At 46.4% G+C, this 288,358-nt stretch overlaps 1 protein-coding gene across 1 annotated transcript; it reads right to left on the reverse strand.

Annotated features, from left to right (window-relative positions):
* Window positions 1-3,873: 3,873 nt before the first annotated feature.
* Tln2 (talin 2) lies at window positions 3,874-240,929 on the reverse strand. Its single transcript, XM_032911227.1, has 57 exons — window positions 240,835-240,929; window positions 177,457-177,628; window positions 175,436-175,533; window positions 173,423-173,552; window positions 172,326-172,478; window positions 168,403-168,545; window positions 166,389-166,516; window positions 156,535-156,598; window positions 155,445-155,549; window positions 152,304-152,459; window positions 149,103-149,204; window positions 147,925-148,001; window positions 144,654-144,834; window positions 143,364-143,477; window positions 139,045-139,153; window positions 137,330-137,538; window positions 136,753-136,851; window positions 130,485-130,652; window positions 128,682-128,976; window positions 126,275-126,441; window positions 124,214-124,342; window positions 122,526-122,639; window positions 120,557-120,670; window positions 116,525-116,659; window positions 113,795-113,923; window positions 112,718-112,820; window positions 105,228-105,436; window positions 103,989-104,108; window positions 102,145-102,342; window positions 101,017-101,156; window positions 93,116-93,209; window positions 90,283-90,372; window positions 87,544-87,666; window positions 86,079-86,222; window positions 83,792-83,953; window positions 77,200-77,340; window positions 76,520-76,701; window positions 74,806-74,938; window positions 71,250-71,351; window positions 68,005-68,175; window positions 61,240-61,386; window positions 58,610-58,711; window positions 56,056-56,175; window positions 50,225-50,371; window positions 46,060-46,226; window positions 44,500-44,683; window positions 41,389-41,514; window positions 41,091-41,207; window positions 38,143-38,328; window positions 34,089-34,196; window positions 28,558-28,663; window positions 27,161-27,285; window positions 15,565-15,690; window positions 13,669-13,731; window positions 13,350-13,577; window positions 10,414-10,539; window positions 3,874-8,148 (listed from the first exon to the last, which is right to left on the reverse strand). Exons 2-57 carry the CDS (start codon window positions 177,596-177,598, stop codon window positions 8,020-8,022), a joined length of 7,680 nt encoding a protein of 2,559 aa, XP_032767118.1. The 5' UTR covers window positions 177,599-177,628; window positions 240,835-240,929; the 3' UTR covers window positions 3,874-8,019.
* Between the last annotated feature and the right edge of the window lie 47,429 nt (window positions 240,930-288,358).

Below are 288,358 nucleotides of genomic sequence, written 5' to 3' on the forward strand. Positions count from 1 at the left end.
TGAATGTACACAGATGTTGTCAAACTCTCGAGAAAGTTCCAGAGACACACAAAGATATCCACCTACACTCTTAAATTTCTCCTAGAAACTTTTCGGTTTTCCCTCCAGAGAAACGGAGACACTCTACTAATGTCCCATGGAACCACACTGCCCCCTGTGGCCCAAACCGTCTGGGATGAGGACAGTACTTTCCCCGTGTGCTTGGGAAACAGCTTGGTGCTGGCCAGCTGTGCTGCCAGCCTGTACATCAGCAAACATGGCTCCCCAGGGCCCCCGGGGCAGGGCCGTCCAGACACATCAAGCCATGGCTCCCCAGGTCCCCCGGGCCAGGGCCACAGACACATCAAGCCATGGCTCCCCAGGGCCCCCGGGGCAGGGCCACAGACACATCAAGCCTGCCGTCTGGAGATCTCGAAGCAAAGCTGCCCTGGTGCCAGCCCCACGGATCTCTCTCTCCTTCCCTTGGGGATGAAGTTCCAAACTCCACGTTTTAGCACCGTCGGTCTCTGTTTCCAAATTTTACAGTTTTGGCCTTTTATGATCTTCTCTCCTCCCCATTCCCCGCAGCCCCAAACATCATCCACTGCTGCTGGAAGCTAGACCTTGGCTAACTGCTTCCCTGGCTGCCTTTGATGGGCAGCTCCAGCCCATCTCCTGGGCAGCTCAAGCTCCTGCCCCTCCCTGAAGCTCTGGATCCTTCTAACACAGGGGAAGACGGACTGACTTCGCCAGAGGCTGTCTAAGGTCTTTGAGGAGAGTAATGTTTTCCACAGTCCTGGGAGCTGAAAAGACACTGGACCCTACGTCTTCCTTCCTGCGTCTCTGAAGATCCCTATGATAGTAGAGTGCTGTGAGCACAGACCCACCAGCCTTGTCCTGGATCTCTTTACACCTGAGGTCATGCAAGCCCTAAGTGCCTATGGAGCAGGGTCAGAGCTTCTGAGGAAACCTGAAGCATTTCTGCAGCACAGTTCTGAGCAGAAGAGAAATCCAACTTCTTTCTCCAAGCTGTAGAGTTCCTGAAGCCAGAACTGACAGAGAATTCTAAATATGGTCCCAAGGGGTTGGGCCTTGTACTGAGCTTCTTAGGCCCTGCCCCAGGACAGGCATACAGTCCTCGCCCCAGTCTATCCCTGAGCACAAGGCTAAAGGTTTTCTTACTCCGGGGGAACCGGGGCAAGCAATTGTGTTGTGTTCAGGTTGAAGATGTTCAATGACAATACCCAGGGGACTGTCTCTCAGTCATATAGTTACCATGGCACACTGGTGTTCAGAGGACCCTGATTTGTTTCCTGTAAGCACCAAATCCAATCCAATGTCCTCTGGCTTCTGTGGTGCTTTTAAACATTCTCATTCTCTCTCTCTCTCTCTCTCTCCTCTCTCTCTCTCTCTCTCTCTCTCTCTCTCTCACACACACACACACACACACACCCCAATATATGTAAAACTTTTCAAAGATGTCATAGTCTAAAAAAAAATGACCCCAAAGTAGGATTGTGGGCGCATCATTTGGAATACGTCACTGACTGAGCAGCAAGGAAAGTTCTTAGTCAGTGACCTCAGGATGCCCCCTTCCTGCCACAAACATATATGGAATGGAATGGTCCTCTGTTCCTGTGAGCTACCCTCTCTCCCAACCCCCACATCCCTCACTGCTCAGGAGCCTGTAGTAGGAGCCAGGCTCTGCCGCATGTATGCATGGGTCCCCCACGTCCTCTCCCACCTCAGCCTGTGAGATTTCTATCCTGCAGGTCAGACTTTCACTGAGAATCTCAAGAGACTGACCGTGAAGACCTGAGCTTTGCAGGGACCAGCAAGCCTTGTGTATGCAGCAGAGAACAAGACCTGGCCTCAAACAAGCTGAGTTTGTCCTCTGACCTCCACACACTCGTGTCTTTCCCCTTCCTCATATATATGTACTGTATGAAATCCTCAAAGAGTTGAGTGTTTTAAAAGTCTATGAAGAAGCAAACCATGAGCTTTAGAAGAAACAACCTGAAACTCTGTCCTTTATTCACGGATCTTAATGGAGTAGCTTGGGAAATCCCAGCTCTATTGGGTAAGTGAACTTGGGGTAGTTCTAGAACCTCTTTGGGCTTTGGCCTTGTGTTTTAGTTAGGGTTTTACTGCTGTGAACAGACACCATGACCAAGGCAACTCTTAAAAAGGAAACATATAACTGGGGCTGGCTCACAGGTTTAGAGGTTCACTCCAGTATCATAAGGGGGGAGCATGGCAGCGTCCAGACAGATGGGGGCTGGAGGAGCTGGAGCTCCACCTCTCGTTCTGAAGGCGAACAGGAGAAGACTGGCTCCCACATGGTTAGGAGGAGGGTCTCACTGCTCACCCCACAGTGACACACTTCCTCCAACTAGGCCACGCCTCCTAATAGTGCCACTCTCAGGGCCAAGCATATTCAAATCACCACGCCTTGTATCTGCCTGTGCGTCTTGCTATGAGGAATAAACAGGAGTAAAAGTAACAGGGCATGAGCCACTTAACATCTGCTTCCCTGTGCCAGCCTCTCTGATGGCAGTTCCCTCCTGCTACTGCACCCCCATCCTGGAGAGCTCTGGGACCCCAACATGATGTGTATTCTTGACTTCTTCCTCTCCTACCACTCCAAGCCCTGGACTCACCGAATCGTTCCTTGTAGGTATTATGTCATTCAACCCAGGTTGTTGCCTTTACAACACTAGAGCCTGAAGCATCTCTCCTTCACCCTGTGAGACTCCAGTGCCGAGGAATCAGGCAAACGGCATCCTCTGGGAGGCCTTCCCCGCCTTCAGAGCAGTACCCTATTAGTCCTACTTCTCTCGGTCAAGTGTTTGTATTCCCTGAATTGTGACCATCTCTGGGAATGTGAGTTGGGCTCTAGTGTCCAGGGCACAGGAGGTGCCAGGGCTTGCAGTAGGGTCATTGTTGGCCTTTTGACCTGGTATCATTTTTGTGTACAGAGGATGTGAGTTTCCATAGGCAGCAGCCAACCTCACACAGCTACATCCTGCTTGAGTCTTGGGCTGCCCCTTTGAAGAATGGTCGTATGCCTTTTCTAGGGCTGCTGAGTACTGAGGGATGTGTCTGGCAGCACAGGACTGGCACTAAGGAGACTCGGCAAATGGTAGCCTCCCTCTCCATTCCCTCAGGCATCTCACTTCTGTTTTGGTGGTCGCCTGCCCAAACCCCATTTTTGTCATTAAGTCAGAGATATGCAAATTTTATTATCAGTTGGCTTAGAGGATGAGAGTTCAGGAGCATCCCCTTACTCATTGGTGCCCATCCCGAGGCCACTTTTGGTTGCTGTGGTGATTCATAGTCTTGCAGATTAGGAACACTTCATATTTTTCTAAACCTGGCTGCCCTGAAAACAAGGACTTCTGGCCAAGGATCCATCCCCTCCAACAGGTAGGAAGGCTGGAGGTGAAATTTTGGCCTCAGCTGTCACAAATGAACCTAATCTTCCTGGGGCGGGTCTGCAGGTCAGGTGTTCAGCTGTTCAGTCTTCTAGGGACATGCAAGGTCAAGGGCTGACCTGTTCAGGAAGCCTGCTTGTTTCAAAGGGAAAAGGAGATTATGTCTTCCTACTCAGTCTATGTTCCTGTGTCAGTGAAGTAGAGTGGAATTGAGTGGTACCCTGAGGCTGGCCTTACCCTCCCTCCCCCCCACACACACACACACACACACACACACACACACGGACACACACATGTACATGGACACACACACACACGGACACACACACACACACACCCTTGGTTACTGTGACGATAGATGTTTGGTTCCGGCTGAATTTCTCCCCCACAAGCAAGACACTCTCTTCCGTCTTTTTCGTCTTCCTCACCCCATTGCCATGAAAACCTTCACACAAGTTCATTCCTTTAAAAGTTTATTTCTGATGAATAAAAAAAATAATTTATGTGATTAGATAAATTAATTTATGTGATTAAACATTATGACAAGGGCAGAGCTTCCCTTTCTTGTCTCTGTCAGACATGGCTGCAGAAGGGCTCGCATGCTATTGCTTCCTGGTGGGCAGCGAGCTGGGTTCCAGGGAGACCAGATAAAATCTAGCCCATTTCACAGAAAAGTGTCATCCCTTCTTCATAGTATTGTGAGGCTACTGGAAGGTCTCTCCTCATGCTCAGTCCCAGTGACCATAACCTTAACACACCAAGTGCAAGCTCATGACAGTGGAGCAGTGGTGTCGGGGTTTGTGGAGGATGCCTTCCTAGGAGCACCTTCCTTAGCGGAGGGTGCTGACCCTATGGGAGGGACTCTGTGGAGAGGTAAGACCTGAGCCACCAGCATGGCCCCTAAGACCTTTGGCTTTTAGGATTCTGGGCACTGCTGCCTCTCAGCCTGTAAGCGACCATTTCCTTCCAATTCCTTGCAACTTGCTCAGTCTTTTAGATGTGTCTGAGCGCTCACTCACAGAATTCATTCCTCTAGGCATCTGAGCAGAGCATACAATCAGTGTTGGGATCTTAAGCCTTACATCCCAGAGGCCCAACCTTAGCCCAGAACTGCAAAGCTCAGGGAGATTAGGGGGACTACCTACCAGAGGGGAAAGAGGAGGTGCAGCGAGCATCTCTTACCTCCCCCACCCTGCTTCCTTCATGAGATTCTGGTTCTGGGGCCACTTAGGAGGTGGGAATAAATACGTGCTTTTAGGTGGCTGAACACTTTGGCTAAAGTCTGTGTGCGTCGCTGGGAACAAGCCCAGGGCCATCCTTGCACTTATGAGGCAAGCATTTTTAACACTAAGTTATACCTACTAGCCTTTGGTTTTCTGAGACAGGATCTTGCTACCCAGCCCAGGTTGGCCTTAAACTTGCAATTCTCCTGCCTCCACCTCCCCAGTGCTGGGATTCTAGTTGTACACTGTCACACCTCTTTAATACGGTTTTTAACACTTGGTTTCAGCTGTCCATACTCTCACCAGCTGGTAGAGAACTCAGACAGCAAGCAGACGAGTTGTGCCGAGAGGCTTAGAGGGGTTTTCTGGACGAAGAGTGTATGCCAGAAGGTCTGTGGTGGCTTAGCCCTGAAAGCCCGTGCGTCAGACTGCAGCCAGGGAAGCTGCTTCTGGAAATCACCAGTGACAACCGGAGGACTGCCTAGGTCCTAAGTATCTGTCTGTGATGACCTCCAAGACCAGTCCCAACTGGCCAGTGGAAGTGCTACCCAGGGCTGTCTGACCAAACATGGCTTTTGCATCCTTGTCTAAAGACCGCTGAGAGACAGAAGCAAGCCAAATGCAATTTCCCAGCCACCAGGTACATCCCTCTTTTGATCATCAAAAATGGACATTTTGGACAAAAAGATCAGTGTAAGGATTCAACACCAAATGTCGGCCTCTCTCACGGGACCAGAGCACTCAACTGCAAGTCCCCCTCTCACAGAGGGATGGACTTCATGTTCCAGGCCTTGGGCCACTTGGCCTTGAAACTACTCCAAGATGCAATTCACTACATCTACGTTCTTTCTCCCTTAGGAGCCAGGAGTCTGCTCTGTGCCTCTGGGGACATCGGCAGCAGCACTGATTAAGGAATGCCCACCGTCCAGCATTTCATCCTTTTTGTGAAATGAGGAGAGGTCCAGCCAGCCATGAGGACATTCACAGACATGGACACAGCATGGACAAGTGAGGGACAGGCAAGAAATGGGCCTATGACCATGGCAGGTGATACCTGGGAACGATCTTCCCCCAAAGTTCACAACAATGCAGACAGGAGGGCACACTCCCATTGTCCTGAGACGCCCCTCACAGCTGTAGAGAACGGCCCTTTACCCGTCATTTGTTAGAGGTTTTCTCCTGTGTTCACTTCTGCGAAGGTTTTAAACTACCCTGGGGCAGGGATGGGCACTCAGTATCTGTCCTTGCGCTGCCCCTGGAATGTCCAATGTGACAGGGGACAGGTGGAAGGGGTGGTGAGGGGCAGATGCCTATAGGAAAGTGGGTGAGCCAGCTGCAGGAGGGCCTCTGGTCCTACTGTGTGAGGCCACTGTCACATCTTGATCATGAGCTTTGGGGCCTTGCTTAATCGTTTTGGGAGGTACCCAGCAAAGGCATGAAGAGTTACACTCAAAGGGTGTGAGCCAGGCGATTTGCTTTCCCATGAGCATCAAGGGCTCCCAGCATTAGGCTCTCCCAGCGCTAGAGCAGCCCTGCTCTGTTGGATCTGATGCTAGCATGGCCTCACTCCTTCCATGTGTACCCTACATTTGCTTTTCATTCTCACCACACTTAGATCCTTCTACCTGTCTCAAAGGAATTCCTTTGTGCAGCATTTATAAGTCTCTACACATCTGGGAAGGTGTCAGAATTTAATTATATTTTGGAGTTGCGGAACAGGAGAGAGTCTGCTGGAGGAGACTCATCTGGCAACGTTGAAGGTGGATTCTTTTCTTTCTGAGGACCAGTGTACCAGTATTTCCTCTTTGGTAGAAATCTGGATCTAAGTGGTGAGTCCAGTATACAGTGCGCTAGTGGATCCTTAAGGGGAGAAAGCCTGCCTCCAGCAGCCATTAGCCTTGAGGACCATAGGCCTCCATTATTAGCTGCTTTTTCTCCTTTGGAGGCAGGGTCTCATGTAGCCAAGGCTGGTCTCTGACTTAATATTTAGCCAAAGGTAATCTTGAACTTCTGATCCACCTACCTCTGTCTCCCTAGTGTGCCACCACATTGAGTTTCTGTGATGGGACCCAGCGCATGCTAACCAGGCCAACAGTTGAGCTACAGTCACAGCACGCCCCCGCTACCTCTCCATGAATTCATGAAAACACGCTTGGTATTGGTATTAGGCTCTCCCTCCTCCCATCACCTTAGGTAGAGGCTCAGCTCAAATGTAAACTCAGGGATCTATAATGTCCTTGCCAGAAGAGGGCTCTAAGAGAAAAGGCACAAGGGGGAGACGTCTGGAGGGCTGAGAGTGCAGCACCCAAATGATGCACTGTGAAAACACTTCTGTGACAATAAGCAGGACACTGTCACCCAGGTCCGCCTTGACCACAGGGCACACTCAGATTGGGGAATATTGAGATACATGGTGGGAAATGCCTTCTTGGGATCAAAGGTCAAAGTTCTAAACAAATAATTTTCCTTCTTGAACTTGGACCCTCCCTAAGAGCACAGGAACTGATGATGGGGCTCAAACATGGGAACCTCTTTCCTAAACACTACCTGACTCTTCCTCCAGGGGGCGCTGCACTGGGATCCATCAGGGACATAGTCTCCGTGTGTGCGTCTGCATAAACTGAAACCGCCTTGCCGAGTAAAGGAGCCCAGTGTTTTATTCTGGCCCCTGCCCACCTGACCCTGACCACTTTCCACAACTCTGCCCTTTGGAATATGGAGGGAAAAAAAATAAAAATAACTTCCATTTTTTTTCTGGGCCACAGAATACAAGATGGGTGTAGTTGTACAAGGAGCTTACGCACTGAGGCAAGAAAAGCGTGCAAACGGGGTGGGGGATCTTCTCCCCCCGTGGGTGATTGGTGCTCCACACTTACAAGGACCTCTGTGACTCCAGACCCCAGATCCACTTGGGAGTGTTTCTGGCTTTATTAACAGTGTCCAACTCCAGCTCGGTCTTCTCTCTAGAGAGAGAATATCCGTGTCCATGATATCAATGATTCCTGTGAGCCATTACTGTCATTGTTCTTCTCCTAGTGGGATTTCACAAAGAGGCCCTGGAGCAGTCTTGGAGGACAAAGAGTAAAGGTGTCTGAGAACAACATAATACTGACTTTTCTTTTTGGTAACAGTCCACGAAACGTGCGCCCCCTCTGTCCTGAGATATAGCGAGGCGTGAGGGGAGCTGGAGGAGCTGTGGGTGGGACACTGTACCGTGTGAGATCATGATCATGCAGCTGATGGTGACAGGACTGAGACGAGAGAGACTCCAGGTGGAGGGCCAGCAGTTTCCAGGAGTTCCTGGCTCTGGGGAACGCCGGTATGTCCAGTTCTTGTTGGGGGAGTAGGAACCACCTCCTGGGGCTCGCCACCATGGGCGGGTTCTAGCCCTCATCTTCCCTCAGCTCTGTGGGTAGGAATTTGTACTGCTGCTGGCGGATCTGGGCCAGCTTCTTCCTGGCTTCCTCTAGCTCTCGTTCTTTCTTCAGCATTTCCTCCTGGGCTGCAATGATCTGGAGGAAACAAGAGTAGAACGGGTCTGAAGCTTTTTGTGAGGCATGTCTGCCACAGACCCTCCGAGGACCGACGCAGAACATTCTTTTTTAAAAACGAAACAAAACATATTTATGTATGTTGAGGGTATGTGCACGTGCCTTAGCACACGTGTGGAGGCCAGAGGACAATGTGTTAGAAGTCAGTTCTCTCTTTTCAATTGACCCAGGTCTCCAGGCCTGGTGCCACATGCCTCTACCATGCAAGCATGGAACAGCATTCTTCGCTCTGGAAAGTAGCCTACACCACGGCTTGGTTTTGACGCCAATGACCCAGCTGATTAGGAAAAAAAAAAGCTGACCTCTGGGTAGGGACTTAGCAACAAACATCTCTTGCATCCATACTAGGCTTGACCCCAATTGTCCCAGTGCTTTTGTGGCAAGCCTGTGAAAGTCCTGTATTTACCATGAGGGGTCTAAGGCTGAGAGAGATGGGCCATGAAAGTGACTCAGTTGGTAGGAAAGGGTGGAGCTAAGGTGTGCAGGAAGGCAAAGCTAGGACCTCAACTACTAAGAGGCCTTCATATAAAGTTGGCCCTTCGTATCTGTTGGGGATGGATTCCTGGACTCACAGAGTCCTAGTCAGCCAAATCCCCAAAATCTATGAAGGATCAAGCCCTTGATACGAAATGGCACAGTATTTTCATATTAGCTATGAATCTCCTCCCGTATTTATTATTTGTTTAGTGAGTATATGCATGTATACATATATGTACATGTTAGGTACATGTGGTGTGTGTGTGTGCCTGCACATAGATGTAGAAGCCAGAGGTCAACTTTGACTGTTATTCCTCAGGGAGCCATCCACCTTGTTTCTGGGGACAGTGTCTGTTACCTGGGACTAGCCTGGCTGGCTAGCAGGCCCCAGGGGCTGCTGTCTCTCCTCAGCATGGTATTACATATACACACCACACCTATTCTTTTTTTTAAACATAGGATCAGGAATCAAACTCGGATCTTCATGCTAGCATGGCAAACACTTAACCCTCCGAGCGTCTCTCCAGCTCCCTTTTGCATATTTTGAGGAATCTCCAGATGGCGTAGACGATGGAAGGTAATGTGAGCAGCGTGCGTGTGGCTGCTAAACCGAATCGTCTAAAGGCTGGAAAACATCCTTTCTAGAACATTCAATAGAGTTGCAGTTTTTCTGGAATGTTTTCAAGCCACTGTTGGTTGAGTCCAAGTGTGGAGAGATACAGAAAACAAATGCATGCACTTCATGTTTCTAAGGAATACTAGTTAACTGGTACAGTGGGGCTAGGAATACTAGTTAACTGGTACAGTGGGACTAGGTAAGTTTGTGTTCAAGAAAGCCAAACAAGTTCGTTTCAGTGGACCCTTCCAGAATGTCCACTATGCCCACAAATTAACTGACCAAGGTGTGGGGAACTAGATGCAACAGTATTTCCCAAATTCAACTGATTAGAGACTCTTTTATGTGAGACTTCTAAAGGAACAAGTAAATAGAAAACACTTTCTGGTTAAAAAAAACAAAAAAACAAAAAACCTGATCTATAGCTAAAACCTGGTGTAGTTTGTGAGAGTCCAGGCAGGCTCCCGGAACACCTGGTGCTGGTAAGAACACAGCCCCATGTTACATACACATACACATACACATATATGAACCATCCAAAACCTACAGACATGGCTCCCTGGCATTTCCTCTTTACTTCCACACATGGGAACACGATCTGCCTAAGGCACCCAAGTCTTCCCATAACAGTTCTGGGACAGAGCGGGTCCATTCTGCCTGTAGAGGGGTGGACAGGGTGGCTCTCCCAAAGACATCACTGCTGTACTCTAGGCCTGTTCCTCTCTTTATAACAGAACACATGAACTTTAGCTAGAAACATGACTATCCAGAAAAGAACTTCACGTTTCCCATCCTGCATGGCGACTGCACGTTGACCAATGGTATGAGAGCGTTAGAGAGGTTTGTAAATTCCAGCCCTTGCTCCTTTCCCTCTCCCTGACAGATGGACACTGAAGTTGGTAATTAAGCCATCTTGGACCCAGTTGTCAGGGACAACATCTAGGGAGGGAGAATAAGGTGTGATCCAGGTCTCAAACATAGCAGAAACATCATCCCCTCCTACGTGGCTTACAGCCGGCTACATTCAGGAGAGATGGGCTTGCGTCCTGTGTAAGGCCCTGCTTTGTGGAGTATCTGCTGTGACAGAAGCCTCATCTTGGCTGGTGCACACGACCGTGTGTTTGGCCACTCACCTGAGCAATGCCTCCCACAAACTTGGTTTTCACCACAACATCGTCATCATCCGCTTTGCCAAATGCTGCCTTCTGGGCTGCACGGACAAGATTGTCTGAGGCTCTTTTCACAGCATTTCCTGCCGCCTGGAGGGGGAACAAGACATGTGTGGCATTATTAGCAAAAGCGTGAGAGTCTGGGAAAAACAGACATGAAGTTCATGAGACCACGTTATAACACAGAAGATATCTGGAGCCAGCGCGATACGTCAACTCCCCCAACACTGACACCTGAGTACAGTTCTTTCAGTGATGAATCGAGATAGAGTTCCCAAAACCACATTTTTATAAACTGTTTTTATGTGTGTGGATATGGAGGCCAGAGAACGGCCTCAGACATGTCACCTATTTCCCTTGAGACAGGGTCTCTCAGTGATCTGAAGCTCATCAATCAGGCTAAACTGGCCAGGTGGTGAGCCCCAGGGTTTCTCTCATCCTGGCCTTCCCAGCACTTGGATTGAAAACATTGGACACCACGCTCAGCTTTCTCGTGTGGGCTCTGGGAATCTAGCTCAGGCCCTCAGACTTAAGAGTGAGTGCTTTAGTGACTCTTTACTCTGGCTCAGACACATGCTTCTGAGGGGGAACTGACGGGCAGGCAATAAGCAGCCCACGCTTGTAACAGAAGTACACTTGGCTGCCTTAGTCTGGAGAGCCACTGCCCCTCGGCCCTAACCAAATGTGTTTGAAATTATGGCTCAGGTTTCACTCTTCGCATCATGGCCCTGGCTCACTTTCTCTCAGTCAGCGTCGGTGCTGACTTTTTTGACAGCCCTTGCCACGCCTGGGTCTCTCTGACAGGGACCGCTCTTGTCTGGGTATTAGCAACCTGAGGGCATGTGCACAATGAAACTCTTTGTACCTACAGCGCCTGGCACAGAGGCTGCTCAGAGTTGGGATTCACTGAAGGTTTCCTGGGGGAGTGGAGGGCTCTGAGACATGCCAGGGAGCACCCACTCTTGTGCCGGGGGTAGAAGAGCCTTGTAAGGAACGAGACGTGATGGGTATAATGTCAGGCTTACGCTTTCTGAACAAGGGTGAAGAGATTGCTGGAGCCCATCTTATAAATTCTGTCAATGGAAGTCTCCATCTTTTCATTACAGATTCTTGTCCTTTCTAGTTTACTCGTGTGTGTGTGTGTGTGTGTGTGTGTGTGTGTGTGTGTGTGTGCGTGTGTGTGTGTGCATGCGCATGTAGCGCAGAAGCTGGCTGCCCAGTGAGATCTTTCTATTTCTGCCTTCTTCACACTGGGATATAGGCGCATGGCCCTGGCTCTGGCTGTTCTGAGAGTGCCGGGATCAAACTCAGAGTTTTATGCTCGCACATGCATGCACTTTACACACTGCGCCATCTACTCAGCCCTTGGCTTACTCTTAATCTTCAGGGAGTGGCAGGGCCCTGGGGAATTGTCTTCTGCAAGCTGAGGTTTGGAATTATCTTTCAGTGGCGATCAAAGCGTCATAAAATTTCCAATGTCCCTTGCCCATTTCTCTCAGAGTCAAGAGTTTATTTCCAAGGGGTAGCCATGACTTCCAGCTTTTACCTCCCAAGTCCTGGTCTCACGGGCTTATACCACCAAACCTGTTTTATGTGGTACTAGGTAGGGATTGTGTGCAGGCAGCACCCTGCCAGACAGTCACAGCCCAAGACCTGGAACCCAGATCTCTCTTAACTGAAGTGTTTTCCTCAGAGCACCTCCCATATGTAGGAGTCCCATATCCAAGAGCTAATAAAGGATTTAAAGAATCACATGAGACTTCTGAGTCTCTAGGAATCGTCTGGACTTCCTGCCCTTTTTGATTTTACTCATAATGCATATATCAGACACTTTTAAGCAATGCGAATGATCTGTATAATAACACTTATCATAGTAAAATTCTAGGAAACTGGAAACAAATACAATGTCTGAAGCATGAGGGGAACTGGCATAGTCAGCTGACGTGAAACCATGCAATCACTGAAAACGAGACTCATGAGGGATGGCGCCTCCGCCTCCAGGAAAAACTGCATGGTACGGAGCGTGACAGGAAGACGGATGCATCTCGCTATGACTACAACCAGACACAAGCATCTCACGTAGATGATGAGGGAAACAGAAAACAAACATCCGATGTGGGGGGCACTGAGGCAGTGCAGTGTGCTTTTCCCATTTCAAATGTCTCCTTTATTGTGTTTAAAACAGTGTGTGTGTGTGTGTGTGTGTGTGTGTGTGTGTGTGTGTAAGCTTACATGCCATGTGGAGGTCAGAAGACACCTTGTAGGAGTCGGTTTTCTCCTCCTACCATGTAGATTCTACGGCTCTAACTCAGGTTGTCAGGCTTGGTGGCCCCTTTACCCACTGAGCCATCGTTACAGCTCCCCAAAGAGTTTTATAATTAAAGCAATCAGACCGATGTATATGTATGGGGAAGGACTTGACTGTTCTATACATACTCTCTGGGTTCCGGGTAGGAAACCCCTCAGTGCTCTCTCCCCCTGCTGGAGCAAATCCTACCTAAGGGCCTCCTATGATCAGGTGCCATGAGGAAGATGGAGTACCTGAGAGGCTCACAGCCAAGACGCTGTCAAACAGAGCCCACGTGGTGGGGATCATAGGAGTGGCCAGGCCAGGGGCTCTGGCAGGACAGAGGAGGGAGTCAGGAAGCGTTTCAGTCACAGAGGACAAACAGGAGCTTGCTGGATTGGGCTGGTGGAAGCCAGACCATTCCAGGTGAGTGATGGCCCACAGGCACCGGCCCAGAAGGCCCGGGTGCTATGTGGGTGTGGTGGGCGGTGGTCGTGGGATGCACGGATGCAGACGGCAGAGGATGAGGCTGGAGAGCGAGACAGAGCTGGCTGATGGAAAGCCTGGTGGGTCATGCCAAGGAAGTAAGACGGTCCCCTCGGGCGACACTTACCCGCTCCAACAGGAGTATTTTCCCACCAGCATCAGTGACCATTACCTGTAGCCGCTTCATGGCCTCTGAATCCTGGTCGGCCTTCACCTTGCAGGCCACCAGCAGCTGAGCGGTCGAGGCTGCGACCTGCTTGGCGGATGAGATGAGCTTTTCCTCACTGGCATGTCCCTGAACAGAGGCATTGGCTGCCTCACAGAGACTGCTGGTTGCTGCCGCCACCATCCGGGCCTGAGGACAGTCAACAGAGAAGTGACCCAAGGCCCAAACCTCCCTCGAGGCTATCCACAAAGCAAAGGAAGAGGAAATGAAGGGAACTCACGGCAGAGATCAGCCCCTGTGACCACTGTCCATCATCGGCGGCGTTGGCAGGGATGGAGCCCACCTGGTGAGCAGAGGAGGGAAGGTGGCAATGAGCATGGGGAGCTGCAGCCGCCCCAGATCCTCCTGTGCCCCACGGCTAGCCATACAGCACTGTCTGGTCACCTTTACCCATAACACTGACCTTGGAATGGGCCAATCACTGCTTTCACAGGATTCCCCAGTCACAGATCCACCGGGTCAGTACCTTCTGAGTGGTATTAACTGGTCCCATACACTCAGAGGACAACATTCTAAGTGGCTCCCACTTAGCTGTTGGGTACCACATTTCTAGGAAATGATGGCCTGGCCTATCTCTGATGCTGACTTCCTCTGTTACCTTTCCTTTGTTATAAACACCAAGGTTTCCTCCTTCAAGGGTCAAGGGTATTTAAATCTCTCCTGCTCCCACCTTGAAAGCCAAGGGGTGGGATTCTGGCAGAAGATATGTAAAATGTCTCCTCCTCTGCAAATGAGGGTGGCCTGTGCCTTAAGGAAATACACTTTCTCTGAGGGAACAAAGGGCCTTGGAGGAAGATCATCTCAGCCTCTGCTTAGAAATCAAAGCAAATGACTTGTTTTTTTGTCCAGATCTAGAAGGGATTGCTGCAAGAATGAGATGAGCACATCAATCTGAAGATTGGGGATCCATCATCGATTACAGATACTTCTTGAGTGTCAGGCAAACCCCAAGTCTCTCATATAATCCTGTAGCTTCCCCAAGGTCATCCAAACTTCCTTTCTCAACTTTGAAATGCCTGTATAAACCAAGTCCCATGGAGGACAGGAAACCTACCACATTCAAGGTAGCTTCTCTGGTGTATAGCAATCTGTTTAGCATACAGATCTTTTACTATGGTTGAAGGAAGCTAAATGCTTCAGTGAGCTATCTTTGTCTCTCTAGGCTGTCCAGCCAACAAGAACTTAATGGAAACATGCGGTAAGCTGGACATGAGGCAGGACCTACAGAGATTCAGTGAGAAGCCCAGTGGTCAGCCCTCATGCTTGGGTGGGAAGATGTATATCCAATAATCGTGAGTGCCACACCACATGATGGTTTAGAAAGAAGAGCATGTAATTTAGACTAAGGGGCACACAACTTCCTGGTAGAAGTTGAGCTGCCCCGGGTCAAGCTCTTGTCTGTTCTCTCAAACTCAGCCCAACTCTTCGCATACAAACAGAAAAGGCCTCATAACACATACAGGGGTAACTGAATCCTCCTCAGATGCATGATTCGACAGGTTTCTGGAGTGCCTTGGTGTTTGGGAAGCTCTCAGCAAGATCCAGTCTGGATAGAGTGGCCCCATGTATGGGGACAACAGGACACATGGCATCTCTTAAATGTGGAAAAGCTTTTACGCAGGTGGACTGGGTTAATAATGATGAAGTTGACTGAGGGGATCTCAGCTTTAAGTCTACGTGGCTTTGTGAGCCACAGGCTCAGCAGGGCACTAACTGGCAAGCTGACCAGCATTTACCCAATGGTCCTAAAACCAAGGGAAGGCATTTGGAGCAGGGAAGTGGGATTACAGAGCCCCTGAACTATGGCACTTACCAGGAAATGCTGACAGTTTAGACAGCCTAATGCACAGTGGGACTATAAGTGTCTCTTTCAGGCCCTGCTCTCTGCCTGGAGTGGGATGCTTTCCTTAATGAGAAGCAGATGAGAGACCTAGAAGCTGAAGCTTTCGCTCAGCTGATGGAATTTAAGCAGTTTTCAGTGGTGGGGGAAAAGAACTGTAACCCAGCAACAGGATCCCAACTGCGTTTCTTATCTCAAGCCAAACGTTTCTCCTCTATCCCTCAGTGGCTCTCCCTCCGTGGTTGCTCTGTGGCTTAGCTAGCCACGGTGACCCACCTTGCCTTGGGCCACCAGCTCCCTCTGGGCTGCTGAGGCCGATTTGACCAGGGCACTTGTGGCAGCAGCAATGGATTTAGCAGCTTCTAAGATCTGTTCTTCAAAATCCAGGGTCTCGTCTGCTTGCTATAAGGAAGAGAAAGCCAAGTCAGATGGGATGTACAGCCACAAGGGGCTCTCTCTGCCAGGCTACTTACTGCTGCAGCACCTGGCCCTTCAGGCACCTATTTGCTTTTGGTTGGCAAGCCACACCCGGGGTTGGGAGGCCTCTCCGTCTGCGGCCTCCCCTCCCCCTCCACTAGAAAGTAAAAGCTATTAGTGGTGACATTCTACACACGTTTCAAATCAGAAAAGTCTGAGACAAAGTACTTTTCCAAACCACAGTCTTTCAAATTCACTGTGAAGTGAGGCTGTCCGAAGGCTCCAGAAATATCAATAGCTCAACTCAGAGTAGTCAACTATCAAAGTCAAAAAGAACGGGCGGTGACATATTTGGCCAGAATGTCAAGCTCAAAAAACGGTCTTGAACATAAAGAAAGATGGTTATTAGTTCTAAGAAGCCTGGTTTTGCTTGGGCAAAACCAAAAGTAACACAGGCTAGATCTGTTGTTGAGTTATATGTCAGTCACATGGTGGCTTCAATGTGGTGCTTGTTCAGTTACCCCAGTGCCCAAGCAGGCCCCTGCCTCAGGAAGAGGCAAACCCACCAGGAAGTCGGGAAGGTACTATGGGGGAAACCAGGCAGGTATAAAGATGGTGGTCGGACGGAGCACACAGTGGCAGAACAGAGGAGCCTCTGAGGTCTATTGGGTTTAACATTCTGGGTCTCCAGGTCCATTTGGCTTGATTATCCACAGCCAGTTGAAGATGTTAGGTATTAGGAGATAGTGGTTGGGCACAGCTTCTCTTTGTATGTACACTAAAATCAGAGTCAAATTCACTCTGTAAATAATCTTAGGTATGCAGTTCAGAGGCATCAAGTATGTTCACACACTGACTGACAGCAGGGCATTTCTGAGGACCTACTGTCTGGCCAACCGTTTTGCTGCATGCTCTGTGTTAATGCCCTCTTACGCACAAACGATCTACTGAGATTATCCTTACGGATCTTTTAGGATGAGGAGACCTAGGTTCAGTGAGGCCTGAGCATAGGCAGCTGTACCCCCACCACGGGATACCCAATGGCGTGGGAGAAATCAAGGCAGCGCGGTCTCAAGGTCGGACACGGTGGGCCTAAGGTCACGTGGCAGCATGAAGAATCTGAGCCACAATCTAAGCCCGAAGCTTTCTGAATTTAAAATTATGCAGATCAGGTTATCCCCAAGGGAACCACGGGAAGACGACGTTGACCACCAGATATTCAGTCAGCCTGCAAACGGGCTGTTTGAAAGTTTAGTCAGGATGGATACAGCTCTTCCTTAGATCCCCACCTCTGTGTGTGTGTGTGTGTGTGTGTGTGTGTGGCAGCAAACAACTGTGGGTGTCACACTTTGGTAGGGGCCCCACCTCATCTTGTTGAGCCAGGCTCGCTCTCTCTGTGACCTGGGGCTTATCGGTTTGGCTGAGCTGGCCAGCAAGTACCAAGACTCTTCTTGTCCCTACCTCCCCAGTGCTAGGACTACAACTGTGTACCACTATACCAGCTTTTTTGTTCTTTTAAATGCGGGATCTGGGGGTCAAACTCTGGCCCTCGTGCGTGCACAGTTAGTATTGTACTGACTGAGCCTTCTCTTCACCCCTATATCCCTATTCTTAATAACTGTATCTTGAGCCTTGAAAAATATTGATTACGATTATTCTTGCAACTCATACTATCAAAGTAAGAGCCGAGTGCACTAGAAGCGGGTGAGGAGGAGGAGAGCAGCATGCTCTAAGCCCCCACAGGGAACTGGAGGGCACGCTTCTTATTTCTGACAACAGTCTTGCTCAAAGGGTATTCAGGATAGAAAGGGGCTCAGCTTCGCGGGCTCACTCTGGGTTAGAAGAGTCCGGGGCTTGTTTACTGAAATATAAAAAGACACCGGCATAAAATGTACTCGTATGCAAAGGCCCCAAATGCGTCACATCAGGTTTATAGAGAGACATAGGAATACACGTGAATATATGTGCTGTATATATTCATTTAATGACCTGGAGATTAAGAGCTTTTCTGGAAATTCCTTCTGCAAAAGAAAGTAAAGCATTTAACAGATTAAGCCACCAGGGCACTCACCAAAGGGGGAATTTCCCCATTCTGCTGGTGAGGCAATGAAAGCCCGAAAGCTCCCCACGTCTCCCAGACTCCTGCTTCAAGTGGCCTCGGAGCCCGAGCCCATGTCACAGCAGAATGCCCAGCATCAGATTCTGAAGCCTCAGGGGAAGGGAGTTTCTTTACGAGCCACTGCCTACAGGAATCTTTGTCCCTACTGATCAGAAGGCCCTCTTCTCCACTTGCTGCAGGCTTTGATTTTAATCTTTACATTTTCTGAAAACACACACGTAAGCATCTAACCTGGAAGTACTTTTGGCACCCATAGATTTTTCTACGATGGCGACCATTTTGATGATTCATTTTCCTTACTTTTCTTTCCATCACAGGCCTGGACTTGAAATCAGGCACAGTGCACAGTCTTATCTTCAGGCACTCCCACTCGGAAACCTCCAAAGGCAGCCGCTCATATGCCCTGGCCTGGACCGCGACTTCCCTCTGAGCCAAGGTTATCGTTGGGAGGAAACACCTACTGTAACCCCATGGACCAGCCATCCTCTGCACGGACAATGGGATCTCCTGCAGTGGGCAGACCCACTGAAGGCACAGCACTGGCCTCTGCTTTGTCTACCAGCTCTGGTGCCTACGAGCTGGCAGGATGGAGACTTGAAGTAGGTACGTTAGGATAGTAAAAAGGAGCCGTGTGGTAAAGAGAAGAGAGGGTTATTCTCTAAAGGGCTATCCTGTATAAAAAAAAAAAATCACAGCCTAGATGCAAGGTGTCCCAGATGACCCCTCAGTGCTGGGGTGGGGGCAATGGCCAAGGACCACCAGTCCGGAATCTGCAGAGCAGGTACCATGATTCCTCACACAAAGCTCTAGTTCCTATCTTCTCTTCAGGAAGGCTAAGCTGTCACTTTCCTCTTTTTTTTTCTTTTAAAGATTTTATTTATTCATTTTTATATATGACGAGTACACTGTCACTGTCTTCAGACACACCAGAAGAGGGCATCGGATCTCGTTACAGATGGTTGTGAGCCACCATGTGGTTGCTGGGATTTGAACTCATGACCTCTGGAAGAGCAGTCAGTGCTCTTAACCACTGAGCCATCTCTCCAGCCCTGTCACTTTCCTCTTAATTGAGACCTTTTGCTGGCCTGAGTCAGGACAGTCAAACCTGCCTCCAGGTTCAGAAAACTGAGGTCTGTGAGTTATTTCCCCCAACAGCTGGATCTCAAACATGCCCTTAAAGGGCATGATTGGGGTTGGCAAGATCGGTGACAGCTTGCTGCCAAGCCTGGTGACCTGAGCTTGATCCCTGGAAGCCATATGATGGAAGGAACCAACTCCTTAATGTTGCAGTACGCCCCTAACCCCAGAACTGACTAAATAAGTTTAATTTAGGAAAAAGGAACGTGAGTAGGCTCATGCACATGGCTGCTTATCCTTTTTTATTACTGGCATGAAGGGAAGGATGGCTGAGAAGCCCCGGGCTCGCCAGATAGCCCTTCTGCAGAGTGACGCATAGACCTGGATAAAGAATGCACACTGTGCCTCAGTAGGTCTGGGCGAGGCTCAGGAATTTTTGTTTCTAAGAGAGGTGGTTAGGAACCGCTCTGCAGAAAACATAGGTCCGTTAACTTCATGCCACCCTCCTGTGATCTGCTCGAGGCTTTGCTCAGCTTGTGTTTCCTTGGCACGAAACCAGGCAGAAGAGCACGCGTGATAAATGTCAGTTAAATGACCCAATACCCTGTTTTAAAAGAAGGCCTGCAAGTTCTAGAGTTCAGCCAGGAGACAGTAATAGAAGTGAGGGCTAGGGGTCTGGCTCAGTTAGCAGAGTGCTTGCCTGGCACAAAGCCCTGACTCTGATCCTCAGCAGTGCATAGTCTGGGCGTGGCAGTATGGTATACACTTGTAATCCTAGCATTCAGGAGGGTCGGACGTTCGAGGCCATTCTCAGCTATATGGAGAATTAGAGGCCAGTCTAGGTTACATGAGACCTTTTTCTGACATTTAGCTATATACACACAGACATCTTTAAATATGGGCATTTTATCAAAAGCGCTTACTTAAATTGGTTCTATGAAGATGGTTAGCAGATATAGAAAGTACCACCTAATGAAGCTGCTCACTGATCCTCTCATTCTTGGGTGCCAGGTCTCTTTCTCTTGTCTCCTCTAGTGGAAAGGCCAATTTTTTTTTTTTAAATATTTTTATCTTACGTGTCGGTCTTTTGGGAATTTTACGAACTTATTTTTGCAGTGTCTCATTCACTCCAGTAGGAAGGATGATGGAAATAATTCTATGTAAAACAGCTCACAGGAGACACTCAAGAACAAGTAACAACTACGTTCCCCATCATCTCTACTCACCCCTACCCCTTGTACCGGGGACTGAACCCAAAGTCTTGTACATGTGAGGCAAACTTTACCACTGAGCTACATTTCCAGGTTCCTCATATTTTAAAAAATTGCCTTTTAGGTTCTTTACACAAAGCAAGTCTGTTTGGATCCCATGTTACAAAGCAAGCTTCAGGGACACATGATTAGACAGGCTCTGTTTTTGCCTTGTCCCTCAGCGCTGACCCAGGCAGTAGATAACTCAGACACTGGTCACTGTTCCATACTGTGTAATACGCTGCTCCTAGGTCCGCACCGCCCTCCCCTGGGGAGCAGTTCATCAATTTTACTTGGTCTCTAGCTTAGACATGTCTCCATTTCTTTTTAGAATTCTCTAAGATGTTTGCAGAAATAAGCAGGGAGGTATTCTCTTTTCTGCCCTCAGGAGTCCCGTCTCCTTCCTGCTGTCTTTAGTGACCTACCCACATTCCTTGATGTCCCCTGGGCAAGTGTGGGTAGGGTTGATAGTCCTTCTCATTCATTTTGTGAATTATGCTGAGATCCTTTGCCCAGGAAGAGGCCTGACTTCTGCCTCAGTCTTAGAAAGTGTCTGTAAAAGACACCTCCTCCCCATCCCCTAGGTTTTTTTTTTTTTTTTTTGGAGACAGAATCTAAGGTTTCTCAGGCTGGCCTCTAATTACGTACATAGAAGATGGCCTCGAGCTTCTGCTCCCTCTGTCTTTTGGATTTAGGTACTGCCATGCTGGGTTTATGGGTGCTGGAGACTGAACCCAGGACCTCGTGTATGTTAGGCAAGTACTCTATCTCTAGTCCATACAGACCAGGCTTTTAAACATTATTATTTATTATTATTACTGTGTATGTGGACATATGTGTGGATATACACCCATCATGGTACACATGTGGAGGTTACAGGCCAGCTTTCTCTCCCTTCCACTGTGGGATCTGGGGGTTGAATTCGACATGCTAGGCTTGCATGACAAACACTTTTACCCACTGAGCCACCTCACCAGCCCACACAAGACTTTTTTAGAACTAAAAAGCACCAAGACCCTTCTCTGCACAAGCGGCTACCTGTGCCAAAGAGCTCTTCGAGCTATTATTAACCCTTCCACCATTTTGTATCTTGCCTTCTTCTGCGTTAGGGTCTTACAGAATGGCCACTACTAAAACACGGTCACATAAAATCAGAAGTTCAGTGGACTTTTTTAAAGAAGTGTAAATGTGTTATATATAATTTAAATGTCCTGAAGGGAAAAAAAAAGGAGGCCAATACCCAGGACGCGCACAACACGCGGGAGGCCTTTTGCTGACAGGTGGATGCCTGAGTGGAAACGGGCACCATGTTTTTCCTCTTGTGGTGAACCTGGCTGCTACTGGCTTGCTTCTGGTTCTGACTGGAGAGATGCTTTGAGGGGAAAGCCTTGGCCAAGCAAACCATGGCTACATCAACTTGTATTCTGAAGGATCTGTGGGTTGGCTGGCTAGAAGACCTCCTTCATCCTTTATAAACCTAACAAAAGGTAAATCTCCCAGAACAACTGGTCCCCTTCACAGAGGCCTGGTCTCAGGGGAAGCTCAGGGTGACGTAGAGAAACCACTGCTGTGCAGTCATGTTAGTGGGTGGTTAGGCCTCCACATCCGGAGAGACAATAGAGGAGTGGGTTCATGTAGCACCCACTGGAAAAGACCCAAGCCGGCATAGTTAGTATCTTGGGAAGCTTTTCCCACAGAATACATTGCTTTATTACAGTCTTTTGCTATTTATTTTCAAAATGAAAAGTAATACCACTGAGTTGATCTTATAATTAAGTCTCTGAGTGACAGAAAAAAAAAATCTTTAGAATTCTGTCATGCTCTTAAAAAGGGGAAGGAGGGGGATCTTGGACCTTGATATAGGAAGGACGGACAACAGAAGCCTTTCAAATATTCAGTGAGATACACTTTGGTTCATCTTAGGAATCTCTGGTATGAGTCTTCCATGCATCTAAGATCCTGGTAGAGAGCCACCCGGCAACACACTCTCTATGCTCATCTCCTCATCTGGGACCAAGGACTGGCAGGTAAGCTGCAAGCCTGTAGCTTAGCCATGCAGAGAACACCATGTTTGCTTTCCCACCTCACAGAACGCCTGTCTGCCTTCTCCCACTCAGCATATCAATCAGCCACATGGGAATGCCAGATAACGGCCAGGCTACCCCTTCCCCCAATTCTCATCACTTCAGCAAGCATCTTCACCTCAAAGACCTTTCAGAGCTATGCTTTAAAAAGAAGTGTAATTGCTTCCTACCTCTTTCATACGGTCATCTGCCATTTCAGTCAAACAAATGTGAGTGGACCCAAGACCAAGACCCCTGAGCTGTGCAAACATGCTAATAACGTTTGCTCTTAAAACTTCCTCAGCCCAGCCCCACGGACATACATAGCACACTCGCCATCGGGAGAGGACTGGAGGACTCCACGGCTGAATGTCCTCCTCCTGTACTTCTGTCTGCCTTCCATCACTACTCGGTCGCCCATGGTGGCTTCTACATACTTCCAAGGTCCCTTTCCGACAACCCCAGTTAAGCTATCTTCTGCCCCTGTGGGGTTAAGAGGTCCCGATCATCCACAGTTTAGGAGTGCCATTATGAGTACTTTCCTCCCGAGGCAAAACCAACAATGGCTGGGAGCACAGCCATGCTATTTCCAGAAAAAGTATTTATAAAGTCTCTGGGCTAGAGAGCTCAGAATGAACTCGCATATAGTTCACACACTCATTTATGGGAAGAAGCAGCCGGAGACGGCTGATATATACCCGAAGGAATGCTTTCTGGGCCATTGCCCCTTCCTGCTGCAGCCAATTAGAGTACATGTTTACTTTCTGACTGCTGGGTTCTTCTAAATATTATCAACCTCTGTGCAGAAGTTCACCTCTAACAGAAAACTCAACAGACGCAGCACGGTCCAGATCATTCTCTTCATCAGACATAATTGGTCCAAATTAAGGTTTACATTAAGCCCAGTGACTCATCATCCATAAGGGAGCACAGTCATCATGGTTTAGATTTATTACTACAAGTGGAAATTATTGATAGTGTCTATTCTTTTTGCATTGAAAACTTGATTATAAATTCTAATCTGTGAGATTACTTTGAGAGTTGCCACGAAGAAACATCTAGATCAATGTGCTTGCCAGTTACAATTCTAACCTTTGTCCAATATCAAAGACATGGGTTGGAATCTTCCATTTTCCTCCCTGAATACTTTTCTTAAGGATTCCTAACAACTAAGCTGTAGAGAATATCTTAAGCCCTCAGGAACTACAATTCCTTCGGATAACAAACAGATAATGTAGTAGTGTCGATACGGTTTGGTGTGGTTTGAAGCGAGACATCCCCCATCCCCAGTAAGTTCACGTGTTTGAACCTTTGGTCTTCAGCTGGCAGTGGCATTTGGCTTGGAAGCTTTAGGAGGTGAGGCCTTGCTGGAGGAAATACTGGCCTTTGAGGTTTTATAGCCTGGGTCCATTTGCTGTCCTCTCTCTCTGCTTCCTGACTGCCAGGCCTTCCCTGCCATCATGGACTGCCCCCCTGCTAAACTAAGCCAAAAATTCACCCTTCTGCCTTAAGCTGCTTACATTGCGGCATTCCGTCACAGCAGCATCAAGTTAACTAGCACACAGGTCTTAGAGGCTCCATGAAGAAATGGATTAAGACATAGCAACCTACATACTGCCATCTAAACCTGTTTGTGATTTTCACATATTCTTTCCTGTTGCCTACTAAACTTTGTTAGGACCCCCGGAGACAGGGCAAGACACTGTAGGAATATGCTTGATATATAGTTGGATTAAATAACAACCTAATATATCAAACATATCACACAGAGGCCTGCAGAAAAGGCATCCAGGTTTGAGTGAGCTTGAGAATAGTTACAGTACCGAAGGCTACGGCTGCAGGAGTCAGTCACCTCTGTGGTATCTCCCAGCCTGTCTCAGAGCACAGGCGTGCCTGTAGGAGTGGGAAGGGTGCCGTTAGCAACAATGCTGGCACATGCTCTGAGCCTGGGGTGCATCTGTCTATCACTCATGTCTGAGAGATTACAGGAAAAGAGAGATGCTTCCATGGTCAGGGTCCAAGGGTGGAACCAGAACCATCTTCAGATGCCACAAACTAGTCTCCTTTTAAAACAGGTAACCTGAGAACCAGGTAATCAAACAGCTGGAAGTCGTTAGTCTCCCTCCCCAAACTAGTCATCAAAGCAGGTGCTCTGCCTGGATGGAGGACGCCCTCATTCACGGGCGTGAGGGGTGGGATGCCACAGCTACAATGGCAGGAAAGCAGGAGCCACTGCCATTTATGGCACCGTGGGGACGTTTGTCTTTAAGGCTACATACAGGAGAGGATGGAGAAAAGTAACCTCAAAATATCTCTTGGTTTTGTTGTTTCAGTAATTCTTTTTTTTAAGCTGAGAAAAGTTCTTTCTTAACAGTAAGGAGGATATGGTACACTATGAAGAAGTTTCCCACAGTGGATGGCCCTCCTTGCAAACCCAAAATCGCATGCTTTGGGATGGTAAGATTCTCTGAAACACTGTCATGGGTAATGTCTACTCGTGCAATCATAAGGGGTCCTCACAGGCCTCCTCAGGCAACCATCCCTCATTTTCAATGTGTGTGGTTTGCAAACAGAATTTTGCAGAACTGTAACACACAGAAGCTGTCATTCCTCATCCCATTTCAAGGCTTAGACTCTCTCTGCCGACCTCCTGTAGTTCTAAGCTTTGTTACATGGTAACCACGGATGCCTATACAGTATCATTTCTCCCCCTTTAACTTATTCCATGAGCATCTTCACGCTTATGGTCTGGCAACCATCACTCCTCATCACCGAAGCAGCTCAATCATTTCCCTTCAAGAAGACCCAATTTCTTACTGCCATCAACTAAGCTAATGAGAACAGCCCTCTCACATAGGTCTCAGATTTTTCTCTCCTCAGGAAAGGAACGGGAAAGTCTAACAGCATAAAACACCATAGAGTGCAACACTCCTGAAGCCTGGAGCCATCGTCTCTGCCAATGGGGGCGGAGAGGAAGTGCAGCGTGTGCAGAAGCTGCCACCCCAGCTCTGTGTTTCCGCCCCACTTGATCACATGGTCTGACTGTGCTGAGGTCAAGGACCAGATGAAGTAGTTAGGAGACTGTGTCTGGGCTGTGTCTTGTGTTTACTGTGGCCCCGTCACCCACCCTCCTACCCCACTACCCCACTACGGATCCATGAAAGACATTATCTTTCCCATGTTCCAAAGATGAAAGCTGAAGGTGTCAGAAAGCGTATGTCTGGTCACAGTGACAGTGACAAAGGGGATGGCGTTACCATTTACTAGTCAGGCCCCATGTTCTTAAGTTACTGACTTTGGCTTTAGCAACAGTTCTGCAGGATGAAGGAGACTCATCCTATTAACTTGACCTGCAAAGTAGAAAAAACCATAACCCGAAAATGAAGTTGTCTCTGACTGACTCTCAGATCTTAAACTCTGAGAATATCAGATGATCCGAGAGCCTCGGGGCGCCAGGAGTGAGACCCAGCAAACACAAAAGTCAGAGGTCAAAAATCTCAAATTACACCTTGATGAGGAGAATCTGAAATGTGTCTGCCATCAAGGCCAATGATTTGGAGCTAGGTCTGAACCCTTGAAGGCTTTAAGAAATCCCCAGTCTTAATGGATTCACTATCCTCCTGCCTACTGCATACACCTCCTCCTGAACACTTGGTGTATTTCAGCCCTCAGACGCCATCTTTTAGTAGGACAAAAAAAAAAAAAAAAAAAAAAAAAAAAAAAAATTTTAGGCAGTCCTAAACTGGGGGTCCAACTTTTTTTGGTGGGGAGGGGAAATAGCCAGATTTCATTTCCAAACACATGTGGTCCCTGGGAAGTGAACTACAGATAGCCGTAAAGACTTGCATAGTTAGGAAGGAAATGACTCCTCCTCTTCCTATCATCCTCAAGAGGGCTGAAGTGTGGGGTGGGAACTGCAGCTGCTTACTAAGGCTGAGCCTGACCCTGGAGACTGCCCAGCTCCTACAGCCGCAGAGAAAAGGATTTCTTATTTTGATCACTTCTCGTATGAAAAATACACTAGCCAGCCACGGGATCCTGTACACTCTGCAACAGTCTAGGGCTGGGTTTCTCTTTGAGACGTGAATTGTTCTCTATTTGTGTATGTGCGTGCACATGTGGAAGCCAGAGGCCCACGCCAAGTTCTTCCCTCAACGGCTTCTCTACTATAGTTCAATATATATATTTACATTTATTTCTAACTGTGTGTGAGTGTGTGTATACAGGTGTGCATGCATGTGCACGCATTAGCATATCCATGAAGTCAGAGAGGAAGTGGAATTTCTTGAAGATGGTGCTATAGATGGTTGGGAACCAGCTGTTGTGGGTGCTAGGAATTAAACTTGGGTCCTCTGGAATGGCAAAAGCAAGTGCTCTTAACTGAGCCATCTTTCTACCACCATCTTGATTTTTTGTGATTTCCTCAGAGTTGGAATTACAGGCACATGCCACCATGTGTGTGTTTTATGTGGGTGCTGGTAAATCCATGCCCAGGTCTTCATGTTTTCCCTGGTTAGCAATCTACTGACTGAGGCATTTGTCCAGGCCTGTCGTTTCTAAGAAAACAAGATACTCAGTATTGTATTTCTGTATCAAAAGTGCAACAGAAACTGGTGAACTGAAGGCTATATTGATCTCCTATCTCCTAACAAGAACGTTTGACAGGAAACATCCACACCCTGCTTCACATGGTGGAATTACACGCGGATGTTCTGTTTCTCCTCGGAATAACCAGATGTACTTTTCTTGGCAGTTAACTTGATCCACTCATGGTTTTCTTCCCCCCACACTCTGTAAAGTGGTGCTGGGCAGGCAGAACGTGTTTGCTGCTTCCTGACGTGACGACAGGGAGGGAGAAAAGCTCTGGACCACACTTAGCTCCAATGTACAGTCACCCACAGGGAGCCGGAGCGCAGGGAGACAGGTAACCGCCGGTGGACACTCACCTTTGGCTTTGCTCTCGGCTTCAGTTGCTCTAACTTCTTGGCAGCGGCTTCAATGGATGCTGCAGCTCCCAGTAACTCAGTTTCTGCAATGACGGTTGGGTCTTCTGGATCTACCCACTCTGTTCCTAAAATCAGTCCGTGGAGAGTCATACTTGGTGGGTGCAGACATGAGGGTGCTGGCGTAATCACAGACACAAGCTAAATATGCATTTTGGATGGCTCTGTGAGCCTATTCTCTCAGACCTGTCTAGATCTCCAACATCTGGATGTAGGGATAAGGAGCGCTCGTCTGTTTTTCTAAACCAGCTACATGTGCACAGCTCTATCCATAGGAATGGCAGGCAATAAGTAGCTTCAAAATTCCAGGGGTCGAAGCTTGAGTATCACTCCACCTTCTGATGTACACTTGTGAGTACATGGTATCCCTAGGAGACTCTAGGGCATAGAACTTTGACATTCTCTTCAGGGAACATGTGGCAGAGGGTGGGGGGGAGGGAGAGGAGAAGAGGGGGGAAGGAGGGAGAGAGAGAGAGAGAGAGAGAGAGAGAGAGAGAGAGAGAGAGAGAGACAGAGAGAGACAGAGATAGAGACACAGAGAGAGACAGAGATATTCCCTTGGTGAATAAACTCTGTGCGAGTAAGGATGGGCAAATGGTATTCCCTATATATAAGAATATTATTATTAGTATTATCAATTACTTATAAAGTACTTATGTGTATGCGTGGTTTGCTTGCATGTTTGTGTACCATATGCCTGCCTGATGCCTGTAGCAGCTAGAAGATGACATTGGATCCCCTGGAACTAGAGTTTCAGATGGTAGTGAGCTGTCACAGGGACGCTGAGAATCGAACCTGGGTCCTCTGCAAGAGCAACGAGTGCTCTTAACCTCTGAGCCATCACTCCAGTCCCCGATTAATTTTTGGGGGTATGATTAGAGGTTGAAACTAGGGCCTAGCATGTGCTAGGCGAGCACTCTCCTACCTTCATCCCTCCTTCCTTGCCTCCCTTTGTTTTGAGATAGGGTCTTAGAAAGTTGCCCAATGAGGCCTTCAATTTGCTCTGTAGCCCACTCAGGCCTCAGACTGGCAATCGTCTTGCCTGAGGCTCTGAGCATCTGGGAACACGGGAGCTTATTGTCCAAATGATAATAAATAATTCGATGAATACCAATACAGCTAAACGTAAACGGTGAGACTCCCGAGAGAAGTGGAGTTTAGATGAATTATTCCACTTAGGTAGAAGCAGTCCATACGAAGACCAGGGCAAAACCGTGCTACTTTAAACATTAACAAAACAAACTCTAGTTCTGTGCCTTTTATTCCTGCACACTGCATGCTCCTGCCTTGCTCCTCTGAGCTAACACAGTGGTACAGGAGGACATGAGGCCCTGACCCACCTTTCATGGCTTCCGCTGCCTGGATGAGCTCAGTCACAGCACCGGCAACTCTCTTGGAGAGAGCAGCCAGCGGATGCTTGAGTTCTGGGGTTGGCTTCTGAAGGATCTGTGGGTGGAAGACACATCAGGTGCATGAGAAGAGGGGGCTGCTTGATGGGGGTACACGTCTCTTGGTAGGAAGGGACATCTCTGTGAGGGACTTCAAGCTCTTGAGAGACAACAGACTCACACAGAGTTGGGATCAGGGGTCCCTCTGATACAGTTAGCAATGATAACAGGGGAGGGGAAGAGGAAAGGGAGAGAGAAGGGGAAGGATCTGGGGGGAACTTAACAAAGGATGGGATACGGCTAAAACTCATGCAGAGTTCTAAAAGAATTATGAATTTTTTTTCTTTTTTCTTTTTTTCGGAGCTGGGGACTGAACTCAGGACCTTGCGCATGCTAGGCAAGTGCTCTACCACTGAGCTAAATCCCCAACCCCGAATTATGAATTTTTATAAAGAAGCCAGGCAGTGGACTCACAGTGGCTGTGATAGCATGCACAGGACCTATGAAAGATCAAGCCAGACAAACTCTTATCATGGTGAGGAGGGGGTCATACAGAATCCCAGTCCATGCTGAGGAGCTATGGCTGTAAGGAAGCCAGTTTTCAGGGATGATGTCCATGCTCCAATAGCTGGCCCTATAGCCACACACCTTTTCCATTAACAACAACAACAAAAAGCTCAGGAAACTGGAGGCAAATGCTAGTAGAAAAAGTAAATGAGGAACTAGATGGGAGGAAATGGGGGTGGATTTGACCAAAAGACATTATGTGCAGGTATGAAATTCTCAAACAGTTAAAAAAAAAAAAAAGATACTGTAAATTAAAATCCCGAGGAGAAGCCATGGTGACACATGCCTGTAACCCCAGCACTTGGAAGGCTGATGCAGGAGGATAGCAAGTGCCAGCCTGGGCTAATAAGACTCAAATAACATAAATCTATATGCCAATATACACAGAATTGAAAACACTGCAATTCTATCTAGAAAATGTGGGTCTGCTGCCCTGTCGTGTTTAAGAATCTTTTTAATAGAAGGTTGTATTGGTTCTTAGAGAACTTTATACAATGAGTTTTGGGCAAAGTGTAGAAAATTCAAACAAATCTGTAGTAATGAAAAGCAGGTCACAGCTGCCTGGGATGTCTACAGGTGAGAAGTACATCCATTATTCACTTATGGCAGCGCTTTCCCGAGACCCAGGGATCGGTGCTGCGTTTTACTCTATTAAACCTCATTAAAGTGGAGGGGAGTTACAGGTGTGGGAACTGGAAGCACTTGACTCATCAAACCGCAACTACTGAAGATGTCTGCGGCTGGGAGAAGAGCCCTTGAGGTAGTCAGAGTGCCACTTCTGGGAACAGATGGCCCTTTAAGGTAGAGAGCAGCACTGAGGTAAAGTGTCTTAGCTCTGGATAGCCAGGAGGAGAGTTGTTCTATTTTTAATTCTGCGATTAAGTCAATGAGATTTCTGATCAGGGCATGGACCCAGATTAACGTTCTGCCAGGGATGCGAATGTTGTTAACCCTGCCTCCCAGATCTCCAGCTACAATAACAACTGGGGGCTGGGAAGCTGGTGTCAGCATCTTGCCTTGTGGAGCATAATCATCTAAGGTGAAGCAGTACGGAGCATGTGCAGGACGCCAATGGGTACTCAGGAGCTTCTTAGAGCAGCCTTGGTGGCGCTGCCTATCGAGACCCGTGTATGCTGAAGGTTAAATAGATTCTTATGGAAAGGCAGAAGTGGGGTTCTCTAGTCAGGTGTTCTAAATTAGCTATCTCCTTTTGAACAGTTTGAGAGATGGTCTATGTTCTGTGTTCCTTTGTGTGTGTACATGTGCACTTATATCTTTCAGGTACACAAAAAGGTTCTTACGTATTTACATGGATGTGTGTTTGGTCTCTGAATGTATATGGCGTGCACGTGAGTACCTGCCAGAGGCCAGGAGAGGCCATCAGATCCTGAGTCATGGGCAGCTGTGGGCTCAACCATGGTTTCTGGGAATCAAACTGCTGTCCTCTGCAAGAGCAGTCAGTGCTCTTAATCACTGAGCCATCTCTAGGCTTATGTGCAAACATTCTTATTGCAAAGAGGGCATGAGTTCTTCTCATTTTATAACACTGGCTTTATGCCATTGAGCTGGTTCTTCTGTTAATGGTCTCACTTTGGGCCCAGCCCGTTCTCTGAAGACTGTCAGAGAAACAGCATGTTTCCTACATCTACCGTAAGTATGGATGGCAAGGAGAACAGCTGTATAGAGTAACGGGAAGAATCATGGCACACCGTCAACAGATTCACCAGCCATCTAGGTAGGTCAGCAACACGGAAGGCTGAGTCTCAACTCTACGGGAGATTCAAGAAGAATCTTGTGTTTGAACACCAACCATGTACCATGTGAGCAGCCATAGGGAAAGCACACATAGCCCATTCTTCCTAGGGTCCTAGAACAGAAAGCAGTGGCACCCCCTCCTCATCCTGGCTTCCAGTTCACACCAGCATTTGCTGTGATGGCTGGAACTGGACACAGCACCTAGACAGCCCTTAAGTAGGGTGCCTGGATGTGTAGCCTGGGGATGCTTCCTGGACCTTCTCTAATGTTTCAGAGACTCTGGACCCCTTCCTTCCCCTCAGACAGGTGTCTGTGTGTATGTATGCGCACGCACATATATGCATGTGGCTGTGTGTGCGTGCATGAATGTAATGTGTAGGCCGGAGGACAATGCTGGGTATCTGTCTATCGCTCTCCACATTCTATTTTGAGACAGGGTCTTTCACTGAGTGTAGACTTTGCCAATCAGAGATGCTCCTGTCTCATCTCCTCAGTGTTAGGCTTGTAAGAATGTGGTATCATGCCAGCTTTGATTTTTTTTTTTTTAAACTTGGGTGTTAGGGACTCAAACTGACGTTCTCATGCTTGGCTGGAAAGCATTTTATTCACCACACCATCACTGGTCCCCACCCCGTCTTTTAAAACAGGATCTTTTATTTTGTTCTGACTAGTCTTAAACTTACGACACTCCTGCTTAAAGTCGCTGGCTCTATTCATCCTCTTCTCTTCTTTTTCTTTCTTTGTGAGACTGTGAGGTGGGGTCTTATTATGTAGCCCTGGCTGGCCTGGAATTCCCTATTAGAGTGTGCTAGCCTCAGACTCAGAGATCCATGTGCACCTGTTTGATGACTGGGCATGCCACCATAAATATTTTTAGTGTGTAAACGTGTGTGTGTGTGTGTGTGTGTGTGTGTGTGTGTGTATGTGTGTGTGTGTTGGGGTGCATGCCCGTGGAGGTCAGCTGTATCATACCTCTGTGGAGTCAGTTCTCACCCCCCACCTTTACACGGGACACGGGTTACATCAAACCAGGTCTCAGGAGTGTGTAGCACCCACCCACTGAGCCATCTCGTTGGTTCCGCACGTATCTTTTATTACAGTATATTGCTGTAATTGCTCGTTTTTCTATTAGTGATTGCTAGTAGTCTCTGACTATTTCTGATTTAAACTATCATTTCTAATATGCATAGGAAAAAGCATATAACAATAGTTTGGTGTACTCTGCGAGGTATATAACATATACCTTAAGGATCATGAGGGATGGTATACTGTCCTATAGAGAAGAAGATGTTGCTGGAAGCCTTTCTGCTCTATTCCTTTGACCCTGTATGTCCCAGAGGCATACTCATGGGACCAAGTCTTCTCAGGTTTGTCTACAGAGGCTTAAGGAGTTCTTTCTTTGGTTCATGTAGTTTACAGAGCCTTTCATTCACTGGAGTTCAGACTTTGAAAGCCTGAGGTTTAAAATCCCAGACTACCTTTTTTTTTTTTTTTCCTTTTCCCCTGAGCCAGTTTCTCTGTGTGTAGTCCTGGTTGTCTTGGGATTCTCTCTGTTGACCAAGTTGGCCTCAAACTCACAGAGATCCACCTGCCTCTGTCTCCTGAGTGCTGGGATTAAAGGCAAGTGCCACCAAAGCCCGACTATTTTTTTCCGAACAAAACTAATAGCAACAAACAATACTTTAGCAATGACTGCAGTTCTCTGGATGAACATGAGTCCTTAAAAACCTGAAATAGTTAACACAGGAAGATAATTTAAGAAGAAAGCAGTGGCTGCTGGAACCAGAACAGAGCCAGGGATAACAGGAGTGAGGACCTGCTCCTCGTCTGTCACTGAACTGTGGGATGACCTTAACAAGGGAAAGATTTTCGTGGGTTTCAGGTTATTCATTTGGTGTGCCAGTTCATGTGGCAACAGAAAGAAAAACAAAGAAACCCAATGCTTGGCAGGTGTCTTCTAGAGACAACAATTGTGCACCTGAGGTGGCCTGGGACTTATTTTCATTTCTAGGTTTGGGAAGGGTGGAGTAGAGATGGGAGGTGACAAGTCATACACACACACACACACACACACACACACACACACACACACACACAGAGACATATATGTTAATGGCGTTTTCCCTGGCTCTTGCACAAACTCTCCTGGGTTCTGCTCCAGCGCATACAAGGTTCTAAATATGACTAGAAAACAGGGTCTACAGAAACCTAAGGGTTATGTACCGACCATAACTGTGACATATCTGCTGCCTAGAATTTTCTGTCTTTGCCCTCTAATCCTAGCTCCACAGTGGATACAGCAGGCTGGGGCTCCCTTGACGTGACCTACAACATTCACTCAAGGGTGGTGGGAAGCCACTGGAGGCTAGGAGGCTACTCGCAATGATTCTCTTTAGTAGTCATGGGGGCTGGTGTTCTCTATATTTCTAGAATGCACTTGGGTCTCTGTAATAAGACTTCCCAATATGGTGTGTGTGTGTGTGTGTGTGTGTGTGTGTGTGTGTGTGTGTGTGTGTGTGTGTGTGTGTATGGGTACACATACAGCACATACATGTGTTTGTAAGGCTAGAGGTCAGCATCAGGCATCTTCCTCAGCTGCTTTCCACCATGTTTGTTGAGACAGAGTCTCTCACTCAACCTGGAACTTGCCGGTTTGGCTAGACTCTGGGATCCCTCTGTCTTTACTAGACCCAGAACTGAGATTTCAGGTGTGTGTTGCCTCATCCAGTTTTTTTACATGGGTGCTGGGGATCAAATTCAGGTCCCTTGTGTTTGCATGGTAAGCAAACTGAAATATCTCCCCAGCTTGAGAGACCTTTCAATGCCTTAAAAGGTTGGCTTTGACTTTCAACTTACCTGACCCCCACCACTGCCGCCTCCTTTTATCCCCTCATCCTACCCCAGGCATGTTCTTTCTGCCTCTTTGGTGCCAGAGTGAAATCAGATCCTTTGAACTCTCACTGAGACTTCCTGAAGGCTGCACTTTCTGCCCAGTGTTCTGGATCAAACCTGTCTGCCCAGTATAGACCTAGACTCATGAGAGATGCTGGCAGAATGCTCTAAGAGGGGTTTTCCCTGGGGAAAGGAGGTCTTCCCCTATATCAACCAGGAAGGGACAAAGATACACAGCTCTGCCCCACCCTGCCCATACCCTTCCTTACCACCAAGACGTGTTCTAGTAGGTCCAGGTAGCCCAGGGTGCACTCCGTGCCATACCGCAAGGCTCTGGTTCGCACCTCTTCACTGACGTCAGGGTAGAAGGATGCTTGCTGGAGACAGATTGAGTGGGGAGGGGGAGGAAAAAGAAGACAATATTGACATATTAAATCAAGAAGAGCCACTTTTAAGTTCCCAGCTCAGCAGTGCTGGGTACCCTGGTCTCTGAGGTAGAAGTCTACCTCTGTGACCTCTGTGAAGGCCTTCACCTCCATTCTCTGGGTGGGAGTTGAGTCCCTCCCTCCTGTCCTCATGCTTCTGCAGCAGGTCCTTCTGCAGGCTGGCACCCTGGGGACAATGACAGAAACATCTGGAATCTGGTACTTTCTACCCCTTCTCACCTTCCTTCTCCATGCACTAAAACATCCAGGAAGATTCACAGTTAAGGCTTCCCACAGGAGGGTACAGAGTGGCTCTGTCTGGCTTCCTGTCAGCAGCAGCAGAGTTGTTACAGCATCTCTATGACCCAGGCTAATGAAGCCCATGTTCCCATTCAACCTCCCAAGTTGCAGTCACAGCACAGTCTCTGTGACCAGAGCCCTTAGGTTCCTGGGAAGCTTCAGCTTCAGCTAGCAGCTCCCCACTACCCTCAGGCCCTGTAATAACTCATGGCACATTATACACATGCAGAGATAAGCAAGCCAGAGAGCTCTGGGTAAGTGTCTCAGGCCTTTTCCCTGTACCATGACCTGCCACCTCTAGTCATCCATGACAAATTGTTTGAGATGTTGTTCTGACTCTCAGGACTGCTGGAGGAAAAGTGTAAGTGTGAGACGCCATCTTTTATTTGCTACAAAAGGAGACCATATCTCTTTAGAGATTCTTCCACAGTTTCACTCTGGAAAGAACTTGGGAAGCTTACAGGAATGCCTCAAGCAATACTCCCAGTAAACCATCAGTCACGGCAAAGGCATAAAACATGGCAGAGCCCGTCTCAATGTAGCAGGCCTATAATTTCAGTCACTTGGGGAAGCTGAGTATCCCAAGTTTATGACCTGCCTGGGCAACTGAGTTTCTGTTTCAAAATATTTGTCCTGGCTCCCCATTCAGCCCCAGAAGTCATGCTCAGATATGGCAAATTGGTTCTTCTGTGTGATTTCAAAAGCTTTATTTTTTTAAAAAAGAAGTCCTGTGTTGGAGACAGGAGTGATGGCTTAGCAGTTAAGCACACAGAGGACTGGGGTTCAATTCCTAGTACTCACAAGGCAGTCACCACTGTCTAACTCCCAGGGGATTTGGCACCCTCTTCTGGCTTCAGCGGGCAATAGGCACACACAATCCCAAGCCATATAATAAGAGAAAATGGCACAGGGAACTGACCAGCCTGGTTTTACAGTCCCGCCCCTCTCTTAGGGATGGGCAGTGTGGGTTGCAACACCCTCCCTTGCCTTGGCAGACATGGCCAGCAGCTGTCATTGAGGAGTCAGGTTAGACTATCCTGAGAACTAACAAACCTCAGAGACAGAAGTTAGGGGGCAGGGGATATTGGTGAGGGGGTGTCCAGAACTGGGCTCTTAAAATCCCCCTGTTTCCTCCACGTCTCTAAGCCTGCAAATGTGAGACACAGTGTCAGGCACGACAGTGGGTGAAACAGGCCATGGTGCTATCCAGTGGCCTCACCAGAGCAGGTTACCAAGAAGAGTTGGGGGAAGGGCACTCTTGCCAACTGTGGTGACTCTGTAACTTGGCAGAACCTTGGGGGAGGACAATCTGGCAATAATGAAAGGGTTGTACAGTCTGACTCCCCAATTTCACTTCTGGGATTCTTCCTAAGCAAACACTCCAAAGCACAGATAAATCAAACAAAGATATTTCTTACAGTAAAGTTGTAGGGGAGTTGGCGGAGTGCCAGCCAAGCATCCAAGAGGCAAAGGGGCTTTATAGCTAGCACCCTATAAACCGGGCATGGTGGTATTTCCCTGTAAGACTAGAGCTCAGGATATAGAAGCAGGAACAGCATAAGTTCAAGGTCATCTTTATCTGCATAGTGATCAGCGTGGGATATATGAGACCCTATCTCAAAAACAAAATGGTAAGGCTCGCTACAATAAACACTGTAGACAATCTACCTATCAATCAGACAGTAGAGGAAGGGAAGCACTGGCTAACAGAATATCTGTGGTCATGAACAAACTAGTCAGAATGCCAGACAACACAGGACTAGCCACCTTACATGCACTATAACAAGAAGTAGAGAATTAAATCTAAGGAAAACACAGACACATGAAAGCAGAGTACGGAAACACACACAGGTGAAGTCACCCGGGACTGGTGAATCCGGCCATTCTTTTAAGATCAGGCAGCATGGGATATGTTCACCTCCACATTTGCCCTGGCTCCCCGCTCAGCCCCAGGGTCATGCTCCAAGAGGGCAACTAGGATCTTCGATGTGACTTCAAAAATCCTTTGTGTTGGGGCTGGAGAGATGGCTCAGTGGTTAAGCACACTGGCTCCTCTTCCAAAGGACTGGGGTTCAATTCCCAGTACTCACACGGCAGCTCATAACGGTGTAACGCCCAGGGGATTCAACGCCCTCTTGCTGGCCTCAGTGGGTACCAGGCACAATGTGGTCCACAGGCATACATTCAAGCGAACACACTCATACATATAATCAAAAGACAACCTTGGATGCCATTCTTCAAATGCTTTTCACTATCTGCCTGCCTCTGTCTCCTGAGTGGTTAAGATTAAAGATGTGAGCCACCATGCCTAGGCCCACTTTAGACAAGGAGCCCCAAGGATTCCGAACTCTCTGTAGAGCCAAGACCCAGGATGAGCCAAGGCTAAGCACACCACGGCCTTACTTTTCTACCCGATCTCCTGTCTGTAAACAGGGGAACCCCCCTAAGAGAGACTACGAAATCTGAGCTGCTTTCCATTTCTGCTCTAACCATGTTCCTGATGATATGAGGACAGTTACAGTTTGAATTGGCAGTGCCACCAACAGGCTTCAACACTTGTTCCCCAACTGCTGGTGTGCTCTTTGGGGGAGATTTTGGATCCCCTGGGACACAGGGCTAGGTGGTAGATTTATGTCACTAGGGTATGGACGGTCCTTGAATCTACTTCCCTTCTGGTCCTTCAAGATATAACAAGTCATGTCACAACTCCCTTTGTCATGGAGCTGTCCCAGCCAGGGTCACCTGGTATTCCTAAAACTGGAGACCGAAAGAAACATCTCTTCTCTTTCGTTGCTTGGGTGTGTGGGGAGAAAAGGGTGCTATAGCAATGAGAAAACGTAGTTAATACATGGACACAAGTGTCTGTCAATCTATCACTAACCACAGCAACCTTGACCACCAGGCCTGGGAGGCCACGGGCAAGCATATGTTGGCCATAGAGTCAGAGAGCTGGTTGAGCTCTAGTTCTGTAAGTTCTGGTTTTAGTTCTGACCTTGGTCTGAGTGTGCCTGGGTCCCTGATCACCTGACAGACTGGAGTCACCACTCTTGATCTTCTCATTTAGAACCAAACTAGAAAACCTGCATCACAGTCCTTTCACACCTCAGAGGCGCTCTGGGCAGGCACTGAAACACCAGTGATGGGTAATCTTGATTACCAACTTGAGATTAAGAATCACCTAGGAGACTCTCCAGGCACATCTGTGAGGGAGATTCTAGGGGCACAGCCGAGGTGGAAGACTCACTCTAAATGAGCGTGGCATCATTCGGTGGGCTGGGGCGCTGGACTGAGTAAAAGAGAACCTGAGTCAAGCACAGAATCCTCTCTCTGCCTCCTGACTGTGGCTATGGTGTGGCCAGCTGCCTTACGATCCTGCTACCATAACTGTAAGTCAAAGCAAACCACCTTGTTTCGAGGGAGACCTTTCCCCAGGCTGCTGTAAACTGTGCCTTCTCCATGTTTGTCTACAGAAAAGTTTAAGGTGTGAGGCTGCTCCCTGCTCATGTTCCAGTTTACCTCCTCCTCCAGGACACTGACTGGGTCATTTTCAACAGAAAGCTATCTATCCATCTACCCACAGCAATGTTCCGGTCTTTACCTTGCAAGCTATCAACATATCTGAGACAGCCTTCCTGCTCAGATTGGCGGTGGCAATCACATCCTCTTGTCTACATGAGTTCCCGGCTGCCACTGCTTTGGCTGTTGCCATGGTGATACCTTTCGTCATTCTTATTGATTCCTCGGGTGATGATGTCTTCTCAGGTATGTCTTTTGACTGGAACACCTCGAAGTCAGAGACAGAAGAGGTGAAAAGTCAAAAAGGAAAGGACAAAAATAACCTACTCTTTTCAAGCCAGGCTGCCATTAGTGTCTAGGAACCGAGCTAGCAAGCTGGAGATGTCACATGGCAGGAAATTAGCCATCTCATTTGAGGGCAGTAAAGAGTCTTGCTTTTAGATGCCAGTGTGGCAAGCCTCTTACACCGACATTTGACTTTCATGGAAACAACATGGCAAGGAGGAGGTTGTTTTGTTTTGTTAAGACAGAGTTTCTCTGTGTAGCCCTGCCTATCCTGGTATTTGATCTCTAGACCAGGCTGGACTTGAACTCAGAGATCTGCTGCTGGGATTAAAGGTGTGCACCACCACTGTCTGGCAAGGAAGAGGTTTCTAAGGTGCTAACTTATCTATGTGCAAATACCACCACCCAGTATTTATATGCTGCCTTCTTCAGTCCTGAAGTGGACTCTAGGGCAGGATTAACTGAAGACCTCACTTTGGATGACTTCCTGTTCACTTTCCATAGGTGTGAGAGTGGGGAAGCATTTGGTCCTGTAATTCTTAGCTCGTCTTAAAAATATAGCCACGTGGTTCACACACACACACACATTCACTCATTTTCTCTCTCTCTCTCTCTCCCTCTCTCTCTCACACACACACACACACACACACACACACACACACAAGCCTCAATGACTTTATGTTAGTTAAGGCAAGCTGCTTCTGCTTCACCCCTACCTGGTCTTTCTCTTTATTACGAAGGACTAGCCCTGCGACTGTATGCTGCATGTCTATCCATCCCTACACAGGAGCGGCTGGCCTGTTTTCAGACCTAAATAACCAGTTATTGGCATAGGGGACTCCCCTGAATAAGCAGGGGACCCATGCAGCATTCTTGCCATGTGACAATCAGTCAAACATCACTGCTCCTTAAAAATGGCAGTGACAATTAAGTACCTCAGGACCGTAAGTCCCTCGTGCAGACCTGAGGACACAGTGGGATGATGCGTGTGACACAGAGCCCTCCAGACTACTGTGTTCTCCAGGCATGGGCTCTGTGGAAACACTCTGGGTGAATTCACTGACTTTTATCTACTTACTTTATGTTCCATTTTTCACATATGTGTGTAGGCAGTATGCATGTTTGTGTATGGCATGTTTTTTGGCCTGTGTGTGTGCACACATGTGCATGTGTATGTGCATGCCTGAGGTTGGTATCAGGAATCAACTTTATTCACTGAGGCAGGGTGTCTCAATCAAGCCCAGAGCTCACCGATACGGCTAGTTTTGCTAGTTTGCTTGCTTTGGGAATGCCCTGTATCTACCTTTCAAGACCGGAATTGCAGGTGAGCTCCTGTGCTGGTATTTATGTGGGTTTCTGGGGATCTGAACTCCTGTCCTCATGCTGGTATCCAGTGTAATAACTGCTGAGCTCTCTTCCCCATCCTTCCAACTTAACAATGTGGATGATTCCTAAGCCACTGTGATACACTCACAATCACCAAGTATCTATAATCTCCCAGGATATTCTAAGTTCCAAACCTTCCATTCGATTGACACCATGGGGATCTACAGCTGTCTGAGCCTGCATCTGGACCCCAGATAGGACACACTTCATCCCATGGCATCCACACAGTATGCCTTAAGGCCTCATCTGCTTTTGAGTTGATTATGTGTTCTTTAGTTTCTTCTTTAAAACTGTGAACTAACTGTATGCCCTAAGCAGGCCCCATTCAAGGCAGGGAGAAAGAAGCCAAGGCTCACCCTAATAATACCAGTGGAGTTACTCATTTCTAGTGCTGCCCCTCACGTCACCTTTGCAGATGACCCCGCAGAGGCTTGCGTATCCTCTAAAACGCATACCTGTGGGCATACCTACTACAAAGAAATACTGGGGCAAAGCTGCTCACCTCCTGGGCATTTTCACTTGTGGGGATTAGGAGGAGTTGATGTACAACTAACTGTGCAGGGCACAGAGGAAACAGAACATCTCCACCATAGCAGTCCCAGGTGCCCGTAGCTCTACAGGGCTAGAACGAGGCAAGAATGAACTGAGCTAGTGCCTCTAAGGAGAGACACCTCAAACAGAAAGGAGCCAGACGCTGAAGAGGGTCTCGCTTAAGGCATCTAGGCCTTTCCCCAACAGTGAGCCTTAAACTCCACATGTGGGCAAACAACATGACAAGAAGGAATGCGTATGATCTCCCTTACCCACACACAAGGCTTGTGCAAACTGACTTTCTTCCTCTTGGCCAAAAATCTGTAATCCTTCAGTGTCCTACTGTCATTTTGATGGACTGAAGCCTGGAGTGTCCTGAGAAATGCATATCAATATTAGGGATGTGGGCTAATCATGGCTAGGGATACAGATCGGTAGAGCGTTTGCCTGGCACACATCGAGCCCTGGATTCAGTCCTCAGCACCTTCATAAAAGCAGGCATGGTGGTGAACGCCTGTTATCCCAGCATGTAGAGGTAAAAGCAGGGGGATCAGAAGTTCAAGGTTATCCTCAGCTAAATAAGAGTCTGAGGCCATCCTGACCTACACACAACCTTCATTCACAAACAAACGGTCCCAATAGATCCTAGCCACACTCAGTGGCATACAGGTAACCAACTGCAAATGCCACCAGAAGGCAGATGAGTAAGGCTTCCCAGGCCAGGAGGTCTAGGTAGAAGCTCTGTAGGTTACATACTGCGGAGAAGCCTGTGTGGCAGTCATATGTGGGGCAGTGTCAGGTAGATGAGGGTGGCGGCTGGGTACTCACTGTGAGCTCCTGTTTTATGTACTCGATGGTGGCCTCAAGTGCCCTTGTGCCCCGGGTGGCCTCGTCTTCCACTGCCTTCACAGTCTTAAGAAGGGAGGTGACATTGGTCACCATCACCTGCACGGGGAGAGATAAACAGAGGATACACTGTCTCAGATGCAGTTTCTGACCCTTCCATTTCCAGACCAAATGGCACAGAAGAGATCTCCTTCCTTCACACGGGGAAGACGCTCAGATCTTTCCGACAGCTTGGTTTACAAGTTCCTCATCCTCAGCCCCAGTTGGAGACCCACTCTACCTTGGCGGCTCCCTTGAGCTGGTACATGGAGGGGTCATCAGCTGGCTTGCTGGCAGCTCCCTTGGTAGCACCAATGAGATCGGAAAGGGCCTTGGCCACGTCTTTGATGGCATTTATCAGTACCACCTGAAACAGCAGAAGTCGTCTGGTGAGTGGGGGGTGACCTTCACTGCCGACTGCTGCCAGGGTGCAAGGATGCAAGGAGGAGGAGTCTGCATCAGCGGCTTCATATCCTTCACCATGACAACGCCACCCAGGAAGCCACCCTTGGAGATTGTGCGGCTCAGCGAGGCTGATCTTGCTGCTGCTGCTGCTGTTGCTAATGATGATGATGAATCTAATTGAGGGGCTGGTCCCATTCCTGCTGCTTCTGAGACTCGTGCTAAGGCTGAGCTTGAAAACTCAATGTATTCCCTGACACTGAAGTGGAGACAGATGCTGCTGCTGGGGTCTGAATACACAGGCTCCTTGGTGACAATTCTGCCGACAGGCTGACTAGATGAAGGCTGCTGGAGCAGATACGATAGGTGCCATCACTCACCCTGAAGCACAGAATGTCAGTGTCCTGCTGCTGAGCAGTTAGGTCTCCACAGCGCTCAGCCTGCCTCTGCCCTGTGCTCCTCTGCCCCACCATGGGCAGACGCATGGGTCTTTCTCCCTACTAGGAGGTCTAACCTCAGGTCCTCACTGCTGTTCTCCTCTACCCGGAACCTGGCTCTTTTTACTCTCTGGGTTCAGCTTCAATGTGTGTCCCAAAAGATCTATCCTGACGACTCAAGCATAGGGCCTAACCCCTGAACACCAAACCAAATGGCCCCATTTTATCCTACAGCGGTTCGTGGTGCCATTTAATTTATTCATTTATCCACAATTTATGCCCTCCGGTGACCTGATGAGGCTAGAACAGGGCCTATTCCATTTCAACCTCAGAGCACGGTCTGGCATTAGGCGAATCTTCAGGAATAAATGGAGACACCGGCAGCTGTTCCATCCCAGATAGGACACTATCTCTAGCGCTGGAGTTGGAATCTGAATTGCCAGCCAAAGGGAGAACTGATATGAACTGGGTCGCTGCAGTAGAGCCAGGAGTGGGGTTTGGAATGGGCTCTGGTCAGCGTGACGTGACCCCAGGCTTCACCTCCACACTCCTGGGCTGGCTCCTCTACAAGCAGAATTAGCAGTGCCAGTCTCTCCCAGCCCATCCAATCGCTGTGAGGACTGACCGGGATAACAGACATACAGCCTTTGGAGACTCCAGAGCTCTAGTCAGCAGTGACAGAGAAAAACTGTGGCTTTGCAGCCCTCCACCATCCTCCACATCATCAGTCGTGTCACCTCACACACAGGGCGGAGGGACCCCAGGGCACCTCCTGCACCCACAGGCTGGGGTCTGTGAAGGGCTGCCTCTCTCCTGAGCCTTCAGCAGTGAAGAGGTGCAGCAGGAGAGAGAGGCACTGCAGATCAGGGCTGCTGTTCACATCAGCATCCCGGAAAGTCCTGTCCCATCCTGGTTGCTTGAGAGGTAACTGACATGCAGAGGGCCCGCTGTTTTCTGAGCAGATTTTAAAACATACTTGTTTATAAAACATTTTAGTTTTTATTAGTACTGTGTGTGCCACCACTCAGGTGTGGCAGTCACCCTAACCCTAACCACACTGTGAAGCTAGTTTCTTCTCTCACCCCTCTGTGGGTTCTGGGAGTGGAGCTCAGGTTGTCAGGCTTATACAGTGGGCATTTTACCAGCTGAGGTATCTCACTCGCCCCGTTTTTTTTTTTTTTTTTTTAAAGTGAGTTCTCTATAAGTCGCAGTTACAGGTATGTGGAGGCAAAGAGCATGCTAAGGGCTTTCACCCCAACAAATACAAGTAAGAGTTGGAGGACAAGGTAGCTCAGAAGGGGAAGGCAGAAGGAAACGCTAGGAGTTACTGAAGATCCGAGATGGTTCGAAGAACTCACTTTGGGAGTCTTTCTACTTTTCCTGCCTAATACATCTTTCAAAATAAAAAGTTCTCAGAAGAAAAAAAAAATCCCACAGCAATTCAAAACATTTCTGTGTGGAAAGATCCACCCTCTTTCTCCTCATAATCAGCTGAGTGAGAAGAGCTTGGAGTTTGTGCTTCCAACCTCAGCAACAGGGACTCCAGTCCGTCCGTCTGTCCGTCCTTCCTTCCTTCCTTCCCAGCAGGGTGGGACAGCCACCTCAGGATCCTGCAGAAGCACTGTGCAAACAGAGCCTCTGAAGTCCAGCGCTGTCAGAGGAAACCAAGCCGGGATAAAAAACCCAAGAAAGGTTCCTCACGGGGCTCCACTGTCTCCAGGACAGTGGTAAATAAAGGGAGGAGGAGGATTCACAGGAACAAGGCTGGTAGCCCTGCGTTAATTAGTAAAGTCACTGTGTCCTCCTGGTCCTGAAGGACGAGACTGCAGACCCCGAGCAGGCAAGGAGGGTGGGAATAAAAGCACAGGGGGGTGCGAGATGTTCCACTGTGGACTCCACGAGACTGGGCTCGAGACCACTGGAGCATCAACTTGCTGCCTATCTGGCATGTGCCAGGCGCTGCTATAGACGGTGTGACGGTTTCAGACACCAAAGACTGCAGTGACTGTCATCTGGAGGGCACCGAGGCTCAGGTGAGTCATTTCAGCAAAACTACCACCTCCCAAACAGAAGTCACAGAGCAGAGTCCGCCCACCCTTCTCATTCCTCTCCCCTTAGGAGCCCTCCTCCCCCTTCTTTATCCCCCTAACATTTCGCTCTCTTGCTTCATGAAACTACACACTGTTCCCGCCTGGACAGGGGACACTTGTCACTCCTCCCTCTCCTTTACCCCACCAACATCTCCTGCAGCCAATTATTTGCCAGGCCTGGCTGACTAGGTTCCTTGCAAATCCATGGGCCTGTCCCCTAACTGTCACCACAGTCCATGTCTGTGTCAACTGCTTCCTGTCACACACACACACACACACACACACACACACACACACACACACACACACACACACACACACACACACTGTTTACTTCTAAGGATATTTGCTTTTACCCTGTTCTGAAGCCTGAAGCAGTGTCTATGAGAAAAGGAGAAAGGCAGCCCCAGGCCCCATTCATACCTGGGTCTCAGGGTCATTGGAGCCCAGGCTGGCGGCCCCCAGCTTGACCACCTCCGCAAGCTGGGTGATGGTTGCTGCTGAGGACTGAGCTGCCTGGGCCAGCTTGTCTGGAGTGGACGCGGCCCCCGACACGAGCAGCTTTGTGTCTTCCACCAAGGCCTTGGCTGTCTTCAGAATGTTCTCCCTTAGAAAGCAGGGAGGCCAGAGAGACAGGGGAAACAGAACAAAACTTAGTCACTTGCAGTCGGGAAGGAAGGAAATTCCTTCAAGGGGGCTTTGGGAAGAGTGGCCCGAGTGGTCCACCCCCCTCTCGAGGGGAGGAGGTTGGTCCATGCATGTGAGGTTGGAAACTCAAACAGCAGGTAGAGACAGGGGACTGGGAACAGAGCTCCAGAGGGGAGCTCAACCTAGAAGGTGAGGGCTCAGCATCTTCCTATGGCCCGCGTAGATATTTCCCAGCCGAACTGGGTTGCAAGGGTGCACAGCTTGTTCATCTCCTGTGGGAATCAGAGCTTGTGGGGACAGGCTCCAGGAGAGACAGCAGAGCAGAGAATCTTCACTCCAGCACAGCCCTCGGGTTGGAGAACGTGAAAGGGTCTGGACACGTGATGAAGGTTTAGGGATCATCAGCAGAGCCATCAGCACCAGCCCCGTAGGTATTTGTTTCATGATGATGTTTAATATTTATGTTTAATATAATGAAGGCTCCAAGGAGGTACCCGGCTTTGGGAAGTGACTGTTAAAGATGCCCACCCCTGCCTCTCCTGGTCCTGCTGGGTCTGCGGGCAGTCAGAGGGGCAACTCCCTGGTACAAAGCCAGCCTTTGATGGAGAAGCAGCTCATTCTGATGCTGTAGTTCACATTCCCCGCACAGAATCTTGTAGATTCCCCATTTCTGAGTCCTGGGGAGGGTGACCAACTGTGATCACCAGCTTTAGACAGATAGCTTTTTGATGCCATTATTCAGGAGAAGGCAGGTACAGGATAGAATGAGGCCTGTGATTGGACAAGAAGGAAGGATGGGCGGGAGAAAAGTTTTGGAGAGGCAGAGGAGGCCAGAGTGAGGAGGAGGGAGGCAGCTGAGAGAACGTGGTGGCAGATGTTAAGATTCCTCTCTGCACATATTGCAGGTTGTCATGACTGTTCTGAAGGGATGGTGTGTACGGGATTTTGTGTTGTCCAGATGGGCAAATTTATCTTATCAACTGGATCAGAGAATACTGTGTGGTGTGTTCTTTCATGTGGCGACTTGAGTTCAAGAGTGAGTGTATGGTGGCTGGATGTACCCAGCCTGCCATGGAATTGGGATGTGTATGCCTGGTGTGGTAGCAACCTGTCCTGGGGGCTAGATGGGTAGAGAGATTGATGCCAGGCTCAGAGAGTAACTGTCCGCAGTGTGAGATGGGATGGAGCTTAGTGGGTGAGACGCTTTGTTGACCGAGATAAAAATATCCCGCAGATGCCATGTGGCCCTATGGTGCCGGCTAGCGCGGGATAAAAGAAACCCTTATATATTTTATACCGAAACATAGCTTTAGCAGGCTAGAGTCTCCCCCGTACCTGTGATCGGCAAAGGTCTCGCCATTTTCAGCATTCAGCGTCCCAGCTGTTGCAAACATAATGGTGGTGTCCAGATCGGCAATGATCCCAGAAACTGCAGTTGCAGCCGTGATGCATGCCTGGGTCCCCTTGTTCCCAGCCTGGAGAGCAGACAGCACCAAGGACACCTGTAAGATAGAAAAGGTGATGTAAAGGGGAGCCAGGGAATGGACAAAGTAAGACGGAAAAGTATGCCACTGAAAATATGGAATTCTCTCTCTAAGAGCTGATGCAGCCCAGAGGTTAATGGTAGAAGGTTAGAGCAAAGAACCTGCCCTTTGGCATTCACAAGCCACCTGACTGTAGGCAGCCCATTTCCCTGCACCAAGCCTCGGCTTCCTTAAATGTAAAATTAAAACGTAACACGTGTAAAGTGCCCAGTAAGGTGTTTGACGGTTGTGACTAGTCCCTGCACGGCAGTGTGCACCAAGTCACTACGATGCTTCTGACACCGTGCTGAGGGATCACGTTTAGGCTCCTGAGATGTGGGTGGCAGTTCCCACTCTTTTAGTTAGGTCTGGAAGGAACAACCTCCGCTAATGCTCATCATTCGCCTGGCTATCAGGACAGGTCGCTTTTCAGAGAGGATCCCACTGGGGCCTCGGCATGTCACCACCCACCTCTAAGTAGCATAGTCCTGTGGGTCCAGCAAGCTGGCTTCACCCCAGTACATTCCATATCACAAGCCCAGGGTGCCAGTTTCTACCGTCAGCCCTTCCTGTTCCCAGAGACAATTTCTATAACCAGAGAGTGATTGCCCACCACTCTCTTCACAATCAAATCACGTGTCTGTCAGTCTGCTATTAGCCATGTCTGACAGCTACTTAGGTCCCCACACATCTGCCTTCCTACTGTAGGTCAGTGCTTTGCTCTGCTCTCTTCCTCCAGCACTGATGTGGTGAGAGACAGCTCTAGGTCCCCTCTAGGATGGCTCTTTACTCTCTTTGCAGAGAGGTATCTCTGTCCAAGGATTCTAAGCACACTATTCCCGTCCCTCAAGACAGCCCATGGTCCTATAGATTAAAAACAGTGAGTCACGTAGTAGTTGAAGGCTCTTTAATCTCTGCCTGTATATACCCACTCTTCTTGATCATGACTGATCCCTGTATATACTTTGTATCCATGTGCGCTCTCTCTCTCTCTCTCTCTCTCTCTCTCTCTCTCTCTCTCTCTCTCTCTCTCTGTGTGTGTGTGTGTGTGTGTGTGTGTGTGTGTGTAGCAGGAACAGATGTCAATCCCTGGGTTATTTTTCATTTGTTCACCAAACTTCTCTCCTGTGTGCCCAAGTGCACGTGCACGTACACACACACACACACACACACACACACACACACACACACACACACACACACACACACACACGAACACACAGGTTGTAGGGTGAGACACACAGAACGGGTTAAGATCTCTCACTGAAAGCTCACAGATTCTTCTAGACCACATGGATCTGCTTGTCCCTGCTTCCTCAGTGCTGGGATTATAAGGTAAATATACTTTTGAAGCACGATGGGCAAGCAGGAACGTCATAGCACGAATAACAGGCAGAGTTCGGGATGCTCTTCCTTGGGCTCCTCGGGTCTCAGGAGACTTGTGGGTGTAGTTTGGCAGGATGGACACAGGAATCATTTTCTCTAAGAGAAGCCCACAAAGAACTGTGTCTTCTCCTGGGATGGCTGATTTTAATTGCCGACTTGCGTGACCCAGAGTTACCTGGGAAGAGAGTCTCAGTGTGGGAGTGTCTAGATCGGGTTGGCTTGAGGACTTACTGTGAGGGATTTCTTCCTTTTTAATTTCATTTGTATTCAAAGAGACCAGAAGAAGATGCTGGACCCCCTCCCCCACCCCCGGGGACTGGAGTTACAGATAGTTGTGAGCCATCATGTGAGAGCTGGGACTCAAACCCAGGTCTTCTGCAAGAGTAACTGATGCCTTTGCCTCAAAGCCAACTCTCCAGCTCTGGAGTCTTCCTTAACTGGGTAAACTGAGGCGAGCCCACCGTGGGTGGTACTGGGCCCTGGTTTTGGGCCCTGGATTGTGTTAGAGTAGAGAAAGCTAGCTGAGCACAAAGCAAGCAGGCATTCACTCCTCCTCATCTCTCTGGATGTGACACAACCAGTTGTTCTAAGTTCCTGGGATCCCCCACGAATGGACGGTAACCCGAATTCTGAGCTCCTTCTCCCCTAAGTAGCTTTTGGTCAGGGCATTTTATCACAGCAAGAAATTAAGCTAGGATATCCCTCATCTGTCATACCCTTCCTTAAATGCCACTAAGTCTCACCAGGAAAAGACGAGTAAGACAGGTACAGAGCTGGGCTGGGAAATGAATGAAGCCAACAGTTTCAGGAAAGAACTCTTAGGCTGGGTGGCCTGGAAGTTATGAGGTAGGGTTGTGTGTGTGTGTGTGTGTGTGTGTGTGTGTGTGTATGTAATGTATGGGGGGGGAGAGAGAGAGAGAGAGAGAGAGAGAGAGAGAGAGAGAGAGAGAGAGAGAGATAGATATTGGTTTTCAGGGTGTAAGAAGAGCCCGGAAGCAGTCCCCCGACCCTCTGTGATGGGCGTATAAATTTACTGTCTGGGCATCTACTAGTCACTGGGTCTAAGACAAAGGTAGATAAGGGGCTCATGGATGGAGGATACTCTACTTACACCCCAATATATGTAGGGATGACAAAATACACAGGTAGGGTGACCTGCAGCAAGAGACAGTGAAAAGGTGGTTGCTAGAAACTGGCCACATCCCCACCTCTGCCCTCCTCCATGTGTCCCAGTCAGGCTGCTCTGCAGGGAGAAGCAATGAGACCAAGGCTGACTCAAAATGATCCTGAGTGCAGTTCCCCCACCTCCACCCCCGGGAACCGGGTAAGGCCTTTGAAGGGAGGAACGGTGCCTTCCTCCAGCTGAGGGATTTAATTCTCACTGTAAAGCCTAGTTGCCCTGTCCTGTGGGCTGTGGGAGGTAGCCAGATGGTGGCTCAGCCTTGTCCAGGGCTGGCTGACAGAGCAGCCTCTGTACACAGCTTCCCATTGAGTGCTTCCTCTGCCCGGCCCTCCAGCCTAGTGGCCAAGTTTCTGAACAATGCAGAGCTCTATGTGCACGGTGGTGAAGAGGAACTGCAGAGCGTGGATGTTCCAGTCTGTGCTACTCGCAGCCGCAACAGCTGCCGCGGAAGGACTCCGACACAGAAACAAAGCCGGGGGCTTGCAGACAGGGGCAGCATGAAAGAGTTACCACGAAGAGTGGGTCCAATGGGGCCCTTGTTAGCTCGGGAAACCAACATCCTGGGAGGAAGGGATGTGGGAGGCAAGCGCACAGTGGGTAGTGGCTGGTGTCTGTTAAACGTTTAGTTACATACCAGGCAGAGTGCCAGGCGCTCTACACACCTCGATCCCGCGGGTCACAGATTATAAATCCGTGTGCTCATTTCATGGGTGACGGTATCAAGGCTTGGAAAGGTGACATAATGGATAAGCGCTTCAAATCGTGCTGGCCACACCCCTGACAACCTTCCCCAACAGCAGCAGCCCTGAGGCCCAGAAGCTCAGGGCAGGTTTCTCCTCCACTATGGTACACTAGGCTACTGTCTAAGGCATGGAGCCCACTCTGCTTCGTGGTATAGGGATGAAGAGGTTACATACCAAGCAGATGTCAACTTTTTTTATTTTTGTATGCTTTTGCCTTTGGAGTCAGGGTCTCACTATATAGCCCAGCTTGGCTCTCACTTCAGCCTTCCCTATGCTGGGATTTCAGCCTGTATTGCTTCCTCTAGCTCTTTCAAATTTTTGGTTCTAGCTTGCAGCACTTAGGAACTCTCCAGGAAAGGAGACCAACTGTGACAGGGTGGGCGGTGGCATCGGCCTTCCCCTGGTTGGCTCCTGATGTTGTAGGGCTACCTGCAAGGGGGCCCTTGACTTCTGCGAGGCTGCCTCTGTTTTGCCCTGGATTTCTCAAGTCCTGTGGATCACAGAAGGCTCTGTGATACCATCCTCACTTAGAAGGATCTAGGTGGTGAGGGAGACAGCAGCTGTCTTAGGTGGATTAATTTTGGCTTTGTCCCTACCAGAGCTGGTCCATCAAATGTGTTCAGTGTAATAGCTGTATCCATTTTACCCAGAGGGGACCCCCTTACCTTCTCGGTGACAGAACGGGCACACTCGATCAGCTCCCTCTTGGTGTAGCTGTCTGTGGGGCAAACCTGGAGGGCCCCTGCCTTCTGCACCAGGAAGATACAGCCATGGCCAAGGTCCTGCACGCGTGTGCGAATCTGGAATCCAATCTACAGAGGCAAATCCAGGAGAGGAAAGGTCTGTGAGGGACCCTGCATGAAGGCCTGCCCTAGGTGGAAAATTTCTCTTGCGCCCTTTGGAAGCCCAGCTAGGAAAATTCCACTTCTATCTGGAACCCCTGTCTGATGAGGTACCTTCCTGTAAAATGACTGTAAACATGCCCACAGCATCATTAGGCGAGCCTGTGGCTCACTGGGGTAGCATAATGCCTTCCTGGTAGGTTTATCTCTTCTGAGGGTCTAGCTCATCTGGGTCCCAAGCTACCTGATAGGAATAGATTGTCCTCAGACTGAACTCTGTGGGACAGATGTGTTATTCACTCAGCAAACGTTTACCGATCCTACAGTGTGCCCAGGCCTCTTTGATATGTACTTCTTCATGAGTGCAAAGTACACCACTAGTCCTGAGCGTATTTTAGAGTGATCAGGTTTTTATAACACCAGCATATTTACCAAACAGAATACCCCATCCCTGGGCTGTGCTGCAGGGTGACAGCAATCGCACCGAGCCCAGGCTTCCTTTCTCCCGAGCCAGGTTTGACGTCCCCATTTCTAAAGGCTCAGCAGACATGGATTCTGTTTTTACTTAATTAAAAAAACTAAGAAAGGATCTCAGAGTTTAGGATGGCCTCAAACTGACTGTGGCTGAGAATGAGTTTGAACTTCTGATCCACTTGCCTCCACCTCTCAAGTGCTGGGACTGCAGAAATGTGCTTTACTGCATCCAGTTTTTGTGGGGCTAGGGATGGAACCCAGGGTCTTACACATGCTAGGTAGGCACTGTAACCAGCAGAGCTGCATCTCCAGCCCAGGCATGCATTCTACTGAGGCTGCTGTACTGAGGGACCAGAAGGGGTAGTTTGTCTAAGAGAAGCAAGGAAGAGGAGAAACTTCACTATCGCTAGGCTGTCTCCTTTAAGCTGTACTGAATTCCCCCTCCACCTTCCCAAAGCATGCATTCCTCTGGCTCTGTTCTGCTCTGTGTCAGGTTTCATGGTGAGTTTGATAAACACAGCCAGGTAAGCAGCTAGAAGAAAAGCAAGAACTTGAAGCACGAGCCTGTGTTACTGTCAAGAATCAACAGCTAGAAGCCAGGGCTGCTGCGTCTATCCTACATCAGGAATATTTACCAAAAGGTCTCAGACACTGTACATAATCCTGGGGAGGTCTTGGCCCGGGGGATGCTGTTTTCTGCTTTATCTCATTAGTCAAGCTTAGGGAAGAGTGGGTTGAGAGTGGGAAGGACTACGCCATGTTCTCTTTCCTACTATAGAAGTACGGACTGTTTCTAGGAGGGAGAGACATCTAGCAGAGGCTTCACAAGAAAGGTGAGCTTCTACTCTCTGGATGTCTTCTAGTGTGTGCACTGGAGAGAGTCCTGCAGAGGCTCTCCATCGCTCAGGCTGTCCTACTGACTCTGTGATGCGCAACGGGAGGGGTAGCCTTGGGCAACATGCTACCTCCATACACACGTCTGGACTGGTGCAGCGACAGCGTACCACCATGCGGGGAAGGTATTCACCCATGAGGCAGCGATGCCATTCAAATAGTCATCATTCGAGACAGAGCCATGCCGTGTGTGGCCTAGGCTGGTCAGGAACTCTTGATTCCCCCTACTTCAGCCTTCCAAGTATTGAGACTATCATACTCATCTATTTTACAAGATACGTTAATGGCTTATATACTACATTAAGGGAATGCCGGGGGATGTGACTGACATTAGTTTCAAACTCAACCTGATCCTTAAACGCTTCCATGGAGTTTAATGCCAAGTATTCAGGGTCAGCATGCTATGAGAGGTGGGAGCTTATACGTAAAGCATGACTACAGGTCCTGCGGTGACGGGACCGCTGGTGACATCAGGGCAGAAGGAAGCAGCATGAGCAGTACACGATAAAACCCTCTGATTCAAGTTTTTAAAAGTGGTCTCAATAAAAACAGAAGTCTGTTCAGTTTTCAGAGCTTTCAGTTTGAATATCTCTGAAATGAACCAATGATCCATCCCTGTCTCACATACTCTGTTAAGGACAAAGGGACAGTGCCTACCACAGCATTTGGGCGTGGCACCTCTCATGCCCATTACTTTCCAGGTTATGGGGAGCTGACAGAACAAGAGGACCGCGGCAGAATCAACACGGTCTACTGGAAATTTCACTGGAAATTTTTACGGCTGGAGGGGCTTCCTAGAAAGGGAATACACTTTTAAGATCGTGTTTCAACTGATAAGCACTAAGAAATGCCCCATTCCCAAAGCAACATTAAACTTCTCAGCAAGTCTGGCTGACTTTGCAAGACCCACAGGGTGGATTGAATGTACGACCAGTGTTTATTATAAAGGAGTGCTGCTCAAAGATGCACAACTTGGGGTTTTAAGTTGGCAACGTTAAGGGAAGCATTGCTTGAGCCTCAAGAAAAACCCTCTGTTCGTTTCTCGATCAAAGAAAAATATTGTGGAGAAAACCATCTGCTTTTGTGTCTTAAAGGAAATTAAAAAAAAAAAAAAACCAAAAAAAAGCCCTGGTTTAGATCCGATTACAATGGGGAGGAGGGAGCACCCCCATCATTTTCCCTTTACTGGTCAAGTCAAAACAAAAATGAAATGGCTTTTTGAAGACTTTAAAAGCAACCAGGTTCAGAGTTGCTTGCCTAGGGGACCTTAAGAGAGCCAGACCAGGGTGACATCAGAACTTGTCGGATCCACTTGGAAAACCTATCAGGGGAAATAAATAGGGTGAATAGGAAAAAGGCATCGCTTTCTCCCTACCCGACAGCTAGTTTTGGGGTGGGATTTTAAAAGTAAAATGCCAGCGTGTACATCCATCCCACCTGAGCGTGCAGCCTGTAGTTCCTGACCCGGCACTTAACCACTGTACTCCCTGGCTCACAAAGTGGTGACGTGATTTTCCCCAGAGACAGCGCTACAGTCGCTAAATCGTTTCTCCAGGACTTACATTTTGGAATTGTAGCTCCTAGGATCTCAGCCCCTCCCTCTTACCCTCCGTCCTTTCCTCTCTTCTTCCTTCTCTTCTCCCCACTTCAGCACCTCCCCTCTCTGTATGTATGTGTGCTGATCCATGACCCATATATGCACACAAAGATGCCACTGGTCAACGTCAGGTGTCTTCCTCAATTCTCTTTACCTTATTCTTGGAGACGGTGTCTCTCACTGAACCAGGAGATCAATGGTTTAGATAGACTTGCTGACCAGCAAGCCTAAGATACCCTCCTGCCTCTTCCTCCCCAGGACTAAGATAAAAGGTCTGTGTAGCCATGGGTGCTGGGGGTCTGAACTCAGGTCCTCCTGGTGGTATAGGATTGAGCCATCTCCCTGGCCTCTCTGTGTTCAGAAAGAAACCCCTCTTAATTTGCAAAGCTGCCAGGAGGGTTTTCACTTTTCTGAAGACTTTCCACAGTGCTACTAACAAAGCCTTGAGTTTTCCGTGGAAAAATAAACAGAGAAGGATCCTGTTTGATGTTCGAGGACAGAGGTCCAGCTTTTCCTGTAATTGTCACATTGTGGAAAAGACCAGAATGCGGACGCAGTGGGGCACACCACAGGACTCTGAAGGAAAGGTTTCCCACTTGCCCTGCATGTAAATATTTTCACATTCTGGGATGTGGGGCCCTCTTGGAGATACAAATAACTCCCACAATTTTGGTATGTTAAGACAAAACAAAACAAAACAAAACAAAACAAAAAAACCACCCTCTGTTGCTTCAGGGACCTCCTAACCTCCTCAGTTTTCCCCCAAGCATCTGTCTGGCAAATGCACACAGAGAACTTTCCTGCACAGGCCACTGGTAATCTTAAGAGTCTCCCTGCCATTTTTGCCTTTGGGTCGTGCTGCTCTTGTGTCTAGACTGTAAAATACATCTCAAGATGAACCGCTGAAAACAGCAAGCCTTACTGACCATGTCAGAGGGTAAAACCCAGCACCAGCATGCCAGGTGATGCGCTGTGTGGCTAGTGACGTATTCTTTCCTTTGTCGGCTTGGTGCTATCAGTGACTCTGTGTCACAGCAAGGTTTCGCTTGCCCTGGCACGGCTTTGGGGTGGGCAGCTCATGAGAGCTTTGCCCATATGGAAAAGGCAGGCTAGTGTTCCAAATCCAGACAGATGGGGCTAGATCCCATTGCAAAGCTTCCCGTGGAGAGGAGTCCAAACCTCCCCGACGATCACGGTCTCTGTTTCTAATTCCCACTCAAAGCCAACTACTTCTTCCCTTGGTTCAAATGCTCCTGACCACAGCACACGTTTGTTCTACTTGTTTATGAAATTCAAAATTACATGTTGATAAAATGAATTATACGTCTAGATAAATTACAGACTAGAATTATAGTCTAGTCTCACTAAAACAGAAAGACTATTAAAAAAAAGAAAGGAGGAGGAGGAGAAGGAAGATGGAGACGAGAAAGAGGAAGCGGGGGACGCTGTGTAAAAGCAATGTAGATTCAGTATTTTTCTTGATGACTTAAGATAATTATCACAAACACAATTTATTCATGCTGAGGTCTGACTGACTACTCTGGAATCTAAAGACAGGAGCGTGGTTAGAAACCGAAGGAACTCCATGCTAGAAATATATATGCACCTCAGTACATATATATGATAAGCCTGCTCACATGCGTTGTTATGACACATGTTACGTTAGAGAGTGGTGTGCTTTGGATCTGTGTTTCTACCGTTGCTTCTAAAAGCCTTTGTTAGACCCACCAGGTCCCGACCGGCAGCACTGGGGAAGTGAGCGCATGTCTGTCATTCCAGGGAAATAAGCAGACCAGTCACAAACCTGTGGCTTCTACATCCCCAAGTGTTTAAGAAAATACTGAACAAAGTTTCCACTCAATAAACAGCTTGCTTCTCACGGAATGTGGTTACCTGTATCTTCCTGTGATCCTGTAGTCCCTCCATCACTCTGTATCTCAGAGTGGACTTTCTTTCTCTAAGGAGCCAAATGATTTCTTGGGCCCTAGACAGCCTTCCTAGGTGCTCACACTGACAAAGCTTCCTCCAGGCCCTCTGCGTTCCCAGCTGTGCTGCGCGGTCCTGCTCACAGCCTCCAGAGATGGCTGCTCTCTGACAGTGTGCAAACTTGCCACTGTAAGGCTCTTACGGGTACAGACTTGCTGAGGTCGTGCCTACACTAGCCTCCGTGGAAAGGGATAAGGAAAGCAGGCGGGTCCTGAACCTTTGTGTCATGCAAGCAGACCTTTTTCAAGAGAGGAGATATGAAATCCCGCATGTGGACCTTCTAATGTTTTGGGGAGCCTTTGGAAAGCATGAGCATGACTGAGAGGATGTGCTAAGGGGAGCAGGAAGCAGGAAGGTGGCAGCTCCAAGTCTGGGCATTTGAAGAGGGTGATAGGCAGCTGTAAGGGCCTGGCAGAACACTGTCAACGAACCCTTCCATCTGAGAGCCACTCTCCAGGGCACCCTAGTTCTTGGCCAGCTGGCCTCAGCAAGGGTCCAAGTTCTGGGCACAATCTGGGGCTATCTGAGTGAAGCTGGGGCATCAGTTGCACAGTAATGGGGCATGAAACGTGCTCCTGGCTGTTGTGCTGGAGTTTTGTAGAAGTAGGCTATGGGGTCCTCCCCTCTCCCACCCCCCTACCCCCCGCCCAGGAATGGGCACCATGTGTTTGCTTCTTAAGATAGGGGCTTTAAGGTGGCAGACCTCCTCTGGTTCGGCGGTGGCTGCTGCCATCTGGCCCTGGAGAGCCAGGTGCCCATAGTCAGTGGTCATTTGTGAAGCCAGGCCTCCCAACTCCTCCGGGTTAGTAACCGACTTAGTCATCTGGAAAAAGAAAACAAGCAAGACACAAATACATACACACACATACACAAAGAGAAGCATCAGAACCATGTGTTAATACCCTGGGACGCCAAAGGATTTCATTCACTTTTAGCCCCTAGGGAAGGTGAAGACCAGACCTTGCGTAATGTCTGGACAACGGGGAGGGCAATTCAAGCAAAGCCCATGCTGCACTGCACACAACAGGCCAGGGCTGTGACTGCCCTGTAGCAAAGACCAGATGGGCACATGCTCAGCGTGCAAGGCGGTGCAGCGTGGAGCCAGGTCCTCAGGGCCCAATCTCAGGGAGAATGGCTATGGGGTCACTAGAGGAATTCCCACGAGGGACCACTCTAGGGAATGAACCTTGTGAGAGGCATAACCTGATCCAGGCTTCTGTGAGGATCTACACAAGAGAAGGATCTGAGGACAGGGCTGTTAAAAGTCCTGAGACCCAGTGGAGAAGCCAACATCAGGGAATGAAAGTCTTGGGTAACAAAGCATGGCAAGGTGCTTCCGGAAACATGGTGGTCCACCACGGCCCACACAGTCCATGCATCCAGTCTGCCCGCAACTCAGTTTGTATTATCCAGCCTTTACTTCTGCTTTCTGCCATGAATAAAAAAGTCACCTAAAAGACAGTCATTGTCTCTTTTCCAGGAATCTCACTCCTGCCCCCTCTCTTTTCTTACTCTTTAAAAAAAATAATTTATTTTTATTTGTAGGTGTGTGTGTGTGTGTGTGTGTGTGTGTGTGTGTGTGTGTGTGTGTGTGTCCACACCGCAATGCATGTGTGGAGACCAGAGGACAACTTACAATTGGTTGGCTTCTTCCATTGTTTGGGTTCCAGGGACTAAACCCAGGTCATTATGCTTGGTTACAAGTATCTTACCTGTTAAGTCACCTTACTGGCCCCCTCTGTGGTCTTCTAACACCTCGATTTAAAAGGAAAAGGTCTCGTAGCTGAAACTGTCCTTGAACTCAGTGTGTAGCTAAGGATGACCTTGAACTCCTTCCCCTTCTACTTCCCAAGGGCTGGAAGCACCAAGCATGTGCCGCCATGCCCAGCTTAAAGGGCTCTTGAAAAGCCCCTTTAAAGGACTCCTTATCTCCTGAGGTGGGTTCCAAGGAGTACAACTGGCATCCCAAAAGAATGAAGTTATACTATGAGCTGTTCCATTTGTGCCTTGACAGTAGAAACACAAAGACACTTCACCTAACAGCTCTGACCAAAAGTGCCAGGCTGACCACTTCAGGATGTCATATACTGGAGGGTGGGCTTGTTGGGAATCACAGGTGCCAAGGGATGAGACAGCCTGGCTCAAAGCCTGGCCCAGAAGACTCTTCAGAACTTTAGAAGGACGCCCAGAGATGCCTCTCAAGGATCCCGTTGCCAGACTGCATGGAGAGGGATTTGTCCCCTGTACTCCCCTGAAAGGATGGGCCTGGGTGACCTCCAGCTTGCCAGAACACTCAGAAGTGACCGTGACTACTGCCCTTCTTCCTCAGGCCACATTCATTTAAGCAGCAGGCCAGGTTCAGAGTTCCTATGTGTGAGCAGAGCAGGCAGGGAAGCCTTCGTGGTCCAAGCTCAACCTCTAGTGGACACACAATTATATGACAGAGCCAGTGAGAGGGGTGACTTGGCCACTCCAGCTAGGCCACTGCAATTGCCACCTCAGGCTTATGTGGCAGTTCTCTCGAATTTGGGACTTCAAGTGGAGAGGAATGTTTTCTGTGTATGCACTCTCTGAAGACCACATCTGTCATCCTTCATGTAACTCTATAATACCGAGAGAGCACAGACAGCTTCCCAGAGCCATTTGTGAAGACTCGTCTGGGACAGTGTTGTTTGCATCATGTTTCAGTGAAAAAAAAAAATCCATTATTCTCAGCTTCTGCTGTCAGGAATTAGGAGAAAAATAAACCACAGGAATTTGGCCTAAAGGACTGATGGTTGAGTGTTACAATTTGATTTTGTCAGATAGATTCATGTTTTTACTATTTTATTCCAAATATCTTCTCTTACACTAGAATTTAAACCTATTAAAACGCCTTTCAGAGATGAACAGGATTCTCTCCTTTTTACTGTCACCTTCTTTCTCTTTTCCTACCTTCTCAAAAGCTCTCTCCTCCCTTTGTTCTCTGTGTTCATGCCCAAGTCTTAGTCAACTTTAATTCCTTCCTCCTGGGGCTTCTTCTATACCTCAGGCAACCAGAGGGACCAGAGAGGAGAGGTAGGAGCTGGTATCCCGGGAAACCAGCATCACAGGGAACTGGGACATGGGCTGGTTAATTCTCTGACACAGATCCTAGACTTGAGGACTCCCATGGTAGCGGGCAGAAGGGGAACTCACACGGGTGGGGTGTGAAGATTCAGATGGCAGTGGGTAGAGGGAGAACCCACAGTGGATAGGGCCGATCCTTTTCTTCTTACCATTTCCTGAGCTGTGACGGCAATGGCTTTGGAATATTTAACCACAGTCGTCTGGTAGTCAACAAAAGTTCCCTTTGGTTCTGGAGGTGTGCCTTCATCCAGCTGTGGAGAAGAGGAGAGCTCAGGAGTCACAGGAAGCCTGGCCAAGTATAGGCTGTACTTCTAAGAATTAAAAACTTAGGGAAAAATAGCCCTTAAGAGGTTTCTTTGGTTCAAACTCAACTCTAACTTCTCCAATTGGAATCGCAATGGAGGTACACATAAGGCATCCAGGGGGCACAGGCAAGATGGAGTGCCAGTTTTATCTTGCAGGAGTGGAAAGTATTTTAGAGGAATAACGATTTAGCTAGTCTCACCAGGTAAGGAGGAGGTTGCCTACAAAAACAGTAGGGAAGGAATCCCAGGAAGGGGGAACTGTATTTAAGCACATGATGCTAAGTCTGGTACTTCCAGGGAAATCCAGAGAGCGGTGGAAGCTGAGGTAGGAGAGGAGGCAGAATCTCCATCACCAAGGACTTCCACAACAACACTACAGTCCACCAATATCTGTGCCCAGGGATGCCCGGTGATGATCCAAGTCCACATCAGGAGGAACTGGAGGGGAAGAGCAATCTTTTGACTGCCTTGCCTCCTTAAGAAAAGGGCAAGGTCACTGTGAGAGAATGGGATTGAACAGTCCCCTGGATGTTAGATCAGGGTAGGTAATGTGATGGTTGATACTGATAGCCAACTGGACAGTAGAATCACCTAGGAGAAAGACCCTGAGCATGTCTCTGTAGGAGTTCTAGAGTCAGCTAACTGAGGTGGGAAGAATCCAGGAGTCGTCAGAACTGAATGTGGGCCATCCCATGGGCTGGGTGGTTCTAGAATAAATAAAAAGGAGGGTGAGCTGAGGGCCAGCATTCACACCTTTTTCCCGACTGCAGATGCAATGTGACCAGCTGTCTCACAGCCACTGAGCCTTTCCTACCAGGCTGGACTGTATCTCGCAAACTGTAAGCTAAAATAAACCATTCCTCCCTTAAGTTGTTGCTTCTTGTCAAGTATTTTTCAATGATCAAAGTAGGTGACACAGAAGGAGCTTGTGGAAAGCAGCGGAATCCCCAGCTTGTATTTTACAGGAAGGAGAGGGAAACTCTTCGTGTGAATCCCCTGCTGCCAGCAGCTCCTGTCATTATCTGAGAAAACAGGCTTACTTCTCAAGAGGGCAGCTGGGCCAGTGATAGCAGCTATGTGGATGCTGCTATGGCAGCATAAGGCACCACAGTGAGCGAGGCTGGTGGGCTAGCAAAGAAAGACTTCAGGGCCTGACTTCTACTCTCTGGGGACTTGTAGAACATGTCCTATCTTTACATTAATACTGAGAAAAAGAAAAAGAGGACCATTTGGCTTTTAACTGTTACCAAGAAACTCAACTATTTAACATCCCCCGTGGACATGTGGTTTGTTTCTAAAGTTCTGGTGTTCTGCTATTTTGAAAGTCAAACAAACCCTCCTGAGCCTCATCCAATGGCCTCGAGGAGGAGGGGAAATTTACTCATTGTCTGCTAAACCATCATATTTGAAGCATGAGCAGCCCATAGTGGACACTGATTGAGAAGTAGAGCTTCAGGTCTCTGAAGGGAGACACAGTCTAACCCAGGCTTGCTGCTTCATTAGAGTGACAATGACAATGATGATGATGATGATGACAACAATGATGACAATGACAGGTTGTGGAGCCATTATTCTAATGACCTCCGGGGAAATATTCTTTAATGGAGACAGAGACAACTAATGCTTAACTCAGCTATTTATGACTGTGTGTTATGCTAAAATACTATACTGATACATACATAATCCAACCATAGGCATCCCTCAACAGACACTATCTAACACTATTGTCTGTGACTGTCTAACACTAAGCTGACAATTAGATGTTGATGAACAACTGTTTAACCCAACAATATCAAAAGAACATTGTTAAAGACAAAACCCTTGGAGGGAAGTAGAAACCATGGAGTTGAGACTCTCTTCAGTCTGAAGCATTGTCAACTGATTGGCTGATGAGTCAGAAAATGGCTTACGTTGTCTCCCATGCCTGTTGCCTATGAGAGCTCACCAAGACCTTTCATACACACTGTTGAATGGTTTATGTGTTTAAACAGATACCAAAATGTAAGATTTTTGAAGGTCCTATTAGAGATTCCTAGGGCCTACTCAATTGAGACTGTGACAGAGCAAGACAGGAGTAGAGTCAAGATCTTGCATTCTAGAAAGTTCTTCAATTCCAAAGTAGCCATTCCAAAGGCCAACACCTGGAAATCATTTTCTGACTCCTTCTGGAGTCTGCTCCCTAACACAGCTTCTAAAGAGGACATGGAGGGTAAATATTTATTTCCATTTTATAAACAAGGAAGCCAATGATACGATGACTATTTTTAACCACAACTGGGAAGAATTGTGCAGTAGCTTACAGAGCTGATGAATCTATAGTAAAGAAAAAAAAATATGCTGGATATATGAGTGGCCACCTGCAGCTTGTTGGTCTCAGCCTTGACTGACAGCTTCCCAGAGAAGACCATGTAGGGATGGTATGTGAGAGAGATGGAGATGGGATTGGAAGGTTCTAGGAGCTCGTGTAAGCCTACCTTGCTCATGGCCTCTGCGATGGCGTCTACCATGCCTCCCACCAGCCCCACCTCACTGGCAGCTTCATTCAGCGTCACCATAATGTCATCCACAGCTTCCTTCATCAGCTGTGCAGCCTCTGTGATGGCATCGTGGGTGTGCTGTGCCTGAGAAGGAAATTAAAAATGTCTTCAGTAGCATGAGACATTGCTCACCCTTGAGAATCACTTGATGTGCTAAGAATAACCCTAAAAAAGTCATTAGACAAGGCTGGGCACAGTGTCGTATGTTGAGGATTCAGCACTCAGGAGGCCCTCGTGTTTGAGGCTAGCTTAAGCAGTATGGTGAGATTTGAAAACAAACAAGCAGGCCCCTGGAGAAACCACACCCTGGCAATCAGCCACACAATGTATTCGAAATGTTTTCTTTCCCCAACTTCATAGGTTTACTTGCAGAATCAAAATTAACCCCCCCCTTTTTTTTACAATAATAAGAGAAAAGAAAAATGTAACATCAAACTGTCAAGACTAGCTTTAGATGCTGCTATGTTCAGGATGGTAGAGAATGCTACATGTTCCCAAACACAAATTGACACATTTATTTAAAAAACCTGGTGATACAAAGAAAAAATGTTTTTCATAACAAACATACTTCTCTTCAACAATGCCCAGCACTCCATCATCCTCTTTTGATAAATAAGTCGGATTATGGAAGTGTCGGTGCATGCAAGAGAGATACACTGGCAGAGAGTCTAACAGGCTTTCGAACCAGGCTCTAAGCTATATTGCTGGAACACTGGCAGAATAGACGAGGACAGTCCACCAAGGGCTGAAGCCCTGCAGGAAATGCCCAAGTATCCACATGTTCCTCACTTAGCATCCTGGACATTTGCTGGTGTTAAGGGGCTCGAAATGAAAGAGTGAATGGATATGAAACAGTGCCAGTGCAGAGACCTCACAGGGCAGGAAGAGACCTCACAGGGCAGGAAGATGTTTGGGGAAGAGTTACGCTATAGGTGCAGAAAACCTAGGTTCTAGTTTTGCCTCTACCACTGACTAGCTACACGACAGAGCCTGGCCTCCTAGTTAGCGGGATGGGGAAGACTGTAAGAAGTCCACTTCTAAATGCCTGGTAAACCAGGAAGGTGCAGGTGCCTTACCCCTAAGAAGGGCAGGCTATGGGGAACTCTGCCCTTACTCTGTGCAATGTAACAATGCCAGTGACTTAAACATCAGAACGGCACTGTCCTCATGCACCATACCAGCTTACCCTGGCCCAGCTCAGGGGTGTAAGCCTCCTGAAAGGTCTAAGGTACCGCGTTTTTACCTTGGTGGATATGAAGGAAGGAAAGCCAGTAGCACTTAGAAGACGGGCCCTATGTGAACTAAAAGGCCCTGGGAAGCAAGAAGAGTTCCTCAAACATGGTATGTGACAAGATGTCAAACACCGTGCTTGGGCTGTCCTTGACGCCTGTTGAGGAACCAGCTTGACTCCACCTGAGGCTCAAAGGCATCTTATAGTAAAGACAAACCAGGCTCACGGTTTTTAAAGATTAAATCTGTTTCTCAAGGATTGGGCTATGCCCCACCTGTAATCTTAACTATAAATGGTTCTGCAGTGTCTGTTCCAGGAAGGGCAATAATGTCTTTGTTTCATAAACTTGCTTATAGCCGTCTTGCAACTCTACTCTTGTTTCAAAAAGTTATATGACTGCCCATGACCAGCTGGTTATGAACACTTGTTATTGTAACTGGCTACCTTGTTATGACCACCTTGCCACATGTCTTTGTTTCAGGAAGGACTACCTTGTTACGATGTTCTGCTCCTGTAGCTGCCTATTTTGCCTGCCTTGTCTTCCTCATATCCAATGCTGACCTCCTGAGCCCCAACTTAGGGAGAGGTAGCCCATGTATATGAGCAAAAGAGGTTGCTTTAATTAACTGATTGCATTAATTATTTTTGCCCTGATAATCTGATCAGTGGTCTTTCGTCTCCCATCTTTGGGATTAATGATGTCTAGACACACAGAATTCTGACTTTGGGACAGAAGTGAGTAAATTCATGATCTAGGCTCATTGCTGGCTTTACAGCACGGAGTAAAACAGAACGTGCAACTGCTTTATTGAGCTACGAGCCTTAAAGGTGGCATTGCTGTACAGCACTCTCTAGAGAAAGCTTCCAAAACCACACACTCCCATTACCCAGGCTCAAACAGAAGGGGTGCTTTTTGTTTTTTTCTGTGTTGTAGCTACGGCGAGAACACTACTGACACAATTTTACAGGACCACGTTAAAGTTAAACACACGTTTTAGGAGAGAGGTGAACCAGAGCCAGTCAGAGAATTGCTTTCACCTTCAAGGGTCTTAGGAGTGCAAACTCTTAACAGGAGTGGGGCAATTCTGAAGAGAGACGCTTGTGCTCCCGGCTGACAGACCATTGAAATAATGCTCCCCACATCAATGGGAGGAGAGGCCCTTGGTCCTGTGAAGGCTCGCAGGGGAGTGCCAGGGTGGGGAGGCAGGAGGGAGTGGGTGGGTGGGGGAGCATCCTCATGGAGGCAGGAGGTGGGGGGATGGGATAGGGGGTTTCCAGAGTGGAAACCTGGAAGGGGGATAATATTTGAAACGTAGATAAAGAAAATGTCCAGTAAAAAATGAAAAAGAAAGAATATAGATAAAAATTAATGCTCCCCAAGAAACTGGAATCTCCCCAGGGATTTCATGCTGGGAGAAGGAGAAGGCTGAGTCTTGGTGCCAGTCAGAGACGGAAGCTGTCTCCTAGAAAGAGGTTTCACACAGGTCTGACAACTCACCAGTCAGACTACCATGCAGGAGAGACCAAACACAGACAACGATGACAGTTGGGACCATACCATGGCCCAGATGGCTTGGTTATACGTACTTCTTGCTCTCTACATAAACCTAAACTTTAAAGATGGACTTGGGAGTTACAGGACCCCTTTACTCTCTCTTCTTCCCAATGTGGCTTCAATGAATGAATTATCCTCTGTCCCTCACTATTCCTTGTCTTTTTAACTGGCCCACTGAGGGCGAGTGGACAAACCGAGCTTGTCAGCATACAGCAAAGCAACTTGGGTAGGCACCAAGGGTGCCATAGAAGAGAATAGATCCAGGGTCTGATACTAACCACTTTGAGAATGAGAACATAATTCAGGGAGGGTATCAGTAAATTACAGAATGATCTTTGAACCCCTCAGTAAACACCTTTGCTCTTGGATAGCCCAGAGATAAACTACCTGTCTAACTGGGGATAAGCCGATAAATCCTCTAGGCTTGCTCTCTTTCCTTTATCCCTCCCTCCCTCCCTCTCTCCCTCCCTCCCTCCCTCCCTCCCTCCCTGTGTGTACATGCACATGCTCACATGTGTGTGAATGCATGTGTAGGTCCATGTGCACATGTGTGTGGAGATAAGAGGTTTACCTTAGGTCCTCCTCTTAATCACTTTCCACCTCATATGTTGAGGAAGGGTTTCTCACTGAACCTAGAGCTTACTAACTGGCTAGCCTGGATGGCCGGTGACCCTAAGGCCTCCAGTGCTGCATTTACCTGTGTGCACCGTGGGACATGCTTTGGGGGGCGGCTGGGAATCTGACCTGAGGTCTTTGTTCTTGGGTGGCAAGCACTTTACTGACTGAGCCATCTCCTCAGCCTATGTTCTTCATAGTTGAGCTTTACAGATTTCAGAGGGTCAGCTCAGAGGTCACCTCCTCTGTGTCATCCCTAGGCATGCCCTTCTCACCATGCCTTCTCTTCTCTGAGCTCAGGGGCAGGCTTCATCCTTATTGAACAGCCTGGCCCTAGTCCACACACTGTGGGCTGGCTAAGCACAACAGCTTCAGCCATCCAAAGACATAGCAGGATCTCAATGAAAACACACTTTAACAACCAGCAGCCCTCTGGGAAGCAAAGTGAGCAGGGCAATAATGAGGTCATTATTTTAGGGTCTGGAGTGACTCTTTTATTACCGCTCCTCACACACGAAAAACCACATCTGTTCTTTTTTGGACACATGTCTAAAGACAGCTTCCAAGGAGTCTTTTCCTTCCAGATGGGACTTCCACTACGAAGCCCAGGCCAGCAGGCAAAGACATCAGAGCAGTTCGGAAAGCGGGAGAAGACGGGAGTGGGTCTCAAACTTTAGGGGTCGGGGCAGGCAATGATAATGCTCTCTGGGGGGGGGGATGAGCATGTGGCTTGGCTTGGGTATTGCATAAAGCAAACGTGAAGGGGATTCTATAGAAGAGAAGCGGGGAGAGATGATGCATCTGGAGCTCAGGGGCCACAAGCATGTGCCTCTGTCCTGTCTTGATTTATTACCTACCTGATAGGCACAAGGGTATCAGCGCATGCTAGCCTCAAACTTCCTCATGTAGCTGGAGACCTTGGACTTCTGAGCCTCTTGCCTCCTCCTCCCAAGAGCTGGGATTATAGGTGTATGTCACCACTCCCAGCTGGAATAGAATCCAAGGCTTGGTGGATGCTGGGCAAATGCTCTACCAGCTGAGCTGCGTCCCACAGCCCTGTTTTTACACGCTATTCTCATTCAGATTTAACATTGCTGCTTAGTAGAGGAGATGAAGAAATGGATCAGGTTGCTAGCAAGAGGTGGCCTGGGGATTTGATTACTTATATGTTTGACCCAGACCCCAAGTGTTTGCTTAACCAAATCAAAACTACTGATAACTACTTAAGATGGGGCAGAGGTCTTTGTTATTGGTCACCACCTGTCATATCACACCATCTGATGTAAGAACTAGTCTTACATTTCTAGTCACTACTTTCCTATGGGAACTGTTACTATGGAGCGCTGGTACTGACTATGAATGTGGCCAGCCATGAGGGTCCTTAGGGAGCTTTGAACTCACAGTCCAAGCAGATATACCAGCATCTTCAAAGCCCGGAGAACTCCTACTTGATAGTCTATTGGCACTGAAAGCTTCATGTGAAGTTGGAAACACGTGGCAGGAAAAAAGCACCAGGGACAAGCCTGCTCCAATCTGAGGGGTACTACAGAGGGCTCGGCCCAATCTCTGGACTCCCACTGCTGACCATCATAGTCAAAGCTGTGTCCACTGTGTTTTCAGTCCTACCCCACTGTTTTGGTAACTAGACTTATTATTTCCAAAAGACTTTGAACGTTTGGAGGGTTGAGACTGGCTCTTAATTAGTTTAGTATCCAAATTATACCCTTAAAGGTTGCTAGGTACATGAAAGGTGGGATGCGGAAAAGGCCAGGTCTCTCTGCCCTGATCCTGCCAGTAAGTCAAAGCCACTTTTACAGTTGGATGCTCTAACAATGTGGATTAAAAGGGGGCTCACAACTACATGTAACTCCAGCTCCATGGGATCGAATGCTCAGTTCAAACACTTAAGAATACCTCCGTTAGGCATGGGCACGCACACGCAGGCACACATGCACAAACATAAGTAATAAAATATGGATCTGTCAATATTAGTTGTCAACCTGACAGCCTAGCCCCACTTCGAGATCTCAGTCGAGGGACCGATTGTCTTTATCAGGTTGGTCTGTGGACATGTCTGTGACAGACTTTCTTAATTGAGGGCCCAGTCCATTTTGGCTCACACCATCTGTAGGCGGGTGGTTCTGTGTGTATAAGAAAGCTGGCCGAGGATTGGAGCGGGACTATCTGGGCAGGTAAGCTGCATTCCTCCATGGTTCCTGCCTCTTCCAGGCTCCTGCCTTGAGTTTCTTCTTGATTTCCCTCGGTGAAGGACTGACTTGGCAGTGTAAGTTATTTACTCCTCTAAGTTGCTTTGGGTCAGAGCAACAGAAACAGGTGGTGCTGTTCTAGTGGCAGGTAACAGTGTTTAAGGCCACCGCTAGCTGCCATGCCTCACGTGGAGGTCATACTCCTTAGCAGAGAAGATGAGACGTGTGAGTGTACCTTTGCCCAACTTCTTGTCCAGCTGTGCTCATCTGCATATTCCAGACCCTAGGCTGCTTACAGAAGGCCCCACATTCTTTTTGTAATTCCATGTTACGTCCACGCTGCTGCTGAGTTGTTTACTTGTATATGTGTGTGTCTGAGTTTGTGCATGTGCACCATGTATGTGGAGACCAGTAGAGGCCACTGAGTTCTAGGCACTGTGAGCTACTTGATATGTATTTGGAACGGAAGCCAAGCCCTTGAGAAGCACAATAAGCACTCTTACCTCTTAAGCCACCTCTTCAGGTCCTGTTACCTCTTAAGTTCTAAGCAAAATGCAGTACAAGGTCAGTCATCCACGACAGACTGCTGCCGTGTCTGGCTCTTAAAAGCGACTCACTGAAGACATGTCCTCCTTACAAGCTGACAGGGTGTGTGTGTGTGTGAAGGCTGTTACATGAAATTAGCATCTGTTGGGCTGGTAGCTCAGTGGTGAGAATGTTTGCCTAGCATGTGTGAGGCCCCCCAACACTGAAAAATGTAAACCTCACCATCATGCCTTAAGGGAAATCACATTCACCGAAAGCAAATGGCGTTCCTTCAAGCGAGTTAGATGTGAACACCTAGCAGGCACCCAGTGAGTATACCAGCTTATTCCTACAATGAGCATACCACATATTCTTCTGCCCCACAAGTGCTTGCCCACATACCCTTCCAGGGAAGGAGAACTTGTGAGTAACCCTTAACTATATCTGTTTGGAAAGCCACCAGATTATTTCTCTTTTAGACTGGGAAACCAACTTAGAGGTGCTTTTTGAGGAAGGAGACAGCATAGGAGGGACTTGGACTCCCAAGCCCCCGATGCCTTAAAGCATACCTTGGGGTTTCCTCCACCTTCTTTGGCTGCATACAGCATCTGCAGGGCAGACTCTGCGAGAGTTTTGGTCTGGTCTAGCACTGTCATCTGTTGTTGATGGTCCAGCATCTTGGAGGCGACACCGACTGCAGCTAAGATCAATGGCTCAAAGTAGCTTGCCAGCTGTGTCACCTTTCAAGAAAGAAAAATCCCAGATGTATCATGTAAGTTCGGGTCTCCTTTTGGGGGAGCCCCCTTGGTTAGATTTGGAGCAAGGATGAGATGACTCATAGGAAGAGGCGTGCTTGGCTACAACTTGCTTTTTTAAATACTCGCTAGTTAATTATCTATTGCTTGGCTTTTCTTCCTGGGGGAATGCTCCATCTCCTTTCCATATACGGTAAGAAACCCACTCTGGAATTTAGAGGTAGACACTAGACTTATACCCAGCTTTATAAATTGTCAGTTTTATAAGTTAAAACTGTTAAGAATAAGAGACATCCCACAGATTCCGAAGGGAAGGAGGAGAGAAGAGAGTACAGTAACGAGATGGGGGCAGATGAAGAGAATCTGCAAAGCTTTTCAGTAGACAGCCTGACTGGCGTCCTCGCCAAGCACTGGGCCAAGCCTTGGGACTGGAATAAGAGCAAAATGATTTCACCACTGTTGAACTTCTTTGTTTGGCTCAACCTGGGAAAATAAAAAGCTTGTCCAGGGGCTCAGAATGTAGCTCAGTGGTAAATTACTTTCCTAGTGTGTGAGGGGTCCTGGGTATGATCTCCAGTGTTCAAACCAAACCAAACTCCACAACCAACCAACCAAAAGAACAAAACCAAACTAATTAAGACAGCTACCTACTGCCCCAGGATAGGCTTCCAGCAGACAGCAGATCATGCCACATACATACATAGTATGTGTACGCGCATGTGCCGGTACACATACATGCCATACGTAGTATGTGTGCATGTACGTGCCTGAGCGCACGTGCACACACACACACACACACACACACACACACACACACAGAGACAAAGACACACACACACACATTTGGGTGCTCCAGGGTCAAATGTCTTCAGGCCCATCCCCTGTGTTTTTAGCTCTTTGCTAAATGTTTCTCATCCAATTCCTCTGTAAATCTCAGTTCCCATTTTAAGAAGCTGATCCAGATGAAGAGAAACTGAGGCACAGTTGTGGGCTGTACGCTGATGTTATGCTGCTACGAGGTGGAGATGAGACAGGAGGCGGGGCTCACTTCACGGTCTGGCTCTTGGCTCCTCTCTTCTCAAAGACATCCTTTTGCTTTAGTTTTGATTCTAGTTCTGCTGCAGTCACACTTGAGAAGTCCATTACTCAGTGTCTGTTTCTTGCTTTGTAACATATTTGAAGGTGGGGTGGGGGTGATGGAGTGACACCCCCTATTTAACAGCCAGAGGACCATATTTTCACAGCTGGATTCATCTATTTCCATGCTGATCCAACCTACCAGCACCAGTGGCTATTCTAATTCCTCGTTTTGTGCACCATGACTAATTGCTAAGCTTCCCACTGAGGGCGTTTTATGCAGATCTTTAGCCTGTGGCTCCCTTAAGGCTTTTTTCCATCACGTGAAAGGATAGTGTTGTGGGGATGAAGGCGGAGAGGCCATGTCATACAAGCAGGTCCTGGGTCACAAACAAAGCAAGGGTTGGGAGGTTATGGAGACTAGCCCAGTAGTGTGTAGCAGTGTCCAAAGAAAGAATAATAACAGTCACCAGAGCCAACAGTGAGACAGGACCGCCGGCCAGCAAGAAGAATACGTCAGCTCTATTTCTCTCGTTAGGTTATCTTGCAAAGACATCTGAGTAGCGCTGCTGGCTTATTGAGCCTTTATGTGCATTTATATGTGTTTGTACACATGTGTGTAGGTGCATGTGGAGGCCAGAGACTATATCTGGTATTTTCCTTAATTGCTCTCCACCCTATTTTGTGTGTGGGATGTGTGTGTACATGTATGATTGGGTCTGTATGGCCATGTTCAGATGGGACAGCAAGAAGAAATCTAGAGTCTTCCTGGATCAGTCTCTGCCTTATTCCCTAGAGACAGGGTCTCTCACTGAATCTGCAGATCACCATTTTGGCCGGGCAAACTCCCAGGATTCACTGGTCTCTCCCCATCCAATGCTAGGGTTACAGGCACAAACTGCAAATGTTCAGCTTTTTGCGTGGGTCCTGGAGAATCAGTCTCAGGTCTTCATGCTTGTACAGTAAGTACTCTGACTGAGCCACTGTCCCAGTGCTTTGATCTCAATTTCCGGCCTCTCCCTGAACTTGGAGCTTGCAGATTTGACTAGATGTCTTCACGGTTGGTTATAGCCTGGTTACTGGGAACCAGGAATAGCTCTACTTTACAAGGACAGACAATGTGGCTCAAACGGAGACAGCTAACCAGGGACAGAGGGAACATCGATGAGATAGCTCGCGAGCCTCAGAGTCCTGTCTCTGCCTCCCTTGTGCTGGGGTTACAGGTGTGTGTGCCACTGCCTCTAGTTATACAGGTGCTAGGGATCTGAACTTGGGGCCTCACGCTTATAAAGCAAGAGTACCCGATACTTCCCCAAAGCCCTCTGTGGGCATCTTAAAGGAGCCCCTTGAAGACCAGGTGGGTAGCCAGCAAGCAGGGCTTGCTCCCTGCTGCCTTCTTTGTCCAGATGTGGAGGTCCCAGCCTGAGCAGGCAAAGGAAGCCCTGTTCATAGGCACAGGACTTATCCCTTTCCCAGGAATGATGCTGGCTTTATCACCAAAGGCAATAGGGCCCTGTGGTGGCGGTTTGAATGAGAAATGGCTCTTAAGAGACTCCTGTGTGTGAATGCTTGATCCCCCAGTCGGTGGCACTCTCTGGTAAGGTTATGAAACTTTTGGAAGACAGGGTCACTGGGGCTGGCTTTGGGGTCTCATGGACTGACCCCACTCTTCTGTTCGCTCTCTACTCCTCGACTGCAAGGCCAGTCCCCTCCTGCTGTCATCAAGCCTTTGCTGCCATGGTGGACTCTATCCTTTTGGAACTGTCAGCCAAAATAAACCTTACTCTCCCAAGTTGCTTTTGGTCAGGTCTTTATCATAGCATCAGAAAAATAAACCGACTCAGGGACTGATGGGTCTCTCAGGAGTTGAAACGTATAGCCAAAATGTTTAATGCATTAGGATCCTACCTGTTCTCATGTTTATTCGATTAGGAATTATCATGTACCATGTCTCTCAGCAGGATCTCTGGCCTGCACTTTACCTTATGTCCAAGTTGGGCAGCTTCTCCTCGTGCTGCTGTGGCAATGGGATCAATAAGATGCCCTATCTCCTGGACCACCGAGGTCAGCTGCTCCTGTAGGGCCTGAGAGAGAAAGGGTTGTCAAGGTCATTTGTCGACAGTTCCTTACAATGCTGTGTCTTTCTGAAAAGCAATGGGACCTGCATAGTATCAGAGTGCCTGGCTGCTCCCCGGATCCTCCATTCCCTGACTTGCCTTGCTCCCCAGGGTGAGATCCCTTATCCTTCCTCAGATGTAGCAGGCATGAGAGGTTGTGTTTCTCTCACTGGCGCCATTCTCAGCAGCCCTGACAATGGCTGCTGGTGGTATCTTCATGGTCAGCTACACACCCTGATGATGGGGAATGAGGACTAGCTCTACGTTCCAAGAAGAAGAAACAACATGGTCTAAATGGAGACAGCTAATTGGGGACGGAGGGAACATACTGGTCTTGGTGTTCTCAGAACTTAAAGAGGAGGGGGAAAGGGTGATGTAAAAATGAGATCAGGTCTCCGAAGGCTTCACTGATGGCACACCATGAAGGAACCAGATGGGCTACAAGCAGAGCTTAGCTAGACTCTGCTCATTGTCCTTGGTGACTTGCAGGCAAATATTGGAAATGATACCCTTGAGGTATTTCTTATCGGGTCTGATGGTTTAAACTCTCTGCTCCAAATAAATGAGTTTAGGCTGTTAAGAGACAGGGAAAGAAAGCCAGACTGTGCTGGGAAGGGGCAGGTGGGGGATGGGGGAACTTGAGGCCGGAGATGAACTGGAAGCAGTAAAAATCCCCTCCTTTTCTCAAAATCATCTTAGGAACTGTACTGGACAGGTTCAGGGTTAACAGATCAAAGCATGGGCATCATATATGTGTCATCTGAAGAGTGACAATATTCTTTCTGCATCTGTTACTCTGCCACAGAACAACTATGCACTTGAACATAAAGGCTTCAGGCAGAGTTCACTCTGGGAGAGAAAAAGCTTAACAGGCAAGCTTGAAAACAAAACAAAACAACAACAGAGCTAGAGAGATGGGGCAGGCGGAGAGCGGCTTCCCTAAGTGCAAAGGCCTTACTTAGCTAATTATCATCCTCACACAGTTAGTGTGATTATGGGTATGAACGACAGAGACTCCCTTTGGTGTTTTTGGTAGATGGTTTGTTAAAGTCAATATTGTATAATGAAGGATCTTGGGTATAAAGGGGGTACATTTTCTTCCTATTAGGGGAGCTAAGGCAGAGGATGCGGTTTAGAAGGGGTGGTGAGAGGGGGACACTTGTGGGGTGGCAGGCTGTGTCTCACTAAGTTTCCCTAGCTATCCTCACAGAGATCAAGCTGTCCCTGCCGCTGCTGTGAGGATTAACAGTGTGTGAAGCTACCAAACCTGGCTTCATCCGAGCTCCCTGAGCTGGGGGCTGTGTAAGGCGTGGTCTGCTGACGAGTCGTCAACACACACACTTCCTGTGTGTTTACTGCATGTATGTTCAACTTTAAGAACAGGCTTCAAGTAGTAATGCTATCTTTCTACATGGTTACAGTGCTCAGTTCTGCTTCTCACTTCCTGGAATTTTATGTGTGCATGTACAAGTGCATGTGTGTGTGTGTGTGTGTGTGTGTGTGTGTGTGTGTGTGTGTCTGTATGTATGTATGTATGTATGTATGTATGTATGTATGTGTAAAGCCAAAGTAGGACAGACAGCTCTATTAATTAAAACGAGCAATGCTTAAGTTCTAGGTCCACAGTTTGAAGAATAAAGACAGAGCTCATTATCTTTCGTGCAAATCAAATGCCTGACTGTTGGGCATTGTCCTCCTGAGAGGTAAGTATGGATTAAGTAAGGATTGCAAATTTTGATGGGTAGCAAGCAGCAAGAGCAAGAACAGATAAAGTGAGGATGGGGAGATGCTGGGGGGGGGGGAATGTGTGCTATTCAGGCATGGGGCTGGAGCATCTACACCAGTGCAGGGAGTGGGGTACGGGCTGGAGACGGGTGATTCTGAGGACTCACTGGCCAGGCAGTGTAGCTAAGGGTGAGCTCCAGAAGAGTGCATGGGTGTGTACACCCCACACAGGTGCACATATGTGTATAACACATACGCACACACACACACATGCACGCACGCACACACACACATGCACGCACGCACGCGCACACACACACACAAGATAAAGTGGTCTGAAGTAAAAGCTTACTTTTTATTTAAAGTCAGTTGTATTGGAGGGTGTTTTGTTGGGGTAAAAGAATGTTCTCTTAAAGCAGACAGGTGAAAAGATGTTTTGTTAAAGTAAACATGTAAAAAGACTGTGAGAAAGGATTTGTCACTAACGACACACACATATAGGTCTGCCTTATATTATGTTGTTGGGCTTTGTCTGTCACGACTCTATAGAGAAAAATGTACCAAAAAACTTTTGATGATGTTTTTGGTAGATTTTGCCTGTTTTGTGGACTTGGGCATGTTGGCAGAAACAATGTCAGCTAATTCAGACTCATGCGGAGTTTTGCTGAGAGAAACTCATGTGCTGAGATAAGACACGTACTGAGATGTAGGGCTACGGACTACGTGATGCTGAGAGGGAGTATAAATAAGACTTAACACAGTGACGAGGGACTTGTTTACATAGCTAGCTTTACAGCGCGTCTTGGTCTCACATCTTTGTAGATCTTTGCTGAGAGAGACATGGCTGAGGATGTCTCTTGACATCGCCAGTGGTCTCCGTTGTTTTTGTTGACTTGTGTTGGTCGAGCTGAGGCCTGGCTGGCCTGTTAGGTTGTGTCAATGCTGTTGACTTGTTATCTTGACACCATTAAACTAGACGGTTGGTATATTTGTAAAGTGTTTACAAGTAGGTTGAGCTGTCACTGTTAAACCCTGTAAACTATTGGGGTTTTTTTGGCCACATAGATGAGATTTATTGTAAAAAACAATTTTTAAATAGGTCTACTTTCCCCACATCCTAATAACCTTTCTTTTCCACTACCTTTGGTAGGTGGTGGACTAAAAGAAAGGTTAAAGCATTTAAAAATGAAATTTAAAAATTATTAAAAATAAAATTAAAAAAAATTTAAATATACAGTGACCCAAATGCTAAGATGCTAAGCGCCCCCAACACACGCATACAAGATACAGATTAACTTAGGGCACAACTCTTTCCCTCTAGATGGATCAAATCCATTAGAGTTTAATGCTAACTTGCTCAAAAAGTGCAAGAGAAAGCCTGGTCAGCGAGAAGCACTCACACTCTGCATGCCCAGGCCTCCTCTACCAATGTGCACAACTGAACACACACAGCATCTATCTCAGGACAGGATTCCCAAAACGGACCATTTTCCTGCAGACTTCAGCTGCTTGTGAACACTCCTTTAGCAGGTAAGGTCTTTCTCAACACCACCTTCTCAGCACTTGTCCTACACACTCCCACCAACCCTACGGCCTCCCTCTCTGTTCCGCATGGGAGAGCTGTCCATTATCACCCTCCAGCATTAGACATTTAAGTCCTATTTCCTCTGGAGTTTCCAACAGAGCCCCAGCCTACCTCCACAGAGATGTCATCCCTCGTGGCCAGGCTCTGGCTCACTGCCGCCAGGGAGGCCTGCTCGATGTCCCTGATGCACCGGTTGATGCCATCAATGGAGTAGTCACATTCCCTCTGCCCTGGGGCTTTGTCCCTAAAAGGGACAGAACAAACCAAACAAAACCCCATGAAGCTTACGTAAGTCACACCATGCTCCTGTACGGTGGGGCCAGGAGCCTCTGTCCCCTTTCTACATGATCACCTTCACTGAGCAGCACATCTCTGAGGCTTGCTCAGCAAAATGGGCCCAGGACTATGCATTCCTTACTTAACACTTGTACTTGACATAGCTCTATTTCTAGCAGGAAGCCCTTCCTTTCAGGCTAATAGGCAATTGCAAAGGAAACAATTTGAGCTTGGGTGCTTGCCTCCATTTTAAAGTTAAAAACAAAGTGTGTGTGTGTGGTGTGTGTGTGTGTGTACACACTGTATGTGTACAGATGCATGCAACTATTAGGACATGGAGACCATAAGAGGAAGTCGAGTCCTACTTCACCAGTGACTGTGTTGGTCCCTTAAGATAGGGTCTCTCTCTGAACCTGGGGCTACTGTGGCAATCAGCAAGCCCCAGCACTCCTCACTTTTTTGTCTCTCACAGCTCCAGGACCATGAGGACACACCCATCACTGGCTTTTTATATGGAGCTAGGTATTCAAGCTTAGGCCCTCATGCTTCTGCGGCAAGCATCTCCATTGAGCCACCTCTCCAGCCACTGAAAACGAGAGTGCGGCACCACTTACAGTGCCAACACGATACTAGCGTATACGAGTCATAAGCTCATGGCCTACAGTAAGAGCTAAAGTATTCAGAGGGTTTTTCTTTGTAATGCATTAAGAAGGAGTTTAATTATGGCTTTGAACTTCAGAAACAATTAAGAAGCAGAATACCATAACTTAGGAAACACACTACATTTGTTGTAGGATATTCATTTTGGCCACCTTGTGAAGTATCATTTTCTCAGCCTCTGGGTAGTGCCAAGAAGGTCAGGATACTTGGAGTTAGTGTGAACTGCAGAAAATTCCTTTCATCTTATTATCAGGCTAAAATGGTCTGAAGGGCTGGGACTGGAGCCTTTGTCTGACCATGAGAACATGACCTAAGTGCTTCTGCCTGAAACTTCATAGAGGGAAAGTGGAAACTATGACAATACCTACCTAAAAGGTAATGTAGGTAAAATATTTAGAATAATATCTGGTTTATAATAGGTGCTGTTATTGTAGCCAGTACTGTCATGGGTCTCAAAGAGATAAACAGTTTCTTAGTTTGCTTTACTGTTACTTCAATAATCACAAAAACAACCTGGGAAGGAAAGAATTGACTCTTATCTTACAGGCCACAGTCCATCATGAAGGGAAGTCAGAACAGAAACTCAATACAGGAACGTGGAGGCAGGAACTGAAGCAGAGACCGTGGAATAATGCTGCTCACTGGCTTGCTCAGCTACCTTTCTATACAGTCCAGACCCATCTACCCAGGGATGACACAGCTGCACGGGCTGGGCTCTCTCATGTCAATCATCAATAAAAACGCCCCACAGACACACCCAGGTGACTCCACCTTATGTCAAGTCGATGACCAAGATTAGCTGTCACAACAATGATCAACAAAGTGGGCAGAGTTCCCTCCTCCTCTATTCAGATGCAGGCTGGGAACTCGCTCTAGATGAGGGACTGACCTGATAGACGTGATGAGACTCTTAATAGAGTCAGACACAGTGTGAGAGTGCCCAGCCAACACAGACCAGGTGGGTGGATCCTTGGGGTTGATGGCCAGAGAGCGTGCGGTGCGGATGAGGTACGATGAGCTCTCCAGCATGGTCTTGGCTGAGACCAAGATTGGTTCCTGTGCCTGGGAGCCCTGAGATGATCAGCAGAGAAGTGAAGGGTTAGTACAGAGATGGGTAAGCTGGGTCCTAGAAAGTCTTACTCTTTAAGCTGGTACTTCTAACTGACCTGTGGGAGGGAAGCTAGCTAGCAAAACGAGTCCAGGGGAAACAGGGACCCAGGCTTACTCCCTAGTTTATAATAAATAAACTTTCTCTTAAATAGAATTTTTGAATATGACAGACTTCACGAAAGAATCAGTCCCAATCCCAGGCACAAAGATTATTCTCAACATCAAGTTATTATTTCTTAAAAGATAGACATTCACTGAATATAGGGACTGTGTACCAAGTACCATCCATAGCAACAGAGTATGATAGTACTTAGTACTGTGAAATTCTTTGCATGCTACAGTAACATAGTCCATTGGGCACTGACAAAGGCCTTTTGGAGTTTTAACTATCCATGCTCAACCTATCTCATACAGAATTAGCCAATGAGTCTTGAGTTTTAATTGCCGCAGACTCCCTACCTCAGAGCTGATCTGTGCAGGAATGCTGGCAAACTCAGGGTTGGATGCAAATGCTGTCAGGTTCTCCACAGCCTCGATCAAGGGCGTGGTAGCAATTCGACACTTATTGCGGTTGTCTTCAGAGAAATCCCCATCCAGGGCCTAATGGGAAGGAAATGGAGATCCAGCCCACTGAGGAAGGCATATCACTTGTAAGCTACTGCAGTCACCTCCAGCAAAGGAAGATAGTTCCTTGGGAATACTGCTCACCAACAAGTAAGAAGCCACTGGAGAGATCCCTGCTGCCATCCCGAGAGGCCCAGGTATAATTCCTAAGGAATAATCTAGATGTACAGCTCACAGGACAGCCGCTGTGCTGTCAGCTGACTCACTCTTCACTCCCTCCAGCCATGGTGTCACAACTGGCTGCTGGACCGCTTTCTCTCCCACTTCTGAGACGGGATATTCTATTTCCAAATGGAGTAAGTCCATTCCCGCCCATGTGACAAAGATAGCGTGACGCTTCTGACCAACTTGTCTTCCTTCCCTCCTTTCTCCCTTCCCTTTTTTTGTTTCTGGGGATTAAAACTAGAATCCACCCCTGAGCTCAATCTCCAATCGCATACTTCCCACCTACCTAAGTTCTCCATCTAAAGGTATCCCCAAACCACCACTATCTTAGAATGAATCCAACAGAATCCAATGGGAACAAATAGATAAGACCTGCCCAACCAAATGGGCAACTCAGCTCAGCCAACTTATAACACACACACACACACACACACACACACACACACTGGTCTATCTAGTTAAGGAGGTCACACATAAAGGTGCCTATTGCACAATTTCACTCATGAAATACAAAAAGAAGTTACACTGACAGAGGTGTTAGAAGCTGGGTAACACTCTGGAGGGGTGTGTTTGATATGTCTAGCTGGGGACAATGCATGGTGTTCTCCACATGATGTGTATTTCCTTCATACATTTTATGCTTCTTCCTCTTTATTTAATTAATGACAACACCAAGATCAGTGATCAGTCATGTGGCTGACTGATGGCCAGCCTGGTGAGCATCTAGGATGTAACCTGGGATACACGTCAAGCGAGGCTCTCTGACAGTGACCCTGCCTTTTCAGGAATGAAACAGCCTGTGAAACATGGCAGGTGCACTGTCTCCTAGCAGAGGGAGGCAAGGCGAAAGCAGCTATGCTTGCAGAGGAATGCAAATTTCCTTTTTAAATGACCAATTAAACTTTTAAAGTAATCCTTACGAGCAGTACATAAAAGCCTACTCAGACAATTAGCGAACCGGCCGCCCAGAGGCACTGGCGTTACCTGACCAGCTGGGTCTGAGGTGGGAGTGGTCTGCTCCTCAGTGAAGCTAGAGGAGGCAGGCAAAGCAGGTCTGAAGGGCACTTCTGAATAACACGGGCATTCCAGCCAGGTCTTGGCAGCTTGGGATAATAATTACATAGCCACAATGCTAATATTTTCAGAGGAATTCCCATGGGCCTGCTTACTTACCATCCTCAGTAATTATGGTGCCTGGCTTCCTTTGGCTACCACCCTTACCTCACCCAACACACTCTGACCCTACTCTAACCACTTGGATTCAGCCTTTTCTTTAGGCCCACTGGAGACCTTAACCTTGCCTGCAACTTCTTGCTCACATGCAATGGTCCCACCTCTAACTGCCCTCTGGTACTCATAAATGTTGAATTTACATTGCTGGCCCCGGTCACACAGGAAAAGGATCACCTCAGAGCGCTGACCTCACTGTGCTGCTAACATCACAGCCTCCTCCTCGAGGTTGGGTGCTACCAAGCAAGCCTCAGAGGAAGCTGGGGACACCAGTGGGAGGTATGGCGGGTGTCACCTGCAAGGTGGCTGATACAGATGGTCTCAGCACAGAAAAATGAATGAAGCAGGGTCCGGCCATTGTGAACTCTGGAGTCTGAGGTGTTTGGGCCCCAGCTCCACAGGTCACACTGCCTGGGTGCTAAAATGATATGGCTTCCTTTCTTCCTGTCATCTTTCCAACGCAGGCCCGCTCCTTTCCTACCTCCTTCTCTGCCAGGATGGAAAATATCTGCCTATGTCACCAACCTTCATTTGAACTTACACAAACTGAAAAGATGGCTATGTCCCTGATGTAAATCTCAAGGCTCAAGACATGGTACTAGCTCCTTTTGCTCAGCACGGATCCTAAAAAGCACATCTCATAGAGTCCATTGCTATTCATGGGAGCTACAACAAAAACTTATATATTACCCACCTGCTTCAGCTTTCAAAAGGGAGAAGCTATTTCCTCAAAAGGATGCATTTGGCATTAGAAAGGATGATCTGTAAAAAGTTATTATTTCACTTCCAAAGTTTGCCTCCACTAGATATGACTGAGGCAACCCAGGTAAAATGGACACTCAAGTAAGCCCCACAGTGAAATGCTGAGTAAATGCAAATGCTTCCTTGTGTCTGTCTCATATCACAGAAAGTCTCTTCAGCCATCCACTGAAGGGTTAAGTTCACTTGGTTGCACATTCAAACTCATGGGGACAAGAGCATTCTAGACACCCCCTCCCCCCCAAACCCGATTCTCGCGTGTCTTTGGTCTAGTCTCACAGGTACCTAGGGAAAACATCCATGGACCTAAGGGGTTAAAGATCACTGAGTACTGCTTCGTTCTCACAATAAAACTGGCACCTGGAAAGCCACACACTTTACTCAGGTCACCCTGCTACTTGCTGTCATGTCAAATCAGCACTTGAGACTCCAATTCTCTTCTTCCTTACAAATCCTAGATGCCATCAAAGGCAGCAAGGCCTAAGATAGTCCAGAATGTTCCCCACCCCCGTCTGAAGAACTCTACTGGTCCAAACCTAAGGATGACCAAGAAAACATACTCACAGCCAAGTCAAATTCAATCAGAGGGAGCTGGATTGGGTGCTGCGGCGCTCACTGGAAGTGCCTAATTGCAAAAATCTGAGCACTCGCTCTGCGGTGAACGACAAGGCCAAACTTCAACTTCTCAGCAAAACAAAAGCTGGGGTTGCATAATTTCCACTTGGCACTCAAACCTGAGTGGCTGCACATTTAAAATAACATTCCATTCCACACATCTGATTCAAGGCTAGGTAATGAGCAGAATGGACGGAGAGAAAATAGGCAAGAGGGCAGGCGTTGTGTGGACCTGGGGCAGACATTCAGCCAGTGTCCTTGAACTCCGCCAGCCCTTCCTGGAAGGAGAGTCTGAAATGCATCCTTGCTGGGCATCCTGTTTTCTCCCTTCTTCAGGACTGGAGGGTGCAGCAGCTGGGCACAGCCTCATGGTGCAAGGCAAACACACTAAGGAGCAAGTATGGCGAAGGATACAGCTGCGGTACTGAACTATTCAGGAAGCACTTGTTTTTCTGATACACAGGGTACTTATCCATTCCTTCGATAGGAGATCCATCCAGTACAGAGCAGGGGGCACCAAGGATGCAACCTCTGCCATTTTCTTATTAGTGAGTGAAAGGCAGAGCTCAGGGACTGACAAACCTTGCCACACACTGCAGACTGAAAACTCTGGGCACCCTTTGACAAGCTGCGGTAAAAGGTTCATCTCTGTTCCCCTCACAGTGATGCTGGCTTGCAGAGATGCTCATGGGAGACACAGGCTTTATGTGCTCCATATTACAACCACCCGGCTTCCTCTGATGCTCTTCTCAGGCCTATCTTTTAGACAATCGCATGAGCTCATTTGCTGCAGGGATTTGCAGAGGGATTGACACTGTGAGGAGAATGTGAAAGAAGAGTCGATCTTAAGATCTTAACAGACAGATCAGAATTTAAAAGTGAAGAGGCAGCGGGACAGAGAAGTAAAAGGAGAAGAAGAGGCTGCAGGAGAGAGGGGCAGCAGGAGCAGGAGAGGCTGTAGGAGAGAGGGGCTGCAAGAGCAGGAGAGGCTGCAGGAGCAGGAGAGGTTGCAGGAGCAGGAGAGGCTGCAGGGGAGAGGGGCAGCAGGAGAGAGGCTGCAGGACAGAGAGGCAGCAGGACAGAGGGGCAGCAGGACAGAGAGGCTACTGGAGAGAGAAGCTGCAGGAGCAGGAGAGGGGCTGCAGGAGAGGGGCAGCAGGAGTTTCTAAGGTCTCCCCTCCCCTGCACTGTTTTATAACATCAGAAAGTGACTGACTTTTAACTGAGAAAAGTTAATTATGCAGCAAGCAACAATGACATCACAGCTTTTAGCTACACTGTCCTTTCCACCCTCAACCCCCAGACTTACAGTCATGCTCTGTAAACACAGCCAGGGCTTTTTCCCCAGACAGGAGGGATGAGCTCATCCCCTCTGTTCCAAGGAGCCCAAGAGCATGCCGGAACTGAGGACAGGGGCTCTGGGACTTGGGCTTGAATTCTCATCTATCATTTATTGGCTGGTTTACCTAGGCGGTTACTTAACTTTTGTGTCTCAGTTTCCCATCAGTAAAACGGGCACGATAAATACAGCATAGCCGTGTGCATGAAATTGAGCAGCATACACAAAGCATAAAATATACACTTAAAAACGGAAGCTTGTTACTTGCTAATATCATACACTACGATGGCGAGGGAGTCATGCTGCCATGAGGGTCCTGGGGCACCAGGACACTGGATTTAATTTGTTTATTCATTCTCCATCTAGTTTCTTGTATCCTTCAAGCACAGAGGCCTTTTGTTTGCTTTCAAAATGACTCTCTGTTGAAACAGCTAAGGAACTGCTGACTGGGCTGACTGGTCTTGCTTTCACCAGCCAGCTTCCAGCTGCTGTAGGCCGGATGGATGCTCTTTCCTCTGCTCTCTGCAAGGCTTACTCTGACTGACTTCTGCATGGAGACTGTACAGAAGTTTTTGCAGAAAAAGAAAAAAGTCAAATTGCAGTAAAGCTGGAATCCCTTTCACTGAAGTCAGGCTTGGGATGTTGCTCAGTGGGAAAGTAAGCACCTAGTGTCAGGTCCCAAAGAAACCAGGGACAGATGACTGACTGTGGTGCCCATTAGCAAACCAAGGCACCCGCAGGCCTCCAGGCTTACTCGGTATCTGTGGCACCTCTCAACTCTTCTCACCATACCCCCCCACCCCCCATGTTACCCTCTCTGCCTCCAGGGGCTTGCTTCTCATCCTCCAAGCTTTTCTCTCCCGTACATCCCTGTCGACTGGGCCACATCTTCTCTTGGTTCTTTTGGTCCTCAGCTCCTCTCTAGGTCAGCTTGCCTTCTCCCCTCTTCTGTCCCAATTTAGTCTGGACTCCTCCAGAAGCTTCTAGACGTATCTCCCCTCATAGCTACAATAAAACCCTTCCCCTCAACCACACCCGGGAGTGGTCGTGTCCTCATTTCATTTACTTCAGGATGCACAAAGCCACTGGTTTGATTCCCTACCACCACTCAAAACTGTAAACAAACATTCCCTTTCCTCTCGGCACCAACAGGTTTACAGAGGACTGGTATCTTGCCTCCCGGCTCCTCTGAAGGTTGTGGGGTGAGGGAGGAGGCAGAGACGACACTGGGGTGTGTTCCTCTAGTCTGCTGTCCAGGTTTTGCCTGTTTTCCCACAAGGCTGGCTGCCTGATCTGTGCGCAGCCCTAGCTTAGAGCACCCACCTACAAAGACCGCTGTCTGATCAACTCAGTTTCCTTAATGCAGGGGAGCTGATCTCCCCACGACGCCTCCTCTATCCAAGGTCTTGAACACAATGATGATTTTTCTTTAGGAAGAATGTTCTATCATAAATGAAGCTGATGCTCCAAGAAAAAAAAGAGTTAAACATTCATAAACAGCATGGATATCGTAGGGGAGATTTATGTGATTACGCATGTGCATGTGCGCTAGTGTGCGTCAGTGTAGGTACGAATACACCACATACACACTTGGAGGGGAGAGGACAATTCTAGGTGTGGGTCCTCCCCTTCTAAGTTGTTTCTTCAGACAGCACCTCTTTTGCTGTTTCGCCAGTATGTACACCAACTAGGCTAGCTGGCCCACCAGCTTCCAAGGAAGTCCCCTGCCTCTCCGTCCCACTTTTGCTGTCCGAGCGCTGCGAATATAGATGTCACTGGTGTGTCAGGCTTTTACAAGGGTTATAGAGATTTGAACTCAGGCCTTCACATTTGCACGGCAAGCACTGTACCCACTGGGCCATCTCTCCAGCTCCAAAGTGATTTTTAAAAAATGAAGTTGTTTTGTAATTTCCTGTTTCCTTTCTCCTCCATATTCTCTCTTGGTCATGCCTCCAACAACAGTGGCACAAGCCCCCACCCGACCTCTCAGAACCACACCAAGTAAACAAGGCTATACCCACACACGGCACTAGGAAAGGACACTAACCTCTCCTTCCAGCCCAATTTTAGGCCCTAAACTCCTAGCTGCAGAACTGGGATTGGCTCCCTATTTACCACCGTGGAGGTTAGTGGAGGTGTAGTTGGTTGGGCTTTCCTAGTGAATATTTCCTGATTAAGTAAGTGGGAGCAACACCTCCCTACCCATGACTTAAGGGAGCTACACCTTTCCACTCATACATCTCGGCAGATAGAGCTTTAGCCGCACTCCCCTCTCAGCTCTGTACAGGGACCAATGAGACCCGCAGCACAGTGACCTACCTTGATGGTCTTGACCAGGTTGGCGGTGCTGTTGGCCACCTCCTTGGCTGACTGGACAAAGTGCCTCTTGGCCACAGGGTTGGCTGTCTTGGACGAGGCGATGCGGCAGGCATTGCATAAGGCTGAGGTGTGCTTGGCAACAATGGTGGCAGCCGACAGAACCTACAAAGCATGGAGCTAGGTTAGGGGTGGGGACCACACATGTCAGCGCAGAGAGGCCTGCATTTATCTCCAACCCATATGTCCAGAATCTGGGCGGTCTTGTTTGTCTAGCTCTGCTGTGCCTAAAAGTCACCCTGAGGAAGGAAAGGACAAGAAACATGAAGCAAGAGGAATGAAAATAGAAAGGGGAAGGAGGTACTGGGCCCCACTCTCAAAGGGTAATGGTCAGCTAGTCCTTGGAACCCCCAGAGTCCAAGGCCCAGGCCCCAGGCCCAGGTTCCAGGCCAAGGTCTAAGACACCTGATTTAAAGGTTTCCAGTAGGCCCATTAAGATGAATAGAGAAACAAGAGAAATTAACTTAAGTAATATAGTTTAACTCAGTATATCCAAAATAGTTCATCATAACCAAAATAGCACTATGATACTGCAAGCTTAGGTTCATGCCAAGTCTTTGAAATTCAGCATACATAAGGCACGCACAGGCCATTGCTATCTGGACTAGCTATTTTACGAGTGACTAATAGTTACATTTTGCTAGTGACTAACTCCTTGGAACAGGTTTGGATAGATACAGTAAGTGGCTAGATGCACCACTCCTTCCTACCCCTAGGGGGAGCTGTAGGTGGTGACTAGCAGTCTGTGGACCATCTATCAACTGCCCATTCTCAACTCAGTGGCTAGACAGGCTCAAGAACATCTGAGTATATACTCTGGGCTGTGGCAGGTCCAAAAAGCCTTGGTACCATATTCTTAGATCTATGTGCTGCCTTGAGAACGCTGCTCTAAGTTCGCAGTAGGCAAGCCACTCTCAAGGCTACCTCTGGTACCCCACGGTAGGCACTTCTCTTTCTTTCTAGTACATACTGCTTTCCTATGTAACCAGGTCCTCACGATGCCAGAAGTACCAAGGAATGTGACACACCACCTGCTCCTCAAATGTCTCTCAGGCTCCTTTCTGTGTTGTGAATTCTGACCTCGACTCTGAGGCTTGACAGTGCCATCCCCTCTGAAGTGACCTGAGAAAACTTGTCACACTTCTCCTAATATATCCATGTCCTGGTGGGTTTTTATTGTTAACTCGACACAATCTGAAGTCACCTGGGAATCTCAACTGAAGAACTTCCTCCAGACTGGCCTATGGCCATGTCTTTGAGAGATTGTCTTGATTGATAAAAGGTGTGTGAGGGCCCAGCTAACCTGTGGGTGGCACATCCCTAAGCAGATATGCTGGGCTACATGAGAAAGCAAGTTGAGCTTAAGACCATGAACCAGCCAGTCAACTGCATTCCTCCATGGTGTCTGCTTGAGTTCCTGCCCTGACATTCCCTCTATGACTGACTGCAACCTGGAAATGGAAGCCTTTCTTCCCCCAAGTTGTTTTTGTTTAGAGTGCTTTGTCATAGCAACGGCAACTAGAACAATATTCCATCTAATCAACACATCCCAATCAAACTCCCAATGGAGTAAGAACCAAAGGGGCAAAGGTCAGGTCTCACTCATGCTGCCTTAGTGCTGAGCACAGAACAAGCTGTCGATAAACAGCTGAGAGATTCCTCATGAATTCTGCTGCTTTGTGTCACTCTGTTGCCTCTCAGAACCTATATGTAAGTATATTCCTGCCTTTACCACATTGCTAATACTTTCCTGGTCATGGTGATGGTGAGTTCAGTTGTCAACCTGACACAGCCTAGAACCACCGGGGGAAGGGGAGTCTCAATGGGCATGCCAGTGGGGGACTGTCCTGATGACCTTAATGGGTGCCTGAAAGTAGGAGGGACCGCTTCCTGCGTGCTGAACTGGGTAAGAGCAGAGGAAGCAAGCCAACCAGAGGTATACACGTTCTTTCTTTGCTCTTGAGTGTGGGTATGATATAACTAGCTGCTTGAAGTTCCTGCCTCAATTTCCCCTCAACAACGGACTGAAACCTGGAATTATAAGATAAATAACCCGTTCTCCCCCAGGTTGCTTTGGTCAGGGCATTTCACGAAATGAGGACACTTATTATCTGCACAGCTGCAGTCATCTGGGTCTGCAAGCCCTGGAAGCACAGGATTCTCTGCTCACTTTCCAGTCTCCCATCGCCCAGCCTAAGAGATCACATGCCCCGCGTCCTTCCCTGGTTACCTGTGATGGGCTGCTGCCAGGGTCCACCAAGTTCTGGCATGCCATCTGGATCGCCTGGTTGGCCCTGGCAAACTGGATGGGGTCCACCAGGCCTTGGTGGCCTGCCTGGCTGTTTGGATCAGAGATGCCAACCAGGTACGCAGCCTAGAAAAGGAAGGGCAAAAAAAAAAAAAAAAAAAAAAAAAAAAAAATCACATTTCAGGCTGCTCCGTGAGCCATGGGAGACAATGGTCTGCAGTGTACTGGCAGCTGGAAAGCTCAGGTGCTCTTTAGGGCCAGCCACTCAAAGCTAGCTCATCCCTCTCACCAATGAAGACATGGTGACAGACAGGCCTATACCAGCCTGACATACTGTCAGGAGTTTGCTGCAGGCATCAGGGAACAAAGCCTCCTTGTCCTTAAGAGAAAGCCTCTGAGACGCTCTTCTGTGGGGCATGGGCATGGATGGGTGCAGCTCGTACAGCTGCTGGCAGCTATCACATGACCATGAGGATGCCTGCCTTCAGTGTGAAGCTGGCTGTGGCTTGGAGTTAGAAGAGGCAGGAGAAAGCCAGTGCCAACTGACATAGGGAGCTTCAGAGTCAGCTCAGCCTCGGGCCTTTGCTGCCCAAAGGTCTCCTAGCCCGGAGGGTCCTTGTCCAGGTCATTATTTCCAACAGCAGTTAGAACCTTGGCTTAGTCAATCAAGTAAGAAGAATGGGAGACTCAGAAAATGGGGGAAAAGAAATGAAGAAAGAAAGGAAGGAAGGAAGGAAGGAGGGGAGGAGGGAGGAAAGAAGAGCTAGCATTTGTCCTCCAACAGGACTGTTGCAGAAAAGGCTATTTGAGTTCCCTTTGGATGCACCTGGAAATAACTAACAGGATGAGCTCGTGTGGTTTGAGGGGGATGCTCAAGGTTAAGAATTGTCTCTTTCAACTAGGGATGCTTGTCTTTGAGCAAGTGAGATCTCCCAAGTTCAGGCTTAACCCTCAATGATAAACCTTCCGAGCTAAATGATGCCACCTTTGAAGTTTTTGTTATACGGTCCCAACATGACAGGAAAGGAACGCAGTCAGCCAAAGGAAGATGGTACACATATCATAGCTCTGCATGACAGGGTTTCTTCTTTTCCTTCCTTTTATTCTAAAGAATGTGGCTTATGTGCAATTCTAAAGACTGAGGACCTTCTGATTACTCAGTGTTTATTCTTCTCTATGGAACGATTTATCTAGGGCACTGGCTTTAAAAGTTGCTTCTGACTTCTGGATGCCAGGTCCCGCAGTATTCGTTGGTCTCACTGTCTTCCCAGCATGCACCTGGAAGCACTGGCTGGTATTCTGCCTATGTGCCCCTCCCACCCAGAAGCCATCAGCTTTCCCATGGTTCCTAGCTCAGTGCTTGGAGGAGCTGAAGCAGGTCTCCCTTGGGGGTATGTACTACGTCTTAGGGCACAAAGTGGAAAGGAAGTGTGTCCAGGGCTCTCACCTGGGCTGCTGCCTCTGTCAGCCCACAGAGAGCCTTGGATGCAATCCCCACGCATTCTCCGAAGGCAGGGAGGTCTCCAGTTTTGGCATTCTGTGAAATCCCTGCCATTGACTCGCCCAGAACCTGCAAAACAGCAACCATTCATTGAGCTTTTATTCCAACCCGGGGCTGCAGGAGGTTACCTCACTGCTTTAATACTTACGGTGACTTAATTTAAACCATTTGTCATCTTTGCCTTTACTGTCCCCAAGAGAGATTCGAGAGAATGACACCACCTCTCTCTGATGAAGACAAATGCATAAGGGGAGGACAAACCTTGCACCCAGAGGTTATCAGAATCTCCTGGGGTTCAGTCAATGCACACAGATCATGCACAAAGCCTCTCCCGGGCACATGGCCCAATCTGAGAACTCTTTACTTCTAAGAGCACAAACTCACATTCAGGAGCCGGACTTGACATTCTAAGCAGAAAGTAGAAGGCACACTATTCCTTGCATGATTAATTTACCAAATTTTGGGAAGCACTGGCACTTTCCGTTTCTGGCCTCCAAAAAAGCCTTGATAAGGATTGTCACAGCCAGTGTGCAACCTAGGGAACTCAACTGTCCTCTAAAGATCATACTGAAGGTCACATAGGCAGAGCAGGACATCTACTCCAAATCTGGTGCCCGGTCCTCTCTGGGCTTTGGCCTGTGCCACAAGGAGAGTTTGTGCATCCTGGGGCCACAGGTTATAGAGTAGAAAATTTTCATTCACCCTTGCGAGAGATGACATTGTCAAGTCTCTGTGATAGAGAGTTCTTCCTGAGACAATAAGGCAATTTGAAGAGGAAACAAAATAAATTACTATAATTTTTATATATAAAATAATCAAGTTTACATAAAGATGTGCAGAGCAAAGTAGCTAGGAAGTGTTTATAAGCACAGGATTTTACCCTCATCCCTAACTCCTTTAAGAAGAGACCCTTCCTAGGCTGGAACTGGAGCTCAGTTGGGAGAATGCTAGCCTAGCTTATATGAAGCCTTGAGTTCAGTGGCCTAGTTGTGGTGGTGCACGCCTGCAATTCCAGCATTAAAGGGGTGAGATCAGGGAAGTCGGGGTAACGCTTGACTATATAGCATGTTCAAGGCTAGCCTGAGCTACATGAAGCCCCGCGTCAAAAAAAAAAAAAAATTCCTGAATTTCAGTATTTAAGTCATATGCACCCTCCATTTAGACAGCCTTTATTCCATGAAAGTTGATGAACTGAGGAAATTCTTGTCTTAGCCAAACACAAACTGAGCCCCATGACATCACCAATACAGATGGTCTCCAAGTCTAAAGTGATGGAACCCAGCATGCATGGAAAGCAAGAGTTCCACTGGCAATTCTCTCTCCGGTACGTCGCTGGCCCTTCCTGATTCTTGGGCATCCTCCTTCGTTATTGCTCCCTGGCACTGCTCTTACTACTGCTTCTTCTTATATTTTTGGTTGTGAGCCTAGCCTTTAACGGCTGAGCCATCTCTCCAGCCCACTACTGCTTCTTCTTAATCACGATCTTCACCCAGTTAAACAGCCAGGGGTCAGCTCTTACTGAGGAAGGCCTTGAAGCCACTGTAGTTTAAAATAATTCTCTTCCCAAACACCCAAAATTCCTAATATTTACTCCCCTCCAAAAATATATGCTACAACTAGATAGTACAAAATACAAACGAGAGGCAAGAAGGACTCTCAACAGCAGTGCAGCCTCCAGTAACACAGGCTGGACTCACGGAGAGGCCCATCTTCGATGATATAAGCAGTAGTTCTCAAAGAAGGGTTCCTAGACCACAAAGACAGGACTGGGAACCCCTTGGAAACGCACAGATTTCAAACCCTGGGGGTGGGGTCTGGCAACTGGTATTTATATAACTTTCCACATGGTTCTGCGAGACTTCGGATGTGGAGGAACACTTGAGCATGCTCCATGACGAGGTTTCACCATATTGGGCCACCCTGGGGTGAGGCTGATGCACTTTCTCATTTGTTCTCCCACTGAGGAGCAGTGTTGAAAGCCGTGTTTTGGCACAGACAGCTGACAGTTAATATCAACTGTCAACTTGATGGGATCTATACTCATGGAGAAAATAAGGCTCTGGGCATGTCTGTGAGGGGGGTGTCTCCAGACTGGGTTAATTAAGGAGGGACAACCCGATGTGGATGGCACTATCTAGAAGGGTGGGGTCCTAAACCTTGTAAAAAGTGAAATTGAGCTGAACATCCACGTTCATCTCTCTCTGCTTCCTGACTGTAGATGCAGTGTGATTAGACTGTGATGGTTTGTACATGCTTGGCCCAGGGAGTGGCACTGTTGGGGGGTGTGGCCTTGCTGGAGTAGGTGTGGCCCTGTGGGTGTGAACTTTAATACCCTTGACCTAGCTGCCTAGGAGTCAGTCTTCCACTAGCAGCCTTCAGATGAAGACCTAGAACTCTCAGCTCCTCCTGCACCATGCCTGTCTGGATGCTGCCATGTTCTTGCCTTGATGCTAATGGATTGAACCTCTGAACCTGTAAGCCAACACCAAACTAAATGTTGTCCTTACTGCTGTCTGTTCACAGCAGTAAATCCCAACTAAGACAGACAGACTGTCTGTCTCATAATCTTGCCATCAGGCTGAACCATCAAATTTAAGCCAGAAGGAAGGCTTCCTTCTTTAGGCTGCTTTGTTAGGTATGTTGTCTCAGCAGAGAGGAGAGTAAAACTAAAACAGGCTGGCTTACCTTGGAGTTCTCCATCACACTCTCAATGCAGTCAAAGTAAGAGAGGTCGCTCACGGGCTCATTAGGGTTTTCCAACATCCCCTTGACAGTCTACAGAGGAGAGCACAGCTTTAGCAAGTAAGCCAGAGGCACAGAAGAAAATCCTCTGCCAAGTACAACCATTGCCACCTATTGCTGGACTAGGACTATGGCCATAATGGATCAATCATTTAGAGTCATAGGAGGAACTCAGACCAGGGTGTCAAGACTTCAGATTCCCTGTCAGCAAAAGAGTGGTGACAGGTGGGGGCCTCAGGTTACTGTTGCCAGGGGTATCAGATCAGTTTGGGAGAAGTCTGGTATCTACAGGAGGGCTTTTTAAAAAAAATATTTAGACATCAAGTTTCTCTGTATAAAAAAGCCAAGGCTGTCCAGGAACTCACTTCGTAGACCAAGCTGGCCTGGTCTCTGCCTCCCAAATGCTAGGATTAAAGGTGTGTGCCACTACCCCAGTCTATGGGAGGACTTTTAGAAAAAAGTTTGAAGTTAATGCAAAGTAATACACTCATTGTTGGCTAACGCAATTCAGGAAACCCTGAAGAGCTTACATTCCAAATGCACACTCGTTCTGGTTAAGAAAGACTCAATATTTCAATTCTGGGGTCTTTGAATGGAAATACATGGAAGAAGGTAACCCTTAAAGGTGGCCCACTGGGATGGTTCATTTTTTATTGATTTGAGAAGTATAGAAAATGTCTATTCATGTTTAGGTAGCACCCATTCAAGAAGTAGGTAGAGGTCAGTTTTTCTGTCTTTCCAAATCAGTAAAAATCATCACTAGCTTTCTCCATGACCTTGGGTCACTACCCATGAGGAGTTCTTCCTGTGGTTGACAGCCTGGGGATGGATCCTTGAATGTGCTCATCATCAAGAGACAGCACACTAGCAGTCAGCAGCCTCTGGAGACACAGTCAAGAAAATGACAACAGAGCTAAGTTCCAAAGGGTGCATGTGGGGTACTGGGAGCTGCTGGTAGGAATCCATTCAAAGACACAGGAAGAGCGCCGTACAAGGCAGGAGCTTATTCCATTGACAGTCTTTTCTTGGGTCACCAAAACGTTTTCAGTATCAGTAATCCTGAGAAGCCTTTAAAGCTCAGGGCACCCAGGCTAACAAATCTTATTTAGACCAACTACATATGTGTCACACATATGGAAAAGGTGAATGAGCTAATGAACATGCTAAGGCAGGGAGCGGCCCATGTGTGAGGGCTGATTTCGGCTGTCAACCCAATACACGAGGAGAGAAAGAACCCCATCTGAAGAACTGCTTCCATGAGACGGGGCTGTGAGCAAGTCACCGGGGCATTTTCTTGACTGCTAATTTATGTAGGAAGGCCTAGCATACAGGCAGGGCTGAGCTGTCCCGGAGAGAAGAACAGAACAAGAACATGGAAGGAAGCCAGCATGCAGCGTTCTTCAGTGGTTTCTGCTTCGAGTTCCTGCCTTGGATTCTTGCCGGAGCTTCCCTCAGTGACAAACGGTAAGACTACTGTAAGCCAAATTAGCTTCTTCTTCCCCCAAGTTGCTTTTGGATTATCACAGCAACAGAAAGCATACCAGAGCACCATGTAAGAACCATTCCTAATAATGTTCAAATGCTTCAGTTCTGCCCTACTGGACCCCCTTTCATTTCAACTCTGCCTATCACTACCATCATGGCCTTGATCAAGCATTTAGAAGCTGTCATGGGTATTCCCACCAATTTAGATCCATGCTATCCATGAAGACAACTGGAAGAATGATAGGTACAATCTATGTCTACTGAGATACATTGGGCCCATCCGATCTGATTCGGGTAGGTAAGGACTGCTTTACATATGAATAGACAACAATGGCTTTCTTAGCCTGCAGACTTTCTGAGAAACATGCATAATTTCAGATATAAACACACACCATAAATGCAAGTCAAAAGGCACCCACAAATGCCCACAGGAGGCTTCTAAGTTAGGAAGAGACAATTACTCCCCTTGACTTCCTCCAGTGTGTCCCTTGCATGTGGAAGAATAAAATGTAGGTGGAAATAATTGTGTGTGTTTGCTTGTGTGAAGATGTGTGCATACGGGTGTGGTAGCCAGAGGTCAACTTCAGGTGCCATTCCTCAGGTGCCATCAACTTTGTTGTGTGAGACAAGGTCTCTCACTGGCCTGGAGCTCACCAAGTAGGCTAGGGTGTCTGTCAAGAAAGCCTCGTGGATCTGCCTGTCTCAACTTCCTCCACCACTATGAGAAACTTCTGTATGTGTGGGCTGGGGCTAGAACTCAGGTGTTCCTGGTTTGACGTAAGTTATTTTAGCAACTGGATTATCTCTCCAGCCCCACCCTCTGTTTCTCTCCTGGTTACTGGTTATCCAAGAATAATCTCTTTAATAGTTTGTAGGCAGGGGTTGGGGATTTGGCTCAGTGGTTGAGCGCTTGCCTAGGAAGCGCAAGGTCCTGGGTTCGATCCCCAGCCCCAAAAAAAAAAAAAAAAAAAAAAAAAAAAAAAAAAAAAAAAAAGAACATTTAAAAAAAAAAAAAATAGTTTGTAGGCAAAGCCTCTTCATTGGCAGCCTATACTCAACACTATGTCCTGTTTGAATTGAAAAAAAAAAATCCTTTAATAAACAAAAGACATGTTGGTCTCATAGGAAAAGGAGAAATCTTGGTGAAAGTACCACGAAATGCCATTTTCTCTAGCTCCTTCCACCTAGGAGAGACAGAAGCATAGACAGGAGAGGCAAGTCGTCCACCATACTGGGGGAGACCTGGCGACAGGCCGAGTTCCCCATCTGCACAGCTTTCCAGGGCACTCACCTCGAGCTCACGAAGGGCATTGTCACACTCCTTCTGCCCGGGGGCCTGCTGAGTGCACAGCATGATGAGCTGATTGATGCTCTCTGTCACAGCTCTGTCGAGGAACAGAGAGGGCATGGGCTTGGGTGTCACACATGCATGCATGTCAGCCATTCCCGTCAACAACCGTTCACCACCTCCAGCACAGATCGAGCCACTCTTTAGACTGTGATCCCCACAAGGCCTCCCCAACAAACCCTCTCTATAGAACCCAAAGAAAACAAAGCCAGAGATGAGGAAAGGCTGACTCCCTACCATTCCTCTGATCATTCGTCTGATTTCTTAAAGGCTCTAACAGTTCCCTTAAGACATTAAGACTCTCTTTTGATACACTCATGAGACAGTGAAGCCGCAGACAGCAAAATGACCACACTGACATCATCTCAGGACTCTTCTCTAGCTGTCTTCAAGGAACAGTTATTCAGTAAGGCTGGTCTGGGCAGCCTTGCTATATTTTGATTATACTACAGATAGTAAAATGCACCTAGGACTTAAAATCTCTATTTTCCAGTAAAGGGTGAAAAAGCTATTAGGCCTGAGAAGTTTTCCCAAGTTCTATTCTTTGAAATACCTAGAGCTGGAGAGATGGCTCAGTGGTTGAGAGCACTGACTGCTCTTCCAGAGGTCCTGAGTTCAAACCTTAGCAACCACATGGTGGCTCACAAGCATCTGTAATGGGATCTGATGCCCTCTTCTGGTGTGTCTGAAGACAGCTACAGTATAATATATATAATAAATAAATCTTTAAAGGAAAGAAATACCTATATTTTATTTTATTTTATTTTTTTACTAACACCAATAGGATTACACTAGAGCACCTGGTACTGCTTCACATGCATTTCTGTATTTGGAATTTATATAAAGTTAACCCATTTTTTTTCCTGCAAAGATTCTACTCTCTTGAGCAGCCTCTGGCTTAGTAGGTCCTGGGTTATGGACGATTTAGAAACTCAAGTTCCAGTCCGAGTTAGTTTCTACCAGGTGGGAAAGAAAGGCTGAATTTTGCTTTAGTTTAGGGACAAACAGACGTCTGTTTTAACAGGGTCTGTTGGGACTCCATGTTTTCTCCATTGAACTGCTTTTGTAATTACACTGCTGGCCACAGGATGGGATCTGCTTCTGGATTCCATTCTGTTCTACCGACCTATGGTCTATTTTGTCTCCAATATCACACTGTCCTCAGTGCTAGAGTTCTACAGTAAGTCTTGGGGGGCTGGGGCGATGGCTCAGTGATTTAGAGAGGGTACTTACTATGTGTACAAAAGGCCCGAGCTTGCCTTCTGGCATCCATGTCAGGCAGCTCACAACTACACATAACTCTACTGGCATCCACACTCAGATGTAAACACACACACACACACACACACACACACACACCCCATAAAATTTTAAAAAATGAAAAAATAAGTCTTGAATTGCATAGAAATGATAAATACCGAGCCATTAGAAATGCTAATCACTGATATCATTGTACATTATACACATGTACTGGATTATTATATCGTATCAATAAATATATAGACATATTATGTGTCACTGAAAGCAGTAAATCTTCATGTTTCATGAATGAAGACTCCAAAAGATTTGATGACTCCCTATGAGGAAGCTACAAATAACGCACAGGAAAAAGACTTAAATCCACGCCTGCCTATGTGACTCTAAAGCCACCCCAAGCCCTCTTCTGCAGGCTATGATGGGTCTAGACTCTGGCAGGGCTCGCTCAAGACTCTATTCTCGCTTCCTTCCTGCCACGGCTGAAGAGCAACTTAGAGCAAGCACAGCCAAAACAGGACCTATGGGGTTAGTAACGCCACCTGATAAAGTCTCATTGTATTAGTTCAACAGGTTTCTCAGCTTTCACAGAGTATCAAATTAGACAAAGAAACGGCATTGCCAACATATAAATGCAACTGGCTGCATTAGGTGATCAAATATTGCTTTCCATTTAAGCTCAGCTAGGGAGGATGAGGAGAAGAGAAACATTTTCAAACTCAAGAGAGAATCTCAAAATAGTGGTAGGATGGATGCTTGTGGCTTGTTGAAAAGTACTTTATTAGGGTGACATTAGAAAGTACCGTTTTCCTCCATGTAAGGTGAAGTGATGACCGAGATGGCAGGGCAGCCCCTAGCTCTAGTGACCTGGGAGGGTACAGTTCCCAGTGGGTGCATCTGAAGTGTCCTACTGAGAGCTGAATGGCTTGTCCTACAAGGCAGCTCTTGAGACCCACTACCGAGGGGACAGGCTGGAACGTGTCACTGGAGTGAGGTTCGGGGCATGTCCTAAATCGTGAAAACATGATCCTTAGAGCTCATTTCCACACATCACCAAAGTAGTTTTCCATCAAATCTATTCCTCACTAAATGTGTTGCTGTCTGTGTGTGTAGGAGTGTCGGGTTGGGGGATTGTGTGTGTGTCTGTGTGCACACGTGTGTGTATGTGTGGTGTCTGTGTGAGTATGTTTGTGGGCAAGTATCTGGAGAGCAGAGATCAACCTCTATTATTCTCCCTCTACCTTATTTCTTTATAAACATCCCTGTGCACCCCACTTCCGGTCCCCCCTCACAGAGACCCTCCCTCCACTCCCCACCCTCCTTATTTTTTGAGACATGAACCTATCCTACCCCATGTTAGAATGTTGCCTGGTTTGATCTGGTGTGCAGGCAACCACAGCTGCTGTGAGTAAGTTTATAAGTGCCGTGGTCTTGCTTCTACATGAAGATTTTCCATTTAGGAAGTGTTTACAGTTGGTGAATTCAGAGGATCCAGAGCTTCGAGAAAGAGGCTTCTTTCCCTAGTCTCTTACTTTTGTAGCTGAAAAAAAATTTAGCTTAAAAGATAAGGGAAAAATAAACTAGACATATTAGTTTGTGATTGGGCAAACTACAAATGCTCTAAACAACGTGAAAGCATTCACTGTACGAAAAAGCATGTGTGTACACATAGGAAACTGACAGGTTGAAAACACATAAAAAGGTTAATAGTGAGTTTATACTGTTGTTTTAAAAAGCTAAATTGTGACAAATCTCAAAAAATTATAAACTGACTAATTTATAATAAAAAAAGTCACCAAAATGAGCAGGATCTGGGCTCTGTAAGCACAAATAGTCTTTTCTCTAGCTACAATCACTTTTACCAACTTTTATAGCTTCTATTACTATTACAGCTTTTTAATGCTCAAAGACACATAAATTTATTTTTTTAATATAAAAAGGTTAGGGCTAGGGAGTCAGCTGTGTAGCTATGAGGTACTGAGGTCAGATGCCAGCACCCATGTAAAAAGCAGGGTGCAGTGGCACACAGCTGTAATCCCAACACTGGGGAAGCAGAGACAACGAGGGCGCGTGGGTCTGGGTGGTCAGCAGTCTATCTGAGACTGGGAGCCCCATGTTCAATGTGAGGCAGAGAGCGACACCTAACATTGACCGTGGGCCTCCACATGCACATGCACAGGTACATGTACACACAAACACAGCAAAAAATAGTCATATTTCACAATCTACAGACTGTTTCCTTAGGCTTTTTTTTTTTAAATTTAAATCTAGCTGTATTTAAAGAATGGAGATCTGCAACCTCAGAGGTTAAAAGGGGGTTATAAAGTCACCCGTATCAAAAGATATTGAATTGACTCATGGTTGACAGATCTGGCTGGGATTCTCCCCAGTTATTTGAGACAGTGTCTTCCTACGCAGTACAGGCTGGCCTCAAACCCACAATCTCTTGCCTCAGCCTCCTAAGTACTAGGAATCAACACAAGGTAAAAAGTTACCTGTCAAGGAACTTGGAGGGAAAACAAACCATGACTAGTTTCTTCCTCAAGGAAGAGAGGAGAGAGGCAGTCATTTTCCCTTAAGCCTTCCTTAGGCCTTATTATTCCCAAAGCTTGCAGACTTAAAAAAAAAAAAAAAACCATGTAGTTTAAATCTCCCTCGACAGCCCAGCAAGGTGCTGGCCATGTGGTTGGAGAATTGAGACAACAAAAGACACGAAGACAGACATCATGAGGTAAGGCAGGATGAGGAAGAAGACAAATAAAAGCCTGGGGAAAAATGAACCTTAGTCATGGGGCAGGGATTGTGCACAAAGGGGAAGTCTGAAGAAGGACATTCGAAGAGTCTCTGCTGAGTTTGATCCTGAATGAAGGCTGAGAACCTTCTGGATGAGACCATCAGAGAGAGGAAAGCTGCCATTTCTGCAGGCCATCCATCCTCCCTGTGTGCAGCTTGCTAGGTCATTCTCTGCCACAGCCTCTGTCTCAGGAGATGGGAAGAAACCTGTTTATCAGTATCCAGGGGACAGGAGGAGCCTCTGCTTCCTAGGGTAGACCCTCAGGAGACAGGAAAACAGGTGGCCAGCTGTTCCTACAGTCAGGGTGACGCACATGAACACCAGGGGGGGCCATGCTCAGAGGGAACAAGCCCTTCCTGCAGCTGCAGACTGGATTTCCATTCCAGCCCCAAGTTTAAGGAGCATCAGACTAACACACCAACCCCTGCATGGGGAAGAGTCAGATGAATGGTTCACAAAGGCTCTCCAGCTCCACACGACTTTGAAAACAAGGCCAGGGCCTGACTAACCACACAGAAGATGACCAAGATGGGCATAAGACAGTACCCAACTTCTTCCCTACAGGGGCCACAAACCAAAGCTTGTCATCAACCCCAAGATGCTGAAATGGAATTCAGAGGTGAAGAAGAGATAACCCCAGTACGTTTTTCAGAAGCAGCATCTGTGCCCAGATCACCAAGGATTACAGAGCCTCTCCAAAAGCAAGGGGCGTAGCAAAGTTGACAGTGATGGGATGGGATAGGATGGGATGGGATGGAATAGGATAGGATAGCAAGAGAATAGTGATAGAATAGGCAAGTTATGGACATGAACAAAGCACAAGCATGGCTGGGCTGTTTGCCAGACTGAAAAGGACTGTGAACTTGAAGACTGAGGACCCCGTTATTCAATCTCCTATGTACTTAGATGGCTTGTGTGTGTGCACCTAACATCCAGTATCCAGCATCCATGCTGCTCTTGGTCCCTATTGGGCCCATTATATATATATACACTATGTACATCTCTAGGAAGAACCTATGAAACAAGCAGCAATAGATGGGGCCCTAGCCAGACAATGCTTGTATCTCCACGGGAGCTTGCTAGACCCCCGGATCTGGCAGACATCACAAAGGAGGTGCCAGGGCCACTGCACCACTGTCTTTCCATACATTCCACACCAGCACTTCCACTCTAGATGTTCCGAGTGCCTCCTGGGCTTTAAAACCCCTCCAGCGCCCCTTCGCTGTCAGGCTGAAAGCTGGGCCCCAGGCTGAGAGCCATTTCCATCTGGGCTCCTGTTCTCAGTGTCACCACCAGGGGGCCTGTGGCTAGCTGGAGCCATAATTCTTTTTTTTTTTTTTTGGTTCTTTTTTTCGGAGCTGGGGACCGAACCCAGGGCCTTGTGCTTCCTAGGTAAGCGCTCTACCACTGAGCTAAATCCCCAGCCCCTGGAGCCATAATTCTTTCTGGTCTGTGTGGCCTTCTATAGCTGGCTTTTAAAAAGCCAATTTATATTCTCCCCTTCTTCCCACAGTCTGAGAGAGTGAACAGCTCATTAAAGCTGGAAACTACAATTTGGAAATGATGCAAAAAATGAAGGTAATAAAAGACATCAGAGTTCAGACACCTAGAAACTTCAGTTGTCTTCCCCAAAGGCTCTTAGCAGAGGGAAAAAAGTAAGAAAAAAAAGCATCCTTTCAAGGTATGGGGACCAAACAGAACACACACCCACCCTGTCCCACCCCATTGTCAAGGCAGGGCATTTGTTTACCAGAGCAAATACAAGTGAAATACAGGCTGGAGCAGGCTGATGAGAGGATAATTTTGTAGTCGCCTGTGGCTCTGGCTACCATTTGCCACGAAATGTACCTGCTGCTCCAATAGTTCATACTGACTGTCACCTCGACAGGATCTCAGATTCACCCGGGAGACTGAGCGCGACGAGTGCCTGTAAGGGAGTTTCTGGAATTGGGTTAACAGAGGAGAGAAGCTGAAGCTGTGAGCTTCTGGGCACCAGCGTTCATTGATTGGCTTTCTGAGAGTAGAAGCAATGTGATCAGCTGCCTCACAGTCCCTCCACTGTGACTACCCTGCCATGACAGGCTGCATCCTCAAGCTGCAAGTCAAAAGAAGGCTAAGAACCATCAAAGGTAGCTGGAGCTCATGCCCCATTTCACAGGCAGCAAAGCTGGGGCAGGTTCAGCCGTCTGAACACCTGACCGAGCAGGTAAACTATTAAAGTGCCTTCAATTGGGATTCAGATTGTTGAACTCCAACAGCTTAAAGACAGCAACAACAACAAAACAAACAACAAATCAAATGCAAGCCAAGTGCGTGCCTTTGATCTTAAGAGTTGGGAGGCAGAGGGGAGCAGATCTCTGGGAGTTCTAGGTCAGCAGTCTACATAGAGTTCCTGCCCATCCACAGCTGCACAGAGAGACCCCGTCTCCGAATAGATAAATAATCAAATCAAAATGAATAAAAGTGCAGGCAGAACTGAAGCTTATCACCAAGTGCTCATTTTGAAAAGTTTCCCCTTATTCTGTGTTCCCCGAGTCACCTCTCAATTAGTGTCCCACTGCCCCCAGCAGTGCTACACACAATATGACATGAAACACTGCTGAGGATACATGCAACAGCACAGACTCACAACAGAGCCTTTGTCTGAAGTATGGTAAAATGAATGTGAGGCCGCTTGAGTGGGATGGCCCTGGCTATCACTGAAGCCCAGTGCCCTGCAAATCGGCAGTCAATCCCACCTCCTGAGCTCAAGTGTCACAGTGGTGGCTATGGAGCAGAAACCATATTAGATCCCTGAAGAGAGTGCAACTGGAGGGAAGGGTGCTAAAATCACTCCAAACTTGGCTTCATGTTTTAAGTGAGTTCAAAACCAGTGTATGCCCATTGCCACCCCGCTGGCCCTCAACAAGAGTGCCCCCTGCAAGTGATGGATGGGATGTGTAAAATCTAGTCCAACACAGATGCCAGCATGTCGTGTACACCCAGTGTCTACAAAATGGCTTGAGCACTGCTGGTAAATATTTCCCAGCGTCGACTTTAGTGAGCATGTACTTCTTTCAAATTCTGAACAAGATAATATTGCTTTGAACAACCCAATTAGGGGCTGGAGAAATGGCTCAGTGGTTCAAAAGCTTGCTGAGAGAGGATGAGGACCAGTATTCAGATTCTTAGGACCTAAGTAAAGTGCCCAACTATAATTTTAGCCTTGGCAGAGGGAGACGGGGGCTCCTCAGAGCAAGCTGGCTAGTCCTATTGGCAAACTCTGGGTTTGACTAAGAGGGCCTGCCTCCGTAAATTGGCAAACTCTGGGTTTGACTAAGAGAGCCTGCCTCTGTAAGTAAGATGGAAGATGGAAAGAGCATGTTCAAGGACGACTCCCAGCATTGACGTCAGATCTTCATATGTGAATACACACCTAATGCATATACATGCATATACGTGTATATATACACACACACACACACACACACACACACACACACACCCCATATTATACACAAACACGAAAATGGAAAAAAAATCTGCCTTAAACCATCCTGTTTACAAGTCAGTGCAGCCTAAGTAAGAACTGAAGAGTCCATCTGGGAAGATGGAAGACATTCTTACTGGGCCAAAGACACGGGAATGAGTTAACTTTACAAAATGCCAGAATTTCTATCAACTTACTCTTCCTCAGACAACAAGGCTGGCAGCAGTTCTTTGCTCAGTGAGAAACTGGTAGGATATGCTGGGCACACCCTTCAACTACAACAGAATCATTTACACATCCACAAGGCACACCTTATCCTGCTCTTACCTTGCAGCTGCAGCCAAAAGATTTTTTGCGTTGGGAGCTCCAGGATCTACAGAGAGAGACTTGGCAGCTAACAGTAGCTTGCTGGACGCCATAGAGATGTTCTTCAGGTTCCCGATCACTTGCATCTGGTCTTCTTTCGTCTGCAGAGTCAAAAGGAAACAGAGTCAGTTGGGACGGACCATGGTTTCCCAAGAAGCCTTCGGGGAGCTAGGAGCAACTCCCCAGATGGAGACATAGACTACACCAGGACAGTCAGTCTGCAGATGTGTGACTAGCATCCACTCATCCTCAAACAGCTGTTTGGAGATGCATGTGGCAGAGAAAGAAATGCATGTCCACGTGGGTCAGTCAGGAGTCTTGCTTTTCTTGCTATATGGGAGTGTTAAGGGGCTGGGAGGAGGAGAACAACTGAACTGCACTGGCACACAGACCGGACAGTGATTCGAGCATCTTGCTCAACAATGCTGGAGTTGTCAAACATCTTGTACGTCCCAGCCTGGCACAAAGGACAGGCTCTGTGTAGATATTCAGAGCTGACAGCATCCCAGAAGTATCGGACTGTGGAAGGACATACTTCTCACCCAGCTTGCTAACTGACAAATTACCTTTTGTAGGAAATGTAACAACAACAAAGAAAATTAAAAATTAAAAACAAACAAACAAAAAAACCCTCACCAAACTACCAAAAAACCAGTCCTGCAACAGGATGCCAGACCAGTCCTGTCTCCTAGTTAGAAAAGAGTAGCTCATCTCTCTATCTGAATGAGGTCATTTTTAATCATTTGAAAGTACCAGATGTAATTCATTCAAGTCGAGTTCACTAAACCACAAGTACACATGCATGTGTGTGTTCGTGTTCATATATTAACCTACCTCATTTCTGATAAAAACTCTCCCCGCTCCCAACCTCCCCCAACCCTGGTAAAGGATATAGGCTTTGCTGGTGGACCGTGGGAAAACGTCACCATCATAGCTGGGCATACCAAGCCTGTGAGGTCACAGAATTTCCAAGGCAGTCAAGGAAGGTGCCGCACTTGTTTACAGGATCCTGTTCCCCATGCCCTCAGCTGGACGGCCTATCGGAATGCGGAGGCTCAGGTGAGCGGCACAAACCGCCTTCCCACCCACCTGTGCCTGGCCAGCCATCTCAATGCCTGCATCCAGGAACTCGTCAAAGTCATCACTGAACTTCCCAGAAGCGGCCGCCAGCTCTCCACTCTGCCCCCTTGTGGCGTGGACGACTTCCCCGGCAGACTGGTTCAGATCAGCAGCAGCCTGGTTCAGCTCACTCTGGGCTTCCTGGAAAGGCTTTGTGCTTGGAGGGAGCTGTGAGGACAAAGGGCACATGCCATGGGAAGCTTTACCTTGCGTAAAGGGGCAGAGGCGGGTACTGTGAAGGAACAGTGACTGCCCAGGGCTGTGCTTCTGAGGCACTCAACTTAGATGGCAGGTCCAAAAGAAACAAATGCTATCTGTGGTGCCTATTACACACCAAAGCCATGCTGGCTTCCAGGCTCTCTCAGAATAACAAATACTCATGGCTCTCCCTAGCTCTTTACCCCACCCCTTACCCTAGACTTCTCCAGCTCACAACCACACCCTCCCCATCCCTATATAACCCTGCCACTTCAGCTATGCACTCTCCAGGTCCCCTGCCCCCTCCCTCATAACCTCCCTCCCTCCCTCTCTGCATCCGTTGCCCTCATTCTCTTCATCATCCTCCCTCCCTCCCCATCTCCCTCCTCTCATGGCCGGGTCAAATCTGCTGGCCATGTTCAGTGTACTACTTTCCTTTCCAGCTCTGGACTCTTCAGATGCCTGTTTATAATTTCCCTCATATCTACAAGAAAAGCCTTCCCCTCAACCATACCTTGGAATGGCCATGTCATCAGTTCATACAAATGGCTCTGCACAATGTGAGACCATGTTATGCTGTACCTTCCACACAGGATTCAAGTATCTCAGCTCTGGGGTCCAGTCTCCACCCTATTTTGTGTCTCTCATGATGGAAACTCTTAGTTTAAGCTTTTTAGAACTAAGAGGTAGATGATGGCAAACTTCAAATTGCGTTCTTTTTAACAAATGACCACCAATTTTGTTTTATTAGTGGTCCTTGTAAATAATTTTAAAAGCCCCATACGCCCAGCACAGTGTCATTCATAGAATTACAGTCATCAAGGTTGCAGATGTTACTAAGAGTCCACATATGCTGCTGGACACTTGTAACCAGAAGAAGCAGATAGACTAAACTTCCTTCAGTGTGGGACAGGAAAGGGCCGGCCCCAAGGCAAAAAACCTTCAAAATCCCAGCTTTCTTAGTCAGTCTTAATCAGTCTTGAACACATGTCCCTCTGCCCTTGAACTGCCTGTCACCATCTGTCATGCCCTAAGAAAGAGCTAGAAGATTAAATCCTCTTGTCTGTCCCACTCAGACTCAAGAGCAAGCATGTACTCAAAGGGAGTCAAGGTTCAAAGCTCCGCCATAGGGGCCAGGGAGATAGTTCAGTTGCTAGAGAAATTACCTTACAAGCATGAAGACTGGAGTTCAATTCCCCCCAAACCCATACAAAATCTGGGTGTGGTGGTCTGCACATGTCACCCTGGTGATGGGAAGCTCACTGAGCAACCAGCCTCACCTACCTGACCAAGTTACAGACCACTGAGAGATCTTGCCTCAAAGGAAGCATGGATGGTACCCAGGGAATGACATCTGAAGCTGCCCTGGGGCCTCCAGAGGTTTGAGTGCACACATATGCATGCATGTACCTGAATATACATGTCATACCAGCATAAAATCCTCCCCAACAAGTCCTCACTCAGGAACTTTGCTGACCAGAAAGGAAATAAAAAATGGTAGAAAACCAAGACTCCTAAGGGAAAAGGCTAGATGCCCAGAGACTTGAAGGAAGAAAGTCATAATCTCTCCTTGGGGAAAAGACACCAGGTACCCCCTTCCCAGACAAGGACCTCACCGAATCTACAAGTAGCTTCTTGCTGGACTCCCCGATGCTCTTCAAGGCAACATCCACATCCTTCTGACCAGGGAGGCAATTCACGCAGTTATTCAGTGAGTGGGACACAGCTTTGGCCACCTGCACACACATCCACAGAGGGAGGGAAACACCTTAAGAAAGCTATTTCTGGAGCAAATGCCTTTGCACATTTGTTGAGAAAGAGCAGAGAGAATATGCAGAGCTGACACTGAAGTGGGAACTACTCACTGGCATCCACCCGACCCTGTAAACTAAATCAAATCGCCTTGGCCAGGCCTCTGGTCTCTGCTACCTGGTGCTGGGTTACTACATGCTGTACATGCTCTCTGCTCCCCAGGGCCAGGAGGAGCCGCTCTCTAGAACCCAAACACAGAATTCTCTAACATGAGACCAGGTCCCAGATCACAGGCACCTTCTGTTCCATGAAAGGGAAATACCTTCCTTTTCTAGAGTTCTGCCAAGGTCTCCAAGGCTGACTATGGAGCAGAGCCAAACTGTAATTGGTTCTTCCCAGTGAACCTCTGGTGCTGACACACCCCAAGACCCCACTTCCACAACAGGCAAAGAGGGTGCTCTAGTACCTCCTGCCAATCTGAAGATGTCCTCAGTGCAGCCTTGTCCTCATATGCCCTGACATATGAATACTGACACGGCTCCCTGCTTGCGGGCCCTGGTCATCTCAGTTAAAAGGGAAGCTGGGGGCAGGGGTTGGCAGTAACATTCTATTTAGTCTAAGAATCTAAAACATCTTCCCGGTGCCAGGTCAGGAACACTGCCCAGATTGTCCCTAGCCAGTTGGTTCCACTGGGCAGTTGAAGAGTGATCTGGAGAGGTTAGGGGAGTCTTTTCAGAACTTCTGGATAACTGGACCCGCATTTTATCTACCTCACCATGCAGACTAGGAAGAGGAGATTACGGAAACAGACACAAGCCCTGAGCAAGTGTGCTATGCCTAGAGTCCCAAGGCAGTCAGAGTTCAAAGCCTCCACGTCATTTGTTGACTATGAATTAAGTAGATGCCACATTAATGTGGGAAATATGAGGTAAGGCATAACAACGAGCGCCAAGTATGGTCAGTCTTGTTACCACACGCACTTTAGACAGATCCGAAAATACCTTCTGAATCCTAAGCATTCATGCCAGGAAAATACGTCCACAAAGCGGGTAGCTGACCTGTACACAACCCGGGTGACCATGATTCCCAGTTCCCAGGCTCACCTGGGCTAATCTCTGCTGACTTTCCGTATCTCCAGGTGCGATTAAGGCCTGCTTAGCTTCTTGGATGAGCATGGCAGAGCCCTCCATCACATCCCGAGCAGAATCTAACATGGCATGAGCGGCCTCAGGGTCATTTGTAGATGCAGCCACTCCCCGGGCAGCCTGGGCCAGTGTTTTCAGAGCTTGAGCTGTTTCTCTAGCTGCCACGCCTGGGGAGAAAAGTCTGTTAGAGTTCCGATTGGATTCCATCAGCAGTTACGTTTTGCCTTGGTAATAACATTGGGGTCCAGAGTAAGTTTTGATAAATGAGAATTGCCATGTTTCTCAATAAAGCGGCCCGCACCCTTGTGTCCAATCAAGAGACGCCACAATACATAAAATGCCCCATACTCCAACTGCCCTTGCTTCTACTGCCTCACGTGTCCCTAGATCTAAACAACAGACCACAGACGGAGCCCTATACCTGGGTGGCTGGTGCACAGGTTGTGGGAAGTTAAAATAACACGCTTAGCTTCGCCAGGGCATACACTATACATACCAAGAGTGAGCAGTTTGGTGAATTGGCATGGATAGCTACATCCACCATTACAGTGTCCTTCACCAACAACACTCCTCACACTGGAGGTAACTAATCTCATATGTGACCTTAGACTAGCTTAGGAGGACCATGCAACATGCATTTACTTGTATATGTTTTCTTTCTCTGATTGTCACGGTTGTGAGTTCAAGCAGTGCCCTTATGTGTAACTATTTCTTTTTCCTCCTGTCTGATCTTACATCAACGTCCTAACATTTGCATATCTGTTCCTCTGCTGGCGGGCAGGTAAGTTGTTTTGTGTTTGGCATAAAACTCCCAAGAAAAGAAAGGTTTTGTACACGTGTTCAGATGAACACACGGAATCACATATCTTGAACAGAACCTAGGACTTGAATGGTTGAGTCACCGAGGGCTAATGTAGCTTTAGAAAACAGTACACAACAGGTTCTAGGACGGCTTTACCACCACACTCCCCCATGGGCAATCTGGAGGAGATGCAGTTTTCAGCACCTTAACTAGTGGGTACCGTTGGAGTCTGATTTCAGTGGGTCTGTACTTGCAACCTCAATTGTATTTTAATCTCTGTACCCTTCGGGAGCAACCAACAAGTTTTTGTTGTTGTTGCTATGACAATAGCCTGACAAGAAGTAAGTAGGAAAAAGGGGGTTCACTTGGCATATAATTCCAGGTTGTAGGACCTCAGGACAGGAACCCAGCCCATCACATCTACAGTTGAGATAGAATCCAGGCGCTCCTCACTTGTGTTTGCCTTTCCCTTACACTGTTCAGAACCCCTGCCTAGGGAATGAGACGGCCGAGAGTTTGCTAATGGATGTTAGAGGGCCCAGCAATCAGGATCTCCCTACCCCCCATCACAGCCATGGGCCAATCTGGACTAGAGAACTCCTTACCTAGACTCTCTTCCTATGGGGCTCAGAGGTGGTTCAGTAGTTAACCCTTGTCGCTCTTGCAGAGGACCAGAGTTTGGTTCCTAGCACCCACATGATGGCTCATAGCCGTTGAAAATCCAGTTCCAGGGGATCTGGTACCCTCTCCTGACCTCTGAGAGCACCAGGCATGTACATGGTGCATATATACATTAAAAAAAAAAAACAAAAAACTTAATTCCCTCTAAAGATTCCCTTCCCAGACAATTTTAGGCTGTGTCAAGTTGACAGCTAAAACTAATCCGTATGGTAATGATGTTGAGAAAACTTAAGAAATACGTTTAATGGCTGTTGGATAGCCTCTTGTGAAACATCTATCTTTAAATCCATTTTGATGCAGATGACCAGTCCTCCGCTGGTTCAGTATCACCTCATCAGAATAAACACAATCTGATTCCCCCAGTCCTACGGAGACTGGAGGAACTTTCTCATAGGAACCAAGGAACCTGATCTTCCCTGGAGCTTCTCTCAAGAAATGGTTTCCCATAAGGCCTAGCAACAACAGCGTCTAACCACAAGACTCTTCCTAGGCAGTACTGGAGCTGGATCTGAGGTTGCTAGCTTCCTGCCACACGCTCTTGGGGACAGTCAAGTGCGAAGGCCTTTTGTTGGAACACAGACTCTGTGCATGGAAATTACTCTTCAGTCTGGAGTACGGTTTTCTACAGAGTCATCACAAACACAGCCAGCGGTCTTCCCTGTGGTAACCACGAGGCTCCATAATGAGAAAAGCCCCAGATCCCCCCAAAACAGTCATCCCTGCAGCCACAGACTCACTAATCTATGACTAGTCTGCATGTCAGCTGGAATGAAATGCTGTAATCTAACCATGCAGATCACAGCACTGCCGATCTACTGACTGTCAGGCAGCCTGGAAAGGATGGATGTTACAGTCAGCATTTCTCTCTCTCTCTCTCTCTCTCTCTCTCTCTCTGTGTGATGTAAGCTGTGTGTGAGGTGTATGTGTGTCTGTGTGTGATAGGTGTGTGATGTATTTGTGCATGTGTGTGTTATGGGTGTGGTGTTTGATATATGTGTGTGTGATGTCAGGTTTGTATGTGATGGTGTGTGAGATGGGTGTATGTTTATGTGTTTGTGATGGTGCATGTCTGTGCTTGTGCTCGATCTGTGTGTGTGTGTGTGTGTGTGTGTGTGTGTGTGTGTGTGTGTGTGTGTATAGGCATTAGAGAAGCCCAGAAGTGAAAAGACAAAGGTAAATAAAGCTAAGGATTAGAAGAGAAACATTTTCTTTCAGCTTTTGGCTCCAGGTTGAAGGATGTCATCGCTCAGAAGAACTCCAGATGTGGTGAGGCCCTCATCCCCTGTCCTCCCTGCCAAGTGTCTGTATGTCTAGACCGCTGTCTCTCTCACAGGCCACAGCTTCCCACAAGCCTCAGGAGTAGCTGAGAGTCTCCGACTGACTAGTGGAGGTTCTACTAGGCTGTGATTTTTCAGACATCACCTATTGCCTTCTCATTTATTATCTGGACTCTTAAATCCACATCTATTCAAATTCTGTAAGAATCAAAGCAACACAACATTCATAATATACAATTAGGAAATATTTGTTTATGTAAAGCTACTGAATGGGAAATTCATTATAGATTAAGAGGATATAAATTTTGAAGTAATATTTACCTATTTTGTGTGAACGTGCAGGTGTAGGTATGGGTGTGTGTGTGTATGTGTGTGCATAGACGTGTCATCTGACGTGCATGTGGAGGGCACAGAGCAACTTGTCGGAATCAGTTTTCTTCTACTTCCATGTAGCTTCCAGGAATTGAACTCAGGTCAGCAGGCTTGGCAGCAAGCATCGTTACCTGCTGAGCCATCCTACCTATTGGCCCTTAAGATGATTTTTGAAAGGCAGAAACTGGAAAGCCAAGCTCTAAAAAGCCCTAAGCCTGTCCTGCCCATGGATCTTCTGGTGAGGACTCACTGTGAAACCAAGGCACAAGAAAGGATCCTGTTTGGAGGAATTAGGTCCAGACAGAAAAAGTTATATCATCAAAAGGATTCACAAAGCCACCAGGAGGCTGGAGAGCCCACTGAATATCTAAGGCTCAATATGACTACATTTACAGCCATGTTTTCAGTGGGAATCAACATAGGGTCACGTGACTCAAAGTCAGCAATGTCCTTTCCTCCCCTTCACTACCCCCATGATATTGCATTTACAGTCAAGAGTACATTAAGATTTGTAACCCACGAGGGGCAAACTGTACAGCACACATCTGTTCTAATAACTGCAATCCTCGGAGAGCACAGATCGCTTTCATATCTGAATCTTCAATTATACTTGGGAGCAGGGTTTCAGGACAAAAAGCGACAGCGAACGCATCAGCATACTTCATAATTGTTGTTTTCAAGAGAGGGGCTCATGAGCGAGCCTTGAGCTGATCCTCCTGCCTCCAGGTTTGTGCTACCACACCCAGCTCTTAGAATGTTTGTTATTTTCAGAATTCATACATAACACATGTCAAGCCATTGCTAGGCCACAATTACAAGGCTTCAAGATGAATTTTGGAAGGATGCAAAGAGTTTATTTGTTTTGAAGTTCTTGCAAAAAATTGTATATAGCTGTGTTAAATGGTTTAGAAATGTATTTAGACTATTTCGCTTGCCAAACAAAACCCACTTGCATTCAGGTACAGCCTACTGGGAGTTAATGTGTAGTCCCTGAACATTTCACAGGCGTGAAGCATGTGGGGAGGGAGCCTAGGCTTAGAGAGATTTTTGTCTACCCCTGTTCTTTCTTTCCTTGCTTTCCACACCCTCCAGCTATGCTGAAATCACCTCCAACCAAGTGATTAGGGCCCTCTTATCCTCGAAGCCAGTGGAGGCATCTTTACTGCCCCGTATGACTCTCTGGGCAGCAACTCTGTCTCCAGAAGCATGCTCTCCCTTGGTCTCCCCTCTCTACCTATGGGTATGGGTCCCGTTTCTATCTTTCACCAGTTAACTCTTCTCACTCAGCCACTCGCTCCAGGCCAACTCTCCCAGAGTTAAGGTTTCAATCAATTTCCATGACCCAAGTAATAACTACAAAACCTGTCCTTCCAGTAAAGCCCCCTCTCCCGAGAGCTGGAGAGCACGCTGCCCATCACATCTCTATGTGCACACCCACCTGTCCATTGGCAGTTAGAACCAATCTTGTGATCTCACCCTAGCAACTCACAGAACTCTTTATTCATCTGTCAGCTCTAAGAATTCTCCATGTTTTCCTCCTCATTTCTATCCCTGGCAACATTCTAACCAACCACCAAGCAGGGTCAGGCTTGCCCCTTTAATCTATCTCCTTGTATACACTATCCTCATACTCTAGATCCATGTGTTAAAGACTTGGTCCCCAAGGCGATCTGGTTAGCATTAAGTCACAGTGCCTAATGGGAGAGTTTCAGGACAATGGAAAAACACTCTTGGGGGCAGTTATGGAATATTCCCTCCCTGTCTTCCTTCTCATTCCCTTTTGCTTCCTGGCCATGAGGTATGTGGTTTTGTTTGAGTATATGCTCCTGACATCATATGCTATGTCACCACATACTCAAATAATTAAGGACTAGAGCCACCATGAGCCAAAATTAACTTTCTCCATAGAAGTTAATTACCTCAGGTATTTTGTAATAGTGACATGAAGCTGACTAATTATCACAGATGATTACCACCTCTCATCTAGAGGAATTTAACCCCATGGGTGCTGGTCTCCCTGCTCTCAGTTGTTTTTCTCCATTCAGAGAAGAAGGGTCACACACAGGGCACTGTAATCTGTCTCCACACCTAAAACCTTCCAATAGTTTCACATGGCTCTTGGGGAAACTCAAAGCTGCTCATGAGGCCCCTTGTTGTCCTTGAGGCCCCTTGTATCGGTGACTTGGCTCAGCCTTCCAGCTGTGACTCCTCCTCTTGCCTTTTACCAGAACCTTCTCAGTTCCTCGAGTCAGCCTTCTCTGTTACCTTGGAGACCCCCTGCCACACAGCACCCATGTCAACACCACCCTCTAAATGCCTTCCAGAGCTGGATAGCTTGTGAGCTAGGCTGTTTTTCAAGAGCCAAGGAGGCTGCCTGCCATCCTGCATGCTGGCAGTGCCAGGTGATGTAACTCCCAGGGCTCGAGAGCAGTCTCCCTCCTCAAAGCACACATTTCACCATACGCCAAATCTGCCAAACTTCTGGGATCACGTAGGAGTTTCTGAGAATGTAAACTTCTCCTTCTAGTTTGTAAGAATTCATACCTACACTTCCCTTTCTCCTGGAGCCCCTCCTAAGTGGTCTTCAACACCCTGGTCTTGTCTGGAAAACTTCCCTTAGTTTTGATTAGAAAAGAATTACATATTCTTATTACTATGTTATACTGACTTCGATTTCCTGTTTTGTTCTTTTAGTATTCAAGTAATGAGAAAGTGCATTTTTGATTTTGCTTGGAGGAATGACAGATTAACTCATCCAAACCCACCCTTGCACAGAGAAATAACTGGAAAACATATGGTTGAAGTCAGCTGACAGGAAGGCATCCAGGTAGAGAGGACCGAGAGCTGGGAAGAATGAAAAGCAGAAAGAGAGGAGACCAAGGCTCAGGGCAGCTTCTTCCCTTAAGGTGGCCTTTAATTTATAACAGCTGCAAGAGAAGGAAGAGGGGAAGGGAGGGGAGGGAGGAAGAGAAAGGAGGGGGGAGAGAGGGGGAGAGAGAAAGAGAGAGGGAGGAAGAAGGGGAAAGAGAAAGAGGGAGCAGGGAGAGAGAAAGGGAGAGGAGAGAAAGATGGAGAGAGACAGAGGAAGAGGGGGGGGGGAGGAGGAAGAGAGAGAGAGAGTAGAGACTTGGGGGAGAGAAGAGCAGAGAGGGAGAGAAAACCTCCCCAGAGCCTACAGTATAAGGGGCTATACTGTGTTCTGAGCCACAGCCCTGCTGCACCCTGAAGCCTTACACTGCCGCACCTACACACTAAAGGCTACACTCTGAAAGGTGATCAGACAGCACTGCCCAGCCGCAGCCTGTTTTCACCTCTTATTAGTCACACAGACTCTTACTCACACAGATTCCTAATTAAGAACACTTCTGTCTTTCAGAAATAAACAGCTGACACCGAAAAACCTCAGGTCTCCCCACTGCCCCGAGGACACAACTCGCTGCCTCCTCCCTTTCTGCCCTCCTTCCTTCCACCCCGGACAGCCTTGAGTTCTCACCCAGCTGAGGGTGGATGGCGCATGCAGCCACCTCTCCCTTCCCCTGCGGCCGTCTTCCACCTCGGACAGCCTTGAGCTCTCACCCAGCTGAGGGTGGATGGCGCATGCAGCCACCTCTCCCTTCCCCTGCGGCCGTCTTCCATCTTGGACAGCCTTGAGCTCTCATCCAGCTGAGGGTGGATGGCGCATGCAGCCACCTCTCCCTTCCCCTGCGGCCGTCTGATTCTGCTGACATTCTGACTCTAGATTTTACACTTTGACAGGATTTCAGGAGCCGGAGATAGCCCTAAAGTGTACAGTTATGGCCCCCTTGCAGTCTTAATAAGGGGTCTACATATAGTTTGAGAGTCATTTTATTACACTGCATGCTTAATCAGGTTAATATCTGTCAGGCTGGCAGATCTAGATCCGCTAAGCCAAGGAGGCAGATCTTTACGCCTGTGTGGGAGGGAGTTTAGAGTTAGGTTAAGCAAGGTGAGAAGTTTGGCTGTCAGTCTTCAATAGCTGGTCATCAATAGGCTGGGGTTCTGGACTCAATCAATAGGAGGAAACAAGCAGCCCGGCAGCCTCACGTTCCTACCAACATCACTCCCGGGCCACGATGTAGACTATGAGTCAAAATCCAACCCTTCTCTACTGAACTGCACACGTCAGGTAATTTGTCAAGGTTCTAAGAAATGTATCAACCATGCTGGGGAAGGGCCCGGTAACAGTGCTGTGGTGAGTGCTTGCAGGATGCACTGTGACGCTGGGGGGAGAGAGGCCAGACCAGGGGGTGTGCGTCCCAGTCCCAGGCACCGTAAAGGCTGAGGGAGGGTCCTACCTGTGTAGTGCTCATTGCCTTGAGCAGCGCAGGTGAGGAGCTGCGCCATGGAGGAGCCCACTCCCTTAGAGGTGCTTCCCAGGTCCTGAGCGCACTTTTCTAGCTGTAAGAAAAATCCAAAGAAGGCAGGACTTAGGAAAGAAACATTCCCCGAGGGGTTAGAGCGTGACACAGAACGATGACGCACATCAGAACCAGAACCTAACCGAGCTCTTCCCCATCGGAGTCGGTCTGCCTGAGTGAGGCAGGTGCAGGCCCCACCCCTGAAAGTGCCTGGCAGGGAGGCCTTCGCAAGCTAACGCAGTTCCTTAACAGGCTGTAGCTGTGAGCACTGCACCTTGAGAAAGTCCAAAGGAACTCATTCGTGGGCAGTAATGATGCCTTGGCGGGAGGCAGGCACACTGCCCACTGCACCGTCCTCCTGACGGGTGGGGACAGTAACACAGGCCAGTCTAGTCACTGTCCTTCCAGGAGTTCAAACTGAAAGGCACGCAAGAAAAATGGAGGTTTGGAGTGGCAATGAGACTACACAGGAAGGCAGAGGGCGTGCATCTCATGAAGAGCATGCCTGCTTGCTGTGTCGACCAAATAAGAAACAAAACTGGTACAGGCCTAGGGTAGATAATTAATTATTATAGGCAGACACTGTTTAGAGGAGATTGCTAGGCGTATGGTGATGACAACTTTCCCAATGAAGGCCATTCCTTCATGAAAACAGAGTCTGGTCCACCACAGCCAATGGCACAGTATGCAACCCCAAACCCCCTCTCTCTCTCTCTCTCTCTCTCTCTCTCTCTCTCTCTCTCTCTCTCTCACACACACACACACACACACAAAGACAAAAACAAGTAAAAATTACAATGGGCTTCTTTTTTGCATTCTGCTTGACCCATTATTTGATGTAACTGTACAATGCACACTATACTGGTCCTTCCCAGGAGTTTGCAGAAACACCCAGGCAACAAACATCATAGATAATATTATAAAAAGGAAGAAAGGAAAGAAGGAAGAAATGAAGGGAGAAAGAGAAGGAAGGGGGTGGGGAGAATGGCAGAACCCACACCCCAAACAGCTTACTGTTTCTCCCGGAAGTGGTTTCAGTTGACTTTCTGCAGCGGCCATCTTGGCGTCCTGAAGCTCACTCTTGAGAGTCTGCACTGTGTTGAGTGCAGAATCGATTTCCATAGGACCACAGGCTTCGTGGGCCTGTGAGAGAGGGGTATATGTGAGTATGGCCGGCGTGGGAAAGTGTCCTTGACACTCTGCGACATATCAAATGTTTCCCGGAGACTCTGACTCTAGCAGAAGGCAAAGGCAGCAAGTATTCTCCAGAGAGGCAGAACCACGGTCACTCAGGTCCTTAGACAGATTTTTCCTAAGTCATTAATTATGTGAGCCTTAGGACTACAGACACGTTAAAGCCTCCTCGAAATACTTTACTCTCAGACCCAAAGGATGTATTTTTTTTTATTCATCAGGTCTGGGTTGCACTGATGGACCACACAGCACAGTATGTCTGTACACGGAAGCCTGAGATGTACTTACATGTGTGTACAGAGTCTCGGGATGCACACAGAAGAGTGAATAGGCTAACCGAGGAAGGACCCCTCAGAGAGCACACAACAGTTTCGTCTTTAACATTTCCACACCATACATCATTACCCTTCTGTGATGGTCTGCATGTGCTTGGCCCAGGGAGTGGCACTATTAGAAGGTGTGACTCTGTTAGAGTAGGCTTGTGACTGTGGATGTGGGCTTTAAGCCCCTCATTCTAGCTCCCTGGAAGCCAGTATTCTGCTAGCAGCCTTCAGATGAAGATCTAGAACTCTCAGCTCCTCCTGTACCATGCCTGCCTGGACGTTGCCATGTTCCTGTCTTGGTCTGACGTCTGTAGAACCCTAAGGCACCTTCCATAGTAAAGATGTAGGAACTCCCTCTTCGATTGTTTCTAACACTGGTCTCCGACAGCCAGGATTCCATGGCCCCAACTCATAATTTTGCCAGTCAGCATTCTCATACTTATAAATTATCACTCTGTGCCTTTTTTTCTTTTTGATAACTGCCACAAAGCATCACTAAACTCTAGGTGACTGGATTTTATGTGTTCATGTTAGGTTACAGAAGTTCAGAGAGGCCAGCAGACTCGACAGTGACAGGAGCCCCTGAACAAATTCATCCTATTTCATCCCAGAACCTTTAAGCTTAACTCTTCCAATACATTAAAAATTAAATAAATTAAAACCTCTCGCAGCCTCTTCCTGGACCAGCAGTCATGCTTGAGCATCTCTTTGGGGCTCACTGTTCCAGGGGAGCTGACTGATGCTGGTGTGTGCCAAATTCACTGAGAAAACTCATCTTGCTACTGCATGAATTGTGGTGCGGACGGGTTTGCCAGAGGCAGGCTGGGTACCTGCATCTAAAAAGCACCCCACCACCAGGCCATTACAGTGTGGAGGGTTCTTGGACCTCTCTCAGAGACAGCTCAAACTTTGCTGGAGAGAGTCTAAGGCCCTGGGCACATGGCTTTGGCGATGTGGCATCTCTGTTCATGTCAGGCATTCAAGTTGGCTTCCCACTTTCTCTCCTTGCCACTTTATGAGGCTGTGAGCTTCTATAAAGGGATTGCTACAAGGGAAAAAAATGAATTCAAGCCAGAACTTCATGCTAATAACTACATCAGAGTCTCAGTGAGCTCCTTTGATAACTGAGTTTCAGAGACTGAAATGTATTTAGTCCCCAATTCCGTCCTACCGAGACTCTGTTAAGGCAAATGTGCCCATGTAAGGTGTGAAAACTTTTTAGGGAAGAAAATCGTAGCTAAGATGACAGCCCCTCCTAGGTATATTGCCTACCTACATAGTTTGCTCTTAAGTTTTTGAAGATAAGGATAAAATCAATTATTGCTTAAGCTTGGATCTGAAACGGCCAGTGCCTCATGGGATAAAGAATCAGTCCCAGTCTATAGCACTCCTGGGAGGCAGGGGAACTTTTAGGAGGTGACACCTAGAGGAAGGAAGGTACGTTACTGGGGGTGTACCCTTGAAGGAGTTATTGGGACCCTGGCTCCTTGTCTCTTTTATGCGCTGGCTGTCACGAAGTGAGCAAGTTCCACCTGTGCACTCTCACCCAGACACATGGCGTTGCTGCCTCAAGGCACATGGTACTGCTGCCAGCCACAGGCAAAATGGCCGACTGACACTGAACAGAAATCCACGGTGTCTCCTTCTCTTTCTTCTTCACTGTATTTTCCCTCCTCCCTTCACTGTTCTCATTCATTTGTTTGTTTGTTTGCTTGCTCACTTGCTTTTTAGAAAGACAGGGTCTTACATAGCCCTGGCTGGCCTGTGTAGCCAATAAAAAAGCTGAGGGTGACTTTGAACTTCTGAAGGTCCTGTCCCCATCTACCAAGTGCTGGGTTTATGGGCATGTGTCACCGTGCTCGACTAAACCTTTCTTCCTTCATTCGTCATAGTACTGAAATGCTAATTAGTTAGCACTATTTACTTGGCCTGCAATTTATCTGGTACCAGGACACTTAACATGAGCAGTCTCACCTAAGATGTTTGTCCCAGGAAACGGGAAGAGATGGAGGGAGCATATAATTTGGAAGTCATTTGTAGCTAGAAGGTGATGATCAGGCCCGGGACCTTACACTAAATGTTAGACCGCAGTGCTATCGTCTAATGGTGATTAAATGAGGTTGAGGAACTGGCCCAGCAGCGCTAGGGCCTGGATGGCACTTATACCACAACACCACAGAGAGATGGAAGGCTGAAGGGCTGACCACCGGAGCAAGGCCCCACTTGCCTTCTGTGAGGCAGTGCGCAGCTCAGCAAGGCTGGTCGCCAGGTTCTTGGCGCACTGACTCAGCTGCATGGCTGCGGCCTGGTCACTCACAGTGGGCACGGCCGCCTTAGCAGAGGACACCATCTTGCTTCCAGGCTGTGGAGAGATGAATGGAAAGTAAGATTATCTCCTGGCAACAAGCTGTGGAGAGATCCAACAGCATGGCTTCCATAGCAACTAGAACACATTTTCCCCTAAAACGGGGTATAGTCTGGATGAGAACCGCTTCCCACAGGTTCCTGAGCTTGAACACTTGAGGAGATTACGGGACCTTTAGAAGGCGGAGCCTTGCTGGAGGAAGTGTCACCAGGTGTCTTAGGGTTGATGAAACACCACAACCAAAGCACCCAGGGAGGAAAGGGTTTATCTGCCTTGTGTTTTGCATCACTGTTCATCACTAAAGGAAGTCAGGACAAGAACTCAAACGGGGAGGGAACCTGGAGACAGGAACCCATGCAGAGGCCTTGGAGGGGGGCTTGCTCTCCATGACTTGCAAAGCCTGTTTTCTTAGAGAACCCAGGACATCCAGCCTAGAAATGACACCACCCACCATGGGCTGGGCCCTCCCACGCCAGTCACTAATTAAGAAAGTGCCCCACATGCTTGTCTGCTTACAGCCTGATCTTCTGTAGATAGTTTCTTAATTGCGGTTCCCTCTGCTCAGATGATTGTAACTTTATGTCAAGTTGACCTCAATGTGGCCAACGGGAAAGCGTAGGGGTATAGCATCATCCTACTTCCTGTTCTCTTCCTAACTGCGTCCTGTGGTTTCTGCTGCTGCTTCTGTGACAGGTCAGACCTCACCGCTGTTAATGGACTCTAACCCTATGGTTCCTGAGACAAAAGAAACCCTTCTTCAAGTTGCCTTTGCTCATGGTGTTTATTGTCCCAGCAACTAAAGAATAACTAACACGAAGGAACACACTAAACTCCAACTAACTCCTAGGGCTGAAAAGAAGGCTTAGCAGTAAGAGCACTGGCTGCTCTTGTCAAGGACACACATACAGTTCCCAGGACCCATATGGCAGCTCACAAAGTTGTCTGTAACTCTAGTTCCTGGAGTGGATGCCTTCTTCTGGCCCCTGTAGTCCCCCGTCCCCTCCCCAACACAGTATACAGGCAAAACATAAATATAACACCAAATTAATCTTAAAACAACAACAATAACGACAAAAAACCCCAAACAATTACCATGCCAAATCAGGCACTTGGAGACACAGTACAAGGCATCAAAATGGGGCAAGACAGGCAAGTGGGGTAAAGTGACTTGAAACTCTCATTTAAAATAGATTCCAAAGATAGCTTTTTGATAAGAACATTTCTTTGCATTTCCTGGAGTAGTTCTTTATTCTGACTTTTAAATACACCTAACAGCCCATAAAAATAAGGGTGAATGAGATGGTCTTACTTTTTCACAAACCAAAATACGCTCCCCATGCAGAAGGCCTGTGCACACGCAGACGCATCTCCAAGAACAGGCTGTTGTTTTACAATACCCGGTTCTGCCTGGTTTTTAGGTTACAGTGTTCTGAGTCCCATAGATGTTTCTCAGTCTCCCACTGCTGGGATGCATCCACTTCCTTGCCAATGCCAATGTAGAAAAAAAAATGGCAAGGAACTAGCTAAATCTCAATAATTCTTAGTGTGTAAAATTTTAGAAGTAGCTTTTCTGGCTCCAAAGCATACCAGCTTTTAGGGCTTTAAAAATGTATGCTATAAGTGGGTCTCAGAAAAATTGTAATGACTTAAGTGCCAGATCATAAATATTAAGGATAAAAGTACTGCTTGAGTATTTAAAGAATTAATGAGAATCAGTAGGAGAGCCTAACGTAAGTATTAAAAACTTGAATAATTTCATGTTGCCAGCCCCTAAGAACACAATACAGAAGCACATGAGAAATGCTTAACATTTGAAAACAAAGGACATGAAATCCAACGAAATAAAACTTAAAGAAACAAGCTAACATGCTTTTTAAAAAGCTCTTAACTCCATCTTATAAACTCCGTCTTATAAAAGATGTATTAAAAAGTGTGCTCCACATACTGTGAGCTGTAATTTACATTGCTCACCCTCCTGGAAGGGCAATTCTAAAATATTCATGAGGGAAGTTCAAGATGCATGCTTGGGCTGGGTTAGCTTAGTGATAGTGTGTGTGTGTGTGTGTGTGTGTGTGCGCGCGCGTGTGTGTATGTGTGTGTACATACAGTAGATACTATATATATATGTATTTTTAACAGTTCTTGCTCACATTCTATGTATTTATAAATATGAACGTAAATATATATAAATATACACAGACACATTTTTTCCCACTTTTCTAGTCTCCCCCAAGGCCTGGTCTCTCTGTGTATCCCTGGCTGTCCTGTGTGGGCTAGAGTGTCCTTGAACTTAGAAATCTACATGTCTCTGCCTCCCAAGTTCTAGGATTAAAGGCCTATGCCACCATGCTTGGCTTAGACATACACATTTTTTGATTTGTTGATTCTGTTCCCTTCTACTCAGAAGTTTGCCTTTTTTAAAAATAACGACTTAAGTATCTACGGTAACAGGTAAAAGAACAGGAGAAAAGAAGAAAAGATGAGAGAGGGAGGGAGGAGGAGAGAGAGAGAGAGAGAGAGAGAGAGAGAGAGAGAGAGAGAGAGAGAGAGAGAAACTAGGAGGGAAGGAGGGAGGGAAAGAGAGAACATATAAGCAAACCAGTTCAGTGGACTGAGAAACACCTTCCATGTTGAATTCTAACTCTCTATGGTCTCCCTGGGTACAGACTAAACACAGAGTCAGCTCCAGGATTACTAAGGAAAAGAGGAAGACCTTCTTTCTAAATCCTAAATCTCAGTTTGACAAAGAAAAAGTAACTTGTTGGCCACCCTATTTCTAGGAATTCACCCGAGTAAATAACTCAAGCTGGGGATAAAGACTGTGCACCTGCAGAGGGTCACATTACAGGATACTCTCGATAGCCCCAAATCGAACGCCAGCACATCTAATGAAGGGATGGTTAAAGGAAGAGTAGAGCCCCATGGCACGAGTTCTGAATCACAAATGCCCATGCTATGAAGGAGGGCAGGGGGCAGCTCAGTGGTAGGTAGGGCTATTGCTTCTCCTGATATGTTTGATCCCCAAAGGGTTTATATGAACGAATGCAATTCAAAACATTATACGCCATAACTAGAATATATTGTTAAAAATGTCTATTTTCAATTAATAAAAAAGGAAATATTTTAAGAGTCAGACTTAAGAGAGGTTTGGAATAAAACTGCCTTTTGGATATAATAGGACTGTAACACTCATAGTAGTCATGGTTGCCTGCATAAGACGAGCACAATATCAAGCCAGTTAGCATTCTATTGTGGAGTGGAAAGGGGTTCATGAACCCACATCCTTAACTGAGGAACAACTGGCAATTAGTAGAGAGTTTTCTTTAAGGTGTGGCTTGTGGTAGGACTGCCCCTCTCTGGTGCATGCTCTCAGAAGCATATACACCACACGAACTAGAGTCAATGGGTAATTAGACTCAGAAAAATGCAGACCCTAAGTCGGGGTAGAGGGGTGAGTGAGGGTGGTTCTGGAACAGGATACGCTGAGGAGCTGAGGTGAATGTGATCAAATTACACCGTGGGAAATTCTCAACGAAGTATAGGGTAATTTTAAGTTCGAGATTATATATTCACCAAACAAACCAGTTAGTGTACCTCTCTGTCTAACAGAACACAAGAAAGTAGACAAAGACATCCATGTTTTACTCTGCACAGTGGATGAGCAGGCAGCGCTTGGAAAACTAACCTGTCATTGCTTGCCTTGATCACTAGCACTTTGCTTGGCCAGTGACGTCTCCCTCACCCGCAATGGACAGAGTGCCTGGCGGCTGCTTAGACAAACACTTAGCGGAGGCCGTGGGATCTGCACAGGTATGCTCTGTCCTTTAAGGACAAAGGGCAGACTCCGCCAGGTGGGGGTTCTGCAAGTGACCATGGGTGCTGGGTTCCAGTTACCTGCAGGAAGTTCTGACTGGAGATGATGAGGGCCAGCTGGGCGCTGAGGTCTTCTGCTTGAGCTTGGCTCCCCCTCACCCCCTGCACTAGCTGAGGGATGTGATCAGCCACTGCCTGCAAAGAGCCACAAAACAGGAACTGAACCAAAGTGATGATTGTCTGTGGTGACCCATTCCCAGGGACAGAATTGTCAGAAGCTGGATTCAACAGCATAGGAACCCTCTTCTCTCTGCTGCTTCCACTTTAACAACGGTTCTGAAGGGCTCAGTCTACTGTTAGCCAACTGTCCCCTAGAACAAAGCTTTGAAAGAACTTCCCTAGTCAAAACTCACAGCTCCAGGCCAAGGGGACTGAAGGTCAAACATCACACACACACACACACACACACACACACACACACAAATTCACAGGTAGATAAACTGAGTCAGATGGCTGCAGGACCAGAATGAGGACAGGAGAGGTTCAAGAGCCAGCATGTTTAAGTGCTCAGGCCCCTGACTTGGTAGGTATGGATTCTGGGCCTCACCTCACATGTGGTCATTGCTCTTGTTTCTCTATTCCAACCAGTTCTTAGCATTGCTCAAAGAAGACAACCCAGTACACAGGAGAGAGGGGTCATGTTTAGCAAAGCAGGCCTGCTCTATGACAGTCACCTCCAGAGGAGCCTTAGGAACCAGCCACCTGCTTGTGCTCTTCCTAATTCCCTCTGATGGAGCAGGCTTCAGAGGCTGAAGCATCAGCTCTGGTGAAGCGGCCCAGTGCACCTTAGTCCTGTGCCCACCCCAGCCAGAGTGTAAAACTACTTTAAAGACGCCAATGGAAATGTGCACAGAATCTTTCCAATGCTGACTCCAGGAACGTGGTCCATGTTCCCTCTCAACTTGAGCCTGTCATTTAGATTCTCTCTCATTTCCTGGCAGGGACGCTCAGAGATCTGATACCTTCAGTCTCTTTGGCAAAGAGAGAGGGAAGGCTGGCTGACTCTGCCACAGGTCCCTGGGTATGAGCAGCTTGCGGTCCCTGAGGAAGGGAAAGACCTATACTGTCTGAGCAGAGGCCTCACTCAGCAAGCTCTTCTCCTTCCACAAACCCTAAGCGCAAAGGACCACAGACCGCTGTGCATCACAGACATGGGCAAATATGAGAGGGGACCTTGGGAAAACCAGGATCAGGAACAGAGAGCTCTAGACAATTCTCTCCTGGTTGCACAGCCAATTTGTGAAGAACTGGATTCCCCTCAGAAACACAGCTGCTGCTGAAGAGGCAGCTTCCCTCAGTTGACTCAATCCTTTTCAGAGATTTGGAGGAAAGTCAGAACAGGCTAACCGTCAGAACACTGGCACAATCAGACATGCCTGTCAGCAGCCTCCACTGCTAACACTCTCAGGAGACTCCAGCAAGATGTCCCATCACGTGCAGGAGGTGGCTCTGCAAAAGGATTTTATGTCCCAGGACATTAAAAGTGTCCCGGAGAGTCAGCCCTCTTGGTGGGAAGGGAGAATGTTTGCAGTAAGCTTGCTTTGACACAAGTAACAGAAAGACCCAACGGGAGGCCACAGGAGGCCACAGGACAAAGCAGACCTCAGATGCAGAGAGAGCAGGAAAGCAACTTGCAGTCGCATGGAGACTGGACCTGACCAGTCTCCCAGACAGGAAAGCACTCTGGGAAGCCAAGAATTCATTTCCATTTCAAAGCTCGAAGATGACCTCATCATTCTCCTTATTCAATTCTGTCTCTTAAAAAAGATGTAGATAAAGGAAGGATGATGTTGGAAAAAAGACACTGCTTCCAAATGCAGGCCCTGCACTTAATGGACAAAAACCAGACACGTATACACCTGGAATACAGAGCCGCTGCAAACTAGATTAGGAGCCTGGAGGACCTGTCTTAAATGAATTACTGGGGCATGTGGTGGTCTAATGTTAGTGATCTGTTGCAGACCTGGCCCTCAGCGCACAGGGAGCTTACCTTGCAGCTCTGCACCAGTTGCTGCTGGGCCGAGGGGTTCTTGTTGGAGATGGCTGCATTCTGGGAGGCTGCAATGGTCTGTGTGGCAGCAGCTGCAGCCTGCTTGGCTGCAACCTGCAGAGGATAGTGACACAGGTCAGTTCAAGATGGTCCTTGAGAACTCATACACCACGCCTTTCCCCTTCAGGAGCAGATACTGTCTCTTCAAAGCCACTGACGATCTCAACCTTGTCACCCTTTGTTGTCTTCCTTGCTGCCTGCTTTTTGTAAAAGATGGGAGTGACCTTTTGCTGGTCTCATTCTGGTCACCACAGGTGTTATGAGTGAGCGCAATGGCCTCGTCATATCCAGAAGACATTATTTCACAGCGAGCCCCTCCAACCCCTGGCTTTTTGATCTTCCCACCCCGATGTTCCCCAAGCCATTGAAATAATCAAGTCAGTCAGTTCTCCAATGTGAAACAGAAGAGGCTCATACGGTCCCACATCTAGATAAGGAGGTGTGGGCAGTGGACGGCCCATGGGGAAAGGAGAGTCCGTTTTCTTTTCTTCTCTGTGTAGATCACTGTAGGGTGCCTATGCTCCCTGGATAGAGCTTGCACTCAAGCACTGGTCGCAGCACGATTTTGACTCAACAAATTATTATCATTAGAGGAAGGAGGAGAAGGAAGAGGAGGAAGAGGAGCAGGAGGAAGAGGAGGGGAAAGGGGAGGGAAAGGAGGAGGAAGGGGAGGTGCCCAGCAGCTGCCAGTAGCATGGTTAGGAAGGGGATATAGAGAAGTGGTCCAGGAGTTGGAGTGTGGATACGATCTAAATACATTTATGTATGAAGTTACCAAAGAGTGAATGGAAATTTAAAAGACAAGAGACAATTGCAGCGCTGAGAAGGCACTGGTAAGCAGGAGGGTCTTAATGTTCTAGGGAGAGAAAATGTCCCCCATGAAGCACAGGCTGCTCTTTACGTCAGCATCAATGGAAGTGCCTGTGCCTCCCCTCTCATAGTACCCAGAAGTCTTAGCTCATGCGACACATCCCCCTGGAGTAATTAATCCAGTTCAATATTTTGTCTCCTTCTACTAATGAGACTGATTTTCTTCCCCAGCTCAGTGGGCGGCCAATAAAGGGACTGCTCAGTAGACAGTCAGGTAAGTTGGCCTTCGTCCCTCCACATGTTAGTTGGAGGGTCTCCTATTAACATCCAGGTAAAGAAGTGTTTTTCTTATGCCGTTTGCACCTATTATCTTCAACTCTTAACTGGAACACATGGTCTGAGAAGAAATGACGAACACGTTCATCCTGCCTCCCTTCTCGGTCCCGCCCTGCTCCCGAGCTCTAGTCTGAAATTAACAGGAAGCTACAAACCTCGCTGCCTCCAACAGAATGGAAACTTAGCTTGACTGGTTCTGCTGAACAGCCTTTGACGCCAAGAAAAAAGACCCCCAATCCTCCTGCAAAAACACTGCATTCTATTGCTCAAGGTTGACCTGTGAACCCAAAGCCTTTGGCAGCCCTGAACTGAAGCGACCTTCCAAATTGTGTGGATTCTGTTAATGTGACCAAACTATCCAACATCCCTGACTTTGATCTGGCATTCTTCATATAGGTATCGCTTTGGTGACTTGACTTTTTACCCCCAGGTAACTTTTAGCAATCACAAGTGGCACCCTAAATGCTAGCGCGTTTCCTGACCTCCAGCCGGTTGACGATTTTTTTCTTAATAGCGTTCTGTGCAGCAGCGTTGGTTGCTACCCTGAGACCCTCGGCAGCTTCTCTCAGCCTTTGCTGCTGGTCTTCGTTCTCCGGGTTGGCTGCAGCCCCCTGCAAAGGTAGGAACAGACACTCCACGTGACCCGGGGACAGTAGGCTGCGATTGCTAAAGGAACACCTCTAAGCTTACTTCTTCCTAATAGTGCCAAATGTGGAACGCCACAGGCTAGGATAACAGCCGTGTACTACCAGGCTGTGCCAATGTGCTGGCTGCCTCCACCACCTCCTGAGTAGCGTGTCCTAGCCCTGTACATACTATCCTCATACTGAAGCTCAAGCCTGCAGGTTTTGTAAGAGATGACACTGTAAGTCACACTGGGTATCTACAGTTGCAGTTGCAATTTCAAAGGCTTTAAAGACATTTGAGGCATTATCCTAATGTGCCACATGAGGAAGTATGCTTTTTATTTATGTACTGGCTAAAAATCTGAGTGAAAAGAAACATATTTTATTCTAGTCTGGAGTTGAGTTTTACAAATCTTGAAAGATGAAGTGCCCTGATAATTTTCTTCCAGGAGGATGAACAATTGTGTGAGTACCATTTTCTTAACAGCAGCAGCAAAAAGTAACCAAAAAAAAAAAAAAAAACCCAAACCGAAACAAAACAAAACCCCTCCCTTTTGCTGAGTTGCGTTACTATTATATCAGACATTAAAAGGACAATACAAAAAAAAAGTAATTCTCATTGTAGAAAAAAACAGAATGGTCTCTCCCAGAGATGGATAGAGGGAGGGAGAGGACAGACAGACAGACAAAGGTTGGACAACAGTGGGAAGCCTCAGGAGGGAAGGGGAGTGAGCGCGAATGCTCTGTGGCCTGGAAGAGGAGCCATGGCTGAGACAACTAGCTATTTCCTGTGAAGTAGCTTGGACAGTGAATGCTCAGAGCGATGGACGGGAGTGTGAGAGTCAATTAAAATGGAATGCTATTGTGAGTCAATTAAAATTCTGATTTGAAAAAAGAGGCTCTAAGAGATCTCTCCCCACCAGATACGAGAAAAACATGTAGGTGATGGGCTTTCTCAAGGATGAGTTTATCGTAGCTGGTATAACAGACACCCTGATGGCTCGTGTCTTCACACCACTGCTGGAACATTCCAAGGCAACAGTAAATACAGAAAGGGATGGTTCCATTGGGAAAAGAAGCCCTTGGATGGAGCATGATGGGAGGGGGCAGGGAGACCAGGGGCGGGGTCTACAGAAAGTTTGCTAAAGGCCATGAAAAGAAATCCTGTCTGACACAAACAGCTGGTACTCAACTGTATTCAAATACACAGGCTGGTGTCCTTGGCTGGCAGAAGAATATGGCACCCACACAGCTGTCAACCCTTCGCAGGTCCACAGCCCTAGAACCCTGGTACTTCATCTGAGCCCGTCCTTAGCATCTTGTCAGTTTTCCTTAGATACATAGGATTCTAAAGTCAGGAACAGCCGGTTAATATTGGGAGAATGTACCCTTGAGACAAAATATGGTGGGTAATTTTGACTGTCCATGGTGGGATTTAGAATCACCATGGAAACACAACTTTGGGCACGCCTGTGAGGCAGTGTCTAGACTGAGATAAGTGAGGAGGGAAGGCACCCTTAAGTGTGGGCAACCCCACAGGCTGGGTCCTAGACTAAACTAAAAATGGGAAGGCAGCTGAGCACCAGCATCGACTTCTCTGCTCCCTGACTAGGGAAGCGCTATGATCAGCTTCTGCTCTGCCACCATGAAGGACTGTGCCCTCAACTGTGCCCTCAAAGTGCAAGCCCAAATACATCCCCCTCCTTCGTTAGGTAACTAGCACAGTCATGAGAGAATCCATGATGCTGGTGTTAGTGGCTCTGCTCTGCTGTGCACACTAAGTCAGCACCTCTTTCTCGTGCTACTTGGGTTTTCAACAAGGAGAAACCCGAACTCCATCCTTCACTTTTGAAGGTAAGCTTCGAACACTAACACTGGACAGTGTTTACATTTCAGGCCAAAAGACCAATGCCCTACCTTTGCAGCTTCCACCATGCGGGCGGTGGAGTCGGCCAAGAGCTTTGCGGCTGCCAGGAGCTTCTTGGAATTCTCCATGTCAATCTCAGCCTCCGCATCTGACCTCATGGCGTTGACAAGATCTGATGTGGCCTGGGCCAGCACCCGGGCTTGGCGCACCATCTCACCTAGAGGACAGGACAGTAAGTGTAGGCTTTTTTAGTCATCATTCTCACTGAGCACGACCTCAAAGGTCAGGAGGGCTTTGTTTTGTTTTTATTTCCTATTGTTATTTTGTTTAAAATAGGCTTTTTCCTGTGTCTCAGGTCAGCCTCTCACTCTCTATGTAGCCAAGGATGGCTTGGATTAGCTAATCCTCTTCCCTCTACCTCCTTAGGGCTGGAATTACAGGCTCACTCCACTATGCCTGGTTTCTGAGGTGCTAGAAGCTGAGCCCAAGGCCTTTTTGCACACCAGCCAGGCGGTTTACCAAACTGAGCTACACCCCAGGTCCTGGTCTGGAGCTTGCCCTTGCTGTGCACGTGACTTTATGAAAGTCTTTTTCAACTTTCCTTGGGAAGTGGGAAGGCCAATAAGGCATAACATTGCAAACCATCCGGGAAAGGACTGGTTCCTCTCCCAAAGGTGTTCTTGAGGGGAGACAAGCTTTTATACATACAGGCATGTGCTAAAATCAGCGTGGTGACTTCAACGGCATTGTGGGACAGAAAGAAAGAAAGAAAGAAAGAAAGAAAGAAAGAGAGAAAGAGAGAGAGAGAGACAGACAGACAGACAGACAGACACACTGGGCAAATTGACGAAATTCAAATACTATGAATGGCTAACAGAAATACGCCCACGAATGCTCTGACAAATGTGCCACGAGTTATAGAAGAAACAGGAAGAAGAAGAGAGATAGGACTCTGCTACCCCTGCAACTTTTAAGGAAAGTTTAGAATAGTCTAAAATAGAATAGTTTATGGAAAATAAGCCAAATGAAGAAGATTAGCAGAAAATCCAATTGTATACAGCACTCTAGGTTTGTTAGTAAATTAAGAAGCATATAAAAGAACACAAAGTAATTTTCCCAACAACTATCAAATACTTGCCAGGTCTGTGGCACACATCTGGGATCCCTGGACTTTACTGGCCAACACAGTGTATCACAAGGCCAAGGCTGGCCCTGACTACAGAGGAGAGTCTGTCTTCAGAAGTAGCCAAACGAAAGCACCACCACCCAGAAGTTGTTATATAGTACGGTTCTACACTGGCAAAGCAGACTTCTTATAGGTAGCTGGTAGGGTTGCAAACCCTTTGAGAGAAATTTCATTAAGAAGTTTAAACTTCAAAATCCACGTATCGGTTGTCTGGGAAATCCCAGAGACAGGCATTGCCAGCCGGATAAAAGCAAAGGAAGACGCATTTTCAAGCAGGCTCTATGCAGGAACGTTTTTGTAAAAGCAAAACAAACTGGCAAAAGAAATATCTATTAACAGATAATCAGTCAAAGGGCTGGAGGCTAAGCTCGGCAGTGGAGTGCTTGCCTAGCATGCAGCCTGGGTCTGAGCCTGAACCCTGAGAAAAACAGATAATCGGTTCAGCTATGATGATGCCTCCAAAATGGAATGCTGTACTGTCACGAAATATTAGATGTAGAGGTGGACATGGAAAAATCCATATGTAGAACACAATTATACTTATGTATACTGTGCTAGGGCCTCCCTCTGTCTCTCTACACACAACCTTTGGAAGGAAGGGATGTTCTGATAAATGAAAGAAACCGTGAGGTGACGGTAGGCTAACCTGTCCACTATGGCAGCCATTTTACCACAGATCAGCATAGAATAAAGCAGTCAGTTCCAGGGATGAGGAGGGCATAGTGGCAGGATGAATTCAGAATTTACTTTTCAACAAACTGGAGAGGCAAGCTGCATACATAGTTTCAATTTGCAGCTTGAGTATATTACGGTATATTAAAACGTCCCACCCTATGTCTCCCCAAGAAATGCCTCAAGGGCAGTGGTTTGGCCCCGTCCTTCAATCCCATCTGCTGTCTACTGTCCCTCCTGGTTCTCTACAGTGACCTTGGGGGTTCTAGTGACCTTGACATAAATGTCTTCATCCCAAGCTTTGCTCCTGTTTCCTTTGTGGCTGCTCGGACTTTACTGACCACACCCTGTATATGGGATGAAAGGAGCTTATTAAATTATGAATTCAATAATGAAATTCTGACGAAGTTCTTAATTGTGCCCCTGGAAGAAATACTGGGACTCCTGGATCTTTCTCTGTGCCATGGCGAGGATGTTTTAGATTAAGGGAGATGCACTGCTGCTCTTGTTCCTTGCTCCAGAGGTCACCTAGAAAGTGACCGTCACCATGAGGAACACGCAAACCATCCAACCCCTCCCCTCCCAAGCCAGTGCCTCACCAGCATCCCCCATGGAACTGAAGATGCTCTCAGTGACACACATGATGGTGTCGGTGGCCTGGTCATAGCGGCCAATGGGCTCGCCCCGGCTGGCGAACTGCCGCACGTGCTGCAGGAGGTCGTGCAGGGCCTGGCTGACCACGCTGGCCGCCGCGCTGACCTGCTTCAGGAGCTCACTGTCACCGGTGGCCGCCTGGCAGGCACGGACACAGTTTTCCACAGAGCGGTCCACCAGCTTCCCAGCTTCGATCAGCTGCTCCTGGCACACGGGGGAGCTGATGGTGGGGCTCACCACCTGGAAAGACACAGAAAGGCTCACTGCAGTCGATGTCCCTGGTGCCCCATGGTGTCTGGCATCTCCCTCAGGTCCTTTGTGCCCCACATAGCACACACAAAAGGGACCCAACTCATCCAATGGGTTAACCTCTACACTCTTAAACTTTCATTGTGATTTGAGAAATCCTGCTAATTAGTCATGCACGGCAGTCCTCATTGCCTAGTACTTAAATAAGGACAACGTCCTGATATCTACTAATGATATGCTTTCCCTGTTAGGGTACCCTAAGTGAATCTTCTAGGCTGAGGTAAGACAGCTGACTATCTAAAAGAATTGCACATATTTTCCAGAGGCTAAAAACACTGTCTGTGTTTCCTTAAAGACTAGGGAAAGTCTGTCAGTTACCTGTGGACTCTAGGACCAGCAGGAGGATGGCTAAGGATGCCTCTGGGTGTTGTAAATCCTCTCAGGGAAGGTGGGAGGTTGGTGGGTTGGGGTGGGATAGATGGGGAATTCCTGCCCTTAACCACAGATCTACAAAGCTGGAGCTGGAAGGCCCAGAAGCAGAAGCCCCCCATCCAGAGAAGCACACGTGTATGATGGACTAGAAGGTCACCGGGGATCAGACAGGTCTAAGTCATAACCCCAATCCTGCTGCTTACTTCCATGACTGAAAGCACCCAACACTGAGTCACCTCAGGTTTCTCATCAGTAAATGAAGGCTAATGCTGCACAATGCTCGGGGCTGCTGGGAAAGCCAACCAGGTGATTCTGACACAATAAACACACCCTGGAGCACTCACGGTGTCAGGATGACCGGGCCTCCCCAAGAAGCTGTGGGTTCAGTACGAACCCCTTTACAACATTGTACAATGAATTGCAAAGCCTCTTTCTATTTTGCTTTTCAATACTTCCCCCTCAAGACAGAGTTTCTCTGTCACGGAACTTGATGTGTGGACCAGGCTGGCTTCAAACTCAGAGATCTTCTTGCCTCTGCCTCCAGAGTGCTGGGCTGGGATTAAAAGCAGGGGAAACCTCTTTTATGCTCTGGAAATAAGATGCACTGAGAGGCCCAGAGGGAGGGGCACATGACAATTTGTATCTAACAATAGATGAGCCAACAATCATAGCAGAATTAGAGTGCTTCCTCTAAGGTCCTGTCGTGTCTGGCTGATGATGCTGGTGCACAACGCTGATTCCAGGACTTGGAAGAAAGAAGCAGACAGATTTCTCTGAGCTCAAGGCCAGCCTGGCCTCCCAATAGTTCCAGGAGAACCAAGATACCAAGATACACACTAAGACCTTGTCTCCATCCCCGCCTCCTTGCAACTCCCCCCCAACCCCTAAAAAAACCACAACAACAATGAGAACCCAATACTCAAGCAACCATCAGCCAAAACAAAAATCCTATTCATGTCCCCAAAGAAGAGGTCTGAAGCAAGCCGTAGCGCCCAGGCTACTTAATGACTGGCGGCAGGTGAGAGCGTGTGGCCCCGTGGGGAGGGCTGCCATGCCAGCTGGCTTACCTTAGCACACGCCACAAGCTGCGAGGTGGAGAGGGCACACTGGGTGGCTGCGGCGATCACCCTGTTCTGGAGGACGGTGTCTTCAGCCACCTGGGCCACATTCTTCGCCTTGAGTACTAACATGGCAGCAGCGTTGGCAACAGCTTTAGCGAGACTCATTAAAACATCCTAAGGAGAGGGGACCAAAGCTATTTATTGTCATCCTCCAAACACTGAAACTGAGTGGAGTGCACCCAACCTTTCTATTAAAATTCCGTTTGGTTTTTTACCTTCATTACCTTGGGGTTTTTCCCCCTTTATTTTTTGAATGGCCAACCCATCCTTGCAAGAAAGTAAGGAAAATTTTTTTTATATCCTGATAACAAAACACTGAGTAACACAGGTTTCAACATAAAACAGGTCAGCGCTGGGGAGATGGGCCAGCCAATAAAGGGCAAACAGCAAGATCTGAGACTGGATCCCCAGCACATAAAAAAGCTACTGGCAAATTGACAAGTTTGAAAAGTGCCATCAGGCCAGAGACCAGCGGATCCTTAAAGCTCACTGGTCAACCGGTCTAGTCTAACCTGAGAGCTTCTGATCTGGAGACAGACTCTGTCTCGAAAAGTATGGTGCAGAGTGACTGAGAGACATTTGACATTAAACTCTGGTGCACACATATGTGCATGCCTACCAAATAAACACATGCGTGCACACACATCCAATCACATATACAGATCCTCCAAAAACCACACACAAATAAAGCACCAAAATAAAAAAAATTAAACAGAGGAAACAGGAAGGATTTAACTGGTGATTCACATTCTCACACGGATCCTTGACTCTTGTATGTGTGACGGATGTGTGACATCAGGAGAGGCTGAAGAGACGCTCAGAGGCCACCAGTACTGTAATAGGTAGGCATTAAGGCAGGGCCTCTGAGTCATCATGCCCCCGAGTAATTGAAAATCAATCTTCCGGAAGCCTTGCTTGCACAAGCATGCAAGTTATGATCTGAAAGCCGGCGGTCCCCTCTGCCTCCAGAGGGCAACCTAGGACACACACAGAGTAACTGCCAGCACCGATTCCTACAGCTGGAGAGCCAAAGACTACTCTGAACATATTCTCAGTATCCAGAACCTTCTGCATAGGGACTGGAGTATGCAAAGAAGAAAAGAACTTGCGTAAATTAACTATGGTAAGATGAGGAGGAGCAAAGGTATGCCTTGGTTGGTACACTGCTTGCCCAGCAGATGTGAGGCCCTGGGTCCCATGCCTCTCAACTAGATATGGTGGTGCCTGCCTGTAAGCCCAGCACTTGGGAGGTAGGGCAGGGGACCCGAACCTCAGGGTTGTCTTGGGCTAGTCTAATTGGTAGGACAGCTCAGACGACATGAAACCCTATATCAAAACAGCAACCACGTCTAACTACAGCTGCTAGGACTGCAAGCATTTCAAGTTCAGCTTAAGAAAGGCATTCTGCCTGCAGGAGGGACAACCAGATCTGTCACCCATCTGTTTGACCCGAAGAAGAACCACTTTTACATTCAATTTACATCAGTGCTGCAAAGATCGGGAGCACCTTATTTGACTTAGAAATGCCTTCCCTAACATCCAAGTCATGAGCGAGCGTGTCAAAGGCTTTTCTCCAGAGGAAATGTGGTCAGAAGTCTTTAGATGTTCATCAGATAGTATAAAAAAGCACACTTGGTTCTAAATGTCCAGGGTACCCATCAGCTCTTCACAATGAGAGATTTTTATGAGAAAATATGTTGGAAAGTGTGTCCAGCCTGTCAGTTTATAGGAGTGAAGAATACGTTCGATGCAGGCAACTCTAAAAAGTGGCAAATAACCTAAGGAAGTTGCTTTGGGGGCTGGAGAGATGGCTGGTTAGGGAAAAGACACTGACCGTTATGCCTCATGACTAGAGCTTGTCCACACGGACTCCCCAAGTTATCTCTGACCGCCACATGTATGCAGTGGTGAAGTGGAGAGCATGGACACACACACACACACACACACACACACACACACACACACACACACACAGGTACACATGCACAAATGGAATAAACTAAAGAAAAGACCTTGATTTTAAAATAGACAAAACCAAGTGCCCTTAAAGGAACCATTTACTGTGGCTTTCATGGGTCTATGACAGTACCCGGGTATCCAAGAAAAAGTTGTGAAACGTGAAGCTTTTAGAAGTCAAGTTATACTTGTCTGCTGCACAACTGCCAGGAATTGTTCCCAACATGCCCTCCCTTACCGCCCCCCTCATGGATCTTGGACATTTGCCTCTGAATTCAGGTTAAGAGCAATTTGGATGTCACAAATTATTAACAAGATTTTTAAACATAACTTTCTGAAGCTGACCAGAACATTCCTTCACAGAGGGACCGAGACCGGGGTCACCCACAACCACAATTGTCACAAAGGACTTTGTTCAAGTCATTGAAAGAAATTCTCTTTCTATTAATCTTGCCCAAATATAGTCAGGAAAAGAACGGGATACCGCAGTTATAGCTGCTGGCCAGTCTTTGTCAAACTTTTCAATAAGCCCACTATTGTGGAGCTTGTGTGAAATAAATCCTTGTCAGCTCTGGGAACATGCAGTACATTGAGAACCCAAGAGAAGCTCCACCATGGGAATCAAGACTCAGAAAAACCGAGCAGAAATCCCTTGCCAGGTGGCCCCATGACTGCAGGAGGGAGGCTGGGGAGGACTGTCCTACCACACGAGTCCTCGTCCACACACCCCACTCTCTGGAACATCCCACCTGGTCTCTCACGAACCTGCCTCCCTGGCACGGCAAAGAGAAACAAACAGGAAGCTTCAGAAAACTGCAAGGGCCCGTCACACGCCTTGTGGGAATCCAGAGCATTGCCTCCATCACCCTCTATGCTTTTGGGTGTGCACCCCAGTAGGGAGACCATGTAAAAGCTCAGGTGCCGTTCCTCAGGAGCTGTCTATCTTGGTTTTCAGCCAGAATCTCTGACTGACCACATGAGTGCCAACTCGGCTGGCCTGTGAGTCTCAGGGAATCCTCCTGCCTCTGTCTTCCCAGCCTTGACTTTACAAATACATACTACTATGTGTGCACAGCTGCAGACATGAACACCGGATTCAACTCAGGTCTGCATGCTTTGGAGGCAAGTTCGTTACCGACTGAACTGTCTCCCCAGTCCCGCAAAAGCAATGCTTCTGAGCAAAGTAAATCGAGTACTTAGGGATAATGAAACCCAGCAACAGCAGCTGAATCTAATAGAGACCAAATTCCCAAGAGTTATTCGCTAGGAGAATTACAATATAGAATGCAAGGCCAGCACAATGACAGTATGGAGATCTGGAAAGGACTTGGGATGGAGACAGAAGCAGGGGTCACTGGGTTGTGTTATGTGGTCTGCAGTGAACTCTGCACATAGTGAAGCAGTTCAGGAAAACCCAGGTATAGAAATGACTTCCAAGAAGCCATGACTGGCACCCAGGCTATACTGTGCACGGACATCTTACTGAACCTCAGGATGTGAATGGGTCCTGTGGTTCTTGAACCATAAGTACAGAGACAGGAAGGAGACATAGACACCTCTATGGATGAAAGTGTACTTTTCTCTTTCACACACACAATCATGATTTAGTCTATGGGACACATCCTGTCCCTGTAATTCTAGAGTAAATGGAACCCTGGCTAATTTTATGTCAACTTGTCATGTGAAAGGAGGGGACCTCAACTGAGAAAACGCCTCCATCAGATCCAGCTCTAAGACATCTTCCTAGTTACTAATTGATGAGGGAGGGTGATGATGGTGGGTGATGTTATCCCTTGATTGGTGATCCTGGGTTCTATAAGAAAAGCAAGGCAACAGAGAAAGCTGGTAAGCAGCGCCCCTCCATGGCCTCTGCATCAGCTCCTGCCTCCAGGTTCCTGCCCTGCCTGAGTTCCTGTCCTGGCTTTTTTCAAAGACAGACTACAGTGTGAATGCATAAGCCAAATAAACCCTTCCTTTCCCGGGTTGCTTTGGTCATGGTGTGTTGTCATAGCAACAGTAACCCTAATTAAGGTAAGTATCATGCAAAATGGTCATCCATGAGGTAAAAAACCAGAATGCCAGGGGAAGCCAAGGGAGGGGAAGGTGTTTGATCCCTTTCTAGAAAATATGATGCCACTGACTAATTAAGAGGTGGTTAAAGGTGAAGTAGCAAAAAACAAAACAAAACAAAACAAAAAAAGCAAGCATCCTCTTGCATTGTGGGAAGGATGTATTTAGAGTATCAAGCAGTTGATAAAAAGATGTCTATTTTTTCAGGTCAGAGAGATGGCTCAGTGCTTTAGAACACTGGCTGCTCTTCCAGAGCTGAGCTCAATTCCAGCAGCCACATAATAGTTCACAGCATCTGTAGTGGGATCTGATGCCCTCTCTGTACAGTGGTGCATGAAGACAGAGAGCTTGAACAAGCAAACTTTTAAAAAAAACAAATCTTTTTTTAAAGAAGTTTTTTTTTCCTGAATTTGGTGGTGTATGTGATGTCAGCTCTTGTACATTTGAAATTTTGTGATTTCTGATCTCGGAATCAGTGTTTCACACAGAGCTACATATTGCATTAGGATACGGTAATTCAGAGAACGTTTTCTTTAAAGTAAAGGCCAGGGCTGGGGACACAGCTCAGTTAGCGGAGAACCTAGTCCGCATGGAGATTTGTGATCGGCTCCCAAGACAACCTACTCAGAGCACAGTGGAACACACACATAATGACAGCATGTAGGAGAAGAGGGCAGGGCGAACAGAAGGGCAAGGTGACCCTCAGGTACAGAGTGAGGCTGCAGCGAGCTCATGCTACCTGAGAACACACTGCAAAGACGGAAGAAAAGGGGCTGAAAAACAGCGCAGCCGTTCAGATTGCTGTGGTTGTCGCAGAGGGCCTGAGTTCAGTTCCCACCACGCATTTTGGGTGGCTCAAAATTGACTGGAACTCTACCTCCAGGGGATCTGATACCTTCTTCTGGCCTCCTGAGGGTACCCTCGTACACTTGTGTGCTCACAGAGATACACACATTTGCATAAACAAAAAGAAAAGAAATAAAGAGTAAAAAAATAAAGTGTAGTGAAATTCAACTGAATCATCATACAATGAATTTGATAATTTGGATAAGGGAATCCTTCAGAGAGCATAGCTTAGAAATTTAAAACTCTCATCAGGATGGACTTAAGTATTACCTGCAAAATCAAGAGACTTTAAAAGAAGAGTAAGGGTTCCTGGCCCCAAGTATATGAGCAGAGTGCGCCCTGGCCTACAGCCTTAGTCTTTAACACTTCGATTGTGAGGTTAGGAGAGGCAGACAAGCTGAGATACTGTCCGAGCTTCAATGTGGCGAAACTGGCAGTGAATCAAGCCAGCTGCAAACAGTAGCAACAGCTGCTCAGCAGGGGACACGCAGTGTAAGACTCTGGTATTGGAAACTCAGGATCACAAAATGACTTCTCGGTCTGGGTCCCACACTCTCGGCCTTCATACACGACAAGATCTGAGCTCGGGCATCCAGTGCGTGTAGGACTAGCCTGAGTTAGATACGCAGATCCTACTTAAAGAAAAGCAGTAATACAGAAAATATTTCTAAAAAATAAAGGCCAGGGCTGGAGATACAGCTCAGTGTGCACAGTGGTGTACGCTTGTAACTGCAGTACAAGGGAAGCCGAGAGATGCACATCTCTCGGGCTTGACTTCTAGTCAGCCTGCCTCAAGCAACAACCCCCAAATTCTCAAAACCCAAAACAGAATGGACGGCATCCTGAGAAATGACATCAGAGGCTGATCTCGGGTGTCCACATACATGTGCTCATACACGCAAGCACACCAACACCCCAATACACGCACACACACACACACACACACACACACACACACAAAGACGACAGAAAGAGAGAATCCACTGAAAACTACTCCCCACAAAATAAAACAAGACTTGCTGAGAATGGTAAGGAGGTTGGGTGGCAAATAGGAAGGGATTCACAATTACTGTATCTACTTTTATAAAACGTCCAAGAAACTGGTGAACAAGCAGAAAGGCTAAGGGTTTTAGAGGATGATACATAATATCAGTGACCTGTTTTTTTCCCATTAAAAATAGATACATTTAATTGACACTGAAAGACCTCCCTACTCAAATCGTTTCCTTGGATTTTACTCTCAACAACCCTAGTAAGACCGGGCTTGTGATACATCCTCCCTGTGAGGTCAGACTCCTCCCTCAGACACGTTTCCAAGACTGGGGAGCTACAGATGTCTTACTTGGAATCTCTCATCCGTCTCGTTCTCTCCGATCTGTCTCAGGAGATCTCCACTGGCTTGGCCAATGCTTCCCGCAGCAGTCAAAACAGTCTGTCGAGGCTGCAAACAGAGAACACGATCTGGTTGGAAGGAAAAAGAATTTCTTCCCACGTCTCACCACATATCAGTCTCATGAGGAATCCAACAGAACAGCTCCTCCTCCACACAGATGAAGACCTCCAGTTGTATGCCAGATAGGAGATTATAAAAATATATCCTGGTGAGATGCAAGGGGAATTCTCATCATCCAGTAACAGGTGGATGTGCGTGAAATGAATGGAATGGGTCTTGAACAATTAGAACAAAGCTGGTTTATACAGAGGTTCAGTTGCAAACCTATAGGTATGCCTTTTGTGTTCAGTCAGAATGGTTTTCTACTCGGAGCATCCCCCTTCCCACCCCTGACCCATTTCACTAACTCTCGCTACTACCCTGTGGTATCTTCTCAGAATAGTAGGAACTTTTCAGGATGCCAGAGCTACACAGAACTGAAGGGATACATGTCTCATCTGAGTTAACTAAGTATCTTTGGGCTCACCTCTCCAGAAGTAGGCTGCACAGCCTTCAGTAAATCAGACACGGCCCCGGCGAGGGTCCTGGCAGCTCTGAGAAGGTCCTCCCCACTGCCCACGTCATCGTCCATGAGGGCCGCCAGCAACTTGACCCCCTTGGACATTTCGGTCAGGTTGGAAGAAATTGTAGTGATTGCACAGCCCACGGCTGTGTAGTCAGTGTCTGCGGGGTCACCTGAGACCAAGACCAAAGGAGAGTGGTGACAGACGAGGAGGGTCTAGCTTGGCAGGAGGTACGCAGGCCTGATGAAACTTTCTCAAAACTCCCACTGGCAGGGGCCCGTGCCCCACCATCATGCAGGTAACAAATATAGAACTCTGAGGAGCTCAGTGAAATGGACATCACCCTGACTCCAATGTCTTCAATAAACTCCTCTCACCTGGAGGTCTCACATACTGAAACAGTGAACAAGGCTCCTTTAGAATTCCAAAGCAAAGGTCTTGAATTTGAGGGGACTAGAACGAATTGGAGTTAGGGGTAGGGTTGGAAATGATAAAAATATGGTATGCTCTGATATAAGATTTTCAAAAAATATATATTAAGAAAAAATTCAAAGTAGTGGCCAGTAAGATGGCTCAGTGCGTAAAGGTGCTTGACAAGTTCTGCACAGCGTACCAGTGAAAGGAGCGGTCTAACTCCCGAAACTCATCCTCCGTTCTCCTCATGTGCACATGTGCACTTCACTCTGATGTAATGTAACTAAGAACTAAACAACAATGCAAAGCATTTTCCTTGCAAATACAAAGACCCAAGTTCAATCCCTGGAACCTACATCAAAAATAAAATAAAATAAAATAAAGTCATGATGGTATAAACTTGTAATCCCAATGCTGGTGGAGTAGAGACAGAGCCCTGGGCCTGCTGGTCAGCTGGTCCCGATTACATGCAGAGTTTCAGGCCAAGGAGATACCCATCTCAACACAAAAAGGACTGCTGGAGGAGAGACATCTGAAGTAGTTCTCTGACCTCCACACACAAATATACACAGCTCAGATTCTGAAGCATGAGCCTGCATCCCGTGACCCCACTCCAGGGGTCACTCTGCTCCTGAAAACACCAGAACACCGCAGACAAAAGCCCGGGTACTTCCTGGCTCTCACCTGACGAGCTGAGGCTGGTAGTCAGGCCACCCCAGAAGACACAACTCCTGGACCAGATAGACAAAGGATGATGCTTGACACCTCCAGACGCTTTCTAGACTGTACACTCTCCAAAGGAGACACTGCCCCCAGAGACTTTCAAGTATGCTCACATGCTGGTGGGCAGTAAGACACAATAACTAAGTCCTGACTACTGATACCTGACATCAACAAACAGGCATGAGATCCTTCTTACATTCATCTTAGATCATTTCGAGCAAATGCTTAAAGCAGGGCAGATATCCCAAATTAGCCTGTTTTCTCAGTTGCTTCAATGAAAGAATGAACGAACACACACACACACACACACACACACACACACACACACACACACACACACACACACACACACACACACACACACACACACACACACACACACACACACACACACACACACACACACACACACACACTCACACACACACACACACACACACATACACACACACACACACACACACACACACACACACACACACACACACACACACACACACGCATTACACGCACACACCAGTACAATGACTCAGGGACTTACCAGCTGTGAGGTTGACAACTGAAGCTGTACCAGCTGTGATAGCATCGACTTGAGAGTGGATTTCATGCTTGGATTCATCCACTTTGTTCTGAACCCATACCCTAGATGCCTGCAAAGCCAGACAATGAAACAACACAGTCACAGCCCTGCACTGCCCTGGAGACCAGGGAAGTTAAGCCATACAATGAGACCAGCACTTGGCTGTACTCTCCTTCCTAGGCCAGCACTGAAAATGCCCAAGTCATCGTAAAGAATATCCTGGACAGGCTTTCTTGTGTGTGTAGAGATGTTGAAAAGGATACTTTCTCTGTATCTTATACTGCAATTAAAGAATGCTTATAACGCTTAGGAAAAATAATTTGATATGGCTATATCTAGATAAGGCACCTGAGAAAGAAACAAAGATTACCTATATCACTTCCTCTAAGATCCAGGGAACATCACAGAAGAGGGGGAAGAAAAACTGTAAAAGCTGGAGAGAGGAGTGCTATGGTGGTTTGCATGAGAATGTCCCCCACAGGTTCTATGTTTGAATACCCAATCCCCAGTTAGAAGAAACTGTTTGAAGAAGGGTTAGAAGGTCTGCCTTTGTTGGAGGAGGGCTTTGAGGTTTCAGAAGACCCAAAGAGCCTCTCTCTACCTCCTGCTTGCAGCTCAAGATGGAGTTTCAGCTGTTCCTGTACCATGCAGTCTTTCCGGCATCATGGACTCTAACTCTCTGAAACCATAAGCCTATTTAAATGTGTCTTTTTATAAATTCCTTTGGCCATGGGGTCACAGCTATAGAAAAGCAAGAAGTAGAGTGCTATAGTATGCTGTCCTCTGGGCACAACATGACCATGGCCCTCTTGGGACTTTCAGCAGCGAGAATCCTTGAAATAGCTTTGTACAAGACTGGGTCCACCAGGGAGGCTACAAAGACTCACAAGGCCTTGCCCCATGCTGAGGAATGACAGGCAGATAATGGTTGCTGGGAGAGGAGAGATATTTTCTTTGGTGGTTGCTACAATAAGGAGCCCTTAACCTGCTCCTATGAGTAACCCTGATTAGGCTCACTAATTCATACAACAATAACAACAACACACAAGATGACCAAGCAATGAATGGGCTCAAAAGGAATTGGGGGAGAATGGAGGGGGCAATGGGGGCAAATATGATAAAAGGATATATATACACAGGAAAATTTCACAATGAAACTCAGTATTATATGTAATTAGGATATGTTAATAAACTCAATGTCACATAATAACTTGGTACTTAGACTAACATTACCACTTGGTAGTAATTTCTACTTTGCTTTCTTAGGGAACAGAGTTAGAGCTTTGGGTGGGTCAGCTCACAAGGGTTTGTGACCAACACCGAAGTTTTCCCAATTGACATGACTTGAACTATCATGAAGAAAATCAAATATCACGGCCATATGCAGGTAGTATTTTTTCCCAGTACACCTGGGAAGATGGGCTAAGGCTCTGTGCCTGCTTTATCTCTATCAGGTGACAGGACAATGGCAAATTATTACCCAGATCCTGGGCCTTACCTTTCTCCTACTACAGAAACTCAAAAGACATTTCTAGCTCTTGTATTTTGTTTCAACCCATCAGATATGTCCAACCTGAAGACTGTTGGCTACAAGTGACTGATGATAGCTCAATACGAAAACGTAAATTTATCTAAAACATTATGAGATTTGTATGGGTGACTTATTTATCAATTATTATTTTATAACTCGCTTGTGTCAAAAGTTTGGATGTGCCTGCTAGCACTCACACTGATAATGATGGCTTGCGGGAAAGACACTGCTCTAGGCTCAGGCTGCATCCCATCTTCAAGAACCGGTGAACTGGGACAGTCACCTCCTCATATTTTATCTCCCAAGCATTCTGGATAGGGAAGCCCACTTATTTATTCCCGCTCTGGCATTCCCTGAGCAAAATATATACAGAATTCAGGGACTTGAGAGAAATGGTACCGAGGACAGTAACAACCTCCACACATAGCAGTATAGAGAGGGAAACAGAATTCAGGGACAGCTTTGATGCTGTTCCTGCTCGATGAGTCGAGGCTACAGAATGCATCTTGGTTCTAGCCCTGCAATGTCTATCTTATAGTAGCGTTGGTTTTTTGTTTTTGTTTTTGTTTGTTTACTGTGACTGCACCCCGGAACATGGTATACACCCACTTAGCCATAAAGTACAGGATAACCATGCTACAGTCCACAGACCCAAAGAAACGAAGTAACAAGGAGATCGGGGTGGGGGAGAGGGAAGCATTTGAATTTCACTGAGAAGGGGGAGTGGAATAGACATTGGGGATGGATGGAGGGAACTGAGTGGGGGAAGGGTGGGGATGGGAACAGGTGGTCAAATGGAGGGAGGATGGAGGGAGAGGATATAGGAAGAGAGAACTAGCATTGGTGAGGAGGTATCTCTGGGACAACCCAGAACAATGGAAACTCCTAGGAATCTGTAAGGGTGGCCCTAGCTAAGACTCCTAGCAATGGAGGGGACGGATCCTGAACCAGCCATCTCTTGTAACTTGTAAGACTTCCAATGAAGGGACTGTGACATCAACCCAGCCAAAAAACCCTACACCCACAATTTGTCCTGCCTACAAGATGTGCAGGGGTAAAGATGGAGAAGTTGAGGGAGTGACCAACCAGGAACTGGCCCAGCTTGAGACCCATGCCATGAGAGAGAGCCCACCCAAACACCATTAATGAAATCCTGCTATACTCGCAGGTAGGGGCCCAGCATTGCTGTCATCTGAGAGGCTTCACGCAGCAACTGGTGGAAACGGATGCAGAGACCCACAGCCAAACTTTAGACAGGGCTTGGGGAATCCTACGGAGGGGGGTGGGGTGTGAAGGATCAAGAGAGGTCAAGGACACCACAAGAAAACATACAGAATCAACTAACCTGAGCCCACAGGAGCCCAGAGACTGAATCACCAAACAGAGAGCATCTGTGGGATGGACCTAGGGCCTCTGCACATATGTCACAATTGTGTATCTGTCTTCATGTGGAACCCCTAACAGCAGCAGCTGTCTCTGTCGCCTGCCTTTGGATCCCTTCCCCACAACTGAGCCGCCTGCCTTGCCTAGCCATAACAGAAGCCGCTCCTAGTCCTACTGTAACTTGATATGCCAAGGCAGGTGGACACCCATGGGAGGCTTCCCTTATTCTGAGGATGGGGGGTAGGTAGGGGAGGTGAGAGGGAAGGACTTGGAGGAGAGGAGGGACAGGGAAGATGTGAACAGAATGTAAAGTTAAAAAAAAAAAACTATCTCTGTATCTTTAGATATCTACATCTAGATCTTGATATGAAATTATCTAGATAGATATGAAGAGGAAAACAAAAACCAGCCAAACCCCTGCTGAGGCCCAGCCCTGCCCACAGAGGCTAATTTGTGTAACCTGAGATCTGTGCTGCTCTGCAGGTGGCTTAGATGCAGAGGAAGAAGGAGAGGGTAGAAGAAGGCAGTGGTGGTGGTGGTGGGGAGCAAGCTTGCTAGCTGGTGCTTTTCAAAGTTTAGCAATGCCTACAAATCACAGGGACAGCTGCTGTGATCTGTGATTTCTGCTTCTCTCCTAAGAATCTGGATATCAGTGCTGCTGTCCTGCAGACCACAACCTGAAGTAGGAGACAAGAACTGATTCTCGGCTGCTGCAGCAGAAGCTACCAGAGGGCCTTGGAGCTCATTACCTCACCCTGCTGTAAGCCTGGTGTCCACAAAACACAAAATACCCAGACAGTAGCATCAGCACCTCTGGGGATGTGTTGCAAACACATATTCCAAGACACCCCCACTCCCATACCCACTAGATCAAAAACACATGCTAAGAACAGAGCACAATTGAAGATAATGGCTAGGGCCCAGAGATAAGTTTTAACAAGCCACCCATGAGGTCCCATTGTGTATTGAAATCTGGGAGCTGCTGGCAGTGTTTAAAATGACAAGCCAGCTACCTGAGTTGAACTCTTATTAGATGCTCATGCTAAGAATTAGATCATCACTCCTTCCCATCAGCCTTGTTTGCAGATGACAGGGGAAAGGCTTGGGGTGGTAAGACGCCCAGACTCCTACAGCAGTGAATGGAGGAGCTAGGATCAGCCGGCTCCAGGATCTGAGTCCCCAGCACAGCAGTTCTCCTTCTCTGTGAGTGCAATAGAGAATCAAAGACCCAACCCACATCAAAACACATAGATTTCTTTTGTCAGCTAGCTGGAAACAGCTTCGTCCGGCAGAAACCGACTGAGCATGTAACCTTGTTCTGAACGAGGGCAGAGACACAGGATCAGACACGCGGATGGATATTTACCATATCTTGGCCGAGAGGTGGCAGTGAGTCGAGCTCACTGAGGTCATCCTGAGCCTGCTGGACAGCGTGCATGCTTGTGTTGATGGTCCCCATAAGGGCTTGCTGTGCCGAAGTCTGCGAAGGCAGATGAACACCGGTGGTGAGCAGAATCTGGGGACCGACGGGGCCTCCTCGCACAACAGAACAAAACTAAACCTTCTCAGTCAAGAGCACATCTCATTACGCACCTGAACTAGCTCCCATTTCAACCTGAGGGCTAGAAATAGCACATTATATTAATAGGACACAAAGCGAAGGTGATTGCAGTGAAGGGCTCATAATCAGAAGGGTGTAGAGAGCTTAATTAGCAGACGAGGAGGCTGACGAGCGGCTTCACAGGGGAGTTCAGGGGATACAGCTGATCCGAGTACTGTGGATAAAAGATCTCATGCACAGAACACAGATGGCGTTTAATAAGAAGGACTCTTGACCATACTCCAGGACTCTGCCCAAACTTAGAGGCGACATGCTCTTTTACGGTTGAATGAAATCCCAACTTTTGATAATTCTTGAGGTCTCAAAACCAGCCCGATAGCGAGGGCTCAAGGCAGGCCTGAACAGTGCTGAATCAGAAGAATTAGAAAGGGTTCGACAAGACTAATTTACAAAGGCAGCTCACAGATGACTGGCCCATTTCCCCCTTTTTATGAGGGTATTAGGGCTAGTCAGCTTGAAGCTGCTGTAGGGGCACTGGGGTCTGTTTCTACAGCATAAAGAGGTTCGTGGTAGTTAATTTCTATTGGCAACTTGAGTAGAGAGTCACCTTGGAAACCAGCCTCTGGGCAGGTCTGTGAGGGAAGACCAATTCCTGGCCTGGGTTAATTGAAGTGGAAAGAGCCTCTCTAATGAGGGGGGTACCATTCCACAGGTCCGGATCTTGGACTACGTTAAAATGAAGGCTGAGCGTCAGCATTCACCCCTCTGTGCTTCCTAACGTGATGTCCAGCGTGATCAGCTGCCTCACACTCTTGCCCACCTCTTCTTTGTCACCATGGAGCGTCCTCTCAGTGTGTGAGCCGAAACATATACTTCTTCCTATACGTTGCTTTTGTCAGGTATTTTGTAATTGCAATGAGAAGTGTAACTAAATACAGGGTCCCTCGATCTCTGGCCATTGAGTCTAGAGAGGAGCAATTAGTCAAATTATAGGGATACACCATTCATTGATGACTCGTGGCTCAGATGGGAGGCAGAGGGTTCACCATCTCTAGGGGACCAGGGGTTAACAGACAAGTAATCAGGAAGTCTCACCAGCGGAGGCATGTGTCCTCGGTGCATCTGTCCGACCATGACCTGCTGCTGGGGGGACGGCATGCTGCCAACATTGAAAGTCTCAGGCCCACTGGAGCCAGAGCGCATGACAGCTGGCAGTGCCACCGAACCATGCTCTGCCTTCCCAGTGCGGTTGAACTGCTGCTGCAAGATGGTAGATCTGTGGAAGAGATGGCGGTCAGTGGGAGGCAGACACTCGAGTGCAGTACAGTACAGCAGGAAGATGTCGACAATGTGCACTGCCCTAGATTGGGGAGGTCACTTAAAAAGCACACACGGTGGGCATGGAGTAAAGAGCGACACCGGGCTGCTAAGTGGAGGCACCTCAGGTGAATCCAGTCAGGACCAGGGTCAGGGTCTCCATTGGTAGTGTCCTGGAATTATACAATTCATTTGCTGTTAGGACAGAACAAACGGCAGTCCTATCACAATGACAGTTTGAAGGAAGGTTAAGCTAGGCTGCGTATCACTTGTTCAATCATATGGAAAGAACATTATCCAACAGGTTTCCATTCTAGGCAGTGATAGATCTAATTTAGTCTCACAAGTTCAAGTCCACTGACCACATCTGTCATCTCTGGTGGCTTGAGAGACTTACGTCTTTCCCACAAGATTCCAACAGAGATTAGGATTTACACACGCACACGCACACGCACACGCACACACACACCCTTTCTTAAGATTTTTAGAATGAGTGGTAGGTGACTTTGCACATGTATAAGTAAGGAGCTAGACAGAGGGCAGTCCTTTTTCAGGAACCAAGTGGAGAAGCCATGAGGAGGGTCTGGGGAATACAGGAGAGGTGAAGAAAGGGGACTTTTATACCAAGAGGCAGGCTCAATCTTAGACCATTCCTTTTAACCAAATTGGCATCTCGAGCAACAGACGTCTGTAGAGAGTCAAAAATGTGGGGTTGGGGATTTAGCTCAGTGGTAGAGCGCTTGCCTAGCAAACGCAAGGCCCTGGGTTCGGTCCCCACCTCCGGAAAAAAAAAAAAATGTGCGCAGAGGTGGGTCCTGACAGCTCGGAGTGTGGAGAATAATCAACTGTCTAGAACTCAAACCTAAAAAGACCATCTATATCACCTCAGCCCTTGTTTGGGGGCAAGGCTCAGAGACCATCATGGAAACAGAAGAGGGAAGAGTGTAAAATAGCAATCGGATGGGAGGAGTGCTGTAAAACGCTGTCTACTGGACCTGTCATGGCTGCTGCACTTGCGAGGCCGGTGTGCTGCATGGCAGCTGCACAAGAATGAGCCTCTCAGCCTCTCGCATGGAGCTTATGAGACCCCACTACTAGCTGTGGAGCCCTTGGGAGCTGATGTTTGCTCAGGGCGCGAGAGTTGGTTTTCTTTGGTGGTACAGACAGTAGTAAGTTGTCTATGTCCCCACACCCCTGCTCGTGTAAGCAACTCTAGTCACATTCAGTAGGTCATTTTAAAAAGGCCTGAAAGTAGGAGAGAGACTTGAAAGGGAATGCGGGTTCACAGGGACCAGAAGGTGGGGTAAAAGAAGGGGTTGTGGGGAGAATACGAGCAAAAGAAATAATACATCTGAACAAAACTGTAAAGAATAAATTTAAAACATCCTTTTAAAGGTGTTCAGAGTCGATGACACCAGGGAGAGGAGGTCTGGAGGCTGCTTTCTTACACCTCAGCCAACAACCTGCTCATCTTGACATAGGTCCGTGATGAGACACTAAACAACAGAGAAGTCAGAGAGGCTAGACAGTGGGGCCTGGCACGCTGCATTCCCACACCTACTGGGCTCTCCTTGTGGGATGCATAAGTGCTAACAATGCCATCAAACAAACATCTCACTCTGACGGGAAGCATGGACTTAAGACTTCCCAGCTGGTGGACATCAGTCATTCCGAGGACTTAGGAGACTCCTCCATAGCATACAATAGCCTTGAAGGGTGCTGGGGCCAGTTTGGCTCCAACCTGTGTACTTACTTACAGGGAACCAAGGTCTGAGGGACAACATCTGCCTTCCTCTAACATAGGAGCTGTGTTGGGATCAAATGAGAGCATGCTGGTCACACAGAATGAAAACAAAGACAAGAGCAGATACCACAGGTCTGCCTAACACAAGAGTGTCTGTGGAGATTTCTCAGCTAGCAGTGCTTACTAGGTATTTCTTATTTTTTGTTAAATCCATTTTCTCATTAATAAGTGGAGCTAAGAGTTCTGAATCAAAAGAGTTCATTTTATGTTTATTGTGTGTGTGTGTGTGTGTGTGTGTGTGTGTGTGTGTACATGTGATATGCAAGTGCCTGTAGGCCTGAAAGAGGGAGTCAGATCCCCTGGAGACGCAGTCCTTCCAGGTCGTGAGCAGCCTAGTTTGCTGGAAACCAAACTCTGGTTCTCTGTGGGAGGAGCAAGCACTCTTCACAGCCAAACTATTTTTTCAGCCCCAAGTTTTGAATTTAAAATAACAAGAATCTTTACAACAGCAGACAAAATGTGTCAGTGTTTCGTGTGTGTTACTTGTGACTCCATCATGAAGAGCACACGTAACAAGGTGATATTACTATGATTCCTGGTTTCTACATGGGATTGTCAAGGTAGAAAATTCAAGGCCAGCACGAATGAACAGACCCCTAGCATGGTTCCTGTCAGTAATTTTTTCCCCTTTTTCTTTAAAAACAGTGTTTGTGTAATTTTATACGCCATGAGCATTTGCTTGTACGAGTGAGTATCTCACTTGCATTAGGTGCCCGTGGAAGCCTGACCAATCAATTCCCCTGGAACCCAAGTTATAGGCCATGTAAACAGTTGCCATATCCCAGCCATGATGAACCCAGGTCCTCTGGAAGAGCAGCCAGTGCTCACTGAGCCACCTCTCCAGCTCCAAGAGTGCATTCTTAGCCCTGTCTCTTTGCTGTCTCACGGCCCGTGAGAAGGGTGTGGCATGGAGTTGGTGCTTTATGTACACCACACCACCGGCCAGCCTCCGAAATCCTAGGACTGCATCAAACAGAAGCCAAGTTACAGATTTCAAGGTAATAACCTGATCCATGAAATTTACATCAGAGAAGCTGAGCAGGACCCAGGAAAGCTGACTGCTTCCAAGATGGAGGTGGACACCATGCCCTGCACAGGGTCCCCATGAAATGCTCAGCACCCACACAGGACAGCTGTATCACATGCACAGATCATCTAGGGGCCATAACCGAAGAGCGAGCCTTGACTAACCCATCACCATGTCACCTCAGGAGGAGGCAGATCCCTAGCACCCTGGATACTTACTTTTTTGGGGAAACTGACTCTTCTAACATAGTTGACTCCTCATCCCCTTCCAGCCCAAATCTATCTTTGCTTTGTTTCTGGAGGTAAAACAGACACAACAATGAACATCAGCAAATCTTTACACAGGACCACTGAAAAGAACGTTTGAAGGGGCACAAACAACATACTCAAGTTGACTGCGAATTCCGAGCACTGGAGAGTTAATAAAGCACAAAAGCATGACGCCAATAAAAAGCAGAAACCCGGGACTTAATGTGCAAATCGATCAAGTCTTGAGTTTACCATTGCTTACACAGCAAAAAGTCAGTCACATTTATTAATATCCTAGCAGAATATGCCTTTTGAATGGATTGTATGGGGAAGCCTTAAAACGTCTGATTTCCTATATGCTGCTATGGCACGTGGGGTCATTATGTTTGGTAAGAACAAAAACTCATGGAAACCACAAGGCACACTTTAGTTCACCACCTTGGGTTTCCACCAAGTAGGGAAAGCAAAAATCCTATGCAGAGAAGAAGACTCTGAAGAACCAGGACGAGACAGTCCTAGCTAGCTCTATCAACTTGAGGCACCTTGAGGGATTCCCTAGAACAGTGTGACCTGTGGGTATTCCTGTAGGAGAATGCTGTCACTGTTGGCTGACTTAGGAGGTCACCAACGGGTGGTCCCATCTGCTGGGCTGCATAAGGGGGACGGCCGAGTATGAGCTCACACCAATCATCAAGCAGCTCCCGCCATGGTTTCTGCTCTCCTTCCTTAGCTGTGAGCTCCCTGGTTGGAGGGAATGCTGTGTATATAGGATAGCAAGTGGCCTGACTTACAAGTTCCCACTGGGCTTCTAACCCATACTTCCCTGCAGGATAGACTGCAAATAGAAGTGGAAGCCAAATGAACCTTCTTCCTTTAGTTGCTTTTGGTCAGTGTGTTTATCATAGCAATAGAAGTCAAAGTGGAACACAGACCACTGCTCCTTACCCAGTAGTAATTAATATATATGACAAAATCAGACATGCTCAGAGGATTCTGGGTCAGAGATCTCATGCACAAGCAATCTTAATGCTGAAGACTCAATCTGTCACTCAAACAGTTCCAACAAGGATCCCATTTAACATGGCTTCGTCATTGAGCCTTTCACCAAAGCAGCCTTGATTTTCTTGGTCTTCTTCAACACAACATACCTTCTTGAGGATGATGTCAATGTATCCTGCAATCAGCTGGGATATTTGCTCCCCCTCTGTGGTCTGTACTGAATAGTAGCTTTCTTGGTACTCCCCAAAATCCTAAAAGAGCACATCAGGAGAAACACAGCCGCATTAGATCTACCAAACACCATGAGGACACAGAGAGCAGCCATAAAGCTGTGACCCGGCTCACTCTCCACTCTGAGGAACAACTGAACTCTAAAAAGGTATTCAATGGTAGATGGTTTAAACAAACAAACAAACAAACAAACAAATGCCGTCCAAGGCTCAGACCTGAACTCAGTCCCTGGAACCCACATGGTGGAAGGAAAGAACTGACTTTGGTAAGTTGCCTTCTTACCTCCCCATCCCTCTCACCCCCACACACGCTTAAATACATATCAAAATAAAGGAAGTGGGGTTCTGGAAACTATAAAGATAGACAGACAGGATTGGAGCCTTAGGACCAAAGGAGACCTAATGTGGTCTTAGACTTTCTTTTGCACCCCATATACACCAAGCAGGGAACTGGAGAGGCCAGAATACCTTGCAGAAGCCATTCCTGAAACCCTACCGTTTCCAGAGGATGAGAAGAACTAGACAGGAGATGCAACCCCACCAGCAGCTGAAGAGTAGTGGGCCCCAGACATTCCAGACAGGAAAAAAGGGCCATTGTATTTCAACATTGAACACAGTAAATTTCTGTATAGTTCCTTTCCTCCCTAGTGTCACAGGCCTGGTGGCTTCTGCTTCTTCCCATCAAGGTCACCAAGTAATAGTGAGCAATGTAGAGAAATGGCTGTCTGCTGTTACAGAGAAAACCATCAAATCTTGAGTGTATCAGAAAGATAAAGTGAGGCAGGCATGCTGGCACACTCCAAATCCTAGCTCTTGTGGGGCATAGGCAGGCAGCAGCTGTAAGTCAGGTCTACTAGTGAGTTTCGGTCCAGCCAAAGCTACACAGTGAGCACCTGTCTCAAAACAAACAAATAATTGGAGAAGAGGTGAGGGCTAGAGAGATGGCTCAGTGGTTAGGAGCACTTGATACTCCTGCAGAGAACCTGGAATTGGTTCCCCATCACCCACATGGGAGCTCACAACTGTCTGGATTTCTAGTTCCAGGGGATCTAGAACCCTCTTCTGGCCACATGGCATCAGGCAAACATGGGATATGTAATTATATGCGGACAAACATTCATACACATGAAATAACAGCTTAAAAGGAAAAGCAAAACAAAACCCTAAACCCTGAAAATGTCCTCAGCACGTTCTCTGACCATAATGGGATCAAACTCGAAATCAATAACAGAAAGACAACAGGGAGATCTACAAACAACTGACCAGGAGAGAACCAAAGCAGAAATCAATCCCAGACAGTCAGTTGGGAAAGCACCAAAAGCTGGGAAGTTAATAAAAGCTGAGAGAAGGACGAAGGAATTCCTTATGGGAAGCCTTACCTAACTTTACACCTCCATGAAAATGTCAGTATACAATTCTGTCTTTTGGCTGAGGTCATTTACCAAGCTTGCTATAAATATTTCCCATTGGTAAAATAAAATTTTTGTTCTTTAAAAATACTTAGAAGCACTCTGGTAAGACCAACTACAATATTAAAAGAGGCATAACAAAAATAATTTCCCCCAACTTACCTATTCCTGCCTGCCTTTCTTTTTTTTAAATATAAATCATCTTTACTGATATAACAATAGAGAAAAAAATCACACTAAAGACTTGAAAGCTTTATACGACGGAATGGTTGCTACTCACACAGCTGCTTAGCTTTTTCTAGAAGTCAACAGGAATGGAGGTATTGTACTTAAACAGGCTAATGAATACTGATGTTATAATTTAAAATTCCTTCCCAAAATACCACTCTGAAGTGTCAAAGCAATTTTCTTCTAGCATTCCTAAATATCATGCATATATGTATACTGATTTTAAGATTTAAAAATACTCCATTACTTCTCACAATGGAAGAAGAGGACAGATGTGGCTCTGAAAACGAACACCCATGTTTTGGGGGCTATGTAGAGTCCATGCAGCTGCAGTGGACTATGGACCGTGCAGATTCTAAGCATTCCTTTCAACTAGCCTGGCCCTATCATTCTATGATCAAATTATATGACGGTGCAAGTCAGTTTTATTTACTTTTTTATTTATTCTGCTTTAAACTTTTTAAAAAGATTTATTTATTTTATTTTATGCATGAGTACTTTGCCTGCATGGGTATATGTGTACCATGTGAGTGCTTTGTGCCCATGGAGGTCAGAAGAAGGCATCAGATTTTTCAGAACTGTAGTTAACACATGGTTGCGAATTACCAGGTGGGTGCTGAGAATCCAACTTAGGTCATTGCCAAGTCTCTCTAGTCCCATGTTTAACTGTCAACTGTCAAGATAGAGTCGCCTGAAACACAGCTTCAATTAGGAAATTACCAAGATTGAATTGGCCTGTGAGGATGTCTGTGGGGAACTGCCTTGATTGTTAATTGCTATAGGGAGACCCAGCCCATTGTGGGCAGTATCATTCCCTAGACAGGGGTCCTGAACAGTACAAGAATGGAGAGAGCAACAGAGAACATGAAAGCTATGTTCCACGTGTTTACTCTCTCTGCTCTTGACTGTATATGCCTTACTTTAAGTTCTTGCCTTGATTTGTCTGCAACAATGGACTGACAATGTTTTTTGTCAAGGTATTCCAATCATTGTTTCCAAACTCCTTTATACCTTTAAAAAAAAAAGTCTTATTTTAAAATGTCTACATGAAAAGAGATTCCAAGACAACTCCCAGTACTTTTAAATTTTTTCTTCTTGCCCAACTTGCTTCTGTTGTTTCTACAGCCTGTATTCTCTCTAGGCTGGCTGGGAAACACACACCTGAGGAGGATTCACACATGAACCTTAGTTTCATGATACACAAGAGGTATCACCAGGAGCACATGGTTGAGAGTCCTCCTGGAGAGCACCACTTTCCCATCCATGTGCTCAAGAGGACTTGGGTAAGAAATGTGACAAGCAGCAGTGCGTGGAGAACCCCAGAGCTGCTCAGCCCCTTACTTCTGCTCCAGTGCCCACTATGCCCAAGTACTGTGCCACCATTTCTCTCCACACTGTCCTTTAAAGACCAATGATACCCACAGGCTGCCTTCCAATACCACCCAGGACCACACCAGTCCCCTCAGTGCCTGGCTGTTCCTACCAGAGTGAAGCTCTTAGGTGAAGCTGCCCAGCGCTTGACCGTGGTGAGAGGCCACTCCTGCAGCACCTCCTTGGTCTTCTCATCCACACGCATGACAGAGTCCTTGGTGATGCCCAGGAGGCGGGGAACCAGCTTGTTCTTGCCTTTCATTTTTTCCTGGAACGAGGGAGGCCAGGGGTCACCACCAGCCTTTCTAGAATACAGTAGTTTGGGTGTGTTTTACCTCCGGTTTGTTTGCAAACTGGGTATGGCGTTTTGGAAAGCCAGGTGAATAGCACACTGAGACAAAGGGATGGGGCAGGGGGACACCAGGATACTGGATAGATTCACAAAGCTGTGCTGCTTCCTAAAGGGGAGCAGGAGGGGTTGCTCTGAAACTATGTTAGAAAGCAGGGACAGAACTGGAGAGAAACCCACTACTGAGTATTTTAAGTACTTAAAGTGAACCCAAACGGTCCAAGCGGGATCTTCTCATTATGCAGAGGTATGGACCCTTCCCCTTTAAGTAAACATCTGTGCATCCACTTCCACTTGCAGCCCTTGCTTTTGTACATCTGCTGGTCTTGACTCGTTGTGGTAATGTTTTTAGGGCGTTATTTAGCACTTGAAACGTTGTCACTGTGCATAATCACTGTACACGGTGTGGTGCTATTAGTTTTCATATAGGTAGTCACCCCATCCCCAGTTTTGTTTCCTTGAAATGGGGCCCACATTGGTGGGGGAACTCATAGTAATCATCCTGTCTCAGGCTCCTAAGTGCTGGGGTTACAGGTGATTCTAAAAGCAAGATTAATGACTCATTTAATAGATTTACAAAATATAATGGTAGATTCTTCATGCTTAAACTAAACCTTGTGATATATTAATAATTTAGAAAGAACACACAGGTAGGTATTTTTTGAGACTTCTGGTTAAGAAATATTGTTCTAGCAGAAACGTTGAAAACAGTATAAAGGAGAAGAGAAAGAGCTTTAACTCAACACACAGATGGAGGGGAGGGAGCATGGTGGGGGAAGGGAGGGGGGAGGGAGAGGGATGGGAGAATTTGAGCAGGATAGGGAAGATACAAGTCAAAGGAGGGATAGAAGGATAAGGAAAAAAGTGCAAGCAAGATGTCTCATGGTAAAAAAGAGCAGGAAGCAAAGAACTAGCAAATAAATATTTGGAGCTCATATGGCAGTCAAAACTTTATTTACCATCTGTGAAGTGTTCTTGTACTCAGCAAAAACCACCTCCCCAAATGTTGCATAAAGTATTTAAAACCATAAAAAATTAGCAGACAAAATTTCAATTGTGTCAAACAGTTTTTAAAAAATTAATTCTCAGAATTGAAGAAGGTATGAAAGGGACCATTAATTAGTGGAAGTTAAAACGGCAGAGCCTGAGGCTAGAGAGATGGCTCAGCAGTGAAGAGCGCACAGTTTCTGCAGAGGGCCTGGGTTTGCTGCTAAGAACCCAGTTCAGGTGTGACTCTGGCTCCAGGGAATCTAATGTCTCCACAGGCAGTACATTAACACATACATGCATGAGCGACCACACACACACACACACACACACACACACACACACACGTAAAAATAAAAGCTTTGTATGAAAATAGATTTTATGGAAGTGAATTATTCATAATATATAAAATACAACTACAGGATGCATGAACTTAAAGAACAACAACAGAAATTGAACATATAATAGAGTCAGAGTCTCATGCATCACAGGTAGCCTTGAACATACAACATAGCCAAGGATGACCTGAAACTCCTAATCGCCCTTCCTTTCCCAAGTGTTGGGATTATAGTCACCATACCTGACTCATGAAGAGACAATTTTGAGAGGTCTGTGTATGTTACATGAAAAGACACTGGGAATGACTGTCCCGTGTGATCTATACTTATGGCTATGCTTTCAGTACTGTCAGGAAGACAGACTTTTCAAGTGGCATGTGCTGAAACACTTATGTCTACACAGCTGTCATCAGTAACATCAGTGTATACTCACACTCACAAAGAACGCATGTTTTGAGATGTGTACCCACACCTGACACTGACACCAGTGCACGTAAAGCAGGCCTGATGCTCACTAAAACAGACATCATTCATGGACCTCGGGCTCCGCAAGAGTTTGTCATCATATTTTCCCTTTGTAAATGAAGAGACTATAAACTTGCTTAAGGAGGACATGGCAAGTGGCAAAGCCACAATGGGAACAAATGTCTAAGCTTTAACACAACTTTAGCATGGGGTGGGGTGACCTAGCACTCAGGAGACAGACGAAAGCCTCTCCAAGTTTGAGGACCATCAGGGCTACATAATAAGACTCTGTCTCAAAATAGATGATAGATAGATAGATAGATAGATAGATAGATAGATAGATAGATAGATAGATAGATGGATGGATGGATGGATGGATGGATGGATGGATGGATGGATGGATGGATGGATGGATGGATGGATAGATAGGCAGACAGACAGACAGACAGAGATAGATGAAAGGTAGATAGATGATAAATGTATAGATAAAGATGAAGACAGGTAGACAAATGATATGTAGATCAGTAGATAGATGTGATAAATATATAGATAGGTATAGATGATAGATGGATGGCTAGATGGATGGGTGGCTAGACACAGACAGACAGAGATGAACTGGTAGATAGATAGACCCAGTTTCCTCACAAGAGAACACAAGTGGTGTCAGAACGTGTGTACTGAATGGGAGAGAACAAAGCACTCTACCCCTCAAGCCCCAACAGACACTGAGAAGAGTTCAGTTCTTTTTAACAAAGGGTCAGTTTCAGGATGGGGATAAATTAACGTCACATATATGACGTGAATTCAATCTCGCCAGTGGTCAACCATGACCACTTATTTTAGAGGACCCTAGGGCTCTGAGTTGACCTGTAGGAATGTCAGAATGGCAGCAGTGAGACTGTTCCTTTGGGACACAAGCAAGATGGAGCTGACTGGAGGATCATGGGAACAGCCGGGCTCGCTCACCAACCGGGTGCTCATGCCCTGAATTCACGTGCTGCGGTAAGATTTAAGTCACACCTGGCCAGGTGCTGCATCTGTCAAGGCTAAGGTTCTAACCGTGTCAAGCTTCTTTACTGGAGAGAGGAGGGAAGACCCACCCTGGCCAACTCACCTTCACCAGAAAAAAGGACACGCCATATGTCCGGAGGGATCGGGCGAGTTTCACATACTTCACCTTGGCTTCTATTTCACTCATCTCTCCACAGTTTTTATGTTCCTGTAAAAGCAACAGTGAGGGTGGGGGTGGGGACCTGTTACTGTAGCCTGCCATCAGGTGGACTCGGTGAGAGGAGGTCCTGACAGGTGAGGTATGCAGGTATGAGCGACATTTCTACATCAGTCTCTCTCACCCCCATGACACAGGTTTGTGCTGACTGAGGTCTAACACAAGATGGAAGGTCAAGTGTAGGGCTTCCCAGGTAGGTTCCAGCTGAGTGCAAGGGCCCATGACCATCTGCAGCATGCCAAGAGGAATGCCCACCAATACAGCATCCTCAAAGGACCCAATATCCCAAAGGGCTCAGGGTTTGTATTTTAAACAACAGCAAGACAGATGTCTCTCTAAGGACAGGTAGGGGCCCTTCTAACACAGATTCAGAATATATCTTTTTCATGGAGCAAGGCATAAACATGTCTGAACATCAAAGTGTTTGCAAATGATAATGAATAAAAACATTCTATACACCCACAATTTACATCATAGTTTCTATTTCCATTTCAAAATCGAAGATTATCGAGGACTTGGATTCACAAGAGTGTTTCAAGGTCACATGAACAGCCCGACTTTCCTTGGCGACTATCTAGGATAGACAGGCCCCCGACTTTAAAGATAATCCAAGATTTTCAAAAGGTACAAGCTCCCCAAGTCTAGCTTCAAAAACCAAATCTCGGGACAAAGGGGCTTTGTGTCTTTCCCCAGTGCAGCTTGATGGCCCATCGCCTTGACTCAATGCTACTAGGATAATACCTTTGAAAATTAATGCTTGCACATTTTATTTCTCAGAAGAGCTAAGTAACCTTTAGCAAGAAAGTATGAATTAAGATGATAAATCTGCCCAGAGTAGAGCTGCCCGCTCCCATCCTCTTGAGTCAGCGATCAGTCGTTATAGATGCAGACATGCACGGGGCACAGCACTCCATGTCCTCAGAACAGATGAGGATGGCGGGGAGGGGAATGACACACTTCTGTACATTTCCAGTACCTGAAATATTCGCTTCTCGGCTCCTCGCTGCTTGATGTACTCTTTGGGCAGGAATTCCTTTAGACTGAGGAAGAGGGGGAGGGAGAGACAGCACTCATTACATTCTGTGGTGGGAAGCGGATATTTAGTACAACTCTCAGTTAAGTCACTAACACTCCTATTATTTTATGCCACAATTGATATAACTGCACCTAGGATGCACGTGAAGAAACAGACAGATGTGACCACAAAGAGAGAGAACAAGAAAAGGTCCAATTGATGTATTTGAAGGAGGAAGGCCCAGCACACACTGTCAAGTCAAAGACTTCAGAGGCCAACATATACAGTGTGTGTCTTTGTGCAAGACAGGGAAGAGAGCATTTTTACTGCAAAAACATTTTCTTATATTTCAAAAAATGTAAACAGTTTCATATTTTTAAGAAATCAAGGGAGACTAACTCTACAAACGAAAACTGCTTGCCCTGGGAAAAACAAGAATGGACCAGACAAAAGCACATTGTTCAACATACCTTGTACTAGGGCTTTTCACTGTGGAACTCAACAAAATTACAAAGAAAAAGCTAGAAATCTAAAGCAAACTAGCATAAACTTAACAATATGTCATGTTGACACTATTGCTACAGGAAAAATAATGTCTCCAAATACTCCTAGAAAACCGTTCTTGACGGTACCTCATAGTGAGATAAACCTTAAGATAAAATGAACAAAAGGCATGAATCAAAATATTGACTGTAATATTAAAATGTATTATTTATCTATTATCATGTCAGATGCTGCTATAATTGCATGTGCATGTACATGATGTGTGTACAGGCACACATGTCACAGTGCATGTATGGAGTTGTCTGTTTTCTCCTTCTACTTTTACATGGGCTAGGAAATGACTTTCTGACTAGGGCCTAGGAGGAAAGGACCCCACTCTGAATGCCACCCAAGGTCACAGGGCCAGCTCCAGCCCCTCACTCATGGGTTCCAGAGACACTGACTTAGCCAGTGCACACCTGACACCGTCCAGCTACCCTTCAGCCTCCAGGTATGCTATGGGACCAGAATTACGAAGACTGCAGAGAGGAGGAGAACGAAAGGGACCACCCAATCACACAGGAAAAGTGGCCGCAGTGTCAGGTGGTTTATTTATTATTATTTTTTAAATGCTCAGAAGCTGCACGAATCAGAAGAGAGATTTGGAAGAAAACCAGATCCCGACTCAAAGCACAGATGTTCACTGAAACTTCGTTTTCCTCCCTTTTAAGGGTAATTTACAATTTTACTTTGTTTATATTTGAAGGTATAGATATTTTTTGATAGACAGACATATTGGAAGGATTACTGTAGTCAAGCAAACATCTTTTATCTCACAATGGTAGTATATGCAAATTTCCAGTAGAAATTATTAACTAAGGGACAATTGGTTTTTAGTCATTCATCTAAAGAACTGAACCTCTGCTCTTTGCCTACCGTCCTACCTCCAGCTTCTGCAGACCCACCCTTAAACCATCTTCCTACTATCTCTGTCGGCTTTCTTGATATTATCTTCCTTCCTCTCCTCCTCCTCCTCCTCCTCCCTCCCTCCTTCCCTCTCCCTCCTCCTCCCTCCCTCCCAGCTAAGGATCAAACTTCCTGCAGATGCTGTATCCTCTGTCTTGCTTGTTTCATTTACATCTCTCTAGGTTCATCTACGTCATCAAATGGGCAGGGTCAGCCAATTACCATTTTCGTAAGTAAAATCGAAGCTGCCTGAAGTAGCAATTCCAACAATCTCCTGGTGTGGCTACCCATGGGAAGCTATAGGGACGTTGTTACTGCTGGGGAAAATGTTAATTGTTTTCATATGTCCTAGAATTGCCACCAAAGAGGCATTCGCCACCTCCAGACTGGGATTATCACCTGAAGACCAAAGAGGATTGTTACTGCTTACATTAACTGACAAAAATGTGCCCAGTTGAAATATCCACCAGGCAAAGGTTACGGGGTGGAGGCGTGGCAGGGAAGCGGTAGGGACAGTGCCACCAAAGGATGCTGGGAGCCAGTTTTGCTTTCACTTCTGTCTTAATTCTGAGTTAGCTAATAGTCACAACCGTATCTCTAGCTGGTATTCTAGAAGCTTCTCTGAGTGTGGTCTCTGGACCCAGCTGGGCACCAACCAGGAACCTGCTAGAAACGTCAGCATTCAGCTTCACCCAGACCTGCTTAAGAGGCTCAATGGAGAACTCAGTGTCATACGCCAGCAAGCCCTGGTTCTGAGAGACACAGGAACCACAGGCATTGGCCCAGTAGCTCAGATTGTAAACCAGCAGTACTCGGAACTGACTCCAGGTTCCAAGATCACAATGTCTGTGTGACTGAGAGTCCTGGGTAAGCTCTGGTGATCTGAGGAATGGCCATGGCTTGGAGGGAGTCCTGGATGACTGGGACTGCCTGGAGTGGTCACACAGAGTGACTATCCTAAGATGAGGCTGAGGGAGACACACAGCCCATCTACAACACGATGGCCTGGCTCATTTACAGAGAGCAGAACGCTGTGTCTCATAGTTCTGCAGCCCAGGGTGTGTGATATCAAGGTGATTCTATGTTCAGTCGTCAGGGGAGGGCTACACCTTTCAGGGTGGATGGACACTCAGTCCTCACCCAGGTGATGAGTACACTAGTGAATACTTCATCTTTATAAGGGCCCTGACTGTATCCTGAGGCCCCATATGCATGGTCCTAATGGCCTCATGGCATCCTAAAGACCAGTTTTGCTAAGTCCAGAACCTGGGCAATTCCTGAAGTGTGGAAGGGATACATTCATCAGAGCTGCCAGGAAGAAGCACAGGCACTGGGCCTGAAGATTGATGTCACATTGGTATGGTTCTGTGATCCCAAACTAGTCCAAACACCCTTTATAGGCAGCCCGGGCCACCGCCCTGAACCCAGAGGCAGCCTGGTGGCAATACAGATAATGCTGGTTTGCTGTGGTCCTGAGTTCGGAAGTCATCAGGCAAGTAAGCAGGGCCCTTAGGTGGCTGGCCAGGAACAGACACTGAGGGAACTCTGGGCTGTGAGATTCACAGAATGTGATTGAAAAACAAAACAAACTGAACAAGCAAACAAAACCAAGGAAACACTGGAGCAGACAAGTGTCTCTTACTGCATTTTACTTTCAATGTAGTGGGGCAGAGAGGGTGAGGTGCAGGGCACAAGGCGTAGCTGAGGAAGGGACTAGGCTGAAAGGCCTCCCTCCTGGTTAGTTTGGAAATACGGGCTCCAGCCAAAGATTCCACAAAAGCACACCAGCTCTGAAGGGAGAAGTACTGTTTGAACTGGCGCCAGCTTGAAAACCGACTCGAGGCCTCCTACAGGGCCCAGAGCTGCGCTTGTTGACAGTAGACTTATCTAGAGTTTGTGGGGGAAATTTTCCAAGTACACTCCGAATTCTTTCAGAGCACAGATTCATGTCTGGGGCTGCCTTGTTTTCTCAGTAAATACTTGCCTGGAACAGCCTCACCAGGAACAGAGCTCCTCCAGGTAAGCATCAGTCTGAGGCTTCCTTTGCCTGTTACTTACCTGCCCATCTCCCTTCCACCAATGGGAACTACCTTCACACAGACGCAGAGGCCCTTTCTGCCTGTCACGAACACCTAATTCCACCTTTGCCAACTGCTCTGTGAGTAGGCCAGGCTCCCATCTCAAAGCCGGATTTCTGCAACTGTCCTTTGAAAACTGATGTTAACTGTGAAGTTTATATTTACCCTGAAGAGGTCCACGCTAATGGTGCCACACTTGCTTTGTCGTCGTGTGTCTATGTATGCAGCTGTGTGGTGCATGCGCACAGAGGTCCTACCCTATCATTCTCTGCTTTATTCCGCTGATAACAAGTGTCCCTCGATAAGCCTGGAGCCAGCCTGGCAGCCAGCAGGCCTTGGGTATCCTGCTGCCTCTGTATCCCAGCACTGCTCTTGGTTACTGGCTTGGGTGGCCACATGGGTGCTGGGAGTCTGAACTCAGTGTACAGCATGCAACCTTACCTACGGAGCCAGCTCTTCCTTTTTAAGACAGGGTCTTACGTAGCCCAAAGCTCTCTAGATAGCCAAGGATAGCCTTGGGCTTCTAATCCTCCTGCCTCAACCTTCAGAGCCCTGGGTTTGCGGGCATGTGCCGTCAAACCTTATTCCTTCTCCAGATCTCTGATAGTAGCTACTTTCTTGGAGTTTGTTCTCACGAATATTTTATCATAGTCTTATGCCTCCATGTAGCTATGAATAATGATTCATCCGGTCTTTGTGGATGTAGTTTTAAACACGAAGAGGTCTTGCTTCCTCTGAGATGTCACTTGTGTTTTCATACAGGCTGAAATGTGACACCCCGGGGCTTTTCGACATTCAGGATTGCTGGTGGCTGGAGAGATGGCTGAGTAGTCAAGGAATTTTCTGCTTCTATAGGGGACTGGGGTTCAATTCCCAGCATCTAAAGGACAGCACTCGACCATCTGTAACTCCAGTTCTGCTTCTAGCCTTCCTAAGTTACCATATATATGGGGTATTTATATATACAAACACATAAAACATCCACACACATAAAATACAACAAATGCATTGTGAAAAAGCATTTGCTGATGGCCTCAAACAAATGAGAATGGCCTTGACTCCCACCCCCACGGCTCCACCTCTCAGCGTCTGGGGTTAGAAGCGACAATCAGGGCTTTGCTCACGCTAAGCAAGCCCCTACCAACTGAGCTAAATCCTCAGCTCTCCATATTTTGTGATTTTGCTATGCTGAGAACTGAACCCAGGCTCTTCCACAGAGGCATCCCCTCAATAATTTGACTATGAACAACTTCAAGCACACGGATATATTGAAAAGATCCATGCAGTAAACTCTCTAATCTAGCATGACCTTCATTCAAGTCACACTTAGGACAGATGACCTAAGGCCTCAAGTTTATCAGTAACTCTCACCAACACAAAAGGCCTAATGGTAGGCTTCGGAAGGCTGTCAAGGCTCACGGAGGGAGTCACTGTGGCAATGTCTCACATTGCTGCTGATTCCCCAGTCAGTTCTTTAGACTGACATGTACTGTGTCAGTCTCTTAGCATCACTTCCCGCCTTTGTAGGAACAGCTCGTGTTCAATATCTGCATGAACATAACGGAGATGGCTCAGTGGTTAAAACCACTCGCTGCTCTACCATGAGGACTGCAGCTCAGACTGAAGCACAGATACCAAGTGGCTGACAAAATCCTGTGACCCTCAACTCCAAGAGACCTGACACCTTCCTCTGGTCTCTGCTCCTACTCACACATGCACAAACACATGCACAGACATATAAATATTAAAAATAAGCTTTAAAAAAATCATACAAGGTAGACCTAGGAAATCAGCTAAGAATTAGTAGGTAGTGTCTCCCTTTGTCTTCTCAACACTAGCACAGCCTCATATACGTGCCGGTACTTAGTGAGTTAAAGAAGAATGCTGCTGTTTTGTTTTTAAAGAGTTGTTTATTTACCAGATGGTCAGCTAGGAAAAAATACATACATATACATATATAGGAACAAGTAGTGAAAAAAGAGGCCATGTTTGGAGAGAGGAAAGGGGAAGTGGAAATTAACTATATTATAAGCTCATTATTTTAATTAAAAAACTTTAAAAAAAAAAGAATTGATTCATTTTTATTCTGTATGTAAGGATGTTTGCTGGTGTGTGCACATGTGGACCATGTGCATGTAGTGTCTGTTGGAACTGGAGTTGCAGGTGGTTCTGGGTGCTGGGTTCTGAACCGAGATCCTCTGCAAGAGTAGCTGAAGTGCTCTTAACTGCTAACCGGTCTCTCCAGCCCCAGGCATAGCATATTGTCTATGACCACTTTCTAAGCACAGAAAAGCATTAAAGCAAGTCCAAGATTCTTAGATGTTATGTGGTAGTTTCCTCATTCTCTGAAATAATGTTCCTTCCTGGGGTTCTTTGTGTGTGACATAAGAAAATCTATCACATAGATAAAGCTTATCAAACTCTGGTTCCAGCTCTTGGGCATGGCTGCCATGACCCCATTAACAGAGTGGATGTCCCACTGAGTAGTCTTCATTCGCCTGAAAACATAAAGGTCTTTTTGTCTCTGATGCTTCCTTTTTCTCTTCACTTAAAATTATGTGTGCACGCACACACACACACACACACACACACACACACACACACACACACAGGAACATACACGCCACAATGCACGCGGAGGTCTGAGAACAACTCTGTGGAGTCAGCTCTCTCCTTCCCTATTACATGGGCTCTGATGACTGAACTCAGGCTGTCAAGCTTGTGTGGACAGTGTCTTTACTCGCTCTGTCATCTTTCTTTCCTTCCCCTTCCCACCCTCTCGAGACAGGATCTTGCTATATAAAATAGACTTGTCTAAAACTTGCTAAGTAGTGCAGGCTGGCCTCCAGCTTGCAGGGATCACCTGAGTGCTAGGATTCCTGGCATGTACCACCATGCCTGGGCACTGGTTTCTGTTTTTCAAAATGAGTATCTTCATTCATGTGGTACGGAGTCTAGAAATCACTTGAAAAGCTTGAAGAGAGCTAGGAGACATTTTTATGAAAATGCCTCAACTGTATTGATATGATACACAAATGCTAAACAAAAACTTTTTAAAAATTATGGTAAATACACTCATTGTGCACACCCCTTCTCATCCTGTTCGCCCAATTACGCAGCTGATATTCCCAGGGGCTCTCTTCTGTCTGGCTCTCTTACAAGTCCAACTTTCCCATTGTTAAGTTTGGAAATTCTTTTTTTTAATTTTTAATTAAGATTTATTTTTTTTAATTTTATGTATATGAGTGCACTGTAGCTGTCTTCAGACACACCAGAAGAGAGCATCAGATCCTGTTACAGATGGTTGTGAGCCACCATGTGGTTGCTGGGAATTGAACTCAGGACCTCTGGGAGAGCAGTCAGTGCTCTTAACCACTGAGCCATCTCTCCAGCCCAAGTTTGTAAATTCTGAATTGTTTCGGTGAAGAGTAGAGATCTTAGCTATATACAAATAACCACACACACACACACACACACACACACACACACACACACACACACACACACACACACCCAGGTCCCCTATCCCAGGTCTAGCCAGTCACCAGGGATAGTCTAGGTAAAAACAATATCCAACATTCAATGTATAAGTCAGCAGTGTAGCCCTGCAGGTTTGTTTTAATTAAGAAGGGTCTCACCTCCTAAGGATTTTCGCACATACAGTAGGAACAAGAACATGTACAATTAAGTATCTACAGTAAATGAGAAAGCTTCATTACCTAGACTAGATCTGGTCTAATTAAAAAGTAAATCAAATGCAAGAGGAGAGATAATTGCTACTAGGCATAATGGGCTTATTTTAATTTAGAATCGGAGCAAGGGGACACAGACCATTGAGAGACGCCGGGTTCATCTTGGGAAAGGAAAGTCTGAAGCAATGTAACCACCTTACATCAACTGTCAGATGCAGACGCCAAGGAAGGACAACTTGATGGTGTTAAGTATGCGGGTTAAAACAAGACCAGACTGCAGTGATATTCGTCAGACCAAAGGCAGACCAACTGCTGTACACACGGCCAGCAGCAAAGAATCACCCACCACAAGAAATACCCGTCACCATCTGGGTGACAACACGTATCACAAAGGCCAAAGGAGTGCGTGCGTGTGTGTACACATGCATGCATATTTATGGTTTTATTTGTTTGTATATGCCTGTGGGAGCCAGAGGCTAATGTTGGAAGTCTTCCTTTATCTCTTTCCACCTTAGCATTTGAGACAACGTCTCTCGCATATTCACTTACTGATTCACATAGACAGGCCGGTCAGTGAAGTCCAGGGATTCCCCCTGTCTCCACCTTCCCATGATAGGCTTATAGGAGCATGCCGGCAAGCACAGTTTTTTCTTTGTTTTTATTTAACCATAGGTGTTGAATATCAAACTCGGGTCTTCATGCTTGTGTGGCAAGCACTCTAACCACTGAACCATCTCCCCAGCCCTAGTTGAAGAAAATTCTTGAAATGAATGCGTTTCTCCTCTGCTATCTTCTTTTCACATACAGCCTAAACTTTCCCACTCATAACGGGGCCCTGAGAATTAGCTGCCCAACACGGAGAAAGGCCCAGGATGGCATTAGACCCTCCTAGGCTTCTGTTAGATCTCTTTCCCACCAGGCTCATGCACGGCTGCAGGTAGTTTCCTTTGGCCTTTGTGATACGTGGGAGGGGTTTTACTTCCAGTGTCCTGGTCTCGCTAAGCTGCCCCCCACTTCCTCCTATTCACTGGCAGTCACTGTAAAGCAAAGGGGAGCTGAGAGACGGGAGGAGTGTGAGGTCTGAATGTGTGAACGTGAAGTCCATGGGAACCCAAGCATGTCGTCTTCCACAAGGCACAGAGTGTCACAACAGACAGGCTTATTTCCCCAGGTTCTTGCGGAAGGAAGCCAGTCCAGCGTGGAGAAATGGGCCCAGAGGAGCACTTGGCCGTATAACTCTCATCTGGGAAACACTGAATAGAGTAACAGGAACTGTTCAAGGCTACCTCAGCTTCAAGGTCGCTGAGTGTATATTATAGCATAAAGCATGATATTGCAAAAGCTCCTGGGGTTCATTAACTCAACCTAGTATTGTAGCGTCTTGCCTTTAACAGCTCAGTTTGGACCACAAAGCAAGTTGTACTGTCTGACATTGCCTGAGCCCAGGAGAAAAGCTGGGTTTTCTTTCTCAAGGGCATAGGCTGCTTCCACCAAAGAGAACATAAAGGGCCGGATAAGGGCTTGCCTTACCCTCTCCCCAAGCCACCCCCAGCACTCCAGATGACGCACTGAGGACACCTTGACATGGGTGAATCCTCCTCTGGCATCATTCACACATCATTCCCACTTCCTACCTTTCTCAAGTCACAGTCAAAGTGACAAAGGGACACTGAGGAAACTCAAGATTTTAACCCTAATCCAAATCCTTCATATAAACAGAAACAAAGTGGGAAGGAGAGAGAAGACAACAGAAATAAAGCATCATCAGAGAAAGCAATACGCAAAGCCCCTAGAGTCGTCTAGATCCACAGCAAGGGAAAGGCACATCCAGAGAAGCAGCAGCCTGCCCAGCAGGGTATTCCCAAGAACGTGAAGCCAAAGACCCTATGTCCCCACAGTCTCAGTGCATCTGCAGGGTCACCTTTCTTATGGAGGCACCAGAGTATAGAGTTAGGGGGGAAAACCCCATCATTCTAGAAAGGAGAACCAAAGCCAAATGGGAGGCAATGCTACAGCCAGCTCTGCATGTGCACACAGTGGCTTTTAAAGCAACTAAGAACTTTTGAAATTCTAATACAGAATTCAAAACTTGGCTGGTGATATCTCTATTGCTTAGCCATTATCCTGCTCGGGGGCCCAAGATTTAAAACAAGCCAGATGTGGAAACCAACTGGCCAAGTGTGGTAGGCTTCCCAACAAAGAAAGAATCCTCCACTGTGGGAACAAATCATGCTGATGGTCACCATTCTGTATTTTTACATAATAATTTATATATATTTATACATCTTCAGACACACCAGAAGAGGGCATCAGATCCCATTAAAGATGGTTATGAGCGTCCATGTGGTTGCTGGGATTTGAACTCAGGCCCTCTGGAAGAGCAGTCAGTGCTCTTAAGCACTGAGCCATCTCTCCAGCCCCATTTTTACATACCGTACTTTACCAACAACACTCTGCATTTGGGGCTCTGTACTCAGTTGAGGGAGTGTCAACACCCTCACAAGCAGTGGAACAAGGAGGCGCCTCTCAGGTTCCTCCTCAAAGATAAAGAGGAGAAATGAGGGGGGGAAGGAGAAGAATGGGGCGGGGCACTTACTCTAAGAATCCAGGCTTATGTTTATGTTCCACGTGAGGTCCAAACTGTATCTGGGCTTGGAACCCACCAAACTCACATGCCTTCTCGAAGGAGACAGGGTGAGAGCCATTCAGGATGTCATCCCGAGCCTGAAACACAAGAAGGACGTTCAGGGGCCCCGAAAGCATCACACGTCTCTCGGAGTTACACACTCCTGACTCGGAGGACAGATACTGAAGACGATCAGGACAAGGTGAATGTCGGGGTAAGATAGAATCAAAGCTAACAGGAAACAAGCTTTTGGATTCTCCTCCCAAAGTGGGAAAGAGCTGCAGGGCATTAGCATCACTGTTGCCAATCATCACAGAAAATAAACCCTACCGATACTGTCAGAAGGCAGCCGAGAAATGGAAAATGAAGACAATGGAAGTCCTCTGAAATGCTTGGATTCATATGGGTTGACTTAGAAACATGATTTGCTCCACCTGAGCCTAAGTCATAAGGCTAGCAAGAAAGCTGCCCACAGAGAGGCAAAACCATCGCCATCATCCAAGGACCAGTGATCTACAAGGAGGGAGGTAGACATGTATTCCCACACTCAGACAGGAGTGCTGCCTGGAGCCATGCAGGAAGGGGCCAGCAATGAAGGATTTTACAATGGACACTCACTGTATTGAAAGTCCTGTTCCCCGTTCTCCTGAATCTTGAGGCTGCTGGCATTTATCACTCCAGCTTCTGTCTTCCTTTGCTCTAGCTCCATGACCCAGAATGCTCTGAGATGGGCACTCTGCTATCGCTCTGGGCTCTAAATGTGTAAGTCTCTTCTAATTGCCCTGCTAGCCGCCTTCCTTGCTGCCTTTCAGCCTCACTCGCTATTATCCCTTCTTCCACAGGAGTCAACAAATAGTACATATCTCAGACCTTCAGTGGGCTCGCTGTGTGTTGCAACTACCCATTCTGTCAGTTAAATCCAAGAGTAGACACAGAAAACAGACAAGTATGCAACGGGTAAGGGAACCTGCCAATATAAAATGCCCACATAAATGAATTTCTTACTTTCAATACAGGTGGAAGGCAGAGCTGCACCTTATCGACCTTGCATTATCTCTAAGAGCAGACACGTAGGTAAAAGCAAGGGCAGAAGGAATTTGAGGTGGGAAGAAACTCTAAAGAAACACGGGTGGCATTTTCCTTGAGTCAAAAGAAGCCCTCAGGCAACCAAGTGCAAAGCCCATGCCATATGCTGGGAGATCACGACTCAGGGATTAAGGGATTTTCTAGCATAAACAATTAGTTAAGAGCAAAGGCATTAAGAGGTGACTGAGAGGAGAGCTCGGCACTAATGAGCTCGGCACTGATTTTCTAGCCAATATTCCTGTGTATTCTAAGATGACAGCTTGTGAAATGATGATCGGTTAAATGAACACAACTGTCTCCCAAGGCCAGGAAGAGCATGGTGATGGCCACTGGGCCCCAACCCATGACGCCTCAGAGAGGACCAGTAAGGCCCAGCAGATTATACCCAATGCTAATTCCCACCAGAGACTGAAGAAGATTCCTTCTGTTGTGTGGGAACCAGAAATGGATACCTACTTACCACAAGACCAGGCAGAAGTCTTCTGAAGGTCACACGATAGTTTCTTTTCTGTTGCTGTGATAAAAATACTCTAACAAAGCCAACTAAACGAAGTAAGCATTTATTAGGCTCATAGTCTTGGTTTCTAGACCATCAATGATGAAAAGTGATGTGACAGTCACTTGAAGCAACTTATCACTTTACAGACAAGGGCAGAGGCGTATGCTAGCTTTGAGCCTGCTTTCTCCTCTCTTATCCAACCAAGAATCTGTTGCCTAGGGAATAATGCCACCCACAGTTGGTGGGTCATTCTACCTCAATTAGCATAATCAAGACATTCCCATAGACCAATTTAAGCTAGACAGCATCTTTCTGAGATTCCTTTCCCCAGATCCCGTCAGACTGACGATTAGCACTAACCACCACATCCATCTGTTGTCTGATCAGTAAATACCATACCTGGACGTAAAGCAAGTTCAACTGTACTGGGTCTCTCGAGTCCACATTCTGATCAGAGTAAAAGAACTTCCGTCGAAGCAGCAATGTTTCATTTTCATCCACGCCTTGCTCTCTGAATGTCCGGCTGTGATCTAGCCAATTTACTGCAGCAGCAAACAGAAGACAGGACATTATTTGCTACTCATTGCCATAGCCTGATGTGCAAACAAGAGTTCTGTAAGTGCCAATGGTTGCTTAAAATCACTTCCTATACTAGAACTATGCTCTTCAAACTCTGTGAGATGATCAACCCCCACCATACTCAAATCCCACACAATGGGAAGGATCTAGAGTCCAGAGGCGTTCTTCACTGCCTAGTAGGAATTAGCATTGGGTATAATCTGCTGGTTATCCAGAGGCCCTCATTGGTCCTCTCAGGAGCTTCCTGAGTCGGGGCCTGGTAGCCATCATTGCCCTCTTTTTGGCCTTGGTGTCAAAGACCAGCTTTGACATCCAGGGTACATTGAGGTGGGGCACAGAGTTGGAAACTGGGGGCTGGTACTGCTTGCTAGTAGGTGGAGGGGGCCAGTGCTGATGGCAGTCAGTAACTGGAGAAAAGGAAAGAAGGGGAAGAAAGTCAGTCAGTCAGTCAGTCAGGCAGACAGACAGACACAAAATCAATCAATCTCTCTCTCTCTCTCTCTCTCTCTCTCTCTCTCTCTCTCTCTCAAATGGATGAACCAAGACAAGCTTCCACAACTTCCACATATGCATGCATGCACATACATACATACATACATATACACACAAAACACACATTTTTGGTAGATGAGGCAAACTCCCATAATCTGACTCCAATAACTTAATTTTTCTCCCACAACTTCTATATCCCAGCAAAAAATTTCAAGCAAGTATAGAAGTTACAATATGACTACATTCCATTTTTCTTTTAGTGAATGATTGTGAAAAAAAGTTATGTTCCTCAATACCTTTACATGACAAACATTTTACATATCAGAGGCGCAGAAGACAAATTATTCCCAAGAATCCACATGCACTCGTAACTAAGCAACCTATTATAGATTAACTAAGTGTGAGCAAGCAAGGTAATTTTCTCAGTCAGTTTCTCTTACTCGCAGGCTAGAATTTGTGACGATAAAGAAATGATGGGTTATTTTATAATTTATCTTAAAAAGTAATTTTATTAAAATCTTTAAAGAATCACAAATCTAAATTTCTTATATAAAAAACGGCCGTTTCTATTTTAAATCCTCAGAATGCACATCTACTCATTAGCATCTTTACTAAACCATATCAGGAAGCTGAGAGCAAAAGTGGGTACAAGAAATCAACCTTGGCCAACCCATCTTGAGCAGGAGAGGCTTGTCAGCGAGTGCCGGTCTGGATGCCATTGTTTCTGTTCCCTGACCACAAAAGGTCCCTAGCTTAACTGTTAAGAATGTGCCTTTCTGAACTTCAGATTCTACCTAAGATTTTCTATGTCAGAGCCACTAGCAAAAACATCTTAACGTAACTTCACTACAATCTCCATCTCCAAATTCTCTCTAAGGTGGTAGTCATTGCTGATAATCTACATTTCTAAGTTCTTTCCAAGGGCGCTGATTGAATCGTTGGTCCGTTCCAGCAGCAATGCTAGAGAGCGATCACACATTATTATTGTGAGTGCCAAGGATACCACCCTGTGAGAGGCTGGAATCCTCCTTAGAGTTTCCACACAATTTTAGATTAAGGGGGATGTGAAGGCAACAAGCAGAGCATATTGTCCTCAGGACGTGTAATCTTTGGTGCTCTGACTCTCTGAGGCACACCCATTGTCCTTGTACTAACCAGTGGGACACAATCTGTGGGTTCGAAAGCCTTTGTTGTACCTCTGGCATGGCCTTGGGAGACAGGTGTATTCATTTAACTGATCTTCATTTCATAAGCTAAACTATTAGTAATACAGAGAAAGGAAGGTGGAGGAGTAAGGAAATAACAGTTTTGTACCAAGAAATCAAGCTTCTGGTTTGAAAGAGTCTGAACTCTGGGTGCTCAGTTGGCTGTGGTTTGAGAGAAGACTGTGGAAGCTTTGGCAGGTGGAGTCTCTCTAGAGGAAACGGGTTCTACAGCCTGGCCCTACTTCTTGATGATACACATGGGAATGGGTTGTCTCTTTGCAGCATATGGGTTCCAGGAATTGAACTCAGATCACCAGGCTTGTTGCAAGTGCCTTTACCCACTGAACCATCTCACCTGTACTTAAAGATCTTGCCCGATCACACAAAAAGACAAATATCCAACCCTTAAAGAGTTTTCCTTGAAATCAAGTACTTACTTCAGTCTTGTCTAGTGAAAGGGTTTCAAGACACTAGGCATAGCGAGTTTCTCTGCTCTTAGGAAATAGGGAGAAAATTAAAGTCATGAGGTAGGGGTACAGAGACTCAAAACTAAAGGTTAGAGAAGACATCTGTCCCCATGGGCCACCCTGACTCTGACATCATCCTAAGAATCCTGTCCTCACATTGTAGTGCATAAACATACATCACCTGTTCCTCTGCTAATTCCCTGAAGCCCTCTGTGTCCTCTACACCTGAGTCTCTGCCTGCCTGCCTGCCTGCCTGCCTGTCTGTCTGTCTGTGTCTATCCATCCCTCTCTCTCTCATACACACACCCCACTTACTGTGTTAAGTATTTATGACTCTCTCTCTCTCTCTCTCTCTCTCTCTCTCTCTCTCTCTCTCTCTCACACACACACACACACACACACACACACACACACCACACTCACTGTGTTAAGTATTTATGACCAACCTCACCAACTCTGGCATAAGTAACCTGTCTGACAGACCTCCTCTCCCAGAGTCACCTGGGAGGGTACTGTGTACACATTAATAAATCCTTGAGATTTGTCTACTAAAGGCTTCTGGAAAGAAGTCTGTAACTGGAAATTTAATGAGCTAGAAAGAGAAGAGAGCAGAGGAGACTCAGAGGAAATGGCAGGCCCTCCAAAGATCAATAAACATTATGAAAGTGATGATGTCACCCAGAGCTGCAGCAGCAACAAGGGGGCTGGAAGGGAAGGAGGCCAGGTGAGGAACTAAGCCCCTCCCAGTGGACGGTGGGCAGCAAGGACCACACAGCAGGGCTTCGGGGACATCTGACATTATCTGTTACTTTTGTACACATTATCCTTGTGGCTGTGGAAGTGACTTTCCTGTGATAGACCAATCTCATGATTTTAATCTCTAGGGAAATAATGGATCTAGGGAGTGAGTATTAAAGACTACAAACATCTCCCCCAAAGACAGCCAGAAACAATTGTTTAATGGAAGGTCTTTGCTGAAGGAGTATTTATTAACGCACATGCACAAGTATACACACACACCCTAAGCAAGCCTCCAGACCGGACACAAAAGATATATGATGACAGATAGTCACAACATAAGAAAGGCTGTAAAATACAAACTTAGACATACACACACACACACACACACACACACACACACACACACACACACAGAGTCATGCACACATGGGTTCCAAGGGGAAACTAAGACCAATGGAGAAAGTGCTTGCTTAAAGTGTATATGTTATTCAGCTGCACTTAGATCCCAAACAATAATTACATTTTTTTGCAAGAGAGTAGGACATTGTGAACATGATTTAATACGAATGGCTTCTTTGTAGATGTCAGACATCATTATAGCCACTTTAAAAGTCGTTTACAAGTGTTGTCTTTTAGTGAAACAAATCAGAACAATTGCAGACTAAAAGAAAAAAAAAAAAAAACCACACAAACCAAGAAGCCGTTTTCAGTTGTGTGGATAGTGGCGGGGAATCCAGGCTCCTGAGGACTGTGTACCTGGGCCACCAGCCTCCCTCACAGAGACTTACGGTCATCATCCGTGTGCAGCTTGGCCACCAGCCTCCCCACAGACACTTACGGTCATCATCCGTGTGCAGCTTGGCCTTCAGCTTCTCCATCTTCCTCTCATCTCGTAGCAACGTCCTGTCTTTTTTTAGTGTGCCTGTCCCTTCTTCTTTCTTTTCTTCAATGGTTTCTTGGATTAAAGAGTATTCTTCATAATTTGTTATTCCTACCAACAGAAATAGAGTTATATTTATACATGATTAAATCACTATCAACTTCTCCTTAGGGCATTTACCTACTACAAAAGGTCCATGTTAGCAAAGTCCAAGTCCTCACCTGAGGACCAGGGAGGTCACACACCTCACTGCTCCTGCACGAACACCATCTCTTCAGGCTGGGAAGCCAGATTCAAGGTATTAAGTATCATTTTCTCTACAAACACACTACATACACCCTCTTTTTTTTCTCTCTGTCTCTGCCTGTCTCTCTGTCTCTGAGATCAAACCCGCAACATGAAGGAAAAGCATCTCCAACGGCATCCCAATGATTCCATTAGGTTTTATTTATTTATGTAGTTACTTATTTGCAGACACAGTCTCACAACATAGTCCATGTGCCCTGGTAGACACGATGTAGACCATGATGGTCCTGAAATCACAGAGACCTGTCTGTCCCTGCCTCTTGCTTACAGGGATTAAAGGTGCATAGCACAATGTTTAGCCTCCAGTTTTGAGAACCCAGGCATGACCCTGTCAATCAAGAAGAGTACAGGAGAACTGGGCCCTTCCAGGGTGGGAAGGCTCAGAGAGGTAAGGCTCCTATGGTGCAGCAGTGAAAGGGCACCCTCTGGTGAGAGGCCAGGTTGGTCTCTGGAGAAAATGACAAGAAACAACAGGAAAAAAATCTGTAATAGTCACACTGGCTGTAACCATGACAATTTAAGAGAGAGTGGCCATCAGTGGGAAGGTTGAAATGTTTAAAAAATCATTTCCATTGAGAAAGTCTGCAAAGGGAAATAAAAGCTCTCAACCACAGCTGGATGGTGCTGGGTGAGGCTCAATGAGACGTGTTATACCATGTCAGGAAATTGAGAGATAGGACAGAAATCTCTTATGTGTTAATAATGCAGGGGTGGTGGTGGTGGCCAACGGACAAGGCTGAGCTACTCACCTATCCTGCTGCAGATTGTGACCAGGAGCTCCCCCACGGTCTTGGAGTCATCCACCATCACCGTCTTCACAGAGCCATCCAACATTCGGATTTTCTGAGGCCTCTGTTTCTTCTTGTACTCCAGAATGTCCTAGACAAAAGCCCCACCCACCACACACAGAGTTGAAAAACAGGACAACAGCACAGGACACTTCCCTTTGGGAATCAAGTCCAGAAGATCCCTATCTTTTCCTTTGTCCAAGATTATTTTTAAAGCTTTCCTAGGTATTCATGGGGGTGCTGCTGTGACTAGCACACAGAATTCTGAAAACTAAGTAATGGGTTTCATAAGGATTATTGAAATCGCTAATAAAATTGCCCTCCGAGAAGGAATACTTGTAGCTCAAAATGACCAAAACCTACTTTCTCTAAAGTGAGGCTGGCTATGCGCTCCAATGGCTGGGAAAGAGCACACCTCAGTCAATGAATCTGCAGTCATGTTTGGCATCAGGAACAATTTTTTTTTTTTTTGCTACCCATACACACAAAATGGACATTTATTCTTAAAATGTTCCTTTAGAATCTTTGCTGTATATATTTACTATATATGTATGTAGTCTACAAAATGAAAGACATAAATAATACCACCAGAAAGCTTCATATTAGGTACAGCAAATCAAAGCGGGAATAGTTTAACGAGCTGGCAGTAAAATAGGATAGTGGTAAGATTAAAAAACGAAAGGGATGAGGTTGGGGGTTACTTCAAAATAGAAGACCTCTTTTTCATTATAATTCCTAGAAGCTACAGATAGGAAGATGTACCACAAATTAACTGAACATTACACTCTTGCTTTTTGGAACTCTGGCCAATCTGATATGCCCACTTCATCAGGCATAGGAATCTCCAAAATCCAGCCCACTGGGGGGGGGTGTGTCAAGCGGGACAAATGCTTCCCACATTTTTACTCATCATTTAAACCACAGAAGTAACTTTTGTTTCTGTCACTGAGAGATAGTGACACCGCATCTCCAGGTCAAGCTTCCTCTTCACAAACATGCCCTGGGCAGTGCTAGGGCACCTCTGCTGTGCCCACATAGCCTCACTTTCCAATGCTACCCAGGGACATTTCATATCTACTCAAGGAAGATGATGTAGCTCGTCTCACAGCTGCCGAGCCCAACTGTGTCATGGAAAGGCCGCTCAGCATGGAGGCATGGCTCAGCGTACTAACCAAGAACCATTTCAATCCCTCTGTAGAATTTCAAGAATTTTAGATGTCTAGAATCTTCTCACCACCTAGACAGCCACACAGGTTCACTGCAGTACTAATTACTAATCAGAAGCTCTTGGATTAGATGCTGTCATGATGTGTGATTGCATAGCTAGTCCCCCAGCAGTGAAGCACAGAGAACATAGAACCAGTGAACCAGCAAGGAGACTCTGGGTGAGGGTGCCTGGTACCAAGGCTGTTTAGTTCTTTGGCCCCACACCATGGGAGGAGAGAACCAACTCTTCAAAGTCATTTTCTGGAATCTTCGTACATACCATGAAATACAAACATCCACACACAATGACACACAATAAAGGAATGTCATTTAAAAAAATTTTAAAGATGGTGCTCAGGAGATGGCCTAGTGGTTAAGAGCATCATCTGCTCTTCCAGAAGACCCAGGTTTGATTCTCAGCACTCAGATGGTGGTTTATAATAGTCTACAACTATTCAAAAGACTGACTGTCCTCTTCTGGACTCCATTGTCACCACACAAGAAAGTATACACAGGCACACATGCAATCAAATCACACACACACACACACACACACACACACACACAAATACATAAACTTACACACACGCAATCAAATCACACACACACACACACACACAAGCACACACATACACACAAATACATAAACTTACACACATGCAATCAAATCACACACACACACACACACACACACACACACACACACACACACACCCCACAAAAACATAAATTTAAAAAATTAAAAAGAAAACAGGACCAACAACGTACCCCATTCCGCAACATGTAGTAATCCAGTGTCCGACCTGCTTCTAGCCAAATCCCTTTCCTGGGGTCTTCATCAGAAAGAAACAGTCCATAGTCAGAAGCTACAAAATAAACAGACAGAGGAGAGGAGGCCAAGTGGGGACAAAGCCATCACTGGACCAAGCGCACTGATGCAGAAAGGAGGGTGATCCTGTCCATCACCAGAGAGACCTGCTTCTTACCAACAGCACAGCACCACTCACTGCCCTGAAGCAGTCTGGGAGGAGCCTCCCAGCAGAATCAATGCCCACAGCAAGGTTCGCTCATATGGACCAGTGGGCTGCAGGTACACATACAGCTTAGAGAATCATCGGAACAGAGCAGAGCGGTCTGCATTTCAAGGGAAGTTGGCTTTATTTTCTAGTCCTTGCTGTCACAGGCTACCACGGGGAAGGGAAGATAAGAAATGGAGGCAGTAACCACCTCTGTCCAGGGCCACTGAGGCAAAGTGGGGAAGACGGGCCACAGCGAAAGAGCATGTGCTAAGATTGGTCTACAGAGTGAATGCTCTGCAATCTTAGCCTTGGGGAAACTGAGGTGGGAAGACTGAGCCAGCCTGGGCTACAAGATGAGCAGCTTATAACAACAGAGGTTAAAAAAGTAACAAGTGGCTATTTAGGACTTCCTCATGAGGTGAGGCTTGTGCCATGAAACACCATGAAATAAAGAAATACAGAAAAGAGGTGAAGAATTAAACTTAGTTTTCCTCATAAAGGCCTCTTACTTCACTGTGCAAAAAGGCTTGGGGAAAGAGAGGATAGAGGTCATTTCCCACCTAGACTTTCCCTAGTGTGTGAAGGGTGGGGAGGGGTGCACATGCATGTCTATGCAGGGCAGAGGACATTCTCAGGCGTCATTCCTCAGGGTGCCATCCACCCTCTTCACTGAGATGGGGTCTCTCATTGGCCTGCTGTTTGCTGACAGCTAGGCTGGGTGGCAGAGGCCCCAGGAATCCTGTTTCCTCTTCCCAGGTGAAGGTATTTTGATCTATGTAGGTTTTAAGGATCAAACTTAGACACTAAAACATAAGTAGTAAGCACTTTACTGACTGAGCCTTCTCCCTAGGCCCTCTTTTCTTTAATGTAGCTGGAACCCTTGGAGCCCGTCAGAAGAGTGGGGAGCAGGAAGGTATTTCTGAGTCTACAGAGGCCTTCCCACAACTTATATCAATTTAGCCCAAAGGAAATTTTAACAGTGTCAGAAAATAGAAAAGAATGAAAAGAACCATTGAGACTGACCAAGCAAATCTTAAGAGTCAGAAAGGGACTGTCAGCTAATTTTTATTTCTGGTTAATTTAGTAAAACTCAGCAATCCAAATACCATAAACGATGCCCTTTTCTGGACTCTGGGTAACTGCACTCACACATATACAACTCTGCATGCAGATACGCACACATAGACATAAAAATAAAATCTTTTACAAACTGAGGTAAAACTCATGAGGCTCCTTCAAAGGGCTTGCATTGTAAGACTTTTCTGCAGTGCTGAGGCTACATGAAGTCAGTATGTAGCAGGTAAGGGTGTTATTCTTTATTTGACCAAGGTAGTGAGACATCAAAATGTGGTTTATGAATTATAGGGCAGGCTGCTCATGCACCTAAAGAAAGCCAAGATAATGGGCATATCCATATTTGACTCAAGGTCAATGCCAATGTAGTGATTAACAATGAAAGCCTTGATCCTATCAGGGAGTAATATAAAAAGGCATTTCATTTAAAATTGACTCCCCAACCCCCAGCCCTCCAGTCAGGATCTCACGGTGTAGTACAGGATAGCCTGGAAATAGCTATGTAGACCAGGCTGGCCTTGTACTCAGAGAGACCAGCCTGACCTTACCTCCAGAGTGCTGGAATTATAGAATTGAGCCTCCATGCCTGGTTTGAAATGGAGATGTTTAAAATGTGTCGAGGCACATCCTTTTAGCTACAGGGTTAAGGGGCATCCAACCACATTTTCAGAAGCCAGTGGATAACCTTGGACGCACCTTGCCCGGTCTGTGCTTCAGGGACTCTCTCCCGAATGACTCGACAGGCGTCATACACAGCTGTAGACGGCTCAAACTGCATGGTCTTCACCACATTGCAGTGGCGGACACAGATCTTTAAGGATAGGGCCACCATTTTCATGGATGACTTGATGGGTTTCACTTAGAGCATCTAGAAAACACAAGGAGACAAGCCTTAATGCAGACAATCATCATTTAGCTGCAGGGGACACTGCTTAGTTCTTAACCCAGCTCCCCTGATAGAAAGTCATTCACACTGCTGTCAGAACCAGTCTGAGATTGCATGTGATAATGCGTTAACATTCCTAATTCGAGAAATGGCAACATATACTCCTCCACAAACAACACCGATTAGCCCCAGACTAAAAGAAGGTGTGGCAGTCTGTGTGGTGGCCTGACTGCCAACAAGACAGAGCAATTAGAAATGGCTGACACTTCCTACCCCACATCAAAGTTTCAAAGCCATCTCTAAGGCTGCTTCCAGCTCTTTTTGCAAAGAACTCTAACCACTTCCAGTCAAAGGTTTTTAAGCTCTAGAGATAAACGGGCAGTTTTGCTGTGTTGCAGATGGCTTTATGTATCTGTCTGTTCCCCCGTGAATAGTGATAGTTGCAGAGTTTCCCCAACCCTGAGATACCCCAGCATTGCTCAGGGCTGAGTGAGTGGAGAAAGTCATCATGGATGCCTTTCCTGAGGTGGCAGCAGAGAAGAAGGGATGGCCAATCTTTTCCAGTACCCGGGAAATTCTTCATGGTTGTTCATTGGCTTCTAAAATTCTAACTGTCCTTGTAGTGGTAGGACAGGGGTAGGCAGAGATGTCTCAGCGTGAACATGTGAAAAACCAGCGGATAGAGTGAGGCTGGATCAGATCGTCGATCAGATGAGATGAAAGATGAGAACACAGAGTCCAACGCCTGGACATGGAATCCAAGAGTTCTCTGCTGACTCAGGGTAACGCAGTTTCGTGGATTGTAGAACCCAAACTCATGTGGGTAGTAGGGTCAAGAGTGGGATGAAGGAGGGGCTGGCTCAAAGGATACCAACACATCAACGTGGCAGGCTTGCTTGGAGGTGAGCAGAGTCAACAGGTCGAAGTTTCGTTCTTATGTGGAAAAGCTTTTATCCAAATGCGTGCCTCCTGTCCTATCATATGAGTGTGCCTCCTGATGATGCTAAGGACGGTTCCGGGGCACACAAGTGCCCTTTCTCACCATACACCATCTCATTTCTGGGCCCTGCCCACACAGCTGCCTCTCAGTCTGCTGGAGAGGAGAAGGTGAGTACACAGAGCATTGGTATGGGGGTCTACTGTCTGCGTACAAGTGCATTGGACTTCTGTGCCAGTCACTTCCCTGTTCCCACCTTTCAGACCACAGGAAGAAATGGGTACCTACGGAGAGCTTTAATGCTTCCTCCTCCTAGTATTCCAGGAATACCAGCAGCTCCTTCAGGCCAAGCTCAAAAGAATGAGGAATAGCAGAGGCCTTGAGAATCGTGTTCTGAACTATTCAATCACCCAGAACATCTACCACAGAGAGATCATCATCTTCACTCAGGGACACATTACAAAGGAAATTCCTCCTCATACTGATGAGCCTTTGTTCAAGGGCACTGTGCAGGCCCAAGACTATAGGAAGTCCAGCATGGCTGTTACTCCTGGGTTCGTAATTCACTGTGATTCGGTTTTACCAAATGACCAAGACTGTGTACTGTACAAGAATCTATGTATGCTCCATCTGTGTACACATGGCCGTGTGTGTGTGTGTGTTCATGTATTTTTATGTGTGTGAACACCAAGGACAACCTTGGGTCTCTTCCTTGATTGTCCCTCACTTGAATGTTTTGGGACAGGGCCTCTTACTGAACCTGGAGCCTGCCAATTCAGTTAGACTGGCTGGCCAGTGAGCCCCACCTGCCCTCACCTGCCTAGCCCTATGGTTAGAGGTGCGTACCTCCACGCTTGGCTTTTTACGTGGATGCTATATATCTGAAGTCAAATCTACATTCCTTCATGGCAAGCACTTTGTCAACTAAGCCACCTCCCCAGAGCCCTTCGTGGTAATATTTTTAAAATGCAATGGATATATATAAAGAAACGAGTTCTAAATCCTTTCATGTAAAGGCTAGGTTTTTATTATTATGCAATACGGTCACTTACATGGCCAACGCCTGGATCTGAAACCAACATGCATGATGATTTACTCATCCTGACAAGCCCCACAGCAATGAGCTACATCTCTCACCACTCTTAAATGAGCAAGATTCTTGCAAAATGGACATTTGTTGGCATTAAGTGCCGTACTTTCCCCTACAGCAAGGAGAGGGGATTGAAGCATTTATCAGTTGAGTGATGTTAACTGAAGATGAGGATCTCTGAGCAATCTCACTAGACATCCTGAGCAAACGATGCAACTCAAACAGCCTTGACAGAGCTCCATGCTCCTTCACTCCCTGGCTATTTTCTGGGCAATCGTCACTTGACTCCGCTCCTGTATCCTGTGTCCTGCATCCCCTACACTTGCTTGTAGAATGGCTGATTAGGATTCCTTTTCACATTTAGCTGCAAGACAGTCCACAGCCAAATTCACACATGAGTTTCTGCTCTTTATGGCTCAACCAAGGTGGTTTTATTTCCTTTTACTCCAGTTTGAGTTCCTGTTCTCATATTGATCTTAAATGCTGTGTATATTAATAGACAGGGCACACTGTCAATTCATAACATTTCCTTTATTTTGCTTTTAATAATTTCTTATTACTCTAGTGACTCTTTGCTCTCATATACAAAAGTCACTTGGACCAGCACCAAAAAAAAAAAAAAAAAAAAAATCCTTCTATGCCATCCATTATAGAGGATGAGCCACTGGAACCAGCAGTGAAATACGGATATTTAAAAAAGTTACTCTCTATAAAGGGTAGGATCTTCCTGGTTCATCCCAGCTCTAGCCAGGGAGCTCCATGATAAACATTCACCATTGGGCAAGATGGGCTGCTATTCCTTGGATTTATGCCTGATAAGTCAGAACCAAGAGATGTTCCACCCCACCTTGCCTTGTTAACGGTTCTACCCAGAACTCTTATGTGCCTGTGCCTCAGTCTCCCGCTCGGAAAAACAGGCGGAGAAAAAAAGATTTATCAGTAAGACCACCATGGAATTAAATGAGTTAGATATGTCAAAGGCACACAAGATAGTGATGAGTAATTTTGTTATTAAAATTGGCCTTGGATGTCGTAAAAACACTGGAAGCATTCTACTGCATTCAGCAGTTCATCTTACTGTGTATGCTTGACTCCCTAAGAGGGGGAGCAAAGACAGACAGACAGACAGACAGACAGACAAGATCCTGTCCAAGGCAAGCACCTTCTAGTAAGTCCTAGATTCACTCCTCAGGCCCAGTGCTCAGCCTTATACATGATCTCTCCTAGGTACCAGGGTCTCATGAGGAGATGCAAAGCTGAGGGTTTGTGGAGAGACTGAGTCTTAGCACCTAAATCTTAGAGCTACGCAGACTTCCCAAATCCAAGAGCTCAAAAGGCAAAAAACAGTGCCTTCTATGGGGACAGGGCTGGCATTGTGACTGGCTCCCGCTCAGTAGCACTTACCAGTGAAGTCTATTCAAGAACATTCTATAGGAAGCTATATGGGAGCTCTGCATCTCTCCCTGTAAAACGGCAAAGCAGGAAAGCCAGATAACCTCTAATCAGTAGGACTTTGCCTCTCCAGGAGAGCAAGGACTAGATACTTTGTTCATCCTTTCTTGACTTGACCCAGGAACGACCCTGCATCCGATTATGAGTGGCAATACTCATTCCCCATCTTCAGGTCTGCTCCTTGCTCTGGAGGTAATGAGCCGTATCTGATAGCTGGATGCATCTCATAACCAAGTATCAACAGGAAGATGGGCCTACAACACAAACCTCCATCTGTACTTACATCTTGGGTTCCAGGGAACACTACAGCTCTCTGCGAGCAGAGCCACGGGAAGGGCTTCCATGTCGCCACAGTCTTGCTCATGCCTCTACAAGGGACGAGAGGTGGCTTCTTTGCTGAGTAAGAACCTACCATACAGTGTGGTTCTGCTCTCCAGAGGTGGGGTAAGATTTCTGTCCTCCAGGACTCTCAGGAATCAGTTGTACAGGGCTCACCCTAAACATTCAGACTCAGATACACTAAACGGGGCAGGCCCATCAGAAAGGCAAATCAACTGGGCCTTCCGGGAGCCTATTGTCTTTTATTTTGGGGTGGGGAACTGCTGAGGGTAAGCCACCAGGTGTCCTATTTCATTTCTTCTCCAGGAGCCACATTTTCGGTGACTTACCCAGGGCCTCCTCAACTCAACTCTCCCTTCCTTCCTCTCAACTCTCCCAGCTATTTATGACTCAGGAGACTGGGATTTTGTAGCGAGGCTCCTTTTCTTCTACGGGAGACAGCTCCACGTTATTATATGCTCAGGCAAAGCAGCAAGGAACAGGTTTTTCAGAGTACCTAGCATCCATTTAGCAAGGGACCAGGTTTACTGCCCCAACAGCAGTCATCGGGGGAGCCCAGACATTGGGAGCAGTTCCACAAGCCCATCACTGGTCCACTGCTCAGCTTTGAGCACTTGCCTTAGAAGGGTAAGTGGTGAAGGAGATTCAGAGTGATTAACTATCTAAACGGGCGTGGAATGAGCAAGAAGCTAAGCAGGTCAATAGAACCCCAGTCACAGGGCAACTCTAATAACCCATGGGGTTACCACTGTGATTCCTGGCCATTCCCAATCCAGCATTAAGCATCTATACCATGGTTTTGGGAACACACCTGTCATTAGATGTGACATTAGTGACATCACCCCTCTTGGCTTCTGAGAACAAGGGTTGAATCTGGTTAATCAGCATTGAATCTCGAGGTCCCAATGCATGACAGATACTGAGCATCCCAGAAGTTAATATGTTCTCCAAGGAAAGATGTAGGTGGGCTTTTCATGTCTTTATTTTGGTGTCCCCTGAGTTTTTTTTAGGGCTGTTTACAGGAGCCTGGGCACTTTACCTTACCAGTGGTGACACTACTAGAAAATATCACTCCTTGTCACCATCCCCAACCCACCATCAGCATTTGTGGATTCTCAAAGAGGGACAGGGTGTCATGAACCCCCTCCTTTTCATGACAGGATTTGGGGGGGAGGCAAGCTTGTACCAGGAAGCATGCCTGCTATAAGAGTGCAAAGGTCACGACATGCCCAAAACAAACTTCCATACGTTCCACCTCTTCCTCTGGCTTGTTCATTCGTTCTGCCAGTCTTCTGTGAATCTCCTTAAGGCCCCCATTTCAAGCTGAGCATCCAACAGTCACTACTGAGAAAAGACTCTGACCAAAGCTAATGGCAGCACTGATACATGGAGATAAACATAAATACCTATAGGAAACAATCTGATCTATGCATCATGTCCACTAGGAAACAACAGCAGGAGCTTGCTTACCAGGCCCCATCACCACCACCACGAGCTTCTAACTAGGTTTACACTGAATGTTACTTCCCATCTGTAGAGTTGACTCAAATCCGGCCAAGAAGTATAATAATTCAAAGGCTTAAGGGTGAGCAGGTTGCCAACACCTACCAGACCAAACTATGTCTACCCACCTAAACCACATTCAAGGACCACAGAACCTGAACCTCATACCTCACAAAATGAACTTAAATTAAAAAAAAAAGTTTTTAACTAAGAAACAACCAAAGTCAAACAAGTCCAAATTCACTAACAAGTCCTCGAGGGAATACAAGGGGTGGGTAAACTGCTCCTGGTTACAGATGCCACGGGGAAGGGCTCAATGTTGATTCAATGCAGGAGTGCAGGCAAGGTGACCTTTCTATCTCTAGTAGAGAACTAAAGACTTCCCCAGAGTGGTATCATTTTACTCATTCCAGATGAAGAAACTTTCACATTGAAGTCAAGAGACGTTCCCAAGTTCACAATGCAGTAAGGTCACCATGTACGCATCCATGCCATCCATGTAGTATGACTGTAGACCTCCAAGGATTCCTCCAATATGTCCTCCCAGTCCTCTTGGTACTGGCCCCTGGGAGTCCATCATGAAGGTTGACAGTGCCCATAAAGATGTGCAGCTAACTATACTCCACTTTAAAAGCACGTACGTGCCTCTGCCTCCACCTGTGTTTCAGAACGTATTCTTCAGACTTTCGGGCAAAGTAGCTGAGCCTGCACCTTGTTAAAAATGATATCTAATTATGAGTGGACTCTGCAGAGGGATGCATTAGCCTAGTACAGAAAAATATACAAGTCGGGAGCAGGAAGTGCTGGAAGATCTGCTGTGAGGAGGGAAAGAGAAGACCTGTGGGCTTGTGATCCTTTTCAGGGATGAATGACCCTTTCACAGGGGTTGCATATCAGATTTCCTGCATATCATATATTTTCGTTACAATTCAAAACTAGCAAAATTACACTGAAGAAGTACTGTATTAAAAGGCCCAGCATTAGGAAGGTTGAGAAGCACTGCTTTATCCCCTCCTGGGAGATGATTTTTAATGCACATAGGATTTTGAAATGTAGGAGTATAATGCTCAGTTTTGAGTGTCAGCTTAGCAGGATCTACAAACTACCTAAGAGATACCTGGGCACACTTGTGAGGGAATTTCTATATTATTTTAAATGAAATGGGAGAGTTGATCTAAATGGACCTGGCACCATCCTGTGGACTGGGGTCCTGGAGTGGATGAAGAAGAGAAAGCAAGCTGAGTATCAGCATCCACCTGCCGGGAGTCTGACTGAGGATACAACGTGGTCAGCTGCCTCAGACTCTTGCCACCACACCTTCCACGCCATGATGGCCTACACCCATTAACTGTGAACCCAAGCCACCACTTCTTTCCTTAAGTTGCTTCATTTCAGGCATTTCATTTAGCAACGAGAATATCAAGGAATACTAGAGGTGACCAGATTCAAGCTACTTAGGCACCAGCTTCATGCACCCAGAGACCTCCCCATGTTATGGGTATGTGTTTACTTCCTGAACGGCTGTCTAGGTAATTCAGTGTGTGTTCTTGAAATGTACCACTCCCTTGTCTACCTCCTCATCTCTTCCAACACAGAACCAGCTTTGCTGCTACTGACTACTCTCTCCACCGCCGCGAGAAGGAGCGTTCAGTCTCCCCCTTCAGCTCTCAAGGCAATTCCACTGTAACTCCTGCTCCAGCTGTGATACTCCTAGGCTGAGGTACCAGAGAAACTACCAGGCTCATCACCCTTTGTACTGAACAGTTTCATAGCACCCTGGAATAGGCATTGTTGTTGGATGTGTTTGATAGGCTAGAAAGTGACAGAGAGCCCCCTCCCTACCTCTCTTCCTAGAACAGACACAGAGGAACTGGGAAGATAAGTGAATTCCTGGGCCTTGTAAGACGAGTACCATCATTCTCCGTTACATTAAGAATGCTCGCCGTGGGCTTCCCAGAACCTCACTACTCAGCTTTGATGTTCAAGGACAGCTGAATACATCATCTACCCTTCCCAATCCTCTTAGAATCTATCTTTTGGTCCACCTGCTGTTTTTCTCCCTCAGCAAAGGCTAAAGAAAGACACTGGATCAAAACTGAACTATGATTTTTTGAATTCTTTTACACCTTAACTTGTTCAGATTGCTGACAACAGGCTGTTTTCAGAGCAAGTATGATGAGAAAGATAAAAGGTCACATCCAAGAAAAAAAAATAAACAGAAGGAAAAACCATCTTGAAGGTCAAAACCAGGAGAACTGCAAATTACTTAGCATGGACTAGGTGAAATGGACTTCAAACTCTTCCCATCACTTGGTGTTTTCGGACCCTTTGTGGAGTCTCAGGACAATAGAGGCTACTGCCAAGGTAATCAGCTTTGTCTACAGCACACATCACTACAATGACCACACACATCTTTACTTGAAAAACACGGAGCTCTGTCCTATGAGAGCTGGGGGAAGAAGGGTCAGTATTTTCTAGACTTATCATGGGGGAATATAATAAAGGACTGCACACAATGTCCCTAGTCCCAAATGGTCTTTCTTATGCTTGTGTTTAATTCGATGCCAAGCTGGTGTGATCCCCACTGAAGGATGTCTGCTACGGCAGCCTGATTTCAGTTGTAAAGTGATGGTGCACACCAACACGATCATGTGTAATTTCATATGAAGAAGCCGAAGGAACCTCCGCCTTCCCAGCTCTGGTCTTTGAATGAAAGGCTGTGAGCCCTGTATCATTCACAAAGGCAATAGGGCATGGCTTTGCAAGAAGGAATTTTGAAGAGTAAAGGCAAAAAAGTTAAAGACATATTCTTGCCATTTATCTGTTAACCACCTATGGGAAGGGCACTTCTGTTGGAGGCTTGATATAAAAATCTGGTGTGTATCTGAAGAGTTGAAACAAATTAAGGAATGGGACTGTGATGACAATGCTGACTGACAAATTGACAGGATCTAGCGTCCCTGGAATATATCTGGGCTTCTCTGTGAGGGAGTCCAGACTGTGTTAACTGAGGGGGTAAGACCTACACTAACAGCGGGTGGCAATATTCCACAGTCTGGCATCCCAGACTAAATGAAGGAGAGAAAGCCAGCTGAGGATCTTTCTGCTTCCTGGCTGTGGAGGCAGAGAGACCTGCCACCTCAAGCTTCATCAGATGCAGCCTCTGTAATACAACGAGAACCAAAACAAACCTTCCTTTCCTTAAGTTGCTTTTGTCAAAGCAACGAGAACAGTCGTCTCTATAACCGTTTCACTCCCATAACCGCAAAGCAGACATGTAGACTGTCATGTGCTCCATCTAACATTCTTGGACTGGATTAGATTTCACAAATGATGCTTTTTAATTTTCTGCCCCTTCTTCCATGACCATATATTCAAACATTGGAGCATCCCAGTAAAATGGCACATAGTTTAAAATGTCCCTTATCTCTGACTTGGGAACCATCACATATAGACCTCCATAGGCCACCATGTTAGCCTTTTCAGCTGACACAGGCCTAGGAAAACAGAAGAGGGTTTGACTCAGACAGCTGTATGCACTGCTCTGTGCTTGCAGTGAGGCAGAATAATGTAATGGCAGCCAGAGGGCAGAAAATAGACAAGACCAAATCCAACATACACAGTTCGAAGACGGCCCTAGCAACTAAGACCCTGCCTTGCATATTCTGAACCCTTCAATGGATTAAATCACCGATGACGTCAAAGTCCCTGTGTTCTGTTTCCTCTGGAACCCTCACCACAGACACAACCAGAGGCAGGCTTAACGGTCTCTTAAGTATCTCTCTATCCACTCAGGTTGATGATCAAGAGATGATTGTCTGTCATAATCTTCCCATTTCTACAATGTAAGAACACTAACAAATGCATATATTAAAATGTTGCCAATAACAGCAGGGGACATACATGAGCCTGTACGTCTGGCAGTCATTCTTAACTCTTTTTATGGGCCAAGCATTCTAATATACAGATTCTAATATACAACGGCTAAGTGGTTGAGACATTGCCTAAGGAGGCCAACCAAGCACAGTGGCCTTGTAAATGCAGACATACACTTTCTAAATAGGAGACAACAGGCAAAAACACAGCACTTGTGTTAAGAAAGCAGTAAAACGGGAGGGGTATTTATTATTAATGCTGCTATTAATAATTGAACTTGCATTTGGTGAATTACTGGGTATCACGGACTTAATGACTCAGTAAGCGAGGTCCGATTTATCCTGAGTAAAGCAGGCTTAATAAAGGGGCATGCTTTATAAACGAAAGGTAAATACAGAAGCCTTAAACGCAGTTCTGCCTGAATTTGGAAGTCTGTGCCTGGCCCCACGCCAACCACAGATAGGCAATGCTGACATTTTGACACATCTCCTCTGGGTTTTGTCTATTTTTATACAGGAGAGAAAGTGCATTCTATATAACTGCATATGGGGCTCCAACTCCATAATAATCATTTCCCACTGTATTGTAAACTCTGTGGAAATATTTTAATAGACACATAACAGTGCAATGAAATATCCTATAATGTACCAAGCTGTATTTCTGTTTGAGTACACTAGCTGTATTCAAGTTTTTATACTTATGAATATGGATCTAGGATAGGATTTTCCATTTTAAATTTCATTTTAAATTTCAGACTTTTTGTAAGCTAATTACCTAAATATTTTCTCCCTTCCCCCCAATCAACAATTCTTCAGAGAAGCTCAAAACAGAGACCTCGAGAGAACAACAGATGTACAGGGGACATCGGTTTGCATTTTGAGTTGTAGGATAGCTAAATGAATATGTATTATCAACTGGGCATCCAAAAAAAATCAATCCATGTTTTATAGTTCAATCTATGCTGCAGAATGATCCTGCCGTCAAAGGCTCAGGCTGTGAGGGACCAGAACAAGAGAGAGAATCAGCAAAGAAATGAACAGGACGAAAAACATCTGGCTTGGTCTATAAACTGGATTTACACGAGAGGCAGAGAAACGATAGATGCTTAATATAAGTTTTAAAAGATATATGGCAAACTGTAGAAATGACAGAAAAAGGACTGAATCAGTTTTTCCTGCAAAAAGCTGTATGGCTATGACTGGTGAACATCAATATTCTCATCTCTGTAAACCGAGGTTTTGAGAACTGCCGACCAGATCCCACCTTAACTACAGGGAAGGATGGGGTGCAGGTTACCCTAGTCTTTTTTTCTCCCACTCTTTTTTTTGTAATTACCCTAGTCTTAATAAAATCAAGCCAGATCAAAAATCTTGCCAAATCTGTCAGTGGATTATGGGTAAGATTTACATTAAAAGTAACAAAACGCAATCACAGTTAAGTCTATATGTGTCAATTTCATTTCATCAAAAAGCAAGAGAGGGTGGGCGGTGGCTCAGTGGGTAAGCACTGACTGCTCTTACAAAGGACCTGAGTTCAATTCCCAGCACACACACAGAGGTTACCAACCAACTGAGGCTCCAGTTTTAGGGGCTCTTGAGGCCCTCCTCTAGTCTGCTTAGGCACCAGACACACATGTGGTATACAGATCTACATATAAGCAAGACACCCATACGCATAAAATAAACATAAGTGAAACTTTAAACAACATAACAAGGGGGGCTTGAGAGATGGCTCAGTGGTTAAGAGCACTGGCTGCTGTTCCAGAGGTCCTGAGTTCAATTCCCAGCAACCACATGGAGGCTCACAACCATCTGTAATGGGATCTGATGTCCTTTTTGGTGTGTCTGAAGACAGCTACACTGTACTTACAAATAAATCCAATCTTTTTTAAAAGGGGGGAGTCCTTTTATCCAAAGCCCTTTCTTGCAAAGAACTCAAGACTTCAGACTCAAGACTGCCCAAGATTCAGAGAGCAAGTAACTGTGATGGGCCCAGCTCTAAACAAGACAATACTGTAGAGGAAGGCATGTGGTGATGTAAGTTAGAAGACAGGGTGGACGGCTGAGAAAACCCCCCCTTCTCTAGACTCCATACAACCAATGCAATGAGGAACTCCCAATAAGTGTCCTTTCCTGCACCGGGCCCACACAAGATCAGGCTCGTCAACAATCAGACATGGAAAAGAAGGAGCTTGTGGGGCCCTACCATTTATCTCTAAGCTATTGGCTGAAGGACAGTGTGTTACGGGAGGGGGAGTCACTGCCAGACCGAGCTCAGCAACTTCAGATGGAAGGTCTAGAGCATGGTCCTGCGTAATCGCAGTAGGTCACAAAAGAAAACGAGCAGACATAATTGTGAGAGATTTAGAGGGAGGGAGAAAGGTGGACAGGGCTGGTAGGTAGAGTGGAGGTAAGACTTGTCAGTGAGTGGTATATAGAAAGGGAGAGAAGGAGGGAGAAGTAGAGGGAGAAAGGGAGGCAAGGAGGGAGGAAAAAAAAACATATGGGAAAGGACAAGAAGTGATGAACCTTCCATGACACAGTTGTGGCACAGCCACAAACACATAAAGCCTCCTATGCTGCCACCACCAGCAGATCAGCCTATTGTCTGATTCAGAGACATGGCCTTTGCAGAGGCACTTAGGTTAAAATCATTTCACTATGGTTTGTTACAGATACACCTTGAAAGGAAATTGGGTCCCTTGAGGGAGACACTAGGAGTTCTACCCCTTCCTGTCCCTCTTTGCCCTGATGCCATTTTGTGAGCAGACCCCTCTGCCAGGAACTCATAATATGTAAAGCAATATGATCAAATGACCAAGACTAAAATAACCACCAGCCAAAATAAAGCTTTCAACCTTTGAAGTGAATCACTTAGGATTTTTCTTGGAGGGAGGGAGGGACAGGGGCTCATACCCCAGATCGGCTCAAACTTACTACATACAACCACAGATGACCCTCAAGTTGTCACACTCTCATCCATGCGTCTCAAGTGCCAGCTATGGGGAAAGAGATGCTGCTATCTACATCAGTGGGTCTACGGGGACTTTTCACAAAAGCCTACCTATCACACCGCTCTTCCCAGGTAGGTCAAATATCATCATTTTAATTAATTTTACAAACTGTAGGTGTTGTATATGACTCCCCCAAGCCCAACAATCGCTATCTTGGGGAGCTCAGCTGCATGTACATGTAAAAGTATGGGCCCCCATGAATACTGATTGTTTATGTTCCCTCATGAAGGTCTGGGGAAAGTTGGAAGACCCTTCCCTGAATTCCAGCTGCTCCCACCAATTGCATGAAACTCTGTCTTTTATTGAATGTGGCCTTGGGGAAAGGGCTAAAGTATTTAAGTCAGAGAAGACTAGAGGAGGTGGGCTCCATCTATGGGACTAGGGAAAGTCCTCATCCCTAATGGGTGAAGGCTTTCCAGGTATGGCCTTGTATGTGTGGAAATACCTATACTCCTGTAAAGAATGAGTGCTTCAGCTACGCTCTGTTAAGGAAGGAAGCCCAGTAAACTCATTCGTTCCTCAGCATGAACTTCAGTAAGCTCCTGATCTGTTTGTCATGGGGATTGTAGGAGAACAGATAGATATTGCTTATGTCTCTCCATGGGAAGGAATTTTAACAACTGTAGGTCTTTTGACATGGGTTGATCAATGCATAATTAAGTATAGCCAGAAAGCTGGAGATAAACATAAATACACGTCTAAATAAGCAGAGATACAGACATAGGTGTTTGTGTAGCAAAGGCACAGGGATAAACAAAGGGTATGATATAATATCATGTGCATGATATATATATATATACATAATACATACATTATATATATTATACATATAGGAGACATCATCCTCTATGGTTCTGGATACCAATATTCTGCACTACCCAACAGAACTGCACTGTCACAATAAAAATGTTCGTCGTCAGCCTAGGATGAATGAAGCATGAGAGTTCAGTCTCTTCCATAAGCATCCTATATGAGCATTTTTTCTGAAGTGATAGAATTATATTGGGGAGATGTTAGAAGTTCCTATGGCACAGACTTTTCTCAGGAATTAAAATAAATAAATTTAACTACACCAGAAGCCTACACACTCCTAGTCCACAGTATTTGTTTCCTGACTATCTTGTATGGCTTCCTTAGACGATGAGACCCTTGCTCTATAAAGGGGCAGGAAAGAAATTAGCTCTGCAGAATGGCTCACTGGATTCAGCACAACCACCTCGAATTTCAGATGCCAGTATCTAGAGCCTTGGGAAGGAAGACTGCGATTCAGTTGCTATAGTGACAGCAGCGGGGGTGGGGGGGGGAGCTGACAGCTACAGGAGAATGAGGGGATGGAGGAAGGCATTAAAGAGACTTCAACCTTCACAGTACATACATGTGAGTCAGGCACTGTCACCCAGAAAAAACAATGACCCTCTGTGAGCTCCAATGTGGGGAGAGAAGAAACCACAGAGCAACCCAGTCCAGGATAAGAGCTTCAGTGGCTCATGACACCCATGTCCCTCTGAAGTCTATGACCCAAAACGGAAAGCATGGCTCTGTGTATAGGTGACTAGGTGCCCTTGAGGCTCCAGAAGGGCCTCATGATGAACCAGTGTGACCTTCCCAGGGAGACCCAAGTGGGTAAGATTCTGACAGACTAGAAGTAGCCTCCAGCATAAGCAAGTTATCCAACTTCAACCACATCCCATAAGTAGCACAAGTCCAAAGCAGAGGATTACACCCTCTATCATTTGTTTGTTTATAACAATAGAAGGCCTAAGCAGGGCTGCTGTCCTTGTTTAGAAGGCTGTGGTGAATTTTCACACAGGATAGAACCTCTAACTGGAATTCACAGAGACTTCTAGGCCACACAGTTAGCATGGTCCAGTGTCCACACCACAGCTACCCACGTGAGTTCTCATTATCACCATCATATACAGACGGCAGGTTACTTTTAAATACCTTGCTATAAAGCTACCAATGTGAATAAAGATGGATAATCATTTGCATCATATGACTTAAAGAAGAGTGAGAATTCATTGTGTAAGTGCCTAGCTATGCTCTGAGTATTTGTATATCCTCCCCATCTCATGGTGAAACTTGATCCTGGATTTAACAATAGTCAGGAGAGGGAGGACTAAGACGATTAGGCCACAAGGACAAAACCTTCCTGGGTGAGTGCAATTTCAAAGGCTTCAGGGAACAAGTTTGTCTCTTCAATCATTTTGCCATGTAAGACGGTGTTTGTGGAGGAAAACCCAGAAACTAGGAGCCATGGTGGGTGTGTACCCTCAGCAGGCACTGACTGAGCTCACTGGCCCTACTGTGGGAAATGGTTTCTGCTCTCAAGCTACCCAGTCTTGAATATTCTGTTAGAGTTGCATGATCAGATGAAAACACTCCCTCAATGCTCACATGCTGACTCCCTCCCAATGCTGTGGAGTCCTCAGGAGACTGCGGTCTTTAAATCTGGATCTTTTGGGGGTGATGGCCAAGACGGACAGGGGCTCAGTCCTCTCTATTATGATAGTAAATTTCAATCTTGTTGGGTTTTATTGTCATTTTGCAATTTTCCATTGATCAGGCTGGGGATGTGTCTCAGTTGGCAGAGTGCTCGCTGACATGTCAGAAGCCTGCTCAGTCTCCAGGACTGCATAAGCAGGGTGTGGTGGTGGCTTTTATGCAACACCACCTGCAAACGGAAGGTGAAAGCAGGAATGTCAGTTCAAAGTCCTCAGACATGAAGAGAAGTCAAGACCTTGTCTCAAAACAAGCAAGCAAACATCATCTAAAGAGCTTACTGTGGGGAAACGGTCCCACCCCACTCTCTGGAACCCCCAACCTCACTGTAGTAAAGAACCTCTTGTCAAAATGGAAATGATATCTTTTCAGGAAAATATAATAAATATTTATAGATGTTGACTCCATCACCCCTAAAATATTAAGCAAAGCTATTTCTCCTTTTACCTCATTATTGATTTAGTCACATGGTACATGATATGCAGAAAATAACACTGACTCAAAAGCCATATACCAGTAAGTGCAGACACACACACACACACACACACACACACACACACACACACACACACGCTGACTTCATTGGATGCCACTGGGACATCACAGAGAGCAGTGAGAGAAACAAGAAATCAATGTCACAATAAACTCTGCCTGGGAGCACAGGAAAGGGCTTTGGAAGGGCCCTCCTAGGACTGTGATGATGGTTTCCAGGCCACAGACACCTCTTCCTCCTCACTCTATGACATTTATGACTAGCTTAGATGATACATGTATGTATTGTACATGTATGCATTTATGAAAGATTAGATGATTTTGATATCTCCTCACTGGCATTCATAGGAAAAAGACCAAGGCAATGGGGTGGCTGATTAGAAACAGAAGTCCCAGAGAATGACATGTGTGCATGGCCTTCTCAATGTCCTTGTCATCTTTTAAACTAGACAATGCCTAAAGTGGGGATCCTTAAAGGTTCAAGTCTAAAAATACAGTCCTATCTTCCTTTTTTTTTTTCAATTCCATGTTTATCTTATATACATTTTTAATCTCTCTGTGTCTGTGACGGGAGGGAGCACTCATGACATAGCCCACAGAGCTCAGGACAGGACCGTTCTAGGTGTCCATACTTGGTGTTCACCTTGTTTGAGGCCGTGCTTCTTGTTCACCACTGGATATTCCAGTCTGCCTGGCTGTTAGCTTCTGGGGATTCTCCCATCTCTCTTCCCATCTTCCCACAGGAGGGCTGGGATTACAGACACATTACCACATCTGGCTTTATGTGGGTTCTGGGGACTTGCCCATTGGCCATCTCCCTGGCCTCCCAGGCCTTTTCTTTCCAGAATACTAAAACCTGGCTTGCTTTACCTACCAGGCAATCTCTTTCCAAGCGTGTCCTCCTCTCAGCTGTGCAAGCTTCAGCTCCAGGCTGAGTGACCTATTTGCTTTGGGGCCTGTGCTGGGCAGAACATTCTGGTGTGAACATATATGACAGAAAGAACTGCTGAATTCATGGTACCAAGAACAAAGGAGAAATGGGATTCCAATAGCCCTTAAAGAGAAGCTCTTCTCAATGCATCACATCTCCTAAAAGTTCCATTACCCCCCAACACCATCCTAGCCTGGGAAACCAAGCCTTTACCACAATTGGCCTTTGGGGACATTTACCTGCATCTTACCATCAAGAAGTGAGACCCAACCTGGGAAGAAGCAAACTCTCTGAGGAGTCCCTGTCCTATTCCACATCCTTTCCAACACTTACATAGAGGAGGCTCAACTGTATCCATATCCTTTCCAACAGTTATACAAGAGGCCCAACGGTATCAACTACACCTTCCTCCTTCCTTCCTTTTGAACTAAAATTCTCAAAATTCTCTTCTCTCAGGTACATATGTAGGAATGAAACGCCAGACAGCTTTCCAGAGTAAAGGCGCCATTTAGAAATGTCTTAGTCCTTGTGTACAGGGGTTTGCATCGCTTCACGTTCTCCAAGACCCTGGATGGCAGAGCTACATCTTACACGTGGACCTAATAGCTGAGGGTGCTGAACGTCCTTCCCAATGCCCACCCACCACCCACTGACTTCTTGGGGAAAGTATTTATTCTAGCCCTTTGTCCATTTAAAAACATTGGATTATCATTCCCTTTCTTATTAGAGTCTCAGAGTTCTTTATATATCCCAGGTACCAGACTCTGGTCAGATAATTGGGAGTATGTTCTCCAATGCTGGAAGTCATCTAGATAGTATCGTTCAATGATTCAAACTTTTGATGAGGCCCATCTCTTACATATGTTTTTTTCACTTCCTGAGCATTCAATTCTGCCCAATGTAAAACCATGAAGATTCACGCTTACATTTTTAAAAAAATATATTTTATGTATCTGAGCTTTTTGTTTTGTACAAGACAGGAGTTTTGTTTTCTTTTGTTTTGTTTATGTAGCTCTGGTTAGCCTTAAATTTAATATCTGGACCGAGTTAGCCTCAACTGAGAGAGGAAAGCTTACCTCAGCCTAGCATTAAAGGCAATGAGCTACCATGCAGGGTGGGGGGTGGGTTTTCTTTGTTTTGTTTTGGTTGTTGTTGTTTGTTTTCTATGACCTCTATAGTTTTAGCTGGTAAAACATTTAGATCTTTGACTAATTTGGAGGTCATTTTCATAAATATACTGGGCAAGAAATGTAAACTGAATTTTCTGTGTCAGTTTTTAAAACTGAGCAAACGGTCTGGAGAGATGGCTCAATGGTTAAGAGCACAGGCTGCTCTCCCAGAGGTCCTGAGTTCAATTCCCAGCAACCACATGGTGGCTCACAACCATCTACCAGGGGTTCTGATGCCCTCTTCTGGCCTGCAGGTGCACATGCAGCAGAGCACTCATACATAAAAAAGAAATAAAAAAAATTAATAATAGAACAAATCTAAAAAAAACAAAAAGCCTGAGGCAACAGGGCTGGGGCCACAGTGCAGTTGATAAAGTGGCAGTGTGAGTAGTTCAAGTAACAAAACTCAAGTGGAAAGGTAAGGGGTGATGGCTCCTGCGGCTGATCTCAGTGCTCAGGAGGTGAGACAGGCAGATTTCAGACATGTCATCCTAGCCTACCTGTCAACAACAACAACAGCAAAGACAAAAACAAACAAACAAAACCAAGGATGCCGGTTGGTGAGCAGCTACTGGGTAAGGATACCTGAAGTCAACCTCTGGCCTCTATATGCAGGTCTGGCCCCTAACACCCACCTAGCGGCTCATAACTACCTATAAATCCAGGTCCTCTTCTTGCTTCTGAGGACTCCCGAACGCTCATGGTATACATCCATACATTCATCATAGTCCATATCCATGTACATCAAATAAACAAATCTTTTATAAAATAAACATGTCTTTTAAAAGTTTCTGAATAGTGTCAATATGGCTCATGTCTTCTCTCTAGCAAAACACAGGATAGAAGGTCTTAGGCCACAGGCCCCCACTACGCTCTTACTATCAGTTTGGGAACAAAGGTTCATCTCCCATTTGTTCTATCTCAACAAATAAGGAGTTAAATGACAGGCCTTTCTAAGAAGTCAGGTTTCTCTCATGCTATACTTTACACGAAGAAGCCAACGGGAGTAATGAAATATCCATCAAGAGTCCTAAGCTATTTCTCACAGTAGGATGTGATTTTTGCAGCTGTGTCAATGGTTGTTCTGGAAACCCTAGTACAGGTTATAAAAACATCACTTTCCTAAATAAGCAAAAAACACTTCCTGACTTTACAGGCACAGCGAGGTGATTCATGAAATTCAGAATAACAACAACAACAACAACAACAACAACAACAACAACAAAGTCAGGTGTGGTGACAGATGCTTGTAATCCCAGTTATGAGGAGTCGGAGACCAGATCTCTGGGGCTCAGTGATCAGCCAGCCTAGCCTAGTAGGTGAGCCCTGGCCCAGGAAGAGACTCTGTCTCAAAAACCAAGGTGGATAGTACCTAGTGAGTAACACGAGTTTGTCCTCACACGCATGCATGTACACATGCAGATACACATGGGCCACGATGGTACATGAATGGTCTCCCAGCTACAATAATGTACGTCTTAGGCCAGGATTATCAATGGATTATCAATACAGGAGAGGGAAAATTGCAGCCCTCACCTTCTTGTAAAGAGTGACTGCAACATGGGATTTAATTAAGCAAGAACTATCAACTAGCCTTGCTACTAATCTTAATTTCTTGGTGTAAAATAATCTAAGTATGCTAACAGAATTATGAAATTCTAATTTCTATACCAAGGCTACAGAAAAGGAGAATATTCATTAGTCTCTGTGTGGTTTTGGATCTTTCTATAATAATTTCTACTAAAAACTGAAGTCATAGCCTGACTTGAATCCTAATGGATTAAATTCCAATGCTAAACACTTCATAACTCCCCAGGATACCAGGCACTGGAAACATAATGCAAACCCTACCTGGAAAGAATTAACAGACGGGGGAACCAAGCCAGATAATAATTGCCTAATAAAAATCTTTTTACTCTCTGAGCCTTAACAAGATGTAGTCTTAAAGGAAAAGAAAATTAGAAAAATTAGTATACTTGACACTTTAATGTAACTGTGTAATAACCAATTTTTAAAACTGGAATAAACGGAGGTGGTTCTGGGAGAGCTAGGAGATAAAACCTTTACGCTGCGTGCGGTGCAGCTTGTTCTATTTTTAAAACAATGTGTCTCCGACGCAGCAGTTCAATTTTTCCCTTGCCTTTAAAAACCACAAATCAATGACCTGTACCATGATTCTGTGTCCTTTTTTATCTCAGGATAATTGTAACCATTAAATATACAACTGGATGGATTTAATGTGAAAAGAAGAAAACAAGTCCTTTGCTTACCTAATTCCCTCCTTGGCTGGTTCCCAAAAACTCACCAACTCCCTTTACCAAGAGGGACAAAGACAGCAAGACAAAAACAATCCCTATAAATCCTCATTCTGAAAGCAAACGAGGCAGGCAGGGGCAGAGCTCCTCCCCACCAGAAGGCAGAGTGATACAGAAATTCTAATATCTAACTTCCCTTCCTGTACATCTAAGAAGCTGGATCATCCCCTTAAGAATTCTCTTTGGCCAAGAAACAGAAAGGTCTGACTCCTGGAAGTGCATTAGCCCTCCTGGTAATGACATTTTAAAAGGCATGTGCAACCTAGGTGTGGCCAGCACAGGCGAACAGAAAGCAGGATGCTTCCTGATCCTTCCACTTGCAGCCCTTACCTGGGCCTCCTCCCAGTCCCTCAGCATGTCTACCTACACTTCTCTCTTGAGCTGGACACTGTATAAAAACTCTTTTTATTGTTCTTGACTATGGGCCAAGAGGAAACACACTGGACATCATTCTTGAATTAAAACTGACCCTGCTACACTCATCTGCCTGCTCCCTCTCACGCCCCCTGTCTGGCACCTGACACAAGTCACCCTGTCCTCTGTTCATCTACACAGTAACTTCATGTCACAGGCCACAGAGATGCCTGGTCTAGCTAAAAACTCATTTCTGTAGCTTCCACCACTGCATGCAGTGGCCCCTAAGGGATGAGTGTCTGCAGACAAGGCACTGATCATCACTGCGACTTGAATTGAAGTAGTGAGAGCAGGTAATCTGAGACTGGCCGTTGTGTGGAGGTGAGCATCCTTTGTAAGAAGGGAAGAAAGCAAGACATGTGCTAGCCATGCATGAGCTTGCTCGCTCTCTCGCTCTCTCTCTCCCTCCCTCCCTCCCTCCCTCCCTCCCTCCCTCCCCCCTCCTCCCCTCTCTCTCCAGACAGGCTCTTATATCGTGTATTGTGCCTTGTATGTGGAGATGGAACGACTGGTGGGAGTTGGTTTCCTCCTACCATTTGAGTCAGTCCCAGGGATAGAGCTCTGGTTCTCAAGCTCTGTGGCAAGTGCCTTTATCCAGTGAAGCACCTTGCTGGTCCTTTCTAAGTAAAGTCTTACAATATAACCCATACTGACTTCAAACTCAAGATCTCTTGCCCCAGACTCCCAAGTGTTGGAATTAAATGGTGTGAGTGACTACACCCCATCGCCTGAGTCTGAGTGTCATCTTTCAGGGGACAAAAGGCTTCATCTTGGCACATTTCAGCAAAGTAGATGTGAATATTGCAGACAGGCACTAAAGGACAGATTTTGGTCTCATAAATTTCTTGTTCAAAGAAAGAAAAAGAAAAATTTCCCGAACCACAGAGAATACAACTGGTGCTGATACGGGCTAAGACTGTTGACCTGTCCCTTTGAGTTGATAGTTTCAAAAGGCCTTTCACAATGTCTTGTAGTTCCTATATATGTTAAAATCACACACAGAATCTTTCACATGCTGTCATCTCCAGGGCATGAAATGAATTGGGGTGTATGGTTTTAACAGCGTAGGAAGGGCCAGGCACGGTAGTATATCCCTTTGATCCCAGCACTGGGAATCTCTGAGTTTGAGGCCAGTCTGGTCTATAAAGGGAGTTCCAAGACAACCAGGGCTATATATAGAGAGAGAACCTGTTTAATTATACACACACACACACACACACACACACACACACACACACAGAGAGAGACAGAGAGACAGAGAGGCAGACACACAGATGAGATACACAGAGATAGAGCACACATGTAAGAAGATTCACATTATTTTTCAAATACAGGTTTCACTATGCTGTCAAGCGAACTTCCTGCTTCAGTTTCCCAACCACTTGTATGAACAAGCATCTGACAGTGTTTCCACCTTAACTCATGCCACCCAATTACCCACTGGTCACTGGACCATGTGCTCTCTGAGATTTTGTAGGGGAGAATGCAATCAGATTTCAGTGGAAACTCAGGTCTTACCCAGCTCTACCTCAATGTCTGCCGCCTCCCCCCGACACCACATGCACCATGAGCAGCTGGCACTGCTCCTCTAGCATGCGTCCCCATCTGTCCATGAATTTTTGCACCGCCCAGCACAATGGAATCACCAGAGTGCAGCCTAGAAGTGGCTGGATTTGAAAGTCTCATCCTCTATAAAGACAGGTGGCTTCATTTAAAATTCCTCGCTTCCATCAGCCTCAGCCTAGGCTCTTCCAGCAAGTCCCCAAACATATGCAGGGAGATCTGCTGTCCTCCCCCTGCCCTTACCAGGGCAGAGGAGGTTTGCTGTTCTAGGCAGCTGCTGGCTTCCTCCTGGCCCTTCAGCAACACCGCATTCAAACACAATGAAGCTGGTACCACTGAGTCCAGCTCCCAGAAGGCATTGCTTCCCTTTTTGAGCTCTAATTTAATTCATATACAGGGATGATTTCATTCAGTCTCTGGTATTGAAAAGTCACCAGCTGACTCTAAAATATCCCAAACCTGATCATACTCTGGGAGAGGGACCTTTGCTCCAAGCCAGGGCCTTAGGAGGCTCCAGGTGTGATTGGTACTGACTCCAACTTTGAGGGAGTTTTCTTCTAACTGGTTCATTTGAGCCTCCTCAGTAACCAGGAAAGTAGGTCAGCAGCCTGAGCCACAGTCCAAAGCCTGATGTGCACATTTGCTAATGAAGAGCTAAGCCCCACAGTTCTGTGGGTTTTGCTAGGAATAGGCAGTGACATCTGCACCTGTGTCCTGCTACTGTCCCTAACCCGGACACATTCCCAGAAGCCTTGATTTCCAGCACAATAACATGCTCTTACCCCATGTCATGGAGTTGTCATGAAAACCCAACAATGGTCTGCTAAGCCAGTAGGAAAGAGAAGGCAACCTAGGATACCACTGGTGCGTACAACTTCCAGGCCGCCAAACTCAGGCAGACCACAGCAACGGCCTCTGAGAAAGATGGGCTTCATCTTCCATGCATGCACTTCTCCTTTATTTGGCCAATATACATGATATTAATATGATGCTTTTATTTTCAAGTTCACATTTGCAGAGCCCTGCTGTAGGACCAGGGAGATGGCTCAGTGGGTGTTCTAGTTTGCTGTATTGTCTCTGTGATAAAACATCAACCGAAAACCAACGTGGGAAGAAATGGCTTTACCTCAGGGTACATGTTACAGTTCATCCTTGAGAAGCCAGGTAGAAACTGGAAGCAGAAACCAATGGAGGAAATGTGGCTTACTGCCTTGGTCCCCATTGGCTCATGTTCAGGCTCCATTCACATACAATCCAGGCTCACCTGCCTAGGTGTGGCACCGCCCACAGTGGGCAGAGCTCTTCTATATCCAATAACAATTAAAAACATGCCTCAAAGGCCTCAAAGACTTCCCTGTCCCCAGGTGACTCTAGGCTGATGTCAAGTTGACAGCTGAAGTTGCCTATGGCAGTGAATAAAGCCCTTGCTGCACAAATTTGATGTCCTCAGTTCAGATTCCTAGAACCTGCAGTCTATGCTTCTGCAGGCGTAGGACTCCTAGGGAGCCTGTGTAGACAGGAAGAACTCTCTGGAAGTTTGTGGGGAGCTGATCTGGCCTATGCCGTAAACAAGAAAAATCCCATCTCAAACAAGGTGGGAGGAAAAGGCCAAGGCACAGGCTACCTGCCCAGCTCCCCACTTTCCTGCAGCCTTGACTTCCATTCTGTGCTTGTATACATGACTGCTTTTTCCTCACCCACTTCACAGACACTTTCACACCACACACAGTACTACTGAGGAACCGAGTCATTAGGACAGAGCAGCAGGGAGGGAGTGTCAAAGCTTACCCATCTCTCCCCTCCCCTTTCCTTAACCTTACCTGTTACTGTGCACTTCTCACCCTGCACCCACAGAGACAGCCTGAAGCCTTTAAGCATCAGTGATGCAAGACGGAGCTGCTGTGGCAAAGCTAGCTGGTAGCCCGAGCACATGTCTGTCCCACGTGAGACTTCCAAGTCCCTTGGACCAGAGTACTTTGACCTCTCTAGGGATCCAGAAAGGGGGAATGGTTTATTCTGTCAGGTGACAGGACTCTTAAAACGCTACTATAACTGCTCAACTTGTAAGAAGAGCTATATTCCAAGCCAGCAAGGACTGATTTTCTTAAACCTGGCACAAATACGAAAATGCGTGACCATATATAAATAGCATGTTAAATCACGAGTCGAGTCAAACTGTGGATCTCCCTCTACGTCATGAAGCACAGAACTAAGTTAGGCATTTAAAAACCTACGCCACAGATCATCTGTGAGTAGAATACAAAGTCAGCATGCAGCAGTATCAAGAACCTGTTGGAGCGAAGGACCCCTTGTGCTCCTGCAAGGGGTCAAATCCCTAACTCTGTCATCCATGATACAGTAAAAATTCTGAACCTTAGTATCATATGGTTGAGTGCAAACCAAAAATTCTAGTGTTCCAAAGAGCCAAGACTCAACATTAAAGAATGTAAGGGCCACTCTTCAATGACAGTAAATCTATTGAACATTGAATGCTGACAGCACAGACAGACCCCTAGTCTCACTGTCTAACTAGACTTTTCAAAATGGGGGTAGGGGGCACAAATGCAAAGGAATTGGAGAAAGTCAACATGCTAAGAAGAAATTTTATTAGAAATGTACTAGTTCTGCTTGCATGCATGTATGCGCACCAGAGGCAAAGAACTAAAAGACGACGTCTGTTCTGAGCTTTTGGCCAAATACCGTATGAGCAGTAACTCCAGAGTGTTGCTAATGGTGGTCTCAGCTGCTCTTGGTGCAGACTAACTGTAGCTAACTTTAATTTAGCTACACGGCATTCACATCGCACAAAGGTTTGCTGTTTCGTGAAAGAATCAGAAATCAGTAACATAATTATCCTGTATTGATCATCACATGAGGTATAAAAGCACCAAAGAAAGCATCACACTGTTTTCCCAGGAAAAGATTATGATTATGTTCTGCAAATCTAAAGCAGGGAGAAACCAGGGCAGGCGAGGTAGTTAAAAACACTTGCTGGTTTTGCAGAGGACTTGGGTTCAATTCCCATCATCCACAAAGTAGCTGACAACCATTTGTAACTCCAGTTTCAGAGGCTCTGAAGTTCTCTGTTGGCCTCTATGTGCACCAGGCACGCACATGGTACAAGGTTGTACACACAGGTACCACACTCAGACACGGAAAATGAACGTGAACTAGCAACCGATTATCTTACCAGCACAGCAAAAGTGGGCCTACAATCCAAACTTGGCTTTGCTCCATACAACTATCACATCCTCAACAGCTGCATGTGTGAGAGAGGTTACCTTTCCTTGTGACTTAGGAGCTATGAAATTGTCAACTATACAGGACCCTCCTCCGTGCGTGTGTGCATGTGTGTGTGTGCGTGTGTGTGAATGTGTGCGTGCACACGTGTGTGCAGGTGCATGCACATGGGCTCTTGCCAGAAGACAATCTTGGGTTGTTTATTGGATGCCACACACCTAGTTTTGTGAGAAAGGGCCTCGCACTGGTCTGGAGTTCATCAAGTAGGCTATAAGAGCAAGCCAGTAAGCCCCCAAGACCTGCCTGTCTCTACCTCCCCAGCACTGGGATTATAAGCATATGGTACTACACCTGACTTTTTATTTTCTTTCTTTTCTTTTTCTTTTCTTTCCTTTCTTTAAGAGACGGGGTTTCTCTATATGTCCCTGGTTATCTTGAAACTCACTACATAGGCCAGGCTAGCCTCAAACTCACAGAGACCCAGCTCCCTCTGCCTCCCCAGTGCTGGGATTACCTGTGGTGGTCACCCTGACTTTTTTTTTTTTTCCGGAGCTGGGGACCGAACCCAGGGCCTTGCGCTTCCTAGGCAAGCACTCTACCACTGAGCTAAATCCCCAACCCTCACCCTGACTTTTTATGTGGGTACTAGGAATTGAACTTAATTCCTCAAGCGTGCATAGCTTTACCAGCTGGGTTATCACCCTAGCACCTCTCCACATATTTTCAGTTCTTTTATTTACCACACAATATATTTTGACAGTTTTCCCTCCCCAAACTCCTCCCCGCCTCCCTAACCACACACCTTTATGGTCTGTATATGTGTTTCTCTCTTAAAAAAAAAAAAAAAGAAAGAAAGAAAAGAAAAGAAAAAAAGAAAACCACAAAAAATCCACACAAATGAGCAAAATACTCATAAAAAATGCCAATACAGAACAAAATAAAACAAAAAGCCAATAAAATTAGATAAAAGTCATAGAGTTTGTTTTCTGTTGGCCTGCCCTGGGTCTGTTCACAATATCATAGAAAATCACCTAGAAAATTATTCTAGCATGGCACACCATTCACTTAACTCAGGGTACCCAGGCCCAGAAAGCTCTTCACAGTGCTCAGTGAACACCCCCAGCTCCCCACCAGTGATTCCATATGGGTATTAAATAAAGTAAATCCACTTAGTGAGCGCCCATGAAGAATGGAGGCCACATTGATCATCATGCTGATTAGCCCTGTCTGCTGCGGGAAGGGCAACGGGCTGGCGCTCAGAGCCAGTGTGCAGGGTCCACAGACAGAGACAATGGGCAACGTCGACAACCTCCAAGCAATTGGTCTGGGCAGTGATGGATGCTCTGTGGACAGCTTGTCGTGTTCTTAAGGATACAGAACTGTCAGAGAGAAACCCAAGCTCCATCTTCCCTTATTAAGACAAAACTGGACTGTCTGTGATACAGTACAGGACTGGTAACGCTTTATCTCTCCTCTCTAACACAGGGAAAAAAAAAAAACACAAAACAAGAATATCATTGATACATCACGACAAGGCCTTCTCAAATGAAGCAAATGGAGACGTCGGAGATGGAGATTATAAAATGCTATCGTCTACATTTTATATTAGAGACAGGAACTATACAATCTTCAGTGAGCACAAGTGAAAATTATGTAACTACTATTTAACCTCTTTACATTGTATGAGGTTGTAAGGTGAAAGAGAAAACATGGATGGCTACCTCCGCATCCCACTGTGCATGTCAAGGTATACATGTGTAGTGGATGATGAACCATGAGTACCTCCTGATTTGTAGTTAAAGGGCAGAAATCAGAAACTCCCTCCCACACAGTACTGCCCTTCTCCTCCTCATTTATTTCTGTATCCTTAACTATGACCCTAGGAGGGGCTGGAGAGATGGCTCAGCAGTTAAGAGCATTGGTTACTCTTCCAGCGGACCCGGGCTTGAGTCCTTGCATAATACATGTAACTCCAGTCTGAGGAGACCTGACCCTCTGTACTGGCTTCCCTGGGTACCAGGTATTTACACAGTACACAGCCATGCATACAGGCAATACACCCATCCACATAATTAAATATAAATAATTTTTAGCCAGGCATAGTGGCACGCAGTAGGTGAACGCAGGCAGATGTCTGAGTTCAAGACTAGCCTGATCTACAAACTAAGTTCCAGGATAGCCAGGAATGCACAGAGACACCCTGTCCAAAAACCACCACCATCACCAACAACAATAAAACACTAAATAAACAAATAAACAAATAAAGCCCTAATAATGGATTCCCTGCATAAATACAAGTGAGTCATTTCTAGTTTTTGACCCTTAGTTTCCAAATTCAGACTCACTAATTTCTATATTAACAATCTTGAGTCCAACGGGACACAAGATTATACCCAAGTCAGTTAAATCAAGCAAGGGACTCCTGTTAGAATTCAAACTCAGAAATCCTTCCTGCCCTTCTTTTTACTCCTAGCCACAAGACAGCCCCTTAGACTCCCAAGGGCCAGGTTCAAACAGGACACATCCTGGGTAGGAGAAGAGCACATGGTTTTTAATTCTGGACACCAGCACAGTTTTCCTAAATGTGCACACATAACATGTAACACTTGCTGAGTGGTTCTCTCCTGCAAATTGGTTTTATTTCCTAAGCCCATCTGTGTTGGGAGGTCCTGCTGATGAATTAGCTAGAAATTCTGTGTGGAGAGACTGTCCAGATTTTGCCATCCTTTTCAGCACCTGTTAACACCACTTCTTTGGAGATGGACGGTTCCATCTACACAGGGCCAATACCTCCAGGCTCAGGGAGTGCTCAACAGCTAATGAGGGGGCCCCTGGTCCAAGAGATGCAGCCAAATAGCACCATGTTTAAGTTCAAGACAGCAGGAACCAATCATGTCAGGAGCTCTGGCACTACTTCCTGTGACCTCATGGCTGTTGCATAATTGCATTTCACAGCATGAAGAGCTGGTCAGTGTGGGTTTAAAATTTGAGTGTGAGGTTTAGAACATGGGACAGGGAACAAACAGGGGGCCAGATCGGTGCCTCGGGAGTTATGTGTCCTTTCTACTGAACTGAGAGCTGCTTGCTCCTGCTACAGCTCTTCCTGCTGTCAGTGACTGCTGTGCTTCAACCTCACTTTCTCCTCATCCTGATGTCCTGAGCTAATGCTGCAAAAGTCCACTGAACTTGTAAAGCAACATGGCTATGCAGCATCACCCCACACTCTTCATAGAGTCGGTGACGCCCTGACTGGACCCTTCAGACAGGTAACAGTGAATAAACACTTCAGAGATCAAGTCCTTAAGTGCTCTAGTGGGGCAGGGAGGGACAAATACTGGTGGGTCTACAGAATTGGAAATTTCACTTTGATAGAACAGCAGAGGCGACAGGCAGCTACGCCAGTGGTTTTCAGACTTCCTAACGCTGCGACCCTTTAAGACAGTTCCCTATGTTCTGGGGACTCCAACCATAGCATTACCTTCATTGCTACTTCATAACTGTTTTTTGCTATTGATATGAATTGGAACATAAATATCTGCTACGCAGGATACCTGACCCCTGTGAAAGGGTTTTTCTGACCCTTGCAGACACTTCACAGTGAAGTGTAAACTTCTTCCAGGAGTATAGGATTCAGATACATCTGTGCTGGTCATATGCTTTAATGGATGGTGTGCTAGATACAAGAACATCTTGTACACAGAAAAACTCAGAGCACTCATTGGAAACAGCACAGTTTCAGATCTAACGAATCCTGAGGATGTGGAAAGATGACGGTCATTAGACTCTGTTCTTCAAGCTCTGCCACTGTAGGCTGGTTGTTGCAATAGTTCTCAAGTGTCACACACACACACACACACACACACACACACACACACACACACACACACACACACACACACACTATACACAAAGAATCCAGATTGTGGCCAAACCATCTTCCTTTCTTTGGGTTTCTAGAAGTTTCAGCTTCACATGACATCTCACTCACGGTGTGTCTGGACCGCAGTCACTGCCATGAAGAGTCACCCTCATCTGTCATGATCTCAGTCCATCCTTAACCAATCATATCTGCCAAGAACCAATTTCCAAATATGGTCATATTCTGAGCTGTTGGGCAGACACAGACTTAAGAGGCACACCATTTAACGTGCCACACTGTCAATAGAACACCAAGTGGGGTGTGTATGGCAAGAATTACCTTGGTATAAAATATCTTGCCACTATAGAAGCCAATATGGCAGTACCTCAAAAAAAAATTAAGAACAGACCATCCACATGACTCAGCTACAGCACTGCTAGGCACCCAAAGGCTCCAGGTCATGTCACAGAGACACCTGCACATCGATGTTTACTGTACCAGTGTCCATAAACGCTAGATTACAGAATTAACCTAGGTGCCCAAGAACAGGGGGACAGATAAAGAAAACGTGGACTATACATACTGGAAAGAAGAATGAATGTACACTGTCTATAGGGAAATGAATGCAACTGGAGAGCATATTAAATGCTGCCTCTCGTTAGTGGTTCCCAGATTCTATATAGATAGAACCCTGCTCCTCTGCTCTTCTCAATGGATGTGCATTCACAGGCATAAAGGAGAAGTAAAACCATCTAGAAAGCTGGAGGTAAAAGGCTCCAGGGGGAGTAAGACGTGTGCATATGCTCAAAATTCAAATACTCTTACAATGCCACTTGATGTAGATTTACAGAGATTAGAGAACTATATACATAGCCATCACTGAAACTGGGGAGCAGAGCATGTGAGTGGCCCCCTATCAGGGGACTAAGTAAAAGTGAGCAAAGAGAAGCTGGAATAAAGGATGAGTCCATTCCATCAGCTCTCCCACCCTCACCCTTCCCTACCGGAGTGGGGCTCTCACACCAGAGCCAAACACAGTAAATCAATGACAGTTTCCAGGAGAAATGTGTGCTGCTGTCACCTTTCCTGCAGCTCCCACCTAAGGAGATTTGTAGCCAACATGTACGGCTTTTCTCTCTTTTTAAGCCTAGATTCATTGCTTTGCACAGTTACAAACCAGGACATTCTGGCACCCAAGCCACACTCATTAATCCAAACTGAGAGCCAAAAATCAGAACACAGTAAAGGCCACAGCTAAATGTTAATGCGCTTTCCTGAGCCATTGTAGAGAAATCAAGAGCTCAACTCTTCAACCCTAGAAACCATTCTCTACATCATGAGTCTGATGTAGAGCAACAAGAGCCTCCTGGAGAGGGAAAGTTATGCTAACCAGGGTTGCTCCTTACTAGAACTTTCTTCCATACATAAGAAGCTGGGAAAGGTTTGCAACATCTTCAGCCCAATGTTCCACTCTAAAAACAAACAGCAGGAAAAATACAGCAGGAACTCTCAGAATAAACCTTTTAACATCTATGTATTTTCTACACTAGGACTGAGGCCATATCTTCTAGGCTAGGAGTTAGACATCATCAGAGGAACAAGAAGAATTTACAAGAAGGAACCCATGGGAGACTTGCCTCACTTGGCTGGTTCCCCTCTGCAATTCCTCCAGAGACGGAGGGAGATGTAGGTCACTCCATGCCTAAGGCACAGCAAGTAGCAGAGAGTCAGCACCCAGGGTTTCCATGCAAACCCACTCCTTCCTTTAACACCTCTTCAATACGTGTGAGGACCTTTTACCAAACACCCAGCTCACAACTTCCATAGCCAGGCCCTCTGACCAGGAGTTCCTGTTAAGGGTCCTTTAAGAGCTGCACAGTTTGCTGCCTACAACAGGTGCATGAGTCTGTGGACAGCCTTTGCTACCAACAAAGGCTGTGGGAAAGGCACAGAATTGGTCGAATGAACATAACATCTTAAAGTTCATGCCAGGAAATACTCAGTGAAATTGGACGTGTTTCTATTAGAACTCAGAAGATGGATGGGTGATGGCTCAGTTGATAAAGTGCTTGCCATACAAGCAACAAGGAGGTAAAAAGCCAAACATCGTGGTATGTGTTTGTATCCCAGAGCTGGGGAGGTAGAAATATGCAGGTCACTGGGGCTCAATGGCCAGCCAGACTAGCCTAGTTATCAAGTCCCAGAAACCACTGAGACACTGCACAAAAACAAACAAACAAACAAACAAACAAACAAAAACAAAACAAAACAAAAACCAGTCTCAGAAGATAAGGTGGCTGGCTCAAATCCTGATGTTGATCTCTGGCCTCCACAAATATATATACACATGCATTTGGTCATACAGGTGCACCCCCCCCCCTCCACACACACATACACACCCCTTCAAATAAAGTGGAATGAAGGAACAGGAGAGAAAATCTAGACTAAGTCGCAAATTCAATATAATACCGTACAATATTTTCCAGTCTCTGCTTGGACCTGGCTGACTCAGCAAGCCAAATGCCTATCTCATCCTCTCCTGAAGGATGAATGCACAAAGACACCGGGCCTCCACCACAGTTCCGTCTCAGAAAGAACTCTGCCTGAACACAGCAAACTCTGCTCTTGGCCTCACACTTTCCATGCTGTGGAGAACGTCGCTTCTTCACACCGGGTGGTTCCTTTATATTGTCTGCACCAACACCTCTCTAATATAAGCAACCAATTCACGAGTTCAAAGAAGAAACAAACAAAAACCAACCAAGCAGACAAAAAACCTGGAGAGCATCACCACCACTGGAGCCGCAGCAGACACTTCAAAAGGATTAGTGCAAACTGCAGACGCTCTAGAAGCTACGGCTTCCGACTGGGCAGTCCAAGGGTCGGAGCTGGGATGCAGCCATGGGGGACAGCCTCCGATGCGATCGATGCTCAGCACAGACATTTGCCATGGCTCCAAGCAGGGCATGGGAGAGCAGGAGCATTCAGCCCTGCTTTCAAGTCTGCTAATAGTTCTCCATAACCCTGCAATTCTTATCGATGGCAGTTGTGTGTCAGAGCATACCAGATCAGGAAGGGAGGCCACCAATACTTCCTGGCCAGACCAGAAAGCCCAGAAGACGGCCAACCAGAGGAAGAACCCAAGACAGGGTTCACCTGCTTGACCAGGGGTCAGCCTTGGTCACCTGCTACTAGAACTTTGAACTCACCCACATCCAACGGTGGTGGCACCCAGTTTGCTCAGCTAACTTAAGCCTTTGGCTCAGACATTGCAGCTGCTGCACGATTGTCTCAGAATGCATAAAGCACGGGGCTAAAAATAAAGCAGCTGACCCAGGCTTGATAATGCTGTGCACTGGATTTTTCGTGGGCAGTCCAAGTTGTCCGAGTGCTCTGGAGCCCCGAATTCACTCTGAGGCCCTAATGGTGACTCTTTAGAGGTGTGATGTCTGGTGTGGTCAGATCGTCCTTTTCAGAGCAGTGAGAAAAATCACCACACAGGAAGACGTGCATTCAGGAAACACCTACTGCTCTGCCGAGCTGGTCTAGATGGCACGGATCACACTAGTCACTGGCAGAACCCAGGAAGCTGTGCTGAGCTATTATTATTATTATTATTATTATTATTATTATTATTATTATTATTATTATTACTAGTACTACTTTAAGTCTTAATAATTTCTTTGTTAATCTAGCTATGTGTGTGAACAGATGGTTGCTGTATGTGCACGTATGGGTGGGTATGAATGTATGTGGCAGGTCCTCCTTCTACTGCTCCATATCTGCTCATTCTGAGACAGGAGCTTCTCCTAAATCTCAGCTCGGCTGGAAACCAGCGAGTCCGGCTATTCCTGGATGCTTCGGAAGGGGCAGAGGTACAGATGTGCACCCTACAGCTTATTAGTGTTGAGTGATGGAATCCAGTCCTCATGATTATGCAGCAAGCATTCTTAACTGCTGAGCCATCTCTCTCCAGGACTGCGTTGTTTTTTTTTTCCCAAAGTGATGTTTATTAAGTACTTTCTAAGAAAAGGAGAACAAAAATATCTCACACTACATAAAAAGCAAGAGGTTTTTAGGAGTGGCTAAATACAATGATGCTAAGAACCAAAACAACAACAACACAGATGTACATATGAGATGGCAAGAGCTCCACGCAAGACCCTCAGGAAGTTCCCCACAGACAGAGAACACCAGGGATAAGCTGACCACGCTGCAGGAGTGAGTTACAGAACGTCTGGAAATATTCGCAACAGAGAAGCATACGCTGAAGAATACAGGAACTGTAAAGGTGTAAAACTGATTGTCACATAGTAAAAGCCACTCATAAAGCTATAAGAAACCCACGTTCTTACTGGCCTGGGGCACACTTGTCTAGGGAAGGCAGAGCATCTGGAGGAGGAATACTATTCATAGACGTGGACGTGTGATCAGTCACTCTGAAGAAGAACTTGTAAATAAAAGCAATGCAGAAGATGGGCACAGTGGTGATGTCTTCAATCCCAGCGCTTGGGAAGCAGAGGCAGAGGCAGGCAGATCTCTGTGAGTTCGAGGCCAGCCTGGTCTACAGATTGAATTCTAGGGTAGTGAGAGATCAGTGAGCCCCTATCATAAAACAAGAACAAAGCAAAACAGAAGACAGGAAGGGAAATTCGAGACACCGTGCAATACAATACAGTGAAAATGGCCACTGAGATGGCTCAGGGATTAAAGGCATTAATGACAAACACATCAGCCTCAGTTTGATTCCAAATCCAGTAAAAGAGGAAAGAAAGAGCCGGCTGCACGAGCCTGTGTTCCCTACACGCACCCTATGGCAAGTGCACGCATACATAAAGTGCAGACACAACCAATAACTACAATAAACAAATTTATTTAAAATTTACCTAATGTAAAAGCACTGTAAATGAAGACAGAATATAAGCAATGGACTCCAGAAACATTTTTATAGGCTCCAGCTCAAGGTTACCATCAGAAAGATGAAGTCAAGAAGGAAAGGAGGAACTCAGCAAGAAACTATGGTAAGTACCCTAATATAAAACAAGGAATCCAAAAAAATTAATATTATAGGTGGGAATGTTAAAATAATAAACAGACCAAAGGTCATCTTCAGTCAGATGTTCCAAATGTGAACTCAAGAAGACATTTTTCCACCCAGACAGCAGGGGTCTGAGACTACCACACTGGAAAGGAAGGCAGGGTAATGAATACCCCCTCTTGAGCAAGCATGAGCTTTTTGGGCAGTCAACACGGTCGTGTTCTTTAAGAGTTGTAAATGTAGTTCATTCTTGACTGGTTATTTTAAGATGGGTCTTGTTCTATCTAGAGATATAGGTGAATGCTTATGTTGCAGGATGTCTACCACTGTTTTGTTCTGTCACAAGATACTAGATATATGGAATCCATGGAAAGAAAGCTCATCTGTCTTCACTTCTTTTCCTGATGCGGTGATTACACACTCTGGCAAACACAACTTAAAAGAAAACTGGTTTATTCTGGCTCACATTCAAGGTACAGTCTGTCATCACAGGGAAATCAAGGCAGCAGGAGCCAGGAGCTTGACGCAGCTGGTGTTACACGGCATCAACAATAAGGAAGCAGAAAGTGGTAAATGCACGTTCCCTTTCTCTATATCGTCTAAGACCCCAACTAGGGAATGGTGCCACCCACGGTGGGCAGGTCTTTCCACATTAATTAATGTAATTAAGATAACTCCCATAAAAAGGTGCCAGAGACCTGTCTCCAGGTGATTCTCGATTTGGTTAAGCAAATAGCCATTCTATCATCTAAGTGTCAATAAAGACTTATATTTTCTTTAAATTCTGTCTCTATAGAAGACTTACAATGTGCTGTGCTTCAGTTTCTTGCCATGTATGTGTTCTGTAGATGATCTCATTACTCAATTTACTCTTCACTAACTTGGCAAATTAAAAGACACCCTTAGGTAAGTGATCTGCACCCAATACTGAATACTAGGCCTACTGGGCCAGTTTGTTTGCCCTTTGACCTGTACAAACCACTTACACCCCTTAAGTAATTTTACATTTAAATATGAACCAAGATTATGGATTATTTTTTTAAAGGGATGTTGTTGGTGTGAAAACTCAGCAAAAAAAAAAAAATTGAAAGATGCTAACAAACAAACCTAAAAAAAATGAGAGAATTTAATAAAGACTATATACTCACATTCTCTTTCAAAAACATTCTCAATTCCCATCCCAATTTAAAGAATCACAAATAGAAATTATAGATTAATTTGGGCTGGGAAACATTCCAGAAGTCTAATCAGGGCTACAATCTGATGTGTCCATTAAGATTCAAATGTGCTTTGATCTAAAACTTTATGATTCTCTGTCTTAACTGATGGACAAGGTTTACAATGATTTCATCGACAGTGTGAGTCTGGTTATGTGGAGTGGAGAGGCTTGCTATACACTCCCCTTTCATGTTGAAAACGACATCTTAAGCAGAGAAGTGGTAAAGAAGGAAAGAAAGCGTGAGAAAGTTTCTACTTAAAACCAAAACAAAAAGACTTAGATTTGCAGCCACAAAACTGAAGTCTTCAAAGATATGCCATCGTGTGTTACTGTACTGGTTAATTATAAAATCAATACAATGATTACAAAAGCTTTTACCTGCCACGGAGGACTTGATCACAAAGGTCGTTCATTCAAATCCTTGCAGACAAACTGTCTCAGACAAAAACATCTAATAAGGCATTGCAAGTTCAGAAATTAAACAACACAGTTCATCAATTATTGACTCAATGCTTGCTGGAGTTGGCTGAGGAACCATTTTGCTGTGGTAGCCAGGCGAGTATGCTTTTTGATATAGTAGTCTTCTTTGCATTAAAATAAAAAGGGCATATAAGAAAGTGCATGGATATTCTTGAGAAACTACCGTATCAAGAGAGTGAGCACAGCCATGCACTCCTTAAAACTCCACTGTGCCTGTCTATAATGCCTTCTCCCAACTCCCCCCCGCCCCGCCCCCTTTCCACTATTGATAGACTCCTACTTGTTTATTTCCTATCTCTGTTCTCCCATTTGTATGTTTGTGGAAATTTATATACAAGTAACTGAATAGCACATATTCCTCATAGGGGGGAGGTAGGAGGAACTTGACTTTGCTCACTCAGAATAATTATTTTGAGGCTGGCCTTTGTTCCATATACTGATAGCCTGTTGATTTATGGCCAGGTCTTATTCCCTTGAATGGATCCAGCACTTTATTTTCCTTTTTCATACAGCTTCCAAGTTTGGGCTGTTAAAGATAAGATGCATGGTAATGTGTGCATATGACTAACAGTCTGTCTTCGTCATGCACGTGTCTCTCAAGGCCAGAGCTTAGGCCTCTCTTGGGGGAATGCTGATGGGAAGCATGGCAGAGACACAGGGACAGGAGGTACGCTCCACTTATAAGGTAACAAAAATGTATTCCAGAGAGGCTGCGTTTTTCTGTGTCCATGAGCAGGGCCCCAGCTCCCCAGTGAGACAGGTGTGTGCTTCCTAGATCCTCATACACTGGCTAGTTTTTGCTGACTTGATGCCAGCTGGGAAAAAGACCCTTAATTCAGAAGGTGTCTCCACATAATCGTACACAAATCTGTGGGAGATTTATTTAATTAATGATTGATGTGGAAGCCCTGGCCCATTGTGTGGGTAGTGGTTATCAGCTGTATGAAAAGCAAGCTACCAATGGGGAATGGAGGATGAGAGTGGGTGTGCTTGCTGGATTTATGTCAACTTGACACAAAATGTAGTCATTTGAGAGGAGGGAAACCTCAACTGAGAAAATGCCTCCATAAGAACAGGCTTTAGGTCAACTGGTAGAACATCCTCCTAATTAGTGATTGATGGGCTGGTGGTCTTAGGTTCTGTTTAAAAAAAAAAAAAAAAAAAAAAAAGCAGGCTGAGCAAGCCATGAAGAGCAAGCCAGTAAGCAGCACTCCTCCATAACTTCTGTATCAACTCCTGCTTCCAGGTTCCTGTCTTGTTTGAGTCCTGATTTTCTTAGACGATACACAGAGATATGGATGTGTAATCAGAATAAAACCTTTCCTCCCCAACTAGCTTCTCAAACACAGTGTTTGTTACAGCAACAGAAACCTTAAGACAATGGGGTAGACCAGTTCAGTCCCTAACTCCACTCGGCTACACTTCCTGCCTTGGCTTTTCCATCAGTGACAGACTGTGATGGGGACACATGAGCCAAATAAACTCATTTTCCTCCAAATTGCTTTTGATTGTGGTCTTTGTCACGGCAATAGGAACCAAGGTAAGACACCTTTCTACCTAAGCCATACGAAGTACACACATCCTGTCTACTACATGGGAACTGAAATATTGGCCATTAAGGTGCATTTTGAACCTCTGTCCTCTCCCTCTAGGACAGACCATAATGAAAAGCAGCAATGCTTGTGAATAAGAACAGCCATGTGCATTCACCAAGTGTCCTTGTTGTGTCCCATGGTGTATAGTTCATTTGTAAACCCTTATAGCAACGCTGTGAGGTTCAATTCTGTGTGTGTGGAAACCAAAAGCAAATAAATTATCCCTGGTCACTACTGCATATGCTGCAGAGCCAGAGTTTAAATGTACAGCCCTCGCCTACTTGGTAAAGTGTCTGTGCAAACACAAGGACCTGAGTTTGGATCCCCAGCGTCATTCAAACGCCAGGCAGTGTGGCATATGAATATAATCCCAGCACTGGAGGCAGAGACGGGGGATCCCTGGAGTCTCCTGGGGAAGCCACCCTAACCAATTGATGAGCTCCAGGCTTTTCTTAAAAGTAGAATGTAAAGTCAGGCATAATGGCACATGTCTTTAATCTTAGAATTTGGGAGGCAGACACGAGATAATCTCATGTGAATTTGAGGCCTCTTCTACATTTCCAGGCCTACCTGGGCTATATAGCAAGAATGTTTCAAATGAAAAAAAAAAATTAAGAACTACTGAGGAAGACATTGACATCAACTCTGGATCCACCCACATGAACTTACACACACACACACACACACACACACACACACACACACACACACACAGGCAAAGGAACCGCTAGACACACTGGTAGATAGATAAATGATGGCTGGCTGGCGGGAGAAGCCAGATCCTACCTGTGTCCATTGTTATTGCCCACATATAAGTAAATGTTACTTACAGCACAAAGCTATAAACTATTTCTAACACATCTTTCCAGAGAACATTAATTTGGAACCATTAAGTAAGAGACCATGAACAAGGCCAGGCATGGCATTCTGAGCTGAGAATTCAGATCAAATGATACATACATTCTTTGAATGTCAACATCCCTATAATATACTGTTATCAGAACACTGCCAAAACAGACATTAACTAAGTTGATCCAGCGGATGTAAACTATTCAGTATAAAAGTCAGTCCAAAGAAGAAAGAAAAAAACATAAGAAGGCATTATTTATAAAAGGGGGGAAATCAAACCTATTTTTAGCAGAGCACTTTGTTGGTAGGGAAGAGGGAAGAAAAACAAAAAACAGAAAAACACAAGAATTCCACAACCAGGCAGATTCATTATCCACTGTATCTCAGACGGCTGCGGTCTTACAGAATCCAATCCAGTTACTAAAAGGCTTCTATAAAGACCCAGGGCTGGAAGATAACCAGGTCAGTAATTGCATTATATTTTAAAAACTTCTTGGCATCTGCTGCCACAGTTTTAAAAGCATAAAAATATAGAGGGTCATTGTGCGGCCACTTCCCTGTCTAGAGAAATTCTGCGAGCACAGTAGTAGGGACCAGGGACCATACTTGCATTAAGGGGAAAGTAGGGAAAACAGCTTTTCCCAGCAGCAGCCGCAGACTGTGACATCGACCATGTTACCCAAACTATTGATTCATCATCAAAAAGAGAGCAAGGTTGGAGAAAAACAATCAGCATCTCTCCAGGGCACTGACAAAAGGGAAGGAACTGCTCTATTAGCAACCTCGTGTACATGGAGCGGGATCTTGGAGGGGAGGGGGAGGGGGACCATTCAATGACAAATCAAAATCCACTCACTATCTCCTGAGTGCAGAGCCCTGGACCAGGCTGGGGACAGGTCTGTGTTGACAATAACAGGGGACAGACACAAAGAAGAAAATGAGAACTCTGCACCAATTTGGAGTTTGGAATTAAGCTGGGGAAAGACACTACCACTGAGAGTAAAATGAAAGGCTCTGAGCTATAGGCATTCTTCTAATCTTGGCTAAACACTGACTCTGCCATTAGCTAGGCAGGGCTTCATTTAATCCTTACTAAAGCTCAGTGAGGCAGGCACAGCCCCATTCTCCTCCTTGCAAAGCACTGGACCAAGTGGGCTAGGATCTTTAACATGTATCTGGTCAGCCTGTAAACAGCAGGATGGGAACCCGAGTAGCCCTATTCCACTCCAAAGTTGATCATTGCTACTACTAGGTTGCAGAAACTCTCCACAGCCTCGAGAAAAGACAAAGCAGTGTGGGACGAAGGCTTCCCATAGGAAGCAAGGATGTGAACTTGCCGGGAAGTCACAGGGACACTGGCCAGAGAGATGACTTTACTCCTCGGGTGAGCAGCTATGCCTCAGGGATGGAGGGACAAATGAAGTTCACAGACACTCACCACTCACAGGACAGGCATTTCGGTAACACAGAAATGCTGTGTCAGACACATCCCATGTGCTGTTCCCTATGGAACAGGCCCTGTGTTCCGAGAATCAACAGGTGTGGGGTGCTTGCACGCTACGAGCTCTGAGATTTTACTTTGTTCTCTTACATTTATTTGAAAACTATGTAAATACAAAGAGGCTTCGTGAATGTGTGGTAAAACATTACCATAGCTCTCTTGCTTCTCACCTCTATCTTCCCTCCCTGGGCAACTCAGACTCAGTGTGGGAGAGAACCACTGAAGGGGGTGGCAGAATGGGAAAGTCAGACAGAAGCCCAGAGTTATGCAGAAAAGAAAGTGCTGGTGTGGAAGGTGAGTCCATCTATTTCAACACACACACACACACACACACACACACACACACACACACAAACAGACACACGACATACTTATGCATGCACAAATATACATATACCCCATGTATATATGCAAATACACATACAGACACGTGACACACACACACACACACACACACACACACACACACACACACACACACACACACACAGGGTGCTCTGTATTCTTATTCTTTTCCTACTGTGACCTGAACAAAAGCAATTTAAGGAAGAGTTAATTGTGGCTCACAGATGCAAGGGACAGCTCCTGCTGTCAGAAGAGTCCTGACCAGAGGGGCTGACTGCAATGACAACTGTTGTGCTGCTCCCCCACTCCTTCTTTTCCCCCATCCAGGACCCCAGTCCATGGAATACTGTCATCCTCATTTAGGCTGGGTCTTACTACTTTAAATTATCTAGCTAGAAAATCCCTCACCACCACCACCACCCCCAAAGGCCACCACCCCCATCCCCAGGCAATTCTAGGTCCTGGGAGGTTTGACAATACACACTGGCCATCACAGTGCCTTAGGAAGGAAATACCTATGTTAGGCTTCAGGCAAAGTTAACGACTTAGCTGTACACATTAAATAAGCTATCTGTAAATAGAACCAGAAATAAAACATGGTAATATATTTATCAGACAAAAATGCCACCGGAGGCTAGACAGAACCTACTCCTGAATTTCTCCTAAGTGCAGCACCTCAGTTCTCACTAACCCAGTGTTGGGGGAGGGGTGTTAGGAGACTGACTGTGTCAGGGAAGCAGATCACCTGAGATAGGAAGGGACAGGTGTGGGAGAAGGCAGTATGGGTTCAATCTGGTAGATGTAGATTTTAAGCATGTTTGAAAATGTCCAAAGAAGCTAGGATGTGGTGTGGCTTGCAATGAGCTGTATCGAGCGCAATAGGAAGCAGGTACAGCAAGTGGTACAGCCTTGGAATCCGAGCTTTTCCAGGTAGAAAGACTGGAAGTTCAAGGTTATCCTTTGCTGCAAAGAGAGCTGAGGCTACCCTGTGCTACCTAAGATCCGGAGTGGCAGGGGATAGACCTGGAGATGGAAACAGACAGAGAAAATGCATTTTTTGGATAATTATCATGATACTAGAGACTTTTCAGGAGTTACCTACATTAGCAAGAACAATCAAGGAGCTAGAGACTTGGCTGGTTCAGCAGTCAAGAGTTCACACTGCTCTTGCATAGGAACCCGGTTTGGTTCCCAGTACCTATGTCTGGCAATTGATAAACGTCTATGACTCCAGCTACAGGCAAGCCAATGCCCACTTCTGGCCCCTGAGGTCACTGAACTCACGTGTACAAACCCATACTTACAAACACACACATAAACACACACACACACACACACACACACACACACACACACAAATAATTAAAAATAATGAAAATAGTTTTTGAAGAGTCAACTGTGGGCCAGAGAGATGGATCGGTGATTTGAAAAGCACTTGCTGCTTTTGCAGAAGACCAGTTTTAGTTCTCAGCACCTACACGGTAGCTCACAACTGTCTGTAGCTCCAATTCAAAGGATCTAGCCTTGGGAAATATGAGACATGCACATGGTGCACACAACCACAGGCAGTCAAACATACATACACATAAAATGAAGATAAATATAAAATCTTCCTAAAATCTATTTTAAAAGAATCAACCAAACTCCCTGGCTGTGCTCTGAGAAAGCTTGGGACCGAACATGATACCTAAGAGGAAAGAGGTCCTTAGCACTCTGGTCTTGGTGCCTAGCGGCCTCTCTGAAATGAAAGAAATCAGTGCTCACAGGAGAACCAGCTGACTGCAGGGCTAGTGAGCAGCCCAAGACAAGTGCGGCACATCTGTGTCAGAGAGTAAAATATTGGTCAAATAATACGAGGAGTATCTAAATCACATAAAAACCAATTTAAAAGGGCTCCCACTGGCTAGGTTATTAATATCTTCAACATTGGAATAATGACAGAAACAGATTATAGCTTGTGAATAAAATACGAAAGCATGCATCCATACCGATAAAAATAAATGAACGAATAACAACCGAGCTCAGTGAGAATGGGTCTCAATACGTCTCCGTAAAATACTTAACTCATTAGAACAGAAAAAACAATAACCCTGGCTGAGGCACAATTAACCCTTCCTCCACCAAGTGACATGGAGAAACCAGGTGACAGTGAGAAGACAGCACAACACAGCCTGGGACATCCCTGCCATCAATGCTGCCATGATTTAGACACCGCCTGAATATGGCCCCTGGTTTGGGTGTTGGCAGCTTGACTCCCCTTGTGGTGTCTGTGGGAATCCATCTGTACCCATTCCTTTTTTGTGTGTGTGTGTGTGTGTGTGTGTGTGTGTGTGTGTGTGTGTGTGTGTGTGTGCATGTGTAAGGGGAGGGAGGCAGGAAAGAGAGAGACAGGGTGTGTCAATTCAGTTGAACTAGCTGGCCAGCAAGCTCCGAAGATCCTCTTGTCTCTGCTTCCCAGCCCTGAATTCTGTGTATACCTTCCAGGCTGGCTTTTTACATGAGTGCTGGGGATCTGAACTCAGGTCCTCATGCTTGCACAACAAGCTCTTTGCTGACCGAACCGTCTGTCTAGTCCTCATTCATTTCATTAGCATGTATTACTATAATTATACAAAACAACTAGCTTCATTATGAAATTTCATAATGCACATAATACACTTTAATCATAATTTCATATCCTAACTGTGCTCCTCTGTCTCTCTTCCCTCCGACAGGGAATTCTTGTCAACGATCTGTGGGAATCTTCAAGAGGCACAGCTTTGTAGGTCAGGAAGGGTGACCTGGGACGAAACTGGGATCCTGGTGAGCTCTCATAGGACTGTAGCGGAGTCTCTGATTTCTTCCTGTCTCACTGTGTAACCTCTCCCTCTCTCAAGCCTCCGGCCCTCATGCCATGTGCCATGACATGGTACAGTTACAGTGGCCCTGCTGGTGCCGTCCCTGCACTGTCTGGACTTCCAGCCCACGACACCGAGACACCGAGACATCTTTTCTCTACCTAGCCATGGGATTTTCGTTATGGGGATGGAAAATGGACTCACACGGCCATATTGCCTGAGTTTAATAGCAAGTAAAGCTGCAAAGCCAAACTGCTGACTCCACAAAACCGTCTTTCTTCAAACAGGGAGGGAGGCGCCATGAATGTGGGAAAGACCCTCCTTAAGGGTCCAGAGAGCGACAGAGAGTAAGGCCATATAAAATCCACGACTCTCAGCTCTAAAGGCTGTTGCCAGGGTGTGTGGGGACCTCAGGTGGCTTGTGAGAGCTGGACACCAGCACAGCGGTTACCTTCCAGGACGTCCTTTCCCAGGAGATACTCGCTAGCATCACAGCAAATGCAGGTGACTGCACATCAGGTCGACAACTTACCATCAAAAGGTCCAGGAAGGGCCCGGCCTGCTATACGTTTCAAACTCCTTTAAAGCACATGATTGTTTCAAACACTTCTAATGTGTTTTTAAGGGATTGTATATCAGAGGACGAGGGAAAGGGGAGGGTAATCAGGGAAAGACTTCTGCTTTCTCCTCATCTTCCTCAACGTCCACTCTGCTCACAAGCCCTGCAGGCACCTGCTCTGCCCCTGCCCTCCCCTTAGAGCTGCAAAGCCAGACCAGTCTCTGCACACACGCACACGCACACGCACACGCTCACGCACACACACACACACACACACACACACACACACACACACACACACACACACACACATTACTCTTGTCACTCCTCACCGAGTTCTGCTCAGCACTCCACTGGAGCCTCTGCCAGCTGAGGTGACTCATCTCCTGCCTGCTGATGAAGCAGACGTGCATTTTCCATCCAGACCTGTCACCACAGCAGTGGACAAAAGTGCCCCTCGAATATCCTGCGCTCTCTGACCCCATAGGAGCCTCAGCAGCTGAAGCATGCTTTTCCTTTGGTCCGCTCCTCGCCTGCTCCTCCTAGACTCTTGCCTGCTCGACCTCATTTAAGACTGCAGACAGAGACCGGAACTTTCCCTGAGTTTTCATCCAAGTCTACTCCCCAGCTCCCCAAGATCTCTCACAGGCATAACAAATTCATCTCAGTCAAAACTGCCCTGCCCTGACTGGTACAACCATTCTGGAAATCAGTCTGGAGGTTCCTCAGAAAATTGGACATTGAACTGCCTGAGGATCCAGCTATACCTCTCTTGGGCATATACCCAAAAGATGCCCCAACATATAAAAAAGACACGTGCTCCACTATGTTCATCGCAGCCTTATTTATAATAGCCAGAAGCTGGAAAGAACCCAGATGCCCTTCAACAGAGGAATGGATACAGAAAATGTGGTACATCTACACAATGGAATATTACTCAGCTATCAAAAACAACGAGTATATTAAATTCATAGGCAAATGGTTGAACTGGAAAATATCATCCTGAGTGAGCTAACCTAATCACAGAAAGACATACATGGTATGCACTCATTGATAAGTGGCTATTAGCCCAAATGCCTGAATTACCCTAGATGCCTAGAACAAATGAAACTCAAGACGGATGATCAAAATGTGAATGCTTCACTCCTTCTTTAAAAGGGGAACAAGAATACCCTTGGCAGGGAAGAGAGAGGCAAAGATTAAAACAGAGACTGAAGGGACACCCATTCAGAGCCTGCCCCACATGTGGCCCATATATATACAGCCACCCAATTAGATAAGATGGATGAAGCAAAGAAGTGCAGAAGTGTAGATCGCGCCTGAGAGACACAGCCAGAATACAGCAAATACAGAGGCGAATGTCAGCAGCAAACCACTGAACTGAGAATAGGACCCCCGTTGAAGGAATCAGAGAAAGAACTGGAAGAGCTTGAAGGGCTCGAGACCCCATATGTACAACAATGCCAAGCAACCAGAGCTTCCAGGACTAAGCCACTACCTAAAGACTATACATGGACTGACCCTGGACTCTGACCTCATAGGTAGCAAATGAATATCCTAGTAAGAGCACCAGTGGAAGGGGAAGCCCTGGGTCCTGCTAAGACTGAACCCCAGTGAACTAGACAGTTGGGGGGAGGGCAATAGGGGAGGGTGGGGAGGGAACACCCGTGAAGGAAGGGAAGGGGAGGGGGATGTTTGCCGAAACCGGAAAGGAATAACACTCGAAATGTATATAAGAAATATTCAAGTTAATAAAAAAAAAAAAAAAAAAAGGAAAAAAAAAAAACTGCCCTGCCCTGCCTGACTCCCTCCCAGCAGCGTGCTCCCCCTCTGGGTTCCTAACCACAGTTGCACCAACATTCACACACCTGCCAACGCCAGAAATGGGAGATGCATAACTGGGGAGATCCTCTCCCAAATTCCCGCGTCTTCCTAGCCACACTCTGAGGACCTTACTTCTCAATGTCCCTAAACTCCACTCTCTTCTACTGTAGCATCTCTCTCTCTCTCTAAATTTAATTGTTTTTTTTTTTTTAACTTATTCACTTTACATCTTACTCACTGTCCTGGTCACTCCATTTTACAATCCTTCCCCCATCTAAGCGGGTGCTCCCACAAATCCCCCTACCCTGACACTTCAAGTCTCTGTGAGGCTAGGCACTTCCTCTCCCATTGAGAACAGACAAGGCAGCCCAGCTAGTAGAACACGTCCCATGCACAGACCACAGCTTTTGGGGCAGCCCCCGTTCCGTTGTCCAGGACCCACGTGAAGACTGAGCTGCACACCTGCTACATATGTGAAGGGAGGCCTAGGTCCAGCCTGTGTGTGTTCTTTGGTTAAAGGCGTCCTATTTAAACCATTCCAGCAGGGTTCCACACCTCTCTTCCCACACCACTTCAATACTTCCTTCACCTCCTAGGCAGCGGAGGTCAATCTGTCTAGAGCTGTTGAGTGGACACCCGCTATTTTAGGGGCACATCCAAACACTTTGCTGCGCATAAAAGATGTAGTATCTCAAATCTTCTATGCTAATCTATTAAAAATGGTTTCTGCTCCCAAGGTGCCCCATCGATATATGCTACCGGACTGAGTGAAAAACGGATGCGTGAGTAAGTCAGATCGAAGGATGCCAGACCAACTTAATATTAAACACAAACTCAAACCTTGCAGTTCACTCACATTTTAAACCCATAATATACATCACTGGCAAAATCCCGACAAAAATACTGAAGTCTGAACAATATAATTAAGAGTTCGAATTCAAGGTGCTTGAGGTGAGACAGCAAAGAAGGGGAGCTCACACCTCCTCAGTGTCCAGCAAGCAGAGAACAAACGCAAAGCCCAAGCCAGCTCACAGCGGATACGATGCTGTGCTCAGGCAACTGAGAAATAAGAGGGAGGGGGAATACTCCCACCCCCAGACTCACACAGGAGAAGGGTAGTGCGGGCAGCCAGCTATTCTCACGGGACTCAGGTGAACCTAAGCAGTAAAGGCCAGGTCACAGCTGAAGCACAGAGAACGTACAGAAAGTCGCTTGGCCTGTGACATCAAAGAACTGTCACAAACTTTTCGGTTTTATATTTTCTAATATTTTCTCTCAAGTTCCAGTAAGACACAGACACCGACATGGGTTTTGCGGACATGCAGAGAACTCCACCTGCTGTCGCCCCCTCCATTTCAGGGATTACTGGGAAGACAAAGGAGATAGAGTCAAGGAGAAAAAGGGAAAGGCAATAGAATTATGTCTGCTTTAGCTAGAAACCATCACCGTGATGGAAGCCACAATCTCATTAAGAGGGAGGCTGGTGTGAGCGGGCTGCATCATCCTTCTGAGCCTGAGTGTCAAGTCCCTACGCCCTGGTGACAAAGAAGAAGCCACATTGGCTTCTGTGACCTCATGCCTACTCTGATGCCTATTAAGCATGGCGAGATGCCTTCCCTGGAGGAAACGGAATAGCTTATAGAAATCCAAGGGCATTTGAAGGGCAGGAGAAAGCCCCACAAGCACCAAACAGAAGCAGCATCCCAGGGACCAGGCATGAGGGGCAAGGAAACCACTGCTGTGCGCAGAGGGATGGTCAGCTTAAGCATGAGGAAACCACAGCCAGGACATGTCTTTAAACATGCAGTCTCTCGACTGTGGGCTCCTGTAAAATCAAAAAACAAATTAACTACTGTGTTACTCTAAGAGGGAAGGACCGGGGCACAGTCACAATCTGAACAAAGCAAAACCAAATTCAACCGTGTAAATAACTCAATGTGCAGTATTTACCCAGGATCCTCTGGGCTCCTCCCAAGGGTCACTTCTCCAGCGCTTCCCTCTCTCTGCAACACCCACAGCGTGCCTTATAAGCTTGGGCAAGCTCCACTCCATTGTTGTTGGTGGAGTGTTCAAGAATTGCTGTTCTTGGTGGTCATCCCACGGTATTGGCATCTCCAAAGTTCCTAAGTCCTCTTTTGCAACTAGGATGTACCTTCACCGATGGCCTCTCCTGGCCTCTCAGAGTGCTAAGCCCCCACTTCTCTCCATGACCCCTTCCTGTCTTCAAAACCAGTACTACCTGGGTAGCTGCTAGCACAGGGTACAACCTTGGCTGCCTGTGGAGCACAGCTTCTGTGTGCTGACTCAGGAAACACCTTCCAGAAGACTTTACCTCAGTGATGCAGGTCTTTCTGTAATCACTGCTAATTTCTCAGCTCCAGCTAACCAGCGTCAGTTGTCCCAGTCAAATAAAAAGGTTTCACTTTAGTGGTTCTGGTCTCTGGTTAATCACAGCCGATTCTTCAGCCCCGACAAGACACCACAGATTCTTCACAGAAAAGGCCTGGTAGAGCCTTTGCATCCCTCTGAAGCATTATTAGAAGGCGTCCATCGCCTGCAGTGCTCTCAGCATTTTTTAAAAAGATTATCTATTTATTTATTTATTATCATCTATTTTTGTTTATGTATGCAAGTGCTTTGTGGGCATGTATACCTACACAACAGAAGGAAACATCAGACTGTGAGCTGCCATGTGATTGCTGGGGTTTAAACTCAAGACCTGTGGAAGAGCAGCCAAGTGCTCTTAACTGCTGAGGCACCCCTCCAGCCTTGCTCTCAACAGTTACGTCTTCAAAGCTCAGACAGAACAGCCCACAGATCTCCCAATACTCAATGGGTCTTCTAGCACAAAGTTCCAATGTCCTCCCACATCCTCCTCCAAACATGGTCAGGTCTGTCACAGCAATACCCAACTCCAGGTTCCAAGTTATCTTAGTCAGGGTTTCTACTGCTGTGATGGAACACCATGACCAAAAAGCACATAATTCATCATCAAAGGATGTCAGAACAGGAACTCAAATAGGGGAGAAACCTGGAGGCAAGAGTGGATGCAGAGGCCATGGAGGATGCTGCTTATTGCCTTGCTCCCATGGTTTTACTCAGCCATGGGACCACCAGCCCAGTGATATCACCACCCACAATGAGAAGGGCTCTTCCCACCAATCACTAAGAAAACGCTCTACAGGCTTGCCCAGAACTGGATTTTATGGAAGTATTTTCTTGATTGATGTTCCCTTCTCTCCTCTCCTCTCTTTAGCTTTTGTCAGGCTGTACTAATAGTATCTGCAAAAGATGAGAATAGGACCTTAGGGTACCAAAAAGAGATGAAAGTGATTATGGAGGTAGGGTCCTGGGGACAATGTCACCATACCAAAGATGCAAAACACTATCTTACTATGGGGAGCTTGATTGTTAATATTGAATGTGAACATGGGATCTAGAATCACCTAGGAGACAAACCTTCGGCCATTCATTAATCCATGATGGAGTCTCCAGACTGTGTTAATTAGGGTGGAAGACCCACCAACATTTAGGTATCACCAAATTTTCCCTGGGCTAGGATTTTCAACTGAATAAAAGGGAGAAGCTGAGCTGAGCAGCGAACTGGCTTCTCTTAGTTCTGACTGCACAGGCAAGACAACCAGCTGTCCTACTCCTGTCACCACACCGTCCTAACATGACAGACTGTACCCACAAGCCGCAAGCGAAATAAATCCTTCCTTCCTCAAGCTGTCCCTGACTGTTAGTTGCTTTTGTCAGTCATTTTGTGTGACAGAGAGGAGAAAGGTAACCACAATAGAATGGGTAGCTAATGTTAGAGCTATTCTATACGACCCAGGGATAAACACAGAAAGGTCCACCTTTGCCAAAAAAAATCCACAAACCTGTTAACAGCCGGGGTTGAGGCCTGAACACAAGTCTGCCTAACTGCAAGATTGATCATCTACTTAAGTCCTACTTCTGGTAACGTATTTCTGAGTGTTTCTATCTAGAACCTCCTCCAAGAAGGTGCTGGGGGCAGAGGCAGCTGAGGCACAGAAAGAGAAGGGAAAGCAAGGTAATGACCTGTCGCACTAACCATTCACAGAGCAATGCAGAGTTCGGGGAATTTTACAGCCAGGCTAGGGTACAAGGCAACATCACTAACTTTCCACCCAGTTAGTACACAAACTGCTATAAGACAGGACACTGAGGATGGAATTTTGACTGACCATCTTGTATAAGAGTTAGTCCTCGCTGTCTTTTAGGCCCCATCCCTTGGTCACTGCATGCTCTTACTATTACAGCACACATCTTCCTTCAGTAGAATCACCCTACCCCTGTGAAAACTGAAGTAGCAAACAATGCTTCCTTAGGGTCTCTCAGGTAACAGCACTACTCGATGAATAACGCTTATTACAGTGATACGACTTATCATCTAAGGACAGGAAATTCTCACCTTGTTCTGTTCCTGAAGTACCTAACTGTACCAGGTTAATCTCTAAAGAGGTTATTTCTTGAGGCCAGAAATGTGACAAGCGGGACTGATTCATTAATGGGCTGAAAAACTGCAGACCTAAATTTACCGAGTATCCATCTAACTCCTCTGTGGCTTGGCTTAGAACTCCGACAATGAAATAGATGGGTAGATCTGATTTGGAACCCATGGTGGGGAGAAGGGCATGTAACTAAGACCTGTTTGTGTAAGGGACACAGTGTCGGGAACCCACAGATTAGGTCCTGGGCTCCTACAGCAGAAGCCGAGGAAATTGACCTGGTTCTGGGAAGGTGAGATGGCTTGGGAAGCTCACTGAAAATAATTCCTCTACATCTTGGATGGATTCTGGGAAGGACTCTCCTCCAGCTCTAATTCCCGAGAGCCAACCCTGTGTCCAGTACAGGAAATATGAACAATAACTAGAAGCTCATGGGTTTTTTACTAGATTATTAAATTTGTAAAACATTAGGTATAAAATACTTAGCCACAAAGGATAAAGAAACAAACTCAATTTCTTTTAATTACATTTTTGGGTAATACTGTTTAGGCTAGGATAATTCATATAAACTACACTACCACTCAAGTTTTATAAACCCAAATCTACAGTATAATTTGTCTCATTCATAAACATGAGATAACTTGACCTAGTTTCTAATACATTGCTCTCCTTCTTGTCTGCATTAATCCGCGGTGACATTTTAAAAGGCGCTCTAGTAATTTCCATTATACGAAGACGCACTTTTCATTTACATCGACTGTGGTTCTCTCCTCACAAACGAAACAGTATGTTCTCAACAGAAAGCCTACGAATACAGAAAGAATCAAGACACACAAGGCAGCTGCTCTGGAGGGCTCGCCTTGGAGCAGAACTCAGGGGCTGATTTCTAGACAGGAGAAGGAAGGAGAAAAATCCCAAGGCTCAGAGACCGTCACCCCAGGTCCACACGACATGAAGAGTGGGTTTGCCTGTTCCCTGCATCCCATCTGTACAAAGTTAGAGAACGCAGCTTTGAGAAATAAATTTCATATCCTGTAATATAATGAGCTACATGTTTCCTAATAGTTCTCAGCCTCAGATAATAAAAACAGAAAAGACATCTCATTTGTACTTCCACGGGATGCTTCCAAGCCACTGGCAGCCTCCCGAGCCTGGGCTTCAGGCCACAGATGAGTCCCTCTTTGAAATACTACCTACAACCTTTTCAGCAGGTAGCTCTTATGTTTAAGAATTTCCTAGGTTCCTGGGGCTGGGGATTTAGCTCAGTGGTAGAGTGCTTGCCTAGCAAGCGCAAGGCCCTGGGTTCGGTCCCCAGCTCCGAAAAAAAGAAAAAAGAAAAAAAAAAAAGAATTTCCTAGGCTCCAAAAAGCCTAGACGTTGACAAAACAAGCCTACACACTAAGAGCTGTTATCATCCCTCCCACTCCCACCCCACATACCACACACACGCTATACACACTACACACACACTACACACACACTACACACACTACACAACACACTTCCCTCCCTCTCCCTCCCTCGTTCCCCTCCTTTCTCTTCCCATGCAATGCTGGGTATTTGAGTCCGGAGGGCAACTCTACCACGGACAAACTTCCAATCAAGTTAAATTTTCCAACAGTGATGGAAAGAATACCTTTAAGAATACTTCATGATGCATACAAATTATAGCAATTCGCATTTTAAACCTCAGGAACCATGTTTATTTGGAATATGGCCACACCCCTATATGAACTGTCTTCAATTGCTTTCTGTGTTCCAACAGCAGGGCTGTGTGGTTGCAGCCTAGACAGTAACCTAAAATACTTACATTCCGGAAACAGGTCGCTAACTCTAAGCCTGCAGCGCAGAAGCCACCGTCGGAGCCTGTCAACACAGGGCACTGATCGAGCCACCCTTCCCGAAAGCCTGATTCACTCCTGTTAAGAACACAATGTCTGCACCATTGGCACAGTCTTCTGTTTCCCCCAAGCAATACTCCATCACCCTAACATTTCTCTTGCTCCCAAACCGCGCAGTCTTACAGTCCGCTGAGATCCTTCTCGCTCTCAAGGAAACACACACAGTTGACTACCATGAGACTACAAAAGGAGAAGGAAAAGGCTGGAGAGTGCCCAAGGCTGTTGCCACAGACGATTTGGAACAGTACAAGAGAGAAGCAACCCAGATGTCCACCCACAGGACGCAGGCCAGACAACACAGAGCAAACGTACAGAATGGACGGCGGGGTTGCTGCAGGGAGTGAAGGCTGATGAGCCCCACATGGGGCTGTGGGATAAGCACCAGGACCCATGGAAAGAAGGAAAAACCAAAAACAGAAAAGCAAGGGAAGAAATGTGTGTGTTGCTTGCTAGCGTCCACCTAGGAAGGGAGCAGCAGACAGAGCACACGTGCATTTGCATGTGTATGAGTTCTCCAAGTAAAAACCAGTAATGCTTTCAATTGCTACCCAAGGGACACTATGGGATAAGGTAAACAGAAGGATGGGGTAAACATTATACCTCCTGCTACTGTTTTTGGCCCCCAAATTCACGCAATAAAACCTAACTCTCAAGGTGCTGATACCTAAGGTAGAGAACTGAGGAAGGATCCTATCCCAAGGCCAGTGGACTAGTGACAGTCCCTTGCTTACAGAAGAGGCCTCAAGGAACTCCCCCACCCGTTCTGCTATGGATTCTCTGCTCAGAGAGCTTAGCCTACTGGGCAAGCTCCAGGGTACAGACTCAGTTTCCAAAAAGCAAGGTGGGTGGCATCTGAGGTACAAACCTGAAGTTGTCCTCTGGTCTCCAAGTATACCCACAGCCATGAACACAAACACACACATACACACAGATGCATACACACAGAATAAAATAAACTAGCCATTTAAGTACTAACAGGAATTTCTGAGAATGGAAAATAAAACCAAAGCCGTTTTTCCAGTATCTTCCAATGAAGACCACTGTGTAGGGAGCATGAGGTAAAGCAGATTAAAATACCTATGGTCTCGCGATAGCTGGGATCACGCCCAGAAGAAAGAATGGGGGCTAATGAAGCTGTAGAAAAACCGTACATACTGGATTTTCTTATGAACTAATAACCTGGTCATACATTCATATACAGTCTCTAGTTGTGTCCGCTGGGAAGACCCACGGTGATCAATGTGCCTTGTTTCTCCACATGTATCCTCCAAACACCTAAAGGAACAGAGTCCTTGGAGACATGGCAAATTCAAGGCTAGTCCAGAATGGGATACTGAAGTCTGTAACACTGTCAGAGCTGAAGGAGAGACAGACACAAAGCATGCCAGAGCCATATCGAAGAAAGTGGGAGTCGTCTTGAATTAGGGTCCACTAGCAAAGTATGAGGCCAACTGAGCATCTACATAAATGCCAAATTGAGGCACGTGGGCTATGATTAAACTAAGGTTTTAGTGAAACACCCCCACACACATCCACACCCCCACAGATATGTAGTGTATGTGTGTGTGTGAGTGGACTTGCCTGTGTGTGCTATGACGGTCAGAGGAAGGCTTTAGATGGCCTACTCTATCACTTCCAACCTTTTCCTCTTGAGTCAGGGTCTCTCGTTGAGCCTACCCCTCACTGCTTTTCAGGTAGTCTAGCTGGACAGCCACCCCAGCATTGGGTTTACAGGCTCATGGAGCCATGCTTTTGGCTGGGCGCTGGAAATTCTCAATGCAGAGAAAGTCCTGTTACTACTTAGCCATCTTCCCAGTTCCCCCAAGCAATTCTTACATGTGATACTTGTCGAGAAGGGATATTTGCTCTGTGTACGGTCTTTAGAAGTTTACCCCAGTCGAGGCTTGGCAACATCACACTGAAATCATGCTGCAGTGGCAGTAGGTCCTTGTCCAGCCAGACCTGAACAGCTCACCTCAGGACTCCATTCCAGGTGGAGACTGATACCCATGCTGTTTGAGGCACCAAATCTCAGACTTGCAAACCACAGAAGCCTCTCTCTTCCGGAAACGCACTACCACCTCCTGTTCACTGTCACTCACAGACCCCTTGCTCCTCTGCAGTGTGTTTGTGAGCACACACAAGAGAGGACGCTTCACACCACCCCACCCTCTAAGGCCAGTCCTCATTCTTGATTTGAGTGTGGAGCCCACCAGCCTGCTGTCAGATGCCCAGCAGAGAGTCCTGGACAACCCAGGCACCAAGAGTCAGGCATTCAGCAGGAGACTGAACCATTCCTCATCTCTCTGAAGTCAGTAAACTAAAGAAATTATGGTGTGTTTGGGGCTTATGTATATCAGGTAGTAAAAAAGGACTTTAAACGCCATAAATTTCCTTCTTCTGACGAAGGCATTTTAGACTCTGTCCCAACTATCAACCTAGAAAAGCTTGAAGCTGGGTTCAAAGCAGCATGGCGGCAGGTGGGGGGGGGGCGGGAAGGCTGGGAGGCTGGGAGGCTAGTCACGGAAACAACTGACTGCTGACAAAGCCCTTTTGCCACGCACCAGGAGGGAGGGTAGGTGGTCTTCCTCTCAGCTCAAATTCAGCACAGCAACAGGGTAGGACTGGATGTGCCCCAAGCCCGAGCCAGAGCAGGATTCTGTAAAGGGAGCTCAGCATCACAAGCCTGAGAAGCTGTGTGGGGCTGGAAGGGCAGGTGAGGACAGTAGCTGAGGAAAGTATAATAGCTAACAGACCATGGGCAGGGAAGCAGGCGTTTCCAGCCTATGGAGTCACAGCAAGCCACCATGCCCAGCCTGCCCCAGAATCCGAGAAACAATTCAGCCCAGGGTTCTCACAGGTCACTCCATCTGTGTGGATGTGAAAATGGACACACCCGTTCTACAGGGCTGCTGTGAGGATTTCAACAGATACCAGGCTTCCAGGACCTGGGTATGTATCAGGTTCCCAGTAAACTGTGGTGAATTTTCAGCATAGGATTCCTGCTCCCACCCACACACCAGTCCTGAACTGTCACCCAGTGTGGGAAGGAACTTTTCCCTAATACCAGCACTTGCTCAGTGGCGTGTTGGAACAAACCTAGAGTGCCAGCATTGGGGGAATTCAGAAGCAGAGTGGCTTGCTCTGAGAGAAGATGATGGGAACAAAGCTTAAGAAACTTCAGACTGCAAGATTGTTGGCGCAGTGTAAAAGCTCGATGTAGCCAAGCTCCACTGAAGGGCAAAGGCGTTAGACTACCACCCGAGCATGCTTGGATGGAGACAGTATTTATTTACTTAATTATATCAAATAGTGCTTACTGGCTCCTAACACTTAGAACCAAGAGCTAAATCATACAGGCTGTAAATTAACAACTGCACTTAAACAACAGAACGGAAAGGGAAAGGGATACGGCTCAGTGGTAGAGGGTTTGCTAAGCACATAAAGATTCACTCACTATTACCAACAAAAACCTAACGAAACTGTCAACCTGGACTGTGTGTGTCTCGCCAATCCTGAGAATATAAAATTAAAGATATCACTGCCTAAAACTGAAAATTTGATAAGGGTGGGTTGGTGTAAACAAAGGAACAGCATAGAGAAGACAAAGCCAAGACTCATAGGAGACAGGGAAGCCTGGAAGCACCAACCAGTAACAAGCAGAAGAAAGAATGGGAATGAGCTGACTAGGGATTACAAGACACCAGAAACAGCCCTTGAAACTGACACAGGGAGGAGCTGGGGAAATGCTTGCTGGGCGTTTACCCCAAGAACCCATGTGAAAAGCTAGATGTGGTGGCCCCTTGCAAGCTATTTCGTCACACCATGAACCCTGAGATTATGTTGTTTCCTGGAAAAACCTGTTTCTAGTTGTGGTATGGCTCAGCTGATAACACTCTTGCATTGGTTTGCCTTGCAAGGCTTTGCTGGCCTCCGGAAATCTTGGCTCGTCATGGCTTCTTGAAAGACAGTCAAAACCTTCTCATGGTATTCAGGCTGTTTCTTGCCACTTCTGTGGACTCATGCCAATTCAGAGGAGCCCTGTGGTTTCTTCTGAGCTGCTGCTACTGATTCAGGTTTGGTATTCGCCGATTGGACTAAACTGTCACTATTAAGTCATATTTGATGTTTTGGGCGACACTACTGCTATTTTGACAACAAAGATTAGTATCATCCCCAAAGAATTATTTCTAAACAGGGCCACGTCCCCCATGTCCTATTAACCGTCTTTCTCCCCTACCTTTTGTTGGTGAGCTAGAAGGGTGGTTGAAGCATTTATGAACTCTTATTAAAAAGAGGGTTATGAAAACTCTAAGCCTACATTAATCCCAAGCAATGAAGGTAGAGATAGTTTGTAGAAGGCAGGACCCATGTTTGAAAGTGATGTCTAATTGAGGGGCAGAGAAAGTGATGAATCAGAGAACGATTTGACAGAATAAGATATTCCCAACTCTCATGGGAAGACAGAGGAAAGGGAAGCTACTTAAGAGACAGCAGTGGCGAGGAGAGGAGGCACCCCAGGTGAGTTTTACAGAGACAGGTTGAAGAGAACAAGCTAGTCGCAATGGGTCAGAGAAGAAGGAGCTAGTTAGAAGAACAGATTGCCAGAATTAGTTTGAGGCAAACAGTGCAATTCAGGAGAAGCTGAGAGAAGCCAGATTGAATCAATCAGTTTGGAGAGGAGTTTGAGCCGGAACAGCTGAATTGAACCAGCCAGCCAAAATCAGGAAGAGCACGAAAGGGAGAGCGCATTCAGAAGTAAGTCTCGGAAACTGAAAACTTGCTAGGCCTCCAAGACAACAATTACACTGAGGTGTAATTCAGTGGCCCATAGTTCTAATCCCAGTGCTGGAGGTAGCAATGGGCTATCTCTGAAGCCCACTGGCCAGCTGAATCACTGAGCTCCAAACTGAGAGAGATCCTGTGAGGTGAGGTGGGAAACACCTGAAGTTGACCTCTTACAGTCAATGCACACATAGGCCCTTGCATCCACCCATGTGGCATTTCAGACAGACAGACACTAATAATGTAAAAAGAGATACAGCATTCTATATATGCACGAGAACCACAAATCACACAAGCAATATTTGTAAAAAGAAGAAGCAGCAGTTGCTTGTGAGATGGACCACGTGGGGCCCTGACTGTTGGCACCACAGGCCTATGCAGCCGCACCCACAACACCAATACTTTTCACCAGCTTTCAGAAATGCTTCCTGATTTTAGCTATTTGCCTGTAATTATTTGACTTATATTACAAAATGGTTACATTGAGATAGCTAGCATGTACTACCTCCCATGCTTTATGTGTGGTAAGAACACAAATTCTTTTATCAGTTTCCAAGGGCACATCACTAACATGGCTACCGTACTGTGAGAGATCTCGGAATCCTTTACTACTAACCACAGCTTCCCAGCCCACAGCGGCTGCCGGCCATCGTTAAACTTTTTAAACTCAACATTTATAGACTCTGTAATTTTTTCCCTTCTATGCCTTTTTATTTAAGGCAACATTCTCTAGATTTACTCAAGTTGTAGAAAGACAAGATTACCGACTTCAGATTGGAGAAGAATGCCACTGTGTACACGTAGCTCATTTTCTTAATTCACTTGTTAAATGATAACACACACACACACACACACACACACACACACACACACACACACTCTGTCTCTTATCAAGAGACACTCTGCTGCCTGCTCATCAAGAAGGCTCAGTGGGGAAAGGCACATTCCATAAAAACCTAACGCCCTGAGTTCGAGTCCCTGAACCCACAGTTGAAGGAGAGAACTGACTCCTGAAAGCTATCCACTGACTTCAACCCATGCAGTGTACTGTTCATGTACAGAGACGCAATAAAACAAAAACAGAAACTAAAAACAACAAAATCCACATGGGTATGCAGATCCCCTCATCCATTCACTTCTGACACATACTCAGCTGTGGGACTGATGGGTCCTGTGAGATACTCCGGAGGTTCTGAGGGACTTCTCCATCATCCTCCATAAGGTCTTGCTAGCTTACATTCCCATTTGAAAGGCTCCCCTTTTCTCGGTATCGCTACAACAAGTAGCATCTTCCATCACTTGACTAATAGGTGCTCTCACTGCTTTACAGTCCTAGCTCACAACTGTCACGAACTCCCTCCCAGCCATCTCTTCCTCTCTCAAACTCAATGTTGTGAGTGTTTACTCATATTCTCGTGGACACTTTGTATGTTTTTTTTCTTTTCTTTTCTTTTTTATTTCGGAGCTGGGGACCGAACCCAAGGCCTTGCGCTTGCTAGGCAAGCGCTCTACCACTGAGCTAAATCCCCAACCCCGACTCTTTGTATGTTATATTTGGGTCCTTTGCCTCTGCATCGGTTTTCAGATTTTATTCTCACTTTAAATTATATATATGAGGGTACACATGAGCCCAGTATCTGCAGGGGTCAGAGGCATCAATCAAATTCTCTGGGACTGGGCAGTTGTGTGCCTGCTGATATGGGTGCTAGGAATTGAACTTGAGGTTTTTGAAGGAGCAGTATATATTCGGCCTCCTTTGAATAAGATTTCTAGGTTCTTATCTATTTTGCATACTTTATCCCCTCTTCTCTATTTATTCATTATTAGCATGTGAGTGTATGTTTGCGAAGGACCTGTGTGTGTGAGTGCAGGTACATGAGCCTGACACAGGCTGCATATGAGGGTGTGATGACAACTTGCAGAAGGCAGCTCTCTCTCCTGCACCTGCTGGGGCGAGCTCTTCCCAACTCCACTACCTGCTCCAGCCCATCTAGTGTGTGAGCTTCTGAGAAAGTCTCCTCTCTCTTCTTCCCACTCTCTTCAGACGTGCTGAGGTTACAGTTATGCTATGCCACATATAGCTTTTTTAGGTAGGTTTTGGGGACTGAACACGGGCTGTCAGTTTTGCAAGGACAAATGCTTTTACTGCCCACAACATCTTGCTGGCGCTCTGAGGTCTTTTATTGCTCTTCTGCTGTCTTTGGTCTGCTGTAACCTCCTTTGTCTATTACTGCTATTTTTATCTTTGCGTTGGGATTCCTATCCCAAACCCCACCGCTCAGAACTCTTCCTTTGTGTTTTCTTCTAGTCGTTTTACAGATTCAGTCTTTAAGCCCTTAATACTGGTTCTGAAAGGCTAGGGCTTGAATCCAGGTTTCAAATGCTTATAAAGCACCCTACCCACTAATCTACACCTCCAGTCCCTAATGCACTTCTGACTGGCCTTTGATGTGACAGGCAACAAAGGCCGGATTTCATATTTCTGTGTATTGCATATTGATATTCACTAGTGCTAAGATCAACTACTGGAGAGATTGCCCCCTTGTTACTGTGTGTTCCTGGCACAACTGTCAAAATCAGTTGACCACAAATGCATAGGTTTCTGGGTTTTCTATTCTGTTCATTGTTTTATCTGCTATTAATCCATTACTGTTGTTGTTCTCATATAGGTCAGCAATATACATTATGTCAAGAAGTGGTGCCTTTAATTAGTTTCTTTTAGTTCAAGATGTCTTCAGCTATGTGAGTGTTTTGTGATCCAATTAGTGTGTGTGTGTGTGTGTGTATGTGTGTGTGTGTGAGTGTGTGTGTGCATAAGTGCATCCATGTATGTGCTATGGCTTGGAGGTTAGACAAGAGTGTCAGTTCCCCTGAAACAAGGGTGACAGGCAGTTGTAAGCCACCTGCCATGGCTGCTAGAAACTGATGTTGGGTCCTCTGGATAAGCTGGAAATGCTGTGAACAGCTAAGCTATCTGTTTCAGCCCCGCTTTTTAAAACCATTTGTATACAACGGTTGAACTTAATTTTTAAGACACCCTATTTACATCGCCGTTTTACATCCTGGCAATGGAGTTTTGCTCAACTTTTGTCAATATATTCATCAATGGGATAGTGCTACTAGTATATTGCTACTATCACAGGTGATCTTAAAATGTGTTTTTTTAAAGTCACTTTTCAGTTCTGCAAATACTAGTTATTTTTATAGATTTGGAAAGCTAACCCTCATGATCAACTTGAATCTTCTAAATCTTAGAGCCCAAGAGAGCTCTTAGAGCACAAGAGTGATCTCTTGTTTGGACATGTGTGTACATGCTCCTGGGTCTGCACATGAATGTGAAGGTTGGCAGGGCCCCTGAGCTCCAGTACCCACCTGTCTCTGCCTCCCTAGTGCAGGGGTTCCCTGTGCACTTCCACACCTGGTTTTTCATGTGGGTGTTGGGGATCTAAACTCTGGCTCTCATGAGACATTTCTCCAGCCCTGAAGACTGAATTATTTTTGAAAGGTTCATGTTCCAAAGGAAAATATGTAAATACAAGCAAAAAATAATCTATTGAAAAATGTCACTGGTTCTATAAAATGCAATCAATTGTTAGAAAATGATCAAATTTTGAGTTCTTCCTTAGGATTTTTAAACGGGGGCAGGGGGGATGGGCACACATAATTAGCCACAAATTCAAGGACATGGCACACCCTGTTCAACCATGGGGTATTCTATTTTTATTTCATATCGATTGATTTAGATTGTGTGTATGCTTGCCTATGCCATAGTGTGTGTGTGTGTGTGTGTGTGTGTGTGTGTGTGTGTGTCTGTGTGTCTGTCTGTGTGTTTTCCCACAGAGACACCTAACCAGCCCGTCGATGAGTTTAATGATGCACTCTGAAAGCTGTGGCTGCTTTTGCCACATGCATTGCAGCAGCAGAGCAAGGATCTGAACACGGGTGCTAAAATCCAGACCGAGGAAACACTCAGTCACTCAGGTAGCCCATGGTGGGGCACAGCAGAGTGGCCAAAGTCCCAGGAAAACATAATCCAAAGAAACCAGCTGATGGAGCATGCTGGGAAGACGAAAGTGCATAATTGATTTCATCCTCATGAAGAAAGGTGGCATGGGAACGGCTTATCCGCCGACATCATAGCCTTTAAGTGATTGGTACACAACGCCAAGTATTCATACTGGTCCTACTCTGACTTTTGCAGATTGGCTATCCTCCCCTAAACAGCAGTGGAAACTACCAGTTTCCCAGAGAGCCCAAACCAATGTGGTGGTGGTGTTTTGTAAGTTTAAGGTAGCCTTTAAAATATTTCTCTTAGAAGCTATAGTGAGCAGAGATAAATTTAACAGATTGCATTGCCACTCCAATACAGAATACATCATGAGCCGTTAAATAGAAAACTAAGCTAGCCATTTATCATTCCCCACCACATCCATCAGCATCTCGATCCTCTCATATGTGCACATACACTCGCATGCTTACATAGTACCCTTTGAAATCCACACTGATTTCTGAGAAGCGTGGCTGTCTCTAATCCTTAACCATTCATCCCTATAAGATCCTACCCAGAACATCCTGCTTCTTTGAAAAGCTCCTGGACGTGATTGATTGGTTTCATTGTTCATTCATTAAATTTTATTCCAATATGGAGTCCAGAGGTTCCCTTAAAGCAATTTTCCTTTCCCTGGTTCATGTCAAAATAAAAGCCCTACCTAGCATATACACTTTCAGACATGTCAAAAAGTTCAGGTAATCTCTCAGATTCCTACACATTTAAGGCAACCCCTATACTCTTGCTTGATATAGCATTTTTTAACCCTGAAAAGGGAAGCAAGTAAATACTCTTGGGGTAGAGCCTGAGAGTTGAAGCATAACGAACAGGCAGCAAGCCAAGAGCTGAGGTGACAGGGCAGAAGACAGCCAGGTGAAACTGTCAAATTCCATCCTGAGTTTCTCTGCAAAGCAATTGGTAGCAGAAACATAAGCCAGAAATCACAGCACGAGGAAAAAACGCAAAACTGATCTGCCACTGCCACGCCCACCATGACAACACAGCACCACAGGACTCTCTGGAGTACAGGATGGGGGCAACCTCTGGAGCAGGGAGCATTCTGTCTGTCCCTCACAGGACTTCATTGTCTAGTAGTAATCCCAGCCATTATCTTCTCCATGTGCAACACACACACACACACACATACACACACACCCCACCACCACCACCACCACCACCACCACCACCACCACCACCCCCACAGCCCAAGGAGAAGTCAATGGAAATGTACTATGCACTCTCCACAGCTCACAGCACAGGAGATCACCAAGTGCACTCCTTTTACATCTGACTCAGAACTCACTGCTTCATAACTCTCGGCTGGACCCTTGCTCTAGAGTCAGCCTTGAATTCTTCACACTTGACTTTCTAGGGCCCAAGGGTCAACCTCACTTCCCTGAGGATCTTGGCACCCGCCCTCCCCAATTCTGAAATTGACAGTCATATGTATCCAACAGCTGGCCAGAGCTGCCTGCCACACGGGGAAGGGAGCTACTGTGCCCTTTCATCGGACTGGTAGATCAGGGTCAAGCTTCCACTCCCCGCTAATGACAGGAAATTCTATGTTTATTAAAATGAGCAATTTCTACCTAGGCTCCCAACAGAATAGTTCCCTAATGCTGGATTGACCTCTGACCCCTCTTAGTTCAACAGTGTCAGCTGAAAGGGCATTTTCTGAATGCAGACAAGTCTACATAGGTTACACCTTGTTTCCAGTTTGGGAAAAAGGATACCATTCTAGGGCATCTACTCTAGGGCCTACCAATGTCAGCCCTCAGGCCCTTGCTCCTGAGTTTTCCTTGACGGTCACTGGTTCACAGAGAAAGGAGGAAAGGCTGGGAAAGGCCAGTCAGTTTTAGAAAACTAAATTATGTACTCTGTAAAGACAGGCAGGGACTCACTACATAGCTCCGGTCTGCCTGGAACTCCCTTTGCAGACCAGGCTGACTTTGAACTCAGAGAGATCTGCCTGCCCCAAGTCCTGGGATCAAAGGTGTGTACACCACCATACCCTGCCCCTAATCTTCTAGTATCAAAACACTCATTCTTTTATAAGATGATTCTAGCAGGGAACAGTATTATTTTGTAAAAAAATCCTTTACCATGAAAAATTCCAGAAAGGAAGTAGAACTACAAGTGAATATGCACTGCATTCCCACTGAGCTCCAACAGCCGTCGACTTGTTCATCTTCACGGAAAAGATACTGTAAATAGCTCCGAACATGGTTTTGCTGTCCCCCAAAATCTCAGAGCCTATGAACAATTAGCCTAGACTATCCTACACATTTCACAGATGAGGACAGAGTCTGACAGAGGTAGACGTGATCTGCCCCGAGGTCTTCAGCCAGTTAGAACTAGAACTGAAGCATGTGGGTGCCTATTACACTACTTGAGGGCTGAGGCACTGACAGGTTCATTTCACACTGTCTGGCGAGATTTGCCCTGTCAGACTAAACCTTAGCAAGCCCAGGATCTATAGGTGCATCCCTGTACCTCAGTCCAGAGTTTTCCTGCTCTCCACTTGAGACTGCTGTCCGACAGGGGGCCAAGGGAAAACCTATTACCTGTAATTCATATTTACTCATCCTGTTCAACAGCCACCTTCTCCGACCCTGAAGAAACACCCCAGGAACCACTCACTCCCATGTCAAGGGCTACTGGGAGTTTCCAGGTTAGTTCTTTACAGAGCACTTCCAATCTTCACCCTCTCCAAATAGGCACAAAGCGGCCCAACGCGGGTGAATGGGGATTCACTAGGACAATCCGGTCAGGGAAAGGCGCAGCTCACTGTCCATCCCTTTCGCCTACCTAACCTTGCCTTCAACAGCAAGCAGGCGCAGGACCAGGTACTCCGCACACCAGCGCAGCACACACACCTTGGTGAGCACCACAGGGAGGTATAGGAGACATCACTGAAGTGCTTTGGAGAACGATACCAACATATGCCTCTGTCCCCAGGACTCAGTTAATGAGGATTTTTTTTATTCCCTTCCTCCTTCCCTCCCTTCCTTCCATCCTTATATTTTTAAAGACTTACCTAAATTCTCAGTTTATTCAGTTTTGGTTTCCCTGAAAAGATCCCAAGGACTGAGAAGCTTCCACCAGCAGCACCTGGAGCAATAAGAAAACCTATTAGAAGCAAGCATGAGGTTGTGAGCAAAAAGTCTATGCACTTGGTCATTTTCCCTACACTAAGAACAAAAGGAAATAACTCCGGAAGCCATGAGTTTCTACCACACCACATGTGCTGGGAATTTGCTGTGCGGACGGGGAATTGAGGTCCCAGGACACTTATGCAAAGACCAAAATTACATTACCATTGGCAAAGAGGAAGAACACCCCCGCCCCTTCTGTGTTAGGAAGGCTTTAATGGATTTGAATTTAAACAAAAAACCAAATCCATGTGTCCTTCTTCCTGCACCCTGTCACCATGTCTAAACCAATTTCTGGCCTGTGTCCTCTTCTCCCCTCACACCCCCATTAGCATGCGTAACTGTCCGCTTCTCTCCCACTTAGTTCTTGGGATTCAATTATCAAGCAGTTCCTTCTTGCTGCAGCTTTTTGTCATGTCCATTCTGAGGCCAGAGACCTCACCATCTGACACTTTACTCAGTGGAGGCCCAACAAGAGGCAGAAAGACACAGTCAATTGCAGATTTATCAAAACAGCCTAGTCACAGTGAGTAAACAGAGCAAGCTGAGAACGAGCAGAGCATTCGAGGAGAACAGGTACGTGTCATCAGATCTGGGTGGGAATGAAGAATGAGTTAATAAATTATATGGTCTTATTATATCAGTATTATTATATTATTTATTATGTCTTCTTAACTTATAAAAGCATGAACTGAAAACAGAATCAAATGATTAACAGAGAAGTATGTGTTTGAATATTTTATAACATTAGGATAATGAAGGTCTTTTTAAGCATGAGAGCAAAATCTGAAAGTATAAAAGAATAAGACATTTGGCTTGCTACATTAACAACAACAACAACAAAACTTAAATTAGGGTCTCAATGGTTAGGAATGCTTGCTGCTCTTGCAGAAGGTCAGAGTTAGGGGCCAAGCACCCACACCGGGCAGTGACAACCACCTATAACCCCAGATTCAGGGGGATCGGACACCCTCTTCCAGTGGTAGCTGTATGCACATATGCATGTATACACACACACACACACACACACACACACACACACAGAGAGAGAGAGAGAGAGAGAGAGAGAGAGAGAAATTAAAATACATAAATTACTAAAGTACGACAAAAATTCTGCTGATACTTTTGCAAAAAGATAAACACAAAAATATTTACACATGAGACAAAAAGTTGTTGCTCATAATTTGTAAACCAATAGGGAAATTAAGATGAAGAAGGCAAATCATAAATCTTCCCTAAGATGAAGAAATGTGATGGAAGTTTATTGCAAAGGAAATGTACTAAGTCCTGTGACCCTATGAGTGACAGTGACACACCCATAATTCACCTGATGTCTGTGACCTCCTGCTCAAGTTACCTGAGCAGCTCCAACCTTGTATCCCATAGGCAGAGAATGACTTCCTGAGATAGGCAGACGCTCACTTGGTTTCTATCTGTCGACTTTTACGGGCATGTATATGTGTGCCAACATGTGTATGCCTGGTGCCCACTGAGGTTAGAAGGGGGCGCCAAGTCCCTGAACTAGAGTTTAGAACAGCTGTAAATCATCAAGTGGGTGCTAGGAACCAAACCTCGGCCCTCGGCAAGAGCAACAGCTGCTCCTGACTGCTGAGCCGCCTCTCTGGCTTCACGCAATCTCTAATTTAACAATGGAATCTGTGAGGAGATGGACTCCATAAAAACAGAAACAGGGGAGCCGTTAAGTATAAAGGTGAGCCAGCCTACTGGTAAAACAGTCTTTCTCAGGAAGCTTAGCCACCACACAAGTTTACCTTTATTACATCATATTTATATAGCAAAAGACCTATTTTTCCATTGGAATTATAAAATACAGGAATTTATTCCCACGATGGGCCCATTGTGTTTGCTTTACATCTGGAAAACAAAGTACTCCTCTCCGTGCTTTATTTTCCATGGTTTATAAGTTACATATCATACAAGCATTCCTATAAGACCATAATTAAGAGCCTGGTTAGAAAACCATCATTCTAGGTAGCTGCATAGATGCCTTTAAAGCATATTTCTATTAGCTGCACAGATGTCTTTAAAGCATATTTCTATTAGCTGCATAGATGCCTTTAAAGCATATTTCTATTAGCTGCATAGATGCCTTTAAAGCATATTTCTATTAGCTGCATAGATGCCTTTAAAGCATATTTCTAATAATTGTCTTTTTTTTAAGATTTATTCATTTATTATATATAAGTACACTGTAGCTGTCTTCAGATACACCAGAAGAGGGCATTGGATCTCTTTACAGATGGTTGTGAGCCACCATGTGGTTGCTGGGAATTGAACTCAGGACCTCTGGAAGAGTAGTCGGGTGCTCCTAACCGCTGAGCCATCTCTCCAGCCCTAAAGCATATTTCTATTAGCTGCATAGATGCCTTTAAAGCATATTTCTATTAGCCCCCTTCATCTACTACCAGCTCACTCTCTCCCTGGAACATACCCCACGGAGGTTAGACAGACGAGCAGAGCCTCTATTTTGTTTTCGAGATGAGATGTCCTGGCACTTAGACTAAATATTTATGGCTGCAACACCCAGTTCAGAAAAAGCCACAAGCCACCAAAGTCAGGTAGCCTCTTCAATGCCAAGCAAGTATACCCGGGGCCCAAGATGGAGACCGGGTTTGGAAGATGGCTCGACAGTTTCAGTACTCAGCATATAGTGTGAAGATCAGAGTTTAGAACTCCCGAAACCCTCCTGAAGGACAGGTAGGCATGGTGCAATTTCCATAATTGCAGCTCTGAGATGCTGAGAGAGGATCACCAGGGCCGGCTGGATAGCACACTCCGGATCTGACTGAGAGAGCATGCCTCAGTGAGTGCAGAGGGAAAGAGGTGAGGATGGATGGAAGATGGTCCCTGACTATCAACTTCAGGCCTTGGGCTGCGTCAAATTTGTCAACCTGATGCAAACTAGGGTCACCTAGAAAGTGGAAACATCGATTGAGAAAATGTCTCCCAGCCCACTGTGAGTTGTACTACCCCAAGGTGGGTGGGTCAGGATTATATACAAAACAAAGCGAGTGATCCCCACGATGAACGAAGAACGAACCAGCAAGCAGAACTCCTCCACTGTCTCTATTTGAGTTCTTCCCAACGGGAGCTCTGGTGGAGCTCCTGTCTTGCCTTCTCTCAGTGTTGGATTGTGATCGTGATGTGTTTGCCAAATAAACCCCTCCATCAAGTTGCTTTGTTCATGGTGTTTTATCACAGTGATGAAAACCGAGTAGGAAAGGCCTCCACATAACCATGTGTGTGTATACGTGTATGCATCTCCACATACATGCAAAAACATATTTCATACACAAGCAATAACATGCTATACATCCTAAATCTCTCTCTCTCTCTCTCTCTCTCTCTCTCTCTCTCTCTCTCTCTCTCTCTCACACACACACACACACACACACACACACACACACACACACACACACACACGAGAAAAAAAAAAAAAAACAAGGTTTGTGAGACTCAATATTACATTTAGGGAAGGCATTAGCATAGTGACTAAGAGGAAGAAATTTGATCTTGGTTGAACATTTGCCCTTAATGGGCTTCAAACTTTCTGGGCCTAAATTTCCTGCTTTGTAATAAAAGCAGTGGGGAAGGGGCAAGGCTCAGAGTGAACATACAACTCATACAAAGTTCAGCCACCACAATGGAGCTTATCTGAGCAGCAGGCCCTTGAAGCAGAGATAGAATCAGCTTGTGGCAGAGACTCATTGCTCACTGTCTGATCTTAACAGGTCCCCAGAGAATGCTGACACAGAACAGGCCTCCTGCGGGCACAGCTATCTGTTTAAAATGCTTTGGTGTGATTGTTGCGGTGCTACAGATGGAACCCAGGACCTTGCTTATGCCAGGCAAGCCCTTTCTATCACCAAACCACAGGCCTAGCCCTAAAATCCTGAATTTGACTCAAGTTATTGGAAGAGAACTTGCTTCCAAGGAGCTCTCTGTATTATCATGGATGGAGTCACGTGGCAGCTCCTTGGGGCCTGTGGTACAGAAGACATCATGAAGCACTGGTTGGTGCAGTCAGAAGTCAAGAAACTCCACTACCAAAACTTCTCGTTCATCATGGGCAAGGGCACTGTCAGTCAGGGCCATGCCATTTTATAAAGTTCCCCATTTGAGGCTGAAATTTTGACAATTCCTGAAATTACCAGACCTAATATAACTTGATTTTCTAGACTTCCCCCCTTCCAATCCTCACCCTGATTCAGAGACAGCCTAAGGGGCCAGAACATGAGTTAGCTACTCACTCGCCATGTGGCACAGGACCTCCCTGCTTCTTCGGAGCCTAGAAGAAGGGATCTTGGTTCTGCCACATGGTCCTGGATTCTCCTCAGAGACTCCACCATCCTGTAGCGTGCCTGCCTATCGATAGCATTAGTAACGCAAGTATTTTGTGGCCCCAAACTAGAGTATTCAGACATTAAGACTAAGCAAAGAGGCGAAAACCCCATTACATGTAGCTCAGAAAGAGCCAAGTGCATTCTTAAGTCTTTCAAAATCAGAAAATCTAAGAAGAAACAAGACAGAGTTCTTTGACAGCCATACACAGCAATGGCAAGAATCAAAGGGAGAAAAGAAACATTTTGAGATTAAAACTCTCCCTACCTTTTCTAACTTCTATCCCTTGCCATGTTTGTTCTTTTCTTCTGCAGAAATCTAGGGAATATTTTCAACCAAAGAGCAGCTTGGTGAGTACAGCCCCACTCTGCTAGGTTGGAAGACACTGGACCACACAGAGAAAGGCCAGCAACACTCAGGACATCCCAAGGAGACTAGAACGAAGACGACTTTGTAGTAGCCCACAAGACAAAGGAACAAGTAAGATCCAACAGGAAGACTCTTGGAAATCTATAGTATTCCTCACGCCCACCCCCTTTCTCAAAAAGCCATTCAGGGCTGGAGAAATGGTTTCTTTGATTAAAGCACTTGCCACTCTCGCAGTTCTGTTCAGGTCTGAGTTCACTTCCCAGCATCCACATGGTGCCTCATAGTTCTGGGCAATCTATCCTCTTCTGGTCATTGTATGTAGACACAGTACATGAAGAGACACATAGATAAACATCTTTCACAAAAAATAAAAATAAAAACTTGAAAATAAAAGGTGTCACATTAACAAAAGTTTCTTCATTGAATGTGGGAAACACTGACTTAACAAAAATTAAAAGGAGTTTTCGGCCGCAGGAATATGTTGGGTGCTTTAATATGCTAACTGTGATTAGGACTAAATGATTCCAACAATTACACACGGATTCCTTTATTTTTGTGCTCGACATGTTAGGACAAATGTCCCAGATACTACTTTGGAAAATGTTTTAATTAGTTCTTTTATGCAAATGATTATTAAAGGCATGCTTTGCATAATTAAATGACTAAAAGCAATCCCGTGAATGATCGGTTAATGGTGCGGAGGATGCTAATGTAAAGCGGGGTAAAGCGAGAGGCTGTAATCCTCCTGCTTTGTTGCAGTCCCTCTTTATGTGCTTTCCCGATCAAAAAATCTGAGTGGGGCTATGACGTTTTTATTGTTCTAGAATTCACTCTCCCCTCTAAAAATTTAAAAATACTTAAAACGCCAATCCCTAGTATGTGTAATTAGAATGCGAGTTTTGTAAGACTAACTACTACCTTCAAACAGTGCCAGGTAGAGGGATGTTCCACAAATGAACATTGACCTTAGGGGTTGGAGAGGTGGCTCAGTTAGTACGGTGGTTCCGTTTATAGGCGTGCACACACTCATGGGTGCATGTGCACACCCCTTCACATATGCACACATAAGTTGATTATATCAATATTGGGAATCCACAAACTGTTCCTCCTTGGATCAATAATTCCTATTATGGACCAGCCCAAATGCACATCCTAAGGCTAGCATTTTCTATCAGCTTTGCAGTGTTTTGCTCTAAAATAACTTTGTTCTCTCTTTTTCTCAACAAGCCCTGCTTTTCCTATCTTATTTCTAGCACATTCTCCCATCCTTTAAAATTCCTACAATAGAAAAAGAAAAGGATGTATTTTGCTTATGACTTTGTCTCTAGACCAACTGCCATATTCAGTCCGTTACTGGACTGACTTCTGTTTCTAACTGAAGCCTAATTGACTCACGTGTGAACACCTAGACATTTTAATTGCACAGAGCGGTGCATGAAGCTGTCTTGCAGTGGTTCTCAAGCTTCCTAACGCTTTGACCCTTTAATATAATTTCTCATGTTGTGATGACCTCCCCCAACCATAAAATTATTTCCTTACTACTTCATAAATGTAATTTGCTACTGTAAATATCTGATGTGCAACCCAAGAAGGCCATGACCCACAGGTTGAGAACCATTGCTTTAATGGAGGCAGCAGCAAGGGGAAACTCTACACAACTAAGCTTTTTGGATTACCTTTCTGGAGAGGCAAACAAGCAAACAAGGCAAACAAGTATTAGGAAGTATCTGATGTGCTATTAATCTAAAATTAATGTTCTGAATACAATAGCCACATACACCGTTCTTCATTTGAAGGTATTGTAACAATTTTTTTATTACTGAATTCACTGTATCTGTGATAAACACCATTTCGAAAAGCAATTTGGGGAGGAAAGTTGTAGTCTAACACTGAGGGAGGTCAAGAAAGGAATTCAAAGGAGGAGCCTGGAGGCAGGAACTGAAGCAGAGGCCACAGAAGAATGCGGCCGTGGCCTGCTCTCCATGGCTAACTCTGCTCGCTCTCTTAAACAACAGGGGACCATCTGCCCATCAGTGGCTCCATCCACAGTATGCTGGGCCCTCACACACGGACCAGGTTTTAAAATGCTCACAGACTAATGTGACAGAGGCGTTTTCTCCGTTGAGTTTCCTTCTTCCTAGGTGAGTCTTGTGCCAAGTTGACACAAAAGTAATCAGCACAAAGTTCTATGGTATGGTTTGGAGACTTTGGAAAGTTCTATGGTATGGTTTGGAGATTTTGGAAAGGCTTTTCTTTTTATAGGTGGCCAACGATGGAAGGAGCTGGGAAACAGTGGCCAATTCCTGCTTTGTTGTTCAAAGCCGGTTCCGCCTGCTTAAAGGTGTCTTTGTGTACCACATCTAAGTTTCCCCATGTACAGTACTATGTTAGGTTTTCCTATGTGGAGCAGGGACTCTGGACAGACGGAGGAGGTGACTGTGGCTCTGACAGGCCTTGCCCTTCTCCCTGATTCCCTCTGCCTTGCTATAAACTGTTAGAGTAGATCCCTAAAGCTAACCGCCAAGGTCTTACTTGGCCACTTCCTCTTCCTGAGGCTGACTACCAAGGTCCAGTTATCCAAGTGTTAAAAGTCCCCGCTTTGGTTCACCTATGCAAAAAACTCCAACAAAATATACCAGCGCTCCCAAGCCCGTTCCAACGCAGACCTCCTCCTCATCTTCATGGACAGCTTCATGGACATGGCTGCTGTTTTTCTGCCTGAGTCAGAGAGCAGCCACTTTAACTTTGCTTCCCTGCTTAATAAAGGATCTCAGTGAAAACAGGTGCTTGGGTACAGTCTGTGCCTAATTTGGGGTCCAAAAGGGCACCTCCGCTGTGCAGGGTCTTCTAACACTAAGTTTCTAAAGTGTACTGCCTTAGGCCTACATTGTGGCTTACCCTGTGTTCCTAGACTCAACTCAGAGCACTGTTCCTAAAACAAGTTAAATGAGCAATAAATGTTTGCGAAATGTACAGCACATGTTATATGGGTAATAACGCCCCAAAACGGGACCTCATGGGTTTAGAAGGAATAGGTCAGGATGGAGTTATGCATATTCATGCTTCTGGAAACAAAGCAGGACTCTTTGATGGTTGTTTTCACTTGGGCTCTCAAGTTTCCTAATTCAGACCTTTTCCCCAAGCACTGACCAAATGTTCGATCTTCAGCCACAAACTTAGTGCCTTGGAAAAAGCTCTCTCCTGGTTGATTTGTCCATTAGGAAAACATGCTATTTCATATTTATGGCTTCTTGTCCATCTCTGAAAGGCTTTCTGAGAAGCAACAACTAAAGCATAGCAGAAACAGACTGACTACAAAATAAGCAACTTTTCCTCTGAACCCTACAGAGCATCTGCCTTACTGTCTGCCACTCCATTAATCCAACAAGACTCGGTTTTGCAGGCGAGTACACAATGGGCAGTTGGTCACCATGCACATGAGCCCATCACGTGGGAAGGCTGTGAGAGGGTGCAATATTGGTCAGCACTATGAAGAAATGTACCATTGTGCCTATGAGAAACAGCATCAAAGAGGCACAACTGAAAAGACTCTACAGCCTAAGACTCCAACCACATAACATTCTGGAAAAAGCTGTACTGAGGAGATGGTGTAAAGGTCAGCAGTTGTAGGTCAGGGGGCAAGGGAATGTGGGAATTAGCAGAAGTGAATGATTTGAAGAATAGTGAGACCTTACTGTGTGGCTCTCTGGAGGGAGACACACATGACACATCTGTCAAAATCCAAAAGATATAAACGGGCAGGAATGAGCTGACACAGAACAGAACTTTATGCAATCATGGCACATTGGTACAGGGTCATCGCTTCGATCAGGCATGCAGCTCTGGGATGTGACCATACAAACATCACCTAGGCACTGAAGACAGGGAGGCTCCTGGGAACAGAGTGGGCTGAGAATGCAAAGCAATCCAAAAGGGTCTTGAGCCTGTCAGCAGCAATTGGCAATTTGGGCTAAGGTTACCAGCATGTGTTCCAGCCATAGGCTAGAATGGACAGACTGCCCACTCTGAGCTCTACACTCCCACAACTGTCCCTGGGAAGGTACCATCTACCTCATGGCCATCTTGATCTTTTAGTTCATGGGCTTCATATCTTTAAAATTGCTGGCTCCTCCGTACCAACCCCATGCAGAGTTGCTCTGATCATGCTAGATCTGACTCAAAGACACAAAGACAAAATCTGGCTCCCAAAGTAAGAAAACTATCGATTCTCCTACATAATAGAAACACTGCAGCCTGTAAGGAAACATGACTGGCCGGTGGCTACGAGGAATAGCCTTTTTTGAAAGACAGGTAACCAAGATCAATGTAAGTTGCCTCATAATATGTAGCAATTTCTTCTGAGGTGCCAAAGACCCTCAAAGGAGGCTCCCTAAGACTCAGAAAGTAATCAATTCAGAAAACTCAGGAAGTCCCAGAAAATGATCAGATGTACTAGGTCTCTCCCTCTCAAAGGTTATGTAAACAATGAGTATTGTAAATAAGGCCAACATCAACTGTGCTGCCTGGGAAGAGAAACTCCAATGCGTCAAGCTATATGTACATTGTATAGTAAGCTCCAGGTTTCCAGCTCTCCAAAGCAATGTTGAGGTAGGCTTTTAGTGTTGCAGCTACTTCTGAATCATCCCTGGTCTTGTAACCCTACCTATATTCCTGTTAGAAACCCAAACGAACTCACTGGCTCACTAAGTTAAACTTTGGTGGTATCCTTACTTTGGCCTGCCTTCAATTTCCCAGGGTGAGTAGACATTTGTTCATGTCCACAAGAATAGTGTTACCTAACACCTGGGCTCTGTGAACCAATACATCTTACTCCAAAACAATATTCAATCCCAAAAGGTACTAAAAATCAAGGGCCATCAGGAATCCAGTCAGATCATGGCAACCCATGACAGGAAGCACAAAAGAACATGGGATCATTGAGAAAGATGATTTGGTCAAATGAGACACTCTAGTAAATAGCAATGTAGAAATTAAAGCCACTTGCTTTTGATAAATACAGATCTGTCTCCACTTGACCTTGACTCGCAGCTACTGAAACCTTCGAAATGCATCTTGCAAAAAAGCATGAAGTTTCATCTTGATGAGTTAACAACTGGTTTATTTTCCAAAACGCTTGACCCTCTTCTCTTTTCACAGGGCCAGTGATCCAGTGCAGTCACTGTGGATCCAAACACCAGCACCTCCTACAGATGGCTTCAGTGGGATAGCCCATTGAAATTCCCTTTTTTCAATAGGCCATAAAAATACATTCCCCAGCTTCTGTCTTCCCATGCCCGGTCCCTGATTTTCATCCCCAGAACCCTCTGCTCTGCCCCTCACAGTATCTTCTTTCTTGGTTTTTTTAATCTTTAATTTTCATAGGTCTAAGATGTTCCCTGTGTCATTTTTTGTTCCACTGTGACATGGTTTCTATGTCATTTCAGATGCAAAATAATAAAGCAAGCAGGTATATTCAAATACCTGCCGAGAGCCTAGTGCCAAGCAGCCAAGGCCAGGCTGTCTCTGCACCCTTCACTGAGCTGTATGCACATGGTTGATGGGTCTCCTGTTTACCTCCCTCCTGTCAACTGCAGCTCTCCTGGCTTTTTCACTCCTGGCTGAGACAATACATCTGGATCCACAGACCCTCTCCTCTCTCCTCCCCACGGTCATGTGCTGACTAGAAAACATTTCTGTGAGAACAGGATGAGGGAGGGGCCCTTTCTGTGTCCCTTCAATAATCTTTCAGGGTGGACTATCTGCTAGAGGACTTGAAAATGTTCCTCTGTTCATAGTAATTTTCTTGGGTAACAAAATTTCAGGGTTTTTTTTTCCTATATACCTTATACACAATTAAAATTTTGTTTAAAAATTCGTGTGTGTGTGTGTGTGTGTGTGTGTGTGTGTGTGTGTGTGTATCCAGCAAGAAAGCTCTGTTGGTAAGGGTGCCTACTACCAAGCCCAATGACCCATGTTTTATCTCCAGGATCCACAGGATGAAGAAAGAAAACCTAATACTATATGTTGTCCTCTGACCTCCATAAGTGTGTCCTGGCAAGCATGTATGTGCATATAAATACAGTCACTCAGCTTGTCAGTCAATAGAAAAGTCAAAAAATTTACGCAGAATATAACCAAACTAGCTGGACCTAGTTTTAATCACAGCAAGAGGGAGGCTACAAGACCAGCTCTAGACTACAATACCAGCACCAACAACACCAGCAATATGGTTGGGTATGGTGGCACAGGCCTTTAAAACCAGCACTTGGAAGCAAAATCAAGCAAATCTCTGAGTTCAAGGCCAGCCTGGTCTACATAGTTAATTCCAGGTAGGAGGATCAGAATTTCAATGTCATCTGTGACTACATATGGAACTTGAGAGCAGCCTGGGCTACATGAGACTTATCACAAGAAACTGGAATAAAAATAAAAAATATAAAAAAATCATTCTGATGAAACCGTGAATTCAGATAGTCTCCAAATTAGAATGATTTCACTTAATTTGCTTGTTTTTAAGATACTATGGAAACTACATATTAGTTTGGGCACAGCACACCACATGCACGTGTACACAAATACAATCGGCCAGTCAGGCTGTAGTATAGTATGCAGTTAAAACACCAGAGTACTCTAAGCTGTGTAGATTTTAGTCTTTTCTCAGGCTAGGGAATCCATAGTAGAATATGCTCTCATGAGAGTGTACAGCTCCCAGCTCGGCAAGGCAGGGAGCCTGCCCCATGCTGTTAGGTGGGCAGGGTGTAGTAAGCTTTCCGACTTTGGACAGTTCCAATCTATGCTGACTCCATCACACATGTAAGAGCAGCTGCCCTCTTCCCTCACCTGCCACACCTCCTGGCTGCTGGCCAAGCATCCTTCATCCAGACCACCTTGTATTTCTTCCACGCCCTCGGTGGAGACTATTCTTAAATCAATGTCACATATCTACATATATTTTAGAAGACTAGGATTTTTGACCATAATTAAGCTGTCTGCATTTAGAAACTAAATGATATCGAATAAAACTGCAGGCATCTCCTTCACTCTGCTGCTGTTATACACAGCAAGGTACAGATGAGGCGAGCAAGACTGAGCAGGTTTGACGGCCTGGATGCTGAGCTTGCAGAGCTCCTCCCCTCAGAGACCTTGTGGCCCAGGGTAGGAAAGCAGGACACTGGGAGATCAAATATGATTATGTTGCTATCTTTTATATTTTGCAATATGATTGAGATGTACTGGTTTAAATAAGAAAGATTAAGTTCACCTTTAAAGAACATCTAGTGGATCTGTTCTGCGTTCTATTCTCAGGATAATGCTCCCCTACATTCCAGTTCTGCTTCAAAACTGTGCTAACATGTCCCAGTCAGCCTCCCATCAACAATATTATTTAAGCATGACTCCAAAGCGAAAATTAATTCACTTGGAATTCCTTCATCGACTATTCTGTACACTTGCCCAAATGGTTCTGACCACTTCTCATTATAATTTAAAGATTAAAGTGTTCGATAAAACAATCACAGCTACCTTGAGCATAGAGCATGACATCATCCCCAGAGAGGCTTCTCACAGACTGAGTCAACATCTAACTGCTATTCCCCTTGAAAAGCAATTCCCATTCCGTATTTGTTTTTTAATCTTCACAACCAGAAGAATAAAATCACACCTGACTGATATGGAAATTCCACATTATGTAAATTGGGAAAGTATTCCAAACATCATTCTACCATAAGAAAGGAAGGTGTGAGCATTCTCTAGGAAGGAGATTGGTCACTTGTCACTTGCTAGTGGCTACCTGTGCAAGATCAAACCAATAAGATCCGTCAACATTCCAGCAGACAGCTAACTGGAACTGGTAGGTCACCAAAGAAGAAGAAAAAGGAAAGGACAGGACATGAAGGAAAGAATGAAGGGGTTGGGGGAAGGGGAGAGGACATGTTAGGGGTAAAGGAAAAAAGCTGGGGTTTGGTGGACATGATCAAGGTACAATGTAAACACGTAAAACATTGTCAAAGAATAATTAAAAGATATTTTAATCAATTAAAAGTATTACCTTCTCCAAGTCCCCCACACACCCCCAAAAAGGAAAAGAGAAACTTCCTTTAGATGACTTCAGAAGCCCAGTTGTAGACCACTCTACTGGAACACCCTATTTCCTAGTGGCCTCACTTTCCATTTGTAGGAGGAGATAAATGGAGAAAGTGGTAAGACTCTACATTTGTAGAAAAGAACCCCATCAAAGAAGAGGTAAATGAAATAGAGCCAATTCCAAGGTCTAGACAGGACCAAGATCGATAACACATATTTTTATACCTACAACCAAAATGACGTTTTTCTTCAATGGTAAAGCAGCATGAATTATGAGCTATAAAATAAAATAGTCTTGATGGGTCCTGAATTCAGATATAAATATACATATGAGTCGAAGTTCATGTTTGCCTTGATTGTATGCCTTATGTCCCAACTAAACAAAAGGCCAACTACAAATTACATGTACAGAAGTTCATAAACTCTGTTTCTTGGTGTGTGTGTGTGTGTGTTTGTGTGTGTGTGTGTGTGTGTGTGTGTGTGTGTGTTCATGTGGTGCATGTGTGTGCATATGAGTGTGGATGAGTACACGCATGCATGGACTGAACAAAGGTCAGAGTTGATTGTCTTTTACTACCCTGCAGCTTGGTTTTGGAGATGAGATCTCTCACTGAACCTGGAACTCACCAGTTGTCTCGACTTCATGGCCAGTGACTCCATGAAACACCCTCACCTCCCTCCCGAAAACAGGGACTCAGACAAGTACTGTTGCACTTGGCTTTTTACATGGATGCTAGATATGGAAACTTGGGTCCTCACTTTACCCACTGAGCCATCTCACAAGCCACTAAACTGTTTTTTAAAGGGCTCCCAGCTAAAAGTTTCTAGGAAAGGAAGCAGTCACACACATCAAGCATGTACAGAGTTTTCTAAGAGCCCTTAGAAGACGCCTACGCTCCCTGTGGAGCTCAGTGGAGACAGGGGTGCAGATGGTACCTCAAAGAGGGAGGAAAGGGGCAAGCGGAGGCTTTACAGCTTCTATTAGGAGTCACTTTAGTTATGTTTCGTCTCAAAACTCCTTGACCTTGTGTCACGGATGGGCCTTCTGGAAAGAATCAAGGAATCAGCCAAGTGTCTGCCTGATTGAGCCCCCGTTGCCCTCCAACACAAACCAGCAAGCTGTGAGCCAATGCAGATCCCTCCTCTCTATTATACAGTGTCATCACTGTGAAAGGGATAGAGGAGCACACTCAACCAGGTTCGAGAGTGTGGTCCAGGCTCAGACTCTAGAAGAACAAGACGCCAAGCAAATGGTAGGAGACAATTCCTCTAGAAAGGAGAGATGAGACTCTGTCACAGTCAGTGCTCTTGCCCCAGCCTAATACATTTGCAGAACAAGAGATGCCCTCTTCTGGGACTGTGGTCCCCAGCAGAAAAGAGGAATGATGCTACATGTGCCCCACAGGGAATTAGCACAGGTGCATGAGGCACCTAAAAGGATGCCATATGGGAACGAGATGGTGGCTCTTCATGGGTGTTGCCACTGAACTCTAATGGTGCATCCAGGCTGTTAGCCTAAGCTGAAGGAGGAGGAGGCCATACTGCCTGCCACCTCCAAGGGCTTTTAAAGTAAAAGTCACAGGGAAGCTGGACTCTGTCAGAGGAGACTAAGTAAAAATCAGAGAAATCGGGGTACTGAGAGAGTGGAGGATGAGGAACTTCCGCAGGGCGGCTGCAGTGACATCACAGCCTAGTTGAAGGGAGTAGTCAAGGTGGATATACCAAGGGGGCATAGTCTCGTGGACACCACGCCTAGCTCTGCCTTGCATTACGAGAATGGCTTTCTGAAAAAAAGTAAACATTTCTACAGAATTGATGCCCAGTTTGAGGGTCTCTCTTTTTGGGGTGGGAGGGAGTTAATGTTATAGAAAATGCCATCTCCAATGTGCATGGGGTGCCTGTGGGTAGGGTGGCTATGAGAAGGGACTGGTGACTTAGTAAGGCGTTAGCAAAATGGTAGACAGTGAAAGTTGGAGAAGAGTTCCTAGGTATGGATGGGAGGGATATAGTAAGAGGAAGTAAGAGGAAACAGACCAGGAAACGGAAGTCAGCAGCACCAGTGAGTCAAGACCATGCGAATTCCCCAGCAAGGCCAAAGTGAGCAAGGAAAGGACACAGCCTTTAAAACCATCTGCAGGAAATATGAACTCTGGTCTGTTCACAGCTGGAATACACAGAACCAGAGATACAACACTTACAAGTACATGCCTGAGGCTAATGGAAAACATTTATACCACTGATTAAAAAGCCCTCATCGAAGGGGTGGAGAGGGGACAGCAGCACACGAAGGTCAGGCAACTGGAGAAGAGCCATCAGCCGGCCAGAGTACCTAATAGTTGGCCATTTTTCTTAAGGGAAGGTTGTGCCTTGTGCAAAACCAGAGAATCCGGAAGGAACACCGTAAGAGAATAAATGGAAATTTAGGATCTAGAAGGACCCATCCAGTACAGTGCCTTCACCTGTTAGCATGTGAGAAGCAAGGAGAATAAAAGATAACTTCAGGTATCCCTCCTTCCCTAGAGCCTTGAATTAGATGAAGAGGTAAGACAGGCTGAGAGGCCTGAAGGACAAACGACATGTAATGGTGGTTACACTGAAGAAAAGAGCCTCAGTCTGCTGGAGCTGTTCATTGAAACACACAGAGAGAATGCTGTGTTACAGAGGCTCGACTTCAAAATCATCACCCGAGGGTAGGGTCTAGATCAAACAGGAAGGTCATGCTTGGACACTCACTAAAGAGTACATGGAGATTTTTTAGAGAATCTATTTGAAATTTCCAAGGAAAAGCTGACAGCAGGCAAGCAAAGAGGAAAACAGACAAAGGGAAATGGTTATATTTTTCAGTTGTGTGTATGTGTAAATTTGTGTATATGTGGGTGCATGCCTGTGCCAGCATGCTTGCACAAGTGTGCCTATATATGTGGAGGCCAGAGGTTGATGTCTGGTTGTTCTCTCTAATAGCACTTCATTTTATTTTCTGAAGCAGAGTCTCTCACTGTACCTGAAATTCAAAGTTTAACTGCCAGCTTCCCCTGAGGAATCCTGCTTGGACTACAGTGGGGACCACCACACCCACCAGCTTATTTACAGGGATACCCAGGGTCTGAAATTCATTCCTCATATTTGCATGGCAAGTGGTTTACCCACTGAACCATCTCTTCAGCCCAGAAATACTCCATTTTAAAGTAACTGTGTCAGTGAGACATTTTTGTAACAACTCTAAGCTCCACGATGTGTTTTTGAAAAGGAATGCACTACATAAGCCTTAAAGGCGGACTGGCAATTCCATGGGGACAGAACCTATTCTTCATGTCTCTAAAGCAGCAAGACTGGCTGGCGGAACATATGTGCAGTCACGCTTGAGAAGGCCCAGGAACTACATCTGCCCAAACACTGTAACGCCCTGCCATCAAAGGCTGGCACCTTTGCTTCCAATGACATAAAAGTAGGTCTGACTGATTCCCCGGCATGATGGGCAATAGACTCCTGTCACGCTTTGCTGGCCGGCTGAGGAATCTACAACTGGAGGTGCCAAGTGCGAGGCCCATCTCCTGAGCAGCCTCCTTGTGACTGGCATGCCCCATTTAAATCTATCATTGAATGGTAAGAAGCCTAGAGGGGGCAGCACAGCTCATGCCTTCCCTGCAAGGCAATGGCCAACATGGATTTGATCATCACTAACCACTCTTGTTTCTGTGAGAGCCACATCAGAGCCATGTTCACTGCTGCTGGGACAGACACTCTCAATGGAGGTCAAGACACAGACACTACCTGACGCTGTGAAGATCCACCTATCCACCAACTTCAGGTCTTCCATGCCACTGGAATCATACTGGCCACTTTGAGGAAGACCAGCTTAAGTCAGGGCACCTAAACAAGGCAGTACCCTCTTCCCAGAGGCATTTGGGGACACTTTACAACTTTGAAAGCTAAAACTGAGGAAGATTATTACAGGCACCTGAAGGGTGGAGGTCAAGGTCATCTCCAAACACCACCCAAAGCACAGGACGGTCCCAGACAACAAAGATGGATTTAGTCTAAAGTGACAACAGTACAGAAACCCCAGTTAAAGCAATTCAAAAAGAAAAAGGAGTGCTCAACTTGCTTGCTTGCTTGCATGGCTGTAGAGAAAAAGAGAAAGAGATGGAGAAGCAGGAGACAGGTAGAGATACTGTCTCCTTGCGTCATGAGTACGTGTATGCAAACATGATCATGTAGGGCACTTTGTATGTATGTTTATATGCATCTGTATGTGATGCATGCCAGTGGAGGCCAGAGACTGATTTGGTGTCTTCCTCAATCACCTTCTTTTATGAAACAGGGTCCCTCATTGGCCTAAAACTCACCAATTACATTGGGCTTGCTGGCCTGCAAGCCCCGAGGATCCTTCTGCCGCTGCCTCCCTAGCAATTTGATTCCATGTACAATCTGCTGTGCCATTAACATAAGTTCTAGGAATTGAACTAAGGACTTCATGATTGTGTAGCTAAGGATGACCTTGAACTTCTGGCCCTCTGTTACCACCTGGGATTACTATTAGGCTCTGGCCCCTGCGACACTGCCTTCCTCACGCCCCTTACACATACACTTCTAGTGGTTTGTAAGCAATGTACTATTCGATGCCAGGCCTTCTGGTCTACCTCCTATTTTGTCTGCAAGATGGGCCAGACTCTTGAGGACAATGACTGCCAAGACAAATATTTGTTTTCTTCCAACGGCTATGTTTACCCAAGATTACTCTGTTCTTGGTGAAGTAGAAACCAACTGGCTCTTGACACACTTGGGATACAGCCTCACAGCAGCCTGGCACCTTCTCCCATGTGCAGCAGCAAGTGGAAGAGAGCCCAAGAACAGGACTCTCTGAAACTACATGAGCTTCTCAAGAGAAAAGCTTGCATGCACAAGGCAATATCATTACCATTTATCAGAACCAGGGTCCTCAGAAAAGGAAAGCGAAGGCAAAAACAAATGCCAGAATGTAGAAAGGAGGAAGAGAGACGTAATAATCACTGAAAAATTGAAGCAGTGTTTAGGCCCAAAGAAAACAATGAGGAAAAACACAGAATTACTGCTCCAAGGCACAGTAGCTTGGCTTAATGATTAACTCTTCATTATAACCTGCAACTCACCTGCATCCTGACCAAAATCAGCTTCTCATCTGAGTTAGACTGCTTCCATGAACACATGCTGTACTACTGTAGTAATAACTGATGGCGTGAAACCCAGCTTACCTACCCTATATGCTCAAAAAGAAGCTCTCACATGCCACTGTGCTTTGGTTTTCGGAGCCCTTCCCCTTCACAAAAAATTCAGGCATGGGTTGGGGGAATGTAGCCCATTGCAAAGAAATAGTCCTTTCCATAAAAGTCACTGAAGAAGGCAGTCACCACACAACAGTGGCCTGCTGATAAGTGATTGTCAGACTCTACAACGAACACGCCATTGACTGACTAGCTCACCCCACCCCCATAACTCCACTCATTAACCTTATTAAACTCCTCATAAAGAGAGGACCTTCTATGGTACCCCACTTTCTGAGACCCACTCCTGACACATAGGAGCTCTGCCTTCTTATCTCTTAGGGTCCTACCTCTGATTTTTGTAAACTCGCCTTCTGATTACATGTGATCTTCATTCTTCTAGCCTGTAAGACCTGGAAGCCACTGGCTTGGTCACTCTGGTGTTCACTGATTATATCCAGCACCTTGGTTCCCCCCAAGCCATGCACAACCAGTCTAGATCACAATCATGGAGGAGTTCCCCTCAGCCCAATCCCATTCACAGGCCTGAAGCTCTCAAGAGCAGCCAGCCTAAGGCAAAGGTGGGATTCCTCCAGGGGTTTCCTCCTCCAGCACTGAAGAGTTCAGGTGGATTGGGCTAAGGGGGAGCCCTGAGAATTCAGACAAAATGTCATCCCAAGGACAACCCCAAAGCACAGTCAAAAGAATCAAGGGTTCCCAGTGTCCAGGAGCAGAGCACCTCCCCAGAAAAACAAGCCTTCCCACAAGAGTCACCCAGGAAGACCGCCACAGTGTGGATCACTGATAAGTGACTGTCATCAGACTCCACAAGAAACATTTACTGAGCACTGCCCACAGGCCACACATAATGCTCACAACAATTTTAAGAGCTAACCGTTCATTCTGAGTGTGGATTTCATCCTTCTCTGCCTTTATTTCAAATTGCTACCTATTCTGAATAGGCCCCAAAATAACCATTTAACGTTATAAGTAAAAAGGGATGGGGCTGGCTGGAAAAAAATATGCTAAATTTGGAATGACAGAGATTAGCTGGGGCCCTGCAAAAAGATGGCATACAAGCCAGGGTGCAAAGGAAAAAAAAAAAAAAAGAAAAGAGAGCATTTGTCTGCATCTTTCATGTGACTGCTAGTCCTGGTTGTCAACTTCACTGTATCTGGAATTAACTAAAACCCAAATGGCTGGGCACACCTCTGGGGAAATTTTTTTTCTTAATTAATTTTTTTGAATGGAAAGACCTACTTCTAATCCGGATCTTTGAGGTGGGAAATTCCACCTTTAATCTGGATCAGGCCTTCTGCTGGCAGCCTGTGTCAGGGACAGAGAGAAGGAAGCTTGCTCTCTTTGCCTGCTTACTCCTGCTGTAGCTAGCAAGTCCATTTCTTCACTGGCTAAGAGCCGATTTCTTTGGGATTCCTGAATATCCTGACGACCAGCTGAGACATCCAGCTTCCTGGACTGAACAACTGCTTGGATTGCCTTCTGTTGGTAGCCAGCCATTGTTGAACTTGCTGGACCACAGTATATGTTGTGTTCCTCTAGAGCACCCTGACTCATACACCTCTTCAGGAAACTAAGCGGGGACAGGGTTGATATTTATCCCAGCTTACTCACCATTACTAGGGAGTCCATGTCTTCAGTCCCTACTAACACTAAATGCTATGCTGCCTTGCTGGCCAGAACGTTGTCTCCTTCCCTCCCTAGCATGGATCCCTTCCCTCTCTAAGCCATAGACCATAGTTCCTTGCCCAAGGTACATTCCTATCCCCTTTCCTCTCGTGTCCGTATATGGCCTTTAATTAAACAATATGAAGGTACATAAAACGTTAACACCTGGATCATGGGCTCAGATAACTCAATCTAATAGGATACAATGACATTTAAGCCAAGAGTTACAATGTAAAGACAAGGGGAGAAGATTCTAACTGCAAAGCCCCCCCCAATTCAGGGAGAGCACCCCTCAAAACTGCAAAGCTCTCCTCTTCATTGAGAGCACCCTCATAACGGTAAAGTCCCCTCTTCAGTGCAAGCACCCCCCATAACCGGAAAGCATTCCCTCCACCAGATAGTGGGGTACCATGACCCCCTCAGACCTCACTCTAAGCATCTTCCTGGCAGTCTTCAAATACCCAGGGGAAATGGCCACTTGCTTATTTCTCTGCCTCCCCTACTGATTATAACCACCCTCCCCCGACTCCCTCCCAAAGCCAGGTAGCTCTAAGTCCCATGAAGGTTTAAGAAGCCTTTCTGGAAAGTGCAGAATTTTAGAAAAAAGCTCTGGCAAGGTAAGGTGCCTCAAGCATCTTTCAACGGCAGATATCACCATTAGAAAGTGACACCATGTGGAAGCTTAAAGAGGCCCCGGAAGCAGCATCATAACATGCAGGCTAAGCTGGCTAACTTCACTGAGTTCCGTACTCTCAAACGGACATTATCTGGAACAATATTGCTCATGAGAATGTGAGAAAGCACCCTCCCCTCGCTGAGTGGAAAAGGCAGGCAGCTTCTCTGTACTAGTTGTGTGAGTACTTAGTCCAGGAAGCAAGAAGGGATGGGGGCGAACCTGTGAGAGAAAGGGGGATCTGAAAAGAAGTTAGTGAAAAAGCTTGCAGAGCAGTGGAGCTGTGGGTGTGCACTTCTACTTTTAAATTTTGTACATGTTTTCTATAAACACACGCTCAGTAGGCAGGGTGCTTGTTTAACACGCAGGGAGACACCGGTTCGATCCCGGGCACCAAGTATGGTGGTGTACGCCTATAATCACACACCAGCACTGGGGAGGTGAGATCATCATTTCAAGGTGATCAAATGATACACAGTGAGTTTGAGGCCAGCCTGGGCTACTCTGCTTCAAACAAACAACAGAAAGGAAAAACTGGGACTCTGTTCCCAAGGCTAGCCATGCTGCAGGGAGCTTTAGGAAGGACCCACCACAAGGACATGCTTCCTCCCTCCTCAGTGTGACCGCCCCTCCAATGAACCCGAAAGACCTCCAGGTCCCAGTAAAATGCTTCATGTTCTTGAACCTGCCTGACCCTGATCACCTCCGTGATTTTACCAACCACACAGGGTGTGCACCCCACTTTTCCTCTCTCACTGGAATGAAGGTACCAAGAGGGTTTGGGATTCTGCTTTGAGTTACTCACTCCTGGGCACATGGTCCCCCTAGATCAACACGATGCCCATACCAAGTCAAAGTCTGATGGGTCCCCCATCTGCGCCTAGTGCCACCCAGCAGGTCACAATGCACTCCATCTCACCGAAGGAACTTCTGCCACGTCACATGTTCCGTATCTCCTTAGCGGCAGTGACACAAGCCACAACTGCCCAGAGCTTGCATGCTACCTGGCTTTTTCCTCACAGTGCTGCCAAGATGTACCGTTAGTCCCACTTTACAGGAGAGGAAAACGAGGCTTAAAACGATTAAGAAAGAGATGTACACGGCTGGCAGTCAGCCCAGGGGCCCAATTTTAAACCTTAGACTTTAGCCACATAATCTGTCAAGACTAGAACCTTCTAGAAGCTGGGAGGCGTCTTTCCCACTCCTTGAAAGCTGCTGGACACTGCTGTGCCAGGCAGACATGCAGATTCCAGCTTGAGACGCAGAGATTCTGAGGAGCTTCTTGGCAGAGACAACACTAACACGTGTATAAGATAACCCCGGAGACAGCTGTAAGTTCAAAGAGGCTGCCTAGCAAACAAAGCCAATAAAAATAGTTTCTTCCCCCCACCCCCAAATTAACATTTGGCTATGTAAGGAATTTAAGGCCCCATCTGTTGCCTGGATGCCCCATAATTAATTATGAAGTGGTATGTTAATTGTTGCTCTTAAACATCCATTAGCATAGAGCCCCTAAAACCTTCTACCAGGCAGACATATCTTAAAGCTGTGTCACAGATCAAATTTCCAAAACCTCTCCGAAAGGCAGCTCATCTATCACCCTACTGTCACCCACTATGTCTTTACCTTGATTTCCATTTAAAAATTCAAGGGTCCTCAAAGTTGGGTGACTTTGCATCATTCCCAAGGTAGTAAACACTTCTAAAACTGGTTTCTGAATGTCATTAATTCCTGGCCATCAAGGGACTTCTGTCCCCTGGGTGCTATCTGGAAGCCCCCAGCAGGAAGCTCTTGTAGAGTTTAACACTTGTTAACAGCTTGTCAGGTCTTGCTGCTGGTGAGTCTCTGGCAAGCTGACACACACAAATTAGCAGCTCCCGCAGGCACCCCAGCTCTTTGGGGGCCAATTACCCAGGAGACAGCTAGATATTTATCAGCACTTCTGAGTGCGCACCTGTCAATGACGGGAAAGCAGAAGCTTCCCAAGGCATGATGGACAGACAGAAGAACCATGGGGACACTGAAAGGGACAGGACACTCATCCACTCACCCTCCAACCTGGTTCAGGTGAAAATCAGGAATTCTACACATTAACGACATTAAGCATTAACAATGGGAAGGGTTAAAGTCTTTGTCCCCTTCCCAACTGGACCCTGCAGTTCTCTAGGGTTCTTAGAAACCCCATTCAGAGACAAATCCTAACCTAGAGCTCCTGGCTTTCCTTTATCATATCACATACTCATCAAGGCAGCTGGAGACAGCTATGATCTCACCTAATGATCGGGGTGTTGGGGGGCGGGGCGTTGGAGGCAGTTAGCAACCCTTTGCGTATAACCTGAGAGCCACAAAAATGGTACATGAGGCTAAAGTTTAAGGCATTAACTCTCTCCTGAGAACCCCATACTCACACTCTGGCATGCCTTATCCTTTCCACAAGCCTTAAAGGTGAGAGAGTCTCTCGGAGGAAAGCATGCCCACGCTCTTGGTAGCTTCACTTCCTTCCCCAGCTCTTTTTTCTTCACTCTTAACCTTTGTGCTCAAAATCTCTCTATGTATTTTAAATGTCTTTTAATAAGCCTCAACTGTGCTTCATACTGGTTAAATGACCTTCGGCGTCAAATTCAAGAATTCCAGGTTTGCTCCATGTAGGTCAATGAAAACGCACTTGTGCCACTGGGGTGATGACCTGGAACAGTGTCTCTACCCAGGCCGGTGCTGGCCTCCTCCAGGAAAACAGTGAGCACTGAGAAGACAACACAGACGCTACATGTGAAATGAAACACAAGAAAAGTCCAAGGGCCAGTGAGGTGTGTCAAAGGTAGAGCATGCATGAACCCCATCCACATATCAGACAGACAGACAGACAGAAGAGAGACATATAGACAGATTGTAGAATATTCCTAATGTACTAATACACTAGATCAACAAACATTTACTATTGTTGATGCTTGACCATCTGCCAGGGGAAAAAATGGCAGGCCCCTGCCTCCACACATCATACCTCCAACCCACTGAACAGACAGAGCTTTACCATACTGACCAGGTGACATATGATATGCACTAAGGGCCCCTCACCCAATGACTTTTTGGAAGATACTGGTAGAGGAAGCTAAGGAACCACAGAGGTATCCCAGGGAAGGCATGAAAAACAGACACAGAGAGAAATGACTGCTATCTGTGTGACAGCATTGCGAGAGTGGGGACTGTTAAAGATGGCTGGAAGGGATGTGACCAGGGAGAAGTGACAAGAAACTTAGCAGAGAGGCAGGTAGAAAACCAGCCACTGCCTCCCACTGACAGCTAGTACAGAGTGATGAGCATACTCCAGGGTAGTGGATCTCAATCAGTGGATCTAGACTCCTGGAGGTCACACAGCCCTTTCACAGCCCATCATAAATACCAGATTACTTACAGTACAATGCATAGAATCATAACAGTAACAAAATTACAGTTATCAGGTGGCAATGAAAAAAAGTGTATGGTTGGTGGTCACCACATCATGAAAATCAAGATTAAAGGCTCCCAGCATTAGAAAGGCTGAGAACCGCTGCCCCAGAGACTCCAGGTGTAAGGGGCTGACTTGGTCAGCCTGGACCAAGCATCATCCCTGGGCTCCTGGCACCTCAAAGGCCAATAGGTATGGAGCAGAGAGATGTATGTGTAAACCAAGAGATAGAGAAAAAGTTAAGATCCCAAATAGGTAGGAATATGACATAAAAACATCTGAGAAGTGGCATAAATTGGTTCTAGTAAAAAAAAAAAAAAAATATATATATATATATATATATATATATATATATATATAATCTTACTTAAGAGATAGTATTTGCCAACTGCTCAGGTATTAACAGTTATAGGTCAAGTATCATGAATCTGAGGAGAAACTGGCTTTGGTTTTGAGGAGCTTGGAGAGAGGGAGGGAGGGGGGGGGAGGGAGGAAGAGGAGGAGGAGGAAGAAGAGGAAGAGGAAGAGGAGGAAGAAGAGGAGGAGGAGGAAGAGGAGGAGGAGGAAGAGGAGGAGGAGATGATAAAGATACGTGTAAGCCTGGGCTAAGGTGTGCTGTGCTGAGCAGAGTGAGAGGGAGTAACAGGAGAGAGCAGACTCTGACAGGAGCTAATGAGTGGACAGAAAAGGACCACACTGGACTCAGCAACTAGAGGGTCAGGAAAGAAGGCCTGAGGGGCCAAGCTCAGAAGGCAGAGCCCAGGGAATCCCCAAGGAGGAAGAAGTGCCTAGCTAAGTAACTCAGGGCAGCAGGTACCCACCAGGCCGGGGCACGGAAAACGATGCCCTCTCTGCATGATCTGCACAAGCATGATTTCCTCTGCCTTCTGGAAAGCGCCCTGCCCACCAGTGCTTAGAAACGGTCAAGACTGTTGCTGGCATATCAGTGGCCCACACTCACTTTCCCTTCTGAAGGTTGGAGAACCTACCCACACCACATCGGTCCCTGACAGACTTTCACACAAGGTCCACTCACCTGCCAAGTGATCCCAAGGCAAAGGCCCTAAGGCGGGCATCTTAGGTATTCAGTCCCACATTAGGCCCTCAGTTCCTCTGACAGCCCCAACAGTTAAGGAGAGGCTAGAGGAAGTGCAGACACACCCTCCGAGGAGGGGCCTTGGACATGGGGTGTGTTGCATTCCTGGAAAACAGGGCCCCCGCTGTAATGTGTGCAGTCAGCCCCGAGATTGGACGGCAGAGCTCTGCTTCCCATTTATTACAATATCACACTCCTACCCAGGAAACCCCACCCGAGCGTTTGTTTGGCAAGCCTTTCCTAGATTAGGTGTAAATCTTACTAGTCCTGCCACTCAAAAAATAACATGTGCCCCTAATGAAGTTGTCACAGGGAGCCCAGGCCAAGCCCTGACTTCCCTGAACCCTACTCTCTCACTTCAGGATGATAAGTTCTTTCTCCTTTCCGTCTCTACAGGAAGAGTAGGAAGTGGGAACGTTCTGTACACGTGGAAAAGCAAACTAACTGCTGTTCCTTGCTGGAAAGAACCAGGGCAGTATCCACCTTCCCTCTGGCCCCTGTAGCTCTGCTCAGTCAGCTCATGGGAAGGGCTGACTGGACTTCAAATCCCGTCATGCATTTTTAAACAGGCATTGCTCCTGATAGAGCTGTCAGCATTCCATATCTTGCTATCTGATTGCCTTTGGTATGCAATACAGCAGGGTCTGTCCCACCACCACCACCACCAAATACCAAAGTAGGGCTGAGGAGTGGGGCAGGAACAAGTCCTACACAGGTAGGGAGGACATCCTCCTGAGAACTCGAAGCTTCTGATATCCAAAACAGACAGGGTGTAGGACAATTTAACTTCCAAACAATGTATGTTTAAACCAAGAAAGGACCAGTCATTTTATCTAGTAAATAAATACATGAACACCCAATTGGTGGAGCAGTGGGCTTCCCAATCCAAAGGGCCCCCATGCATACCCTGCATACCTGCCCTATCTCCTCCACCGAAGCTATTCAGGAAATGTGCATCTGTTTCCAGGCCAAGGATCCTACACCAACCTGGGGCAGCAATGAAGGCTGCAGTGAGTTGGAAAGAAACTGAAACCTTGTGGACTCATCTATGTAACAGAAGGAAGAATACACTCCAGGGCGGAGAGCAGGCTGAGGGGCCAAGGAGAAAGAGCACTGTGGCAATCTCAGCCCAGTTCACCCAACCCTGGGGCCCTTCACTTCCAAGAACAAACAAAAACCCTCCCTGTGTACCCAACTGTGTCACAGTGGGCTTCTAGTACCCCAAAGACATGTGACAAAAATAGGTTCACAGTGTGTGTCATTCATGTGCCACAGGGCTATCTCAGAGCCTGTGAGACAAGAGGTCTCCTTGGAAAACCGAGGAACAGGGGCAGCAGGGTGAAGTGAGGCTAGGGTTAACATGAAATGAATCTGGTGAAAGGTCAAAAAGGGTGGGGTCTGCCAGAGAGCACTCCCAAGAGTCAGGTCTCCAGCATGGATGAGGAGGGTAAGAACAGTGGAGCTGAGCACAGGGAAGGTAGATAGTCCCGCTACGAAGCAAAGCTTTCTCCCACAATTCTTCTGGGCTCTGTTCATATCCATTGGCCTCCATTACATAGACCACAGCCCACACAGACTTGGGAGAGGCTCCCTTGGCAGACTCCCCTGCCTCTAATTCCAATGATTCTAGTCAGAGCAATCCCTGGGGAGGGCTCCAGAGCTCTTAACTGCACGCTGACAGACAACAGAAGAGAGGTGCTGAGGGACTCCTCCACACTGCCTCCTTCCCACTAGAAGCATCAATCTAAACAGAAAGGCAATGTTCCTTCAGACACATTTAAACGGGATGCACAATGGGAGACCGCAGAATACACCACTGCCAAGAATGGACTGTCCAAGGATGGCACTGCTCACCATGGGCTGGGCCCTCCCCGCATCAACCACCAAAGACACACACACAGGGCGATCTGACGGAGGGGCTCTTCTTTGAGGCTCCCTCTTCCCAGGTGAGTCAAACTGTCACTCAGGGGCGGCCACCACCTTCACGAAGAAACTGCTTTTGTCTTTTGTCTCGGGGGTCCACTCCAACTATGAACCCGTGAGGGATGAAGAAATAAATGCCTTGCCTTTTTCTACAGGACTTACCCACTAAACTCAGTAAAAGAAAAGTATTAGAGGGTGGAGTAGTGAAAAAAAAATAAGAAACAAGTGGTCTCTTAAGAAGCTTAGAATTTATCAAACTAAATACAATATGCTTGTAGTTGACCCAATCAAATGTTTGCATCCTCCAGAGTTCCGCAATAGGTAGCTGGGGGGGAGAAAATTGTTTCTAAACGCCATGCACAGGGAAATTCTCCTTGAGAAATGCAAGTGAGGTGGAATGCAGAATGCCCAAAGTTCTACAATCAAGGTCAATGTTTCTATCACAGTCGACAGAAACAAGTAAGCAAGTCACAGGAACGGTTTCCAAAGCTTTTGTGGAAGTTTCTCCCACTCGGGGAGTTCTATTCTGGAGCCTAGGAAACAGCAGATCCCCAACAGCAAAGCTACTCCGGGTGGAACAGGACCTGGAGACCACAGCCTGGCAGGCCTGCCTGAGAGGCCTCTACAGGACTCTGGGGGCCACAAAGGCTGTCACAGCATCAGGACTCAAAGCCTTTGGGATAAACAGAATCTGAAACCACGGTAATCCTAGGCAGTACAGTCTATTCACCAAAAAGACTGTTTACAAGGTATTAGGGCTACAATTTAAGCCCTTTTTCTGACTACATCTGCCCCTCTTGGATCTTCGACATGGCTACCCCCTGACATCAAGGTGCCAGAGCCTTGGGGTGGCACATGACACATCTTGCATGCTGTTCTCTCCTTTTATATGGAGTTCTTCTTCACTGTAAATTCGCTCCCTTAATGCAGCCCCCCAACTCCCTTCAGAGGGACGGCCTGCTGTGCAAGCATGAGGACCTTACAATCCCCAGGGCATGACTAGAAAGCAAGGCATGGTGGCACAGTGGTGGGGTTGAGTGGACAGAGACAGGAGAATTGTCAGGCTTGCTGACTGACTGAGGAACTTGGTTTCAAGGAAATATGACAGGAAGAGATAGAGCAAGACACCTGACATCCTCTTCTGCACGTGCATAAACAACACTGCTGCACATGTGTATATATACACACACACACACACCTACAAACATACATATACACAAAGATACATACACACATCACATATAAGCATACATGAGAGAGAAGAGGGAAAGAATTTTTTTTCCAAATGTACCCTGGACCCTTCAATATCCTCAACATCCACACAAAGAACTCCTGGGGTCCTGCTAGAAGAGTCAAGATACCAAGTTATTATGTCCAAGATAGCCCCACGTGGGCCTTAGTCTTCCAGGCCTGTCTCAGAAGAAGAAGCAGCCAATGCCTGCAGAAAAGGCTGCTCAGCAAACATCCCCTTAGCCCAGTCAATGGAACCATCACAGTCTTCTCCTTTCCAGCCACGACCTTCCTGGCTTGTTTCTAAATGCTGAATAGACAACCGGGGCCCTTTCTAACTTCTCATCCCACCAGGCCAGGAGCAACCCTCACTGGTCAAGGTCTACAGCTCTCCCAGGTTACCATGGATCACAACCGTAGCGTTTTCGTCTTTCTCAGAGGCACTGGGAGTAAGTTACTCTATAAAACTGTAAGTCTGAATTCTAGTACTTAAAAGACTCAAGTAACATCCTGTATGTAGTGTCAACAGCTGGTACAGCATGGTCCCCAACCATGGGACCCCATCGATGGGAATTCTCACAGAGTCTCTACCAGTCCCTGGGTTGTCGGACACGTACATAAAAGCAGCCCTCTGCTCTTGGACAAGAGCTAGAGGGCCACGAGGATATTAAAGAACACCTCACATTTTGATCATTCCATGGACAGCTGTTGTACTAACTTTGGTCAACCATGACCCTGGATTGTATCTACTCACAGCATCTGACTGTTCACTACTTTTATACTTGAACAGTGAGTTTTCACCATCCTGTGTATAGAGAGGGAAAATAAAATAAAGTAACAAAAAGGGTATATGTTATATTTTATAGCTGTTAAAAATCCGATTGAAACATATTTATTACAAGGGGCAGTAAAGGTCACTCAAAGGACCCAGGTTTGACTCCCAGAGCCCACGTAACAAATCACTCCAGCCCCAGGGGAAGTGACACCCTTGCCTGGCCTCTTAAGAGCACCAGGCAGAAACACATGCAGGCAATACATCCATACACATAAATTTAAAACAAACAAACAAACAAACAAAACCCCAAGCATCCAGGGAAGGAATTTAATTTACAATTCCAGGTCATAGTTCATCAGAGAGGGGAAGCCAAGGCAGGAACCCACACCCACAGTCAAGATCAAAGAGATCATGGATCCTTCTGTGCTCACTTGCTACTGCCAACTAGCTTCCTCTACTCCCACATGCACCAGGGCCAGCCCGGGAAATGGTATGCTCACAATGGCCTGGGTCTAACTACATCCAGACAGTCTCCCACAGACCAAAACGCTTCAGATAAATCCTCAACTGAGGTGGCCGCTCAGGTATTTCTAGGCTGTCAAGTTGACAGTTAAAGCTCAGGATGGGTCAACTGGATTTGTTTGTCATGGCTGCTCCCGTCCTCAAAGGTCCACAGGTGTGCCACAGGTAGTGATGAGGTTACAGACAGAGGATAAATTCTCAAACACCGAATCTGTGATTGAGAATTAACTATGTGTGTTAAATTTATCGAACATAATCTTCAAATGATAGCTCAAAAGCAGGATAAAACCACAGGCTATAAAAATGTTCGTCTCTGCTAAACAAGCACTTCTCAACCACAAGCCATTTCACTCCCCGAGGGACATCTGGCAGCACCCAGTGACATTTGTTTACCGTCAAAGCTGGGTCTAGTACATAGAGCAAAGGTGTGACAGTTCACTCAACAGTGAAGAATCACTTAATTGCAATCGTCACCAGGAGCAAGACTGAGAGCCACTGCAGTAACTGTCCCACTAATGTCAAAGTTTTACAAGTGTGGCTTAGGGGACTGGAAAGATGGCTCAATAGCTAGGAGCATTTGACTACTCGGCTAGAGGATCTGGGTTCAGTTCCCAGAACCACACGGTAGCTCACAACCACCTACAACTTCAGTTCTAGGGCACCTGACAGCCCCTGGCCTCTGCAGGCACCTGTATGCATGAGGTACACATAAAATCACGCTAGCACATACATGTACATAAATAAAAAACAAGTCTTTTTAAAAGACTGTAAATTTTAGTGTCTTCAATCACCTCCACTGTGCTAAGAATAATGTCCAGGATGAAATGACCCCATTTCATGGCTAGGTGCTTCATGATCTAATGAGCTAATAATCTTCGCAGGTGTATCACAGACACAAAAGAGTTATAGGTTATGTTGAAGGAACCGGAGAGGTGGTACAATGGTTAAGAGTCTGCACTGCTTTTGCAGAGGCCCCTGGTTCTGTACCCAGGACCCACAGTGGGCATCTCGCGATCACTCTAGATCCACGGGTATCTGACTACCAAAAGCACCTGCCTTCACAGACACATAGCCCCATCCCATATATAAATAACATAAAATAGGATCTTTTTTTAAAGTAATATGGAAACATGTGGGGCTAAGAATGCAGCTCAGTTAGCAGAGCACTGGCCTAACATGAACTAAGCCCTGGGCTTCATCACGAATACCATAGAGAACCAGGTTGGTGGTGTAGGCAGGCCTGTAACCACAGCGCTTGGAAGGCGTGGCAGTAGGATCAGAGGTTCAAGGTCCTTATCAACTACAGAGCAAGCTAGAGGAAAGCCTGGAAAACAAGAGGCTCTGGGGAGGGAATGAGAGAAGAGGGGGAGGGAGAGGGAGACAGGAAGGGAGGGAAGGAGGGAAGGAAGGAGGGAGGAAAGGAGGGAGGAGAGGAAGGAGGAGAGGAGGGAGGAGGGAGGAGGAGGGAGGAGGGAGGAGGGAGAGTGTTCTTCAGTTACTTCCACTGTGTTATAACAGACTTAGTACTTCCAACAATGATACAATGAATTAGTTTAAAATCTAGTTCTTGCTTTCACTACCAGGTAAATAAAACATGTAAATAAAAAACATATTGCATACTGTCCCCAAGCTAGAGAATCCAGCTCATTCCTGAGGAAATTTCAGAGTAAGGCAAGAACAGTTAGAGGAGATTCCCCATGGTTGCCCTTCCTGAAGTGGGAAACTAAAAATGCCTTGCTATGTCTTATGAGAATATACAGAGGCACAATTTGAAGACTATATCCAGAGGTGGAATTTAAGCATGCATGCACACGCTCGTGCGCACAAACACACACATACACACATATACCACACACACACACACACACACACACACACACACACCCCATGTCCTTAACTACACAAATGCTCACACCCCTTCATTGTTCCCCTGTGTGAATTCAGCCTGTCACAAAGCCTGAATCTATCATATTTTCAAAATACCAAGTCAAGCAATTTGTGGAGTAGCTTCCAAGCTTCCTCAAGAGCATTCCAGACTCTGAGCTCAGACAGTCAGGGTAAATCATCCCCACTAGAAGGCAGACTGGCGAGGAGAGATAATCGAGGCGGGACTCTGAATGCTGAGTTGTTCGACTTGAGCCAAGTCATTATGCTCAGAGTCACTTTTTTTCTTAAATGACATTTTGGTTCAACAGTGTAAAAATATCCCTATGATACTGCTTCCTGCTTTACGTATGCTGTATCTGAAATCATATGCAATGCTGGCTCATGTCTTCCCTTCCTGACAGCTCCACTTGGCCAAGCAGACCTGTGACCTGTCCTCTCCTTAGGCCTCCTCTGGCCATTTTCTCCAGTTCCTGCTGTCCCTCTCTGCAGTCTACACTTGCATCCCTTCCCTCGACCCTCCTAGTTCCGTATCTGAATTCGGTACCAAAGACCTCCTACCTTTGAGATCAGCAGCACAAGCTATGGTGTTGAGAGCAAAACCGTAACTCATATACCATATTCCCAGCACACGGACGGAAGGCACAGATGGGTGGTGCAGGAATCCAAGTTTAAGTTGCACCTCCCAGCTTTACTAATAACTGTCTCCTGAGCTCAGAATAACACACAGGCCTCCCTAGAACCGACTCTCAGCATTCGTGACTCATTACCATCCAACCTCTGCTTTGCACGTCCGCCCAGTGACCTGCCCCATCCTTCAACACATTTTAAACATCACCTAAACTAGGAACTGCCACCCACTCACATCTCTAGTCAGACAAGCATCTCTTCTAAATTTCCACAGCATGCAACATACAATATACCACATATACCACCACCACCACAAAAGTATTTCAGAGTCCCCAGTTAGGTTGGACACTCAGGCTTAGGAATTACACACCAAAGGTGGATTCCCATGTGGTGGCCAGTATAGTTCCTGACTCACTGGCTAAAGGTGGGTGGGTGGGTGGATCAAAGAATGGCTTTTGGGAAACTTAAGCAACTAGACACTATTTACTGTTAATATGAATTAGTGGAAGATCCTCCATGGGTCTCAGGAAATCCAGCCAAATGACAATGTTTGCACAAACCCAACAAGGATATGAAAGGGAGAATGAAGACAAAAGGAAAATTTGGTTCTCAGAGACTTTTGCTGGTTATGTGCAGACAGGGTCAAGGCGTTGTCCACTCTAATTCTCATGGCCCTACACACCACCCTAAGAGGCTGATCCGCCTGTCTGTACAATGGCCCCTCCATTCACCATGGTTATTAGCTTTTTGCCACAGCAATGTGGAGACATAGGCAGAGTAAGGAAAAACAAGAGGATCATGTTGCGGTTTGAATAAAAATGGTCCTCAGAGGCTCATATATTTGACTGGTTGGTCCTCGGGGAGTGGCGCTGCTTGGGGGATTAGGAGGCGTGGCCTTGCTGGAGTAGGTGTGACCCTGAGGCTGGGCTTTAAGGTCTAGAAAGTCCAAGCCAGACCCAGTGTTATCTGTCTGTGCCCCCTCCCTGCAACCTATGGCTCTGGATGTTGAACCCTCAGCTTCTTCTCCAGCACCATGTCCACCTGTGTGTCGCCATACTCCGTGCCATCATAATGGACCAAACCGCTGAGACCGTAGGCCAGCCCCAAACAAATGCTTTTCTTATTAAGTCAATTTGAGTCAGAGAGAGAGAGAGAGAGAGAGAGAGAGAGAGAGAGAGAGAGAGAGAGAGAGAATGAGGAGTGTGTACACCCACCATACACATGCAGAGACCAGAGGAGGACACTGAGTATCCTCCTCTCTCACGCCCTTCCTTATTGATTTCAGACAGGATCTATCACTTAACCATAAACAGTTTCAGCTGGGCGGGCTAGCCAACAAGCTCCCGGAGTCTGCCTGTCCCCCCTACCAATTCTGGATTACAGGAATGTACAGCCATGCCTAGCTTTGTGCCTAGCTAGGGATTTGATAGCCAAGAACTCTTAACCACTTCTCTGATATCAAACCTCTTGTCATGCATGCACGCATACACACACACACACACACACACACACACACACACACACACACACACACACACCCCCTTTCTGACATGAGCTTTTCCTATTCACTCAGAACCTATGTAAACTCCCTGTTCCAAGAGTTCATATGTTGTTCCCAGACATCCACCCCCCATCTGTCCCCAGCTCCACAATGGTATGTCTAATGAGGCCTGACATAGTCTTTTTTCCCTTAGTCTTTCCATCATCCAAATCCTGCCTGGGCTGGAGTCCTAATCCTCGGAGGGCAGACATCCAGGACTGTGGTCTTCTGGTCCTCTCTGAGTTCTGACCTAAAGGGTGCTCTCGGCATCCTTCAATCATCTTTGGGCTGAGTACAGTCCCGAGCAGGAAACTTGTAACCCAAATGCAAATGACCACTTGAATAATGTCTTGGGATTATCAGAAAAACCATAAATCCTGCTCAGACTAATTTTAACTGTGGCTTACAATCCCGAACCTTGCCAGTTACCCCCTCTTCCTTTGAATAGCAATACAGAAGATGGAAAGTAATTTTTAGATGCAGGGTATTTCAACATCACACTTCTGGCCGTGGACTTGCCACATTTCACGACCAGACTGGCAGGAACAGCTGGCCGAGGAGCAGACATTTATCAGGCTACTTTCCCATTGCTGAAGTCCTTCCAATGGAGAGGCAGAATAGCTTGGTGTGATCCATAGTGTTCCAACATCTGCATAGAATCATCCTGGAGTAACAGAAGGGGGTTTGGGGGTCAATGAGAAAACAGCCCACAGGGCATCAGGATCCACTCCCAAGGTAGTTTCCATCCCCTTTCCTAAATGTGGTTTCTGGTTCTTCAGAGCCTCAGGACACATTCCTGTGAGATTTAAGTGAGGAACAGGAATAAACAGAAGGTGGCAGGGCAGAGATGGGCAGTAGACGGTGAGGAAGGAGTTATGATGATACCCTCCCACCTTCTGTGTTCGTTCGTTCTCTCTCTCTCTCTCTCTCTCTCTCTCGCTCTCGCTCTTGCTCTCGCTCTCGCTCTCCCCTTCCCTCTCCCCTCCCCCCTCTCTCTATGACAGGGTCTTATGTGGCCTAGGCTTGCCTGAAACTAGCTACGTTACTCAGTGTGACTTTGAATGTCTGACCCTTCCACCTCCTCCTCTTGGGTGATAAGATTACAAGCCTGTACAGCAGCATTCAACACTGGGGGCTGAACACAAAGCCCCATGCACACTAGGCAAGCACCCCAGCAACTGAGCTAAGTCTACAGTCACTGGATATATGCCATTTCCAATGAGGATAATAAGAGAAAGTATTATGACAGAGGTAGGTGTGTGTGTGTGTGTGCATACGGACACACACACAATGGATACTTGTGTGTATATGCGTATGTATGTATTTACATACAAGTAGCAAAGATACTAATGCAGTCATAGGACATTATCTTGGCCACTAAATATCCAATCCTTCTGTGTATGTGGAGGACAGCTCACATAAGCATCAAAAGATTTCTGACATCCTATTTAGGGTCTGTATTAACCACACTTGGACATAATTTTATACACGTTAGAAAAATGGAAAGAGTAGGGGACGAGATTCAAACACTGTCCTGAATAATCCAGAGTAAATCAATACCTTGTAAATATAAATAAACAATAAAGGACTTTGCCCTGTCTCCCTGTAATCCCTGCCTTCCACTGAATGCTGTCTCCATGCTCTCTTCCTTCACTGGCGCTGTCCTCCTCCAAGGTCCTCCTGGGTGCTGAATAGGCTGCCTGCAGAGGCTGGGAAACTAACAACACTGCAGACTGAGGGCCTGGCAACCAGCACACTGCCTCTTTACATGCTCCTCATATCACACCACTCTGAGGAGATATTTTCTCCTGGGAACCAGGGGTGGGGCTGACTGGAAACACTGCTGGAGCTGACACCCTGCTCTGAAGACTCTACATCTAGACTTGGGCACAAGAGCAAGCTTTTAAGCTTGGGAAAGTGTCTCTTGAGCAGGCACTCAGGGCACTACCTCCTCTGACAAATCCCTTGGCAGTTCACAGCCACGGGACAAGAAATGAAACCTCAGAATGAATGTGGCGAAAAGAGCAGGCTGAATTCAACAGATACAAACCAACCACCCACCACTAGTAAAATCTCAAGTCCCGCTCTTCCCTACATCTTAGAATCCAAGCTTAGCAAACCAGCCATGCCACAGTGCTCCCGCCCAGCTGCTTCCCATGCAAAGCCCTCAGTAACCTGATGCTCATAAAGCCACATGGTGTGGAACATTTTCTCCTGTCACCAACAGACCCACAAAGCTCCTTCTACACAACTAGAAGGGATGACATCAGTACTCCCATCTTCCTTGGGGTCCTGCCACACCACACAGTCGATGACTTGTCCTCTCAAGAAGCAAAAACAGCTTCAAACTGCACCAACTTTTCACTTTTCCAGAATGTTTGAGCCTACTGAATCGCCTACATACACATCTGGTCGCACTGCCTCACAGATGCAAAGGAAAGGGCACCAAGTTCAAAGCCCTGGGTTGCAACGCGCCTCCCTCCCCCAACCCAGACGGTTTTCCAGAACTGACAGGACAGGTCTGGGATACATAAGCCCCCCTGTTGGGTGGGTATCCATTTTCTAAGTATTTACTGAGTGTCCCACCAGAACACTGCCTTGTCTGCAAGCCAGCCAGGTGAAGTTCCCATGAGGAGGCTGGGATGATGAAACTGCCCAGGGCATAGGACAAATACAGTTTGGGCCACTGTCCAATAACAGGCAACAGTGGCTCATTATTGACTGGGTTGAGCATAAAAGGGATATGCAAATTTGCAAAAGATTTGTAGCTCTGCTATGCCTGGAACCCATCCAGAAAACTCTGGAAAGAACGCTGTCCATTGCACAGTGAGAGTGGGAGAAGAGATGCGATGCAAATGAGAGGTTAAACGATGTGGCCAGTCCTGTGTAGAAACGTTCCCTATTCCACTGACCTACTTCCCTCTGCTTTCTAATCTTCCCTCTTTCTCAGAAAAAAAATGTAGGTTTTCCTTTTCCACACCTTGACAAACAATTCCCAATGGCAACAAACAGTTTACTGAGGAAGGGAAGAAATCCCATGATGTTTAGCTTGACACGATCTAAAATCACCTAGGAAGTGAGTCTCCATGAATGGGTGTCTTGAACAGGTTGCCCTGCAGACACGTCTGTGGGAGACTGTCTGGATTATGCTCATTGGCGGGAGAAGAACCAGCTGCCTGAGAGTGGCATCATCCCCAGATTTAGGTACATTTTAAATATCTGTTCTTAAATGGAAGGTATCATTTATTTCAAAGGTCTGACATGAAGAACAAGAGCTCAGAAAAATGTCTAGATCTCAAGTTTAAATAAATATTCTGTGTCTTATAATTCACCAGTGGGGGTCTGAGGGTTTCTGTGGCTGCGATTAAAATGCCAGGACCCAAGGCAATTGGGAGAGGAGAGTTCCACATCCCAGTCCGTCCCTAAGGGAAGGAATTTGCAGGTGATGTTTTCCGAATAAGAAGAGCAAAGGCAGTGACCAGCTGGTTAACAGGGAACACAGTTAAGTTTTCAAATCCCCAGTGCATGCTTCTTGCCTGGCAGACTCTCCAGATGTAAAGAGGCCCCTGCATAAGCTGCCCTCGAGAGTCGGGCCAGCCTCCCTCCAGCTTCACGGATGTCCCACTAATTTCAGTGTTCAGGTATCTGACAGGCAGCAATTGCTCCCTGGCTCACACACCTCATGGTGATAGCAACACTGATCACAGCTTCTGTCATCCACTGTCTGAACTGACTCAAATCAACCGACTGCTCCTCGGGAGGTACATCATCACCCCAACCTTTGTGTGCTATCCTACTATCAACCTATGCCCTCTCAACAAAGAAGCTGTAAGAAATGTCACCATGAATGGGGCCCAGAGAGATGGCTTAGCAGTTAAGAGCATCTGCTATCCTCACAGTAGATCAGAACCTAGCACCCAAACTGGATTATTCAGAACTCCCTGTAACTCTTAACTTCACGCATTGATTCAGCATCCTCACACGTACCCACACGTACTTATGTGCGCACGCATACACACACACACACATATAAATCTTTTAAAATCATTTAAATCCCTTTAAAAATGAAAGTAATGCACCATCAAAACCACTCAAAAGGAGCTGGAAAGATGGCTCTGTGATTACACACCGTTCTTCCAAAGGTCCTGAGTTCAATTCCTGGCTCACAGCTGTCTGACATTGTCATTTGGTATGCAGATGTACATGCAAACAAAGAACATTACATAAATAAGTGTACGTCAAATAAATAAATCTAGAGGAGGAGAAGAAGGAAGAGGAAGAGAACAAGGACGAGGAGAAGGAAGAAGAGGAAGACAAGGAGGAGGAGGAAGAGGAGGAGGAGGAAGATGGGAGGAGGAAGAAGAGGAGGAGGAGGAAGAGGGGGAGGAGGAAGAGGAGGAGGAGGAAGAGGGGGAGGAGGAAGAGGAGAAGGAGGAGGAGGAAGAGGAGGAGGGAGAAGAGGAGGAGGAAGATGAGGAGGAGGAAGAGGAGGAAGAGGAAAAAGGGGAGAAAGAGGAGGAAGAGGAGGAAGAGGAGGAAGATGAGGAGGAGGAAGAGGAGGAGGAGGAAGAGGAGGAGGAGGAAGAGGAGAAGGAGGAAGAGGAGAAGGAGGAGGAGGAAGAGGAGGAGGAGGAGGAGGAAGAGGAGGACCACCACTCAAAGTACAGGATGGAGAAACCAGTTCTATTTACCACCCAATCTCAGCACACAGACCATTTAACAGGCTGGCTCTCTGCTACCTCCAATATCAAACCCATGCAAAAACATGAATGTTTCCATGACGACCCATCTCATTTTACTAGCAGTGCCTTAGGAAGCCATTAGGTGCCGCCCTAATGTACATACTCGGAACTTAAATTTGGACAGAGGGTAGGATTGAAGGGGTGCAACTAATTCTTCCCTGCAAGCAAAGTAAGGGGAAACCCTCCAAGGTTAGCCCTTGTAGGTGTCCACTGGTATCTGTCCTCCTTTGGGCAATCACAGTCACCCTGAGTCTCCTACTAGGGACAAGCAATAGGAAGAACATAGCCTTTCCAGACACACGTCATATTCTTCTGAAGGATGTAGATGTTTTATTACAGGACTCCACAGATCATAAAGCCTTACCCTCTCTCCACTGTTAATCCAATGGGATACCCCTCCAATCTTACCGACTCTGGCCATTGCCTATTTTTTTTCAAGCATTCTATTTATTCTGAGAAGTTGGAGCATTTTTCCAGAATAACTGTCTGAGGTTTAGTGACTCGCAAATGGCCCTCACCTGTGGTGGCATAAGCATACACCTCCCACACAGAAAGGAGTCAAAGACAAAGATTTAAAGTTCTAATTTATAGGCAGAACTAAGCACTCCCTGCCTCTCAGAAAGCACACTCTGAAACCTGTGCATACAAACTTCTACCTCAAACTCCAAAGCCAAAACTCGGGAGGAGGCATGTTCCAGAGGGGCCTTCTGTACAACCTCTCAGGGACAAAATGTGCTTATTTAACAAATGCATGCCCTGGAATTCACCTCTAAACTAAACTGATGAGAAATAATTTATTCATCGTTCTAGCTAAGCTACAATTTGAGCTCTGGGGCCTTGGTAAGTCCTGTTATGTCTACTAAAAGTCACTGACAGTAACCCTTCACAGCTGCCCAGGAGGAATTAGAGCTAATATGGCGGGGGGCCTCATGGAGCATAACAACACCCAATGACTACCACAGAGTATCCTCTGTGTATCTCTCTGAATGCAGAGAGAGCGGAATGGCAAAAAGTGAAATACAACTGGTGCTCTCCAGACGGCCAAGGAGGAGGCAAGTGTTGGGCAGGACAAGATGGGAAAGTCTTTTGAGGACCTACCTCTGAAGCATTGTGTGTAGGGAATGGTGCCTGTCTGCTTGTCTTAACTAGATCCTTTGAACAGAAAAGTCTCTTGAAATAGAGGGGTCAGGAAACCTAGAGTCTGAAACTTAATAAACCGTGTCTTAAAATTATTCTTTCATCTTCTTATCTGTCACCTAAACTCTTGGATGGACCCAAGCTCCCAAGTAAACAATCCAAGTTTTGGACCAGAAGAATCAAGCCAAGTGACTGGGCAAGTGAACCATTTCTTCCCTCAAGACTTTAGGGTCTACGCCATAAACCAGGTCTGTTCTAACCACCACACAAGATTGTATGTTTAGTACTTAAGGCACCTTGTAGAGAGAGAGTGTTTGGATATAAACTGAACATCCTCAAAGCTCCCTGTGTTAGCAGTTGATTCCCCGATGAGGCAGTGTGGAAACTGATGGAATGTGGAAAGTATGGGGTCTGTATTGAGAAGACACTCCTGGGAACAGCTCCTGCAAGGGAATACTAGCCCAGAAGTGAACATTAAAGGGGGGGAAGGGGCTTATGCTAAAGCCTGAGTCTCACAAGTCATTCTCTAGCCTCCTGTTTTGGGATGTACACTCTCCTCACAAGCTTTCAATATTGCTGAGACTGAAACCAACTGAACCAATGTAGAAACCTTTCCGAGTTTGCTTCAGCTAACAACTGGACACAGTCTAGAATTATCTGAGAGGATTTCAAGGGGGCCGAGTACCTTATTCAGATGCCCTGTGAGCAAGTCTGAGAAGTATTTTCTTGATTGCTGATTATGTGAGAGTCCGGACCACTGTGAGAAGTACAGTCCCTAGGCCTGAGTCCTGAATTCTGTAAGAAAGGTCCTATAGGTTCCTGAAACTGCAAGCTGAAAGTAACCCTTTCGTTTCCTAAGTTACGTTGGTCAAAGTGTTTTATTGCAACAAGTGAGAAAGCAAACTAGAACCGCGCCTAGTCTGAGACTTTGAGCATCCAAACCCATGTGCTAAGTAAGCCTTTTTTCTTTATAATGTTAGCGTACCTGGGACATTTTGTTACAGTGACCAAGGCTGACTAGTTAGTATACATGAATGATACTAACCTTTCTTGAGCAGGTTACCTCTCAGTAAGCTGGTATAACTACTGGGAAAGCTACAGCCACTGAATATGAAGGGCTATAGTGCCCCAGATGATGGGGTTCCTTAGACTCCTCTTGCTTACCAGGCATTTGTAAGTGTCACAGCCACGGCATCTACTCGTGGAGTAGCTAAGTGACAGAAGCATCAGATTGATTTGCAAATCCCAAGAAGAGAGCTATCACCTTACCCCTCATTCCCACAGTTAATCTAGCAGGTGCTAGAACATCACTGAGACCATGCCCTGCTGCAGCCAACAGACAGCCCCGCTGTGATCTGCTATACCACCATGCTGTGGAGACGGTACATAAAACAGATGAAAGACAGAGGAGTTGTATCATGGTGAATGGCAGCATCTCACTGCGGGGAGGAAAACATACAAATATCTATCAGCAGTAAATGTCAGAGATTAGTATGCATGAATAAGTCTTTTTGATTAGTTCTCCTTTTAAAAAAAAATGCAAACTGGGACTGGAGAAATGGCTCAGCAGTTAAGAAGATGTACTGATCTTTCAATGGACTTAAGTGTGTAGCTCACAGCCTCTAACACCAGCTCCAGGAGATCTGACACCCTCTTTTGGCCCCCCATGTGCACAACCCGACATGGACTGGGACACACACAGGGGAGGGATAGTAAGGCCTGCAGGGATTGTAGAGCACTTGCTATACTGGCAAGGGGCCGGGCTTGATTCCCAGCACCCGTGTAGTTTCTCACAACCGTCCATAACTCCAGCTCCAGGAGATCCAATGCCCTCTTCTGATGTGGGCACTCAGTGCATGACTGTGGTACACATCGCATACATACATACTACATACATGCATACAGAAAAAGACCCAATACACATAAAATGGTTTTAGAAAAGAAAGGGCGAGACCAACACTGACGGAAGATATTAAAGAACAGTGGTGACTTTGTTTCCCGTCTCAAAAAGCAAAAGCCCAAAAGTGCATTTGTGACAACAATTAGCACTGGGCTCTGTACATCTGTCAAAAAAGACAGAGCTGCAGATACACACACAAAAGAAGAGTAACCCCATGGGAACTTAACCCAACAACATACCAGGGAGAGGGAGGGGGGGGGGGGGAGGGAGGGAGGGGAGGGGGGGGGGGGGAGGGGGGGGGGGAAGGGGAGGGGGGGGGGGGGGGGGGGGGGGGGGGGGGGGGGGGGGGGGGGGGGGGGGGGGGGTGGGGGGGGTGGAGGAAGAAGGGGAAGGAGAGGGAGAGGGAGAGGGAGAGGAGAAGATACTTGAATCTCCTAGAGAGCGTTTAAAATTCCTGATGCTATGGCTGCAGATTTATTCCATGGGACTGTGGGTGGGGGCAGGTCTGGGCGTCTACAGTTTTTAACATGCCCCCAGCCGATTCCAATAGCAGCTCTGTAGTTCTCCTTGTGGGGCAGTGGGCAGCATGCCAGTCACATGACTTCATCTACACCAGTCACATCTAATCCTACCTCCCACGAGCCCACGGACCTCACTAAAATCCATGCATGTTTCTGAAGGCCTTATTTTTTTCCCCAACTTGCACCTGGCTTCAAGAGACAGGCATGACCATAATCCAAATATGAAACTCCCCTCCCCCTCCCCCGACACGCAGCAGCAACATGGTGAGCTTCCTCAACACCTGCCAGCAGCATTTCAGCAGAGAAGTGGTTCTCAAAGACCGGAATCTCCAGAGGGTAGGCAGGGCCCCCACAGCTACACTCTGACAATCCCCCCACTGCTGCTTAGAGGAAGGACATTCTACCAGAGTGTGAGCCAAGTAAACGGGTCAAAGCAGACTCAATGACAAGCTGATACCCCCCCCTCAAATTAATTTTGAGGGCTTAGGAGATAGATGGCTCTGTAGGTGCCATGCAAATAGGAGAAGCTGAGCGTGGATCCCAGAACCTGCTTAAAAGCCAGGCATGGCAGCACATCTGTAACCTCCGTGCTGGGGAGCTCACTGGCAAGCCAGCCTAGCTGACCTGGAGAGCTCCAAGTTAAAGGTGAAACCATGTCTCAAAAGCTAAGACGGAAAATGATTGAAGACGCCGAATACCAACCTCTAGCTTTCACACCCGTAAGGACGCAGATGCACGCACACCACACACATCACCACAAAGACAAGCAAATGCTAAGGAACAAACATAAGGGTTTCTATCAGTCACAGAAAAGCTTATCTCATCTAGAAACATTCAAAGTGCAGGCTACAAAGAACAAGGTTTCACCCAGAACTGGCTAGACTCTAAGTTCCATGCCCCACCTCAAACCTATTGGATCAGAACTCATCTTCCCGGGATCTCAGTGTGACTCAATTGTGTACCACCACTGAAGAAGCCTGGATCCCCACCAGTTCCCTCACTTGTGTAGCACATGGTTACCAAGTACATCTCATATACAGACTCTATCAATCTCACTGAACAGTAGAAAGGATAGATGGCATCCCCACCCTCATGGAGATTAGACAGAGCAAAGGCCCCAAGCTGTGACACAAGCCCATTCAGAGTCATCCAGTAACAGAGACAGACTTAGGCCCCATGCTCCCAATTCCCTGTAGGATACAAGAGTACAGGCAACTGCATGGACATCACAAGTACACATATCTGTCCCTCCTGACTTCCTGGCACACAGTTCCCCAAATCCTGTGCCTCCTTGGAATGGGAAGATTGTCTCTGGAACACTGATGAGGGGCCTGATGAGAGATGTTGGGGATTGGCTCTCAGACTTTGATTTACTCGGAATCTGCAGGTCCAAACTCAAAGGTCCTTGTACCCAGTTGGGGTTGTTGTTGTTGTTGTTGTTGTTGTTGTTGTTGTTGTTGTTGTTTTGTATAGTATAAAATAGAGTTTATTTAAGGCATGGGGAGGGGAGTTGAGAGGGTAGTAGAGACAGAAAAAGGCAAAGAGAGAGTGAGAGAGGGCAACAAGAGGAGTAGAGGCCAGACATGAACACGTGGAGTGAGGAGGGGAATGAGAAGAGAAGGTGCAGAGGAAGAAGAGGGTAAGAGAGCAAGAGGCCTAGTTGGTTTTGTTTTTGTTTTTGTTTTTTTTTCTAATTTTATTTTTCTTGGATATTTTTATATATTTACACTTCAAATGTTATCCCCTTCCCCCACCCCTCTTCCATACCCTCTCCTCCTGCTTCTATAAGTATTTTCCCACTCCCTCCCTCCCACCCACTCCAACCTCAACGTCTTGGCATGAGCCTTCACAAGACCAAGGGCTTTTCCTCCTACTGATTCTGGACAATGCCGTCCTCTGCTACATATGTGGCTAGAGTCATTGGTCCCTCCATGTGTACTCACTGGTTGGTGGTTTAGTCCCTGGGAGCTCTGGTTGGTTGATACTGTTGTTCTTCTTATGGGGTTGCAAACCCTTGGCTTTTGATCAACGAATAAAGATACCAGTGGCTAATGGTTGGGAAAGGGAGACAGGGTGGGGCTCCTAGATTTGTGAGGCTAGGACACTGAAAACTGAATGGAAGGCAGAGAGGATGACCATGATTGGAGGGAGATGGATCAGATCTAGAGCTGCAGAAGGAAAATCATCTGAAATGTAGGTGAGAAGGAATACAGCCCCCAAAAGGGCTGCCCGGAAGGGTCTTGGGCAGCAAAGACTAGGAAGCCACCAGAAGGAACAGGGCAGCAAACATAGATTTAAAGAGGTTGAATCAGGAGTACTGGACAGAAGTCTATGATAGCCAGACGGAGGATTAGAACTGCCCAGCCTTTGAGGTAGCTAAAGCATTTCAGAAATAAGCGTGTGTGTGTGTGTGTGTGTGTGTGTGTGTGTGTGTGTGTGTGTGTGTGTGTGTGTGTGTGTTGGAAGCATACTACCCAGAGAGAGGTGTCAGGAAACTCACTGCTACAAGGGACCACCCATAGTTACAGACTAAGGCTGATCCCCCGAATCACCCAGACCAGAAGCAAGGATTAGGACTTTTGGTCCCATTTCCCGACCTCTGGAAAGGGAGAAGGGCTGAAGGCTGACTCTCAACTGTCATTTATTTAATCAGCCATGCCTAGGCAATGAAGCATAAAAACTTGTTCAGTGAACTTCCGTGAGCTGACCTCTGGAGCTTCCTTAAGGGGAGAAGTAACCAGAAAAGACCAATGCCCCACATCTTGCCTAATTTATCTCTTTCATGTGTTTCCCTGACTTCCATGAGCTGCTGTAGCAAATTAGGAAGCCAAGGAGTGTTTCATGGCAGCCCCAATCTATGACCTGTTGGCCTGGGGCAGGGCACACTTGTAAGGCAGAATCCTGAACATATGTCCAGGTAGAGCTCACACAGTGGGATTGAACTGGAGGATACTTGACAACAGAATTGCTCATGCGTAGCTGTGAAGAAATCTCAAAGGTCACGGAAGTATTCTGAACTGAGTGCTATGAGAGTGCAATAGGAGAGAGAATGCTTCCCCCCAAGGCCTCACATACCTCCATCAAAAACAAAACACAACACTCCGAGAGAAGTAGTCACTAAAAACTAAACCGAGGGGACAGAGATGGCTCAAAGATTACCCACTTACCTACTTCCCCACACAGTCAATGTGTATGCATACAAGCTAACACACACAATAAATATTAATAAATAATTTTAAACATAAGCAATTTCATCATATCAAGTTAGAGCACTTGATGACTCAAAACTCAGTTCTCACAAACCTCTCTTCTCAAACCAAACCGGCATGGGCTAGATTGATCGTATCAGTCAACAGAGTTCGTGTGTGCGTGTAACACTTGTTGTGAGGCTCAGAATGGAATGAATGAACATGTTTGGGGCAGGGGACACTGACTTGGGACTTGATGTCGCATGGAATCTCTCCTCCCGTGCTTTGGAAAGTGCAGTTGGTGGGTCCATCTAGTGATCTGTTTGGAACAGGTTGCTACAACACGTTTCTGGTGACGACCCGATTTCTGTCTACTTGGAGGAGTGGGGACGCTTATCTAGCTGTGTGCTTTTTATGGATCATCCAATTCAGTCACATTGTCCTGTCACACAAAGAAAATAGCCTTGGCATAAAAGTCACCCGAGGTAGCACAGCTTGAAGTGGCCGAGCCACGCTGGTCACCTAGGTTGCCTGTCTAATTGCAGACTCCTCCCTTGTGAGCTTACAGGAGATGCAGATCCTTAGGTTCCAATCTCAACCTGCTGAGTCACAGCTCAAAGATAAGCCCTGGTGACTGATCTCCACAGCTGGGACACACTGGAGGAAAGGCCATCCTAGAGCCCAGTGACCACCACTCATTGGTTAAGACAGCTGGAAAAAGATAACGCTGTTCATACCAGAAGCAAACGCTGGTGCATCACCTGAGCTTTGAGGCGGACAGGATGGGGTTCTGTCTTATCACCAAATCACAGTCATCCACAGGGCTTGTCACAGGGGCATTCTAATCAGCTGCCTACAGTTGGATAGAAAGGCCAACATCTCTCCTCGGGTAAAGTCAGGACAGCCTATGGTGCAGTCACTAACCTCTGTGAACATTCATAGATACATCAAAACACCACTGTGATTCACATATCCTCATGGCATATTTTAAGTGGTTGGCATTATTATTATTATTATTATTATTATTATTATATCACCACCGCTGCCACCGCCACCACCACCATCATCATCATTATATCCACAGGGGTTAACCTCCAGTAACTGGTGAGGGACCAATGACAAACACCACTATGCTCAGATCAACAGCTTGTCGTTTTCCTATTCGTTGATCTGTCTCACACACAGATGTCTTCCGCTATCTATCTAGCTGCCCTTGGAGTCTAAATGCCTGCATTAGGGATTTTCCTACTAAGGCTGAGTCCAAGCAGATCACTTTGGGGAGAATGCTATAAAGGATTATAGCCACACCAACTTTTCCTGATTCTAATTCAAGCTTCTTAAAATGTAGATCATAAGCAACCCCTGAGAATTGCTTAAAAGGATCATTTTCTTTTTATAAAACAACTATTCCTGAGCCCAGGATTCATATATTTAGCCCCTATCCAACAAAGTCATAATATAAAGTTTTGAGGCCAACTGCTACTTGGTCCAAGTCCATAGTTATATAAAAATTATCAGGGACACTGATCTTCAGAACTGTGAGCCTTTGTACAGTCGTGGACATAATGCACACATGTACAACATGGAGACACTGAACCCTGAAATTCTAAACCATGGCTTACTATGCAGCACACTACATTACTCTCATACATACCCACGTCCAGGGAACATCCAGTCTCGCTTCCCCAAGACTCACAGCTTATCTATACACATATTACACAACTCTCCTGAAAACAAGGCTCCCACATAACCGCTCGCCCACAGAGACCACTTCCCAACTCCTCACAGAAATATAGATCACCGGGGACAAGGCCTGGAAGTAGAGTCTTTGAACCAGCAGCTTAAGCTAATAGAGGTGATGTGGTTTAAAGTAGTTTATCTCGGTTTGGAAATAAAATACCTTAGGAGAACACCTCTAGATCCATGGAGCAAATGAAATGAATCCTTTCCACAGACCAGTAGCTAGCCAGCCCACTCCATAATAGGAGTATAAATGAACTAGCATTGACTTCACTGGGCCACAGAAGGTTCTCCAAAGATATTCAGAAGCAAAACCCCGAGTAGGTGTCCATGAACACCACTAACATACAGTCTGTGGTTTATCTACGGGAAATGCATCAGTGTTTGCAGTTATTAGAGAAAGGGTTAACATAAACTTCCCTGAAATATTTAAGTATAATGCTTGCATAAGAAATACAGGTAAATACACATTCTGCATGACAAACCGCATCACTGCCCACTTCTCCCCGCCCCTCATGCCACTTCCACCATGGACGGAAGACTCAAACCTGTGCTTACTCCTCAGCCTCTCTTCTTCAGCTCTTGCTCCCAGCAGAGCAGAGGATCACCAAGGAAACCACATCACCGAAAAGCCTTACCAGAGAGGTCCAAAATTCCTCAGCAGAGTGCATAGGAGATCTACTGACAAAGACCTGAACCGAGCTATTGGGTATATAGGATGAGA

Source organism: Rattus rattus, chromosome 8 (assembly GCF_011064425.1).
Source record: "Rattus rattus isolate New Zealand chromosome 8, Rrattus_CSIRO_v1, whole genome shotgun sequence".
NCBI classification, from domain to species: domain Eukaryota; kingdom Metazoa; phylum Chordata; class Mammalia; order Rodentia; family Muridae; genus Rattus; species Rattus rattus.

What these genes read in the sequence shown, in the direction of transcription:
- Tln2 (XM_032911227.1), bottom strand. Translation starts at nt 177,598, where the DNA reads ATGAAAATGGTGGCCCTATCCTTAAAGATCTGTGTCCGCCACTGCAAT. An exon ending in GCTGCACACGGATGATGACC is followed by an intron (nt 168,546 to 172,325) that starts GTAAGTGTCTGT and finishes TTGCTGCTGCAG; the next exon opens with TAAATTGGCTAGATCACAGC. An exon ending in GCATGGTGGAAGCTGCAAAG is followed by an intron (nt 124,343 to 126,274) that starts GTAGGGCATTGG and finishes CTACCTTTGCAG; the next exon opens with GGGGCTGCAGCCAACCCGGA.